The 283,168-nt window shown below is 41.3% G+C and overlaps 22 protein-coding genes across 27 annotated transcripts in view; 7 read left to right on the forward strand and 15 right to left on the reverse strand.

Annotated features, from left to right (window-relative positions):
- Positions 1–11,090: 11,090 nt before the first annotated feature.
- Positions 11,091–36,216, reverse strand: gnaz (guanine nucleotide binding protein (G protein), alpha z polypeptide). The gene is made up of 3 exons (XM_084572353.1): positions 35,764–36,216; positions 21,285–22,606; positions 11,091–14,175 (listed from the first exon to the last, which is right to left on the reverse strand). Exons 2-3 carry the CDS (start codon positions 22,005–22,007, stop codon positions 13,831–13,833), a joined length of 1,068 nt encoding a protein of 355 aa, XP_084428479.1. The 5' UTR covers positions 22,008–22,606; positions 35,764–36,216; the 3' UTR covers positions 11,091–13,830.
- Positions 36,217–48,123: 11,907 nt separating this feature from the next.
- On the forward strand, positions 48,124–71,354 carry sppl3 (signal peptide peptidase 3). Of its 2 annotated transcripts, none has more exons than XM_084572488.1 (11): positions 48,124–48,888; positions 60,439–60,516; positions 63,920–64,008; positions 64,163–64,282; positions 64,512–64,590; positions 65,625–65,737; positions 66,337–66,443; positions 67,015–67,178; positions 68,830–69,020; positions 69,226–69,335; positions 69,765–71,354. In XM_084572488.1, exons 1-11 carry the CDS (start codon positions 48,863–48,865, stop codon positions 69,834–69,836), a joined length of 1,149 nt encoding a protein of 382 aa, XP_084428614.1. In that variant the 5' UTR covers positions 48,124–48,862; the 3' UTR covers positions 69,837–71,354. The 2 variants fall into 2 exon arrangements, with proteins under 2 accessions (XP_084428614.1, XP_084428613.1); XM_084572487.1 differs by having other exon boundaries at positions 48,125–48,888; positions 65,622–65,737.
- A 16,968-nt stretch (positions 71,355–88,322) lies between these two features.
- Positions 88,323–96,104, reverse strand: nt5c2l1 (5'-nucleotidase, cytosolic II, like 1). Its single transcript, XM_084572194.1, has 18 exons — positions 95,854–96,104; positions 94,869–94,942; positions 94,634–94,751; positions 94,453–94,548; positions 92,795–92,886; positions 92,634–92,691; positions 92,418–92,511; positions 92,274–92,327; positions 92,111–92,194; positions 91,977–92,012; positions 91,781–91,888; positions 91,628–91,694; positions 90,567–90,737; positions 90,411–90,462; positions 89,538–89,598; positions 89,041–89,217; positions 88,870–88,954; positions 88,323–88,778 (listed from the first exon to the last, which is right to left on the reverse strand). The coding sequence occupies exons 1-17, from the start codon at positions 95,922–95,924 to the stop codon at positions 88,871–88,873; spliced, it is 1,497 nt and encodes a 498-aa protein (XP_084428320.1). The 5' UTR covers positions 95,925–96,104; the 3' UTR covers positions 88,323–88,778; position 88,870.
- A 1,943-nt stretch (positions 96,105–98,047) lies between these two features.
- On the reverse strand, positions 98,048–104,954 carry slc2a11l (solute carrier family 2 member 11, like). Its single transcript, XM_084571798.1, has 12 exons — positions 102,851–104,954; positions 100,863–100,961; positions 100,570–100,730; positions 100,344–100,468; positions 100,086–100,215; positions 99,683–99,831; positions 99,410–99,597; positions 99,122–99,232; positions 98,793–98,894; positions 98,643–98,718; positions 98,407–98,534; positions 98,048–98,304 (listed from the first exon to the last, which is right to left on the reverse strand). Exons 1-12 carry the CDS (start codon positions 102,872–102,874, stop codon positions 98,089–98,091), a joined length of 1,509 nt encoding a protein of 502 aa, XP_084427924.1. The 5' UTR covers positions 102,875–104,954; the 3' UTR covers positions 98,048–98,088.
- A 10,178-nt stretch (positions 104,955–115,132) lies between these two features.
- Positions 115,133–137,897, forward strand: kcnn2 (potassium calcium-activated channel subfamily N member 2). 2 transcript variants are annotated; one of them, XM_084572490.1, is made up of 8 exons: positions 115,133–116,389; positions 116,762–116,857; positions 127,097–127,515; positions 127,781–127,922; positions 128,017–128,127; positions 128,230–128,357; positions 132,978–133,047; positions 135,771–137,897. In XM_084572490.1, exons 1-8 carry the CDS (start codon positions 115,592–115,594, stop codon positions 136,044–136,046), a joined length of 2,040 nt encoding a protein of 679 aa, XP_084428616.1. In that variant the 5' UTR covers positions 115,133–115,591; the 3' UTR covers positions 136,047–137,897. The 2 variants fall into 2 exon arrangements, with proteins under 2 accessions (XP_084428616.1, XP_084428615.1); XM_084572489.1 differs by lacking the exon at positions 132,978–133,047 and having other exon boundaries at positions 135,771–135,936.
- Positions 137,898–138,274: 377 nt separating this feature from the next.
- Positions 138,275–145,342, forward strand: drg1 (developmentally regulated GTP binding protein 1). The gene is made up of 9 exons (XM_084572491.1): positions 138,275–139,104; positions 140,557–140,680; positions 140,811–140,986; positions 141,076–141,145; positions 141,392–141,561; positions 142,133–142,263; positions 143,316–143,483; positions 143,636–143,758; positions 144,971–145,342. The coding sequence occupies exons 1-9, from the start codon at positions 139,066–139,068 to the stop codon at positions 145,068–145,070; spliced, it is 1,101 nt and encodes a 366-aa protein (XP_084428617.1). The 5' UTR covers positions 138,275–139,065; the 3' UTR covers positions 145,071–145,342.
- A 5,551-nt stretch (positions 145,343–150,893) lies between these two features.
- stard7 (StAR related lipid transfer domain containing 7) lies at positions 150,894–156,768 on the reverse strand. The gene is made up of 8 exons (XM_084571857.1): positions 155,845–156,768; positions 155,385–155,542; positions 155,239–155,288; positions 154,749–154,859; positions 153,788–153,870; positions 153,574–153,673; positions 153,400–153,484; positions 150,894–153,211 (listed from the first exon to the last, which is right to left on the reverse strand). Exons 1-8 carry the CDS (start codon positions 156,297–156,299, stop codon positions 153,033–153,035), a joined length of 1,221 nt encoding a protein of 406 aa, XP_084427983.1. The 5' UTR covers positions 156,300–156,768; the 3' UTR covers positions 150,894–153,032.
- Positions 156,769–159,282: 2,514 nt separating this feature from the next.
- Positions 159,283–171,423, forward strand: slc20a1b (solute carrier family 20 member 1b). The gene is made up of 11 exons (XM_084572684.1): positions 159,283–159,570; positions 160,733–161,438; positions 161,720–161,860; positions 162,704–162,789; positions 163,074–163,170; positions 166,835–166,954; positions 168,027–168,308; positions 168,502–169,141; positions 169,280–169,465; positions 169,611–169,695; positions 169,878–171,423. The coding sequence occupies exons 2-11, from the start codon at positions 161,096–161,098 to the stop codon at positions 170,031–170,033; spliced, it is 2,136 nt and encodes a 711-aa protein (XP_084428810.1). The 5' UTR covers positions 159,283–159,570; positions 160,733–161,095; the 3' UTR covers positions 170,034–171,423.
- Positions 171,424–171,472: 49 nt separating this feature from the next.
- LOC311508064 (uncharacterized protein) lies at positions 171,473–176,246 on the reverse strand. The gene is made up of 13 exons (XM_084572685.1): positions 175,777–176,246; positions 175,554–175,607; positions 174,867–174,893; positions 174,306–174,356; positions 174,166–174,201; positions 174,051–174,071; positions 173,937–173,972; positions 173,797–173,832; positions 173,651–173,680; positions 173,535–173,552; positions 173,318–173,356; positions 173,189–173,221; positions 171,473–171,602 (listed from the first exon to the last, which is right to left on the reverse strand). Exons 1-13 carry the CDS (start codon positions 175,829–175,831, stop codon positions 171,589–171,591), a joined length of 450 nt encoding a protein of 149 aa, XP_084428811.1. The 5' UTR covers positions 175,832–176,246; the 3' UTR covers positions 171,473–171,588.
- A 697-nt stretch (positions 176,247–176,943) lies between these two features.
- On the reverse strand, positions 176,944–181,461 carry pcyox1 (prenylcysteine oxidase 1). Of its 2 annotated transcripts, XM_084571948.1 has the most exons (7): positions 181,150–181,461; positions 180,782–180,926; positions 180,071–180,277; positions 179,759–179,933; positions 179,450–179,661; positions 179,200–179,352; positions 176,944–179,101 (listed from the first exon to the last, which is right to left on the reverse strand). In XM_084571948.1, exons 2-7 carry the CDS (start codon positions 180,900–180,902, stop codon positions 178,431–178,433), a joined length of 1,539 nt encoding a protein of 512 aa, XP_084428074.1. In that variant the 5' UTR covers positions 180,903–180,926; positions 181,150–181,461; the 3' UTR covers positions 176,944–178,430. The 2 variants fall into 2 exon arrangements, with proteins under 2 accessions (XP_084428074.1, XP_084428073.1); XM_084571947.1 differs by having other exon boundaries at positions 180,782–181,461.
- Positions 181,462–182,058: 597 nt separating this feature from the next.
- Positions 182,059–183,800, forward strand: fam136a (family with sequence similarity 136 member A). The gene is made up of 3 exons (XM_084571647.1): positions 182,059–182,330; positions 182,410–182,550; positions 183,238–183,800. The coding sequence occupies exons 1-3, from the start codon at positions 182,244–182,246 to the stop codon at positions 183,424–183,426; spliced, it is 417 nt and encodes a 138-aa protein (XP_084427773.1). The 5' UTR covers positions 182,059–182,243; the 3' UTR covers positions 183,427–183,800.
- Positions 183,801–183,949: 149 nt separating this feature from the next.
- On the reverse strand, positions 183,950–191,904 carry gmcl1 (germ cell-less, spermatogenesis associated). Its single transcript, XM_084571646.1, has 15 exons — positions 191,014–191,904; positions 189,726–189,908; positions 189,495–189,618; positions 189,300–189,396; positions 189,113–189,210; positions 188,893–189,005; positions 188,741–188,806; positions 187,999–188,083; positions 187,832–187,922; positions 187,596–187,736; positions 187,395–187,464; positions 187,217–187,292; positions 186,985–187,130; positions 186,493–186,580; positions 183,950–186,406 (listed from the first exon to the last, which is right to left on the reverse strand). Exons 2-15 carry the CDS (start codon positions 189,899–189,901, stop codon positions 186,266–186,268), a joined length of 1,512 nt encoding a protein of 503 aa, XP_084427772.1. The 5' UTR covers positions 189,902–189,908; positions 191,014–191,904; the 3' UTR covers positions 183,950–186,265.
- A 1,648-nt stretch (positions 191,905–193,552) lies between these two features.
- Positions 193,553–200,527, forward strand: ggcx (gamma-glutamyl carboxylase). The gene is made up of 15 exons (XM_084572492.1): positions 193,553–193,728; positions 193,941–194,141; positions 194,226–194,384; positions 196,085–196,250; positions 196,332–196,410; positions 196,558–196,664; positions 196,742–196,905; positions 197,004–197,305; positions 197,658–197,789; positions 198,087–198,238; positions 198,344–198,513; positions 198,642–198,772; positions 198,860–199,007; positions 199,424–199,628; positions 199,750–200,527. Exons 1-15 carry the CDS (start codon positions 193,704–193,706, stop codon positions 199,907–199,909), a joined length of 2,301 nt encoding a protein of 766 aa, XP_084428618.1. The 5' UTR covers positions 193,553–193,703; the 3' UTR covers positions 199,910–200,527.
- Positions 200,528–200,658: 131 nt separating this feature from the next.
- On the reverse strand, positions 200,659–206,869 carry snx24 (sorting nexin 24). Its single transcript, XM_084572494.1, has 7 exons — positions 206,573–206,869; positions 204,959–205,042; positions 203,122–203,226; positions 202,804–202,898; positions 202,640–202,669; positions 202,422–202,486; positions 200,659–202,333 (listed from the first exon to the last, which is right to left on the reverse strand). The coding sequence occupies exons 1-7, from the start codon at positions 206,639–206,641 to the stop codon at positions 202,263–202,265; spliced, it is 519 nt and encodes a 172-aa protein (XP_084428620.1). The 5' UTR covers positions 206,642–206,869; the 3' UTR covers positions 200,659–202,262.
- Positions 206,870–207,326: 457 nt separating this feature from the next.
- On the reverse strand, positions 207,327–213,789 carry loxa (lysyl oxidase a). Its single transcript, XM_084571905.1, has 7 exons — positions 212,932–213,789; positions 212,602–212,710; positions 211,998–212,129; positions 210,631–210,787; positions 208,521–208,616; positions 208,253–208,368; positions 207,327–208,167 (listed from the first exon to the last, which is right to left on the reverse strand). Exons 1-7 carry the CDS (start codon positions 213,599–213,601, stop codon positions 208,161–208,163), a joined length of 1,287 nt encoding a protein of 428 aa, XP_084428031.1. The 5' UTR covers positions 213,602–213,789; the 3' UTR covers positions 207,327–208,160.
- An 8,069-nt stretch (positions 213,790–221,858) lies between these two features.
- On the reverse strand, positions 221,859–227,185 carry mpx (myeloid-specific peroxidase). Its single transcript, XM_084571673.1, has 16 exons — positions 226,959–227,185; positions 226,776–226,844; positions 226,593–226,668; positions 226,254–226,429; positions 225,951–226,083; positions 225,492–225,621; positions 225,199–225,405; positions 224,737–225,100; positions 224,481–224,641; positions 224,139–224,397; positions 223,885–224,055; positions 223,549–223,786; positions 223,192–223,406; positions 222,996–223,030; positions 222,699–222,815; positions 221,859–222,185 (listed from the first exon to the last, which is right to left on the reverse strand). The coding sequence occupies exons 2-16, from the start codon at positions 226,840–226,842 to the stop codon at positions 222,180–222,182; spliced, it is 2,355 nt and encodes a 784-aa protein (XP_084427799.1). The 5' UTR covers positions 226,843–226,844; positions 226,959–227,185; the 3' UTR covers positions 221,859–222,179.
- An 8,963-nt stretch (positions 227,186–236,148) lies between these two features.
- Positions 236,149–240,714, forward strand: sftpba (surfactant protein Ba). Its single transcript, XM_084572646.1, has 10 exons — positions 236,149–236,286; positions 236,387–236,439; positions 237,047–237,121; positions 238,909–239,037; positions 239,130–239,243; positions 239,342–239,422; positions 239,531–239,711; positions 239,978–240,036; positions 240,117–240,182; positions 240,277–240,714. Exons 1-9 carry the CDS (start codon positions 236,235–236,237, stop codon positions 240,171–240,173), a joined length of 801 nt encoding a protein of 266 aa, XP_084428772.1. The 5' UTR covers positions 236,149–236,234; the 3' UTR covers positions 240,174–240,182; positions 240,277–240,714.
- A 2,003-nt stretch (positions 240,715–242,717) lies between these two features.
- mat2aa (methionine adenosyltransferase 2Aa) lies at positions 242,718–250,461 on the reverse strand. The gene is made up of 9 exons (XM_084572090.1): positions 250,104–250,461; positions 248,438–248,515; positions 247,841–247,963; positions 247,246–247,358; positions 246,994–247,137; positions 246,641–246,859; positions 246,292–246,474; positions 245,140–245,273; positions 242,718–245,044 (listed from the first exon to the last, which is right to left on the reverse strand). The coding sequence occupies exons 1-9, from the start codon at positions 250,195–250,197 to the stop codon at positions 244,942–244,944; spliced, it is 1,191 nt and encodes a 396-aa protein (XP_084428216.1). The 5' UTR covers positions 250,198–250,461; the 3' UTR covers positions 242,718–244,941.
- Positions 250,462–251,511: 1,050 nt separating this feature from the next.
- inpp5ja (inositol polyphosphate-5-phosphatase Ja) lies at positions 251,512–259,782 on the reverse strand. The gene is made up of 12 exons (XM_084571674.1): positions 258,866–259,782; positions 256,622–256,729; positions 256,360–256,468; positions 256,151–256,267; positions 255,522–255,697; positions 255,014–255,125; positions 254,710–254,819; positions 254,422–254,632; positions 254,210–254,347; positions 254,051–254,116; positions 253,867–253,971; positions 251,512–252,726 (listed from the first exon to the last, which is right to left on the reverse strand). Exons 1-12 carry the CDS (start codon positions 259,492–259,494, stop codon positions 252,235–252,237), a joined length of 2,373 nt encoding a protein of 790 aa, XP_084427800.1. The 5' UTR covers positions 259,495–259,782; the 3' UTR covers positions 251,512–252,234.
- Positions 259,783–262,888: 3,106 nt separating this feature from the next.
- Positions 262,889–264,511, reverse strand: smtna (smoothelin a; the record flags this gene model as incomplete). Its single annotated transcript, XM_084572430.1, has 7 exons — positions 264,352–264,511; positions 264,052–264,127; positions 263,859–263,975; positions 263,715–263,766; positions 263,470–263,557; positions 263,197–263,348; positions 262,889–263,036 (listed from the first exon to the last, which is right to left on the reverse strand). The coding sequence occupies exons 1-7, from the start codon at positions 264,436–264,438 to the stop codon at positions 262,889–262,891; spliced, it is 720 nt and encodes a 239-aa protein (XP_084428556.1). The 5' UTR covers positions 264,439–264,511.
- A 2,344-nt stretch (positions 264,512–266,855) lies between these two features.
- slc35e4 (solute carrier family 35 member E4) lies at positions 266,856–273,203 on the reverse strand (the record flags this gene model as incomplete). 3 transcript variants are annotated; one of them, XM_084571747.1, is made up of 3 exons in its annotated part: positions 266,856–269,711; positions 271,363–271,988; positions 273,023–273,203. In XM_084571747.1, 2 exons carry the CDS (start codon positions 271,967–271,969, stop codon positions 269,209–269,211), a joined length of 1,110 nt encoding a protein of 369 aa, XP_084427873.1. In that variant the 3' UTR covers positions 266,856–269,208. The 3 variants fall into 3 exon arrangements, with proteins under 3 accessions (XP_084427873.1, XP_084427872.1, XP_084427871.1); XM_084571746.1 differs by having other exon boundaries at positions 272,102–273,203; XM_084571745.1 differs by lacking the exon at positions 273,023–273,203 and having other exon boundaries at positions 271,363–272,005.
- Positions 273,204–276,054: 2,851 nt separating this feature from the next.
- osbp2a (oxysterol binding protein 2a) overlaps positions 276,055–283,168 on the reverse strand; it is a gene marked incomplete at its 5' end in the record, with an annotated part of 9,469 nt that continues 2,355 nt past the window's right edge. The window contains 12 exons of the mRNA XM_084571675.1: positions 276,055–276,520; positions 276,891–277,111; positions 277,258–277,442; positions 277,830–277,925; positions 278,250–278,353; positions 278,468–278,588; positions 278,748–278,993; positions 279,100–279,237; positions 279,367–279,433; positions 279,525–279,645; positions 280,275–280,443; positions 280,588–280,838. Of these exons, the coding sequence (XP_084427801.1) occupies positions 276,378–276,520; positions 276,891–277,111; positions 277,258–277,442; positions 277,830–277,925; positions 278,250–278,353; positions 278,468–278,588; positions 278,748–278,993; positions 279,100–279,237; positions 279,367–279,433; positions 279,525–279,645; positions 280,275–280,443; positions 280,588–280,838 (1,862 nt within the window). The 3' untranslated portion in view covers positions 276,055–276,377. The remainder of the gene's footprint in view (positions 276,521–276,890; positions 277,112–277,257; positions 277,443–277,829; positions 277,926–278,249; positions 278,354–278,467; positions 278,589–278,747; positions 278,994–279,099; positions 279,238–279,366; positions 279,434–279,524; positions 279,646–280,274; positions 280,444–280,587; positions 280,839–283,168) is intronic.

Consider the following 283,168-nt stretch of genomic DNA (forward strand, 5'->3'; position numbering starts at 1 on the left):
ATAAAACAATGATTTTTATGGTGGCAAGTACATATCAATATGTAGTCAGTACACAAGAGTTCACTTGTAGGGCAACAAAACTGATATGCAGTGATAATCAGAACTCCATATCTGGGCACACTTCCATACGCTTCAACAGAGGGCCTTTATAAACAGAGTCATGACGAGAATTAAAATGAAAGGAGCACTTCAGGGTGATCACCTGGAACTTGAACTCAAGCCCCTAGGCCAGGGCTCGGCAACCTTTTTGGCTGAGAGAGCCATGAAAGCCGCATATTTTAAAATAAATTTCCGCGAGAGCCATATAATATTTTTAACACTGAATACAACTAAATGCGTGTATTTTTCGACCATCAATTTTAGAGTATAATAAGTCTCTGAATTCAGAGACTTACTATGGAGGCTGTTACTTAGCAGACTAACTTAGCTTTAATGCTTTTCTGCAGCCACCAACGACATTTATTGAGTCTCAGCTCCTTCGTCATCGAGCAGCCACTCACCTCAATGGTGAGAACAGTGGAAAATGGAGGAAGGAAGTCTGATACTGAAACATGCACAATACCAAGTGTGGCAGTTAGAGCTGTATAGAGAGAGCAGACATGTTGAATTATAAAACATAGGTATAATTAAAGTTGTTAAGACTCAGGTGTAAACATTAATTCGGGGAAAGAACATCTGACAAGGAAGAGATAAAACTAATAACCTAATTATATTATATTATATTATATAATTTTATATTATATTATATTATATTATATTATATTATCCTATCCACAAGGTGGCACAGTAGTACAGCTTAGTACAAAGGGTGCATCACTGTGATGTGAATAAACTAAAAGCACGGAGCACAAAACCCAAGAGAACATTGCCCCAAAAATATCTATACTTTATTTCAGTCTTAATATATAGCACCTCCTCTGCTGAACTGAATATACATCACAGATAACTGCTGATTATTATTTTTCACCTTTTTGATGGTGCTGGTATTCAGGAGCCAGGACACTTTAATTTCAGGCGCAATGCATGTCAATTCTACATGCAGCATAAAAAACATATATCCATTTGTAATAACTTTGGTTTATGGTATTTGATAACCTTTTATGTTCATTCATACTCTAAACCGTGCTTTTTAGTTTCCTCTATCAATGTACATCTCTTTCGCCTGAAGATAAATCTTATTGTCACACTGTAAGATGTCGATAACCAACTGAACCCATCCAATACGCAATACAATATGCAGGCTGAGAGTACCGATCAATAATATAAACAATAACACGTTGCTCAAAGGTTTCATGCCACAGTCTGATCAATCCTGATCCCTGGATTACAATAAAACAATGCATTATAGATGTTTTTTTTTTCCCAGAAAGACCAAAAGAAAACTAAAGAATGGGTTTGTTTATTGTAATGAGAGACACCTGAAGCATGCCAATTATATAATGAACAGGGACAGTAAGGACACAGACATCACCATTTGAGACTATTTAGTCTGAAAAAATGAACCAGCTTAATAAAAGGAAATAATATGATATGAAACAATAAACGGATGAAAAATATGATATCTCACTAGAACAATCATTGAAATCTACATATGAAGAAAAAGTAATCTATCTTGCTTTATATCAGAGCATGGTATTACTGCGTTACAGTGCGGAAAATGTTTTTCCTCTGACCTCTCCCTGTATATGTATGTACCCTGCTCCTCCAGGTGGACCCCAGGACAGATGAGATATTTAATCCTTTCAGCATGCACCTTAGGCGTGTCTTGGGTCTGCCATGTATCAATAAATGCAGTGTGTCACTTAAAGGGGACCTACTGTTTTTTACAACCTGAACCTTATTTCTGGCATAAAATACGATCGTTTACTCACCCATATAACTTTGGTGTTATCTGCAGTCGTTCGTCAGATATTTGCATCCGCGTATATCCATATAGTGGGAGTGATTGGGGCACCGCAACGCAGCCTCTAAATAACGCATTATCTGCCGCGAAACTCGTTCATTTCACCAATATTTTGTTGTGATATGCTAGTGCTATTCCCCGTTGAGTCCGGAGTTACCTGTTATCATAATCCGGGGTCTGTAGATTGACCTACTAACCTCTGATTAGCAGATAATGCGTTATTTAGAGGCTGCGTTTAGGTGCCCCAGTCACTCCCACTATATGGATATACACGGATGTAAATATCTGACTAACGACTGCAAATAACACCAAAGTTATATGAGTGAGCAAACGATTGTATTTTATGCCAGAAAAAGGGTCCAGGTTGTAAAAAACACTAGTTCCCCTTTAATAAAAACACAAAATATTTTGGAACAGGTAGCAAGTGAGGAGAAAAGTAGTCAAATAGTAAAATTAGGGTCAGCAGCATTTCCAAGTTTTAGGCTTTTATGTTTTTGTAGTGTGGCTGCTTGGATGCCAGCTGTAAAATGTATGCATTTTACAAAAAAAGTTATAGAGTGGATGTAACCTGTAGTAGGCCTGCTAATATTTAAATCCAGGCCTACCTATGTCAGTTTTGATATTTTTGGTTATATATATATATATATATATATATATATATATATATATATATATATATATATATATAAAGAGTCTTCTGTTATAAAATTGGATAAACCAACTACAAACTCATTGTTTCATTTTCCACAAGTCCAGCAAATCAAATCTAATCATCTACCTTTCTGGCCAAGAATACAAGCATATTTACTTTGGCTGTGCATTTGTTCAGGTGCTGACGCTTAGAGCACACATGCAGCTGTATTTAGACAAACCCCGGACGGTAACAGTGGGACTGTGATCGGAAGTAGACTGGTAGAAACTGCAGAATTTAAGACGCTTAATAAGTGTGTACCCTACCTTTTCCCTTATGAGACTGTAGCTCCCTTTAATCCTGAACAGGATAAGCAGTTTGAGAGGGGATAGATGGATTTGTAGGCAGACGAGGCACAAAATAGAAATACCTAAGTACAGTAAGGTCCCTCAAATTTGTAATTAAGTGGATTTTGGACTTTTTGGACTTTGGATGTTCACCTTTATGCTAACGTCAGAGAATGTAGCTATGAAGGCCTGAAAAAGCAATATTTTGAGATAAATATATAAAATATGTATAAATCACATTATCACATAATCACACTATATTACCAAAAGTATTCGCTCACCCATTCAAATGATCAGAATCAGGTGTTCTAATCACTTGGCCTGGCCCCAGGTGTATAAATTCAAGCACTCAGGCATGCAGACTGTGAAACAAGACATTTGTGAAAGAATGGGCCGCTCTCAGGAGCTCAGTGAATTCCAGCGTGGAACTGTCATAGGATGCCACTTGTGCAACAAATCCAGTCGTGAAATTTCCTCGCTCCTAAATATTCCACAGTCAACTGTCAGCTCTATTATAACAAAATGGAAGCGTTTGGGAAAAACAGCAACTCAGCCACGAAGTGGTAGGCCACGTAAAGTGACGGAGAGGGGTCAGCGGATGCTGAAGCGCATAGTGCAAAGAGGTCGCCGACTTTCTGCACAGTCAATTGCTACAGAGCTACAAACTTCATGTGACCTTCAGATTAGCCCAAGTACAGTACGCAGAGAGCTTCATGGAATGGGTTTCCATGGCCGAGCAGCTGCAGCCAAGCCACACATCACCAAGTTCAATGCAAGGCGTCGGATGCAATGGTGTAAAGCACGCCGCCACTGGCCTCTAGAGCAGTGGAGACGCGTTCTCTGGAGTGATGAATCACGCTTTTCCATCTGGCAATCTGATGGACGAGTCTGGGTTTGGAGGTTGCCAGGAGAACGGTACATTTCAGATTGCATTGTGCCAACTGTGAAATTTGGTGGAGGAGGAATTATGGTATGGGGTTGTTTTTCAGGAGCTGGGCTTGGCCCCTTAGTTCCAGTGAAAGGAACATTGAATGCTTCAGGATACCAAAACATTTTGGACAATTCCATGCTCCCAACCTTGTGGGAACAGTTTGGAGCGGGCCCCTTCCTCTTCCAACATGACTGTGCACCAGTGCACAAAGCAAGGTCCATAAAGACGTGGATGACAGAGTCTGGTGTGGATGAACTTAACTGGCCTGCACAGAGTCCTGACCTGAACCCGATAGAACACCTTTGGGATGAATTAGAGCGGAGACTGAGAGCCAGGCCTTCTCGACCAACATCAGTGTGTGACCTCACCAATGCGCTTTTGGAAGAATGGTCAAAAATTCCTATAAACACTCTCCTCAACCTTGTGGACAGTCTTCCCAGAAGAGTTGAAGCTGTAATAGCTGCAAAAGGTGGACCGACATCATATTGAATTCTATGAGTTAGGAATGGGATGGCACTTCAGTTCATAGAATGAGTAAAGGCAGGTGAGCGAATACTTTTGGTAATATAGTGTATCTTAGTTTGAAGTTTAAAGATTTTATTTTTCCATATTCGTGCGTGAACAGACAAAAGAATGGATGGGAGCTTTCAGGGAGAAATAGTTTATAATGTTTTGAGTGTGAGTTTGGAAGAAAGGCATTTTTTATTATTATTATTAGAAGTGGATAAATTGAGGCAAATGATCAAAAGGTTTAGGTTAGATCATGTTAGTGATAAAGCATTAGGGGCATTTTTAGACCGGTATAATAAAGTATGACAGGAGGGCAGACTGCCCAGAATTTGGAAGCCAGTAAGCCTATTAATTATAGGTGGATTGCTTCTCTGAAATCGTATCTTTGTGATCTTTGTGAAGTAATGGAACATATGACAACCAAAGGACTTACGCTGGAAATGAATCATGCCTTTAAGTGGGGTTATGAAATGGAGGGTCACCATGGAAATACACATAAATAGAAAATGAATGGGGCAACAGTCGCAGCTGCATTCTTGATGTGGATGATAATTAGGATTTAATGTATGAAATGCAGTTATGTTATCAAAAAGGAAATGATTAATTATTCCAGGTACAGAATATTGTTTACTCTTGTCACCCTGTTCACTGGAGACTGTGGACAAGATTTGTTCTCATCTTCTGCTCTGAGGGGTAAAATGAAATATTCATGAAAAAAAATCTACTCTTCAAACAACAGCCTGCTCGTGCATATCTTGTCCTTGACAAAACCATTCAATGATGTTTTAGAAAAGTAGAAGCGGAGAAACAGCCAACTTTGTTAAACCTTCACTTTTTTCACTGATTAGAAGTGACAAGGAACTTGTGTGAGGTTAAATGTGGGATAAATAAAGGATTATCTCATATCCTGTATGTCTTCCTCGTTAAAGAATCGGTTTGGAAATATTCTACATTTTTATCAACACTTCACGCAAAATGTATAACCAAGTCAGTTAATCCTATGAACCAGTTTTGTTTCTGTATCCAGTGACTGATGTAGCTTATGCTCTTTGTATTATACGAGCAAGAATGCTGTTGTTTATGTTTCGTGCACAAATTAGATATTTGTCGTATTCCTAAAATAGAAGCCGCCCCTACTAAGCTGTTGACATGGCTATTGAAACTGAATGCTTCATTAATATTGTCATTTACTGTACATGCAGCAGTAGTGTCTTGCACCCATTGTGCAGTGGAAGACTGGATTGGCAATGTGATATTTGCATGTGTAATAATAATAATAATAAACATTTAAATCCAGTGCATTGCTTGGATGTTACACGGCCATACAAAGGCAAAATATAGTGACTACATTTGGTCTGAGTGATGACCGGAATCTAATGTTTTAGCATCTCATTTTACTATAAACTATACCATCAATTTAATGGAACTAAAACAAAAAATGCAGTCTTTTTTTCTGGGAAAAAAACATGAAAGGACCCAGAAAACAATGGTGCTAAAACTGATTTAGCATTACCATGTAAAATCTATTTAGATATGGATAACAATAGGGCAAGTTATGGCGAGATGTTAGCCATAAGTAGCCTAGTTTAGCATCTTTTGCTCCTAAAACCTGAATATAGGCATAATCCACAAATCCCAATCAGCAAAAGGCCTGATTCAGAGTATCAAAATTGCATATGCTATTTACATGATACCCTTATCAACTTTCTTGTGGGATACTAGCATAAAAAAAGAATAATTTAAATCAAAGTGAAAAATTTCCTAAAAACGTCTGTGCCCAGCCTTTTGTAAACATGAACCTGTGTATTTGTATATTTTTATTTATTTGGTGCGGATGAGTAGGTTTACGGCTGAGATAGAAATGTCATGGACCAGCACTTTGCTTGTTTTGGCCTTTTGTGTAATGATTAGCTAATAATAATAATATAGACTGACTCTAGTTTGATTGGATAGAGATAAGAACATGTGGTCCTTTTGATTGAGAGTGCCTCATTTAAATTTAAATAGAAATGTCTTTCATATATATGCGTGGAAATAAACATTTACTGGTGTTTCTTTTTGTGTACAGTTTTGATGACCTGCATCAAGTGCATTAAAGTACTACAGAAATATGATAGAGAAAACATCTCTAGCTGAACAAGTCTTCATCTCGATGCTCTGCATAGTTTCTATAAAGGCAACAGCTAAAAGAGTGCCATAGTTTTGACCAGGAAACCTGTGACAGACACAAAGCCACTTTTCCCCGACAGCTTCAGCCCTTCCCTGTGCTGCATTAGAATTACAAGGGCAGGCTGGTGATGTGATTTGATGCACATCGATGCATCAGTCAGTCATGAAAACAGTTTACTAGAGGTTTCGTAGCAAATCAAGGTTATAAATAAGTGACTCACAGAGCAGTGGATGCACAGAGCCTCACGTTGTCTAAATAAGAGAAATACTATGTATGTTTGTCTACAATAACAGTACAAACAGGTGGAGTTAGAAAGTATATTTGTAATCACCCTAATAATGCCCACAGTCCATTCAGGCAACATCCAAACACATAAAATGTGTTAGAGGATAAAGTAACTGCTTGAGCCTGCTCACAAATTATGGCAATTAAGGGAAGCTACCATTTAGGGAATGTTAACGGACAAGACATTGTTTCTTCACGGTTGTAAGAGTTGGGTAAGCACTGCAGCTCAATATAGGGCTTGTTTGACAAAAGCACAAGACAGGCCTTTTCTTAGTTTAGGATTTACAAATGATTTTAAGATATAAACCGCAGAGATGTAGTGAGACCTAGGAGGCCAATGCAGGCCTATAACCAAATCTATCCACAAAAACTACATTGTCTTATAACATCCAACAACCAGTAGTCTCATTTAAGAGTAATTATCATGTCCATGTTTCCTGTTCACTAACAGTCTCTCTGTGTTGGTCTTACAAGTCCTGGCCTGTCTCAACTGAGGTGGTACTTTCATTACATGCGCAGGTCACTGATGTGCTACTGGGGGTTGGTGGTGCTAGTATTTGTTTGTGTGCCAGTGGGTTCAGTGGTGGTAAATAGGCTGTCAGTTTGTTTCTAATCTATCGGCAGTATTTTGTGTGTATCTGTTGCAATGCGTCAAGCTCATTCGGCCAGTGAAATGGCGCTACTCAGAATGCGGTTACTGATCCACTGTAAGATTAAAGGATTCTTGATGCTCAGAAAGGCAATCCAGCGATGGGTGACCACTGTTGACCCGAAAGAGTCTGGTTTACCGAATCCTCAGTACAAACAATTTTCATTCATTGTCTTTCTTTCGACTTGCCAGTACAATACAGTCCAACCCTCACTTATAATCACAAACCATGGGTAGTGAGGGAAAGAATTGCATTGCAGATACAAGCGACCGCTGGGCAAAGCCTCAGAGATAAAGTGGGGCGCTCATCCAGTGGAGGGTTACAGTTGAGCCACAGAAGTGGTTTGGGCATCTGGCATGTACTGGACACCTCCTCTTGGAGATTTACTGGACACGGTCAACTAGAGGGGAGACCCTGGATTTCGTATCTCAGAATTACAAAACGTTGCTCAGGAGCGGAACGTCTGGCATACCTTGCTCAGCCTGTTGCAACCACCACCTGACTTTGGATAAGCGGAAGAAAATGGATGGATGGATGGATGGGTGGTGTATGAGGGCCATTCATTGGTTTTATTCCATAACAGGTTATATTCAGATGTCTTTACGGAAATAGCTGTTTTTTTTTTTGTTTGTTTTTTTCAGCTCACATCTTTACAGCTGAACCAAGTTCATGGGGAATTTATTTGGATGAATGGATTTAAACTCAAAGTCAAAGACTCAAGGTGTGTTCTTAGAAGATCTGTTTTTACTACATGCTTTAACAGACAGTTCTGGTTTTTGCTTCTCCTGGCAGCACAACAAACACTATTACCTTGTTAGGCCACACATTGTTCGGCTGTTTATGATATTAAAAGAGAGGTCCATTTCTGAGCTGACTCATTCGTTTGAGCATCATATACAGAGGAGAGGACTAGATGGAGACATGTTAAACATGTGGTTGATGTCAACTAGACCAATAGAGGAAGGCTGCAGAGGGTTCACAGGATAGTCTCTTCTTAGTCAGTACTTGAATGGCACAAGAAAAAAGCTAGCGAATCAACAACAAGAGGCCTGACAACAACCTTTGTTGTGGACAGAGATAAATTATTTCTACATGAAGATTATTCCTGGGATGGCAACATTCACATATGTACGTATAAACAAACAGTAACTCTAAAATACTTTCAGTTCAATTTAATTTATTTGTATAGCACCAAATCATCACATTGCATGTGTTTCATGTCACTTTACATAGTAAGGTCAAAACCTTACCCAGCATGGTATATGTTATACCTGTTTAGCATCAGCATGCTAATATATTGCTGTCACCACGTTAGCACGCCGCTGACAGCATTGACAAATAACCACTGCTCCTTTGTACATCGTCAAAGAACCATCTGCAAGGCTTCTACACTCTCGGTCTTTAGGTATTTTCTGCAACATGTTAAAACATTAAATAGTTAAATATTTAATAATCTTGGGCTAATGCCATTCACAAAACTTTTATGACAGTGTTTATGAATATATAAATTGTCTTTCTTCTCACATTTGGCACAGGTTTCTAGCACTTCCTGTGTAAAAAAAAAAAAAACGGACCCTCTTGACACACTTACACTGAGAAAATGTCATTATTTCACATGATTCAATATTTGGCAATAATTTGTTTCCCAGACTTTCGTGAGACCTACAATGGCTGCACTGAGTACATGTCCAGTTTCCAGATTGATAAAATTATACCCAACAATAGCAGGGACTGTTGGATAAAGGCTTAACAGCGGTCTATAATAGATGCCACATGGGTCAAGAGAAGGTTTTGTCAGGAGGAAAGTGGTTGTAACTGACTCAAAGACAGATGGTTAACGGCCAGATGTCAGGGAGGAGTTGATGAGAATCATCAGGAAGTAGAGCAGATCAGCAGCACTGGTCCAGCACAGGGTTCAAGAGGCCAGAAGTTAAGTCTCCTCATGTCTTTTTTTAAGGACTTCATTTAGTGCAGGATGAGGGTGAGACATTAATCTCATGTTAGAGGGGTTGGAAGAGGAGACAGTGACCAAAGGTTGGCCTGGAGGATGAGCCTCGGCTGTCATCACTCTCTCTGTGAAGCGAACAGAGGAGGGAGGAGTTTGTTGAGCAGCGCTGAGTCGAGAGGAGAAGATAGACTCTGTGGACTAGCGGCAGAAGACTGGATTTAAGGTGGTAAATGGCGGATCTGCAGCAAATAGAGGCAAATAAAAGAGGAAATGAGATACTAAAACTCTCTTAGAAAGCCAGACTTGTGGAATTTTCCTGCAGCTGCCCATAGGGCTGTCCATTTGATTCACTCTGCAGTTTGCAGCCAAGGAGCAGGTGGGTGCAGATAGACACAATAGAGGAAAGGGGAAAAGGCCCTGTGGGGATAAGAGGGCAAGGATGAATGTAGGGGTCACTGAGGACACACGAAGAAGTAAAGAGAGGTTAGGTGAGGACAGGACTAAGCAGAGGAATCACAAGACAAACATAGTGGTGATGGTGTTAGGAAACACAATTAAAAGGGTTTCTATTAAGGGGACTGAAGAGGGAAGTAAGTGCTGGTCAACAACATGAAAAGGGTCAGTAGAGGCCAGTGGCAAGGACTTTCATGGCTTTCTCTCACTTAGTTTCTTTTAAAATGTCTAAATGATTCAGGAGGCCTATAAATAAACAGGGACGTGGAACCTGCCAGGGATTATAGATATTTATTCGTCAGAACTGTCATCATATGGCCAAGGATTTTCGTTTGTTCCTCCGGTTGTTTATGAACTAGTTGCGTTTTTTTGGAAATTCCCCCAATACCCTTTCCTTGTTGTATATCGGACGTCTCAATACTGATGACAAATCTGAGGCTTACAACATTGGACAAAGCCTTGTTTATGTTCTCCAGAACGACACAACTATTTTCCGATCAGGGCCCCGAAACAATAACCTGCCTCATGTTGTGATGAGAGCAAACAGGTTCTTCTGGTTATTCAAACCTTACCTTACCTTTAGCAAAGTGTGCACATCTGCTTAGTTATCATGCAACATAAACTCTGTATCATTTGATATTCATATTAGCATGATGGACTGTTGTACAAAAAAAAATAATAATAATCTATTTTTGCAAACTCCCAATAAAACATTTTATTCAGTTTTCTTCTGGGGCAATTGGACACCATGAAAATATCAACCGTGGAAGAAGTTCATTGAGTTTTATTTTGAGATTGGCCTCAAGTACAAAGGCCCGGCAAGCACTGATTGAAGCTTAGGGCCATTCTATCTCTCCATTGATATTTCCATGGTGTCCAACGGACTGGGATGTAAACTGACCAAAATGAAAACTTCTGTGAAATCTCACAAAAGTACATCTTTTTGAACACCTTTTTTTTTGTCTTCATGTCCCTTCTGAGAATAAAGTGATGGACAGTCGACCCATTAAAAAGAAGAAATATAGATTGATTTTTAAAAATGTCTCTCCATTCACAACTTTTTTTTTTTTTTTAGCAGTAGAAAGTAAGTTCTTCCACGTTTCTCAGTTTTCCAGATCTTTTCTGTTTTGTTTGTAAAAATTATTAATCTGTACAATAGTTAGATATATGTATCTTGTAATTTAACATTTATACTCCTTGCCTATGTGTTAGTGTTATTTAATGTGTTAATTTCCCTAGATTATCACCAACCCCATCTGTAACATTATTCCTAGGTGTCAAATTTCTAGCCCATCACTGTGTTACTTCACATTCAGCTGCCTGGCATTACCTTGTGACCAAACCTCCTCCCAGATGACTAGTTCAAGCCTAAAATTCACATTAAACTTCCCCCCTGATTCATTTAAATGAGTAAATACAGAACATTTCTATACTTCCTTTGAATTTTTTCTCTTTTTTTTGTTAGCAGCTATCCTCCCACTCTGTAACTCAGTCATTTTTATCGTTGGCACCGGCTCCTACCACATGACAGTCATAAGGCATGATTTCAGCAAAACTTGCCCTTCTCTGAATTTTATTTATGCCCGTCCCTCAAACAAATTCCCACTGTTGCTTAAATCAATCCACGGAAAAATATCCTCGTGACTTGTTGATGGTTGTTTTTTTTTCCTCCTTCCACACATCGATGCTAATTAAGATAAAGTGAGCAAGAGATAAGAGGCAAAAATACGAGTGAAAATAAGTTAGAAGCCATCTGCCACAGGGGACTTCAGTTTTAATATGTATGTGTGATTTACTGAAAGCTATGTTAATAACTTGAATTAATATTCATACCATACGACACCTTCTGTTACAGGATTGATCATAGTGATATAATGTTTAATAATAATATTTCTTGTTTCAAATAGCCTAACTAAAAATTGCGAAAAGAATCCGTGAGGCTTGTTGGGTCAGCTGGAGTTTATACACAAAGCGGACTCTCTGTGCCACTGTACGCCGTCACCCATCACGCATAGGCCACGTTCATTCAGGAGTAATTTAATTGCATACTTTATGTCCGAATTCTTCCTGCCTCAGTGGCTGCATTGCATGGAGAGGACAAACACTTTTCATGTCACGATTTTGGCCACCAAAGATGGAAGCAAGGACAGGACGTTCTCTTCCAGGTTGCAAACATTCGATGCACGATTGAATAAGAAAAGCTGGAGGGCCCGTAGGTGCGCGCCCTCTACAAACACTCCCCACATTTAAAGCACTGTTGACACAATCACCACCCAAAAACACATTTACTACACCGTAAAAATTTGCATAAGTTGTTTTATTCATAGTTATTGTCCTTTTTATACTTCTTTTTTTTTTTCCACCATTTCGTTTTTTTTGTTTTTGTTTTCTGTTGTTGAAGTGGACATCCCGTAAAGTCAAGCCTGAAGCCCTTGGTTGAGCTGTTCTCTGAACTGAAAAGAAAGGGTAAGAGGAGGAGTGGATTTCCCTCCTTTGTCTCTCACTCTCTCCTTGTCACGCTCACAGTATCCCAACTCAACCTTAATTTTCATTTGTTTGGACAAAGAGTGTACCTTACAGTATATTTACACATCATACTGACTGACTGTTTAACAATTTCCACTTAGATAATGCAAGGAAGATTGAACTTTCAAGGTTTTGCGTCTTTGTTTTTCATGTTCTTCTACAGTCTTGTTCTCCTTTTGATCCACTCTCTCCTCTCATGCTAACTTTGTACTGAGGTTTTTCTTTTCAGCATCATCATCTTTTTCATCGCCATCATAACATTATGATCATCATTATTATATCGATATAACTCTTTTCAATAGATTCCTCTCTGACAACTGTACAATCGTACACAGTGTTTGACTTTTATATATATTTTTGGGAATATATTATTTCAAACCTAGGAAAAGAGGAAAACATAATCCCAAAGAAAATATATTAGTGTCCCAAAGTAACAAAATCATGCATGTCTTAACGTACTTGTCCATAAAAACAAAACAGAACAAAAAAATTAACGTAATGGATGGGATCTGGTTTTATTTACAAACTGATCTTGGCACTGTTTTTTGTTGTCTCTTGCTGGAAACTGGAATGATCATAAATACTTTTGACTCTGCCGTGTGTAACATACTCCTGGTATTATAGGTCAGTGACCTGCTGTAAAAGGCAGGCTTGAGAGACATATTCTTTTTCTTTTTCTTTTTTTTTTTTTAAAGCACAAAAAGATAAAACAAAGAGGGGGAAAGAACAACATTAGAGGGTCGACCAGGGGAAAGAACAGAAACAGTGTGTAGAAAAGGTATTTCACTTCAACTTTAGGCTGTGGCAGTTTCCTGTTTTAGGCAAAAACCCTGTGACATCATGTCTACTGACTTCTTCTTTTTTTTTTTTTTTTTTTTTTTTTTTTAACTCCCAGAAAAACAAGCTCCGTCTCTCTCTACATCTCATCAGGTGCACTCACTCTTTACTATTATATATGGGTGAAAATCCGAAACAGAGCATTGATTCTGTCAAAATTATTGTTGTAAAGCAGCATTAATTGACTCAGGCAAATAAAATAAAGAAGACAAAGGCTGTAAAACTGCCAGTACAGACCTACTACTCAGTGTCAGGTTTGGCAGGCTGGTAGGGGTAGCTGTCTAAAATTTCCAGTGTTGCCTTGTCAAACAAGTGCGTGGCTGTTGACCCAAAGATCTCGTGTGTGAGCAAACAATAAGGGTGTGTGTTTGTGTGTGGGTTTGGGTGTCTCTGCATACTCGTATTCAGTGCAAACACGTAAGGGTAAGAATCCCATCTTGACCATGGCCCATCAGCTCTGCCCTTTCAATCAAAACAGATGAATCTACAGTATCGTCCGTCCCTGCCCATCTTACCACCTCATTTCTTCTCCAGTCCTCTGTTGCACCTCTTCAAAGGGATAAACCGTCAGGCAGACTGACATGCCTTTGTTTATCCAGCCTGTTGGCGGGCCCCCCCCACCCCGCCCAGCGTCAGGTCCTAGCATAGCCCAATGTACTTGAGATTGTTCTGGATGATCACGTCCGTGACAGCGTCGAACACAAACTGGATGTTGCTGGTGTCAGTGGCACAGGTGAAGTGCGAATAGATCTCCTTGGTCTCCTTGTTGCGGTTGAGGTCCTCAAACTGCCGTTGCACATAGACGGCCGCCTCCTCATAGGTGTTTTGACCTTTGTAGTCGGGGAAGCACACTGTCAGAGGAATGCGTTTTATCTTCTCAGCCAACAGGTCCTTCTTGTTGAGGAAGAGGATGAGCGACGTGTTGGTGAACCAGTTGTTGTTGCAGATGGAGTCGAACAGACGCAAGCTCTCGGCCATGCGGCTCTGCGTTGGGACGGAAAGGGGGAGGAAACAAAAAGAGAAGAACATATCATGAGAAAATGATTTCACAAAAAGGAAAAGCAACAACTCAATTTATCACGTTGTCCGGTCCCTTTCACGCGGGGGGTGGGGGGGAGAACTCATGTGATTTGGCACAAGTGAGGAAATTGGACCGTGGAAGGTCACGACAGCATTTCAGGATGAAAATGGAGATGTGATAAGAAGAAGTTTAAAAATCGCCCAGCACACGTCACAGATGTCCACTGGACTGGCTTCTCTGTTATGTCAACAGAGGCTTGAGAGTCAGGCTGAAGAAGACCTGCGTTTGAACTCTCACATTCTCCTCTGAAACTGCTGCTTACCCCTTTAACCGCCGACTACTTTCTCCAAGTCCAACATTGTGATATCATCAGTCACAGACGATGTGCTGTGATCTTATTTGTATTGAAACAACTCACGCTGATTGTTATATATGAAAGCCAGAGTGGAAAGACGGAAAACTGTTGACAGACAGGTTGTGAGGACAGACCGCTATAACCTTATATAGCTTGTCATAACACAAGTGTCAGACTGAGCTTACAGAGGGATAATGAGAGCAACAATGAATCCTTCTACTGGGCACATGCCTCAGCGCTTTTATGATTAATTTAAATGCTTAATTTTTCACTGTTAACTTAAAACAAAGATATTTCTTCTTCCAAATGTGGGAGAATTATCATTTATAGTCCTCAACGCGTCACATTCATTATCCCCAACTGTGTCCTGTGGATGAGCTGGTCTTAAGTTACAGTAAAGGGCGAACAGAGATGAGCAGCAAAGCTTTGCACTAAAAACAGAAACAATGTTGTGCCACTAATTTTGATTATACATCACGTGGAATTATTATTATTATATTATTAGAAATATTACAAATCTCCATGTTGATTATCCGCATTCCTTTTGCAGAATGCTAATGCATGCCGGTTTAGGTACAAAGAAAGCCTGTGTGTTTGTGCGTGTACATGTAAGCCCCCGTGAACTTCCTTAAAGTTTGCGCTCATGTGATGTTGAACGTATAAGAGAAAACAACGAAATAGAAAGTTGATCTGTTCATGGCAGCTGCTGGCATGTGGCGAGAGGCCAGTAGCTTGTGACTGGGAGGTTGTCAGATGGAGGGCTGCTGTTTAAAAGGTTACGGAGACAACATGATGCTCTGAGCAAATCACAAGATCTGCACAGTGAGTGAAAAAAAAAAAAAAAAAAAAAAAAAAAAGATAGCCAAGGATTAGGCAATCGCCATGCAGATCCAAAGCCAACCCTGGGTATTCGGTGGTGTAAGCGCATATTTTTGGATAATGATGAAAAGGTTGCATGTTTGAGAACCCAAAGTTTCTCTCCAGCAGACCATCCAAAAAATCTGATTCTACAACAGGGGCAATTTGTTCTCTACATTTAACTCATCCGTTCATACACAGAAGGAGAACGCATGGAGCAGTAGGCAGGCACCTGTGCATCACCCAGGGAGCCGTTTGGGGCCTCACTCAAGGGCACTTTACACATGGATGTGTGAAACCACTGGTCCTATGGTTCAGAGCTTCTCTATCCACTATCCACAAGCTCCCCCCTAGCTTCCTCCCAGCTCCCACATTTGTTTAATAATATATTAGGTCTCTCCACACAAGGTGCTCCTATGTAGTCAGTTCAAATGTTTTGCTGAAAAAATAGTGCCTTAATATACAGTATATTGGAAAACACACCATTTTTTTAGTGTAGAGTGTCAAGTTTGTCCAAGCAGCCTAGAATAAATGCATCCTTGAAGGAAAAAAGGTCTGTGTTCAGAATTAGGCACTGAGTAATGTTTAAATTTTCTCAAAAAAAAAAAAAAAAAAAAGCAGAGGGAGAAGGAGAAAAGGGGGAAATTGTTCAATATAGCTGCATCTGTTCTTGCTCTGAAATTGGCTCTCAAATGTCTTCCTTTCTGTTCTCGTTCTCTCTGTTACCCAATCGGATTGAGACACAATGATCTCTTTTCTGCATAAATATGATGTGTCCAAACATTGCACGCTGCACAGGTTCGTGTCAGGCTGTTTGACCTCGCTCCCCTTCTTTACAGGGTGTCAAAAGAAAAGAGCCCAGCCGCTACGAGAGTATGACAGCAGACAGACAGCCGAGCTGAGGGTCTCAAGTCGCCTCACCTGGTCGTTGCAGCACTTGTACAGTGAGCAGTTGTCAATGGGGATTGGGAAAAGGTGGGGGAGTGGCACCCAGGAGCATTAAAGCATGCAGACCCCCGACCGTCGCCTCAGACACCCACTGATGCACAGCTATGTTCACACTCACATGCACACGCACAGCTTTCCCCCTCACCTCCTCCTGTCAGAGTACTCGAGAGAGGCGCAGGCCTTAATTAAGCTTAAGAATTAATGAGGAAGTTCATCACAGTGTCATTGCTTTGTTTCTCATAAATACAAGTCATTTAAGCGTGCAGCTACCCCTTTGTTATTCATTAAGGTTCATTTTAAATGTCACTGGCTTACAAGAAAGGCCGCTTTGCAATTATCTGCTGAGATATTTTCTGCTGCTGTACCTGTCTGAGAACTGCATTATTCAGACTGCTCCCTTTCTGCTTTCCCTCTCTGTTTAATTACTAATGTCTTCACTGGGTTGCAGCCACACTGCTGGGTTTTGACATGACAACAAGCAAACAAACACATTAGTTGTACATATAATTATTCTTTTTGGGGAATCAGATTTTTGCTATAGTTTGGGTGATACCTGTAACCTGGATGGTGGTAGTAACAGTATGCAATGCAAAAGCTACGTAAAACTGAAACCTATGTTTCAGCAGGAATGCATGGCATGTCTTTTTTTTTTCCTACACCAACAATTTATATGAACAAATTCAGCTACGAGAAAGAAGGGCCTTTTGTTTACCCCTTTTCATGTTTAAGAGAGTATTCCTGAATATTGTCTGAAACACACGACACATGCCTGGAGGCCTGTGTGGTTCTAAATAATAGCCAGTGTGAATAAAACGAAAGATGTTGTTTTACATTCAGATCAGTTCATCCTCTAGACGGACGCTGCTGCGGCTTGAAAGGAAGCACGCATGTGACAAACTTTGATGTAAAAACATGAAACGCCATTGATTAATTCCCAGTCTTTGTTCATGTGACAGGTAATTAATTCATGTTTGGGGGATTAATAAAACAGAAACAACAGATACGGAGCTGACACTGCAATCAGTGTCTGCGCCGGAGTTTGCCTAACACAAGCCCAACCAGCTGTTAACCTCACATCCCCACTTTTCATCATCACCTCGCAGACACACTGAATTCGCTGCAGTTTCTAAGCCTTAGCTCTTGCATGTGAACCTGCACTACATATTCAAGCGCCTACACTCGCACAGGCGTACGACACATGCATGCACATGCACCTCATCTATTCTACCCTGCGCTGCTGTTTATTGTACAGCAAAATCCCCATCCTCACTCCCTTTTCCCTTTCTCATCCTCCCCTCCCTAGTCACAGCTCACTGTCAACAGCACAGGATTAGGAGCATTTGACTGGCCTGTTGCTAAGCAACAGTAACCATGGTAACCGATTCATTATGAAGACAGGGATGGGACAGGGAAAATGCATCAGGGAATGGGTTGATGGGTAAATGTACTGTAATTATTATGGTGTATATTCTGTCTTGTGCGAGTTGGTGCATTGAAACTGAACCCGGGGTCGTCCTGAATTTTTCATGCCTTTGTGTCAGAGATCACAAAATCATCAGACTCAACAAGCCATCATTATAAAATGACACCTTTTCTGCTTTAAATACACGGAAACGTTGTTTTGCATATGTTTGCATTCATTTGTGGTCTTCACACATTTGTGCATGAAAACGGAAGAATGTCTCAGTTAAAAATGTTTTGAGACACACCAGCTTTGCTATCTTCTGCTGTGCTATTCAGCGTCCCTAATCATCCTTGTCCTATTATTCATGGCGCCTCTATTTAAACATGTAGCAGACTAAGAAATAAATGAGTCAGAATTACACTTGAAAGAAAATTGATGAGTCACCTCTTGTCTGGTTGAAAGTTGAATCATGAGTTGTTGATCAACTAATGGTTTTTTCTTTTCATGCATGTATAGTTTTACCAGAACATGTATATCAGACAATAGCTGTACTGCAAATGAAATCAAACTTTCAGAGATTTTGCTTCATGAAACCACATTTTCCTTCTGATTGTTTTTGTTTTTCACTTTTTAAGGTGTGAATTCGTGTTCTTTCGACGAAGTTTGGCAGAAGGTTAAAGCCAGGATGTGGCCACGTCTTTGTTCCTTATCTAACAATCGGTTGAGGCTGCACAGCCGTCTCATTTTTGTACAGGCCAGCTAAACGGATGGGAAATGTAACTGTCATTTTCTCAGAAATGTGCACATGCAGTGTTTCACATTTACTTTGTGTCTGCTCAGTGTTTGGTTATGAAGCATATTTGTGCTGTAGCTGGTCATAATTGAACTGTTATGTTTTTGAATTGCTGTTGCATTATGCTGCAGCCTGATGATCCTGTAGACTTATTAGGGTGTGGCATCATGGTCTGCATTGAATTTTGTGTCACTTGGTTATGCAAGTTCCTCTTTACATGTTGGATATAAATAGTATGTCGTGTGTGTAGCAAAGCAGAATGTGGCCATGTTCTATCTGTGCCTGTGTTAGTTTTCTCCATTTACTCCAGTTTCCTCCCACAGTCCAAAGACATGCATGTTAAGTTAATTGGTGCATTTAAATTGGCTGTAGGTATTCTTGTCAGTGGTTGTTTGTGTTTCTGTGTTAGCCCCGTGATAGACTCATGACTTGTCTCGGGTGTACCCCGCTTCTCACTCAATGACAGCTGGGTTAGGCTCCAGCCACCCGCGACCCTCTTGAGGACAAGTGGTTAAACATAATGAATGAGGATGAATGGAAAAAGAATGTGGACATAAAGTCACAGTTAAGACAGGCCACAGAGTAATGGAACTGCAAATTACTTAAATTATAGTTTGCTATTTGCAGCTCTGGCTAATTGTGTTAAATTGTTCAGCATTTGGTAATTTAACTCGTTTGATTTGATGCATTAAAAGTCATACATAGTGGATAATTTAGTGTGCATCTTTTTGTGATATTTGTCATTGTTAAACAGTTTCTTTAACCTCAAAAGCTCAGACACACCAAGTCAACATCAAAAAACTAATGAAGGCCAACTGTCTGGGCAAAAAAAGCTGCAGCTGAACTCACCGCATAGACTGAGTGAGAAGAAATAAGCAGGTGACAGTAGTCAAGATTCAGCCAAACCACAAACCAACGGCCTTTGCCATATTCTTACTTTCGCAGAGCTGACCGACCAGACACAGTGTTCTGTCTCACGGACGAGCTGCACCACCGATTCAACATGATCTATCAGCTGAAAATATTCAGACAGGAGTCCAACGGGTGTCGACGTCAGCCCTAACAGTGTAACTAATGTACGTGTAACTAATGTATAAAGAGGTGAGTTCATGACCATTGAAAAGTTATTTACCTAACTCACAGCAGGTGATTAACATGTTTTTTTCTTTTCGTTTGCAGTCTCATGGTACAATTAGAATGGCTTACACTGAAAGCTGCAAACAAGCTAAACAAGCACGAGCTACTGTCATTTTCCATGTAAGGAAAGAAGAAAGAAATGGAAGTAATACTTTGTCAATAATTTTGACATTTGCAGTTGATGCGGCTCAGTGATTATTATCACTGCGACTTCACACCACACAGAGAGGCCTAGGCGATAGACTGACAACTTGTTCAGGATGTACCACACCTCTCACATGCTGGGACAAGCCCTGATCTCTCACTTCTAATCTCATAAAAAGGCATGAATATTCAATTATGGAATTACAAGAAGAGCGTGAGAAACTGTTCATAGCACCTTTCTTTGAAATAAAGAATAACACCATGCAGTGTGATGCGTGCCCATCACATACACCCTTGCAACTTCTTACAGAAGGGGGGTGGTACATCTAGAAACACAGACGCAAAGGAAACTGCAAAGGACTGGCTACCAGATCTTTACTATGAACTTGCACTGTGGAATGAGGTAGGTCACATATGCTTCTGAGCTCATGTATACTGCTGTAAGATTGCTTTCTTCTTCTTCTCCTGTCTTTGAATAATAAAACTTGTTTTTTTGGGGGTTTTTTTCTAGCACCAGTTAACTCCCTTTGCTACACAGTGCCTGCACAATCTGCTAATTCTCACAGGTACAACCTCACACTTTATGCTGTGAACCCAATTAACACCATACTGCATTTTCTCCTCAGACTTTATTTTTAACCTATAAAACTAATTGATTTCATGTTCTGGCCTGACACAGTGTACGCCCTGTGTTATCCAGGTAACCCACGAATTATCAGGCCATTTCGGTTACAGTGGTGGCAAAGTTTCCTCTGTGCTCGAGCTATTTCCAGAGTTGGGTGTAAGAAATCAAGGTGAACACGGATACTGGAACCGCTTCGGGATAAAACATAGTTGAGCTTAATCAAAAAAAAAGAATAAATTAAATCTATTGTTGATCTTCCGTTATCATTGAGGCAGTTATACAAGCACTAACAGCCTGACTATTCCAAAACACTCAGATAAGCAGATGGATAAGCCATGCATAGGAAATTGTTCAAATTCCACAACCATGGAGAGTAGATAACAAACGCCAGCTCTTCATTTAGATGGATTCAAAATAGCTTTCATTGTTGCTATATTAAGACAAACTGAATGCACATTTTTTACAAAGTCAGTCCGGTCATGCTCGCCTCCAAAGAATCCTGGATAAGGACCATCTAATTTAGATAAGTCTTAAATAAATATTTATAGAACAAAGCTGAATGGGCTGTTAAGGAACTGCAGTATGTAGTCATTATTTTTGGGTTTCGCCCAAGCAGTAATGTTTAGGGCTGAAAAAAAGAAGCCAATGCAGAAGTCCCAACAAATTGCAGTTCCTGTAATGGCCACTTGAGGCTGACTCCAAAAGTGAGTCAATCCCCACAGACCACCATGTTAAAATGCCCAACTGCATACGCATTTGTTCACTGTGACTGAAAATATGGGGCCCTTTAAAACAGAATTCTCTTACCGTCTGGTTGTCCTCGTAGAGTTTCAGGTCATAGCCACTTAGCTCTACACAGAAAATGATTGCAGTCACGCCCTCGAAGCAATGAATCCACTTCTTTCTCTCTGAACGCTGTCCACCCACATCTACCATCTTGAAGGTGAGCTCCTTGAAGGTGAACTTGTTCTCTACAATGCCAGTGGTCATGTCACGGGATCGCAGGATGTCCTCCACAGTGGGGATGTACTCAGCTGCAGAGATGCGGTCCAGGTCATTCAGGTAGTAGGCAGTGTTGTCCTCTAAGTGGTACTCATTGGACCTTTGAAAGCACTCCTGGACCCCTGAGTCTGCCCACAGACGTTTCATTACCCCTTGCAACTCTGGAGTGATCTCCCCTTTGCTCTCGGCCGGCCCTGTGAGGGCAAAGAGCTGCACGGCATCATAGGCCCGGTCAGGGTTGTGAAAGTCAATCTTAAGGGTGGTGAGGGCACGGATGATGCGGGTGAGAGAGTCGATGGCATTGTACAGGATTAGGGGCTTGTACTCCTTGCAGGCTTCTAGGTTGAAGCCTCCACTGTGGATGATTTTCATCTGTTTCACAATGGTGCTCTTGCCAGAGTTGCTGGTGCCCAGCAGCAGCAACTTGATCTCACGCCGCTGCCGCTGACTCTCTGAGCGCAGGTGGCGGTCGATTCGCCGAGAGCGCCGCGCTGCTTCCTTCTCCTCCGAGCTCTGACGGCATCCCATGGTCCTCCACCACGAGGTAAGCACAAAGGAACTCGTGCTGCTGCTTGATGGGAAAGCAAATTACAATGAATCGGATCTGGTGGAAGCGTTGGAGAGGGTTTTTGTGAGCTTGCAGGGGAAGAGGCAGACAATTTTTTTACTACAGACCAATTTAACACTAGACAGGAAAGCCACCACACAGAGGAGTGACTCAGGAGTATTTCATTCTTTTTGTTCAAGGGCAGTCTGTGAGTTCTGTGTGGGCAGAACCCAGACTTGTGGGATGCCCACACAGCGCCTGGCACTGAAGTTGGACTGCCTGCTGAAGCCAATGGAGCTGGGGTTCATAGCAGGTGCTCCGCCTGAGGAAAAGCTCTGCAGGAAGGCTAGGGAACGTTCACTGTATGTCAGTAGAGAAAGTGTTTGGACTTGATACATGCAAATAGCAAACTCCCTTCACTCTCCTCCCACATGGCTCTTGTGGTGTGTTGCCCTTGTTTGGCTTCTGCAACCATCCACCTCAGTTCGATATGTGGCCTGTTTTGCTTGATCCTCTTGATAAAATCCTTTCTGCTTCTTCTTTGGTGAGAAATCTCCCCGGAAACCGAAGGCCTTCGTGTCTGCCAACACACAAGACAGAGAGAAGAGGAATGAATAACAGGTTTAAGACAAAGAGATGCATTTTCATCCATTTCTTTTCTACCCCGTCATTAACCCATATGCGAAAGGGATATTGCAACATTTTGTAAAATGGAGCAGGAACAGCTCATGAATTACGGCTTCTCTCTTTTCGTCTGTTGTCTCCACAAACAAATAGGTCAAAATGACTGTAAGGTCTCAGAACTGATGTACTGACGCATTTCTGTATAAGACCTGCTGCTCCGGCTATGTCAGGAGAAGGGAAGTGAAATGCCATACTTGATAAAAAGGGGTGTAACCAATGAAAGAGAAAAGAGAACTAGAAAGAGAAGTAGACCTAAAACACCCAGATCCTCTCCCATCTCTACAAAGTTGCCCGGTGCAAATGTTTGGTTTGTTGACAGAAAGTGGTTGACACGTACTCCTCCTATGTGATACTGAAAGGGTGTGGGTGACAGACCACAGTTCTGACAGATCCTAAATTTGTCAGAACTAAACCTTTAACCCAATGAAATACGTCCAATGAAGAATGTCACTAACCTCCATACCTTCCAGTCAACCACAACCATTATATTCATATCCTCTTGAGTTCTTATCCGAACAGTCATACAGCCGAGCTCTCTCCATCTGCAGTCCTGTGTTACCATAGACTCTGAGCCAAAGGAGATTTTAGCTAACCACGCCTACCCATTTAACACTACACACACACACACAGTCATTATATACACAATCAAGGTCAAACACACAGATATAAACAGGCATTTCAAAGGAAAGCGGTGCTATATAAACAAGATGAATGTGTTTCCTTGTAACCAAGGAAAGCTTCTGCTATTTGCCTTACAACCCGCAAACTGCCCTGTTTTTGGTCTGCTGTATTTTGCTGTTCAGCAAAAAGGCATCAGGCGCACTGCTTATTTACTATCACAGTGGAAAATAGCAGGCTCAAGACGGCAGGTGCTTCTCATGCTTTCATACTGCTGTAAAGCCCCCCGTGCTTTCCCAGACATCTGTGTTTTTATCCTTCAAAATCTACATCGAGATCAGAAAGTGAACACAAATATTTCTGGATATTCATTTCACCGGTGTCTTGTTTTGTCAGTGTGAGGCATCATTTTTGCTTTATTAAAACGCATAATGAATACCAATAAGCTCAGCTGCTGGATTATAGACCCACGTTTAAAGCAAAAACTAATTCAGAGTAGTGGATTCCTATTATGTTCTGTGATGAATAGATCCACACTGAAACAGGCTATATGCTGCTGGCTGAGTAACAAATGTGAAATCATACTGTGGCCTAGTTTTGCGGGCGGAACTATACTATGCAGACCTGTCAGAGAGCGGGAGAGAAAGAGAGAGCCTTTCTCAGAGCTCAGGGAGAAAGGTCCACTCTTCAAAAGACTGAGAGGACAAACAGAGCAGAACAAAGGCATAACAAAGCATCACAACACAAACAGAGTGGAGAGCGTTGTTTCCTGGCTTCGGGCATCTGACTACTCTCAAAATGGCATACCCAGCCAAACCGGTTAATGCACATCGCTGATTTTGAGAAACCACAAAATACATTAAAGCTGTGCGGGAAGTCATTTAATTTTCAGGAATATGCAGCACTTGGATATGTGCAGTTTTTTTGAAGTCATACCACTTGCTTGATAATTGCTGTAGTAGTGTGTAGTGTGCTGGTAGTGCTAAATCAGTGTATGTTATTGTCACATTAAATTCCTATAAATAATACTACAAGCTTTTTCCATAGAACAGAACATGGCCGGTTTCTTACTTACTTTACTTATTTACTTTCTTCCTAATAACTAGAGCATAACACAGCAGGAGGAAATGCCTGGAACCTTGAAAATGTTAACACAATTAATTAGGAAGGTGCATACAGGATGAAAACATGCTTATACGTTATTTATAATACAAATTACAGTCTATTTTAAAGATGAAGTAGTTCCAAATGCACTCTACAGCAAAAAAGGAAATAAGTTCTACGTGCCTGCAGTGTCGTCCTTGTCTTTATTCTACGTGCTCTGCTGGTAACTCTTATCGATTCTTAAATAAAGTGAAAACGTTTTAGTCACTTATCATGTTTAGATTCTTATCTGTCACCTTCGGAGAGAGGTCATTCTGCTGCAAACCTTAAACGTAATCTCCAATTTAGTTTGGCATTACGCTAAAACAGATGATGCAGAGACAGCTCCAAGTAGTAGAACTGTGGCAAGTTCTCCAAGATGACTGGGAAAGCGTACCTGTAAAGTACCTAGAAGACTGTCAAACGGCCCGTCGCCTCTGTTGACAGTCTTTTTGTGGCTGGCACCTGGGCCGCGCCTGGGCCACGCCTCTGTAACCCTGGCATAATTGACGTCTCTACTGTCTTTGTTTGTTCGGCCCATAGCATATATTACTGCCAAGTTTACTTGCAACTATGGTAGCATGAATGTGGTTTGAAATCTTAAGAATGAATCTGTTGTGCTGACTCTGCCTACCCTCTCTGGCAGAAAGATAACCAAACAGTGATTTAACATGCGTGCACTGTCAGTTTGTGCAGGAAGGTCACTGTATACACCAAGCTGTTAACTCTGTAAATGCAAGGATTTTCATCAGTGTGTTACTTCACTTGTTTTTTTGTGTGTGTGTGTGTGTGTGTGTGTGTGTGTGTGTGTGTTACGAGGACAGTGAGTGGCAGCGTGATGAGTGAAGGCAGAGCCATGGGGGCTACTCAGACAGGCCAGGATCTCGATGCATCATGAGGACTGAGGAAATTTGATAGCCAGCATGAGAGTTGAGCCTGGTCACTCTCTTACCCTCACAGCTCCTGCTGCACACTCCCATCAGCTCTCCCTCCATTACTCTCCCAGGTGCTCCTATTATTAATTTACCACGCCGCAAATAATTACAATCACAACCTTTATTGGAGTACATGTTATCACAGTGTGTATGTAGTCACTCTGTTGTATAACCATTGCTGCTTTCCTGCTACACTCAGTCCCACAAAAAAAAAAAAAAAAAAAAATGCTATTAAAATTAGGGTCAATCACATTAGATTGATTGGAGATTTTAATCCATTACACGGTGAATGTCAATGCTCAGATACAAGCATATTGAAACTAGGAAAATCTTTTAGAATAATAATAATTTATACTGTATTGATCCCTGAGGGGAAATTATGCTCCTGCTATTTGATCCATCCATTCGTTCACGTAGTAGTGTGTAAAGTTGGAGCAGTGGGCTGCAGCCTCTAAGCAGAGCGCGCCCGGGGAGCAAGTTGGGGGTTAGGTGCTTTCTCAAGGCACCTCAGCCATGGACACAGGGATAGGTGAACATGGGACCAAGTCGCTCCTCTAACCACTACTCCACAGCTCCCCCTACATGTCTATGGACAACCTGCTATAAGTACAGGTTTAAGTAGCACGGATGTTTTTTTGCATTTGTGTTTTTCAGTCATCAGTTTTAAAAATGGACACAAATCAGGAACATAAATTTTAGACAGAGTAAATGAAATTGAAGTGGAGTGATGAGCTTTAACTGGCGATGTAAATGGTGACAATGGACTCCCAGGTGCGGCAGTTTTAAAACAGTAATCAGTTGTACCAATAGAAGAGTGGAAAGTATGCATACAGAGGTGACGCTGGAAGAAGTGAAAATGCACTGTTACAATGAATAAAAAGCAAACGTGTGTGTGACGTTAGAAGGAAGGTGAAAGGCCCAGGTGCGCTTTTAGTCGTCTTGTGATGGTTAATGAATGAGACGTGCAGGTGGCAGTGGCTGTGGTCAATGGGTTTGCGTTTCAGTGGGTATCAGATGAGGAGTTAAGTGTTAGAGGAAGGAAGAACAGAACACCTGCCAGTCAGAAATAACAGCTGGTCCACAAGCCAATTGAATTTCCCTTTTACGAACCAGTTAAACTTTTAACCGTTTACCTCAAAACTAAGAATAAAGCCTGTTCATCTTAAGCAGGCCAAGGACTTTTGAGCCGGCGCCCGCGTTGAGAAAGTGATTGAAAAATATGACCGTCGTTACTCTCTGTGTTCTTGTAATGATCACAGATTAAGGCACACGTACGACTAGGTTTATCTTTTCTGAGCAAGACAAGCCCATTCATATCTATGCACATGGATTAGAATGACTACTGCGCACTTTGTGTCACCACAACCACAATTTCTTCCCGCAACAGAACTTGAACACCGTCATACAAATACTAATAACAAAGTGCAGTGTCATCTCTGTCTTACTGATTGATACTTAAGGGAGCAGCTATATTCCCTCCAGCAAATAGAACATAAAGTACATGCACATAGAAAACAAAAAGGGGCTGCTCACATGCCTGACGATCAGCTGCGCAGTGCTTATGCTTTCTCATCCAAATGCAGCTGTTTTGGACGCCGAAAGCTTGCTTCCTGCTTCTGACTATCTTTCCTCTGGCTGTCTGACAAAATGAGGTTACTGAAAGGCTTGAGGCTGTCTGGTCACTGTCCACATACAGTGTCTTTCTTACTGGTATCACGCAGAGTGATTTTTACAACAGTATCTGAGACCCCAGGAGTGAAACAGTAGCTAATCCCTAGATCTGTACAAAGTCCTGCTATTGTGTCAAGATAAAGCAGCCAGAGTGAAACTGTGATCAAACCTTCGGGCCGTGTCAGATATTTATGAGCTCCGTGGCGGTTGTCTACAGCAGTGGGATTTTTCAGTCTGTGTTTTTATAATTTTGTGAATCTCTCTAGTTGTAAAGCAAACTATGTATAAATCTGCACATGAAAATCCTTGTGAGTTTCTGTGGTCTGTGAATTTCCCAGCCAAACAGAGAGGGGCTCGAAACGAGACAAGGGGTTCTGCTGGAGAGACGTTATTAATTTATGTGATGCCACAGAGGCAGTGAATAAGAAATGTTTTCGTGAGAAAGTCTTACGTGATCAATAGGCACACATTCCTTGGCTACTGTCGTCTGCAGTGTAGACAACCACTGCAAAGTCTTATATAAGGCAGTCTGCCGTGGATTGAGGTGGCAGTTTTACAGAATATTGAGTCGGTTTGACTAGGAAGGGGAGAAAAAAAATGAATCCATTGAAAGCCTCCATTCCCAGATGAAGCCATATATAACAGAAAATCTGGTAAACGGATGCTAGCGCCAACTAATCCTCTTTCAGATAAACATGATTGTTGGCACTTTTTCCGCACAGTGCGGTGATTTAAAATGTGCCGAGGGAAAGGCAGGCTGAAGATTTAAATAGAAACGCCATGATTGTTGATTGAAAAAAGCCCTTAAGTGGATGTGCGCAATGTTAAAGTCACCCCGACCTCCATGGTATAGGTCAAGGGTGGGGTGACATTCGCAGGTTTTTCTAGATTGTTTGGAGCTGTGTTGCCGTTGCCGAGCCACAGCAGAGCATCCCGCGCACCTGCTGTGTGTTTGGAGAAATTTCCACGGGCGTTGGCATTTCTTTGAAAGGGATGAAGAATTTAAACTCTGGTCCCGACACTGTTTACAGTTGAAACACGCTATCAGAATATAATCTGCAGCTGCTGAGACAGCAAACAGAAGACCGTCTCTCATTTGGCAAGAGCAGACTTAAGTTACACCGTAGTGCAACCCTGCAAATAAACCACCAACTGATTTCTGTATGTGGGTATATTCCATCATACTGACATTATATATTATAGCCTGGTCAGTCAGCGACAAAGTAATTATAGTCTTGAGGAGTATTCACTGGAGATTTTTAAATATTTAATCAATGTTCTAGCTGCTAATGTCCTTTCAATAAAGGGCTCTAACCTTATATGCTCCCATGACTTCATCAACTCAGCGTGTCAGATCTTCATTTCTGTGAAGAAATCTTAGATTTTATCTTTTTTTTCTGGTTAAAAAATTAGTCTGAATTGAGGACGTGAGGTTTCGGTCTTTGCAGTGCGAAATCCTTTTGGATCACAACATCTATGTGGTTGATGAGCTACACATGACTCAGATCAAGTCTTTAAAGCACAAACTCCCCTTTAGCTACTCTGGCTTGAGACGCCAAGAGAATGAATGAGTAAGAGTAAAAAAAAAAAGATTAAAATTAACATTAGCTACACAGAGCTACATCTATAAAGTGACCATAGATTTGAATCAACACCCACAGAAATCTTTTTTTTTTGCAAGGTTTATTTGATTATGTATTCGATTATTTGATTAAACAGCTTAGAGAGTGGCTGTCGGCATCGTTATTGACCAGTTTGGTGGTAGATTAAATGATTCAGAAACAAAACAATGCCATAATTAGTGTTTCTTTCCTAAAATAAAGTAACGAGGACACATTTTACATCACATCTGTATCTGCTGCTGTGATCCTAAACAACTGGGATGTCTTATCATTTGAAAAAAGGATTAACGTGGCAGTCTAAATAGGTATTTAAGATATATTTAAATAAATATCTGTTAAGTCACTATTCTATTGCTGAATGAGGCAATGCAATGGAGACTGAGCATATGGCCCACTGAATATAGTACTGCAACGTTTATATATTCGATAAACTGGGTGTCAATGGCGACTTTCCTGCTGATGTGCTCTTCCAAACAAATATCTGGATAGGAATGCAGAATGCTAATCATCGGACGATTGTCAGCAAGTTCAAAGACCTACTGTCCTACTGCTGCGGCAAATCCGATGTGTTTGTCCGTGAGCTTAGCACTTCCTGCCATAGGTCATCAAAAACGTATAGACATGGATGGAGTTGGGAGTACTGGAACAAGAAGGAGCAGACACGAACATGCACGACAAAAATCAAGCCAAGTATTTCTTTATTAAAAAACAATGGCTTAGTGATGCTGCCCTCTGATTTCTGTAAATGGTAGCGTTAAACTGCACCCGCTGTTACCATGGGTGAAGAGCGCCGCCAAATCAACCAGAACTCAAAATGTTTGAAGTTGCTACTTGAACTGTAATCTTACGGTGCAATCAGAAGACGGCAGACAACAGCAGTTACATAACCAATCTTTTGTGTTTCCTCGTTTGTCATATAATTGCTTTTCGGTTTTCTTCCCGTTTATCCAAACTGCACAAGAGCACTGTAGAGTCTCAAATCAGTTCTGCTAGAGCTGCAGGAAGGAGACATGTAGATGTTACTAGTCTGGGAATGTTTCCAGAAATTCTTGCATCTCGCTGCTTGTGTGCAGTATAACTTTCGGATAAGGCAGAACAGGCTACTTTGTCGATAATGATCTTAATCTCTCAAAATCCTTGAACCCTAAATAATAATAATAATAAAAAAGGCTGCTCATATTCTTTTTACTGTTCTGTATTTACTGTCTGACTAGGTGCTGTCAGACGAAAAACAGAAACAGAGATAGACCGGGCTGACAAGCAGAAAAAACACAAAGCAGAAGTCCAGCAAGATAAAGCAGATCACGAGCGCACTGTAGATGTGTTACAGAGATAGATTTCTGATGAGTAAATTACGGGTTGATGATCTGCAGGGCATTGCACTGAAAAGTTCCTGGGTGCACCATATGCTGCAACTATACAACATTGTGGAATGTGGGACAAAAAACAGGCGGTCAATTTCATGCTTCGAGCGGCCGAGTGGCAGATCAATGTCACCTCAATGCTGGTCGCTAATACAGATGGATGTAGATAAGTCATGTGACGCTTGTGGAAAAAAAAAAAATACACACACTGTGTGTCCTGTCACCCGTAATGATTAAAACACATGCTTTTCCGTGCATCTGTGCAGATCTCAGTGGAACGAAATAACTGAAGTATTCCAACCTAAAAGGCCTGCTTCTGTGTGATGAGTCAGATCTTTGTGGTCGCCTCGCTCCACGCTAGCAGCCTATGAGATACAGGTTGCATATAGGTCGAGTGAACTCATGCATTCATGTGTTTGCACCACTTTATATTTACCATTTGAACTGGATTAGCTTTCTGGTTCCCACAATAATGCGGTCCATGTGTCAACATGAAATCCCATCTTCGTATATGCTGACTGTTCTTGAGGATAGATCGGATTATAGGGAAAACTGAACCCGTGCTAGGCCTTGCCATTCAGGTTAAACGAGGACAGCTAGTTCACCACATTCAGCTTGTCAACAACTGAGATTTCTCTATAAGATAACTCCTGAGGGCAGAGTTTCCAACGGCACCACAGGTGCTTCAAAATCATTTCAGGAGACCATCTGTGCGAAGTCAGAATCTCCCAGAACAGTTTTAATTGAAAACACTAAACCTTGTATATCAAAAATCTACTAGCCAATGGAAAGTATGCCATATTTACTTTTTAGGTGATTTTTAACTATTTATTCATCATGGCTGCTTCAAATCATCAAATTAAATGTTAGCCAGTAAACTGAATGATCAGACTTATTGAAGTTATTGTAAACTCTCTACATATGACGCATTTGATTGTTCAACATTTCATTATTGCTTAACGCATTATTGCGTTATTGCTTTCTGACGTGCTGTGCTGAATGCAGACTTCAGAGAAGGATGCCTGTATACTGTACCCATGTGAGGACAGTACTCATTCATTATGGAAAACAATGACGGGCAGTGTTCTCCTCTCTGCTCCCCCAAAACAGCGGGCTGTTTACAGGGTGGAGATGGGGGGGGGAGGGAGGGGGGCAGCGAGGGATGGGTGAGCTCTCTGTATGCTTGATGCTTTTTCGTGATAATGCTCTGTTTAACGTTCCCGATCTCAGTGGCTGTGTTCCCCCTTCTCCAATCCAGCGGGTCACACTGAGTCACAAGGCCAGCCAGCGATGACAATGGCATGCTTGTGCACAGGCTGAGCTATGGGTAGGATGTCTGATGTGAGGGGATAAGATGGCACAAGGTGGACGCTGGAGTCTCATGTGCATGCCCTGGTGTGCAAGCAAATGTGAGTGCACATGTGAGCCTTGCGATATACTGTTTCACATTTACGTCTGGTGTACAGACGTGCACTTTTATGTCGAGAATTTCTCTCACTCTGAACTACATCAGAACAACTGTGGTTCATGCCCTGCACGTTCTAATCTGCGTTTATTCGCAGTGTTATCTTCATGTTAGCCAACCTTCTGCAATAGAAGGAAATTGTGGGTAACTTTCAGACGTCTGCAACCCCTTGACATCATGTGCAGTTGTCTGATTTGATAACTGGAACAGGAAAAGGAAAAAGATTTCACACTGCAGCTGATGCAAGAATGTAACAGCCATTAACCCATCCGGTGAGCTCCATAAAATGAACGCTGTAAGGACAGTGAGAAGCGAAACTAAATTACTGAGAGTAAAATATCCTCAGTGTTGAAGCAGGCTGGTCCTCCTGCAGAGACTTTCCGGCAAATGACGGGAAAAAAAAAAAAAAAATCTGTTATTTAAGTCTAATATATTCTGCTTAGCTGTGTTGTCAACCTCCCAACAGATAGCACTGCAGGTACAGTTTGACTGCATGTGTTTACTGGATTAATGTGTGAGGAAGGGAGCGATACGAGATGAATGAGATATGAGAAAATGTCACCTATTCAAACGAGGACAAGGACTAATGCTGCGTGTAAAATACAGGAAATCAGAGCTACCTACTCCACAAACACAGTGATAATATTTATTGTAAAAACTTCACGGTAAACACAGGAAGGAAAGATTAGAGTTGACTGCAGAGGTCATACCACCAGCCTCATGCCATTTTCAGGCATTTTCTAGGAAAAGCAGACCTGCATGTCCTTATTCCAGGAACCAAGAGACCTGAGATCACATACTGCATGGAAATATGTGTGCATCCATGCATGTATGCACTCACACGCCTTCTATTTCTTTCAGTACACACCAACATCCCTCAGCAGTGGGTAGTAGGCCACAGCACTCCCTCATCGTCCCCCTCCCTCTACACCACCTCCTTGTTGTCATATGACCGCTGTTATGTGTGTGCAATGGAACACAAAGTTGCTCTGTTAGTCCCCTCTGCTCTGCCCTCTCATCACTCAGATTTGAGTGCTGGAAGTAAGGCGCTCTCACTCGCCGGCCTCAGGAAAACAGACAAGCCCCTGTATGTGACTACCAGCAAAGATTAGAAAGGAGGGCAAAGAGAGAGAAGGGTTGGGGGGGGGGAGAGGGGTGAATTGAGCTGATGTTGTTTTATGTAACACCAAAAGATAACCTAATCCTCGCTCATTCACAGAGCCCCGCCCAAAGATTTAGTTCGATTCGACTGACAGCCTTCCTCGCTGACGCTTTACTGTTAAGTCATTTATTAGTCGTCTCCACATCAGCGCCTGTCTAAGAGCGATGGCTGCCAAAGACTTGTCTTACAGTTGTTTGCGTGGAGCTGACACTTTGTCCCGGTACCTGGCTGGGATCAAAGACCCAAAACAAACACAAATGCTGAGCCAGCTGTATCGGGAGCAAAAGCCCCGTCTGAGAGTGACGAAGCAGCAGAGACACACGGACCTCAGGGACACATATTTCCTCCTGTGATTTTATTAAGTCTCCTCTGCATGGTGTTAACCATCAATTTTCATGTTAACGCTCACAACTACTAAAACTAATGCCATGTGATAATTCTGCTGCTCCCTCTCCAGGACCCAAACGACACCTTGGATTAATCATTTTATTAAGCAGGCTGCTGAGGGAACTACACTCGGTCCCCTCGGTGCTTAACTGTAATAGAGTCGAGTTTAACTGTCCAAGTTGGTGGTGGGCTCACGTGCAAGGTTAAAGACGGCTAAAAGTGCACGGCGCGGTGACATTGGACGCTTCTACCTCGACAGCCACTGCCGCTTTAAAACCAAGTCTGTCCCTGCTGTCCCCCGCTATTATGTCACCCAGTGGAATGGATGTAGCAAGTAACAAAAGAGGTGGAAGGAGGTCAACACAGCATAGGGTTTGCCACACTATTGCTCTCATTTTTGTATGCATAAAGGCCAGCAGAGCTGCGGCATACTGCATACTACCCTTTTAACAAAAAAAAGAGCTAAAATTGGCTCTAGCATGCTGTTGGACAAGAATTTATTCTTAATTTATGTGACATGTATTCTGCTGATTTAGGAGGTTTGTGTCTTGAGGGGAGTGCATTTGGCTCAAGAAAACTACTTAATCAAGATCGGAGCAATTCTGTTTCTTCCAACGTTACATTCAAACGGCCTGTATAAGGGATGACATTTTTCTGTGTGTGTTTGTGTCTGAAACCCGGTGAAGGCTCATTATGTAAGCATGTGATTAACCTTTATATTTCATGCCGGACCTTGTCATCCATCTTTTCAAAGCCAAGGTCATTAGTGACCTCTGACATTTTTAAACATGTTTTTACAGCTGATTTGAGAACAGATGAATTAGTGCAGCTTGGAGTTCTGATTATAGCTTTTATTTATTTATTTATTTTTTTTATTTTTTTTTTTGTGAATGTCACCTTGTTTTGTCTCCTGGTGGTTGGCAACCAGTCACCATCAGGTACATCTGCAAAACATTGCCGTGCATGCATTTCTGATTGCGGCAGCTATGGTTTAAGCCCACAGTTTTTTTTTTTTGGCTTATATTGTCAACAACGTGACTAGCACCTTTTCTTGACATGGCATCCGGAAGCATCTTAAACCACAACTAAGACCCCTCGCAGTGTTAATTAAACCACTATGGTTTCAACGGCAGTGCTCTTCACTTTACAATGACTTCAGTCATCTCCTTGCTTGAAAAATACATGTGATTAAGCAGCAGTACGTCTCAGCTAATAGAGAGTAACACATGCTTTTCATCAGCGCAGTGAGTTAAACTTGCATCTTGCCCAGGAGGCTCATCCCAATTTGTAGCCATTACACTGTATGACAATGTTCCAATCCAGCTTTTCCACACACACACCCCAGGAGGGCAGCGTTACAGAGGGGTTCAGCAAAGCCATCAATCTAATATTCCTGATTCCGTGGTACTCAAGGAAGAAAGGCGTGGTGGAATTTCCACCATCTTTGCCCTGATTCATGGATGTCTCAGGGCCTCGGTGTGCTCTGCCGCTGCTGCTGCTGCTGGTGGAGGAACTATCTCAGACACATCCAGCATTCCTTCTGTGTCACATGCTCAGAAAAAGCGCTGTCTTTCTACCGCCGTGAAATCATCACGGCCTTTTCCCCCCACTCATCCATCCAATCTGTTCCAAATCTTCTCTCTTTCCTTCTTTCCCTCTCTCTTGCTCTCTGCTGCATCAACCTCCGCCCCTCTGCCCCATCTGCCTCCCTACTGTTAAACCCCCCCAGCCCCTCAACCCCTCCCCGCACCGGTTCTCTCTTTCTCTCTCTCTCTCTCGCTCCATCCCTAGCATGTAACACAAACACACATACAGTATACACAAATACACATGCTCTCCTGATGCTACACAACAAATCCCAACCCCCACTGAAAAAAGAATACAGTAATACTCTGTTATAAAAGGTTGTTGAGACAGAAAATGTCACAAATGGTCCTGTTTTTGCCAGCTGAGTGATGCACACGCTCTGCTCTCTGCCTCTGTCCCCTTTCGCAGCGTTGGGATTTATATTCATAAAGAGACACAAACGGCTGGACACAAATGAACCAAACAAATCCCAGTGCAAGATTATTAATTGATGCAAATTTACCCAGAGCAACGGCGGACAGCAAGCTCCGCTGGCAAATGCTACAATCTTCATGGGCCACAATTTGCCCCGCTTATCCCAGCGCCCGCAGAGCCTAGCTACACGGGCTTTGAACATCTCCCACTGCACATTCACATTCAATGTCTCGTAAAAAGCCAGTTGTAAGTGCTGAACACCTGATCGCGTGTGATGGCGGTTTTACTCTCTCATTCCCCTTGTTTCTATTGCAGTCAGGGCCTGGATGGGGCGCAGAGACATTCCCACACCTCTGATGCATCCTCCACTTGTCCTACATACGGTAATTACACGAACTGAGCAGATAAAAGCTTTCTATAAGAATCGAGGATGCTCTCGGGAGATGATGAGTCAAATTGCAAGCAAAAGATAGCAGCGTCCGTTGGCACAGAGCTAACAGGGTGGAGGAGGGGACTGGACAGGCTGCCTGCCTGGGTGTCATCTCTCAACATCACCTCCCCTGTTTCATCAGGAAACCACAGTCAGCTTCCGCAGAATAGAGAAATATGGTCTGTAGTTGCTACCTTAAAAAAAAAGAAAAAAAAAAAAAGAAGAGAGAAGCCGTGTGAAAATAGTCAAGCTTACCGTGTTCACAAGCCAGCATCCATTTACAAAGGATACTGCAGACAAGCCCTTGCAGGGAGAGAAAGGCTCTGTGCAATCCACCTTTAGTCCTGCTGCTTCATCTTCATATCTTCCTCATATTCACAATCTCTCACACACGTACATCCCTCTCTCTACCTCTCTCTCTCTCTCTCTGTCTCTTTCAGCGCCCCTCTTTCTGTCTTATTAACGTCTGTGTTCTATATCCTCTCTTGTTTGCTCCAAGGCAGTTGAGACACTGCAGCGATGGGGGTGGAGGGTGTGTATATATGTGTGCGTGTGCTTGAGTGTGTCAGAGACAGAGAGGCAGAGAGAGGGAGTGCAGGGCAGAAATGGAGGGAGGAGTCAGCAGGGATAGAGAGAGAGAGGGAGAGAGAGAGAGAAGGGGAAATGGTCAGGATTAAATCATGGGAGCAACAGAGACACAGAGAGAGAGAGAGAATAAAAAAACAAGGTTTGATGGCTCAGCTACAGCAATCAGAGTTTATAAAAGCATACAATGGTCGTTAAGGAAGCCCTGTTTGTTAGGATGGAGGTATTACAGCATGCAGATCTGTTCCTTGGAGGTATTATATGCTTGATGACAGGCCAGCAGCAGGATTGGTTGTGATTTCATTGATGACTGAAAAACATACAAGATAGGGAGAGAGGGAGGAGGAGGAGGAGGAGGAGGAGGAGGGGACCGGACAGAAGAGGAGAGGAAGGGAGGGGAGAAATGACGACAAAGGAATGGGAGGGGGATTGGACGATGGTGTAATGTGCTGTTTCCGTGCCAACTGTTTCTGTGACAGTGGGACCACTTCCTTTATTGCTATTGGCTATGAGCAAGAATTGATAGGGGCTTGAGCAAATGAGGCAGCGTGCCACTGGGTGTGAATGGGTGGTTCTTTCCGTGTGTTTCTTCCTCTTCCAGTCAATCTCTGGGAACAACGACAACAAAAAAAAAAATAATTAATGTGTTTTACTTGACTGCAGCCACAGAGAACACTTTGCATGACCACGCAGAAACATAATGACTGCGCCGCTGGAGCATGACGGCTTTATCATTACGGATGGTGTGTAAAGAGACTCCTTTATTATAATAAACGCAAACACACGCCGTCTGGCAGGAAAAAATCCCCAGATCAGGTTGCTCAGGGTGTGTAGTGTAACGCAATTGCGTGGACACCAACCCTGGTGTCATGAACTGTGAGATAATTAATCGGCTACAGGCCAGAGCAAATGCACATCTGGTGGGGGTGGACAACTTTGCCTCTCCCTGACCTTTCATCTGGGCCTTTTAATCTGGTCTGGCAGGCAGGTGGTGTATTGTCCCCATTCTTTCTCCTGTCACTTTCTCCCTCACTGTGTCTCCTAATCCCTATTAGTCCATTCAGTTTATCAACAATTACCTTAAACCTTAGCATCCAGTCTGGTGCTCTTTAGGGGCCATTTAATCCTGCAGAAATGTATGATCTCTCAGTTCCAGTGTGCAAAGGGAACTGTCTGAAAAACAAGAAACAGAAACTACACACAATGGTGCAATAACATGCAGGTACGTTAAACGGAAATCTGCCACAAAACCTCAAAAAAAAAAACCCCACAGTGGAGTGTCCCTGTCTGTACCAGTTAAGATTATCAGAACCCCGCTTTCAGGGTTTTCACCGGTACGCAGAGGACGACATATAAAGAAAGTGTCTGTTCAGACAAGACGTCAGCTGGGTCAATGTTTCTACTTAGGCTCAATAGTTGTTGCTGACATTTTGCCTCCAAATGTCAAACCTGTGACGACCTACCTGACGAAGAGGAGGAGATTAATCTAGTTGTGACAGAAACATTCACGTCAAGGATGTTTTGGTGCACTGAAATACAGAAAGGGTTCAGTGTTTGGTCTGAAAGCGGATATAGTCGGTTGATAGAAATGTGAAGTAATAACAGAATGAGCTTCTGTTGATAATGGGAGATTTAAAAACCAGTTTTCCTCTTGAAAGGTTCTCAAAACGTCCGGGTAATAAGCTCACTGACTAAAACCTTACTTTACTTAGCCGAAAGTCTTTAACCTTTGTTAGCTTTGATGTTATGTGGCTAAAAGTGCTTTATTTGTTTAGTTACAGCCACAGACTTCATATAAAGATAGATAAAACCTCTTTGACACCGCCCACAAGTTTTCTGAAGAGTGGCTTTGAAGACCAATGTCCAATGGTACCGGTACCGTCCATTGCCATTTTTGGTGGTGGTGGTGCTAGCACTCTGTGAGGACACCCACCTGTCAATCAAAGCAGCTGCGCCCTTATTTAAGCATAACGTTAAGTCTTAAACCAATCAAATGGACAAATTACATAAAAATGTACCTTTTGCACAGTTGGGGAACTTAGCTATAGAGACCCAAACTGTTTTTGTAAACGCATTTATTTCTGTTGTGAAGCACGTTAACATGGGTGTCTACAGGGTTTAGGTACCTTCTTTAATGTTACACCTTCTCAGACTATGTCTTGTATTATTTAGGGATAAGAAAGACTATCACTTCCTGCTTTTTGTCATATTCAGACTATAATCCACTCTTTCGAAGAGAAAGTACCTTCCGTGGCTGCAAAACTGCAGCAAGGCTGTTAGCCAAATGATGAACAAAATCACCCCTATTAAGCAGCGTCACAATGGCTGCCTGTGAGTTTTAAAATTGATTTCAGGAGTTCACTGTTAAAGCACAGCGGGGTTTGTCTTCCAGCCACATATTAGACTTAACACCTCATGAGCTGCAGCACTGCTGGGCCGTCAGAGAGAAGTAGGTTTGTAACAGAAGATGACCAAACTTCCTCAAGCTCCTGCCAGACAATGTCGTAGTAATGTCCTAATAATGCTATTTTTTTAGTTTCATCTTGTTTCTCAAGATGTTCTCTGCAAGCGCCCTTTGACCCTTCTGCCACCTCCAACAGTTCAACATCCCTTTCCCTCTCCATAACCCTCACTATCCCTTTTTGTCACTCCCAGATTGTCTCTGTGCTTCTCCCAGCTTCCCGTCTCCCTAATCCTTAATCCTGTGGAAATCGGTCAGGCAGAATGAGCCAGCTTTGATCAGGCTCTCATATCAGGCGTGCTAACAGTGTCAGCACACCCGGATCCCACAGAACCCTGGAGCCCAAGGGGAGAGCTTCAAACAGGCGTTCCCTCCCTGACTCTGCTTGAGAGGAAGGGGAAAGAGAGGCATCTCAGTCAGCTGCCAGCAACAAACTCTGGTATTAAGTCTCTCTTTTATTTTTTTTTATTTTTTTAAATTAGACAAACATTTGCATAATGTGGCTAAACCTGTGCATTTCCGCATGAACAAAACTTACTGTGGGAAAAGAGAACAGCAACCGGTGTTCAGCTGTTTGAGGTTGAGAACAGTGCAGTACAGTACAGAGATATTAAAGTCACTTCTGCTTTTGTAAATAGTGACCTTGACAACAAACATGGAAGCTGTGTCATCGGTGTTTATTGTGATCCACAGCCAAGGATAATACCTGGCAGAGTGGGAGGCATGTCACAAAACACCTGGTGATCTTCTGGCACAAATGCACCACGCAGGGAAATTAGCTTTCCTTAAAAGGTCAGCTTTGTAGCGAGCATCTAAAAAAGTCTGAAATAAAAAAGGACGCTAAAAGAGTACTTTGCCAAAGCTATTTTGGCTTTGCGTCTACAATTCAGTTCAAACGTCCAACCCTGTGAAAACAATTTCAGCTCAACCTAATGTTTGAAGAGGAGTCTACGTAAAAAAACAACACACGCTGTGAAGTAGATAACTTATAACAGCTTATGCATTTCTTTAGTTATTCATTCTCTCCACACTTTTCACATGTTGTCTGCTTGTGAACATGTCCAATAGTAATAAACAGAGCATACAAGCCTCTAGAACCAGCTGGTACATAAAGGTTTCTTCTTACAACCACATGACATGGAGGTTGGAGTAGATCTACAACAATACTGACAGTGTACTCAGCCTGCACATTTAATCAGTTCAGAAGAGTAATCAGGTGCTTTAAATCAGCCAGAGGAACGAAGCATTTAGCAGGCCAGTCTGTGTACAGGATGTGCAACATCTGATATGTGATATGCAACTAACCTGTTGAGTTGAACTCCATTCTTCAGCCGGAAATGTATTTATGATTATATATTCATGATTACATTCATTATTTGCTAATAATATCACTGTTCCCTTTGCTCTGTTCATCAAAATGTTAGAAAGAAGAGTACATTTTGTAAAACATCGCCTTCCTACTACCGACATGGCACCAAATAATGGTGAATGCAAAGTTTAAATTGAAACTGGGAACTGGGAATATGTTAAAAGGTCTCCATCCATGGGAAAAAAAATAAACTCCTGTAATGAATCTAAACATGCATGACTCTCCTTTGTGTGACAAATAATTCGTTCTCATAGTAAATGCTGACATCTAGTGGTCAGTTGTTAAAATACAGTAATTTATATTTATTTTATCCACAGATTTATATTATATAATATAATATGATTATTTCGAATATCTGACACTATTACAAGTAATATATGACTAGTAGTAAGTAGTCTTAAATCCAATATCACATTAAGAAATTTAAGCGTGTGCGTGAGATTAATTAAATTGAATTAAAAGTACAGTTTGCAGGATTTTTTTTTTTTACTTACATATGTAAAAATTAGACCGAGTATGTTGTACAGAATGTGTCCGTAAATTATTACATTTAATAAATAAATAAATAAATAAGGTGAAAAACAAAAAATGGCAGCTTACTAGTGTCCTCTAGTGGTCATAGTTATTACGACAGGAAGGAAGTGATGTGACGTTGCAGGTACAGACATAGACATACAGTGCTGCTTGAAAGTATGTGAACCCCCTGAGCAGTTTAGATGTTTCTGTTGTTTTACCATGAATTTCTAATTTTATCATCACCAGTTTTTATGTATGAAATGTCAGATACATGTTTATCAATTGCATGTACTTGTTTAGTGGGACTTGTTTAAGTAGCCCAAAAACTACATGAAAAATGGAATTAGTGTATGTGCAAAAGTAAGTGAACCCCCCCGCTGCATTGGTTAAGTCAAGCAGGTAACAGACTCAGGTGAAACACATTTGGGTGCTTAATTAATCATTTAAGCAGACCAATGAAATGGGACATCCTTGGGAAAGGGTTTGGCCTGCACTAATTAAAAGAGAGAGGAAACCAACCAAACCACTGTGGTCCCATACAAATCAACAATGCCGAGAGGAAAGGAGATATCAGAAGACATGAAGAAGAGAGTAGTGACAGCCCATCAGTCTGGGGACGGCTACAAGACCATCTCCAAAAGATTCCAGCTCCATCCATCCACTGTAAGACAAATAATTTACAAATGGAGGGCCTTCAACATGACAGCAACTCTGCCTAGAAGTGGACGCCCATCAAAACTATCACCCAGAAGCACCAGAAAAATAATAAATCAGGTAAAGGCCAACCCACACATCACCTCTAGAGAGTTGCAGACCTCTCTGATAGCATCTGGGACAAATGTGCATTCGTCTACAATCAGACGAAAATTGAGCAACCATGGCATTTATGGGAGGGTTGCTAGAAGGAAGCCTCTGCTCTCAAAAAAGAACAAAGCTGCCCGTTTCAACTTTGCCAGAGAGCACTTGGACAAACCAGAGGCCTTCTGGAAGTCCATTCTCTGGACAGACGAGTCCAAAATAGAATTATTTGGTCACAATCAAAATCACTATGTTTGGAGAAAAGCCAACACTGCATATGAAGAAAAGAACCTCCTCCCAACAGTGAAGCATGGTGGTGGAAACGTGAAGGTCTGGGGCTGCTTTTCTGCTTCTGGACCTGGACGACTCCATATCATCCAAGGAACCATGAATTCTCTGGCATATCAACAAATTCTTGACCAGAATCTCCTGCCATCAGTCAGGGAGTTGAATCTGGGCCGAAAATGGATTATGCAACAAGACAATGACCCAAAGCATTCCAGCAAAACTACAAAGGAATGGCTTCAGAGAAACAGGATTCGTACTCTGGATTGGCCCAGTCAAAGTCCAGACCTTAATCCAATTGAAATGTTGTGGCGAGACCTGAAGAAGTTGGTACATGCCAGATGTCCATCCTACCTCTCTCAACTGGCTGAGTTCTGCAAGGAGGAATGGGCAAAAATCCCCGTAAGCAGATGCGAGAGACTAGTTACTGGTTACAGAAGACGTTTGGTTGAAGTAATGGCTGCAAAAGGAGGAGCCACAAGCTACTAATACAAGGGTTCACATACTTTTGCACATGTGAAATTTTCAGTTTTTGTGAAATAAACCACTTTTGTTGAATTAAACAGTGAAAATATATCTCTTTTTTTGTGTGTGTCCATTATTTGGAAGGTGTTCTTTACAAATTGGGATTTGGATATATGTTTAATGAGGTTATTTTAATGTTTTTTACAAAGACAGTGACCATGTCTGGAGGGTTCACAAACTTTCAAGCAGCACTGTATTTGTCTATGGGTACAGAACTAGTCACTGAATGGTGCATTTGGTGGCTCGGAATTTCTGAACTCCACAGAGAAAAAAATCAAAGTAATGCCAGATGTCAATATCTAATCAGTAACTCAAGTAAAATAATCAGCTGTTTAGCATTTAGAGTTTAGCTGTATGACTGTTCATTAAATCCACATCAGTTTTGCTTGAAATGCAGTCAGTGTTGTCAGGACTCACTCATGCCTTCGCTGCTCGCTAATATTAAATCTTCAGCTTTGCATGGATTCTGTGTTTGATGTTTGTTTTTTTCCTCTGTGCAGTCTAATAAATGTCCTTGTCTCAAAGCATGATGACCATCATTTTTCTACATTTGCGTAAGTGGGATACGTGTCTATTGGCAAAACAGGAACAAAGCAAAGCTGGGCACAGCTATGACGCATTTAAACTTCATTTTTCAACTTCACACACACACTCACAAAAGTGATTGCAGAAATGGTCCTCATAGGGAGGAGGTCAGGGTGGTTTGATGGGTCAAGAAACATGGACAACACATTTCTTCCCTAATATGCTGAACATAGTCGGCTTTCTTTTAAACACGGCCAGTGACTATTCCACAGCCTTAATCACATTTTTATAACCAAAAGATGTATTTTATTATAATTCAAACCCAGATATTTCACTTAACCTCATCATACTACACGTAATGGAAAATAAATAAATCCACTTTTATTGCCACAGGTAGGCAGCTAATTTAGAGGATGCTCCTTTGGGTCTGTTCAAATGCGAGCGACCGACCATTAATATGGGTGTTCAGCTCAGAGCCCTTTCAGATTGATGTTTAGGTTGGTCAGATATTTACTTAATCACAGACACGCCCCTCTGCTTATCTTTTGTGCACAACAAGGCAGCTAATATACTCTTATCTACATTTTTTCAGCTTATAGGCAGCAGTTTTCTGTATCCGTCATGCAGCCGCCATCAACATGAGATTAGTAAACAGCATTTTTAAAACGAATGTCATTGAGCTGAAGCGTGTAATTTAAAAGAGCTGGAAGCAATCCAGACTTGATTAAGAAGAACAGAGAACTTCGTCTTTTTTATTGCAGGATTTTCAGTGTTTGATTGAGACTATATCAGCTGATGACTAAACCACCAGTGATTTCTAATTTATGGCCACATGTTCTGTTTATTTACCCCTGCTGCCTCCACTAACAGCTATTAAATGCAGTTCATTTTTATGGCCAAACCTGCAATCAGTACTTCCTGTCTGGTATCATTTTCTAAAATTATGACTTGAGCATATGTTGAGTTAATGCTACTGTTCTTCAATGGTTCTACTTCAGCTACACAACAAAAAGATCACAAGAATTTGTTCTTAGTGCAACTTAAGTGTTGCATCTTTGTCTTTGCATCTCCTCATAGGAAAAAGCCAACCCCCGCAGCTTATACGATGGCATGAGAAGTGCTTACAAACCAACCATAAGGCAGAAAATGCCCAAAGTTCAAAAAGTAAACTATCTTTAATGAATGACATTTCAGTGCCGCACTGCCATAGCTTTTCTTCACATTTATTGCTGTCTTGGTTGTAGGATGCTGCTAAAAAAAATCTTAGTTGCCCTTAAATCAATAAGGCCTTTGGTTACTGCTGCTTTGTTGTCTTCTTCCGTGAATATGTGGTTCTGTTACAGAGAACAGATTGCGCATAATCTGTAAGAAAAGCAGCTCTTTGCAGATTTTGGTAATCCCCACACTCTTTGTCAAGAGGCAGTCCCACTGACCCCTCTCTAAACCCCGGTGGCATCTTCGTCCACAGAAAAGACACAGTCTTATCTGGCATCAGCTTAACCCTAATAAGAAAGTTTTCTATTTTCCAGCACAGTTATTCACTCTGGAAAAACCCACCTCTGATCAATACATGTACAATCCAGACTATTTGGGCAGTTGCACATTTCTCGATTCTTCAGGCTCAGTTCAATCCATTTGAGAAAGAATATTGGATACTGTGTCAAAGTGTCAAATCTAAGCTGCAATGTGAAAAGGTTTAAAAGGATTTAGACCCAGCTACTGTATGTGAGTGCTATGGCCCTATTAACACAACGTGCCAGTTCATATGCAATATATCGCAGAATATAATCTGCTGACTGCCTGAAGTCTTCGGCCCGTAGACATCAACAGATGCCCTATATTGATGCTGCAAGGAATTCACTGCACTCTCCTTCAGGTTTTATTGTTGTGGGGTCTCAGGTGACTGAGTCGCCCAGTTGAGGATATTCCACCTCTTCACTCTTAGGTTGCTGTTACCATATGTTTGGGATTGTTGTCCTGCTGAATGATGAAACGTCGCCCAACTGTTTTCTCGTGCTTTTGCCTGAATCTGAAGCCTCTTGTGAACCTCTGCATCCATCCTGTTGCTTCTGTCAGCAGAGATACAATCAATAAAATGCTGCAGCAGAAGCGTCACCTTTTTTTGACAGATGTCTACATGTTTAGGGGCATGAACTTTACCCTCTTCTTGTACCATCATTTTGATAGAGGAGATTGTCACATCTGGGCGTATTGTGCTCTCATTTGTCTTGTCAGGTCAGACCCTCACCTTGTTTGCCGTTTGTAGTGTAAACTGTGTTATTTTGACTAACATCACTCTTAACATCCAATCTGTAGAGGCTCCATTACAGTTAAGCACATGTCACTGACTTTTTTTTTTTTTTTTCTGAATGTGCAAAACTGAACAGAAATACTGCATGCACTAGATTTGCTATTTACACACTTTGTATTTAAGAATATGTCCTGTTCATTCACTTGGTCTAAATATCCATTTTGTATATTTGTTCATCCAAACCAGGATAAAGCCACCTGGCAGTTCTGAATGCATCTCCAAAGCCTGAAGTGAAAGTTATCTAGTAATCTCCGTGGGCCTGTACATTGGCCTGTAACCAACCAGTCAAGTTTGCTGCTGATATTCTTCTGGAGAAAATCTGTAAAATAAATGGAAGTCACCTAACTGATTTTCTGGTGTAACTATCAGACCTACATTTCCTTTCCATTTCCTTGACCCCTCCAGGGGATGGCTCTTCAGAGTTTTTGTGACCCCTGACCTTTCCTTTCTTACCACCATCTGGTCAAAATATTCTCTTGAGGACATCAAATTTCTAATGGACAGATTGCCATTGAATTAATTCGTCACATTTATGCTACCCAGTGGATACAAGGTTCTATTAGCATTCCTTTTGAGTTTATCTGATCAGTATATTAGCTGCTATGAACTGTTACAAAGCCTGTGTGTTTTTCCAAAGCTGACAAACCTTGCTCTGAGTAATGCTGTGGTTTTTCAGTTACGCTGCTGTACTGATAAGACTTCTTGAGCAGACCAAGACAAAGGGGCTACAGCTACGCTAACGCCTCGCTGAGGCTGTAGACCTGATTGTAGAGAAAAACAAACTGTTGCACAAACTGGGAGTTTGACCTGATTATGGTGGTTGGCTGAAGTTTGTTTAATAGTTGTAAAAATACGCTGCCGGGCCAAAAAAAAGGTCATTTACTCTAATATTTTGTTGGACTGCATTTAGCTTTGATTACAGCACACATTCGCTGTGTCATTGTTTCGATAAGCTTCTGCAATGTCACCAGATTTATTTCCATCCCGTGTTGCATTAATTTTTCACCAAGATCTTGTATTGATGATGGGAGAGTCTGACCACTGTGCAAAGCCTTTTCCAGCGCATCCCAAATATTCTCAATGGGGTTAAGGTCTGGACTCTGTGGTGGCCAATCCATGTGTGAAAATGATGTCTCATGTTCCCTGAACCACTCTTTCACAATTTGAGCCCCATGAATCCTGGCATTGTCATCTTGGAATATGCCCCGTGCCACAAGGGAAGAGGAATAACCTGGTCATTCAGTATATTCAGACAGTCAGCTGACCTCATTCTTTGGGCAACATAATGCTGCTGAACCTAGACCTGACCAACTGCAGCAACCCCAGATCATAGCACTGCCCCCAAAGGCTTGTACAGTAGGCACTAGGCATGATGGGTGCATCGCTTCATCTGCCTCTCTTCTTAAGGCTACACAGCTGTTCAGTCCCAATCCCTTGAGTTCTCTTCACATTGTATGTGTGGAAATGCTCTTACTTTCACTATTAAACATAGCCCTGAGTTCTAATGTAGTTTGTCTTTGATTTGATTTCACCAAACGTTTAAGTGATCGCCGATCACATAAGACATAAAGACATAAGACATGTTTATTAATCCCAGGTATGGGAAATTTCCTTGTCACAGTAGCATGGAATTTGGCAAAAAAATATATGTACAGAAAACAGTGACGACTTCGACAGGGAAAAAAACACAAATACAAAATTTTGAAAAATATATACAAAAAATAACAATACTCTGAAAAAATATAGAGAGAAAAAACTAGAAATATAAAGACATTCTGTATATACAGTGTGGTGGTGGAATAGACTTTACAAGATGAATAGACTTTACTTTACAAATAAAATTTACACGATCAATCAGGATTTTTTTCTTCCTCAATGACAATGGTTTCCCACTATCCTTCCAGTTTCTAATAATGTGTTGGACAGTTCTTAACCCAATTTTAGTAGTATCTGCAATCTGCTTAGATGTTTTCTCTTCTTGATGCACGCCAATGTTTTGACCCTTCTCAAACAGACTAACATCTTTTCCATGACCACAGGATGTGTCATTCAACATGGTTGTTTAAGAAATAAGAAGCTAAACATTGCATCAGCTGGGGTTAAATGCCAGCTGAAAGATAATCACCCATGCAGTAATTATTCGATAGGAGGCTCGTACCTATTTGCTTAGTTGAATCCAGGCGACTTTTTTTTTCGCCAGGCAGTGTATATACCAGTGTATCAGGGTCTTTGAAAAGCTCACATAAAGGCACAGGTCCATTCAGACTACTGCCACACCTGGTGGCAGTAGTCTGAATGGACCACTCAAAAAAAGAAACATGATGAGCTGGGACTGCAGACATAGAACTGTTCTATTTATCTGCCGCCTTCTGAATCATGCTGATCAATGGGTCCTCTGGGTGGCCATCTTGTTGTGAAAATATTCACATACTGGAATGTAAGAAGAGCCCTCGTGTGGGCCCTCCTGACTTTGTCACTTCCGTTTTCTTTTGGTGCATTAGTTTACTAAGCTAGCGATCAGCCAGTGAACTCATCTCAACATCAACTGACTGAAAAGACCTCAGCAGGGGTCCGGCTAGTGCCAACTAATCTATTCCAACAGACACTCACCAATGGCATGCAGTCATTGTGTGTCGACTTGGGGCGTCATGGCCTTCGAGAAAACTGGGCCATCATTAAAATTATGATTATTAGACCTTTACTCCATTTTGGCACTGGAACACTTGTTTATTTTTATATATTCTCCAAAATCCTGATTGAAATTAAGTAATTTTTCCCCAACTCATTATGATCAATAGCAAGTAGTGGATAAATTATTGTGGTAATTGCACTGATCAGCCAGAGGTGGCGCCACAATATTTAATTATATCATAATATATGTAAAAGAATCAATAATAATCGATCTATTTCGTATATTTTATTTGACTTGCTAATTCTGTAACATACTACAATGTTTTCTCTTTGCTTTAATGTGCTAGTCTCACTGTACTTTATATCTGTGTCTTGACCGGCAATCAGACCCCAGAGCATGGAAACATTTTTATAATGACCTGATAGAGATTTTAATCAACAAAATATCCAGATAACTCTGAAAACCATTTTAGTGATAGACCCCTGGGCATATTCATCATCATGTGAGTCTTTCTTTGCAGAACAATAACATAATACCTCATTAGAAAGGCCAGGACAAAACTATTTCATTAAAATCTTTATTATTTTTGCAACCGCTTTCTGGTCTTAATAGTTAATCAAAATGAGTTTGATAATGTTATTTTTTCCATTTCACAGTATTTTGTAATTAAACTCGGGCTTCGCGATTGCATCACACAAATCGGCAATTAATTAAATTACAATCACACATTATTACATTTTTCAGTCGACGTAATGCTCGCGGCTTTAGCTGGATATGATAGGCTGCAATGCTGCCAGCTGAAGGGAAACCATTGCGAGCGCTCTCTCAGTGCGTGAAAGCATTTCAGTGCACGTCCTACTTGTAAACCTCTACAGCAGGGCGATTGTGCGCGCTCCCGTGGACTCTCGCCATAGAAAACAAAGCTGAACGTCTTCCATAACAGCTAGGGGTGCAGACTTGAGGAATATCTCTGAATTTATCCTGGATACACCGAGCTGAATATGGATTTACAGTGGGTGTAGCATCGTTGGAGACCGAGCCTTCTCGGCTGGGGTGACGGCAGGACATTAGCGAAACCGACGAAAATAACATCTGTGTTTTTTCTCGGGGTGCTTTGTCTTGTCCACCTAACGATAGCAAACCATCATTCTCATTTCAATTGCAAGATATTCAGCTAGTGATTACTAGCTGCCGCCGGGATGTATCATCATGTTGTCACTATAAAGTGACTGCTTGGACGTCGGATTGTGAAGGAAAAGCAGAAAACCTCTCCCAGGTCCCAACGGGTTGTCACCGGGACCTGAATCCGTGTTAGCCACAGTCGCGGAACCCACTGTTTTCGGCGATATGGCGGAGCAAGGCTACTCATCCTGGTGAGTGCGCACAGGCGTTGCGCTACCGACTAGTAGTAGTAGCTACCTTACGTTAGCCGCTGCTACCAAGCCCGGTTGTAATAGGTCATTAAACCAATGAATTATATCTCTGTCAATTCACGAGAATGTTTAGCTCATAATATTGATGCCTTCAGGTGGATTTGTCGGCGTCTGTAGAGCAAAATGTCACACATTCAATCATTTTTTTCTGCATCTCAGATATGGCTAAAGGCTAACGTTAGCTCGCTTGTTCGCTAGCCGCGGCTAATCAGAAGCACCAGCTGATGCTGTGCTATCCAGCTTCGTCAAAGCCAATGGTGCTATTGTGAGCGAATGCTAAAGAGCTAGCTACCCTGCTAAACGGCTTTATGGGCACACTGGGTTAAGCCAGCTGATGAATTATTATTTGGCAACCGACATCGCCGTCTTTGAGGGAAACTTAATTGTGGACAATAAACATGACGGTGTCAAGTAGCTTAGTTGACGCTAGCTGTGCCCACATATTAGCTGATTAGCTGGTTAGCATTCGTCGTCGACCCGCTGCCACAATAACAAAGGTTCTACCGTACGAGTGCTAAACTAGCAGCACAGTAATTTCTCAGTAAAGCTGTTTTCTGTATTGTGGCACACAAGTTGTCGGGGGGGTTTTGCTTGCGGGTTCGTGGGCGATGTTGACGTTATTTCGGATTATTAGTGCTTGGTGAAGTACAGGTTAAAGCAAGCCATTCACAGATGATGTGGTCACTGAAATGCGTTGTCCCTGTGAATGAAAATGACCACATCGTTAGGGCCTACTAATTACGGTAGGCTAAATGATGGTTTTCTGGTCCCAGCAACACAGGCCAAGACTTTGAATCATTCTAGTACATCGTCGTGTTTATTAAGAAGTCTAAACTTGTGAATCTGCAACGACTGATTAGGTTCCTTGAATGATTCGGGGGTGGGGGGGTACCAGTCAATACTGTATATGTATATTTTTTCACACCTATTGAGTGTCTTTTATTAGTCAGAGACCAGTCAACCATGCCCTTTCCTGTCACTGGAAAATCTTTGAACACAGTAACTTTTCAGGATCTTTTTCCAGCAGAGTGGCGTGGTGTCATTGTAGGTTTTACAAACATTCTGGCACAAAGCTGTATGTTTCAGGAAATTCCTTACAGGAGAGGCCCAATCACTGTTAACGTAGTACTTTGACATAAGATGCAGCCAAAGATTTCTCCTCAACACAGACAATTTGTTGTTTTTTAACTGTTAATTTGGCTCATCTGGCATGTTGATAACTGTAGTGTTGTTTCCTTCCTTCCTTATTTTTTTTTTTTTTTTAAATATTTGACCCACGCAGGGTGCACATTCTTGTTACATCCATTTCAGCAGTCAATACACAGCATGTAGGAAACGGCAGCGGTTTTATCAGGGAATTCAAACAGGCAGAAGCGGATGGAAAAATCCATCTTCTGTGTGTTGTGGTTTTTTTTTTTCAGTTCACCATAACATTAATAAATAAATGTTTGAATTATGTTGATGATGTATTTTTTTCAGAGACATTGTATAGTGTGTGAGATGTTCACTGGAAAACGTTGAGGGGAGACGGCCTCATGCACAATGACATGCTATGAATGTACAGTTAAGATAGAAACTCGAATCGTGATTGCTATCAGGAGATGAAAAAGCTCTTCTTGTTTTTTTTTCTGTTTCTTGTGAAGTCCTGGATTGAGTAAGAAGCTTAATTTATCTAAGTTGATGTCGATCTGATATTATCTTTTTATTCTTTGGTGTTTTATTTCATTTTAGGTTAATTAGATGCTAACATCAGTGTGTTTCAGGCTTATACTGTAACTACTAAAATTCTGGCACCAAACAAGGCGACCCAACTAGTTATCAAATGTTGGCCTTCATTCTTTATTTGTATCTACAGTTTTTTTTCTCTTGCCGTCATGTTTCGGTTTATCTCAATCAAATGCATTGTTGGGCAGCCAAGTCTTTAGTCTATAGTCGTAAACCGGTCTCAGAGCCTGGCATCCAGATCTCTACATAGAAATCCAGATGAGCAGGTTTCAGTTGTATTGTCAGACTTTGCATAACATGCCAACAAAATGTTGCCATCTGTTTACTGGTATTATTTGGTAATCGCTACATCTGTCAGTGCTCACAATAGCTAGCATTAGGGCATTTAGGGTAATGTAGAAATATCTCATCATATGACCTTAGTGTTTGCATTGATGGTGTGCTACCGTCATTACCACTCTGCCCGCCAGAAATGAACATTGTATGTGTAAAATACGAGATTATGTTGAAATAAGTTGATTTATATATTGATATGGTTCCAACTAACATTAACAGGCATTGTTGTCATCTTTGTTCTGCATGCAGTGTGCCAGTAAGGTGCCAAAAATATATGGAACAAGAATAACCACGTTAGTGTTTATGATAAAGGAAATCAGGTTGGCATTTTAACTCCTGATTCATCTCACTTCACTGATAACATTTTCACCAGGCTGTGATCAAAATGCCAACGCAACCAATGCCAGATGTGGTCAAATCTATCTGATTGACTTCTGTCTCACCTCATTTTGTGTGCATGTGCTCCTTCTATTAATGTGTACTTTTCCATATTCACATAGTATATCTATTCAGGTAGGATATTCAAATTGTGTGTTAATGAAAGACGAAGATGGTGACTCAGAGTGAAGTCTCAGTCTTTTGCACATCAAGCTTATCTCCACACAAAGGGAAACACCTTCCGGTGGCTTCAAAATTGTTTTGTACTTGTAACTCCCAGTCTTTGTCTTAAGCAATGCTAAATATGTGTTGTTCCTTTTATAACAACAGCAAACAAGCACATTTCTTCAAATGTTTTTAATTTGGCTCAGTTTACCCAAGAGAAATTAATCTTAGTGGGGCTTAATTGTGTAGTTGCTTGCGTATATGTGCAAGCTAAGCAGAAAAACATTAAAGACAGTGACCATCTATTGTGCCAGAAATAGCCTAAATGTCGCCGAGGTGCTTCAGAGATGAATAATGAGTAAAGCTGGCAATTTAGCGTCAGCATGTTCACATTTGATTTCCTGTACTGCCAAACTCGTAAGCCTTGTCAACTTTTATCACTGTGGCGCATGTGGACCGCCAATCAGGATGTAAAACTCCACCAGCTTTTACTGTATTTCTCAATATATAATCGTTTGCAATTTTACAGCGGTGTCACAAGATGTGTTGCATCCGTTTGTATGCTGGAGTGTAAGGAAAGGCTAAAAACATTGAATTCAGGCTAGTTGTTAATGTGGTTGAGAGATATGATGATGAGGTCACACCTCTTTTGTTGAACTCTGGCGACAGTGCCTCTGTTTTCCTGTTTTCTTTTACGTTATCAGGGAAGTAGTTTCTCTTTTCTTTTCATGACAATATAACAACAATCTGCTGTATTTTTTTTGCATTAGTACAGATTTCGGTTTGAATCAAGCTTTTCCAGTAGCACTGGTCATGTCAACCATAACGAACACAAGGCTCATGTCTTCTGCCAGTTTTGTCAGTTTTTTCGTTTTGCCCTCAGCCTCACTGCTGAGCCAGAGAGGAACAGCTCGGCTAACTCCAGACTACATCATATCTTTGAATGCTACCACATCCTCAGAGTAGCTTTTAAAGCAGAAATACAAATGCTGATTTGTGACATAACCTTATACCGGTTCCAGAGTATTTTTTTTTAAAATAAATAAAAACATAATTTATAATAATAACTTATAATAATTTGATACTATAACCATTAAATTAAGCCATCACAGACATAATCAACACAATTCATTGAATTTATTTGTGCCATTTGACTGAGCAGGTATCCGGAGACAAACCTGTAAAGATATCTGCGGTGGTTTTCTTCGAGTTTCTCTTCCTCCCTTTCCATTTTGCAGCTGTCAAGAGTGCACACCGTGTGAATCAGAACTATTAACCATCACATTTAAATGAAATTATTGAAAGTATTGCTTCCTGAAGTGGAAATATTTGGTAATTACGCAGACACGTTTGGAGTAGACCTGTTGTCACATATGATTCATTTTACTCGTTCATCCAACCAGGTGTCAAGTACCTAGTGCCACGCTTGTATTTGGGTTTGGTAGACACTGATCAGTCATTTCACATGTTTCTTCACTTGTCAAAATGTTTCTGTCCTGTTTATCACTTGGGAGAGTGACTGAAAATTTGTAGCACTCTTCCTGTATGTGATTAAATCTGGGGAGGCCTAGAGTATGTGGTATTGATTTGCATTGTTCTTTAAGCATTGCCGCCTCCCAGACCATATCTAAGGTTAGATATGAAAACCTGCCTGCAATCACGGCGACCATCTTGCCAGGCTTCCAGCTAGATAGATAGATACACTATATTACCAAAAGTATTCGCTCACCTGCCTTTACTCATTCTATGAACTGAAGTGCCATCCCATTCCTAACTCATAGAATTCAATATGATGTCGGTCCACCTTTTGCAGCTATTACAGCTTCAACTCTTCTGGGAAGACTGTCCACAAGGTTGAGGAGAGTGTTTATAGGAATTTTTGACCATTCTTCCAAAAGCGCATTGGTGAGGTCACACACTGATGTTGGTCGAGAAGGCCTGGCTCTCAGTCTCCGCTCTAATTCATCCCAAAGGTGTTCTATCGGGTTCAGGTCAGGACTCTGTGCAGGCCAGTCAAGTTCATCCACACCAGACTCTGTCATCCACGTCTTTATGGACCTTGCTTTGTGCACTGGTGCACAGTCATGTTGGAAGAGGAAGGGGCCCGCTCCAAACTGTTCCCACAAGGTTGGGAGCATGGAATTGTCCAAAATGTTTTGGTATCCTGAAGCATTCAATGTTCCTTTCACTGGAACTAAGGGGCCAAGCCCAGCTCCTAAAAAACAACCCCATACCATAATTCCTCCTCCACCAAATTTCACAGTTGGCACAATGCAATCTGAAATGTACCGTTCTCCTGGCAACCTCCAAACCCAGACTCGTCCATCAGATTGCCAGATGGTAAAGCGTGATTCATCACTCCAGAGAACGCGTCTCCACTGCTCTAGAGGCCAGTGGCGGCGTGCTTTACACCATTGCATCCGACGCCTTGCATTGCACTTGGTGATGTGTGGCTTGGCTGCAGCTGCTCGGCCATGGAAACCCATTCCATGAAGCTCTCTGCGTACTGTACTTGGGCTAATCTGAAGGTCACATGAAGTTTGTAGCTCTGTAGCAATTGACTGTGCAGAAAGTCGGCGACCTCTTTGCACTATGCGCTTCAGCATCCGCTGACCCCTCTCCGTCACTTTACGTGGCCTACCACTTCGTGGCTGAGTTGCTGTTTTTCCCAAACGCTTCCATTTTGTTATAATAGAGCTGACAGTTGACTGTGGAATATTTAGGAGCGAGGAAATTTCACGACTGGATTTGTTGCACAAGTGGCATCCTATGACAGTTCCACGCTGGAATTCACTGAGCTCCTGAGAGCGGCCCATTCTTTCACAAATGTCTTGTTTCACAGTCTGCATGCCTGAGTGCTTGAATTCATACACCTGGGGCCAGGCCAAGTGATTAGAACACCTGATTCTGATCATTTGAATGGGTGAGCGAATACTTTTGGTAATATAGTGTAGATAGATAGATAGATAGGTTTTATTTGTCACATGCACAGTTATACATAGTACAATGCACAGTGAAATGTATTGTTTTACCTGCAGCCAGTAGTAAAAAAAAAATAAATATATATATATATATATATATATAAGTACTATAGTAAACAGTAGTTTGCACACAAGGTAAGCAATATAAGTGTAAAGCTATGGCTGATTCATAGTAGCATGGGTCAGTCAGACACCTGCAAGGAACAATTGTTAGTTATGATATATAATATATGACTACTGTCACTTCTGAGACTGCCATTCATTCGCTATTTGTCTTACAAAGAGCTAAGAATCGCTTACTTTGTGCTTAGCTACCCTAACTGGGTAGCTAACTCTGATTCACCTTGATATGGTTGATGGTGGTTAAGAGATGCTTCGTCCAACCGGTTGCCAAGCATTTTCAAGAAAATGCCTGCCCTTTTCCAAACAGCATCCAAGGACAATGTCAGAGGGTTCAGTGTATCAAACATCTGGTGTGTCAGGTTAGGAGAACGCTGGACTGAGTTAAGCTTTATGTTTTGCTTCTTGTCTCTTACAATACAAAGATAGTTCCAGTGTAACTAGTTATTGGACACCTCTGCTTGGATGGATAAAGTCCAGCCATTCATGCATGGAAATCTCTGCTCATATATAAACCAATAGTCTTCCGGTATTTTAACTTGATAAGTGATTTACATGGTTGACTGTTCAGCAGAATTGCCATAATTAATTTGATGTCATTTGACTAATCATTAAATGAATTAGCTAAAATATTGAACACATGGCAGTTTCTTTACTGAGCACTCATGATTGCTTTTTGAGTCTACCTGCTTAACTTGTCACTGCAACACATCTCTGCTGCCTTGCATAATATTATGTACACTGTGGGTTGTGTAATATTTTTAATATAGGTATCAAATGAAATAAATGTGTGTTTTCAAGCAGAGTATTTGCATACAACAGTCATCGCAGGTCTGCACTGAGCAGAAGTCCAGAATTATGTTTGTAGAATGAATTTCTTATTAAGATATAATCCCAAAATCCTATTAAGGCTTTTCACAGTGCAGTCCAATTTAGTCTTAGCATTTGAAGACACTGACTAATCAACTAATCATCTGCTCAATCTGCTAAGTAGGTGATGTGGAGCATGTTGACTTCTGCACATTTAAAATAATCCTATTTTACCCTGTGAGCAGTTGCTGTATACCTGCTGCTGACAAGCCATTGTAGTTTTTGAGACTATTTTTGGTCTTCTGCAATACATTTTACAACTTTAAAGACACGACTAAAGCTGCATAATTCTCTGCTTTAGAGCAAGCGTTGACTTGTTTGTATGTGGGGGATTACTAAAGCACCTGTTGCCTGTTTCCTGAACGGAAACACCCTTTAGATTAGCCTTCACAACTTAAAAGCCCAATTAGTTTTAATTTGGGGACAGCAGGCAAACCCAGGTCAAACTGTCAATCAGAGTCGCTCATGGTGTTCATGAGAAGATCTTTTAAAATAAAAAGGATTGGCTTTTAATATCTGTCTTGATGATGATCCACTAGGATGGATCTCTCTTCACCCCCGCAAAAAATGTCTTAAAACATCATGTTAGATTCTACCCTGATGCATGAACCACGTAGTATTATCGTCCCAGACAAACCAAACCTGGGCCCTCCCTTGCTGTCTGCGTCAGTCTTTTATGTCCATTTCTACGATCATCGCTTTACAACTCTCATTCAAACAAAAAGAACGATGTCAAACAAGGGTGTAACCAAAACACCAGAGTGGCAATAAAGGTGGGTTGTTGTTATTATCATGGAAGCAGAAAGGTCACAGTTGATTACAAATTACCTTCATGCTCTTATGGATGTAACCCATCACATCCACATTTGGATCAGGATGTGGAGACAGATCAAAGTTAACGTTCTAATTAGAAACTATTATATGAGGATGTAAATGACAAAGAAATTGGTGAGAAAATGAATTATACTTGATCCCTGTTTATGCTAGTGGCTACCAATTTTTGAATGGTGCATCTGTGTGTGTGTGTGTGTGTGTGTGTGTGTGTGTGTGTGTGTCTGTGTGTCTGTGTGTCAGGAGTGAAATATATTTTTGGGATGCTCAATCTCTTAATATCCAACACTCACTGATGCTAATTTGCAAAACTCTTCCTTGCCGCCTGTTGACCTGTCCCTTAGTGGTCAAGTCATGCATGCAATTGGTTTGATGGGAGACGGTATTGGAATTGTGTTATTGAAAACCTAGTCTGTCAGTGAACAAGGACGTCTTATGGCACTTTGGGCGGCCATCCAGCCCTCAACAGTCCGGGATTGTATTTTGTTTTTAAATGTTCCATTCATCTATCTCACCCATGTTCTACAGGCTTCTGTGCACAGAATTCAGACAAACCCGTTCGATACCAGAATATGAATTAGGTCTGTGGTAGATTAAACTAGATGTCTAGCTGCTTGCTGTGTTGACATTGAAGCAGTGACATCATTAGTTCCAGTGTGGGAGGGAAAGAAACAAAGTCAGTTTCTTAATCATTTCATTACTGCTTGAAAGTCAAACTGCTAGAAGACATGTAAGCTATTTAGGTTACAAAGACGAAGCTGTTGCTTGAATAGGGTATCATATTTGGACCAGGTATACTGTTAAGCTTTTATTTTGGCCCACATCTTGGGTCAAGTACACCGAGCCCCATTGTAGCTTGTCGTATCTGAAAAGATGATGCCTGCTGAGTGTGTTTGTCAGTCATTAAGTGGAGGCCTGTGTTGGACAAACAACACCAGGGGAAAGCTACACGCTGCAGCATTGTCACGGTGTCCTGTTTCCACAATGAACTACATGTTACCTCTCCCCACCTTACACCCTGTTGTCATTCCTGTACGACTGAATGAATGAATGAATGAATGAAAGAGGCAGAAGATTCTTCCGGTTTGCTCTGAGAATTACAATGAAATGTGTGTAAGAGGATGAAAAATGAACTGAAGCTCTGTGTCTTTTGATGCTCGGCTGTTTTATCTCTATTTGGGAGAAAACTGTCAATGCAGCCCAACAGTTCTTAGTGGTTTTATTTGCAGGGCTCAATATTTCTACCCAACAGAAACGTTGCCTGCTAACATTGTTAGACTCTTAATCCAAATGAATTAACCTTGATAGTGTTTATCATATTATCCCTCATGTTCAAGCACCATGGCTTTTGTATACTTTATCGATATATATCTGATCCATTTCAGTAATAAACTAGAAATTCAGATCTGTTTTTACCAGGGTAATATACAGGATAACAAATTATAATTTCTGCTGGCATTGACAGTGAAATCCATTTGTATTCATCGTATGTTGCTTTACAATGAGGATTTAGGTGTTGGTTAGTGTTGGAGTAGATTAGGTCGAATTTACTTTTGAAAAGTTGAGCCGACTAGTTTTTGTTTTGTTTTTACCAGCAACAAAAAACTGTTATCGATCTTAACTCCACCGAGTGCATGTTTGTTTTTTCTCACGTTTCACATTTATTGATGTGTGGCTTGTAACCTTAAATGTCACCCAGCCGTGCCAGCGGTGACGGTGGTTCCTCTTTGATAATGTAGTTTTAGTTTTGTTATTGTGTCAGAGTGAAACAGACACATTGTTTTTTAATTAGAGTCGATGTAGCTGCAGAAGAGGAATGATGATTTTATTTTTTTGCACAGCTTGCATTCCTCAACCAAGGCCTGAGAGTTTGACATGAGTCCGACAGGTCAGGGTTAGGGTCAAATCTGCACTTCTCAACAGAAGGCAACAGCATCACAATGCCAGCCTTGTCTTTTGCCCCAGAAGAAGGCCTGCATTATATGTTAAGTCTAGGCTAAGTGAAGCCCCCGGATCATTGATATGAGAACAATTTGGCACTTAGACACAGCATCTTTCAGCAAATGTACAAGCCTGATTACACACTGGTCTGGAAAAAAAAAAAAAATGTTAGATTGCTTAATACTTGACTGCTAGGATTAAATGTGTATGACATGTTAGGATTAGAGAGCCCCAAAATATCTGATTATGTTTATCTGAATAACAAACTAAAACAGAGGCGGATGAGTGAAGCTTTAAAACCACCAAGACAGAGCAGTGTATCTTCCCTTGACCATATCAAAGACTCTAGCCACCTTGAGTGTGAATGGTGCAGATACTTTTAACAGGAACCCCTGAGCAGAAATCTGGCACTATGTTGTCCTTGAATCAGCTCTTTGTTACTTTGTCTGAAAGCTCAAAAACATAGACATATCGGGCAGGCAGGATGTAGGTCAGAGGGCCAAGTGTTGTAAACGTGCTATAGAAAAGACTTGCAATGATTTCTTAATGTTGTTTAAATGCTCATGTTGTAATTGCTGTTTGTTTGTGTGAATTTGCTGTGTTACACAACTACTTAATTTATTAGATGTTTAATTAAATCACGACCTAATTAAAATTTAAGGCTAAGCTAAAAATAATTAAAACACACCCTCTTCCTTGGTAGGCAGTTTCTAGGGTGCCTCAAACTCTTAAGTCTCATTTGCCTCATTGATTTTTCAAAATCAATAACTTTTTTCCCCAGTTGTGTGGTGTTTTTGTTTTTGTTTGTTTGTTTTAACACAACAAAATCTGCAATTCTGATTTTAATATCGAATTGTTTCCCTCGATTGTTACTACGAGGCCCAGTGATCTCAGGGGAACAGAATATGTTCCGCTCTGTGCAGCACAGCAGCATTTGCATGTAATTCTCAGTATCTGTGTGTTGTGTGGTGATAATAATATGCGTTCAAAATGCTTTCCGGTTGAAAAAATATTTTCTTAGACGGTGAATGAAAAGAACGATTCTATAATACTATAAGGTAGGACATTATGATAATAGTTCCGTAGTTACACTGAACTCTGCCGACCCAGTTCCCCTCATATACGCGATACACAGCACGTTGTTTACAGCTGCTTTTGCAGACAAACTCTACTTCATAATTTGATTCCTGGAATGAAATTTGCTCCACCCAACGCGTCTATGTTGGTGGTTATAGTATTGTTGCCTGGATTCTTCGAAGAAGGAAGTGTGTGATAAAATGGCCTTAAAGTCTGAAATAATTGACTCAAATTGCGGTTTAATACCGGACTCAGATTTTTCTGATTTGCATGTTGGTGTAAAAATATGTAAAGAATCGTGCAGCCGCATTCAGTTCTGCATTCACACTCATGGTTAGTATGTCTATATGGGTGTGCACTTTGCAGCTGAGCTGATTATAGAGTAGAGTCCTGCAGGAAACCACATTTATTCATAAAGAAAGTGATATTTACACAATGCATCACAGTGTATCATGTACGATGGGTGAATAAAAGTTTTGATGCTCTTGTTTCCTTTTTCATAAACTGACTTGGAGTAAATGTGACTACCGAATAAAGAGAAGTCCCAGTCAGTAACTGTTTTATTGAGAGCTCTGTTTTCATTGCTGTTTTTGTACGTGTGACTCACTCTGTGGACATTTAGATGTGTTTAAAAATGTTGAATCACACGATCACAGTTAAATATTGCAGAAGGTTTTATTTATTTATTTATTTATTTTTTTTTAGCTGTACTCACTTTTATTCACCTCAGCTTGACTTTTGTGGTGGGAAACCACAGGAGGGCTGCCACCAAAGTGGCAGTCAGCCGACAAGTTTCTGTGCTCTTAAGTGTTTTCAAATGATCATTGGTGTAGTGTACTCTCCCTGCTGTTCTTTTTATTTTTAGGCCGGTGACGTATGTAGCAGAAAAGCAAACAATGCAAGTTGTAACATTGAATTATTATGTCAGTCAGAAGACAGATGTTCTAGAAACAAGTTTAGACTGAACAAAAGCTGGCGTGCATTTTTTTTTTCCTTTTACTTTTATTTCACTGTGATTTATGTTCAGAAATAAATTCAAACGTGCTTGTCTCTCTTTCCTCCATAGGGCGTACTCCCTAGTTGACTCCAGCCAGGTGTCCACCTTCCTCATCTCTATTCTCCTCATCGTCTATGGCAGCTTCAGGTGAGTGTCAAGAAATGATTGAACTGAAGTAGATAGTGGACAATGACTTGCAAAGTATGATTTGTCTGCCTTTAATTTAATTACATAAATTATAGTTTATAATAAAACACATTATGTCCTGTTCTGAGAACAAATTTTCTCATTTTACTAGAAGTCTGATTTAAAAAAAAAAAAAAAAAATACAGTCCTAATGGTGGTTTGATAAATTTAGCTGCATTAGAGTGTTAACAAAACACATGTATTTCAGAGGAGCCTCATTAACAGGTAAATGGCTTCATAGAGTTTGATTCTCTCTGAATTGAGAGGCAGGTTATGTTTTCCTTATCTGATAAAAATGTAGAATCAGTCTACACCTCTTGAACAATCTGTATCCGCATGAATATGCAGGCTATTGATTAAAACTTATCTGCCATCTGAATACGAAGAGGTAGGGACAGTGCTAATGATTCCCACTCCAAGATACAAGCCAGCAAGGATAGCACGCCACAGAAGAAGATTGGTTAGAGAGCATTAATAGTCATCAGTGGATTGTTGTTGCTGATCAGATCAAGTTGTATTACTTTCATTCTAGTATGAGGCTGTTGCTCAGTTTCAAAAGGTGTTTTTACACTTGGAGCTTGAGAACACGGTGATTAATTAAAAACTAAATGTGATAGAATGAAATGGAAACAGATAATAAATCATGTGTCTGTTCACTGACACATTCACTGACAAGATGAAAGCATGGGGATTTGTGGTTTTACCATGTCGGAAATCCAAAGTGTTTATAACCAGTCCCAAAAGCCAGAGTCTGAGGAGTCGGGACCATTAGAGAGAGGGAGGAGAGTCACAGGACTGCACTCATGAAAGGGAAAGACGAGAAATATTATGAGAACATGTTTCTGTATTTTATCTTTGGCTAGGACTTTACTAATCACATCATAGTACCCATGTCTGGTGTAATGGTTTAGTGATAGCTGAGTGGAGCATTGGTGCCACATGCTGTTTATTCACCACTCCCGAGAACTGGCAGAGAAATCAGATACAGATCTCAGTACAGAGGTTTGACCCACATTAATCTGTAACGTAACATTGTTTACATATCTGCTCTTAAACCCCCCCCATACTGCTCACACACCCACCAGAGCCGTCTGGAGTCATTTCAAACATGTCTGATATTCATGATTTCAAATCTGGATGATTACATCTGTATTTGAACAATAACCAATAAGAGAGACATGTCCACAAAGACGCAGAGCAGCTGATGTTGCCAAGCAACACTGAACATACTGGCCCTCGAGGCTAATGTTGGTTAGCATACAACTATAGACAGACATGAAAACACACATCTGTTTGTGCTTCGGACTACTTTGCAGTGAGAAAAACAAAGTTAGATAAGTGTTTCTTCTTCTGCTACTGCTTCTTCTTCCTCCTCCTCTTATATCTGACAAGTGGCAAACAGTCTTAGCACCAGCATCACAACCACATACAGCACTGGATCAGTAGATTTAAAGCAAGTTGTTGCACCGTAGACCATAGAGAACATTTGCTTCCTGTTATATTCAGTGCTCTCTGATATGGCATGATAATCTGAACACTATCCTGTAGTGTTTGTTACACTATATCTTAAAATCTCATAGTGTGATTATTGATAGAATATATGCGAAGTGTCTACTTCAGCAACCTGATTTAAAGATTGGTCTGGATTTTAAAACTCCGAGTTTCACAGTAAAATGATGTTTCCTGTCATGTTTATTTTTTGATTTGTCAAAACAAGAAAATCATTGTTACTACTCACATTAACAATGCTGTGGTCTATACATACAGTAGGTGTCCCAGTAAACCGTGAAAGTGAGCCAGTGTTCACAATAACAGGACCATGATTTCAGCCATTATAAATTTTTATCATTTTTATTTCTTGTCCTACTGTGACTTGTCAAAATGCCAACACGTATTGAGAGTGAAGAAATTATAATAATTTTTTTAGTAGTCGTTTCACAACACATGTGTGACTGTGTTAGAGATTGCTTAAGTCAAATGGAAATACACTGCCTGGCCAAAAAAATAAAAAAATAAAGGGGAATTACTTTTTTACAACCTGGACCTTATTTCTGGCATAAATCTCTATCGTTTACTCACCCATATAAGTTTGGTGTTATTTGGTGTCGTTTGTCAGATATTTACATCCACTTATATCTAAATAGTGGGAGTGACTGGGGCACCTAAACGCAGCCTCTAAATAACGCATTATCTGCCGCGAGTTATTCATTTCACCAATATTTTGTTATGATACACTAGTGCTATTCCCCATTGAGTCTGGAGTTACCTGTTATCTATTTGCGGACGTGCAGCGGTTTGTTGTTCTTTGGCCAGTTGTTCCTCTCTCTGCCTCCGCATCCTCCTTTCAATGAGCTCCTCATCCGTATACTCTGGCTCAGATCAAACAAATGGTAAGGACGTCCATCATAAACAAAGTTGTCATCCACAACCTCAGAATTGGAAAAATATTCAGCCATGTTGCAAAAAAATAGCAGTAGCAAATTACAGGTAAACAAGCCGTGCGGTGCTCAGAGATGACATCATCCAGGTCAGAGGTTAGTAGGTCAATCTACAGACATCGGATGATGATAACAGGTAACTCTGGACTCAACGGGGAATAGCACTAGCGTATCGTAACATAATATTGGAGAAATGAACGAGTTTCGCGGCAGATAATGTGTTATTTAGAGGCTGCGTTTCGGTGCCCCAGTCACTCCCACTATATGGATATACGCGGATGCAAATATCTGACGAACGACAGCAAATAACACCAAAGTTATATGGGTGAGTAAACGATCGTATTTTGTGCCAGAAATAAGCTGCAGGTTGTAAAAAAACGGTAGTTCCCCTTTAACTAAGCGAATAGGTACGAGCCTCCTATTGGATAATTACTGCATGGGTGATTATCGTCAGTGGTCTGACTCTCCCATCATCAATACAAGATCTTGGTGAAAAATTAATGCAACGCTGGATGGAAATAAATCTGGTGACATTGCTGAAGCTTATCGAAACAATGCCACAGCGAATGCGTGCTGTAATCAAAGATAAAGGCAGTCTAACAATTAAATATTAGAGTGAGTGACCTTTTCTTTGCCCAGGCAGTGTATTTTAGATTTTATGAGTTGAGCCACATTTCACACGTCCCACTCTCTCTTCAAAGTTTAGCCATCTATCGTTACTTGGGTATTTTGTGTGTGTGTTTTTACTTTTTCGTAAACTGATCAAACTACTACACTAATTTGCTTCCTGAAAACACAGGGCTGTATCCTCTCCTATTAACAGAAACACTCATATGCACAGGAACCGTCTGTTTTCATTTCACTGTGAAATTACTTTTTGCTGATAGTCAGGTCACACGATCTTCTCTCCTCCTCTCCCCCTGCAGGTCATTAAACATGGATTGTGAGAACCAGGAGAAGGATAAAGACGGAAACCCCACGACAACGGGGTTCAATAACAGCAACACAAACAACAGTAAGACCCGGAAATATACAGACAAAATGTTTTCTTGGATTTACGAGTAATCCCCAGTGACTGAATATCTGTTCTGCTTGTGCTTATGTTTTTAAAGCTTATTTATTCTTGTCTTGTGTATTTTGAACACTTTATATGTTTATTTGTCTTTCAGGCATTCAGACTATAGACTCCACACAGGCCCTGTTTCTGCCCATAGGAGCCTCTGTGTCTCTGCTAGTCATGTTCTTCTTCTTTGACTCGGTACAGGTGGTCTTCACCATCTGCACTGCAGGTAACTACCTCCTCGCTCATCGTGACACAACAGCACTACAGCTGTATAATTACTATACGGGTTTCTGTTCTGTAGTCACACACACTGGGGGAGACCTCTTTTACCGAGTTGATTATTGAAACTGAACACCATTAGCTGCCTCATTGAACAGACAGAAACGAGTGGAACAAGCAGTCTAGGTGTATTAGGCTTCAGGTCTCACTGTGCTGTGCTTTGTTCCTCTCCTCAGTTCTTGCAACAATTGCATTTGCATTCCTCTTGCTGCCAATGTGCCAGTATCTGACCAGACCCTGCTCCCCACAGAACAAGTAAGGAAATCATGTGGATTCTTTGTGGCTGTAAATGTTGCTCAGACTGCTCCATGCTGTTTTTTTGTGCCTTTTTAATAAATATTCATAAATGTCTTTTATGCATATTATCGTCATCTCAGTTGCGCAGCAATAGCCAGTGTCAAGTAAAAAAAAAAAAATGCTCAAATGTCTTAACTCTCAGTGAAATTTATTTGAACTAGCTTGTGAACATTTCTCTTTTATTCTGTTTCTGCTTACACATTATATCTAAAAGTAAAACGTAGCCTCTGTATTCAGGGGAAGTACAAGGAATCACCAAATACAGAACTCAGCTCCTGAACATGACCACCACCACTTATAGATTCACTCTCTCCTATCTGGTTTCAGTAAACCTTTGTCTACATCATAGAGCCAATAATAAACCCACCACCTTCCCCAAACCCTTTTTTTTGTCCAGTGTTCGTTTTTTGCTATATTGTGTTATCTGAGCCCTGTCAAATAAAGGTTGCACTACAAGCTGTGTTTCATCATTTGATGTATATTGCATTGTGGTAAAATCTAAAGTTTTCAATGAGTAAGGACGCTGATGGTGGTGGTAATGAGCCTGGAGCTCTTTGGCAACCAAACAAAAACTCCAAAATAAGAACTTCTGCAGTGAAGCTGTTAGTTAAAAGGACATCGGTTTAACCAGCAGTGTTTAGCTAACAATTATTTATTAACAGCATATAAATAAATTATACTATATTGATCCCACAAGGGGAAATTATCTCTCTGCATTTTGACCCATCCAGTCGTTCACAGTAGTGAACAGTCGGAGCAGTATATATAGGTATATATATATTTATATATTTATAGGTATATAAATAATACCTTCACATTTCTCCACTCCCTGAGCAAACCATCAGTTCTCTCTCACCTGAGTTGTCCTTCGAGTGTGCCCAGACTGCTCAGTGATGAAATGTATCACCCCGTAAACGTTTTTATGTCCCATATTTTCCCATGAATGCTTCAGTGCGACTTTACCTCCCTTTTTTTTTTCTCTTTTACTGCAGGATTTCGTTTGGTTGCTGCGGGCGCTTCACCCTGGCTGAGCTCCTGTCCTTCTCCCTCTCTGTTATGTTGGTGCTCATCTGGGTGCTGACTGGACACTGGCTCCTCATGGACGGTGGGTTTTTTCTGCCATGTCCATTGGTATTTATCAATAAGCGTTCTTGTCTGTACGTGCTGTCTAAGGACAGTTTTAAGGCATCGCACGCATCTGACCAAGTACGGTCCAAAACCCTAGATGTGTTCTTTCCCAGCCTGTTTTATCGAGGACACATCGGGAGGTCACTTCTCTGTCTGAACTGAAGTCTAAAGTTCACATACTTGATACCTTATGTGTCTGCAGTGCTTTTATTTTTATTTTATTTAGAAATATTAAACTCTATATCTTTAATAAAAGCAGGTCAGTCCAAGGTTCAGTTTTCGGCATTCCTAACAGAAAGAAGGAACTAGGTGTGAGTCATAGCAAGAATTTAGCAACTTTATTTTCAGGCTGGTGCAGCAGCGCTGTCCATAGTAACACAAGAAGATCATATGTAGTTATATTTCTACACTGCTATAAAGAGGAAGTCTGGTATCTAAGATATAAGCATTAATAACGGTGCATGCAGTTGTCCTATTTACAATATTTTGATTGTGTATTTATTCCAGAGCAGTAAAGACATTTGAGTTTGAATATAAACACATTTATTTACGTCTTGTGTTTTTCCCTCTCCACAGCTTTAGCCATGGGCTTGTGTGTCGCCATGATCGCCTTCGTGCGACTTCCCAGTCTGAAGGTGTCGTGTCTGCTGCTGTCAGGACTGCTCATTTACGATGTGTTCTGGGTATGAACTACAAACTTAACCTGCATCACAGCTGGCGCGCAATCCTGCGGCTTGGGACACAGCAAACAGATTGTGTATATATATGAGGAGATGCTAATAAAGTCTGTCAGTAGTTTGCATAAAATAATAATGATTCAGTTTATGGCTGCCTTTTGTATTTGTTGTTAACGGCCTCGGGCAGGTACCTGCTACTTTTGAGGAAGTGATGGATTTTATATTCAACAGCATCATGTTTAGAAGCGACTTGGTTGTTAGTATTGACATCATTGATCAACATTGTGGCCGAGGAATTCAAAAAGAACTACCAGGAAAAAAATTAACGGCTAACAAAAGCATACAAAGAAAGGTTAATCACTTAAAGGAAAGTGGGCGGACTAAGAAGGATGACAATCTGCCTGAGCACAAGCTAGTATGATGATTTTCTTTTCAGAAATTAGAAACATTTAAGTCTCTTCATCGTTTTCAGGCACTGGTTGATTAGATGTAGATGAACAATAGACAAATGTTACACACACAACTCATTTTGGGTACTGGTGAAGTGTGCTGACTGTTGCCTCCTCTCTCTTCCCAGGTGTTTTTCTCAGCCTACATCTTCAATAGTAATGTGATGGTCAAAGTTGCCACCCAACCTGCTGAAAATCCCATAGACGTACTGTCCAGGAAGCTCCACTTGGGGCCGGGGATGGGCCGTGACGTACCCCGCCTCTCCTTACCTGGAAAACTGGTGTTTCCCAGGTAATACTCACTTTATTCAGGAAGTCGTAGGCAGTGATGTGTTTGATCTGTACACAGTCATTCAACATTTGTTTTTGATTGACCTCTACGCGGTCACTGACGCTCGGTTTGCTAAATGCTGTTATCTCTGGAAAAGCCATCTGACTTGTGCTTAAGGTCCCCAGGGGATGAATCATGAAGAATTTGTTATCTCCTGATTTTTAGTTTTAGTTTTTCGCTTGGCCTACACCTCCTTTAACTGAGTAATAACTGTACCTAGCATTGTAAATGTTCCATGCTTAATATCTACTATTTCAATCAGGTACTACTTTCTAGCAAACATGCCACACAGTCTAATGTCTGACGTGTGAGGATTATTTGCTTTGTAACACAATGATTTGACTTAACCCATTCAGACCGGATCACGCATCTGTGCGTGTTTACCTTTAAGACCGGATCACGCATCTGTGCGTAGTTACCATTAAGGCCGGCAAACGCGTCTGTGTCATTTTGAGCGTTGTCGTCTTTTTCGAGGCACATGGCCAATTATATGCACTGTGATTGGCTGAAATATTCTTGGGGTGAGTGACAGAGATGCTTAGGGATTTTCTTTAAACTCACTCCTTCGTGAAGGAAGTGATATTGACGAAGTAATTGAAAAAATAGATCTTTACTGATTTTCAAAATTTTAAAAATGTTTGGTGTTTATTGATTTTTAAAAAAAAATGCATTTGAAGATTATGCCGTAGCAAGTCAGTCAAGTTGAAAGCCAAAGAAGTAAGCTCTCAAATGCTTTTTATCTCATGTTTTTATCTGCTACAGAGCCTGAGAAATTAAGGTTTTAGTAAGCGTTGACATATTTTGAAAAACCTCAGGTTTTGAGAGGGGGTTTACAGAAGAGTATTTAGGCATAAAAAGGCCTTTTGGGTTAAGACATTTATTATTGTTATTTTATTTTTTCGATATGGACCTAGACCAAATATGCACCTTGCCTTTCTTGATAAGCCAGAGCTTCAGTCATTGTATTTCCATTTATTTCCCTACTCTCATAAATGAGGCGTAGCTGTGGTTTTGGAGTTGAGATGGGAGACACTCCCATTCCAGTGTTAGCTTTCACTGAAGGAGGTGGAACAGGTTTATTGTCCTGTTCCACTTTAGCACAAACTGTGCACAGCGCAGTGGTCTCTTCCATGCCTGGCCGTGCAAGACTGAACCATGTCTTCTCAAGCTTGTTGTTGACCAGGAAAGCTCCAACTTGCAGGCGCCTGGTAATGGTGAAGACTCTGTGTCTCCATTTTGTAAACTCAAATGAATCCAGTCAACCTGCCTGACAGAGTCAAATATGTTCGACTCTGACAAATGAAGCAAACTGTTTGAGGATAACACCTTGTGCTTTCAAGTTTTTTTTTTTCCAGGTTTTTTGGTGGAACTTTATTGAACAAATGATTAATCAAGAGTGAGATTTCTTGTTCCAGTCTTAGTTGTTGACATTAATATGCCCAATGCACTCATGTTGAAACTGACACTGTACAGCCACAGTGCTGCATATGCACCATCAGTGTAACACAAACTATACACATGGGAGTCGGTGCACCCTCACTGTCTAGCCATCATCCTGGTGTCCATGCATTCCAACAAATCAACCTTATTTCTGCTCTTTGCATTCATGCAGCTCCACAGGAAGTCACTTCTCAATGCTAGGCATAGGAGACATTGTGATGCCGGGGCTGCTGTTGTGCTTCGTCCTGCGCTACGATAACTACAAGAAGCAAGCAAATGGGGAAGTCCCAGGGCCGGGTAATGTGTCCGGACGCATGCAGCGCGTCTCCTATTTCCACTGCACTCTCATCGGATACTTTGTGGGTAAGCAATCAATCGATGCACGGATGGATGTAAAAGGTCAAGTGTTTTTTTTTGTTTTTTTTTGGTGTTGATTTTAATAGATGTTTAACTACAGTTATTTTGGTATTTTCCAAAACATGCGATGCTTCTGCACGTCTTCATAGTGTTAACTCAAGTTTCCTGTCTTTTGCACGTGTATTTTGAGCATGTTGATGTGTTTCCTCAGGTCTGCTGACTGCCACTGTGGCCTCCAGGATCCATCGTGCTGCTCAGCCTGCACTGCTCTACCTGGTGCCCTTCACCCTGCTGCCTCTGCTCACTATGGCCTACCTGAAGGTACACCGACAGGACGGCACAATGCTTTGTTAGCAAGAGATAAAAGCTCAGCTGTGGTAGTTGTGCCAGATTTGGGAGAACAAAAAAACTGAACACTTATAAAGAGGAAACGCAAAGTATTAGTTAAACAAAAAAGAGGAGGAAGTGTAAATGTTAAAGTCTTGTTATTAATAATGCAGCAAATCTGATTATTGACAGCAATGATGTAAGTAGTATTTTATCTCCCAGTTTTACGCAATAAATCACTTGTCATTTCAAATATTTAACCATGCGGCATATATAAATTCTCTGACTCGAGTATTCAAATACTTTATGAACATGAAAAAGATTTGTTTTTAGAGCACCAGATGTTTCCTGTCAGTATCTTTCAGGGGAACATTTAATTCAGGACTCTAAATCCAGATCTAAACCGGTGTTTGTGATCCATAGGGGGATTTGCGGCGCATGTGGTCCGAACCTTTCCACACCAAGACCAGCAGCTCTCGCTTCCTGGAGGTATGATGCACCCTGGGATGAACAACCAGCGCGGGGAAGACTGCGTATCTTTTCCCTTACTTAGAGGGAAGGAGAGAGGGCGCACTCACAGTGAGGCCATGTTGTCATCACTTCATGCTTTCCACCAATCTTCTGTGAAAACCCTCAGAAGGACACCAGTGTGTGGATCACAACGCCCCAACACCACTCATCTTTGGTCCCTACATCCTCCCTGTTTCATCTCCGCTTCCTCTTTGCTGTTTATTTCCTCTTCATTATAGCACATCCTGTCTGTTCTGTTTCTGTTCTGCCCCCTAACCCCTCCCCTCCTTTTTTTTTTTTTTTTTAAACTTTTTCCCCCTCTTCTATACTTGGTCTCATTTGCCACTCCCCTCACACGGCCCGTCCCATTCGTCAGGCCTCTCCCCTCTCTGCGTTTTCCTTCTTTGCTCTGCGTCTTTAATTTCCTCTGCATCTCTCTTTGTCTCAGATGAACTCAAGGGCCAGGCCTCCCCCCCTTTTTGTGGACTTACGGTTGTGAGACATGGCTGGGGTTTATATATATTTTTTTAGCATTGTTGTGGTCATTATTATTAATATTATTATTATGGAACGATTTAAACAAATGGAGAAGAGGTGGAGTGTTGCGGCGGCACAGGACAGTGCCCAGGAGCAGCAACGCAGTCGAGGAGGAGAGTCTTCCCTCTTCCATCCTCGCTTTCTTCACGTGTTCCATCATCCCTCCACGGTGGCTTCTCCCTAGCGCTCCCGCCCTCTTCTGACACTCCCTGCGAGCCCCACCCTCCTCCTCTCTGTTCATCTGCTGTCCTCATTCCCCCAACCACCCACCCACCCCCACAGATAACTATGTATTTTATTTAGAAAAGTTTTATTCTTGGCATATACAGAAATGATGCATTATAAATTGTTAAGCTGCCCCAAGCGTTGGAGGGGTCGCTTCTATTTGTATATATGTGTACACATGTATTTGCGGTATCTTGAGTTTGTATTTGTGTTTGGGAGCATGTTGAATAGGGTGGGAAACTGACGCCAGCCAACAGCTGAATTTTGATGAATTTGGGCTGCCAGTCGAGTCGACTAGTGGGCATCTGACGTTCGGAGGATGCCCTCTGAATCTTTTGGCTCCTGCGATTTAAATAGAGCTGATGGATTTTCTTAAAAAAAAAACAAAAAAACAAAAAGCATCTGTATTGGTTGCTGGACAATGACAAAGTTAGTTTCCTGCTCTAGTGTTAAAGCGTGTGTATGTGTGTGTGCGTGCGTGCGCGTGTGTGTGTGAACATGAGTGAACGGTTGTTTTACTTGGTTTTAATTTGAAATCATGAACATGTTTAAAAAAAAAAAAAAAAAGAAAAGTGACAATAGTCAGGTTTGCATTGAGCTGAGTGTGTTGGATCAAAGTGCGTCGTAAACGCATGACAGGTCTAATGGAAACTGTTTGTGTCTAACTATCAGTCTTTCTACTGACCAGGTGGAAATGTAAACAGTATTTTTTTTCCTTCAAATAAATGAATGTTGAATTAATTTTAAGGTATGCTTGCTATGTTACTTTTACAATGAAAGCACATCGTTCACGCTGTTTTTTTTTTTTTTTTGTTTTTTTTACTGAAATTCTGTCTCACATCTTAAATTTACACGAATTTGTGGCCATGGAAACACTAAAAATCAACTAATCTCAGCTTTCACGCGTCTTTAAACATCTGAGCATGATGATCAGTTTCAAGACAAATCTCATCCGAACGTAGTAAACGTCAGCGTTTCACCTCAGTCGATGAAGACCTGACTATTGTGAGCTCAAAGCCTGGAGATGGTGGGATGTGAAGACACAGTTAAAGGGTGGCTGGTCGTGTGTTTACCTGATCAAATCTTAAAATCAGTTTGTACCTACAGAGGGGAGTTATGATCCACTCATGCCCCTTACGAAATCAAAAATTCCAAACACAAGCAAACCCACCGGATGTTTTTTTTTTTTAATGTCACCATTTGTTACCTGACAGTCTTTATTTTTGTCTTTCCACTGTTTTGTGGTGCTCGTCAGTTTTATGTGTAAAGTATACTGGAAAATGTGTGAGTGAGCGCGCGACCGGAAGTCTGAGAGACGTACGGACGATGCTGGCTTTTCTTTTTCTCTCTCTCTTTGTTTCTTTGCTTTCATTTTTTTTTAAAAAAAAGAAGAAAAAACTTTTTTATGCTATCTGGCCGTGCATGTTAAATGTACAGTGTATCATTTCTCAGACTGCGTCGACAGGGCTGCTGCAGTTTTGAGCTCTGCTGGCCGACACCGAGGCACTGGACCTAGGAACTCGTGTCTCTGGGTGAGACAAATGTCAGAAAGACTGCGATGGGTCAGCTCTGACTGGTTCACACAGGCTGAATATTATTATTATGATGATGATGATGGATGCCGTCAGGTTCGGGACGTCCGGCATGTTGCTCGGTGCAGTCGTCTAAACTCTGACATCATGGAACTACAAACCCCCGTCACCTCTTCATGGACAAGGAAATATATAGATTTATATACACACACACATATATATATATATATTTATATATATATATATATATATGTATACATATATATAGGTGTGTGTATATATGCATATATAAATAACTGATGACGATCATGGTGATGAAGTTTTTTATAGAGAATTTTCTTTATAGCCCCTTGTTTGTATTTTCTTTTAGTGCTTTAGTTATGTTTTTATTTTTTATTTTTTTCCTTTCCACCTCTTCTCCCCTCCAGCAGAGGACTCCAGCTCTGTTGGTGAGTCGATATTACGGCTGAATGGATTCTGTATAGAAAAATGGTGAATAAAAATAAATTAAGAACTGTGTAGTGAAACATGAATCCTGAAGCGCTTGATCTACAAAAAAAGAAAACAAAAAAAAACAACAAAAAATAACAAACAACACTTTGTCTCCTTTTAACCCCCTGCCCTCCCCCTCTCTCTCCCTCCTCATTCAGGATTCTGCTGTAAATAAACATGACTCTAACTGTAACAGCCGTGTATGCCTTTCTTTAGATCGCCCGTTTGTCAAACATTAATTTGCATCTCCTCCCGGGATGCAAATGGCTGATGCTTTATGCAAAAGAGGCACGGCGTGTGCTCGTGGTCAAATGTTTTCAGCATATTTTGTGAAGCTGTAGATGTTGTCATTCTATTAAATCCAACGTGTCATGTTTAAAATTAATTATTTAGAGACATGGAGTACTGTAGAAGGGGTGGCACTGTGGTGAGGTGGCACTGATGCCTCACAGCGAGAAGTTCCCGGGTTCAAATCCATGGGCCGACTGGGTCCTCTCTGTGTCAAGTTTGCATGTTCTCCCTGTGTCTGCGTGGGTTCCTCTCCCGGTACTCTGGCTTCCTCCCACTGTCCAAAGACACGCTCATAAGGTTCATTGGTGATTCTAAATTGGCCGTGAGTGTGAGTGTGAATGGTTGTCTGTCTCTCTGTGTTAGCCCTGCGATAGACTGGAGACCTGTCCAGGTGTACCCCACCTCTCACCCGATGACCCCGCGACCCTTCACAGGAACAAGCAGTTACAGAAGATGAATGAGTACTGTAGATTCACCAGCGAGAATGCAAGCACAGAAATTTTTTGAAATATGATGCAATGACAACCGACTAGAAATTCAGAATATGTCATTAGTTAAAAAGTTTAAAAATCAGTTCATAGCTCAGCTGCAAAATTTGTCATGAGCTTCTCAAACCAGCAGAGAACTGACGGTTTAACAGCAGCCTATAATAGAAGACCACCACAATACGACCAGAATTCATCAGCATCTTGTGTACTTCCTAAAAGCTTTGATTAACTTCACTCACTTCACCAGACTGAGTCTTTTTTTTTAAGAAAAATCTGATTAATATTTGTATAAGATGGTGTGAAAAGGGGGCATTGTGACATTTCACTTGTTCAAAGAAACATAATGTCTAAACCGCACATAATAGACAATATGTGATGCATTTGGGTCATTTCTGCTCTGGCCCAGAATCTCATTCGTCATTTGACTTTTCTGCTGAAATGGAAAAATCTGTGGGAAGAATAATGATAATGATAATAATAACAAGGCCTGTCAGTGACTGTGGCAAACTAATTTCACAATCGATCGGTAATCTCACAATTACTGCGTTCAAATCAAATCAACCAATCAGTGCTGCACACTTTGTAAGATACTCTTTTAAAGTATGAAAAAAAAAACTTGTAGGATCAAAACAAGGTAAAAAATGCATAACAAAATAAATGTAAAACAATACAATATTAAGACTACGTAGTGCAACTAAAAGCCACTGAAAATATGTGTCTCACCTTATAAAATGCCAGTTTAAGGTCTTCAAATATCTTGTTTTGTCCGACCAACAGTCCCAAAGCCCCAATACTTTCAAATTACATAAACCTGTGCAAACTCAATCTTCTCCAGCAGATGGCAACAGAGTACAAAAATCAGAAAACACTCCCAGAGAAGTCAGACATTTGTGAAAAGCTTGATTTAGATTCTGTTTGTGCATTTTCACTTGTCTACCATCACTTTCCTGCATCATCATCTCCGAGCACATCTGCGGTGCTTCTGCAGCTAAAAGTACTGACGTGCGGGCAAACCACAATGTTCATATTTTCACGACAAATCTTCTATTATATAAAAAGTTGTAGAATCGGAATAATTGAAGACCGAAATCCTCCCTTGATCGGGCATTTGACTGAAATAAAAGGCGTGCTCTCTCATCAAAGCGAGGTAATTGGTTCCTGCAGGGCACCGGTGGGGAGATCTCATGAGCCTTAATGGGAAAATGGCCGCCTCAATGACAAGCCAAAGACGCTGAGTCAAGAGTTTGGAGAAAGGCTGCTGCAGAGCGGGAATAATATCCATGAATGCTGAGTTCTTTTCTCTGTGTGTGAACCCGAAGTAGACGTGAAGCATTTTGTCTGTCTGATCCGCCGTGCCTGCTCAGTGATAACAGGTCTGTGGGTTTAAAGTGTGCGATAAATGCTTGTGTAAAGAATAAAAGCAGAGGGAATGACACTTTTTTTTCCTCTGGGAAATGACTTCACCTACCGAGCAATTTGAACATCCAGTTTAATGGAAAGATGTGATGAATACAGAACTTAATTTTGCGGTCAGGGTCAGCTGAGGTCCAATCTGCCTTTTAGTGCTCAAATCAAATGAAATTTTGACTCTTAATTTCAATATTAATCTCCGTTCTTTGCTTTAAGACATTCTGAAAAAAACCTCCCAACTGCCAGACAGATGAACAGCCTGACCCACTGACTGACTGGCTGGCTGGCTCCCTGGATGGATGGATGAGGTGGACGGTTGGGGGATGAGGAGCAGGACACTGGGTGGTGGGTTGGTCGGTTGGTGGGTGGGTGGCGGTTGGGGGAAGTTGGGGAAGGTCGGTGAGGTCAAGGCAGGCAGGGTCCGCCCCTCTGCACCTATTGGCCGGATCGACCGATGATTCCTGTGCAGCTTGGAAGCCCCTGAAGTGGACAGAATTCCACCACGGCCATGGGGATTGTAGCATGTCATTTGTAGGAAATTCTGGCGAGATGGTCCTAAAACCGAGAGGATGGCTCTCGCCTGGAATGCAGGGTTTTGTAGCAAGAGGCGCTTTTGCACCATTCTTTCATATTGATCCTGAAATTACAGACAGGCGGGCAGCGGGGCAACCCCAATCAACCTGCAACTGATGCACAAATCATTCTTTGGTTTTGGTTTTAACTTAAAAGGAGCAGAAACTCCACATTTTTATGTATTTATGAATTTAGAGAGGAATTATCTAATATTCATTTTTAAACCTGCACATAAAGCAAAGAGAAAATTAGCATATTTCCCACCACAGAGTTGCATTTCTCCTCATCTAAACCCTCCAAGCCTCACCGGTGTGAGTTGTCACATCTGCACTCTGCGGCCAAACATCATTCAGATTCATTCAAAATATACCAACGTGCCAAATGATGCCAAACGTACTAGATTAAACGCTGCAGAGGTGTGTAAGAAAATCAAGATTTGAGTATTTCACCTGAATCTTAAACGCGTATGTGCCTCCAGGTAAGAGCTGCAGCCAGTCAATACACTACAGATTATATATATATAATGTCAGTATCAGATATTATTAGGATCAGAGTTCAGAGTTAACATGATGACAAAAAAAAATTGTATAAATGTACATAATAGTCTGACTTAGCCCTACCTGCGTGACCCTTTTAAACACATATAGTTCTTTACCTGCTATTATTACTGCAGCACAGATCTATTCCCACTCTAACCAGTAAATATGTAACTGGGAGAGGCTCATAATAAATTTCAGAGTCAGTAGCACATGAAGTCAGCCAGCGCAGGTAATTTAAAAAGTGCTGGTATTTATTGGCGGTGGCCCCTGCTCGTTTTAATGGCAGAGAGGTTCCTTCCCCTTCTTCTTCTTCTCCTCTCTTCCAAACCAGGCATTCCTGGCTTGTTTAAATAAGGCCTGCCTGCCTGGGCGCGGGTGGATTCCCCTCTGGCCCTTTGCCCTTTGACCTAATGTGCATTCCGTATGTAAAGTGAGGAATTCTTCTGAAGTTCAGTTAATGGGGTTGAGTTTTTTCATCCTTTGGACTCTGCTCAATGCACTCGCCCGGCGAGGAGAGGGGGAAAAACAAGCTTGACGTAGCTAACCCTAGCTGTGAGTTATGGATGAGGTTTGTTGTTTATTTTTGGGTGGTTAAAAATCAATGTCTCCCACCAGCGGATTTTTGAGCTCCGACAAACCTCTGCAGTGATCCGTGGGGATCATGACTAATTGATTTAATGGAGGGTGTTGAGGAAGCGTGTGGGTTCGAGGAAGTGGAGTTTGTTTGGTTCGTCCACCGGTCGCTGCATCTACAAAATGAGCCGGTCGAAGGGAACACATCAGCTGTATTAATATGAATTAATATTATAAATTCAAAGGTTTTATTTTTCTCGGCAGAGGGTCCAAAGAATCGGAGGTGTCGTCTGCTGAACAGATTATTTGTGATTTGTGACAGGAATAAAATTGACTTACATGACCAGGACACAAGTGTGAAATCGCAGGTTATTACATGCTAAAGTGATTTACAATAGAACGGTTAAAATGTCGACAATTCCCATAACTCACAGTTGTTTTGTAATAAGAAAGAAATGCTGCTTTAATTGCATTTTGCTTACTTTGCATTAACCGTCCTAATTTAGCATTTATAAGCTCCATTAAACGTTTAACGTGAAGTGTCTATAAAACATAATCATTTAATCACAACCAGCTTCAAGAACTATTTTAAATGTTTGGTTTTACATATATTCTGTGAGGACTTATTTTATGTTTTGCTATATTATCATTCACTATATTTAAAGAAAAAAAACAACAGCCTCCACACATGAAGGCGCGCAAGTGGAGTTTGAGACATTTTGTTCCAACGTGTTCAAACTCATTTACACTCCTTACAGCTGCGTTTTTCCTGTTTTTCACCACTTACATAAACACTATATGCGTCCTGTAAATGTTATGTAGAGGGTTTAGTGTTAGAATCAGCTGCTTATTCCTTTAAATGTTTATTTTTTATCATATTTCCGTAGGTAGAGAAGTAGTGAACTCTTACCTTTGAAACACATTTAATGCTGAAATAAATACAAATAGAAGTCTTGTGTCTACATCTGTATTTTACCCGTTTAAGAGATGTACTTTAACGTGTCGTTTTGTTTGATAAAAAGACATTTCCAGACAAATTTACAGGTTGTTATCCTAAATAGTGACGTTGCTTAAAAGACACATGACTTTTCCTTTATTATACAACGGTGAATATTGCTGCATATTCACTACTGTCACTGTCTGACAGTGAAAATGTATTTGTTTAGTGCCTTATGTGTTGTTTTCTGAAGACAAGTTCAGAGACCCTGTGTATTTTTAAAAAGCCGTGAAGTGTCAAGGCGGTGAAACAATCCTAAGAATTTTTTTTTCTCAGCTGCTAAATATGGCCTGTTTGGATTCCAAGTAGAAGATCTGGAGATTATTGTTGTTTGGTGACTTATTGTTTCACACATCCTGTCGTCATTTGATTTTTTTTTTTTTTACTTTTTTTTTTTTTTTACAAGATTTCTCAGGTAGAAATAACAGAGAGCAAAACCCGAGACCGTGGAAAGAGGAAGAAGAGTGTGTGAAGATGGATCATGGGTTGCTGTTGTGCTTTAGGAGCCCTGTGTACCGTTGGAGAAGCTGTAAAAAGGCTGTGCCACCCACACAGCTGGAATGTCATGCATGCAGTCCATAGAGTCTGTTTCAAGAGGGAGGCAGGAGGGGGGAGGAGGGGGTGGGGAACCCTCTTTGGAAGGGAGAGGGTGCTCGAGGTGGGGTCTGCTACTACTACTACTACAACTACTACTTCATGAAAAAAGATGAAGCAGAAAAAAAACCCTCTTTCCACCCATCAAAAAACTTCTCCATTAACCTTTTTTTTTTTTTGGTGGGAAATTATCAATGACGATCCATCACGGTTGTTTGGTCTTCAGCCGACGAGAGGGGGAGAGGAAATGTGGAGGGAGACGTGAGATGGAGGGATAGGGGGTTGGGAGAGGTTAAAGGGCAGAGGAAGAAAGGAGGTACATTTTCGGAGGATGGGAGGTTGGGAGGAAAAAAAAAAGAAAGAGGGAACAATAACTCCCATGTTTAAAAGGCTTTTCTTAGTCCCCATGACACCTCACACAGGCAGCAGTTTAAAGTCAGGCCTTTCAGGAGGGAGTGGTGGTCTGAGGCACTTTCTCCTCAGGCTCAGAAGAGAAAAAAAACAAAAAAACATTTTGATTATTTTTTATTTTTTTGTCACCATCTCTCCTTTCTCTTTGTCTCATCTGCTCCCCACAAGGCAAACCTCACTCTGCTCCATGTCTCCTTATTTCTTTCACAGCTTCTTCTTTAATTTCCTGTAAATTAACCTCAGCTTAATAAGTCTATTAAATCACAAGTGTCTTTGATTGTATAATTCTCTATTTCTAAAACCACTTTCACAAGGCAGCCAGACAAGAAAGTGTATTTAAAAAAAAAGGGAGATAAAACTAAACTGTTTTTACATTTTTTTTAAATAGCTTTAGCTTGATTTGATGGAAAACATTAGTTGTTCATGTCGTGGAAATGTCCTAAAAAATCATTTAATTCACTGGCAGATATCTCAGGAACTGTACATAAATTACTATTTGGACCCTTCACCTGCTTTACTTCCAAGATGCTTTTATTTAAACACACTTACTTCATGAGCTGATGTTTAATTTAAAAATGTAGAAATTCTTCAGCAGCAAACTGTGGCTTTTAAATCAGAATAAAAAAACATGTTTGAAGGAATCATGTAAAACCGTTTTAGTGTCTTTTCAGTGAGTTTTCTCTGAATATGTCCACATCTCACAACAATTATTCACATCCGTCCCATCTGTTAATTTCCAGTTATTCCAAAGCGGTGTGTTTTGTTTCTGAAGAATGTGAATAATTGAGTTTCAATTAAATATTAAATTCAGAGTTTAACACATCCTTAAATACATTTTAACCGCTGGAGAGAAGCCAGCCACTGGGTATCTGTGAATTAAAGATTTTCAAACTATTTTTATTATTTTTATTAGTTGTTGTTTCATTTAAAAATTCTACGTTTGGACATTTAAAATACACAAATCTGAGGGGAAACTACCTTCCGCCGCGCCCACAGTTTGCTCCTTTTGCGTTTCTAGAAATAAACCAGCATGTTTAAAGAAGTTTATTCTGTTTTAAAACCAAAACAAGAAAAAAGTTTAACAACCAAACATTTCAACAAATTAATTCTTCATTTTAAAAACTCATTTTATGCACTAGTTATGTTAAATGCTGTCTCTTTCCCACACAGGATTTTAACAAACAAGAGTGGGTGAAGGGAAAAGCAGCTGAAGTAGTTTACACATTGAATCACTTTACAGTGACTTCTTAAACAGTTTTTAATGTTTTATTAGGAAAGTGGGAAAATTTTCTTGTGATAAATGATTCATTTAGTTTTCTTATTAAAACACATTTCCTGTATTAACATAAAACCATTTAATTTATTCTGATACTGTCTGAAATTGTTGTAGAAATTTAAATGAATCTCAGAGAAGCTGCAGAATAACCACACATCCTCATCTAATGTGGAATCAGTCGTTTGAGAACTTTTCACCCTGTTTTTGCCTCTTTGTCAAGATAAATAATCACCATCAGTGTTCATATGATATCCATTAAACAATGTAATGTGTTTTCTTTCTGATTGTTTTATTAGGTTATGAATTAACAAGGTAAATATCTATAAATAGAGTTTTGGCAGCAGATCATATGGTTTGATCAGGGACCAAAAGTTTTTTATTTTTAGCTTCAAAGGTGAATGTCACAAACTCCTGACAGGACACGGTGCAGTTTGAGGATAGTCACCGGAAAAGGCCTCCCTGTGGGGAGGCAGAGGGGGCATCACTGCTCCAAAACCTTCACCGGATCCATCATGCCCCGCCTTACATCAAACATTTTTTTTGCCGACTGGCTGCACAATCAGATCCCTTCTGAGTGGGCTGGAGTCGGGTGGGTGTGCGGGGAGTAAAAAGTGGGCCCTCTCCCACTGGATAATGCCATTATTTCAGCTCCTCTGGCCAGGAATGCCAAATTTCACAGCCCGCTACTCCTCTCTGTGCGTCAATCAAAGCTTCGCAAGGGGCCGAGGCGCCCACTGGGTCCGCCTCCAGCGCCGTGTGATCCGATCCAGCCATTGATCCCCCCACAAACTATTCCATACGTGCTCATTCTGCGTATTCTTACCCCATCTGTGACATTCGAGAAACTTTCGTACCCTGTTCACGCCTGTCTTGGTTCAGTTTCATTGCTTTTTGTTTTTGTAAATAGGTAATCATTGAAACACTATCGGAATTAAAAGCCAGATCTCCCGTTTCATAATTATATTAAATCGATTATTTAAAATTTTAGCTCAGTGCTGTAGGCCTGATCCTCGCTGCCCACGTCTAGTCCATACGTGAACTAATGAAGAGTCCCCTCCAGAGGCCAATTACAGACTAAATATAATCCTCTTTGGACGCGCACTTCTTTTTTTTTTCGCGCTACAAAGCAAATACGGTAATTAGTGATCAAGAATCCAGATACAGTGCGGGGGGATGATGAGAAATTTGTGAATGGGACACATTAAATCAGGTATTCGTTGTACGGTGTGACGCTTCCACGCGCGCAGCCAATCCGGGGCCCGCTGGAAATGTTGAACACGCCGAAACCAAACCAATGGCGCGTCATATAGCAAAGACTAGCGCAAGAAGAAGCCAATCAGTGGGAGGCATGCAAACGAGGAATTTGCTCCGGCAGGCTCTGAATGTCAAGTAGTCAAAGATGGAGTCCGGATCTGCGAGGCCGTGTGCTTGTGCATGGAAGACTTGCGATTTTTCCCCCCCCCCCCGGTTCTCCGAGCTCCGCAGATTTGATCCGCGGTCGCTCCCGGCGCGTTGGTATGGCGGCGTGAACCCTCTAAGGAGCGGACCGCGAAGTGTGGTTTGTGGAAAGGGTTGCTTTTCTTTGTTTTACGGACAACTTTTTTCCTTCTCTCTCTCTCTCTCTCTCTCTCTCTCCCTCTCCCTCTCTCTCTCTCTTTTTTTTTTTTTTTTTTTTGCCTATAACGGATTGTCCCTCCCTTGGCTAGATACTATTCATGATTTGGAGGAGGAGGTGGTTGTGGAAGGGGAGGAGGAGGAGGAGGAGGAGAAGAAGGGGGGAGGTTGTCCACTGTTGAGTTGTAGCCGATTTTGCGTAAATTGTCAGGAGCTAAGTGCAAACTTGGAAGTTGCAAAGGTCGAGATGCGAGGATTGAGAGTCTTATTTGCGCGACCCGAGGGAGCAAAGCGGCAATGAGAGTTGAGTCGATCCCGTGCGCTGCGCATCTGGAAGCTCGCTTCAAAACTTGATCAGGACACGATTTAACGCCTGGTGGACAGATAAACGCGTCCTGCGCCTTATTGGGGGCTGTTATCGTAGCGTAATGGGTCTCCGAGGGGGGACATTTTCACGGCGCTGGCGGTGTAGGTGTGTTTGTGCGTGCAAGCCTATATGCTGTTGTGCAATCTAACAAGTCGTCAGTATTGTGCTGCTGGCTTGCGAGCTGGCCGGAATGGCTTGCAGAGCAGATCCAGCGTTAAGGAGGCGTATAGGCCGCTCACAGAGATGTATGGCGGACAAAATGTAAAGCTTCCAAGAACAGGTAAAAAAAAAAAGAAGAAAAAACAACAAGAACACCTTGATGTGTTTTATGGGATTTATCAGTCGGATCAAGCTTTAGAAAGCCTCATGTTGTTCTGGAGATTTCCTGCCTCTTTTCTGCCATGGTATGGATTCTGTATGTTGTGTAACAACGCAGTAATTGTGCAAAGTTCCTGGAGCTATTTTGCTTTTATTCCATGGGGTGTTTTGTTACAGTTTATTTGTACCAATCCGACTGTTACGAAGCAAAGCAACTTTTTAAATTAATTTAGTTTTAACCTATTCAATAAGTCGGTTCGCTAATTTCGTCGATTATGTTTATTTTTAGTCGACGCAGAGGAAAAGATAATTGTTGAATGTAAAAAAAGAAGAAGAATAAGAAGTGTTTGATAGTTTGGTGTTTATCAGCTTGTGGCTCTCTGTAGGCTGTGTGTCCCCCTCTTGTCTCCAACCTCCCATTTCTCCACCAAAATTAGAATGCATGTCATTCACTAGAGAGAATAGTATGGGCCCACATGCTGGGAAATTCCCATTCTCCCAGGGTGAGAGTAACCAATGCTATTTAATTTAGGAAGTTCATTTAACTCCACCATTGAAAACTTGTATTGTTAATCTGTAACTTCTGTCTCCCACAGATGCATAATTACAGGGCAATGGTTTTTTTTTTTTTTTTTGGTTTTTTTTTTACATTAAAAGCACGAGTTTGTTCTGTGGAAACTGAAGCCAGCTGAGGGGGAAGTCTGTGTGGGGTTTTCATGTGATCCAGTTTTATGTGACAGGAAAATGTCAAAAGAGCCCAGAATCGGCTTGGTAGTGATTATTTTTTGCAATTTTAAGGGAGAACCAGGTGGATTAGTTGAGCCAGTGGAGGCTGATGGTGTACACATGTTGTTGTCCACTGCCCTTTTTCTGTTGCACTACTGGACACTGGGATGAGCAGTGCAATATTAAAAGGGCATTGGCTGATGAAACAGAGACCCACACCTCCCTTTACTGCCTTAACTCTTAAACCTGCACGTGGAGCTCAAGGGGGGTGCATTTAAATGTGGTCACATTTGGGTGTTTTTGACCATTTAACATGGAAGAAATCTAAAGCTCAATTTGTCTCACACTGATTTATTTATTTTAGCCAAATCCAAAAGCTATTATCAACTAACCGCCAACAAAACCGGATCCATTTAAAACTGAGCATTTCAACATCTTTATCTATTGCAAATCCAGCACTGCCTTTTATTTAAATGTAGCTTGGCAGTGAGGAATGGCTGTCCCCACGTCCACGTGCTGACACATGCTGAGGTCAGCTGCTTTGACAATGTTGCACTACTGTACCATCCATTCTAGCAGTGCAATAGTATTGTCATAGCATTTGGCCCCAGCTCTCGCTAAACCGCATCTAAAAAGGCCTCGTCTGAAAGCGAGGAGCTTGTGTAGGAGAGGAACTGACGATTGATAGCAGGTGGTGGCGTGGAGCAGAAGCTCCCCTAAACTGTTTACCCAGTACTGTATTTACAGAAGAGAGTTTACACACATTTGCGGGGCTGACATCAGTCCTAATGGCCAAAGTTTAAATTTAAACAACAGAGTCAGAGTAATGTACGTGTAGTTTTTTTTTATTTTTTGGAAAGAAGGCATTTTAAAGGATTGGATTTTTGTCAAACTTGTGTGCTCCTTTTACTTTTTTCTATTAACATCACACTAGGAGGAAAAATATTTAAACTATAAAAAACTCAAATAAGGGCAAATTTAAATTAAAGCTGAATTAGATCCTAACAGCTCTTTCCTGCAGCCACACACCCTTTTTAAATATTCAGGTGTAAATTTGGAGAAAACTAAAATCACCTATTTTTTATTTATTTATTTTTTCTTCCTGTGGAGTTTTTCTCTTTTTTTGTGTGTGTGTTTTGTTGTCACACCAAACACTGGGCCAGAGTGTATTGATGACAGTAATATAAGCAGATGAAAAAGAAAAGGGGAAGGGAGGGGAGAGGTCGATGTGTGGTTTGGAGCATCCTCGGGGGTAGCAGGTCGATGGGGGGAGGGGACGTTTGGGAGGAATGTAGGGAGCCGGGCCCTCTCAACCACCACCCCACCACCCACCCCCATCCGCCCCCCTCTTCCACCCCACCCCCTCCCCTCCCTTTGCGTTTTTTTGCCTTCCCTTTCTTCTCTTTCTTTCCGTGTTGAGATTAGGTGTCACTGCTCCTGTGTGTGCCTCATGTTTGAACCCTTAAGTAAGAGAGTTTGTTTGTTTTGATGACTGTCAGCAGACCTTTCTGGGTGGAAACGTTTAACCACAGTCCAGTTGCTGTTACAAGCTGCCGCAGAAGGACACTAGTCCTTATTAAAAACAGACAGGAAACACATTTTTGGGCACAGATTGCCCCGCTGCAGTAAAACGTTTCAGGTGAAAGAAGTAAGTTTGTGTCTTAAAAAAAAAAATAATACTCTTGAAAAGGTTGGAAGAAGTGACTTGGGTGTAAAAGTGTATTTATGGGATTGCACTCTCTGAAGGGAAAGCAAAAGAAGACCTCAGTCACTTGACTGTGTGAAATTCTCCCTGAGTAAAGAACGTGACTTGTTTAGGCTTGCTTGCAATGCTTGCTGGGAAATCCTGGAATGTGTGGAATGGGGGACGGTGGTGCTTCTGCAGTTATCTGACTGCATAGAGCAGCAAGTATCCTGCAATGGAGCCCAACATGTCAGCGGCGCTTTTTTGAGCCACTGTGAATCAGAGGATCCACAGAGCAGATTAAACCGCAGAGAATGAGATAACGACATCTGCATTTCATTATCTGCACAAACTCGACATGAAACTTTAAGAAAGAAATGTTATATATATATATTTTAAGTTCATGTGTTTCGTTCTGGCTGTTGTTAATGGTATTTTTTTAAACAAATGAACTCGGTATAAGATGTTTCTCGAGACATAAATGTTGGAAACAAAAACGAAAACTTGTGTGAAAACATGTCAATTATTAATAAGCAAGAGATGTGTTTTTAATCGTTTATTTCGGCCAATAAAACCTTTCAGATGTCACGTTTTTCTGTCATTTTGCCCAATAAAAACAATTAAATTCATTTCTTCCTCTTTGTTTTCTTGTGAAAACCCACACTTTAAAGAGCAAAAACCTGATGCAGAAAAGAAATCAATGACCATAAATAAATGAAAAGCGGCGGAAAAATACCAGAAGGTTCCTGATGAAAAATGTCCCACTGTAGCGTTTAAATCTCAGGCCTAACGTGGTCCGCTCGCTTTAAAGGTCACGTCAACACGGGGTGGATATTTCTAACGCCCTCAGATCAGATTTGATCCAGTAACAAACTTATTTCACTTGGTAAATGTCTCATAAACAAGTTTAAAATTAATTAAGAGCAAAGTACAAAGTTTCCCCAAGTAATGCTCACGTTAAATCTGGGTAAAAATATTCTCATCAGTACACAGAATGATTAGTTTTTGGTGTTTTACGGTACGGCTAAAAATAAAACAACTTCTTTGAATAGAGACAGTGAAGAGAAAGAGGGAAAAAAAAGATTCATAGTTTCATATGGTGTAGAAAAGTACCTTCTTTTTTGGGAGGTAAATTCAAATAATTGTGAGGATCAAGTTTAAGAGGAACATTGTAAGTTGGGAAGGTGAAAGATTGAATTCAAAGCATTTTGAGCAGCTTTTAAACCTAAAATGTGCAAAGAAAGGTTGAAGAAGAAGGCCTCAACACATCCTCAGTAATATTTGAATGAAGTTGTACATGTGTTGACTCCTTTTTCTATATATCTGTGTTTGAGCAGCAACTTATTCTCTCTCTCTGACATGTTATTTATTTATTTATATTATTTGGTTAGTGTTTACTCTTTGAAATCCTTTGGAAAAATCCTTCCGCAGATAGTGTGATAGAATCAAACTGAAACCACGTTTGTGTGAATCTTCAGCACTGCCTCCGCCTCGGTGTAATTATGAAAGGTGTAATCAGGTATTTTCGACGTAGCACAGATGTGTTTAAACAGATATTCCTCCAGACTGACATGCAGGTGAAGCGCCGAACCACCAAAGCGCACGATACTTTCGCACCCCTGTCGTTCAGGTACACGCTCCGTGTGAGAAGACGGGCTTTTATATATCTCTGTGCGGGTTAGTGTGTGTAAGTTCAGTGCTCCTGTGTCTTTGCTCTGTTTAGCGCCAATCTGACGGAAAGACAGAAAGTCTGACAAAGAAAGGTTTTAGCTTTTGGCTCGGGGCAAATTCTTATTTCTATCGTCACTTTGCTCTTTCCTCTCAGCCATTCTCAGGATTTTTGAGACACTATTCACTGCACTCCGACAACAAAGACTTGCCTAACTTGAGGCCTCATACCACCAGCAGCACAGGAATTTTAAAAATATAAAAGTTACTTTAAGTTATGTCAGCCTTCTGGTCTGAGATATTTTACGATATGTATATAGTCTCAGTGCAAACATTTATATATTTCCACTAACGTGTGTTGCAGTTTGTTTGACTCATCCTTTAAATCCACATGAGCTAAAAAAAAAAAAAAAAAAAAAAAAAATCCTCCCTGCAGCAGAGTGGCAGTTTAATGCCATCCAAAGGACAGGAGCTGTAGTGCAGAAGCAACAGTGATTGTGACATGATCATTCACTCTTATCATTCAGAGACGCATTGGACAAATAGTGACAAAACAAAAGTTTGAATAAAGGCCACTGCAGTTACTCATTTTGTCCCATCAAACAGAAGGAGAAGGCAGATGATCGTCCAGATGAAACACACACCGGAGAAGTGATTAAACAATTACCTCAAACCGTAGCTAAGGAGAGATGAAAGATGAGAATTTGTGCAGGTGAGAAAATAAAACAACTGCACCAATAAATACAGGTGACCGTCAGACAATGGCGAGGCAAATCCAAATAAACCGAAATAGCCGCGCTACCAGAAATGACATCATGTAGGAAACACGTGTGTGTGTGTGTGTGTGTGTGTGTGTGTGTATTTACAGGGAAGAGGTAAATGCAGTGAGTGTTTCCTAATTTGGATTTGACTCCCACGCTTTTTTTTTCTTATGCTGAAAGGCCACAACAATGCAGACCGTGTTTACATTTTACAAATATGAAGCCTTCACCGACGGGAAATGATAAACTGATAATACAGAATATGAATCATTCCTTGAAGTAGCCTGGATGATCTGTACTTAACATCTCTTAAACATCACTTTCTTTTTTAACGTTGTGACGCAAATTCAAGTGCAGATCTCACTGGTAGGAAAATTATTTTTAGATTAAACTTCACCAGAACTTTGAGCAATTTTCATGCTTGCACTTTGACCCCGCTAAACTGATAACATGTGAGCAGTGGACTTACCATGAGGTTTTCTTGCAGAGTGAAGTGTAGCTGATATGAAAAGCCATAAACAAGCTGTCCCTTTGTGCAGAGGCGCTACATAAAAATGCTCCACGCACACTTCAGACTTTTTTCTGTGAGAAAAAAAAAAAAAAGCTCTCATCTATAATCACGCCATGTGCACTGATTTCCTACGGAACGAACGGACAGAGAGAGAGAGAGAGAGACACATTAATAGTTCAGCTTTGATAAGAGCAATTCTGCCTGAACCAGAGTTTGTGTGTGTTGTCCATGTGCTGTATGGATAGCGCATCTGATTATGTTAATGCTTTTGTCGAAGAATGAAGATCCAGCCGGATGCTCCTGATATTAGCATCCATTGTCGCGTTGAGACGTGTGAAATAAGATTAGTTTGTTATGGGACGCACTACAAACATGCATCGGTTCAACCTGGCTACCAGAAGTTGAGATGATGCGTTGGTTGTTACACCTATTTAACAGTTGGCAAGAGGTTAGATGAAGATAAATAGAGGTCTGATAAATGAAATATACGTTTTAACACAAGGATCAGTTCTCAAGTCTGTTGTGGATGTGACTGAGCATAATCTAGTGGATTAAGTGCAGAAAGGAAACACTTAAAAAGATCAGTACACCCAAAAGAAATGACGACAAGAAGAACAAAAACATGCAACCTAACCGGTATTTCTCCTTCTGGTTTTCTGATCTCTAAAATTCTCAGAGATGTGGATTGTCTGTCACCCTTTAAGTGATGCGAGCACTATTGTGAATAATTAGCCATGGATCCACTTCCTAGAAAAATAATAGTCTCAATGAAAACCTATAAGTCTAACACACTGGGTGCACGTCCTTTCATACTAGCCGAGCTTCCACACACACGCCCACATGTTTACAAGTTTACAGCTCAGTAAAAACAGCAGAGAATCAAATAATATAAATAATTTATTTAAATAATCCAACGGAAGATGCACAAACAACAAATAAATAAAGTCACTTCTTGAAAACCATTCCACAAACCTCAAATTAAAAGTGCATATGCACCACTAGACCGCTAGAACAGACTAAGACACGCGTTCACTCATATATATATATATATACATATATATATATACAGTAACCCTGAGACGGACTTTACCTTAAATCCTAAACTGCCAACACGCTTGAAATATAGCCTTGTAAGGTAAACGTTATATGGCATAGCGAGTCACATCCAGCAGGTGGAGCAATAAGTAAGCTTTTCTTAAAGGATGCATATCATGGCTGCAACAAACCCTTCGTGCTGCACGGCTACAAACAGTCACCTTCACCGGCGAGAACTGTCCTTGACAAGAAGGAGCGCATTGCAAGCTCTCCTTCATGTTCATCTTCTTCATCTTTCTTCAGCACTGCAAGAAACAAAACCGTTAATAATTTATCCCTGTAGCAGAATTAAGAGGAAAAAATAAATGTTTAATATTTGATCACATAAAATGCAACCTTAGGTTTTGTCAATCGTGTGGTTGATTGACAGGTTTGCTGGAGAAAGGTCTTCAGAGTGTTGAGCAGCTACCTCGTGGGGCATCTGAAGGAGAACAACCACCGAGATTGACTTTAACAGGGCGAATACACCTTTTCTGAGTAGGCGCTTGAACAAACAAGAGGACTGACCAGGACTGGAGGAGCCATGAAGAGGTAATTGAAGGGGTAGTGCAGCAGGTTCATGCAGGTGGAGGAGTATAGATCTGCGTAACGTATCAGCTGGCTGGCAAACAGCGTCTGTCGGGAGCCGCTGCGCAGGAGGCTGCCCATCTGGCCGTAGGACATGTCCATCCTGTAGGTCAGCACCTGCAAACAAACAAACAACGTTTCAGCTCGCAGAAGACGCTCAGTGTTTCTGGGTTAGGGTTAGTGTTTCTGCTGCAATAACACTTTCTCAATGTGATGCATTTAACGTCAGTAGAAAGCTTCTAACATGCAACACGTGTCCCATTATTTCCTGCTGAACTTAAATGTCGGACAGTGTGTTAATTTATGAGGAATATAAAGACACTGATAACTACAAACAGCAATATTTCAAGAATCTGCTGCATCCGTTTTGCACTGGCGTGTGACAACTTTCAAAAAAAAAAAAATCTTTAAATGTTGAGACAATGTACAAAGCTCACCTTCATCCTCGTCTGAATGGCTCCGATTTCGGTACACTCTCGACTGCCACTGTCCAGGTGCCTTGGGGAAGACAACGACCGGAAAAAATTAAAAGATGTCCCTCCTAAGCAGTCCCCTCGGCTCAGCTCATGGTTCATGTAGGAATGGAGCAATTAAATGGCAACAAAAGCTAAAAACAAATCACTTTTGGACGGTCTTGGAGCTGCAAAATACTGACATGCCTTTGTTAAATATTCCAAGAAACCTTTTCTTAAAATAAGTGGTTCAGTTATTGTTAGTTAAACTAAATAATGATTTAAATCAGTAATCAGATTTAACTAATGCCATCACTAAAAATGTAGTATTAAATAAGTAGATATGAATTTAGCATGGGGAAGTGGGGTGATGTTGGTGCTGCAGCTCCCCCTGGTGGCAAGAGTAAGACACAACCTGCAGTGTTTAAAGGAGATATCTGACAGATGGAGGAGAGCGATGTATTCTGCCTGATGTTTGCACAACTGTGTGAACCCCAGCTAAACGTTTAGAGCAGCTGTTGAATAATTACAATAACAGTCTTAGTAATGGAGCAGAAAATAACGTAAAAATAATTAGTGAGAGTGGGACTGGGCATGATCTGTACATTTAAGGTGTAAATGAAGGCCAGTTTACGCAATTGACACATGTTAAAATGTTCATAAAACCACTAATATGTAAATGGTAATCAGTCCAAATGCTTCTGTCGGTTTTGAAGCTTTGTACTGAGACCACTGCAGGTTTAATATTTAATTATGTTTTGAGTTTATTTCCAAGCTTGTATGTTCTGAAAATATGCTCCAGTGCACAAGTAATATGGCATAAATGAAAGACAAGTGCACAAACAGACACGGACTCACTTGTAACGTTCAGCTAAGAAGACATTCAGACGTTTCAGCTCCTCAAAGAGATCTGAAAAAAAAACAAAAAATGCAAAGAATTCATCGAAAGTTCGGGAACTCTCAAACAAAGGTAAGACGATAAACAGTCGCAGCTTCGCGTCTCCTTCTCCTTACATTTCTTCTCCTCCCATACTTCCAGCTCCTTGGTGAGCTCCGGCACGACCAGAAAAGTCTTCCAGCCTTGCCGTTTCTTAGACTTGAGGATGTCGCCAAAGATGTGATCGCCGACGTAGAGGATGTCTTTGCCTTTGACACCCAGCAGGTCAGAGACGATGTCAGAGGAGCCTGAAACGGGAAAACACAAACTAAACACAGACAGGCTATGAAATCTGAACCACATGCACTAAAACAATATATACACTTATACTGCACGTATGGAGCCAAAAAGAGGCCATAATAATTAGAATCTTTATAAGCATCTAAATCCCAAAAGTACTAAATAGTTAATTTAAATGCCAACACAGCACTGAAATGTTTTTGATAGGTCAGAAGGCGAGTTTTCAATTGTGCACTTTAAAGAAATGATTTTAAAACAGAAAATTAAAGAAAAAGTTTATCAATTAATTTACATATTTACTTGTAAATCATTTTGAGATCAAGTAATAATACTCAGGTCAGTTTAAATTTAGACACCAGATTTTAAGATAAGGGTCACTCAGACATGTTTTTTATATCAGATAGCATGACACCAGTCTTGCATCTCAAGAAACTGAAGCAGACATTAGCATTTGTGTTGGGGTCTGGGGTCATATATTTACTTATCCTTTTAATTCAAATTTAATTTAACACCCAAACCCTTATTATACAGCAAGCCTTGTGGAGTCAGGAGCTGTACCATTGCATGTAGAGTCAAATTGACCTGCTGTGTAGAAACCAGCCAATGTCCAAACTGGATGTGTTCTATGAAAACAGCATTAATGTGTCAATAATCAATTCTTTTTAGATCACATTTTAATTGTATATCCAAAAAGCATTTTAAAATGAAACTGGGCTTGTAGAGTTTTTTGAGAAGACGTTTCACCACTCATCGGAGTAGCTTCTTCAGTTCTAGGGGACTGGTGGGCCATTCTAATAGTACAAACTATTTAAACCGTTCTAAAGAGGACACATATTCTACTTAATTATGGAAAATAATGAAAAGTCCTGCAGCTTCTAAACCTCCAGAGTCCGTTTACCTCCAGAGTAGACTGTTCCGTGCTGGAGGTTGCCGGTGTACGTCCCAATCCGAAGCTTTCCCGTGTTCTGCGTGTCAAAAACACGACGCGTTAGCGAAACCTGGCGGTGCTTAACACGAATCTGTGCACCTTAAGCGTCTTCTTTTTCCATACCGTGTCCACTTGTCTCAGCACAGTCCCCTCTGCGAAGAACAGTGGCTTCCTGGTGTCCACGACGATGAGGTCGAAGAAGGAGTGCCACGAGACTTTTGGGCTTCCGGGCTGGAACGAGGGATAACAGGAATAAATGCATACGCTTCTCTTGAGTGGACATTTTTTTTATGACAGTTCAAAGTGAAAACTGTCTTACCTTAGTATGATTTCCAAGCAGGTATTTCATTATGGCCTTGGTGAAGAAGGGAAGGCAAAAAGAAAAGAAAAGTAGACTAAGTGGTTGTTTTTAATGTTTACATTTTAGGCGTATGGCACAACACAAGTGCTCACCTCAGTGTAGTTGTAGTCACTGTTTGTAGCGAGGAAGATTTTGGCCACCTTTTTTATTCGGCTTAACAGCACAGGGATGTTTGGCTGTGAAGACAACATTCATATTTATATGAGTATTTACACCAAACCACATTTAGATGCATATTAATCTGAGTTTACTCACATCTCTGAATATGTATTTCTCCAAATTCTTGATGGTTCGTTCTTTCAGGGTTCCCTGTGCAACACACATGTTATCATTTGACACACAAGTGGACTCGCATTTTAGCTTAAAAATGTGGCAACAAGACATGTTTCGTTGACTCACCGTATCGTGAATGAAGTCCATTGCGTCTCGGACGTCCTGGAACATGCTTCTGTAGGACATGAACAAGTCGCCGTGCTGGTATCCTTTCACCAGGCTAACAGAGGTTTAACAAAAAATGAAAAGCAGGAAGAGTTTCTTTAAAAATGCGGTTCATTTCATAATTGTTTAGGCACTGGAAAATCATTTGCAAAAAATAAATTAGCACATCAAACTCACTTTGTGTATCTGCTGCATCTGGTGAAGAAGTCCACCAGACAGGCATAGAGATATGTCTCTGCAGGGAGCGTGGGTCACAATACATATTATACTTCTGATTAATTTGATGAATCATGAATATGAATAAAAAAAAATTTTTTTTATATTATTCATCTCTGTACCTGAGAGATTGAAGAGAGTGTTGAGAATGTAAAAGCGGTCAGTGTCGCCTCTTTGGATGAACTTGTTGGGGTAGTAGCCGTGGATCTCATCCCTGTGGAACAAAGAAATACAACAGGTCAGTGCTATATCCAGTCCCAACTCATGAAGTGGCACGCAGCCGTGGAGAAGTGAGTGTGAATTTACATTTCAGGGCGAACACAACATCCGTGTGAAGCCTTATGACGATGTACAAGCATTAAAGATTCAGCACATTTATGCGTATCTGCTGCTACAACCACGAAAAAAAAAGTAAAAACACACGAAGAAAGCTCAGCTGGCCGTCGTGTTGAAGTCATTTTCAGCTGTTTGTGTTTCTCTTGTCATTAAATAACAATGATCTATTTAAACTTAATTAAAAATATGTGATTCCATGTAGCCTGTACGTTGAAACTGATGATAAAACAAACAGTTTTCTTGTTAGATGACTAGGAATTTATGGAGAAATTGTAATTTAAAACATAACAAACTATTTTTATTATTATTATTAAAAATGAATCTGCATATAAATTCCACTCAGTATAATATCTGCAGAAAATAAACCATGGCTCATAAAATTCAAATTTAAGTAAAAGTAAGTATTCTTTACTAAACACAGCAACATTAATATTATATGTAATAAAAAATATGTAAGTTAAAAGTACATTTTGCATTCAATTATTTGCTTAAATAAAAGCTGAAATGACTAACTTTGCACATAATTATTTTTGCGTATGCATTAACATGCGAGCAGCATTTTCATGTGCTAAGTAGTTGGGGGTGGAGTTGTTGACATGGTGATGAGAGGCCTAATCGACTGTACAGTTTATTCTTAGCAAATAAATGTAGTGGATGAACAAAACACAATATGTTCTCTGAAATGTCACTGTACAAATAGGAAGTAGATTAAACTAAACATACTCCTATAAGGTAAAAACTGTAACTAAGTGCACCAGAGGATTTCAGATCTCTCCTTATTGCTGCTGCTTTTGTTATGATATTTTATTTGTAATAGGTTTGGGCCTGAATTTAAGGTTCAGATGTTAAAGACCAGATAACATGCAAACTTGGGGGAACGTAAAGAGAGAGAACTGTTCCCAGATCTTCCAGTGTTTGGTGGAGACAGTGGTGGAGGAAATGCTTTCACTTTTCATTTGAGTAAAAGTTGAAATACCGCCAAGAAAATCTCTGTTCAGTGTAAATATTTTACACTCAAATGTTTACTTAACAATAAGAAATACGTACTAGCATTAAAATAGGCTTAATGTGCCAAAAGTGAAAGTATTAGCTCGTGTAAGATTATCAATTTCAGAATAAATGTTGCAGCTGGAAAAGGTGCGGCCGTTTTAAACTGTTTTAAACAGTATAATGCTGCTAAAACTAGAAATAAAAATAGCTAGTCTATAATAACATTTCAGCTTATTATGTTTTATATAAATCATGTCATCCAACCTGAATATATTTGTACTAATTGAAATCACAGTAATATTTCTGGCTAATAGTGCAGCAAATTTTCATCCTGACTGTGTGTCTGATCTCTTTCTTCCTCTGCTCAAGAGTCCACAGGTGAAGATAAGTTAAAAAAAAAAAAGAAATATAACGTGTGCACATTTTTTGTACTGTGCTTGGATTTTAACTTTACCCTCTGAGGAAGCGGAAGCCGTGACTGCAGACTAAAATATTCCCGTTCGAGTCCACCTTCAGGAGGTTCCCGTGGGTGGTGTCGATCACCAAACCGCTGGGGAGAGAGGAGCGAGGTTATCAGTGCTTGACATCAGACGAACTGGTGAGTCCTCAGATGCAGAGGCAGACCAGGCACTAACCGGGTGGGGAAGCTGGGGTCGTATGTGTAGCGCAGGAGCTCGTGTGGGTATCCGACGGAAACCATTCTGTCTCTTATCAGCTCAAAGCCCAGACCCTCGTAGTCGGGAGACTTATACACTGCAGACAATGACAAACACACACGTCAGTGGAAAAACACTATAACAGAGAGTTCAGATTCATAAACAGACATGGCACCCCCTCAACGCTTTATACCCTTGTGGCGGTCTCACTTACTTGCCAGCGTGTAGTCCATGTCGAAGCCATAGCATTTAATGTTTTCGAGGGTCAGGCTTCTGTTGACGAACACCCTGTGATTAAACACAACAACACAGCTGACACATGACCAGAGAACGACGCACTGTTACACGGCTCTTAGGGCTGAATGCATCATCTCTGTTTATCTGCTCGTTGGCATCCGATCTGAGATCGTGCTCAAATGGCTCAGAGGTATATTTTTGTTGTTTTTTTGGCACAGTTGCAGCATTATTGACTCTATTCTGTAACAGGAACTATTTTCACCTATATTTTAGTTTTTGTCACATTTCCTGCACTTCAAGCCTCTTCAGTGGGAGTGGAGCAGGGTGGAGGCAACAGATGCTATCATCAACACTATGCCATCGTCACTACTATCTCAAGTCTATGCAAATTAGTATGAATAAAAGGATCCATGGTGTTGTGTTATTTTTGCTCCTTGACTCTTGTTTTGTGGTGGTTCCCTGCTCACATGTGTTCCTCTTTATCAGATCGTGAAGTGAGGCCAGTATCTGCATCCCCTCCAGTCTGGATGACCTGGTCCCAACCCTCCTTAAGGGTTCATACATATAGAGTTGCTGTAAATAATTAACCTGCGAGCTCTTGTTTTGTGTTGCTGCTGAGCATCAAAGATCTTTCTCCTTAGGTCAGCCCAGCGAAGGAAGGAAAACTGTCAGCGAGCACCAACTAACATATTCAAATGTTAAAACAAGCTTCTACACTGTAGAAGCAGATAAGGAGCAGAGGGCACTGTGACACCTGTGGGAGAACACAAATAGATGCTACAGACTGTTATTTACCATCCAAATTGTTTGATACACCCACAGCAACAGATTAATTAAGCAGAAATGAGTTGTGAGCTCATGTTGCGACTAATGGAAATTGAAAAAGAAAAACTAAATTTTCTCCTGAGAAAACTAAAATAACAAAAGATCAGAAGTTGTTATTGCATTAACCCAAAACTCACTTTTGGTCAAAGCCTCTCTTCACCTCGAGCTCATCAGAGGAGACGCTGGGAAATGCTTCCATTTCTTCCATCGTCGAAGCTGATGTCCAACTCCTCTGGCAACAGGGTCAACACTTTAGCCGCCAGTCATTGGTCGTGGGTCTTTAAATTGCCAAATTTACCCCCAATTTTGTGGGCGTGGCTTCGCGTGTTTTTGTATGTTTTCTGTGCTGGAGCTCCTCCACGCTCGTCGGTGATGTAAATCGCCGCGGGACATGCGCATTCACCCCCTCTAGGTTCGCGTTTGACACGCATTCCTCCTGCATTACGCTCAGCTTTGAGCGTGTAGATTGTCTTATCAGGGCTCCGCACATTTACGCGTCTGCGTAAAAGCTGGGAGTTCCCAGATGACTGTCAGTCCTGCCGTGACCCGAGACCTTCAACTGTATATACGCAGCAAAGCAAAACATTTCAGATTTCATGATTTATGAATCATTTGGCTTTAGATTCACCAGTGCACTCTGCCCAGGTGGTCAAAGTACGAAAACAAAGACATGGATGAGAAACATATACTCACTTGCCACTTCAGTAGGTACACTAGTGAAAAATAATGCATTCTGATATAAAAGTCCTGCACATATAATGTTGAGTTTATGTTTAAACTGTGTAAGAAAGGTGATTATTCACTTCTATGATTATTCTGGAGGATGTAGTTATCTGTGCTGTTTAAATGTATTGAATTAAACACTAAACCACTGACTAAAGTTGGGGTTATCAAAATAAGTCTTATCAGTTGAATCCACAGCTCTCTCCGCTATTTTAGGCAAATGCTAAATACCATAACCTTCATGAAGATAAAGTTTACTGCAGGACTGATATATTAGAATATATTTGTTTTAATTAGCACACTGGAAAGCAAGTGTATTGTCTCTTGATCAGACTTTATAGTATTAATAAGTTATAGAGGCAGGCGGGTTTGACTGCAGAGAAAATGTGCTGGTTATGTGATTCAGATAAGACTGAAATCTATTTTTTCCAGTTGCTTTTTATATGAAGATATTTTTAGCGCAATCTGCTTCACCTTTAATGTGTGATTCTTGTTGTTTGGCAGGTCTTATTTTCTAGTTTTAAGTTTTAAGTAGGACTTCTCAGTTGTTTGTTTGCAATTTTTAGTATTTTTGTGACTTCTGGAGATTCACCTGTATGTTTTTTGGTGCAGTATATGGTGAGTTTTTCTGGCTTTCAACATTTAATTGGATGGCACACAAGAAAAAATGAGTAATATAACTCACCAACTATGCCAGACAGGAGGATACAGGCAGGAAAGAAATCTTGTCAATGTTAAATTATTATATAATAACGGATTAAATTCATCAGTATGTAAACAACCACTCAGCGTTACAGCTGGTCAAGGGGGAATAAGTGATACTGTTGGCTTGGTTAATCTAAAACAATTTAACATATTGTAATAATATGATGATACAGTTAGTCTGTGAAATATCACATCTTCTTCATCTTCTGTAAACACTTGTCCTGTGAAGGGTCGTGGGGGGGCTGGAGCCTATCCCAGCTGTTATCGGGCGAGAGGCGAGGTACACCCTGGACAGGTCAACAGTCTATCTCAGGGCTAACACAGACAGACAGACAACCACTCACCCTCACATGCACACCTACGGCCAATTTAGAATCACCAATTAACCTAATGAGCATGTCTTTGGACAGTGGGAGGAAGCCGGAGTACTCGGAGAGAACCCACGCAGACACAGGGAGAACATGCAAACTCCACACAGGAAGGCCTGGATTAGAACCCGGAACATTCTTGCTGTGAGGCATCAATGCTAACCACCACAGTTTACTGTTATTTAATTGTAAAGAGATTGGAAAGAAATCGTTTTTAAATAATGCACTGAAGTAAAAAAAAAAAAAAAGTCCTATATTTGTCTCACTGGACACTGGCCGCGCTGATGCATATCAGTTTAGCCTGGACTTGACTGATAACCTCAAGGACCAAAAGTTGTTTAAAACCACAAGGGCAGAGGCCTGCAAATGTCCACTTAAAGTTTAATAACTGAAGTTCACCAATAAAATATATAAAATTTCAAACGCACAAAAATCCAGGGAAAGTGGCCAGAAAAACAAGACAAGTCACCATCAAGTCACATTTGTTTAATCTCATGCTACTAATGTCCAGTTTGATCCCATTTGAACTATTTATATCGACTCACAGTGCATTTGAATCTGGTGAATACATCTAAATCAGAGTTTGGTCTCATTTATTTGGATCCCGTTGAGTTTCTGCTCCATGGCTCTTTTCCCCTTCGACGCTGCAGATTTGCAGTGCATCCTCTCAAACTCTGCCGTGATCTCCAGCACCGTCCTGTTCTTGGTCTCGGGGACGTTGAACCTCACGTACGTCCCGCAGACGGCGCAGAAGAAAAGAAATATCAGAAAGCAAAAGTAATCCAGATTTTCCTGGAAACAAAGCATTTGGAAGCAGTGTGTGAGTGAGTGGCACATTTTTACACCTTTTCATCATTTAACCTGCAGTCAGTGCAAAGATAATAACGCGCTTACCACTAAGACAGGGAACAGCATTCCCAGCGTAAACAGGCCTGCCCAGTTGAGGGTGCAGGCGATTGTGTATGCAGCTGATTTGTATGACTGATTAAAGATTTCCCCCGGCATAGGGGCTGTTACTCCAGCTTGGGGGGAAGAACACAAGAGGGATGTATATGTTGCAGTACGATGTCACTGAAATTTTTTTAAAACTGAATTATTTTAGCTAAGATATTGAGAGATGTAAACCGTACCTGGTCCACTGGCAAAAAAGAAGATGAAAATAAAAATGAGGACCATGCTGCAGTACGGCATCCAAGAGACCTGACCCTGAGGAAAATGACAGGATTTAAGTTGGTCAACAGACTGTGCATCAAAGACTGTCCGGTTTTGCGGTGACTCACTTGCAGGTATAGAGAGACGGTGAGGAGAATCAGCGTTGCAGACATTCCTATGTAGCCTCTGAACAGCAGGACTTTTTTCCCTGTGCTCTCAATAATCGCGAACTGCAACAACAAACACATGCAACAGTAACTGCACAGAATTAAACAACCACATGGGGGAGCTGCCATTACACACGAGGAGAGGTGTGCAGATGGTTAACATTAGCAGGAGAGCAGGTGAATTTTTGCATAATTAGTAAATTAATTCCAAAAAGAAGTTAACTCACTGATGCTAGTGGGATTTAAAATGGATATTAAACATAATTGGATAGCAGTGATATTTGACTTACACAGGCCAAAGAGGTGCACAGCTCACACAGCCCTGTTCCCAAGGCGGCATAACGTAACTTGTGTTCTGAGATTCCCGCCGCACGAAACACATCAAAAGAATAAAAGTATACCTGGAGAGAAGCATTTAAACATAGAGAGACAACAAACTGCATGACTTCTCTGTTCATGAAGCGATTCTGAACATAATCTGAACTAAGAGGAGAAATGTCAGTGCATGCAAAAGAATGTACTGTGTCCCAACGTGCAGTCTAATCTAAAATGCACTCTGTCCATGACGTATAACTCACAGCGTTGATGCCACTAAGCTGTAGTGTAGTAAAAGTAACAATGATGGTGAGGAGCTGCCAGCGGACCGTTCGGTTCTGAACCAGCTCCAACACAGAGTGGCTGCGGATGCTTTCCAGATTGGCTCTCTCCTGCAGCATCTCCTCTACCTCCTTGCTGTAATCTTTATTGCCCCACAGCCTATGTAAAGCTAGGGGTGATTTAAAAACGCCATCACAATAACGTTGAGACTACCAAACTGATTATATTTGTGTAATGAAAAGTCCTTCTCGCACCTTTCTCACAGGCCTGGCGGTCTCCTCTGTCCAACAACAGGAAGCTGGGAGACTCTGGCAGGAAGGGCAGGGTGAAGAGCTGGAACAACGCAGTGAATCCGTTGAAACCAAGCAGCCATGGCCACCCCTTTTCTGTACCAAGTAACTCACTGCAAATGCAACATCTGCTTTAGAATGATGCCACCATCAGGATGCAAAATGTGTCCAAACACACTCTAGGAATGTTTGGATCATCAATCCACACTGGATTACAGATTATATCTATAACTCTCCTCCACCGAACGGACACAGTGAGTCTTTAAGAGATCTAGGTCCACGTGTGAGCTGTCATTTGAACCCACCACGGCCCCTGGCCTTTACTTGACTCCACTCTGTGTATACAGTATGATGACAGCATCCTCACCTGATCCCCAGCAGCTGACCCCAAAACTTCCCAGTGGAGATGAAGGTGGCGATGGTCACACCCACCATCCCTCTCAGCCTCTTGGGTGCGCATTCAGTGAGGTAGATTGTGTGAGCTGTGAGACTGAGTCCTAGAATCACAGTTACGCGGGGGAATCACAGGATATTCAATATTCAATAATAATATAAAAAGAAGCTGATTAATACACGGAGGGCTGTAGTGATGGAGAAGCTAGAGAAAAAAAGAAGCGTGATTCACCTGCATTGATGCCATACAGCAATCTTCCCACCATGACCATTTCAAAAGACATGGCTGTTTGGCTCAATAGCATCAACAAAGCTCCGGCTATCGTCACAAAATTGTTCAACAGAAGGCATTGCTTTCTGCGGGACAGGAAATACAGAGGCTTCTGCGTTAGTAAAAAAACAAAATATGAGGTGACACATAAATAGATTGGCAGAGGTTTAAATTCATGCACACCAACCTGCCAAATTTTGAGATCAGTGAACCCGCAAACAGCGAACCCAGTAACCCCCCGATGCAGAAAATGGACACGGTGAAGGACCATATGAGAGAGACGTGCCACTGCTCCAAGGAGAAGTTGTATCTATGCACACATGTTTTGTTCATCAGCTCCTTTATAAACTGCAACGACAGCACGGTCAGTTATTTTAACCGAAGTACCATGTAGCAGCTTTTAATGTAAAACTATTCTTATTACATATATTTAAATGTCGTCGATTCCACCAAGAGCTTAATGTGAGCGGTTCTACTTACAGCAGAGGGAGAGGTCATCACTGATACGCTGTACCCATACTGAAATGTCCCACCAATACCAGAGATAAAAATGGCAGCAATTACAACGGGGCAGTCGAGCTGCAGAAATGTAAAGAAAACAAGTCATTAGTCACGGTGACATTTAGTTTTATATTAATATTAATTGAAGGCATATTCATATCCTTTACTTAAATACAAAAACAGTGATGCAAAATACTCCATTAAAAAAGCCTGCATGTAAAATCCCACTTAAGGATGATAAACACAGACACATCGGTGTGAAAGGAACATGTTGCTGTTGGAGCTACTGTAGGAGCTAGTTTGAGCTGCTTCATGTGCAATTTCATAAACAAGAAAAGCAGGTAAATCTGTAGAAAACATTGCATTCTTCTGGGTAATAATTACAGTTTCCTACAAAATACTGTATCATATGGTAAATTGCATTGCATTGTGGGAGTGAAGACAGAATCAACAGAAAAAAGGCCTACAAATACATTATTGTACCGTATTCCACGAGGAGACATGTGGACCAACACTGGAAAGGCCACAACCTGACTTTCTATCAGCAATCATCCATTAGGATCCAAGAATTTACAAGAAAATCAGATTATTTTGACACATATTTCTTTGGTGACATCTGTTTCTTATTATCATCTATGTTACTGTGTCTGTTCTGTAGTAAATATCTAGCTAGATTATGGTGCTTTCAGTGTAGCTACCGAGATACAAATGCTTGTTACTTCCTAAAAACCAGCTTCTTTCACATTGACTACTTCTGTTTTTTGCTTGTTTATCTAAGCTGCTGCTGGAAGCTTTACTGAGCCAACGTATTTGGTGGTTTGTCTTCTCCTGCCCTTTGTGCATTATTACCCGTATGATTAAAAAGAAGTTGCAGCGTATTCAGTTAAATATTGAAAGTGCATTCAAAGGTATGGGTTGTGTTCTCCATGTTGTGCTTTTCAGGTGCTTCTTGGGAATCGATCCAGAAAGAGGTTCAGAAGCCAGATTGGGGCAGGATTTTCCCAAAAAATAACAAGGAAAGTTGTTCAGAAGAGGCCTGCACTGTCAATTCCCACATTCCCACAGCATTTCATAGGTCAGCCAGATCATCACTACAACTGCATTTCTCATTTTTGTGTTAAAACTTTGTCCTATGATCAGATTGTTGTTTTCCATTTTAAAATGAGACATTTCCTGCACAATGCTGCGGATAAAAACTACATTATGTAAGCAAAAATGAACTGTAAACAAAAAAAATATATACTTTATCTTAAATGTTGGTATTTGTAAGTATCTTATGTGTCTGAGTAGTAACCTAAATCATTTAATATAAATATTGAAGAATGTCATCGGAAATATGCTAAAGTAATAGTAAAGGACACCAGTATGTTAGTAATTTTATGCAAAATATAGACCTATGCTGCATATTTGAATTTGGTTATAAAACAATAATAGTCTGTAAAATAGTTTTACAGCAAACTAAAAAACTGTAATTCATTGCAGGGTGTTATTACAGATTACAGTAGGCGTACTGTACATTTACAGTAAAATGCTGGCAACTGCTGCTGCCAGTAGTTTACTGTAAATTTACAGGACAATTTGTTACGGTGTGAAAGGAAAAAGAAAAAACAAACTTCTAATTTACAAATTTTTGCATTTGTGACAAAAATTTACCAAAGCTGTCAAAATAATGTAGCGGAGTGCAGTAGAACAATAATTCCCCCCTTTTAAGGAAGTAATACCCATGCATAGTACGGATACCTTAATACTGTGATTATGTTCTGTAGCTGAGGTAACTTCAAAAAATCAATCATGTCAGATAATCAAAATTCAGTTTCCCATTATCACCATGTCAGTGCATATGTGAAATTATTTATGTTGCAGATTCTGCAAGCTACTGCAGTTAATTAAAGCGCATTTTATTTCATTTGACAGTTTTCTCAACTTTGGCTTTCAAGTGAAAATATAAAGTTTTAAATGTTACTTACCAGGAGTGCTAAGTACTGAGTCATGCTGTCTGTGTCTGTCGTCTTTTCAGATCATTCGCATGGCTGCAGTGCACATTTAACACAGCGCTGAAATGATTAACTTTCTATCCAGGCCAAAGAAGAGATGCAACGGAGGGTGACTAAGCAAGTGTGTGTGGGTAACCAGTATTTATGCAGGCAGATGAGCAATGTAGATTTGGTTTATGTTTGCTTAAGGATTTTGCCCAGTGACTGTGAAACGCTCTGGACTGGCCACTTTAAAAAACATAAAAGTTATTTATTATCTCGCAATCTATCTAAAAGCTCTGCAAAGTTGCACTGGGTGACAACGTCTTTATAAATGTGACCTGAAACATTCAACCTCTCAATAAGATTATTTAAATTGAAGCGTTCATTTAGAAATATTTCAAGCTGCCAAAACGCTTCCTGTGAGACGGACATTTTTAATTGCTGATGATCTCATTCTACGAAGTAGATGTGACCAAAAGCCAAACATAATCATCATTCAAATTCTGTCCCCGCTGCCCCTAACAGCCTTTCACTCATTAACCTTTTGAATAAGGAATAATATCACACAAGAGTGAGAAAGCACAGTAATAGCAAGGAGCCAAAATTACACTAGTCCTGTATGGGATCTGGATCGACCTGTAGCTAGAGCCAGCTTTGATTTTCTTTTTAAACTCATTAATTATTGAATACCTCACTCATAATGCATACCTTTTTTTTTTTTTTTTAAATTACATGTTGGACTGTTTCTGGCTTGGGCACAGAGCAATTTTGCAATCTTGCTGCCACCAGCTCCAGGGAGATACTAAGTCTTTGCAATTTGTATATAAATCTAAATAAATGAGATGGGGCATGTTAGGTGGTGCAGAGTGTATTTTAAAATAGTCTTTGGACAGATTTAAGAGGAAGAAGATAAAGTGTACTTTCCACAATGTCTGTAATGACCAATGCGATCAGGTTTTATCTGTTATAAACACAAGTGTATTTTATTTTATTTATTTTTTTTAATGTTGCCTGATGCAACTACTGAGAAATCTAGTTAATTGCGCTTCTTTCTGTTGAAATGTCTGTTAATTAGTCTCCACAGTTCTGAATAGGTCTGATAAGCACACACTGCTGGAGATTTTCAAATATCTCCCTGGCCTTGTAAAAAAGATAAGGTTACTTATTGTATTGTGCCAAAGGTTGATCATTTTACCGCATTTAGTTGTTGAGCTGTTTCCCACTGAATGATTTTCTGGTGTAAATGTCAAAAAACATCCTACAGCTTAAGGGGTTGTGATATATGAGCCGGGAACCTTTGGTAGATTTGTCATTATCCAGACTGCTTCTTCTTCCAACACGACCCAAAACTAAAAACATAAGCCTCCCGTGGTGTCATTCTGTGTCAAGCAGGCTAGCCAACCAGATGTCGCACAGCTTCAGATGAAAACACACTTCAGAGAGACCACTGAGAAACTTCTTAAAAAAGTTGTCAAGAGGCCGGTTTCCTGCAGGAGATGAAAGGCCTCGCAGCTGCCAGAGAGGCTCTATTTACAGCCTGACAAAAGGAGGAAAAGCTGACGCTGCATTAAACAGAAGCCATTTTTACATATCGTCTGGATCAATTTATACGCAAAAGTAAATGTAATAAAAGTGGCTGATGTCGCACAAACGCCACTGTACACCACAAACTCATTAACAATGATGACTGATCCCCGATCCACATGGGTTTAATTGTTGACCTCATCTTGCAAGAGCAGTAAAAATACAAAGTTAGTGCACATGTCAGTTAAGTTTCAGCCGCGTTCCTTAGAAAGAAGACGTCCTGTGAGTAAGCAAAAAAAAGTACCAGAATCAGAGAAATAACTGACAAAGAAAACAATGGAAACGAATCCACTGGAATCAGCAAAATATAGAAATGCAGAGATGTACGTCACTGTGTTTGGGGAGGAAAGTGAGAAGACGTAATTAGAGATGAGTGGGAACTGGAGAATACACCACGCCTTGGTTTCATAGCGTGAACTCCTTTGCCGGGGTAAATTGTAGCTCTTTCAGCCACCCACTACTGTAGCACCTAGAGGGCCTGATCTGTTCAGTAAAAACAATCTACACAAAGCCCAGCTGTTCGACTGCAAACCAGCTGAGCTTTATTGTTGGATAGGAGTCATTTTTGGCAGCTGTGAGTCTGTTTGTCAGACTGCCCGCTGTGGGAAAGTGGGAGATTTGTGTGGTCTCTTCTCTTTAAAACTCTACATAAACCAGTGAATGCAGCTGGAGCCACCTGCACATTATGGCACTGCAAAAATATGTAACTTCTGCAAGAAATAACTTCTTCCTGAGCTGCTGGTACATGTACAACATGCTGTTTTTCTTTACCACAGGGACAGGGGTTAGGTACAGACAGAGGATAGTCATCTGAAACTATGATGTTGTTTTTGTTAGCTTATGTGATAGGCACAGCCTTCATTTAGGTTTTTATTTGCCTTGAACCACCAGTGTTATATGGCTTGCACACATTGACATTATGAGTTTTTTGGCAAGTTAGTTTTGTTGTATTACTTCTTATTTCTTTGTTTTGAGTTACCTAGTAGTTACGCTGGTTGTTCTAGCATTTCCGGATTTCCGGGTGAGCAAAGGGCGTTGCTTCTTCTTCTTCTTCTTCGCCCGCCCCCCGGGGGGTGGGGGGGGGGGGGGGGGGGGGGGGGGCCTTCTTCTTCTTCTTCTTCTTCGTTTTAAAATATTGATTGGCAATCCAGTTTAAAGGTGCATTACCGCCACCAACTGGACTGGAGGGTTGAACATGCGATTAAAGAGAAAAAGAAAAAAAAACAAAATTATTCTCTTTTGAAAACATGATGACGTAACTTTTTGGCCTGTCTTTTGTCTTGTTTAAGATGCAAGATAATGAAAAATCACAATGTTTAATCCTACTCAATGGCTGAAATAGACAATCTGTCTGTGCAATGAAGCTTGACACGTCCAATGGTTTCTGGTTGGTTGCAGTGTGAACACTTTCAGACTATTGAGTCATATTTCATGTTTATTTGTCTACCCCTCTGTGTTTCATTTGGTCCCCTCTTAAACCGTTATGTCATTGTGTTTGGTTTACTAGACTTGAAGATGTAAAGTTGCTTGGTCCCTAACATTTCCCTACCTTAGACTTAGAAAGTTCTTGATCACAGTAGCTCAGCTGCACATAAAAAACACTCCTGAGAACCACCAGTAGAAAGGTGGAGCTGAGGCGCCATGTGACGACATGCAGCCACCTGTCAGACAAAATGGCCACACTCTTATTTGTTTACAGTTTCATGAATTAGGAAATCACAAACCAATACAGTTTTTGCCCCAGGCTGTTTATGTTTATTTCTACCTTAATTGCACTTTTTCATTGGATTAATTATTATTATTTTTTTTTTTTTCATTTTGCCCCAGAGGTTGCAACTTGTCCTTTAACAACATGTATAGGTAGGGGTGATATAAATAGAGAGCTGTACCTATGTATGTCAAAGAGATGCCGTCCAAGCTGATGTCTTGTTTTCTCTTCTCTTGTCGTCTCTTGTGACCTCGAGCTTAACGGCTGTGCTGGATGAATCACGGGAGAACAACTGCGAAGCTGTAAAATGTTTAAAAGTGTCACTTAGCATTTTGATCGGCGCTGTTATTTTAATGTGTTGTTGTTCCTGTATACACAGAGTATACAAACCTATTATTTGTTCAGTGATTACATTCATATCTATCACAGTCTATAAATATTTAGATCAGAAAAACACATTGAAAGTCAGTCTTGGATTTATCATAGTAATAATATGGAAATAACTGGTGGTTAATATTCTAGCCCTATTTTCTACATCAACATTTCATGAAATTACTTTTGTCTTCGAGTAAAAAAAGCTTTGTATTTGTCAGTCACACTTGCTAAACAACATCATCATCCCACTGCCTCTTCTTCCATCTCCTGCATTGACTTGATATTTGCCATGAGGTGGCAGCATCGCGGTTGATATTCTCTTCATGTCTCTTAACAAACACTTTATGTATCTCCGAGTCTTGACTCTTTGTTTCAGGCCATCTGAGAAACGCTTGGCAGCAGGAGCAGACGCTCAAGGAGTCGTGCCAAACTTGTGAGGTCCTCCCAAGTAGACGGAGAGTCATGGCAACGCTTGATCACAATGAATAATGAATGGCTCACAGGTTCACTTTACAAGGAGCTTTTCAGGTTCACACACACACACACACACACACACACACAGACACTATATTCTCATTATCTGAGTGTGAACTGCAGTCCGGTCAGAGTGACTTGTACCATCTAATGCTTTAACAACTTCTCTTTTGTGCTGAATTTCTCCAGGAGCTCTGTGCCCCGTTTGACAGGAATCAAGACCTATCAAATATAACTTCACCCAAAATGAATGACACACAAATGCAGCAAATCGTGACTTTTCTATCAGCTCGTCTATTGAATTTATGCTTGGCAGGGCAATCAGAATTGAAACATTTTCCCCTGATATGCTCTTTATAAGTCTCAGCGATACATGGAACAGTTTCTCAAGGAAAATGTTTGACTAGAAGTAAAGCACACTCAGAGCATTTATTTGCAAAAAGGATTATAACCTCAAAAGTCTGTCTGGATCTTCAGAAATGTGTGTCTGAAACAAATAGTTTTGGGAAATTACTGATGAGAAGCCTGATGAACAGTATGATTTTCTCAGTATTTATTTTTTTTTTTAAATTTCAGACGTCAACACTTGTAAGTTTTAGAAGCCAGCAGTTTCCCCTCGATCCCAGCCTTCAAGCTAAGCTAAGCTAACAGTTTGCTCACTTCATATTTAGCTTAGTGATGTGAAGCGTATATCTGAACTCACCTCCTTTTAGGTGCAGTTTCAAGGCCTGCACCTAAAAAAGGTGTGGTATGAACAAGTCAGTGATACATGTTATATACCACAATTGTGGCCTCTTAGGGATGGGTTATGCCAGATGTAGCTAAATATATAGATGAGTCAATAATGTATATATTTTAAGAAGAAAGAGCTTCTGAAGAGAGATAAGCAATTTTAATTATTTTTTCAGCATGGTATCATCAAATCAAGCATACATATTAATGACTGCCTGCCTCTGTCTTTAGCCACCTCACTTGTCATGTAACTAAAAACGACACTGCTTCACTATGACACACAGACTGTGCTAATAGTGGCCATGTGATTTATATACTGTTCTATAATAAGAAGCACCTCCGTCTCTGTCAGCGGCTGAATTGAAACCAATTGCTGTAATGTGTGACTTCATTGATTTCTGTCGGGGTGTCAGGTCTCCCTGATCAGGTAACAGTGTTTGTATCGCCATCTAAATATTTGAGCCACGTTACTCAAGTGGCTCTAAGAATGGAGGATGAATGGATAGCCATGAAAGTTCGTAGCGATATGCCTCAGAGAATATAGCTTTCTGGCTTTGGTCCCATGACTTTTTGTCTAACTCCAGCTCAAGGTTTGATCTCATGACATGTGTCTACTGCAGGGGTGTTGAACTCTTTTTATAATAACCTATAAGTAACGACAACTCCAGACTTTTTCCATTTGTTTGAATGCAAAGAAGAACAAGTCAATTCTGAGAATGTTTACATTTAATGAAATATCCTAAGAAAAATAAGTGCAATTTGGGCACATTGCTGTCTGCTGTTTAGTCCTGGGTCTCAGTGTTGTGTTCTGTCCGCTTCTCTTTCTAAAACAGTGGACAAATTAGGGATAGCAGTTATTTTTTTGAAAAATTGCAGTCTTCTATGTAATTTTTGCACTTTGCAAATTCATGCTGCGGTCCGCTTTTGGCTCACGGGCCATATGTTTGACACCTGTGGTCTACTGGATGGAATAGGACAAAAAAGTTGTACAAACATTCATTATTCTAAGAGCTTTACGCTGCTGACTTTGGTGATCTGCTGACTTCTTCATGTATGCCCTTCACTAACTGTTGGATGGATTGTCATTCATGTTTTCCTCAAACTGAATTTTAATTTCTCTGGCAGCCAAACATCATTAACATGTTGAACTGAGATGGTCCAAGGTTAAAAGTTACATTCATGTGATATTTACTTGACATTGTCAGTTTGAGCCTATTAACATGCTGACATTAGCTTTTAGCTCAAAAACAAAGTTCAAAACTCAACACGGCTAGCATGCTGGGTTTTATCTCAACCAAACATTGACAAATGTTGGAAACAAATGCTTCTTTTTTTTTTTTTTTCTTGTTTGCTATAGATGACAAGTGAGGTTTCATTTCATCATCTGGCAGATAACGGGACCAAAAGGTGAAAGATGTAGCTGATGTCATATTTTGGGATAAGCCCAAGTATAAGTAGTGTACAAACGGACAAATGACCCAGGTTTTCAGACACACACAATGGATCAATTTTAATCTCCACTAGCAGAAAACACCTTGAAACAACTTTTATAAAAGGGGTTTTCAAGTATTAATGTTGTCATTTAGATACGCTTTCATGAAGTAATCAGTAATATCTTTCTATTGGTGTCACATTTTAAGTTGCAGCCAGAAAGAAGTCTTCTTCCTTCGTATTTCACATTCATCCTCTGAGTCAACCGACCATAAAACCCACTGGAGTATCAAGTAAAACGACAGAGAGACCAATTAAGCCGTGAGTTTCTGTCATTGCAGGGCTGCTGCCCATTCCCCATGTTACAAATGAAAAAAATTTACAAACGAATCAGCACGCCGCCAGTATATCATTGGTCTCATGGAAATAAACTTGAAACCTGAGAGTCAAAATCCCACGTCGTATAACGTGCCATCATGCCCTTGAGCGAGGCACTTAAGCCAGATTGCCAGTAAATCTCCAGCTCAACACAAATGGCTCTTCTGTCAGGTGTGACGCGCCTAAAAGCTCTCTGGATTCAGGTATCAGGGACATCAGAGGAGGAATTGGAGTGAAAACAGGTGCAGAATGCTGCTTGAGGGCGAGCTTCTCACTCAAGTCAGGTATCCAGTGTCCATATAACTCACAGCTAAATAAATCATGTTCAATTAATTCGCGGCACAATGGAGGCAGGTGACATTTGATTTTTGGTGAAACTTGTGGGAAAGTTTGGATCTCCAGATGCGTTTGAGAGACACGTAGAAGACATTTGGTTCAAACTAGGGCCGGGACTCGATTAAAAAAATTAATCTAATTAATTAGAGGCTTTGTAATTAATTAATCGAAATTAATCGCATTTTAATCGCATATAAATATTTGACCTGAGAACAGTGAGAAGTAATTTTTTTCATATGGATTTTTAGTATACCATTGAATAATTTCCCATCCACGGGGCCAACCAAAGCGGTCTCATCAGCTTCTTCTTTCATGTTCACTGTGGTTTGTTGTTGTCTGAAGTAATGAACAGTGTTGCCAACTCCTCAGGAAAGGAAAGTAGCTATTGGCTCTCCTAAAAGTCGCTAGAAGTCGCTAAATGACGTCATCGGCTAATTTGCATAATTTACCTTTTGGATGTAATAGTGATGGACGCTGTATTATTAACGCGCCTCCTTTATCCGGGCTTGGTATTGGCAAAATGACTCTAAAGAGACACTCTGGCACAGTAACTTAAGTTTTTTTTTTGTCTTTTTTTTTTTAGTTTTCTTAAGTTTGGTTTAGTTTCTAGCCTACAAGTCACAGGCACAGAAGAACATGAGCATTTTTTGCCATAACTAGAATATTTTTAAAATTTTTTGTACAAACGGTTTTTACTTGACAAAATTAACAATCTAAATGGATTATTATTTTATTATTTATTTTAGTGTGGCAGTGAAGAAACATTTACATCCCGCTCTGTAAACCAGGGCGCGATAAGCGGCAGCTTTGCGCATGCGTCATTCGTTTGCAGTCTGGACGCGGTGGCGTGGTTCTCCCTCTCTGCTCTGACCGCTGCTGCGCGGGGGCGGGGCTACTGTGAGACTGACCGCCTGTGAGTGCTTTGGGACGGGAGAGGGGCTCACGGCAGCACCCGCTGCTTGTTGAGGACACTGGTAATGAACCATTGTAATGAACGCTAGTTGGTGCTCCAGTATAATCGGTCCGCCGAAACTCATCCAGTGAGAAACGTTCCGCGGTGCAAAAATAAGTGTGATTAAAATGCGTTAAAAAAAATTAACGCGTTATTTTTGTGTAATTAATTAATCTTAATTAACGCGTTAAAGTCCCGGCCCTAGTTCAAACAGAAACAAACAACCACATTTATGTCTAAGATTACTCAAATAGTCATGTGATATCATCAGCTTTCTCTGCTTTGACATGAACCGTATGCAGCACAGTGTTACTATCTTTGGAAAAGTCAGGTGCTTTTCTCCGTTTTAATAATTTAGTTTTCAGTAACTGGTGTGAAAATTTGTCCATGGAAGTTTTTAAATCGACAAACAACTGTGTGACATTAAAATGTGGCTTCACTGAAGTCATTAAATTCAAACAGCACTGAGGTTTTTTTAAAAAATCCAAATGCTAAAGTACACATCACAAATTTATGGGCAACACCGGAGGCAACCACACCAGAAAATAAGGATTTATTTTCTCTTAGATAGGAGTATTGATAGCTGACAGCGATTCCTTGATCATTTCAAAAATCACTTAAAAATTCCTACAAGAGATGAACTACCATCAAACACCTGTCTTTGTTGCGGGATTTGACGTTTACTGCCAGTGTCATGCTGTCCAAGTGAATACTTTAGACCTGGTGATCAACTGGTACATGCAGAAAATGTGTCTGTTTCAAAAGAGAGGAGAGCAAAATCAAACAGGATGATATATCTGCTGTCTGGGGACCAGTGAGAAATATTGATCTCAGCAGTTTCACTGGTGCAAATGATACATACTAAGAAGCTGAACAAACTGAAAGATTTTTAATTGGAATCATTCGCAGTCTCGCTCAGACGGCGAGCCAGCCGACTCGAGTTTCAAACCGCATCCTTTGTTGTCCTGCCCATTGCATCATTATGATCCCTTATCTCAATCACTGCTTTGTTCTTCAGAGTCTCACCGGTGGTGTTGAAGTCATTTAAGGGCCTTGAACTTATTACAAAGAACCCCTGAAGTAAAATAAAAACCTCAGTGCATGACAATAAGAGAGCAAAAGTCATTTCTTAGCTTTCTCAGTATGGGAATATAAAAGCAATAAAAGCTCTTTGAAGTTTTTTGATATAAATGCGCATGAACTTTTGTGTGGTTTAAAAGCAGATGAATGTCTCAGATATGCTGCAAGAGGGCCAAGCACAGTGGGTCATGAATTATACGCTTACATTTAACACGACTTGAATTTGAAAGAGCTGGGTGACCGATTATTACTGGGAGAGTTGCACTGAATATGATGCTGTGAATTTATTATATTGCCTACATCTGATTTCTTCACCTGTTCCCAGTAAACATGAACATGTAGGAAACATGACACATAATGTACAGACATCTCTGAAGTGAAACGTTAAAAAACTCAAAGAAATGTTTGTGATGTACGGTCACAGCTCTCGGTGAGAATGTAAGAGGTCAAGTGTGTTCTTGATTTTCTGTTTTAATGGACCAGCGCCTTTGACCAAAGGAAACTGGGAAATGACTGTTGAGCGTCTGAGTAGCTGTTTCTGTCGACTAAGCAGCCGGCACACTCTGCTGCTTGCCTCCCTGCATGTTTTCACCTACTTGTCAGTACGATCAAAACACAGTCCAGTAGGTAAACATATGGAGTTGCGGAGTAAAGTGGTGCTGACTCTGTAATTGTGTGTGGCGGCATTGTGTTTCTCTTTCAAAATACATGGGAAGGAGAATGGAAAGCGGTGCATAAAGAAGCGGAAGCGCTCAAAACTCTGATGCAAACTTTTTATTCATGAGCAGAAACCTTGACGTTTCAGCACACGTTGCAAAGAATAAAGAGAGGGATGAAAGCGACACTTGATCTGAATTCCACTTACAGTCTGACTGAACAGAAACGCAATTTATAATCAAGAGAAGGCGGCTAAAGGCGGGCATACATCTGCATTATTCAACAGGAGTCGGCAGACAGTATAGAGCAAATGTTGATGTAAAAGTATGCACAAGATGTTCATATTTATGCATTTATATTCAAATACAGAAATACTTTGAGCTTGTAAACTTGATGCAATGGATTCTCTATAGGCTTAATATAAGCATATTTAAATGATTAAACTTCTACAGCAGCTAATGTGAGGATGTCTAGACTATAAATTACATTCCTACTTTTTCCAAGCATTTTTGCTGTTTGCCTTTTCAGAGCCAGCACATCACAAGAATATGTGTGAGCATCTTTTCCCTTTTTTCCCCCCTTTTTTTCCCTTACTTCCCTTTCAAGTACACTGGACTGTCAGAGTCCAGTCATTTCCACCACTTGGGGGAGCAATACCCAGTTCAACTGAACATGGGAAGAGCAGTGCACAATGCAAATTTGATTACACTTTTTGAACTATTACACTCACTTGCCAAAACAGTGAAAACGAATGCCTTTGAATATAACAGTCCTGCACTAAATCAGCGTTTGTTTGAAATAACATATATTCAGTGCATACAGTGCCGCTTATTTGTGTATAAAAACTACTAAAAACATCAGCAGATTTTCACATAAGTCCTGACAGTGGACAAAGACGTATTTCAGAAACTGAAATATTGTGCTTTTGTATTTTATATTTGGCTTTTATTAAAGAAAATGAATCATTTGCTCATATCTTGTGACAATACAATGTTCTGTTGGGAAACTTTTGGACCTGGCATTCATATGGATGTTACTTAGACGTGTGCCACCCACCTAGACCAGACCAGACACCCCCACCCCATAGCAATGACACTCCTTGATGGAAGCAGCCATCCCAGGATGCAGCCTGACACAGACACATACACAAAAACAGTTTAGGAACAACTAAAAAAAAAAAAAAACATGAAGAACAGCACAAGGTGTTGAGCTGGCCTCCAAATTCACTATATCCCAAACTGATCAAGTATCTGTGCGATGATCCACAGAGGCCCCTCCCCTCAACCCATAGGACCCAAAGGCCCCCACTAACAACATTCTGTTGCCAGACACCACAGGACACCCTCAGAAGACCCATGTCCATTCTCTGATGAGTCACAACTGTTTCGGAGGCACAAGGGAGACCTACACAATATTAAGAAGGTGGTCATAATGTTATGCCTGATAGGTAAGATAGATAGATAGATAGATAGATAGATAGATAGATAGATAGATAGATAGATAGATAGAGCATGACAGGCTTGTACGCTTCCAGGTAACAGAGATCAACATTCAGTTTTAATGAACTCTCCAGCATTGTTTCCGCTGACTGTGTCCAACTGAATAACAACAAGGCTCAAATATTGCCCGAATAGGATCCTGTGTCCATCCTGCATGCCTGATATGTGCCTTGAATTAATAAAAGCCGTGCTCATTCACTGGACTGTACACACACAGAAAAAAAAGGGAAGCTTCCGCCTCGGAAAGGTGGGAGGCGTCACGTGGCTCGCGGCTCCAGCCAATCAGGAGTAAGTGCGCATTGCGATCCTGTGCAGAGGGATTGTTTTATTGAAGGGCTGGTAGTGATCAATGAGCGAGTGGAGCTGTCCACGGTGCTGAAAGTTACTTCATGACGGGCTGACTTTCAGCACCACGAGCAGCTACACTCGAATAATCCAAAAAAACAATACACACAGACATGAATTAGTATTAAAAGGATTTATACATGTTAAACTCACACTGAACAGGTTCGCACGTGTTTAGAGTCTTTATTGTTATTTCTAGCTCCAACGATGATTTCCAGTTGTGTATTTACATAGAGAGACGCCTTACAACTTAACGACTCCACTGCAGCTGAAGCAAAGGAGGACATGAGAGCAAGCTGCGCGGCTCTGACTAAAACCCCATCACAAAAACAAAAACATAACTCCAATATATCCTAACAGCCCTAAGACTAAATTTGTTGCTGCTGCAAGGCTGGGACGGGTGGATGATTGGGTTTCGGTTTTTGGTTTATGCCTCCACAGCTGCTCAATCTCGGGCAGTTGGTTGTATTTCCTCGGGGTGATATAACTCTTCTACTCCATTAATAACGGAGCCACCAGCGATCCCATCAATCTGTGGCTGCAGACACGGGCCCTTGTCATGTAGGTGCTACAGGCCTGCGCGGTCACATGGCCGGCCGGCCAATGGGCTGAATGAAATCAGCACCTTGTAAATCAGCGTTGACAGCGAGATACGTGTGTTTCCTATGAAGTCAATAAATGGGAAATCAGTCAGGGATTTATGAATAGGCCTGGCTGATTGGTGTTCTGTGCAAAAGCTAAATTAGATCCGTGAGAATGGCAGTATCTCAGCAGGGCAGAGGTGTATTGCTGAAGTGACATTTAACAACAGTAAAAGGGAGAAAATACACCTTCTGTGCGTTTGAATTCACTCCCCCGCGGCTGCACTTCCAGGGGCAAGTTGTGCTCTGTGTCAAGGTGTGAAAGTGCAGGCTGATCATGCAGAACATGTTTTTAAAAGGCAATGGTTTAAGTTGATCACGATGAAATGAGGCAGGGCTTCACATCCCATGGTTGCAACCTTTTCATGACGTCGAGCCAGTTGTTTTGGTCCCCTCTGCCCAATCGGAGGCTCCTCTCACATTCTACCGGAGCCGAAATGGATCTGTTCATGCAGCGGCTCTGTCCTCCCGTAAGGACCATAACGCCCTTTGTCAGGGGCTCCGTGGTACCTGACTGCTGCTTTAAACAGCAGCACTGACATGGAAACCCCATTACAGCTGCAGAACGATTTCTTTCCAGAGCAGCAGCTCCAGCACTGTAAGTACCAGCACTACTGCGGGCGGGAGGATCGGCTCAGCAAGCAGCACGACCAATGCTGCACCTGCAATAACTGCACCTGTGAAGCGAGAAAAAGCCTCGTCTTTCGCGGGACGTCGCCGACCACTGTGGGAACTTTAAGGACACCTTCGGAAACGTCTTCGAGGCAAGGTTGCCAGTACAGCGTCTGCGACTTCACACCCTCTAGTCATGGTAGTTCATCCAGACATCATCATCCTCACCATCAGCAGCAGCAGCAGCAGCAGCAGCAGCAGCAGCAGCATTGCCGCGATCGGCAGCGGGGCAGCCTGGGCAGCAGCCACAAAGACAGTAACTCCTACAATGAAATAGCCATGAGCAGCTGCAGATACAACGGCGGCGTAATGCGGCCGCTGAGCAACTTGAGCTCGTCCCGCAGAAACATACATGAGTTTGATTCCGAGTCTCAGCCCTTGCAGCCCATTTCAGCCGCAGATGCGTCGGACACTTTAGTATCCAAGCCGGAGAACAATTCCACCACCCTGATGCCTTACGCATCGGGAGACGGAGGGGGCGGCTGCGGCCACAGCGGCGGCAAATCGGGTAAAAAGAAGAACCAGAACATTGGGGAAAAGCTGGGGCACAGGAGGGCCTTGTTTGAGAAGAGGAAGCGGCTCAGCGACTATGCTTTAATCTTTGGGATGTTTGGGATCGTTGTTATGGTTATAGAGACTGAACTGTCATGGGGAGCCTATGGAAAGGTGCGTATTTACTCAAAACTCCTGGAGTCCCATTTAGACTTTTACGTTAAATTATACTGACGGAGCGAGTCTTTTGCATTACAACAACTTCTGACAAAACTGTGAAGGGGAACCATACACTTTAAAGAAACACAGGTCTGGGCTCACTGCACAGTGTCCCATGTAGTCACATTGTCCTGCCACATGCAGGCCAAAAGGCCCTTTGCTGTCCAACCATGAAGGGGAACCCCAATAATACAAGAGGGAACTGCAATGTCAGAATTTGTTGCAGTGGCATCTTCACGCACCGTATAGTTTACCATGGAAGAGTGTGATTTTTATGTCCTGATGTTGTGTCTTCTTTGGCTTTTTATGCTCTCGCTGTTTTTGCAGGAATCCCTGTATTCATTAGCTCTAAAATGCCTGATAAGCCTTTCTACAATCATACTCCTGGGGCTGATTATCATATACCATGCAAGAGAGATACAGGTAAGGTTGAAACACCTTTCTTATTCTTTAACTGTTGTTGAACTCTGACATTTTACCAAAAAATATGCTGCAAGAGCAAGTCTTGTATCACGTTTATTTAAATTTATGTTGCACTTTACGGGGTGTCACAAGTTTTTTTTATTATTTGAAAGTTACAACATAGCAAAATCTAATAAAGCGTGCTCAATTGAGGTTTCCTGCTTATTCACATAAGGCTTTAACAACTTTACACAGTGGAGTTTAATTCTCATGATGCATGATGGTGAAGGGTTTGGACCGTATAGCCTGATCATCATCTTCTGGAGCCACGTTAACAGTTCATTATACATTTTGATAAGATTTAGGAAATCCTCTCAGGGCTCAGTGGATGAATGATTGCCAGCCTCTCCTGGGAGGTTCCAACGCGCCGTTTTAATGACCTTGCCTTGGAGCATTGTTGCATTACTTACAGTCCTTCTTGCGCTTCAGCACTTGTGTCTTGGTTGAGCAGCCGCAAAATTAATGGTGCCACTTTCTGCAGGGTGAAGGCATGTTGGCAGAGAGGTCTCATGTATCCGAGGCATTCTTTAATGTAATTGACTGTAAAAGTTGAAAGGAAACACAAGCCGGGCATTTTCTCAAATCTTAACCGCCGTTTAATCATGTTAATGGGGTTTCTTACATTTACACAAGACGGTGATTTCTTAAAAAAAATGTCTTTATCTATGTTGTGCGAGCTGAGCAAGCTGTTTTCATGCACTCCTTTTTTTTTTTTACTGTATTTAAATCAATTGTCAGCATATTTTTATGAAACATAAAATAACTACACTTGGGTTTTCATTGTTTGCATAAAAAAGTTGCAGAATATTCATCATCTTTCTTGCTATTTTTAATAGTCCCAGGAGAGTATAAGTCCTTCAAATAGCCCATCAGTAAAATGTGTCACCCTGTTCAGATCTCTCATTGTGTAAGTTTCTTTATAAGAGATGACAGAAAAGCGCCATCATTACCATATTTCAGCTCACAACAGAGGCTTTTTCATTTCCCCTGCAGACAGTAGCTCTTTATAAATTAGAAAGCTTCCTTCTTCCCCTTCATTTAACTCAGATACTGTGTGAAATTCATAAACAGAGCTTTCTCACTGTTTGCTTGCACGAATGTGAAAGGTGCATTCTTTAAACATAGTGGCTCAGTTTTCGTTGTGTTAAATTAGCGCTGCCTCAGCCATACAAGTATGGTTCCGGTTTGCTTTGCTACACACATGTTTGGCCACGGATAACTGTGTTTTCTTACTGTTGTGATGATGATCTCAAGCACCATTGTTTCCTTGATCACAGGAAAGCTCGAATGCTCATTTTAGCTCCAAAAAAAACAGCTCTCCTTTCCAGCCCTTTAATTGTCAGCAGCTGCATATTTACCCCACAGGAAGGCTGCTCAAACCTCTTTGATCCAGACTCCTCTGAGTGTCAAGTCGATATCCAAAACACTTCTTCACCCTAGATAGCTCTCTCTTCACCATGAAGACATTTCCTCCTTTGCTGACCTAGAAAAAATGTATTAAGACGATTGTTTGCCTCCTGGTTGATTACTGCAATTCACTTTTCACCACACATGCACAATGATTGAAGCAGGAGCCAGAACCCTTGCGTGAATCAGAGAACATTATCCCGTCACTGCAGTCTTACTCACTAACGCTTCTTTCTAAATGCACGAGTTGATTATAAGGCCTGTCTTCTAATTCATCAAGTCCCCTTTGGAAGTAACCATCAACCAGTTCTTGAAAGTGACTCCGTCTCACTATTTAAATCCAGTTCAGAGTGTTTTATACTTCAGCTTCCACCACGCCAGCTGCTCCTTTCCTTCCCTGCCTGAGGGTCTTTTGTTCCTGTTGTTGCTAGTCTGTCATTACTTGGTTCCTGCAGACTGACATATGTGCTGGCAAACACACACACGCACGTATACACGTGCGTGCACACACAAAAAAAAAAATGAATCAATTCTAATTCTATCCTGCTAATGACACAGACCTGCAGAAATGCGTTTTCTGTCTCGCTGTCTCAGCATCTGCCTCTTTTTTTTCAACACTTTGTTGAAAACACTTGAATAGAAATAAACTTGTTAAATGTTCAGATAGATCAAGTCAAATGGATTGCAGTCAAGAATTAAGAAGTTAATCCAGAACTGTATGAAGGTTTTACTTAAAATTTCCTATTTTGTACTTCCATACAGTCAGGTGACTTCTGAGACCCGGAAAAAAATGGTGACAAATTCTCACTTTTATTGTTAATTACCTCCAACAGGGAAGCGTTGGGGCTTGTTAAATAAGTATAAGTTAAAGTAACAGAAAAGAATCATAAGAAAATTTACCAACTTCAAAACCTTTTTGCCCGAAGAGCAATCTGAACCCCAAACGAAGAAATCCAGTTGACGCTGATGTACGATGGAGAAAAGCAGCAAATTTATCACACGGGAGAAGCTGGAACAAGAGAGGGTTTGATTAATCAATTATCAGAAATGTTGGCAATGAATTTTCTGTTCACAGACTGATTGATTTGTCAACAGCTTCAGCTCTGTTGCTTAGCGGAGCAATTCTGCCTGACAAACACTTTGCCTTTAGGACGTCATGCCCCCACTTCTGCTGTTAACAGTCTGCAAACATTACGCCTAAATGGAGAAACCTGTGCAATGTCTGTTGAGTATTTTTGTCAGTAAAGTTCCTCCACAGTCTCAGAAGACATTAAACAATATTATGCAGGCTCTATAGTGCGCCCCATGACTAATAAAGTGGAGCTAATAAGCGAAATTGGCAGTGCTGGAAAAGGTATTCAGATCATTTACTTGAGCATTAAAAACCAAAGTATATAATGATATTATATGAAAACTTTACAGAAAGTAACACATGACTCACTGCAGTCCTATGTTTACTGTCAATTCTATGCATCATATACCGTGACAAATTTCTTGTACGTGTGTTCAGTACTTAGATTCAGATACCTGACCTTTTAAATAAAAGTTTTCCTCACATGCAACTGAACCTAACATGCTGACATGCTGACTAATTAAAGCCACATTTGTTAGCGCTGCATCAACCCTCTGCCTTTAAACTACGTGGCAAAATGTGATGTTCTTTCATTTTCGCTAAGCCTCTGCGAGAGCCTAATTTGTTTGCAATGTTGCAATATGCCGTTTCTGAAGTGCACTTGTCCATGTGGGGAATTTTTGCTACTGCAGTGAAATAGATTATGCATGCACATCCATGTGTACTCACAGATGCCTGTCAGATGAAGAAGGCACAAGTCAGGATGATGAAATGTTTCCTCACCATTTCTAGCCCCTTAAATCTGATTTACTTGTCAAACTTGGTGAAGACCGTGCCCTACAATTTATTATTTTTTTTATGGGGTATCGCAATGCAAAGTTTTACTTCCTCAGAGTGACTGAAAACTCTAAAGGTCGGGTCAGACGGGATAGAAGCTGGACGCCAGCTGTCATTTGAATTGTTTAGGGATACATCTGCTGTGCTGCATTGGCAGTGATGGGTGACCCGCTGAGCCAAGTGCATTAACAGGAAGAGACAACGTGTCCATGTTGTGCTAAATGTCCTTAGTGTTACTACAAGTAGGAAAAAGGGTTGAAATCTATGGCATGTATGTTTCACTCATGTCCTTTGTCTGAAGTTGGCGAGTCACCTGGCAATTTCTAAGCTTTTTGGCAAAGGTGAGTCAGTTTTGTTGGCAGGCTGCAACATAAGTAGAAACTGGAAGGTTAGAGTCTGTAGCTCTTTCATAACTTTGATTTGTCATTGTCAGATATGAGCTACAAGCTCAAAGCCTCCTCTTGCACTAGCTGCTGAAATGGTTGATGTCTTCAGTGTTTTCCCAAACAGACAGAAGCTGACATTTTGAAAGTTTTCTCTTCTTCTCGCATCAAAGGCTCTTTGCCGAGGGGCATTTGTGTTAAGGCCATTGCTATGTCACTGTACCTTGCGATGACAGTTCTGCTGAGTTTCATGAAACTAATGCAAAACGCTCTGGGGGGTGTCCTGCCTTTGATGTGTACTTTTTTTCTGATAAAAGTCGGTTGCACAATATTACATTTTACAATCTGCAGAAAAGATAAAATAGCAGCACCTCGTCCAAACCGTGCCAGCAAATCTTGCCAAAGCCAAACTTGGCTATGCTTGTCAGGAGGCCCCTGGGTGCTGTGTATGTGTCAGAGATCTGGTGTAACTGCAGGAGATGCTGTGCATTTCTCACAGTGAAATCTGTCCTCTACCTGAGGCTCCAGACTGGAGTCAGATAACCGCCGCTGGCTGGTGACCTCAATGTTTTCACTGAACTTATACAGCCTCCCAAATATTATTTATTGATGGTATTTACCACATTTTCTATCTGTGCGTGACTTAAAATATGCAGATGATTTGGGCTTATTAATGTGTGCGACCTGGTTGCCGCCACAGCACTTTAAAAAATGAATATTTATTTTATTTTGGATCGGAGATGTTTTACTGTACTTCAGCTTGAAGAGAAGAATTGTGTATGCAAATGTGACACTTATCTCACAAACAACAAAGCCAAATTGAATGTGCAACCGCCTCAGATTTACTCAGCAAAGTGGCCTTTTAGTGGTTCGCTTTGATATCATAAATAAGGCATTGCATTAATGTCTAATTGAACTGAACCTCTCAACCTAATTCACTAATGAGATTGAGCGATTTCATTCTCAGTGACAAGATATATGTTCCCATCTCCACATTACACAGATTAAATATTGAGCTGCACCCCATTAGTTATATTGAGAGTAGTGAAACCAGTAACCAACCCAGCCAGCATCGCAGGTGAGCTCCTCGGAGACTCTACGGTGCAGATGTAGGACAACGGCATGCCGGGAATGATCATCGGGACATATTCAGCTCTATTGTCTCTCAACCTGACATGAATAAACCCTTCCCGTGATGAGAGGGGGGCATGCACTCTTAGTGATTAGACTGTATTTGAAGTCCATCAGGAAAACAAGCTGAGCGACTGAGAGGCCGGCGATGCCTGGGTTTGTCCTTCCTTCCGCTGTCTCTTGCAGTGCGGTGGATAGATGTGTGTTCTCTTGTATTTAATTGTCACTGCGAAGATAGGATTTTTGAAGGTCAGGGTATTCTGACGTCTCCACATGTCTGGGTTAAGACTACAGTTAAGGACACACGCTCATGTATATGGATAAGATAAGATAAGATAAGATAAGATAAGATAAGATAAGATAAGGAAATGCATTTCTCCAGATCTCAACAACTACTGGAGGGAATTTCACGCACGTAACCATGTTTTGCAGACATTCGTGGTCTGCAGAAGATGAATCCTCATTACCCCCTGGATGAACTGTAACAGCTTCAGTGATCCCCCAATCCTTCCTCACCCTCAAACATGATCAGTGATCTCTTTGAAATGCTGTTGCAAACTGCAATTTCCCCATTGTGGGAATTTTTTTCTTATTCTTTCTTATTCTTAAATAACTTATAACTCGAAATTTAGCTTTGTGCTAAGGGCTAATCGGCAAATGTTAGCATGCTAACACGCTATTCCAAGATGGTGAACATGATAAATGGCCAGATGAGCATGTTAGCATGTTGATATTAGGCATTATCTCGCTAATTACAGCCTTATAGCGCTGTGAGCATAGCCTCAAGCTCCCAATTTAGTTTAGATCAAAATTGCTGTGGGCGCCTCAAACTGAATCCCTTTCACCACCAATTTATTTGACAGAAGGCAGAAACCTCAGAAAAAAACAGAGATCAAAACTTTCTGTCACAATCCTAATGCCACCTGCACGTTGTGGTTTGGAGACCCTACGGGCTGATACACTGGTATACATATAGTACATGTGTCCGTGCTGTATGTGTCCACTATCTTTACCCCCCTTTCGGCCTGGTTGTGAGACTCCTATTCCTTCTTTTCTAATTCGTCTTTATTTTAAAAATTTGATTTAGTCGTCTACTCATGATTAACGCGTATCTTTAATAACATTAACGTCAAGATTTCTTGATTTATGAAAATGTAATGAAACAAAGGTTTGTAATAGTTTGATCTGAATAACAGAAACTCAGTTTGAATAGAGATGTTTGGCCTCTTGGAACCTCTATTAGTTTTTCCAGACCTCTGAGTGCCTTTCAGTGCCTGTGTTTTAACTGCAATTAAGATAATTTTAAGTAATTTTATTAGCAGCGTTTAAATCGTTTGTCAACCTCCTGTAATTCATTTAAAACTTCCTGGCTCATCAGCTGTCTGGTTTAATTCCTGACTCTCTAAATCTTGAACCTAATTTAAAACCCAGTTAAATGTTTTTCCGCCACAGATGTCGTTCCCTCCACCTCTCTGTCATAACCGCTGGTTCTGCCGTTAGCATGGAATATTTCATGCTGTGAGGTAAAGGACCCTTGAGTATTGTGTTTCAGGTCATCCATTACCATAATTGCTTTTGCTCAACAAGTAGGCTTTCCTTATGCAGGCCGCTTTTAAATGTTTAATTACATTGTTTTGAGGCAACAAACTTTGTAACTGCTTGTGACAGGACCGGTTTGTTGTCTAAAATGTAAAATAAACCGCGGCTTGTGCGGCACACAAACAATAGATTTCGCTGCTTTCAGAGGCCTAATTCTGTAAGTAAGAAACCGTAGTAGAGTGGAGTCACAGCTTGTGTTTCCGTGTCTACATTACACCCAGTTGGAAAGCCAAACAGGACGAGCTGTGGTTAGAGTTACACACTTCTCTGGCAGATGTCAGTTTGTTAAAGGAGCTCAGTGTCACTCATTCGATATGAACAATGGCCTCTGAAATTTTAATTCATGTGTTTTCAGTGTTTGGGGGGGAACTTTGATTGTAGCTTTTAAATAAATATAAATGAGCTGCGGAGGCTTTGTGGGGCCGTTGTACCATTTGTTCGGGGACATGTGTTAGCAGCAGCTTCCCCAGTGTTTAGTTTTTAGTTTTTTTTTTGTAATGTGCCAGCGTGTTGACAGTTGCTATTTCTTTCCACAGTAGCTGTTTGACACGCAATCGGCTCAGAAGCTATAATGAGCGCGCCGTCCTCATTAAAGTTCGTACGTTAAAGCAAATCGGCTGACGTCTCGGAGAGCCTGTGAGGCTGTCAAACTGTAACATGTGGACCATTCATGTGTGTCTGTGAGAATAATGGCAGTGCACAGCATTATTGATTTTTCTCCATGCTTTCTCTGTCCTTGACTCGAACACATTGAATGGGACCTTTCTTTTCAATGGGAGAAATTTCAGCAATTCCATTTTATGTAACACATCAGAGCTAAATTTACAATCTGGGTCACTGATCCCATTAGCCCTTCAGGAGTGGGACAGTTTTTTATTCTATAATGAGAAATCTCAAATTAGACTAGCTGGCAAATTTTTGAGTTGTGATGTGCTTAATGGTGTGATCGTTTTCTATGTCACACAATAAAACTGTTGCTTTGACTGCAAGGCAGCTACAGGATATTAGAGCAAAGGGACTGTTAGAAAGTTACTTGCAGAAGACGCTTAGTATTGATATATGTTTGAAAAATTGCAACAAGCACGCCCCTAATATTTCAACTCCACCCCAGTTTTTAACTTAATGTTACCAGTTATTTTTACACAGCCCAGATCTCACATCGGGAGTAGATTTATCAATAGCCGCGACTATAATAAAAGAACAAATGGTGCATTTAGTCCAGCTGAATGAAGACTGAATAAGCAAATGAGAACAGAAGGCATTTAAATTTACCTTTGAGTATCTCATGAGACGGAGCACAGTTAAAACTAGTGATGGCTAGTGAAAAACTGTTTAAAAATATTCTGACAAATCCCTAAAAACTTTCCCAACACTGACATTTTGGCAGAGGCACACTCTTAGAAGAAGAAAACCCGGTGATTAAATCATTAAATGATGCCCCTTCTAACTATTACACAACACGGCATCCAGAAAGGGTCCCATCTAGCGGGGGTTTGCGGAGAACACCAGCTGATTTACAGCGCCTAAATAAAGCTATTTGCTCATCGCCCATCGTTTTGTAGCTGACAGCTGGACACTGGTGGGCGTTCCAGGCTCTGGTAATTCCCTAAAGTGCCCCTAGTGTACGGACAGCTCCTCTTGCCATCGCAGCTCTCTATTTGAAAAGAAAAACGCAGTCAAATGCCGCCATCTGGTTTCCTACTATCAACATGGTGAATATGGACGTAGTAGTAGACAGTGGACAACGTTTCCCTGCAGCGAACGTTCGGGGAATTCTTTGCTTGTGCCATGAGACAATCAACCATGTCAGGCGCTCTCATAGGTTGTTGCCTCAAAGTTGAGATTAGTTCAAGTTGGCACCTACCCTATTCACCTCTCTAATGTTTGCATTTTTTATTTATTAGTGTTGTTTTGCCTACAACTTGCTGAATTACGTTATCATTCCTTGGTCTCTTGTCACCACTTTGCTACAAGTCTCTTCCTGCATGTACGATCATCACTGTCTGAAACACCCATTCAGTTTTTTTTTTTTAAAGTTAATCCAAAATGACATCCATGCTCTCCCCAAAAAGTACACGACCTTGCTCTTTTTACTCGCACCCCCTCCTGGACGACACATTTTTGTACAGCCCCTAAACTAGACGTCGAGCTCGGCTGAAAGACGGAACTGTGCACAATCTCGTTTCCAGTTATGCTAAGCTGTAAGCAAAAACATTGTCCTGCCTGTGCACGTTTTCGTTTGAAAGCCTCAGAAGTCACTGGGCATCCCATAATTCATTACCGAGCACATCAGGGAGGTTTCCGACAAATTGTAACGGTGCAGTTTTTCTCTTTCCTTTAGATAAGAGCCTGCTCTCGTGGTAAAAACAGCCGCCTGGAAACCTCGCTCGCATTTGCTGACAACAACGTTTTGTGAAATATCTACTTCCACTCGTGACGGCTCGTACAGGCAGAGGACCTTGACGTGATTGAGTGGATGTAGAACAGGAGCAGCTGTGCAGGAATAGCGGTGCGATGTGTCAAGAGGGAGGAATTATTCAACCAGTGCAGAGGAAGTTAATACTGTTTGATAGTCTTAAATCTGCAACCCACACCAGCAAATATAAAACGATTGAGATAGTCTATCTGCAACTATAAGCTTGATCAGGGATCACTGTGAATGAACTGGTGGTGGCAGTCACTGGCTCAGCCATTAGTTCAGGGTGAATACACCGAGCAGTGAATCTTCTGACTAAACATAACTGTAGATTGGATTGAAAGAGGGGGCGAGCTAGAGGAGGGAGGAGCAGGACCATTAGGAACAGAAGTGACCGCGAGAGGAGGCTGATGAATCTGACAGAGGACACGAGCGGAGAAGAGTGATGAGAGGGGTTGAAATCCACTCGCGCCGAGGCCCCCGGTGAAACAGCCTACCTTCTGGTCAGGGTGGCCAGGCGATCAGATCCTAATGCTAATGTGGGGGCGGCAGATGTTCTGATCATTATTATGCTTTGAAGTTGAAAATGCTTTCTGCCTGCTGCTAATGTAACGCTTGGTGTAACACTTTTTAGATTATTAGTGGAGTCTGAAGGCAGTGAGAAAATTAATAGGGGGATCTTCTGGTAGTGTTTAGTGCTGGAGTGAGATCACATGATTAACAATAGGTCTGAATTTTAGGTTTTTCTTTAATTATTTGGAGTAGAGCTGCGATTATTAAACACGGTATTGTAATGTTACACATTAGAGCACAATGACCCAAAGACTTTCAAATGTCTCGTATACTTGAAAAAGACATGTTGTTTACATGCAATGGAAAGAAAAGCAACTGGAATCAGAAAGTGTTTGTGGCTATTTTTGCTTCAATGAAGATGATCCTGTTTCAGCTCTACTTTTGAGTTGCATTCCTACCATGTAGAAAGCATTAACAACAAATGGTTCCTATAAAGCGGGACAACACATGACAACAACTATTGTTTTTATATGCTTTCAGAAAAACAAATGCAAGGTATTTCAGTCTTTTGGCCTTCATCAGATGCCAGTGTGTACATCTGAGGGCCATTTCTGCATCATATCATATTATGATTTATTTTTCATTTCACTTAACTACACCTCCTCCAAATGTTTTTTCTGTTCAAAGGTCTTTGACAAATGTGGCGGATTTAGTGTCTTGCGGCAATTTGTGACTTATTCTGTAATGGGCTTAATGATTTCCTGTAGCTTCCTGTGTCAACATGATGAAAATGTTAGCTGTCTTTTGCCCTTCATTGTCCTCACGGTGCCCTTTCCCTGCAGCTATTTATGGTGGACAACGCAGCTGATGACTGGAGGATAGCCATGACATATGAGCGCATCTTCTTCATCTGCCTGGAGATCCTGGTGTGCGCCATCCACCCCATCCCAGGGAATTACACCTTCACCTGGACAGCACGCTTGGCCTACTCCTATGTGCCATCCAAGACGGATGCAGATGTGGACATCATCCTGTCCATCCCCATGTTCCTGCGGCTGTACCTCATCGCTCGTGTCATGCTGCTGCACAGCAAGCTCTTCACTGACGCCTCGTCCCGGAGTATCGGTGCACTCAACAAGATTAACTTTAACACACGCTTTGTGATGAAGACCCTCATGACCATCTGTCCCGGCACTGTGCTGCTGGTCTTCACCATCTCGCTATGGATCATCGCTGCATGGACAGTGAGAGCTTGCGAGAGGTGCCTGGATCAGTTTCTCACGCTATGCCGTGCTGCTCAGCATGAAACATAGATAAGGAGTAAAAATAGACAGAGTAGACACTTCTGCAAGATTTGCACATGCCATTAAATCATAGCCCTGCAGAATCTTGACAACAGATTTGATGTTACTGCTACAGCGGGTTACTTTTTCAATAAGAATTAGTTATAAGGTGAAGCTGGAGTGCATCAGTTTATGCAGGTGCAGGGAGTCTGGTCAATCTGTTACATGTATTATTTATTTCAGGTACCATGACAACCAAGACATAACCAGCAACTTTCTTGGAGCCATGTGGTTGATCTCAATCACGTTTCTTACCATTGGATATGGGGATATGGTCCCCCACACGTACTGTGGGAAAGGAGTCTGCCTCCTGACTGGCATTATGGTGAGTACAGCAGACTTCTGTTGCTACCTATCGATTCAAAAATGTTGACCTGTAGCTGAAATCATCGCATTTGTCCGTTCTTGTTATTTCCTAGGGCGCTGGCTGCACTGCCTTGGTGGTGGCTGTGGTGGCGAAGAAACTGGAATTAACCAAAGCTGAAAAACACGTCCACAATTTTATGATGGACACCCAGCTAACAAAAAGAGTAAGCGCCACACTCTGTCAGTGATGCGTCTCCTTTCTGCAGTCTCAGCCGAATGTCTAAAAAAAATATATATAAATATATTGTTTTGTTTCTGCTCTTCAGGTGAAAAACACAGCTGCGAATGTTCTCAGGGAGACGTGGCTCATCTACAAGAACACCAAACTGGTGAGGAAGATGGACCACGCCAGAGTCAGGAAGCACCAGAGGAAATTTCTCCAAGCCATTCACCAGTAGGTGCCACTCTCTTAAACCCCCCGACCTCTCCGTTTCCGTTGCTCTAACGCCTTTTTTTATCCAGCAGCATATTCATGTGATTCACCGCTGCAACCTGAAATCTGAATTGTTTGACACCTGTAGCAAAATTATGCGCTCGTATTACGGAAGGATCCCGGATTTCATTGCTACCTGACTTCACAGATGTGACATTGAGTTGCTGATTCTGCATGTGACAGATGATGAGGAATTCATTGATAAAAAAAAAAAAAAAGTGTTCCCTGCATCAACTGTCATCATGAAATGGACATATTTTATCTGTGTAAAACTCACTTTACCTAGAAATATTCTCAAGTTGCAGAATTCACAGCAGTATGATATTGATTTCTCCCTCGCATCTGTCAGGTGCTTACGTGTCTGTTTCGCTGTGAGTCAGGTGTCAAGCTGACCTCAGGGCCGACACATCTGGGTTTCTAGTTCTCTAGTGGCTGGTCAGACACTTACCTGTCAGCTAGTCTTTTAGTGAGTCCCCAAGGATGCCCAAAGTGCTATCTTACTCCAAAACAGTATTGATTTTTGCCTCACCTCGCTGTTGTTTTTCTTCATCCTACAGTGCTTACCAACACATTTATTCCATGGCTTCTTTTAGCAACTGACAATTAGCTTGGGGCTTTATTTAAATAAATAAGCAGATGCCCAGTGATTGTGTTAGTATATAGCTTTACGCTCAAGTAAAATGTCCTCTGCTTGTATATTTGTTTGCTTTCTGTGGGTTTTATTTACGTGCATACGGGTCTCTGTGGTCTCCTGCGTGTAACTTCGATTTGCTCGCGAATACCTTTAAAGGCATTAGGCTGTTTAATTTCAAGGAAAGGAAACGCACATACACACACAATGCATGCTGCTGCTGCAACCGGCGACCAGATTTGTGCAGTTTTATATAAGTTATTATGCCCTTGCTGTTGTATTCAGGCAATTTGCAGCAGCAATGACAATGTCTCATGTCCACCTCCTGTTCTCTAGGACAGCCTAATAATGGAAACAGCTCTGAGGTAAATCTATAGAGAACCAGATTCAATGGGGAAAAGACACGTCCAGCTTTGTTTGCAAGGACAACTACTCAGCATGGCGGCGGCGTCCTCCCGTCAAGCCTTTGTCGCGTAAAGATTTAGTTTTGTTTGTGAACAAGCATTATCCGGTAAAGCTTGAAGTGCTGCATGTAGCCTACGTGCAGGGTGTGATACTCAGACTCTGGATTGAGATTAATATAGAACAGGAAGCGCCCTGACAAGTGAAGGGTTGTAAAAGGCCTATAGGTGTGTTTGACCTTGTCATGATAGTAAATATCACATCAGATGTTGTCATGCTTGTTTCCTCTGGTCAAAAAAACGGCAAGACAGTGTGATTGTTTTCCCCTCACAAGTCCTCATCCGTCACAGTAAAGAATGTGAGGTGTAAACTGTTCTTAAACGGAGCCATAGAGGCTTTGGGGCGCTGCGTGTGTTGGTGAGTGTTCACTGATGTCAACAGGAAGGTTGTTCGGGAGGGAGGGGAGCATGCACAGCTCTGAATACAGAGAAATGACACACCGCTTTCAGGACAAATCCTTCTCTTCAGAGGTGAGGTGACAGTCTAGAGACGAGGGTTACAGCAGCAACAGATTTTGCCGTCTGAATATGTTTATCTGATGTTGTAATAATTCATTTGTCTACTTCATGTTTCCTTTTTTTTCCTGTTTGTGTCGACACAATGCAATAGAGCTCGAAAGTAAGTCTTCGCCTCACACGTAGATCTATACAGACCTGTTGTGTGCATGCTAACGAGAGCTTGTCCTTGAACCCGATAATGTTACTAAAAAAAAAATTACACTCCCTCATTTGATAAGTGAAATTCATGCCTCGACCATGCTGTAGTTTGTAGTTACTTGTTTCACATGACGCGGACGATTTTACTTAAGCTCCTGCAAAGGTTTTTATTAGTTTGAAAAAAAAAAAATAAACATTTCTTTTTATTCAGACACATCGGAATAACCATTACAAACACATTTTATCATTGAATAGACATATGCTGCACGTTACTCTATATTCACACCCACAGATTAAGTGAATTTCAATTATCAGTGATGGAGGGTGTTTTTCTTTCCATTTCTGCATGGATGTGATGAGACTTTGATCTTTAATCAGAAAGCCACTGATTAAACTCCAACCAACTGTGTTTTCACGTACCGAAGGATGACGGCTAGAGCTCTACAAGACACAGACCTGCAGTAGCACTAGTGTATAACTTAAAAATCCCCAAAAGTCATGTTATACAACAGAGCGGCCACGCTCACCCAGGTCGGAGCTCAGGGTCATCTTTCGGCGAGTGGAACCATTGTTAACGTCCGTTTCAGCATTTGCAGCCATTTCCTCCATTTCTCTGTTGGATGACACATTAGCAGAGATGCTGATCCAGTGTTACCATGGCACGTTTGCAGCAGAATAACAAGCCGTCACGCAGGAAGAATTAGTCAGCAGCAGACGCGGTTGAGACACCGCTGAGGTCATCCGGATGGCACATTTCGCCACACTGCAGGCGTGACGCGGCACACACGAGTGTCTTACAGAATGTTAAAGGCCGGAACAGCTGTGAAATCAAGTGTCTCAGCCCGGTCGGAGCGTCCCCTCTGGGAACGCTGTCCCTTTCCATCCACAAGGTTGAAGAGGGAATCATAGCAAGAAGCGAGGCAGTGAGTGGTTGTTAGCTCAGGGATCAGGAGAGTGACCTGAGAGGAAGGTCAGGGTAAAGCCTCAGAGCAATCTCGTTTGTGCTGCTGGAGAGCCTGAGACTGTGACGGACACTGTGAATCTGTCACCAGGGATGGTAAAAAAACAAGAATTTAAAAAAAAAAATAGAGGCTGCAGGATGTTCCCCCTGTCCTTTAAACTCAAGACAATTTTGCATTTCTTTCCACGGTGAGGTAAACGGAGATCTTGACAAAGAAAGCCAGTTGGGAGGGTAAAAAACAAAAAATATGGAGCTGCGCTAGCGGAGATTGCCTGAACAGATTTAGGGGGGTATTGAAAAGCTTAGCGTAGCCCTATTCCCCTGATGAATGGCAACCAGATTTAGAGTGCCCATTCAAAAGGAGAACTGCCCGGGAGGAGTGATTGACAGAGGAAAGGAGACGTAGAATATAAAAGGTGGAGTGAGTAGGCGGCTTCCTCGGCCTGACCTCGAGCTGCCCTGCGCTTCGACCCCAACTGACAGCTACTGGTCATCCAACTGTGAAATGTATAATTCTAACAGGTCTTACATCAACTGCAAAACCATTTTTATCACCGAATTAGCTTTCATGAGTTTAGAGTGACTGCCGCCTTGTTTTTATTCTCTCGTTCCATTTACTTAATCTACAAAAGAGCTATTTTTCACTTGTATCCTGTACTTTAGAGTCTTTAGCTCTGCGTGCTAAGGCCTCAGTCGTCAGGACATGCTTTCGTGCCTGTAGTTTCCCTTTTAGTGGCTCCTCTGGCACCATCTGTCGGTTCAAGCCGTCATCTTCGCTCCACATTCGCCTACGGTCAGGAACACAGAAAAATGATCCTGCAGTTGCATGAGAACAGGACTCCCCGGAGGCCCCATGAATCCCTCCTCGATTTTCACTTAATTCACACACGAACTAATAATCGGCCCACGCTCAAACTGCATTAATGCTACTTTTTCTCATCATTTGATCGAAATCCGAAACGTAGGCGAACTTGCCTTCATGATGCCACCTCGTTATTGTGCTCACTGTAATTTAGCAGCCGCGTGTGATTCAGGCGGTGGGAGGGGGGGGTTGTCTTTAATATCTCGAAACCACATGTGGCTGGCGCTACACAATACTGCACCGTTGCTGTTTTTCAGCCCCCCGAGTAGAAGACTGAAAACAGGCCTTAGACGCTTAATTAAACAGGAGATGTGAATTATTTAAGCATGTTGTATGAAGTAGGTAAGCTATATTTTCTGACTTTGCAGGCAAGATTTCTGGATGATAAGAAAACGGCCAATATTGCAGGATATTCTATCTCAAAAATAAAAGTAGGATTTTTTTTATCGGTCATGAAAGATTGATATTTAAGTGTCAATTTTTATTTATTTTTTCCATTTATACTGGAAAATGTCAAAAGGGAACTGTCCACATACTGTAGCTGCTATCTAAAGGTTAAGGTTTGGCTTTTTGAGAGACTAAATAATTTATAAACGTAGAGAGAAGAGTTTGTTTAACCAGAAGGAACCTTTAAAAGACGTAAAAGTGGGCCTTTTCTGGCATTTTATAGGTAGATGCAGGACATGATAAATGCCGTAACTTCTCTGATATGAGCATACCCCTCTTTATTTAATTTTTTTCAGTATGGTTGTACATACTGGTTGAGTAGGACGACGCAGAGCTGTTCTCATTCTCCTCAGTGGCAGCTCTCCCCCCTCCTGTGGTCTCCTTTCCACTTGCATGCAGCTCAACCAAACAGACTGCCCCCTTCAATCCTTGCATTCTCTTACACACGTCCTGTGCATGTCCTAGGAGTGTTCTCCATGCCTTGTGTGTGCACAAATTTAAAAAGCAAATGATCGATTCTTATAGCGTTAATTTATTGGGTTCTGAATGGTCTTGTGTTCAGATTGAGAAGTGTTAAAATGGAGCAACGCAAGCTGAATGACCAAGCAAACTCACTAGTGGACCTTGCTAAGGTAAGCTAGACTAACAGTCTACTGCTGCATTGTGCATTAGGTTTCTTTCTATTGTGTGTCTGAATTCAATGCATGCCAGCTTTCTAATATAATCAAAGTCTACAGGTGTCAAATAAACAGACAGGCGTTACATCAGTGTGGTGATTCTGGTTGACTGCACTCATCTGGGTGTGAAATAATAACTTCCATTCATCTTACAGTGCAAATTACTATCCAGGGGCCATGTTCTCCTGCAAATTACTGAATGAGACTAACAGGAAACTCCTTTGGGTATGCAAAAGCCCAGTGCAGTTTTTCACTTTATGTATTCTCTGATGTTTGTCTCCAGATGCGCTAAACCGAAGTCGACAAACCTTAGGGAAAGACCAGGCAGTGCGCCAGCCTGACACAGCAGAAACAGTAACCTGGGAAGGGAGACACACTGTGATCTGATGATTCAGGCAGAAATAAAGGCAGAGAGAAAAAAAAAAGAGCAGAGAAAGCCAGAGCGCTTTGACATTCAAGAGTACATCCCATTCAAGCTGGATTCAGGCCAGCATGACGTGAAAGGTATTACTTAATGTCGCCTAATCACCTCATGCTGTAAAACAGCAGCGAGACTTGGGATGTGACATTGGACGAGGTGGATTGTGGTCACTGAGCTGGATCTTTGATTGTTGTTGTAAGAGTCTGCAGCCACAAGAAGGCAGTGTAGCTTCGGTCCTTTACTGCTCTCAGTGGGAAGATGGAGCTAAATAGAGCTGAACACATCTTTGGAAGATGCATCACCACTGCAGTGCACAGCGAAATTCCTCAGATCACAGTGTATCCCCTTAATTCATTACCTCCCCGGCAGTCCCTTATAGGCTTTGTTATTTCATTCAATACGATGTAAGTGATGCATTTTGTTGAAGATTGTTTTTTTTTTGTTTTTTTTCCCCCCGCAGCATTTTCCATTTGCAAATTGCAAAATTGCTCACTCAAGCTGCTGTTTGAGACAATCTCTGCCACTCTCCTCTCTCTTCTTGTCTTATTATCCTGTTCAGAAATGGGTCGATCGTGTCAATTTGGGGTTTTATTTTACGTCTGAAGCCAATCTATAATAACCACCTGTATTCTTGCTTCAATCGTTTCCTCTTTCTATCTATAATATTTGCTCTCTCATGGTTTACTGGACCTCTTCTCCTGCTCTCAGGCATTTTAAGACATCACTATTTAATGCGTTCTTGTTTCATTCCATGACTCACAGATGAACCTCGGGTTAGTTCAGGTCTACATGCGGCCTGTGTCCGGTTTCAGTTAACTTCTATTATAGGATTATAGGAAGAAGAAGATCATATGCTGCTTAAAATAACACAAATTCTAATTCCATACATAATGATTAGGTTTTCTTGTTTGTAATCCAATGAAAAGGCTTTACATAACAAGAAATTAAGGATTAATCCACGTGAATAAATAACACAACAGTGTGAAACTTTCATCTCAGGCTGTCAGACTGAGCGCTGTCAGGGCTTCTTTAGTCCTCACTGATTCACATAAACAACCTATCCCATCATTCTCGCCTCAGATCAGAGGAGGATAAGGTAAGTGATGGATGACATCGCCTCTAGGCTGCCAGGGATTATTAGTCTGAATAATAACTCAGAAGCCGTCCTCTGGCAGCATCACTCCCACTCCTCATCTGAAATGTGACATGGATTTCTCCGTCTGTTGTTGACTATTTCGGAGGAACCTCTGGGATTTTAGCAAAACAGCGGCTACAGTATATTTGTAAGGACTGTTAACAGACAGCTGATGCGTTGAAAGAGGAGAAAGCGTCATGCAAAGTCAGCAGCCACCTTTCTTGTCTCCTCAAGGTTATATACTAATATGCTCGTATGAAACGTGTCCTTCTAGATCAGTTTCTGACAGAAAATGAGCCGGCTCTAGCGCTGTAGCGTAAAAATAGCCTAACCTGGCGTTTATCTGACCTTTTCTACTTTTCTGTTTTCTGACGGGAAAGTTGCCAACCAGATGGATAGCATGACACCATAATAAAAGCATTTACTCGTAACTTTAACATTTTATGTTATGTAAGTTGCTGACATTAAAGGATTGATTCTCATTTTTTTTTTTTCCAACTTAGGTCTTTGAACTAATGCCTCACATTCCCATAAGTACACTTTGCTAATGCTAATTCTTTAGCCACAAACTAACCTCTCTATTCAGTGTACAATTTGAACAGTAAGTAAAATGTGCAGTGTTTTTTCAGTGCAAAAATGTATTAATGTATGTGTTGCTGTCCTCCTTCCTTAGCTTAGTAAAATATTGTAGTACAAAAAAGGGAACTTTGTACTAAAAAGACTTCCAATGCTTTTTCCTTTTTTAAAGCTTTATTAGCTCATGTTTCTCCTCATTTTTTTCCACTTATGGGCATGTTAGTATTATTTCAAAATGGACTCGAGGTGACTATAGCCATTAAATTATTCTTTATTTGTTGGACAGTCATTGTTATTTACACACAGCTACGAGCCTTAATTTGTTGTGTTGGGAATGGGAATCTTTCAGTGTGAATCTCACAGACCTTTTACGTCTCCTCTCTCTCGTCACATTTCGTGTTTTAAAAAAAAAAAGTGAAAAAGTGCATTTTTCTATAATCTTGTGGTTTCATAATGGACACATCCAGCATTTTCAGGCTGTCCATGAAAGATGACGCCGATTTGGAAAATGGTCGGATTAAGTGTGTTTCATCTCTCCTGTTCCAGACTCAGAACATCATGTATGACATGATATCGGACTTGAACGAGAGGGGAGAGGACATGGAGAAGAGGATCGCCCTGCTGGAGACAAAGCTGGAGACTCTACTGAGTAATTTGCAAGCTCTGCCCGGACTCATCAGCCAGGTCATCAGCCAGCAGCACAGGGACTTCCTGGAGGTGCAGCTCCAGCCTTATGACAAACACAGCCCTGAGCGCTCACAGTCAGTGTCCCGACGGAGGTCGTCCTCCACAGCACCGCCCACCTCCTCCGAGAGCAGCTAGAGTCCAAGGGGAATGCCTCCAGTGATGACTTTTGCCATCATATGGCCAAGTTGCATTTATCGTAAAGCCTTATGGTTTCAATAAGTATTATCCAAATTCTGATGACAGAATCCAAGATACTGGGGACAATGCATTTTAATGGATAACATCATGCTGTTATTTGTTTTTTATTACCTCAAAAGATGTTGTTATCCTTGCTCTGGTGACATGACTACTACGAATAATGGCGCTTCCCTCAGTAAAAGGCCTATCGATGGGGCTGTGATAAGAACTCTTCTCCATCTCTATGCAGAGGTAGCCAGTTTTAGATGGCAAGGTTACCAAGTGTGAAACTATTGCACTAAAATAGTGCTTCTCACAGACTTTGTGCTTCTGCTGGCTTGATTCAGTTGCTGTGTTCCTCAAAGCAAAGTGAGAAACCACTGAGAAATCAGTCAGGGAGCATGTCAGTGATATTGAATAAAAAATGCTGTGTTTGATGGACTGGAGTGAACTGAGACCGGAAGGCAGATGAAAATCGCTTCTACACACTGTCACTCAGAGATAACTTAAAAAGCTTGAAATGAGGATAAAAAATATATATCTTTTAGGTTAGAAACAGCATCAACTATAGCGGTTTTCTTTTGCAGAGTGCCCCTGTAGAATGACTATTTTTGGGGCGACGTTGCAAATAATTTACTCCTCTAGTCAAAATGAATGCATCAAAATCTGTACTTGCACTTACTTTTTAATCAATGCACTTCAATGCTGACTGAAATATGATATAAAGATGCGTTGCTCATTAAAAGAAGAACATTTGAGATGTTTGGGCATGGGTTTATTATTGTCAGTTCTCAAGTTGTGGCTAGTGTTGATGAATCGAGTCGAAGCCCCTTTTCTGTTTTCCACACTGACGTAGACTTGTAGAGGTCTAAAGAGATGTATTGGGTGATGATGAATTCAGTAATTACCCCCTGTCTTGCTGTGTCTCACCTCCTGCCCTTCCTCCCTGTGCTGTTTATGCTTGCTGTCACCCCAGCCAGGCAACCACAAACACTGAACAACAACTGTAAACCGTATCTACCTTTTAAAAAGAAAATGCCTATTTTTATATATTTTGATGAGGACAAGCACACCTCTTACAATTAAACAAACAACAACGAGGATCTGTGAAGCGACAGATTTGACATATCTAGTGTATATGTTGGACTGGAGTTCAGATACATTAAGCTGTCCATGAGGTTCTTTCCTGAACATAAGAGTGATTTAAAACTTGCATTATTCTTCAGACTGCATTTATTTTTTACAGCAAATGCTTTAGATGACACTGCTGGTTGAGCTGGAAGAGCAGACAGGTAAATCTACCTATTGGGACTGGAATGTATTAGATTTAGAAGTTTTAATGTCTAAACTTCAATTAAAATGTTCTGATTCAAATATCCCCCCTTGGGGCATTCATAGAGTTTCTCTCCATGAATACTGTGTGAAAAGCCCTGATGTGGAGAGGATACCTTTTAGATGTGAATACTCAGCATAATATGACAGTAGTTGTTAAAAGAAACCTTTTTCAAAGTTCACAGAACGCAGCATGGGTCAGAGGAGATCTGGTGGTCACTCATCAAGTCAGCAGCACTGACCTTGTTCAACCAGCTCACCCACAAACCAACATATCGGTCAGAAGGTCAACAAAACGATAACAGATGTTCAGTCCACAAACTTTAGCAGCATAGATACCAATGAGAGATTATACTGTATGCGACTTAAACGATAAACAATTAAACACTAAAAGTATACAATTTGACAAGTTTGCGTCCTTTTTTTATTGTGTGGGATTTTACATTTACATACATTGTGCATGTGTGTGTGTGTGTGTGTGTGTGTGTGTGTGCCCCTGCATAAACAATTTGAAATATGAGTGAATCAGTCCAAATCCTCCTTCAGTTAAAGTTTATTTAGTTTTGCCTATCTCACTTTGTCACCCATTATTTTGGTATATCTAAGGTGCATTGTGCCCTAGACGGTGGGATTATAATTTAGGCTGTAAGAGGCTTTACATACGTTATTATATATTGGACCCTTTGGCATACACACATATTATTCTGAATGTGCTTAGAACATTTATTCTAATCTCATCATAAGCATAAGTGCCTATGCAACAGCCTTACATTTTTAATAATAAGTTGTGCCTTTAAATAAATGCACAGAAGAATTATTAGTGGGGAAGAAAATACTCATTGTACCTTAAAATGTAACACTGCATGATGCACTGTTACTGAAGGATCGACCTGTAAGCAGTGATTTACTGCTCGATTCTGCTTACATGCACATTAAGTCAGCCTACAAGAATTAAGTTCAGTGGTAGATTCTTAACATAGGGGAAAGGACCAGATGGATCTGAGTACTGGACCTTTTGGACATTTAAATAAAATCAGTGGTAAAGTTAAGGAGAGGAGTATCTCTTAGGAGCGACTCCTCAAAACATAATAAAACCTGTGATGATTATGAGGGTTTCCAGGTAACTTCATGTGCAAGGGCATCCAAGTCGGAAAATGTGGGTTACAGCAAATTAATCTTTAACCAAACGTTGTATTTTATAAGGTTATATTTGTATGTAAGATGTTCATATTGTGAAGTAATCAGTGATTGTGCAAATAAATGCCTCTGAAATGTAGTGCTAGTGCAGTAGGGCTCTATAGTACAATAAGCTGGAAGTATTTAAAGTAAAGTATTTTACTTTATTATTTTGCATCACTGAGTTTAATCTCCATTGGAGATGAAGCATATATCTATATACAATCTCTCCTTTAAGTACGGTTTTATTGCAGGCAGGTTCTGCAGTTATCTTCTTCCTACGAGTCAACACCTCGGGCACAGTGCCCCATTACATTCTTAGCTATCGCGAGATTTCCCGCGGAAGATCGCACAGCCGCGTTTGTGTGGCGTGTATGCTAAAAGCGCCTAACTTTGCCAACTTCCATGTGACATTTTTAAATTTTGTTTTTCTCTATAACGCGGATAGCACCCCGGAATCACCGCCACCATGAGTATACTCGCCAAAATAGCAGAAATTGAAAGTGAGGTAAGGTTAACGTAGACAGCTGGCTAGCCCAATGAATCAGTCACGTTTTAGCTAACCTAGCTGCTAACGCTAGCACAGATGCCGGGGCCTCGTTTTACACTTCATATTTCTGCCTCGCAGTACGTTGACAGTTTAGGTTATGTAAAGAAAAGTTCATTCACGGGTTTATTTGACGTGTATATCTATTTTGAATCAAATAAGAAAACATAACTGTCGGTATTACCTTTGCTAGTAGCATAGATGCTAGGGGCTCCATGTTCGATGTGGCAACCAAACTAGCAACCGCGTACAGGCTGGATGTGTGGAGGAAACTACTTTCTTACATGATGTGCTTTCTTATATCATCCTGTCGTATAGGCTGATGTGAAATACAGCCGGTTTTAAGCCACAGTCATGGCATGGATGTAGTCTGTGGTGCTGATAAACTGTATTGAATTAACACTAAATAGTTTCTGTTATTTAGCCTAGCCCACTAAATAATATAGGATTGTCAAAATAATAGAAACACGTGTCAGTACAGCACAATACAATTCAATAGTACTACAAGCTGCAGCCTCCAAAATAAAAACACAGTTGAATCAGTAGGTCTATTATTTTAAACAAATGCTGAATACCATAACCTTCATGAAGCTAGGATTTAGAGCATGTTACAATAATAATAATAATATTTATAATAATATTACTCTTCAAATCAACATTACAATCTACATTTTTGCGTCACATAAACATAAAAATTTTAAAAGTGGGTGCATATGTCAAAGTTAATAAAAAAACTAAGAACTTGATAAAACTCTCAGTTAAAAACATTTGTTCTCACTAGTGTACCTAATGATAACCCTTTACAAGTTAGCATTAGACTGCACTGTTGCCTTGGCTCAAATAAAGTAGTTAGCTTCCGTGTATTTTGTGTTTGTTGCAGTGTTTTCCACCGCCTACGTACTAAAAGCTAGTCCCAGATTTGTTTACAAGCGTAAACGCCATCAGAGCTCATAAACTGAACATTTTAGTTGATCATACAATGTGATTCAAGGCATACATATAAATAAACACTTATCTATATGTATCACTATTTATAGTAAGAAGTATAGTAAGACATTGAAGTTGACATTAAGTATAACCTGCAAGTAATAGCATCTTTATTGTGATGCATTAGCATTGCAGCAAACTTTTAATGGCAAAATGTAATTAGATCTGTATGAATCTATAAAAGCCGCGTCAAGCTTTCAGCCTTTTTGCCCTCTTATTCCTCTTTGAAGTTGAATATGGCTCAGATCTATTTCAGCATTCAGCCTCAACTAGCTGCCAGTGTCTTACAGGAAGATCACAATCGGGTTGTTTAATTGACTTATTGTTATTGCTTGTCTAAATTTCAGCAAAAATTGTCTACTTGATGCTCTTTACTGATTATTACAGAATTGTCATGAAATTTCTCATGTGTACTGTTTATTATAGATGGCCAGGACGCAGAGGAACAAGGCCACAGCTCACCACTTGGGTCTGCTCAAAGCACGTCTTGCCAAACTGAGGAGGGAACTCATCACACCCAAAGGAGGCAGTGGTGGTGGACCAGGAGAAGGTAAAATCACTGTACTGTATACTTTGTGCACGTAATGCACTAATTTATTTTATTAATTTATTTTAAACACGAATTGCAATGAACATTTGGTTTCATTTTGAGAGTCTGATGTCTTTTCTCTGACTTTTAGGTTTCGACGTAGCAAAAACCGGCGACGCTCGTATTGGCTTTGTCGGTTTTCCTTCGGTAGGAAAGTCCACGCTGCTGAGTAACCTTGCAGGTGTGTACTCTGAGGTTGCTGCCTACGAGTTCACCACTCTTACTACAGTACCTGGAGTCATTCGGTATAAAGGTGCCAAAATTCAGGTACAAGAATTTCTTCTTTGTTCAGAAAAAAATGTTTGCAGTGTGATATGGTTTTAGTGTGTTGATTGTTATTATTCTTTCCTTATTAGCTCCTGGATTTGCCAGGAATCATTGAGGGAGCCAAGGATGGCAAGGGCAGAGGCAGGCAGGTCATTGCAGGTAAGGATGTGATCACTAACACTAAAATAATACAAATAACAACGGGGTCAAACCAAAAAGGGCTGCTTGATGAGAGACTTACTTTTGCATTAATGACTTATATGATGTAGCTTTTCCACATTCTTTTAACAACTACTGAAGAAGAAAAAACACTACTCTGTCGAATACTTCATACTACTGTACATGCAATGCTGTAACCTTCTCCACCTCTCTCTCTCTCTCTCTCTCTCTCTGTCTGTCTCTTAGTGGCTCGAACCTGCAATCTAATCTTGATAGTCCTAGATGTGTTGAAGCCTCTCCTTCATAAGAAGCTAATAGAACACGAGCTGGAGGGCTTCGGCATCCGACTTAACAAGCAACCACCCAACATCGGTTTCAAGAAAAAGGACAAAGGAGGCATCAACTTTACTGCCACGGTATGTCTCACGGAGCGCGGCAAGAATTTAAATAGAGGGAGCCTGATTCTCGCCTCAAAATCAAATCAGTCACTGGAACGAGAAATATTATTCTGAAAAGGTTTTCTTAGTTTGTTTTGAATATACTCAGCAAACATTTAGTCTATACTGATCCACTAACGTATAACTGTCTGTGCTTGACAAGATATACTGTGTGTGAAGTATGTGTCTCTTACAGCCAGACGTGTGATGTTAAGGGCTTTTAGTGTAACAGTGTAATAAATAGAAATTTTAAGGATGTCATGTACAGTATATATTTAGTTTAGAAAATGGACATTTTACTGTTTCGTGCTAAATATTATTTTTGTAAAATACCATATATTAACCATTCATTCATTCATTCATCTTCTGTAACCACGTGTCCTGTGAAGGGTCGTGGGGGGTGGGGTGCTGGAGCCTATCCCAGCTGTCCATATATTAACCACTGGCTCTAAATCCTTGTTCTTATGGATTTTTTCATACCTTACTTTGAAGCATGACTAAAATTGTAGAGTTAAAATGTGTACCATTTTTTTTTTTTTATTATTCTCAGTGTGCACAAACTGAGCTCGATGGCGAGACCGTTAAGAGTATCCTGGCCGAGTACAAGATCCACAACGCCGACATCACTCTGCGCAGTGACTCCACCGCTGATGACCTCATTGACGTAGTGGAGGGAAATCGGTAAGCTGCTGAAGTGCCACAGTGGGCCTCCCTTAGTCATTCACAGTGGGTGTGGCCTGCTGGAATCCCATGTTAATTTCTATTACACCAATGCAGATATATGCTGAAAAATGCAGTTATGTGAGGCAGCCTCTGGCCACACTTGCATTTTTACCTAACTTAAAACAGGGTTGAGCTCATTTTGTGAGTAAATACAAAAAAAAAGGCAAGGATATGGATAATGTAGAGGCTGGCATAATTAGTGGGTCTAACTGTGTCATTTAGCGAACAGGGAGCATTTTACTGCAAGGCATGTCAACAGCATAATCTTTATGAATTGTGGATTGAGAAACAAATCATAAATGCTTTATGCCTTCCTAGGAAGAATCCTTGGAGGAAAGGACAGAGCATAACGTACACTGATATTACATAGGACTGAGTAAACCTCTTATAAAATAAACAAATAACCAACATTTTTAAAACCATAGCTGCAAAACAAACCATCCACTGTGTCTCTCTCTGTGCCTGTACATATTTGCATATGCTAAAATCCCTGTTACCTTTTTACTCAGCAATGATATCATCTACAGGCCATAAATGTAATAAAAAGTAATAATGTTGTAATGACCTTGGCTAAACGCTAACAAATTGTACAAGACCAGGCACATTTTTATCTATTTGGACTAAAATTGCACGATTGGCAAGTCATTTGTTCAAAGCTTAAGACACAAGATATTCCCTTTATTTATTTACTCGCATGAAATCTTTTAACTTTGAGGAGAAACGGTAAAAAAAAAAAAATCACGTCTTTCAAAATAAAAGCTCCCACTGAAATTCAATAGAGCGTGTGTTAAAAGTTATCCTTCAAAAATCAAATATGACATTAAATATTGTGTTTAATGTTGTCTGCTTAAATAAGGAAGACTGCATTCAGTTTGTACCAGTGAATGTAATAGAAGCCAGTTAGAAAACATTTAATTTTCATTCAGGTAAAAAGAGCTATTGCTTGCCGCTGAATACTGTGTAGTTTCATGGATGCCGGGCACTTACAGTCTCTGTCCTTGTCTCAACAGAGTCTACATCCCATGCATTTATGTGCTTAACAAAATCGACCAAATCTCCATTGAGGAGCTTGACGTCATCTACAAGGTGCCCCACTGTGTTCCCATCTCTGCCCACCACCGCTGGAACTTTGACGACCTGCTGGAAAAGATGTGGGACTACCTAAAGCTTGTGCGCATGTAAGAGTTTTAAATTTTTTATTCTTACGGACTATGAATGAAGGTGCAAGGCAGCTGGGGATTCATTCATGCTGCTTAACAAGGTGTCAGTGCAAAAATGAAATGTTTGTTCAGACTGGAAAATGTGACTGAGGTGATGTGTTTATTCGCAGCTACACCAAACCCAAAGGCCAGCTCCCTGATTACACATCTCCTGTCGTACTGCCCTGCGAACGGACTGCAGTCGAGGATTTCTGCTTGAAGATTCACAAAAACCTCCTCAAAGAACTGAAGTAGTGAGTACAGTGAACTACAAGTTTCCACTTATTAAAATATGCCTTTCTTCTTTTCCTTTTATATAATGCGAGTTTCAAACCTACATTAACTAATGTAAAATTAAAGTAGGTAAAGTAGGTTTACAGATTCAAACCTTTCAGACCTGTGTTACAAATCTACAAGTTTCTGCTTTAATTGATGGCTGTCAGCCAAAAGCAAAGGCAGCCAAACAGAAGAAAATGGGCTTTTAGAAAAGGGGGGGCCTTAATAAACAGGTGCTAAAACGATTTGTTTGACAGTGAATGAACTGTTGGCATAAAGGGCCAACACGAGATGAAGCTAGATTTTTTTGAACTGTGAATCTACTCTAAGAGAGTCACAGAATAAAGAGATACAGATGAGAATGAGCATAATATGTCTTCTTTAACATGAATTGTGAGATAGACTTGATAACGTGTGCATTCTTCCTCATCAATGGATGGAAAAGTGCATCTTTCCTTGTTACTACTTGTGTCTTAATTGTATCAGAACTCAAATCGATCACAAACTCAAATATTGTAACCGTGTTAAAGACAAGCATAGTCTATAAGTTGTTGTGATGGTTTACACACATATTTGTCTGTATTTATCACTGGTGTCTTATTTATAGTTCATATACGCAGATTAGTAGAAATAGAAACAAGATCATGCATAGAAATATTTGTTTCTGCAGTCATTGCAAATTTGTAGTGAAATATTTTTGGCTCTAGCAAGTAAAGCAGTGATCCTTTAAAAAATAAAACCATGAATAGTTTTACAATCAATTTACCAGCTATAATTTATTACAAGTTACAATATTTGTTTCTAAAAGGAGCGCCAGCTGTTCGTCAAATAGTTTAAAACAATGCGGCCGCTTCAATCATGGCTGTTGCTCCCTTTATAGCTTGATGCACCATCCAGCATTAATTGGAGAGTTTGGTTTTGAACCCGAGTTGTGTTGCACCATCATCTCCAAATGGGTTAGCCAGGATCGTCAATCAGTCAGTGTGTTAGTGCTGCTGAGCATTACCAGTCCTCCAGGGAATGGACGGGTCAAACTGTGACACAGGCAATTAGAGAGCATCTGTACCCAAAGGATGTCATTGCACCCCATAGGTTACTTTATAGCGGAACCATTGTTGTTTCCTCTGCAATATCGTGAATGAAACATATCCTGGTATTTCCGTAACTGTTTTACCTCCTTCCTCTTCCAGTGCACTTGTGTGGGGCTCATCTGTGAAGCACAACCCTCAAAAGGTGGGCAAGGACCACGTGCTGGAGGACGAAGATGTTATCCAACTGGTGAAAAAGTAAAAAAAAAAAGGGGTCTTAATTCACTGCATGGCCTGTGTATCACCCAAGTGTTCTGTACAGTCGCTGAATAAATCACCAGACATTTTTCGTTGGAGCATCTGTGTCATGTGGTTCAAGGATTATTGCTTTAAGTTAAAAACGATGACACGAAAATGTATGTGTGACATTTTAAAAAGAACAAACAGTACTTGACACCATGAATAGTTCATATTGAATATTGGTTGAGGCTTGCATTAAAACCTAAAAAAATAAAACTACAATAAAAACGTAATGAAATCTCACTGTGTTCATTCTTGTTGCCTTTTCATGTAATACTTTGTTCCCCCTTTTTTGATTCACTCAAATGAATTTCAGGCGTGGATAAGCTTAAGTTTATTTAATGTGGCCCATTTGGTTTATAGGAAAACGTTTTATCATTTGAATCCGCAAGTTTTGATCTCCCTCAGAAACACACCAAGCAACAGCGTTACCACAAACATTTCAGTCTGGTTCAGAGGAGAGGGGGGAAAAAAAAAAAGTCATTTGAAAGCTCTGTCCAGCTAAGTGATTTATGTGACATTGATGATGAGGGCAGTTATTCAGGCTGGTGGCCCACTCCCTCTCTCTGGTGGGGACGGCCACTCAGGTTAATCAGTTCATTCACTCAGACCCGGTCTGGGGGTCTTCGGATGCCAGCTGTTCACAAGTAACAAGACTGCAGAGCATAAAATAAAGAGCATATTTTCAGAACAGGGTACACGTCTGGAAGCTGGCTTTATCTTAACGTCGGCATGTTGCAACCTGCATGCGGTGAAGCGGCCATTTTGTGCTTCGATACTGGTTTGCGATTGCAGATTGCAGAGGACGTCGCCAGCGCATACTCGGGATATGATGATATAGCCACACTAGAAGTTTGAAACATAAAAACTGTGAGATTTAGCCTGTTTGTGTGTGTGCCGCTGTTTACAAGCACATATGCTGAAAAGATGTGACATTTTTAGTAGGGACTTTGCTGCATTGCATAGTTACAGAAACATGTACTGAACATCTTCTGAGCAATCCAAAATGTTGTCTACAGAACTGCAACTTTAATGTTTTGTTTATGTGCATTTACTAACAGAATATAAAATTACTCGACGTAGAAAATTATCTAAACCCCTATGAATGCAATTGCATGTGTGGTACTGCAGCAAACCACTCTGCGTGGCCGCACATTTTTCTTTTCTTACGTTTAACAAGCCATTTGATGGTTAAAATATATTATCAAATAATTGGTGGTTACACGGTGACTGATTCTCTACAATCCTTAACTTTTGGTGCAAATATTCAAGATAATTAACGAATAGAAAGCCGCTGAGCAAGTGAAAACAACACTATAATGGTTCTGTATGGATGTCATTGAGCGTATTGATATTTGATGTCGCAAACTACAGTTCCCTCGAAGCAAATAGCAGATTTTTAGTAAAAGCTGCAGTGGTTGAGGGTAATGTCAGCTTGTGCAGCAGCAGGATCAACCCTCGTCAGACACCGCCTCTTCCCCACCCCCTTTTACCCTGTAAATTATAGCAGCACTTTAGCTAATGAAAGAGTTGAAGACTGGGCACTAATAAAAGCCATTAAGTGAATAAAGCACTTCCCCCTCTAACAAAATTAAAGGATCTACCCATTTGGAGAGGGAGGACTCTGTATTAATATTTATGAAATGCGGAACCGGCGGCCCCCCCAAACTCCCCAACCCACGGTCCAATCCCAGCCTGACCAAGTCCTCCTTGCCAGTGCACCTATCCCAAGAGAACATCACCAACCCCTCCTAGCTTGAAGGAGGGGCAGGAGATGGGGACTTGAAGGGTGCTGAGGACGCAGTCAGGACAGTCTGTCTCCAGTAGAGCAAGCTGGAAGACCCCAAGGCACAGCTGAGAGAACCCAGTCGTCTTCACCACCTCTCAGCCGCCTACATCGACTTCGGGGGCCGGCGGATGCAAAGGTGGGTTTCTTGGAAAGACAACATGTGTAGAAGTTTCCAGATGGAAGTTGTGACTAAAATACAAAGTAAGTTAAGACTTACTCATACTTCTAGCGTTTTAGTGATAATTTCTTAGATGGGTCACTGTGACCTTTAGTCTGAAGAACATTTGGGGTAATTTTTTGATTTAAATGAAATTCTTCTTAAGTCAGATTTTAAACTATGGTTAGAATTCATAGAGATTTATAAATTACTTGATGGCAACTTCTGAAAGATCCCGATTCTGATGTGACTGGAGAAACACCAAAGGACAAGGTAAGAAGGCAAAATAATGTATCACAATCATCTGCGCATAAAACCCATCCCGCCATTCCATCGGCCACTTTCCATCCCTTTCAAACATCCTCATTGTTCTGGAAAAACAGAGGTCTGTTTCACCGCCACCGCCTACCACTTCCCCCCCAACTACTCCCATTTTCATGCCATTTTGGTCACTACAAATGTTGGGTTTCTCTTTGGCGCATTAATATGCATTATGGCGTAATTTCATCACACAAAGTGGTTTAGTTGTTTCAGCTCTAAGTTGATTACCGTTGCCATGCTTTCTCATTTTAGTGAGACATCCCTGGGGAGCTGAAAGACACGCGACAGAAGGTAACAAGATTGTCAAACCTTTTGGAGAGACGGCTCTCTTAGCCTGATGGTATCGCGGCGTTTGACATTGCACTCAGTGACCGTTAACGTGGTTAGGACTAAAATCTCAGTAGTGGTTGTGTCTTTGCTCTGAGGAGATGACAAATGTCCTCAGATGGACCACAGCAATATAGCCACAACTATAACTCTTGAGTTCATTGGTGTCTCCGGCCAACAAGGCTTTATTTTTAGTCAATTACTAGAAAAATGCCAAGGACTGGACTCCATAAGACGCTGCAGTTCTTAACAAGATCATCGATGAATTACCTAAACTCTGTTTCCATTGATCACTTGACCGCTGGACTGATGGGGAAGCTAATTTGATTAAGCCGCCATTTCTAGAGCCAGATGTAAACCTTTTCTTGAAAAATGTTGAACATTTTAATGATAAACTAGTGGTAGAAATTATTATTTATTTATTTTCGAGTCGTGTCTATTGGCGTCGGGCGATATGGGCGAGAGGGTGGGGTTTGACGCAGTTTGTGCGCAGGAAGGGTGTAGCCCCTTTTTTCCGCAGTGAACATGACCTATGACTAATCTTTACTTTTATTCAGATGTTCTTGACTTCAGCCTGTTACAACTCTTTTCCAACCATTGTGCGACCAACAGTCGGATCCTTTCCTGCACACTTTTGGGACTTCTTAAATTTTTGCATTGCGGATGCTACTCAATTGAAAATACTCAATTGACAATAAGACAATGGGATGCGTTTCCCTTATTTAACATTTACTCATAGACCAATTTAATAGACTTTCAGGTTTCTTGGATGCTTTACGCAGAGTTGGACCTGTGGGATCTATGTTGGATTCTTTTTTGTCTTTGCCCAGGACTCCATTGTGCTTGATCTAACCATGCAGTGCGTCTTCTGTCCATGGTTGTGCCAAGCACCTTGGAGGCTTGTGAGCACTATCTGCCTCCTGTTGCCACCTGCAAATCTTTATATTTCAATAAACTCAGAATTCAAGTTTCTGGATTTTTTATTTTTATTTTTTTTAAATATAAAAGCGTAAATGAAATAAAAGTTAACATTTGGAGATAGTGTGTTCGCCAGATTTTGAGACTTTCCAGATTTATTTTTCTTTTTTCTTATTCATGTTGTTCTGTATTATGATTTTCTCTATGCACCAATAATAAAAAAAACATCTAAACATCTCGGGTATTTTTTCACGTTTGCATGAAGCGCAGAAATTAAGAGAAAGAAAGAAAGAAAGAAAGAAAGAAAGAAAGAAGGGCTTAAATGGTTCACAGCATATAGATAAATCTGTCATTTTCTGCAAGCCGCATGGTCTAAATATGGCAGATTTGTGGAAACGATCGATTACAGTAAGTGCTCGGCTGCTTTTAAGTACGTCTGGTAACGTCAGCCGGTAGAGGACATATATTAAAACAATGTGGCGTCTGTGAGGACAGTGGACGTGTCACAGATCTGTAAATCAAACCAAGAGACGCTGCACAATGTCCAAAAACACACAAGCCGCTGCGTGTGAGACTCACTTTATGTTCTTGACATGATGATCAAACAATATTACTCTGGTTTCTACACCAGAGCTCAGCGACTTATTATAAATTCAGTCCGTGCTGATCACAACTGACCAATAAATTTTATATGTGAAAACAAGACTCTTGCTTTCTTTACGACTCCTATTTTAATCATTTTTTTAACCAACACTTCAAAGCACCAACATGCACAAAAAATTATTTTGTGTAGATGTCATAAAGACTATTGCAGCAATCAAGTACACCAACATCCTCACTATTTATTGATGCATTTGTGATAACCTACGTGTTCCTGGAAAAATGAACCCATTCAAAAGTGCAGTCTTGCCATTTTTACGAGCCAGACTTAAAACGATCGATACCGTCGTTGATCGGTGCAACCTTTATTCTATAAATCTGCACTCTCACCGTGGATGAGGTGGTGTGCTGTTCATACTTTCTCTATTATCACTGCAGTTTTAAAAACAGTTCTTTTTTTTAAATTATTCTAAATATAGTTTATAAAAGGTATGTGGTGTCAGGAAATGTTTGGGTGTTACCAAGACCGTTAAAAACGGCTACGTTCTACTTAGACGTCTCAAGAGGCCACGGCGGTGACACGGCGTTGGACCCTGAAACTCAAGCGCCAAATTCAACCATGATGGGATTGAATTAAGATATCACTGATTTTATTACTTACGGCTTTGCTTGTCTGACATGTCAAATGGTCTTCAGGGAAAAAGCCTACATGAGCTTCTCTGGTCAGAGTGAACAAAATCAAAAAGAGCACAGGAACCAGAGTTAGACGTGCAGAAGATATGCCACACATTTCTCTCGGTTAAGCACATTTCAAGGCGTAATATTAAATAAAACCACAGGCAGAATTTGATCGACTCTAAAGAATTACTGATGATAAAGATCAGAGCTGACGGTTATGTTCACATGAGAGGTGAAAACAAATATAGTCAGACAGTATGCATGATACTGTTAATGCACGCTGTTCCCCCACAATGCAATCTGCAATGAAATGGAGGTGCCACTCTTAGCTTGAGAAATATTAAATTCTTTAAATGTTGTCTCTTTGATTCATAGAGTTCTCTGCATACAACAGTAAAGCATTTAAATCATTTTGCTTATTAACTGCTAAAACTGTGTGCAGTGATGATTAGCTTGTAAGAATAGATTCAGTACAGCATGGATTGAGACAAAGTGGAGCTAAGCTTGTCCCCAAGCTGATCAACCAAGCGGTGCTTTCAGTAAACCGTGCAGTCTGTCACTGACCTTATGCCCAGACGAGCAGTAATATGTGGTTTACATCCCTCCGCCCCGCTTCATCTTGCAGAGTCATAGGGTGCTGAAGCCCATCCCTGCTGGCACTGGACGAAAGGCGGGTTACAGCAGTCCATCACGGTGCTAACACGGAGAGAAAGACAATCTCCCCATCCTCACATCCACACCTATGAACAATTTAGAGTTATTAATTAAACTAGCATTAAGATTATTAATTAATATGGTCAAAATATGGCTTAATTCCTTATGCAAATCACAGGATCTGGATTTTTATAGCAAAACGCGTCAACATAGCATCATCAGACATAAGGAAACATGCTGGATTGGTACAAAAAAAAAAAAAATAGTCACATCCTCAGTTTGAATTTTCTACCGTTGTAAGAAACGCAGGCACAATATTCAGCCTATGAGAGACCACCCACACATGCAAACTCTAAGATGATCCCATTAGACTGGACTAGAGGCTGTTTTTAAACCAGTGCTAATCACCTTTCTCCTCTCGCAAGACGGTGTGAAAACCAAGAGCGCCTTTCAGTCATGATTTGCATTGAGATCTGTTTATTTGATCCAATTAGTTTCTCTTCCGTGTCAATTTATTCAGAAATCACATTAGTTACAAGTGCACCACTTCACATCCACACAACCTTTCTTTTCTGTTCCTGACGCAACTTACATATAGTAGCTAATCACAATAGATGTTACACTGGCTCCAGAAAGAGAAGACAAACTCTTTATGCAACGTCATCCAGATTAGCGCAGGTGGCACGCAGGTGTCTACAAGTAAAATGTTACATTCACACACAAACTTAACATTAGCAAACATTTCATAATGTTTGATTATCTTAGTCACAGGTTTGCCATAAATATGAAGCGCTGCTCTTCCTCCGTCATGTTTTCAACAAATCAGATGCATCTCATATTTTACACTGCCATTTTTTTTAATTTTTTTTTTTTAAATAGCAGGAAATACTTCCTCGTAGAATGCAACTGTACATTTTTTTGACAAAGCAGGGATGAACTAATAGTCACACATAGACCTCTTTCAGGAAAAAAGTGGAAGCATGCAGATTTTCTTTTGAAGCAGCTGATTCGCTCAGATGTTCAGGAAATTATGACATTAGATTAGTTTAGCACGAGATGAGATTTGTTTCAACACAAAAGGGTTTTAGGATAGTTGTGCCAGTCTGTCAGGCTGTAAACAGTGAACTTCAATAGGCGACGGTTTATTCCACAGTATGTGATGCTCTTTGTACATTCATAACACCTCCTGCATCTGTACACAGTTAATTAGAAGGGCGACTTGGATGGATGAGTTCTGTGGAGTTTCAGTAGGACTCACTTTAACAAAACCTTTAGAATCACAACGTTACATAGGAACAGAGATTTCTGGAAGTCCGGTCTTATGAATGTACAAGATCGACAGTAACAAACAGAAAATACAAACACCCACAACTCAAGAGTGCAAGCTGTACTGACAAACAAAACAATCTGATTTGAAATGGGACAAATTCAGTTGAAATGCAAATAGATTTTGATGTGGCACAAGTGTCCCGTGTTACTCTAAAGGACACTGGTTTAGTAGAACATCTCAATGTACGACTGCTATGCTAGAAGCACATTAGTACCATTGTATCTGAGGATTTATGTGGTTGTTATAAGACACTATGCCCTAACGCTGAAGGACTGGTTTATCTTTAGAAGGCTGGCAGCTTCAGACACTCAAAAACATAGTGTAACGGACACTGTGAAACCTAAAGGGTGTTGACAGCAAACCAATGACATACACAAAGCATAAAGAACTAACTTTTTTTCCCTTGTTGAATAAATTTTTCCAGGAGTGGTGTAAATTTAACGTTTTTTTTTTTTATTATTCTGTCCAATCATTCAATGCTGCATTCAAAGAGAAAACAAAGGTCCCTGCACAGGCCTCAGTTGTTCACTTGTCAGCGCATTCATTTGAGAAAAGGTTTATACTTCGGTCATAATGTCCACCAGAAACCAGGCATAGTTACCATGAAATGCTACAAAATACTTTCCACAACATTCTCGCCGAGATCGCAACAGAACAGCCACATGGCTGCTGGCAGTCTGAACAGGATTTACAGTAAAAACCTTGTCAAATAACGATGGAAAGACAAAACACAAAAATGAGAGGAACAGTGCTTTGGCAAAAGCATCTCTACAATTAGGACATTTGGCTTGAACCTTAATAATGTTTGCAAGATATACATCGTTTCCAAAGAGGGCAAAAAAACTGCCATGTGGCATTGGCTGGCTAAGAACAAACACTGTGCCAAGACCAACAGTGTAGATGACAATTTCCATAGCAACAACTTCTCCAAGTAAGTAATGCTGTCCCCTACACAGTCCATTGTTCTTGTGGTGTGGCATCTTATCTACAACCAGTGTAACCATGTACATGGAGGATCTTTAATGCAGGTGGCAACCTTCATTTTCAGTTCATGTTAAGTACCCATAAAGTTGGGGTCGGAGGGTTCGATTCACACTGAAGTGCAAGTGAAAACACAACAGCAAAAGCCTTTGTTGAGAATATATCCTTCTCAAGCGTAAATCTGCCCAGAACCACCTGTGTGCGATTTCTCTCCAGTGAGGCGCTCCTGGCTCGGCTGCCGGTTGGTGTCACTGGATTTGATGACACCCGTGTAGTCGAAAATACCCACTTCCAAGTTCTTGGCTCGCAAGGCAGCAGTATGCAGCTTCTCCAAAAAGTCTGGCATACCTGAAGAGTATTAAAGGAGAGGGGTTGAATATGCATATTCTGCGACAAAACATGAACAGATGTGTGGAAAGTAAATACATAAAAATACAGAACTCTGAATGTACGCAAAAATGTTTTTTTCCATCTAACTTCAAGTGTTTGAGCTGATACTTGATTAATTATCCAAAATGCCAATAAGAAAAGCTCACCACTTGACACCATCCAGCTCACACAGTATCGGGGAAAGACAGTTTGAGGGTCGTCACTGTAGGTCAGCAGGTAATCAAATCCATTCTGTGAATAAAAACACAAACAGTGGCTGTAAAACACAGACCTGTAGACTGGAGTTAAACCATTTAAGTTGCTTTAAATTCACCACAAACCTCATCAAAGGACTTGTGAGGGCGAATGACCATCTTGGACTGGTATGAATGGACCCTGACGAAGTCCTGAGTCTCTGGGACTCTGGGATGCTGCACAGCTCTACCCAACAGAATGACAAATACACGAGATTAAAAATGTTACTGACAAAATATAGCTTGCTTACACAGTTACATGCAGTAAAATTATATTTGACTTCACATATTTTTTCCCCACCTGGATACCAAGATCATCAAGTTGTTGTTTACGTCAACATCATAGCGGCGCACGTACACATAGTCCCTCGAATACATGGGATACTGTGAAGGCAGGTTAAACAAGATTAAATTACAGTTTAAAACACAGACTGATAAATATACTCCAACTTAACCAGTAGTTGCTTTTGACCAAATAATAAACCAAGGTCATTCATACTTTGCTTGTGTAACCAAAGAAAGAAAAGATTAGGGATGTACCAAAATGAAAATTCTTGGCCCGAAAACGAATAACCCAAGGCCGAAAGTCTAAACATCGAAAGAAATTATTATGACAATTATTAGTACCATTGCATTCATGGCTATGACTGTGCATATTTGTTTTTATTTTTATTGAGAAAAATTGGTGCACTGCACCTTTAGAAAAATAGCGATGTCCCTTTAAGAAAGACGGCAGTCTTAATTGAAGTTGCGCATGGCTGTGGATGTGTACGGGCATGTTGCAATAAAAAGTGAAAAAACAAAACAAAAAGATGAAGGTTTTTGTTGCTGCTTGTTTTGCAGGTAGAGCAGATAAATGATAAGACTAACCCCCCCCCAATGGCATGCGATCTACCCGCACTGCCTTCGCAATCTACCAGTCATTGCAAGCGCCATATTGGGCACTCCTTTTGCCTTGGCACCATCACTGGGAAACTTCCTTGCTTGGATGTTTGGAGTTTAGGTGATATATTAAATGCAAATCGCTATCAGTGGGTATTTATATAATATTTAACGTTGTTTAAGCCGACGAACACAGCCGTGTTGTTTCGGTGATAAAAGTCTTTCGGCCGCAAACCGAAAATGCACTTTTGGGCCGTTTTCGGCTGAAAATTCTCGGTGGCCGAATATTCGGTGCATCCCTAGAAAAGATGGTCCTTTACGCACCCACACACTAGAGCAAATACCCACATTCCTTTAGGCATAAAAATCAGGAAACTCACAGGAAAGTGTGTAGCCCAGTGCACAACTTCAGACCCTGTACTGGTATCTCTGTCCACGACTTCAAGCTTGATAACCAGAGCATCCCACTTCTTTCTGTACTCCGTGTCCAACTGGGGTAAAGGGCAGGGCAGACATAATAATAGCACAGAGTGTTAAGGCTGTTTCTGTGCTGCACACAAACAGGAAGAAACAACACAACCTATAACAACCACAAATCTGTTACGAATGCATTTCTTTCACAATGCGTTGTATCTGTGTGTTTCAGTGCAATTTCAGGTGTATTTATATTTTGCCAGTTATAAAAAAATTTCAGCTGTCAGGAGTGGCCATACCAAAACCCCTGATAAGAGCAAACCACTCTCCTAGCTCCTGATAATTTCTTATTGTAAGCCCAATGAGCAGAATAAGCAAACGGTTTCACTTTATTTATTCACTGACTGAAACTGACATAGTCCAAGTTGCACATAATGAGTTTTAACGAGTCTTTACCTGCACATTGAAGAACTGTCTAGGTGTGACATCGTTGTAAGAGCCCAACACTGAAAGTAAAACACAAACAAATGAGGCTGACTCTTCAGACAACTCCAAGAGTGGCCAGACGTCTGCTTACCGAGTGGGTTTTGCAGATTGCTTACCTCTGTATTCGTAGAGGTGACTGTTGGGAATGGGCCGCTTCCACACTCTGAAGTCCTTTTTCTCCACCACAATTTCCCAGTCCTGTTGTTCGGCCAGAGTCGTCGAAGATGTGCTTAGACGCTTTACAGCATCCAGGGCCTGTAGCTCGAGTCCACACCTTTCATGAGATGCAAATATCAGGACGCGTTTAGGATACTGCACTGATGCCATTACAAATTATAGTCAAATCAATATGAAATGCTGCACTGCACATACAAATGGGTGACATATTAGTGGTAATACTCCACATTATTCAGCCCATGATACTCTTTAACTCTAGACGGATGAGGATGATTCCTCCACCACACTACCTCGTTTAGTAGTGGGAATATTTAGTCAGTTTTTGCTGTAACTTGTCACCCAACTGTATGTCTGAGCAGTAATACACCTGTATTTAACACTGAAAGAAAGATTTCAGACCTGCGTATTTCCTCATCTTGAATCTTCTCATTGTCCCACATGAAGACACCAGCCAGAGCCGCCACAAGTTTCCCAGTGGGGGCGTGCTTGCTCTGAAATCTGCGCCATATGTTGCCAACCAGGGTCCTCCTGGTTCGCTCGGAGTACAGGTTGGAGTAAAGCTCGCCAATCTGGCAAGCACGTCGGAGCCTCTGGCCGGTGACGAAGCTGCAGTGGTCCGCAAATATGGAGAGCAGGCCCTTCTTCTTTTTACCAGATCCCGCGGCCTCACTTGCACCCACACCTGCCCTCTGGAGCCAAGACAGCAGCAGGCCCATGCTCCTGCCCAGCCACGGCACCCTCTCAAGCTTGCCTCCACCCTCCTCCACAGTGCGTCTGAACGACCTGCTGCCGTGAAGTCTAATTGTGTTTACACCGATGTCGCAGATCGGACGGCGGGGCACTGAGTGAAGCATGGCAACTGTGACCGTGACACAAGTTCCCAAAGACAAAATGCCAGAGGTAGCAGAGTGCAGCAGCAAAGTTAGCTAACGAAGCTCCGCAGCCAAAGCTAATGCTCTGCTAAGAAACACAATGCATCACCTCTATATCGTTAACAAAGCTGACGTTTACACAGCAAAAGTCATAACTTTATTCTGCGTACAAGGCTAGCTGCCAAGCTGTCTACGAACACGCGAGGTTTATCGTTAGCATTAGCTATCGTCGTTCCTCTTATCTGGCTACGAATGCGACGCGGACAAACTAATGTACACCCCAACAACAACGCTCTTATTTCTGAATATAAACTCAACACGGTGCACTATATCATTATATTATATATCTGTCTACCTGTGTACCTGTCTAGGAGACAGCCAGCCTCACGTTTTTCAAACTCCTGCTCAAGCTTTGACCTCCTCTTCCTTCTGTATTTTTCACGCCCACCCCTAAAACCCGCCTTAACAATCCTAAACCGGCCGTTCATTGGACGGTTCTAATTCCAGGTGGATTTCTATTGGTTCAGTGAAGGCCTGTGTTAAATCTATCAGCTCAAGCACCAGCATGTGTGTATGTCCGCCTTTGCGCCTCAACCAAACTTCCTCCTCTTCCCAGTTTCCTCTTTGAACTGGGATCAGATTCTGTGTCCCTGCAGTTCCAATGTGCTGCGTTTGTTTATCAAGCAAAGGTCAATGTCAAATCTAGTCCAGGATCGGCCTCTACAGAAAGGAGATATCACACCTACGGAAGTTGACACCTACGCCCTCCTAGTGGTGTGGTTAAAAGTTTGCAGTTACTTAACAGGTTAACACGTGTGTTTGATGTGGACATTTTTGACATTTTACACAACATGGCATGTTCCACTTTAGTATTAAAACAAACGTGTTGGTTGGAATAATGCATGTTGGCCCGTGACTTGAGTCATCTCTAGTAAACATTATTATATATTTGACACTGAAATCGTCATAAAGAAAAAGGCAGAAAAAGAAGCCCAAACAAACTCAACATGTTATTAGAGTAATGTGACGCCAGATGGCGCCGTTCAACTAAGCAGACAATGCGAGAATTTAAATAAGTCCAGGAGCTTGGGTATCAGGCTCATCTGAGTTTTCTGTCGAAAGTTAAAATTTAAACTGAAAAGTAAGTACACAGTAGGATTTGGCTCAGGCTTGTACTGAATGAACTCAGACAAGAAAGGTCTCTGCTATAGCCAACATGTTGTGTTCACCTGTCACACTTAGCCATACATTCAGTCATTATGTGCAAAGCATACACGATACATAGGTGTAAAATAGACTATTGTATATATTGAAAAAATGGAACCCAGATATAAGGAAAATTACCAGATGTAATGAAATAACCTAAGTATGAACACACCATGTGTCTTTACTGAGGTGTTTATAAATTGGGAGTAATCAAACGCAATAATTCATTCAGGTCTTTCATCACATTTTATTTGAAATCATGAGTTTGTTTCTCATGAAGGCTGTGGAGGATTTTTCTATCATAAGACCGTGAGGCAAGATGTTTTTTTGAAGAACCTCATGCGGGAACTCCATGTGCTTACTTAGCTCTAAACAAACAAATACAAACTATCATACGTTTTCTTATTGCTTTATGGAGTTACACTTGCGTACACCATGCAGACTATTTTACACTTGCGAAACGTGCTTCCTGGAGCCACTAAAAAGGCACCAATAAATATTAACTCCTTGTTAACAAATTTACTGGCAATGCAAAGTGACCCCCACGCATAAGTCGAGGTCACTTTGCTGTTAGAGGCATCGGTTGGAGGGAGTAAACTGGATGAATAATCATCACTGATGTGATCACTGATATCTTTACATGTTACAGATTTGGTTCTGGAAATGACGAGAATAAAAGCACGAGAAGTTCCGAAGTACATTGAATTGCCACTCCCATTTTTCTGAAATGCTGCCTTCACGTGCTACTACAATAATCGTAATAATCAGGGCCTATCCCAATATTGCCCAATAAAACGGGACCTCGAAAATTTTCCATGAACCTCAAAGAAGTGACGTCAAAGAGGAAGAGACAATAGGACAGTAGGCTCGCAATAACATGTGTATCTGCTGCATACGTTACAACATTGTCCCTTGTACAAATGCATCCTGTTTACTACGTGTGGTTAGTGAAGTCTTATTGTTTTCCTCGTCGCTGTTGCCATGCAGACACCACATTCTCGTATTAAACGGCCCAATAGATTTCGCTGCGCTTACTGGGCACTTCTTCCATACCACATTCTCTCTTGATGATCATAATAAAAGAGCAGGGAACAAAGGAAAACGACTTTTGTTCGAGGGTGAATGTTGTTATCATTTCCGACCGAGTGCACTTCAATGAGGGACAAGTCTTCTGTAATGTAGTCAACAGCACTGCCACTGGGGGGTTTTGACGTGACATTGTTCCCTTATTTAGGAAAGCAGAAGCAAATGGGTTATTTTTATGTTTGTGTGCCAACAAATGTATGTTTAAAATAAACCATAAACCATAGATAGATAGATAGATAGATAGATTTTATATGATGGAGCAAAGTAGCGTATAATAAAAACAAAAATTAATTATGAAACAGTAAAATGAAACTCATATTTTCACTTTAATCTGCAAAGCAACTATTAATATATTTCTCGGTGACATGAACAAAGCATAAAGTGTAAATATTCAAGGTTGTCCTTAATCGCAGTTATTTGAATACACAATGACGTCACTGTAAACATAATACAGCAGGCATGACGAAACATCTTTTCTGTAAAGTTTGAGACAAAGCAAAAATAAAGAATATATCTGTTAAGAGAAAAAAAATTAGACTTTACTGTGACGTGATCGTTAACTGATCATGTGATTCTTTCTGACAGCTGTGCGGTGGGTGGGCGGGGTTTTCTGAAGGGTGTATCCAATAAAAAAAACGAAAACCCCCTCCTGCTCCGCTCGACCGGCACGGCAACTTCTCCACACATGCGACAGAGAAGCTTTCATTCAAACTGAGACGTTTCTGGATTTTGGCAGAATTGTTTCCTATCGAATCAGATAATCGTACACTTCGGGTTTTTTTTTTTTGACGCCGTCACTTTATTTTCGAAGTAAGGCAGCTTTTTGAAGGGGATATCTTTCATAATCAGTTTAATTTTTCATTATCCCGCGCGCGCTATCGTGTACTGGTCCGTGCGCGCGCGCAAAATTAGCTTACTGGCTAGCAAGCACTATTCTTCACAGGACTAACTGCAACGTGTGGTAAGTTTCTTTTTTCCTTTTATTTATGACATTTGTAGCCTAGCAAATAGCTCATTGGGTTTATTGTGTGAATTCGGGCGTAAGTGACAATTCGGTGTTCGCGTAAAGCTAATGCTATAGACGGCGTGACAATCAAGCTATTGTAATATGGATTCAGTTCAGTTTGTTCTCTTTACAGCGTATAACAACAAATATGGACCGTTCTCTTCTCGGAGGTGAAATAATTAGTTTGACGTATGGTCTGTCATTCGTCGTTGATTGAGGGCTTTGTATGAACAAGTTGGTCAGCAGCACAAACCACGTTAACGGCCGGTGAAAACTGCCCTTTACGTCAATGCTAAGCTAACGATAGCAGTATTGACTACTTGTCCAGCACACACTTGGCAGATCGTTAAAATCGGGTCGGCGTGCACGCGTCACGACGGCTGCCACCCGGTCAGTAGCTGGTACCGCATCTTGTGGCTTGTGTTCCCTAAACGGAGTCACATCCGGTTGCGTACTCCTTTTTTACGAAGAAACACGTCAAACATAATTGAAAGAGCGGATAATGTGCTCGGCGGCCATTGCGGAGGACACAAAGACAAATTAAAGTCTTAGCGCCGAGTCCAGACCAGTCGAGCTGTTTCGTTTTTTTTACGGCCGCGTGAAGCCGTATTAACAGACGGCGCTCGTGTTCTGGGCTGTGTTCTATGAATGGATGACGACACGTGCACGCATAGGAAAAGTCTTCTAAACATAACGACACACCTTACTCTAACGACGCTAGTAACTGTCTTAAAGCCAAACCATATATCAGTAAAAGATAACGAGCCACGTGTCTAGGTCAAAATAAAAGACCTTGGTGAAATATCATTGCAGTCCTTCCTGCGCCATTTGCCGAAAATGGCTTCTCGTGGGTTTCTAGGTTTCTAGGAGAGGCAGCCAATAGAGGTTCTCCTTCCGGTCGGAGTCTTGCCGTTTTTTTTCCACGCTTCTTCTCTTTATATTGTTCAGTTTTAAATTAGCTTATTCTCCACCCTTCATTGTCCTCCGTGTGCTTTGCTTTGTTTGTGTCTTTCTGTGTGTACTTTTTACGAGCCTCTGCATGAAAGAAGAAGAGGAGGGATGCGAAGAAACTTTCGATTAAAGCAACCATTTTTGTGTTGTTTCTTTCTCTTTTCAGGATGTACCCCTGCTCCTCTGCAGTTACACTTGCACAATGGCTGTCTGTTCACTCTGCCTAATAGCCCAGCACACAAAGAAAGGGAACAGTTGTAGTATAATTACAGGATAGCAATAAATCCCCACTATACCTCTGGTTTACTTTACTTGTTTTCTGGTCTATTCCAGGTAAACCTTTTTAAAAGTTTGCACTGCTCATAAAATCCTGTTAAAACAGGTGGGCCTAAAAAAAAGCTTATTTATTTTAACCTAGTACCTCTCATTCACTATATGCTGTTTAGAGATAGCATTATATAAAAAGCTATTTTGACAGGCATTCATTCCCTTTTAAGATTGTGAAGTAACTTCTATATAATCTACAATCATGGTTTCAACAGCTGCGACTGCAATAATAGAGGCTACTACAGCAGTGGTCCACACCGCTCTGACGGACTACATGTGGCTGCTGATTGTTGGCTTCATCATTGCCTTTATCTTAGCCTTTTCTGTGGGTGCCAATGATGTTGCTAATTCATTTGGCACGGCCGTGGGCTCTGGAGTGGTCACCTTGCGACAGGCATGCATTCTGGCCACAGTGTTTGAGACTCTGGGCTCTGTGCTCCTTGGGGCTAAAGTGAGCGAAACCATCCGCAAGGGTATCATCGACGTGGACATATACAATGGCTCCGAGCATGTGTTGATGGCTGGCTCCGTCAGTGCCATGTTTGGTGAGTATCTGCGGCTTATCTTGCATGTAGTTAATCCTGCGGTCATTGAACCCTGTGGGCAGAACTTGACACGTAGGGCTCACCGTTTCTAGAACTACTAAATGGAGATGTCACTCTAACATGTTGGACTATGGCCAATTAGTTATAATTTAAGTAATAATAATAAAAAGATTACTTAGCGTTTTGAGTAAAGTGTTTTTTTTTTATTGTCAGAGAATATATTTGGATATACTCAGGCAATGTTAAGATCTGGACTAATGGCCTCAATCTCTTCTCAATAGGTTCTGCTGTGTGGCAGCTGGCCGCCTCCTTCCTTAAGCTCCCCATTTCTGGAACACACTGCATTGTTGGTGCTACTATCGGCTTCTCGTTGGTTGCCAGGGGTCAGCAGGGAGTCCAGTGGATGCAACTCCTCCGTATTGGTAAGTACGACATTCTTATCAACTGACCTAGAAATGTGTTTGGCTGAATTGCATCACAGATTTTAATTGAAATGGCAGGTGTGCTACAATGTTGTCATAATACTTTGGGTGGGCAATCCAGCGTTGAATGGGTGTGACCAGTCACAACACGTGAAAATATGTCATGTATTTATATTATACATCAGCAGTGATTACATCAGATGCTAATGTTTTGGTGTTGTGAAGTCGACTGTACAGATGAGGAAGGCATTTCACTAACAGTCTTACAGGAATACAGAATAACACGCCTACTTTCACAATTTGTTTCTTGCGTCTGTTGCATCTGTTTGGGGTTTTCATGTTGGTGATATTACCAACCTTTTTAGGGAGACAACCAAAAATGAATAACAACAACAACCGTAAGATCCCTTATTGACTGAACTGTTGAGTGTAAATGGATCCTTCTTGACTTTCCATTAAACAGAAGATTGTTTATGCCGCTATGTTGCCAAAATAGCCAAAGACAATCCACTTTTCAGGGAAATGATTATAGCTGCTTGGCAAACTGGCCACTAGCATAGACTGTGACAGAATCCGAGTTGAGATTTCCTGTTCAGACCTGATATGCCTGCGTTGCTGGTATGGCATTGCCTGAAAGATAAATCAAGGAAGTGTAAGAAGTTCTGTGGGAACGGTATTGTGTCTTCTGAATTCTGAGTAAGAACTAGTCCTAAAAGGGGAACTGTTTTTGTTTTTAATTTCGGTCAGGATGTTTTTTTTTTTTTTTTTTTTAATTTTTGACAGAATTGTCTATGATATTAAATTTCCACAAAATTATAATGCCCTTATTTATGTCATTTTCAGTTGCTTCCTGGTTCCTGAGTCCCCTTTTGTCTGGAATAATGTCAGGCTTTGTCTTCTACTTTGTGCGTGTATTCATCTTACACAAGGTAAGCTGACAATTATCTGATTGTGGATAGTACATATTTTTGTAAAATGAGGACTCTCTGGTAATATCCTTAAGAGAGTTTCAACACTATAGTAGTCCACGCCCGGAGTGAAATTGAGGAAATGTATGTTGCATGACGAGAACAATTACTGTCCTTAGAAATGGTTCCTTATCCACATAGGGTTCAGATTACCATCATGCCCATGTTGTACCGTAACCTGATACCAGTAAATACTGTCCTGGAATTAGTGTTTCCTGAATTGGTGCTCTGTTTTGTCCCTGTAGAAAGATCCTGTGCCCAATGGACTGAAGGCCCTGCCTGTCTTCTATGCCATAACCATGGGAATCAACCTGTTCTCCATCATGTTCACTGGAGCTCCGAGTGAGTATCATTGTTTCATTTGGGTCTGCATGCCTGCCCACAGCCACAGCTTAAAATAAACTGCTCCCTCAGACAGCCGGATGCCCACACATATTCCAGACTGAACCAGACTGTGTTTACCGTTTTTACAGAAGCTGTGTTTATTTTAACATGTTTTTGGGCCTCTCTTGCTTGTGGTTGTATGTGGGTCATAGCTGGAATGAAGTTTTAGACTGGAGCACAACAGGGAGCTGGAAATAAGATTTCACTTAACTCTTGACGTCACTGTCTGTGTCCTTCAGACACGGTGGAGGAAACGAGAAGTCAAAGAGGGTGTTGTTGAAATGGTTACATGTGTCTGCTGTTTTGTAGTTTTATTGCTGCTCAGAAATGGAAGTTAAGCTGTTTATACATGTTGGTTATTTGACAGTCTTTATTAAATGAGCTACTTTTGCTCCTTTGTTTTCTTCTCTCTACAGGGCCTAACAGTTCAAGATCTTAGCTGGCCTGGGCCATTAAATGGCGGCTACAGGCCAGAGTTTGACCAGATGTGGTGCGCTGATGTGTGCATGCACATCAGCACACACACACACAGAGGAGATTCATCATAGCCCATAACCCTGCTTAGTCAGGCAAATTCTGTACAGTTGTGTGAAGATCCTCACACCTAAACAAACTGTACACGAGGACCTGTAATTGGGTACCTCATTAAAAGGTGCGAAATTACACTGAACACACCAAACTCACTACATTGTCAAAGGAGTCGTAGTTAGATTATGGTTTATTTCTTATTTTTATGTTCACACTGACAACCTAGGTCCTTTCCATTTACAGTAGGTACAGGCAGATTGTCACAAGATATAAAACCTCCAAGCCAGTAGAACCAGTTTGACAAAGGGACACTCCTCATTGTTTTCTACATTATCAGCTTCTCAGTGACCGAATAACACAAGCATAAATCTAGCATAAACCCACATCTAATTCTCTGTCCATCTTATGACAATTCAAAATAATATTAACTTTTTATTCTTAAAGTCAGACACTCCATAGTTAATTCCCACTGGGTATAACCAGCATACAGGTTACTATTTACATAAGCTGGGAATGGATGAAGCTAAACAAATACAGCTAGTTATATACTACACCAGTCTGGCACACAGAACAACAACAGCTCATTATTGCTGATGTATACACTCTATCTGCAGCAAACTGAGGACAGTGTGTTTGGTTTCCTGTGCTAGGACTCTGCGTTCCCCTGATCTACATGCTAGCATAGTGGTGTGATTGGACACCAGGCATCCCACAGCACATTCCTGTACTGAATATATACACCGGTGCCAGAGACCTCAAGTCATCATGTGTATGACCAAAGAATTTGAGGGTCAGCTGGGAATCTTTTACAGATGGGGCTTAATGTGACTCGGGTTCTTCACACCTCATAAATCACTCGGTTACTGTCACTCCACTGCAACCCCATCATTGTAAAATGAAAGTCTACCCTCAAACAGATTTATAATCCACTTACCACTCTCTTAAAATGTTACACAAATGTTTGTCGCCTGGATATGAAGACTAATGTCTTCCTAAGTCAGTATGAAATTACTGTCCAGCTCTTCTAGGCATCTCAGAAATACTAGGAAGTGTTCCCTACAAATGCTGGATTTGTTCTGAATCCTGTCCATGTGGTTGCCCTCCTTTTTAATGTGCGGGCCTAATCTGATTTTTGTTGTCGCATTCCAGTGTGCGCTTCAGAATGCTGAGTATCACAGTTACAGTACATTTTGACCCACTCACTGCAGCGTCAATTGATAAAACTCAATGTGTTTGGCTGGATGCAAATTTTCTGCCTGGGTTACCCTCTGAAAAACAAATACCCTGTAGCGGTGGTTACTCTAGGGACGCCAAACAACCAGCAGCATCACAGCATACATGACTTGTTTTAACCTGTTCAATGGTCCTGAAAGACAACCTTAAGCGCCCCCAGGGGCGGCTCTTGTCAACTGTGGTATCGTGGCTATTTAATTGTTGTGAGGCAAGAATGTTGGACTTGCATATCTCTTCAGTGCTGGTACGTAATGCGGATGTCCATTAATCTAAGCGGATACCCATTGGATGTGCTACATTTAGTTGTACACAAAAGTTAGGACAAATATCCAAAGCTTCCTTGCCAAGTGAGTCACAAGTAAATTACCACTCAAACAGTCATTGTAATTGAGCTTGGTGGTGTGCTGCACCCACAATACTTGTGGAAAAAAAACAACAAACCATGTTATTGTGTAATGCAGGCCACGGGATACATTAGGGTGGGGTTGAGACCACGGCCGTGGTTTTCATTTCCTGTACAGTCCCATTCATCCCACTGCGTGGTTGTGGAATAAACTCAGCCCTTTGTGGGTGAGTCAATGAGGCTACTAGGCTCAGACTTTCTAATTCTTACTTTTTCCATAAAATTGCTTGTAAACATGTAAAGCTGCTCTGTCATCTCTAGGTATGACTTTGTCCATTTTATTTTTTTTAGTTGGATTGTGATGAGGCTTTCTGCTGACTATAAGACACCTGTTTCTGGATGTCTCGCAACATATGAGCCGGTGTACCCCAGTCATGAACCAGTAGGCTCAGCTGTTACAGAGCCGCCTTCTGGTTTTTCCTCTTATGCCTCTGTCCTGACGGTAGTGAGCTTCTATTGCATAACTAAATAAACATCGGTTGGCTGCGCTGCAGTCTCATGCTGCAGTGTGACTCTGTGGAGAGAGTGCACGGTGGACTCTGCCCTCAAATGAACACGGCAACCTAGACACTTATCATTTACCCTTGGCCCTCATTTCCTTCTGTTTATCTCAAAACTTCCCAAACAGTCCCATGGTAGTGGATTTGTTGTTTTTGTTTGTTTGTTAAATTTTGCATAACCAAGGTCACCTCACCAAAAGTGGTGTTGGAATTCTCCACAGCTATTGTTTTTGTTTTCTTCTAACCGCACTGCTGACTTGGATTGTGTCTGAAAGACAAAAATTGACCGTTTCCCTAGGGAAATTTGAATAGTTAGTTTCTGCCAACATGCATTGCGCTCATATCAACCCCCTACTGCACCAAGTGTACTGCAGTCTTGGCAAGAGAGTGCCCTTATTGCTACAGCAAACTACTCCTCTGGACAGCCCCCTCTTTCTTTTGCCTTTTCTTAGGTAAAGTTTCCTTTTAAGGAAGTCCTTTTCCGTGTGCAGTTTTGAGCTGGACGTTTGAGGGTCGTGGCGACATTTGTGCTCTCTCACCTATTGGGCGTTGCATAACGGTTCACATCAAGGGGTACACATGCTTTCCATTTTTAACTACGTGGCACAATTAAGCTATTTTGTCACGCTTGTTATGTTCAGAACCAGAGTCAGAAGATTGCACACATGGCTCGATGTCATTGAAGTTGTTGCCCTGGATTCTCATTTAACTTTAACTGAGAAAATGTGTTCCACCTGAAACTTCATTGTCCTGATATGACCACGCATACAATCTTGGCCTATATTTTTAACAAACTGGTAAATCTGCTTAGTTGTAGTTTGGTAATTGAAGTCTTTTAACCAATGTAATTTTCTGTGGTGTCCACCAAGAAAGGTAGCACCTGCTGCCTTGTTTTTTAAAACCGCCTTTCTCTTATTTGCCTTTGTGTGCGTCTGCGTGGCACCTGGTGATCCTTCAGTGCTGGGATTTGACAAGGTCCCTTGGTGGGGCATCCTGCTCATCTCACTGGGCTGCTCTGTGCTGATCGGCATTCTGGTTTGGTTTGTTGTCTGCCCTCGCCTCAAGAAGAAGATTGAACGTAAGTCCTTTTTAATTTTTTATTTATTCATTTAGTTTTGAGCGTCTGATGACACCGTATTAATTAAAACCTGACACTGTTTCTTCTGACTATTCAAATGTTTGTTGCCCTAAGCCATTTGACAAATGTAGCATCTGGTATGTGACCTGCACGTGGAGCTCAGGGATGTGCGCTAATGAAAATAATCTGAAAAAATTGTCACCCGTTTGTGTTCCATAATCCGGGATTAAAGTAAAAACCCAGGAGTCCTCTGCATTTACAGGTCCCATTCATTTCAACATTCATGAATCCATTTTTGCTCCCTCTATAGTGCATAAGCTCATAAAAGTTTATTTTGACATAGGGTTGTATTGGTCGTCCGTGCTGCTTGTTAGTTCAGATATATAAAAATGTCAAAGAGTCAAAACTTAAAATATTTTCTCATTGACACTGACGTCACGTTTCCTGTTAGAAGAGGCGTGTTTCTCTGGCCAAGCATGATCTGTCTAGATCAGACTCCATCCAGGAGACAAGCCGAACTAATTGGGTCATATTGATCCACTAATTGGTCTTTACCTCCTCGACTAAAATAAACCCAGGTTGACTTAAGATGTCGACATGGCATTTGCAGTGCACTGGAAACGAGGGCAGAGACAGACTGTTTCAGCTCTAGCCTTGACCGGTTTGCATGATGCAATGTGTCTTACTGGTCAGAACGCTATTATCGCGCAGAGAATATTGACACCGAATATCTGGTTAACGTGAAAGCCATAAACAAATGTCATGTGAGCCTCAGGTTGTGACGAGACTATCTTTTTATCAGGTAAGCTGCCAGCGGTTAGGTAAATATGTTCCTTGTAATCCATTTCCGTGTTCTGATTTGTGAACTCGGGGGGCCTCACTTTTGACCAGAGCCAACATTACATTTATAGGACAAAGGTTTGTCTGACTCTGTGGTTATGCAATTCTTGTGACTCCCTACGGCTTAAGCTGAAAGGAAACACATGTGCTGTGCTAGGATTTCTCTCCTGTACTGTGATGTATACTTGGAAATGACTCAAGTAATATCTCACTTCAATTACTCCCTATCTAGGAGATATCAAGTCTTCCAGCCCCTCTGAGAGCCCCCTGATGGAAAAGAGAGAGCTCAGAGAGGCCCAGTGTCCAATCCTGAAACAGACTGCCAAGGAGACGTCCGCACCTACCACACCAGCTGTCGATCAAAACACTCCTGCTCAGCCCCAGGCTGCCCCTGAGGAGCGCAGGGTGGCATTTGACATTGGAGATTCTGATGATGTCGACACTAGTAAGGAACGCAAGGTTGCGTTTGACATAGGAGATTCTGAGGACACAGATTACAGCAATACTAATGGTGGTAAGTATGCCATGAGACAAGACTAAGACTTGCATGTTATGTCAAGTTGCACACAGACAATAGAATGGCTATGTAGGAAACTATCAGTAATGGATAGATAGTTGTCATTATTTCTACAGATAATCATGAAAAGACACCAACTGGTCCAGTCGGCCTCAAGTTTTAATGTCTTTTCTTCTTTCTTTTTCTGTAGCCCCCAAACAGGTTAATTCAAACTGTCAGGACCAGTTCAACACCCAGCAAGCCCAAAACGACAGCGGCTCTGCAAATTCTGCCAACCAAGTCCAGTTCAACAATCACGCCCAGTTCAACAACAGACCTGCACAGATCCCAAGTAACGGTTATAGCCAGTACCACACAGTCCACAAGGACTCTGGACTCTACAAAGACCTGCTGCACAAGCTCCACCTGGCCAAGGTTGGCGACTGCATGGGCGAGGGCGGCGACCGGCCCATCCGTCGCAACAACAGCTACACCTCCTACACTATGGCCATCATCGGCATGCACGGAGACTTCAAGCATAAAGAGGGTGAATTCCGTGCCTATGAGGACGGAGACAAGGTCCCAGGGTCGGGTGGTCAGGAAAGAAAGCGCGTGCGTATGGACAGCTACACCAGCTACTGCAATGCTGTGGCAGAGCACACGACTCCCGAAGGTTTGGAAGAGTGTGACGTGACAGTAGAAATGGGGAAGGAGGACGCAGGTAGCAGCCAAAGCTCTCTAGATGACGACGGGCTTGAGGCAGATAAGCCAGAAGTCTCGACTCTGTTTCAGTTCCTTCAAATTCTCACCGCTTGCTTCGGATCCTTTGCCCATGGAGGAAATGATGTCAGGTATGTACGCTCCTTAATAACGACCCTGTTGTTATCAGACTGATCAGATGAAATATTTTTGTTCTCTGGAAGGTTGTTGCTTATATTTTCACTTTTAACTCTGTAGTCACTGTTTAAATAATCTCCTTTCTTCTCCAGTAATGCGATTGGACCACTGGTAGCACTGTGGCTGGTTTATGAAACGAGCAGTGTGACTTCAAATGCACCTACACCCATCTGGCTGCTCCTCTATGGCGGTGTTGGTATCTGCGCTGGTCTCTGGGTATGGGGTCGTCGGGTGATCCAGACTATGGGCAAGGACCTCACCCCCATCACCCCCTCAAGGTACAGACTCCACTCCACAGACAGTACACAACTTGTTTCTCCTAGTCTTTAAAACCACATCCTCCTCAGACGTTACCAGTCTGTGGATTTAGCAGATTGCTCAGTCGCGTCCACCTGCGAGACATGTTTTGTTTTTCCCCTGCAGTGGTTTCAGCATTGAACTCGCCTCCGCCTTGACCGTCGTGGTTGCCTCTAACATTGGCCTGCCTGTCTCCACCACCCACTGCAAGGTAAGCTGGTCAAACACTGTGGTCGGGAAACTTGACTGAGACCCAAGGAAAGAGACCATTGAGCATGAGGGAGGATACAGTAAATAGTCGGGTGGATTCCTCAGTCAGATTTTACATATAATTAAGTCATTACACATTAAAGGAAGATGATGTCATTTTTCTGACAACCACCGTGTTTCCAGGTGGGCTCTGTCGTGGCAGTAGGATGGCTGCGCTCAAGGAAGGCAGTAGACTGGCGTCTGTTCAGAAATATCTTCATGGCTTGGTTCGTGACCGTTCCCATCTCCGGCCTGATCAGTGCCGCCATCATGGCCATCTTCATCTACGGCATCCTGTGAGCCTTCGGCCGCACCCCGAGCAGGGGAGGAGAAAGAAACCGCTCCAGAGCGCAACGAGAGAAGAGGAGAAAAAGTTGGATGGCCAAAATATATTGCTTACCTCAAGCCGCCAACTTTGAAAGGAAAAAGGAAAAAAAATAGAAATGTTTGAAATGACTTGTGACATGGGCCTGTGGTTCTCGGCTGTATAATTCTTCACCTAGAATTTGCTGTTTGTTCCATTTTGGCCAGCGGGAAGCTTGCATTTCTTTGTTCTGACTTTCTTTTTCATCTCATCATTCTGTAAAGAGTTAATCTTAAATACTCAGATTTCTTTCTAATACTCATTTTCCAATTTTTTTTACTCTGCAATTGTGTGTGTGTATATACAACCATGCTGTTTTAATTTTTACACGTTAGAGAAATGAATCATTGAAATGCAGTATTAGCCTTTTACAGATGTAACTCTGGTCATAACACGTGCTGAAAGTAACGTAGATGCAGAAGCAGTATTTTTACGATGAAAAAAAACAGGTTATTGGTGTGTATTTGCATTTCAAGTATTTGGTATTGATTTGTTTTGCATCTGGCTTCCTTGTTTCCCCTAAACGGGAACATTGTCTTAAAGAACAAAATCAATTTTCGACTGAGATTTTCTACCAAATTCTGCAAATTACTGTACACACTGGACCTGCAGAGTAAGAAATGCTGCATAATTAGTATTGAATACTCAGCACACCTCTTGACAAGGAATGACAAAAAGCCAAATTGACGGAAGTCCGTGGGTTATCAGATTTGCATCTGAATCTCCCGAGGCTTTACCTTCTCGATTGGCGCAGAAATACCTGCCTGAATTCAGTTGTTTCAGTTTGAGAAATGTAACGGCACAATGTCGACCAACAACGTGTTGTCAAACACGACCTTAATTCTCCTGTTAAAACTTGATCGCATCATCCTTGATGGTAAAATGCTTTAGGCCTGCTTCAGCCGTGTTTTTCAAACTCACTTTGTACTAGCTACTTCCAGTATTTATTATTTGTTTTGTTCTGCCTAGGCAATTGAGTTGCGCTACCTTTCCTCTTATCTGACCTATGAATATCTTAAATGTGGAGGAACAACTTTAAAAACTGGAAGCTGTCTAACAGGGTGGTTTGGTTTTGAGCTGATCCGTTCTCTTGCTTGAATGAGCGCAGATATACGTTGCATGCCACCGGCGCGTGGTCGTTTGGCTGCAGCACTAAATGCATTTCAGACCTATAGATGCAGTAGTTGCCTTAACTGTTTTATTTTCCTTTAGGTACCAAAGATTTTTTTTTTTTTTTTTTTTTTTAATGCACATCAACAAAATCTGCTCCACATGTGTGTGGATGGTAAAAAAAAAAAAAAATGAAAATAAAAATGGGAAAATACAGACTTTTATTGTCATGTTTTATTTTTGAAATGAGCAAACGTGATTAAAAGTCAGAAATTAATGGAGACACACGGGTCGTAAAGGCAGTTGGGGTTCTTCCCATTTTATTGGTAAGCTCAGCGCCGTCCAGGCACCGGGTGATGATCCAACTGCTGCTGTGTTTTTTCACTCCGTTACATCTGGGACGTAGAGACACAAGAGAGAATTCCTTTACGCCAGCTTTACATTACAAACACACAACTCTGTAGTTTTCCAGGGATCTGGAGCTGAGTGTGAATCACATTTCTCGTGGGGTTTTTATGATATGAGTCACTACTCCTACAGTAGTGACTGATGATGACTGCACCAGTGTGTGATTATACTTTTTTTGGAAAAACAAAGTTAGGCCTGCCCTATCCCTAGAGGGCAAGGATTTTCTACCGCAGGTTGAACTGGTCTTTTATTACGCCCCTGCGTTCACAATTTCTGAATTAAAGATTACCTTTATCGGAACGCCAACAATTTGATCAATTTTCCTTCTAGTATCTTTTCAGGGCAGGGACCGGTGCATCCGCCGTCCCAAAATAACTAGAAGCAGATGATGCAGTATAAATCAAGCACAATAAGCACCTGGGGACAAACGTCTCAGAGCGACCTGGATTCTTGTCCTAGATTTATTCACATACAAGGAGGACTGTGTTCAAATAAACAATCCTACCATCTTATTTTTGAGGTCAAGCAGTAAACTTAAATCCGTGGTGACTCAAATACCTCTTCCCAACAACATTTATTTTGACTGCATAACGTTAAACTGGTAAAAATATCCCTTCTAGACCTTTCAAAAGCGTCCAAGTTGTAAATTTGTAATTGCCCTTTAAGCATTTTACAGCTGACTGGATTCAGACGAGTCTATAAAGGCTTTTGACACTATTTAAATCTAGCTGCGACTGGCTGCGACCGGCTCCGGTTTTCTAGCCTGCTTATTGCATAACGTGCAATTTCGATTTTACAACATTCAAAACATTTCACCGCATCTTGCCTCAGCAGGTACACTTGAGTCACCCTCAAAAAATGTTCTTCACTGTCTCTGAACTGGGCTGTCCCGTGGTCTGGATGACACCGGGAAACCGTCAGGGATGCATTTGGCCTCATTTATTTAAGCGGTGCATTTACGTACACAGAGATTTTAGATATTTGCGCTTGACCTTGTACTCGAGCCTTCCCCTCCCACATTTCACGGGACACGTTGTACTTTTTAACTCATTTGCATTCACATTTGAAAGCTTTAGCATAGTAATTCAACAGTGTGATCATTTTGGGAGGGCGTAGTTTGTGGTGCCGCTGAATTAAACTGGGTCAAAATAATAGAAACACAACACAGTTTAATAGTACTACAAACCACAGCCTCCAAGATGAAGCTGAATCAACAGCTCTCTCGTTCATTTTAAACAAACTGCTGATAGCATAACCTTTGTGGAGCCGAGATTTAGTGAAGGACTCTTACATAAGAAGGCATTCCTCTTCACTAGTGTACCTAATGAACTGACAAGTGAGTGTAGAGTAGCTACAGCAGCAATCTACATACTTCAGTATTCATAACCACCTGATTTCATCAGATCAGAAGGGCCAAACCAGTACTTTAATACTACATTTTGTTGCTAATACTCATGTACTTTAACTGATTTAGGATTTTTCATGCAAGACTTTTACTTAAAAGGTATTTTGACGTCGCAGCACTGGGGCTTTTACTATCTAAATCTAAAAACATTTGTAGTGTATTTGTCACCTTGCTCCTTGGGGGACTCTGGAGTGACTTCTTCTGCAAGGGGACAAATGAGAAAATGGAAAAATCACACTAAGTAGATGTGGCGTCGAATTCATAATATATGGTCTTCAGTGTTTCACTTAATCTTACCCGAGCTGCTCACGCTCTCTGACACCTCCTCGTGTTGCTCTGGGAAGACATTTACATTTGATCAGACATTTTTTGCGTCTGTCAGCATCTCTGAAAATTACTCTAAGCGTACTAAAAAAGCGACAACTTTGAATTATTTTTGAAAAGAAAAGTTGCACAGTTCAGTTCTAAGCTTGTGATGTAGTGTCTCCTTTACTACAGTTGGTGTTTTTCTTACCACGCTTCTTTCTTCTTTCTGTAAAAAAAGAAAAAAGAAAAGAAAAAAAGACAGACGTCAACCCAGATAGAAGTATTGAAGCTTTAACGTGCTGATATAAAATGCTGCAAACTCACCGGCACTTTCCTCATCGCAGGAATCTTGTCCTGTGTAAAATAGTAAAGAATGAAGCACATTTTTTCTCATCACTGCACTGAGATGCTGCAGACTTTTTCTATACTGTCCTTTATCGCCACCTAGAGTATTTGAAAACCTCTCTCACCATCAGAAGATTTACTCTCTGAGCTGCCACCTCTCTCTGCAGGAAGATGACCTCACAGTTAGACAATGTTGAGTCTCAGAAACAGAAAGATCACATGCTGATGACTAACCGGATGTTGTTGTTGTTGTTGTTTTACATACCTGTCCTAACTTTCCCACTTTCAACGTGCTCCGCCTCTGTTGAAAAGATCATTCTGATGTTTATCACAGAGTCAGTCTCTTCAGGCATTTAGCGTGTGATAAACTAGAACCTACCGGATCCATCCTGGACGGCCTCTGGAATGAAAGATTTGAGATTTGCATTGTTAAGCCAGCCTGGATCAGCCACTGTTAGTTTTTAACACAGTCATTATTTTTGGTTTATCCTCACCGAGGAAATGAGTGTCTTCACTCCGGTCCTCCGTGACTTGAGAGTAGAAGGTGACAAATAATTTAATTGATAAAAAGTGATTTTACGCAGCATTTGTCACAGAATGAATGAAAAGACGTGTGATGTAGGAGACTCATTACCATTCATCTCGGCTGCCTGGTTCTTCTGAGCGGCCTCGAACTCCATCTGATCTGAAGAAACAACAAGTGGTACAGTTGTTAAAAAAAAAAAAAAAAAAACTTGCTGTCTGTAATATTATACAGAAATATATGGGATACGTAAATGAACAACAAGTAAATTCACACAATTTTACAAAGTGAGAGTTGCGTCTTGAAAAATAGATTGTCTTTACTGCGTCAGACTATATGATTTTAATTCTGTTTGAATTCTTTTTCAACATAGACAAATAAAGAAAAAATAAAGAAATTGTATTATATAAAAATAAACATACATAGAAAAAACATGCATATACAGTAAATAAATAAAGTAAATATGTATATAGAAATTAATGATTTTAAACAGATTTTCTATATATTTTTTGCTTTCAGCATTTCAGCATTTATTTCTCTTTATAATATTTCCAATTTTTTCATGTACTATATATATATAAAAAATATGTTTTTTCTTTTTTTTATGGCACTCTTTTGACTCCATAATTAAGTGTTCCTCATTTGAAATCAGCTGGAGTTAATGTACTGTACCTATTTTCTTCAGCTCAGCCAGCTCATCTGCATGAAAAAACAAAAATAAAAAAGGTAGCAGAGGAAGAGGAAGCAGGAGTACATTACATTGTGTTTAGATTGTGTTGCGAATCATTAAATGCAATTTCAGCCTTTTAAGGATGTATCTCTCCAGTCATAACGCGTAATATTTTTACGCTGAAATCAAGGTTATTGGGGCGTTTTCCCTTAATCCTTCTCACTGGAAATGTTATATTAAGAATTGTTTGCATCCCTGATGGTAAAACATTTGCATCAACCATGTTTTTATGCTTCTCCTTATTTACTGACAGTGGCATATTCTTTCCCCTGCGTCTTCACTTTGAATATTGCAAATGAGGTGGATGGTAATTATCATCTTCTGTAACTGACTGTCCTGTGAAGGGTCACGAAGGGTCATAACATTCAACATGTCATGGTAATATAAAGCTGTGTCATAGCAGTTGTCAACAGGAGACGAGTTATAAAGAAAGATGTGTGAGGTTCCAGGAATACAATTATCATCAGCTTCAACACTATCAGCATAACTAATGATTCCAGTCATCCTCCTGCACCTGTTTTGATCGGCCGGCCATGCGCGTACAGTTTGGGAAATAGAATTTACCCTCTCGGACAATAATTAGCTAGCTGATCATTGTTACTGAGAGTAAAAAAAGAAATAAATCTTACCATATTTAGCAACTTTTTCCTCCTTCTCTGCAGACTCCAGAGAAGCTGAGAGCACTAGAATAATCACAGATGCACCAGTCAGGCCAGAGACACAACAAGAAATCTGAAACAGTTACGCTGTAAACACATATTTGCTGTTTTTCTGTAGATTTCACAGTCAAACAAAAGTCAAACATTTAATTTAACAGTTCATGTTTCAATAATCATAAACTATTTGTCTTACCGGAGTGAAATCCTGCGACTGCCAGGAAAACAAAGAGTGGCACTAGAAATCTCATCTTGGCCGTTGGTCTGGTTTGTGAAGGATTCTGGATTTTGGGGTGTCACTCCAAACTGCGTGTTGTGTTGTGTTGCTGTTGTCACTCAGCGAGCCTCTTATATCTTCAGGCGCATCACATGTTTTGCATGGACAGGCGGCTCTGGTACCATTGTCCCTCCCTACCTGAGAGGGCAGCTGTGTGGCACATCACCACACAGACGTATCCTTATTCAGAGCGTCAATGCCACCCATTGTTGGCCCTTCGGTCACATGGGCCTTTATTTGGGATGTTTGATGAGAAAAGAAAAAAAAAGGGACTCCGTGTATCCGAGCTGAAAACAATGTTGGTTTCCTTTTAGGAGAGTAAGTGGTGATTTCACCGAGCATACTTGGCTTATGAATGATGGGTCACAATGCAGCTCAGTTGGACAATTCATCAATTAATCATGAAGGGAATCATGACATCGTTGAGAATGCAGAACGTTATTAAACATGGTTTTCTCTGTCTTTAATCTGTCATTGAATCAACAATGTAAGTTTTAGTCTTGTCATCAAATCAGAAAAAAACTCTGAGAATAGTTTAAAATTAAGATATTTAACATAAAGAAGATCAAAACAACAGTTGAGGAGCAAGTTGCTTCACAAAAGAGATCTACACAGTTCAGGCATAACACTATGACCACCTCCCTAATATTGTGTGGGTCTCCCTTGTGCCTCCAAAACAGTTGTGACTCATCAGAGAATGGACATGGGCCTTCTGAGGGTGTCCTGTGGTGTCTGGCAACAGGATGTTGTTAGTGGGGGGCTTTGGGTCCTATGGGTTGAGGGGAGGGGCCCCTGTGGATCATCCCAGAGATGCTTGATCAGTTTGGGATCTAGTGAATTTGGAGGCCAGGTCAACACCTTGTGCCGTTTCATGTTTTTTTGAGTTGTTCCTGTTGTTGTCTGTGTCAGGCTGCATCCTGCTGGGGATGGCTGCTGCCATCAAGGAGTGTCATTGCTATGGGGTGGGGGTGCCTGGTCTGGTCTAGCTGGGTGGTACATGAATGCCCAGGTCCAAAAGTTTACCAGCAGAACACTGAATTGTCACAAGGTGGTCAATGTTATTTACTTCTCCCGTCAGTGGTTTTAATGTTGTGGCTGATCGGCGCATATGAAATGATTCAGACATAATGCAATGTCTTTAAGGCTTTTATTTTGTAGCTGAAAGCTTTGCAGCAAAATAAAAGTACAAATCATCACTTCACTGTGATTGTAAACACACTGAACATACAGTGTAGTCAGGAAAGTTTCAGAATTACGTAAATTTGTTCTGAAATCAATGTGTAAAACGGATTTGTTTTTTTTCCCGTTAAAGTGCACGGTTAATGATCTATACTTTGTTCAAATATCTAGAAAAACACACCTTTAAAGGTGCTTAATAAAAAAAAATTTTCCCCCTAAAGTGGCTGAAGAGCCTGGAAGTAGTGTAGGTTAGGTAAAGTACCTCTAAGCAACAAGACATGTGATCGACCACAGATACAGAAAACTTTCAATTATCCTCCAAGTACATATCACAACAAAACGTAGAAATACATCAATGCAGTTTGATCCTTCGTAGCTGGCAACTGTCTCTTTAAAAACGACTCAGGAAGACCCAAATGACACAGGATTTCAAAACTGAAACTTATCATTTAATGAACAAATATCCCAATTACTCTGATATCTGATATCTTTAAGGCACAACCCTCTGTTAACTTGTGTGATTAGACTGTCAAATTAATAATATTAGTAAATATACTAAACGTGGACATAACGCTCTCACAGAAGAAGTAGAGGGACTGGGTAGGAACCGGAGGAAACGTTAACCTATCAGCAAAGGGACATTATTATATTAGTGACCAAAATACAAGAATCTCTCTTAAGGCTTCAGGATTTCACAACACTCTGCTGTTTACCATGTTCATAACAGGAGCAACATGCAATAAAAAAATACACGTGTCTACCCTGCAGTGTAGAGTGGTTCACAGTGATTATACACATCAGCACAGTAAAATTAGGTTCCAACTTACAGTGGGACTTGTGCTTACCGTTGCTGGTACTGCCTTTAAAGTTTAATACCAAACTGTGCTTAAAGTTGCAGCTGATCTATTTTTCCTCTGCAAAAATGGCTTGTTTGTGTTTTTCTGGAACCAGAAGTGAACATATTTGGACAAGAAGGAGGAGATGAGGAGGCATAGATTTGATATACCTCTCTTCCGGGGCCTATTATCTAATAATTATTTCCAAGGGACCACGATTGCACTTAATTTAACTCCTGCGTTAACGTCAGTTTTCAGACCCGGTGGCCACGTCCATATTTTAACTTCAGGAAAAACCCCCAAAGATCCTCAATTTACAAAGTTTCTTAACATTTGAGAAGCTGAAATCGTTTGATTTTAGCATTGCTGGACAGCGGCAGATCAATTTTGACTAATTTTACAGCTCTAGCGTCACCATGTTGCCAGATTTCAGCAATAACTTTGGTGAGTACACTGCTATCTGATCTGTAGGAATGATGGGCATGATTGATGTATTGTATTGCTTAAAATGACTTTGTCGAGAATGTCTTTCAAGTATTTCCCTCTCGCTCTCACCGTTCAGAGTTCTCCTCTCAGTCGCGTGTGCAGGTCTTCCTGGTCGATCTTGCCGACCTGTTCGTGCCAGCGGTGGTGGGCCAGCAGGGCCACATTCCTGGCAGCAATGGCGCTCATCTCCATGGCGCTTGCTGCCCACTCCATGGTGTTGATGTAATACAGCCGGTCGTGCAAGATGATAGGAGGGGTCTTGCGCTGCGGCGGACGGTAAGTCGGGTAAGCCAGCCACTTGGTTTCAGACACCGAATCATACGAGAGGAACATGCTCTTCAGCTGCTCCTCGGACAGCGGCTGTGGGGAGAATACCTTCCAGACATTATCCTGGCTGGCGGGGCGTCGCTTGTAACCCTCAGGGATGTGGATAGGCGCCAGAGAGCTGAGGCTGTTGATGACCGAGCCCTTCGAGTCCATGGTGAGGATCTCGGCCACGTTGAAATCTGAAGCTTCTACTGTGGACCCCAGGTAGGACACGTTCAGCTTCCCATGGACCAAAGTGGTGACTATCTGGTGGAAGCGCCCCGGATAGTGAGATGGGATCACGGGAGAGAAGCCTGAGAACGTGATGTCAGATTTCCCCTGGTGAAGTGGTGTTGCTATTACCACAATGTCATACAGAGAGTGGGCAGGGCCCGATTCTTCAATATAGTTCACCTCGTAGAAAGTGTTTGTGACGCCTAAAAATGGAAGGTGGAGGGAGGTTAGGACGACATATGAGAAATTCAGAAAGAGAAAATGGCAAATTCAGTGCCAAATTAAAGAATTTGAATGTTACCTTTCTTAACGGGTCGAACCTTGAGTGCAATGGAGGTCACTCTGCCTAAGACTAGCTCACTTTTGCTGTTGTACAGGAGTCCGTTGCAAACTTTCTTATTGCCTCCATCCACTGCCCAGAGGCCTGGATCTGCCCCCGCTAGTGACACTGCCCCTGGAGAATAAGACGTACATGACTTAAGAGAACGTATTCAACTAAAAAGATGTCCGAGCAGATTCATGACAAACTCTTAAAATGTAATAAAACGTACCCACGAAGCCATTGATGCGGACACTCTGGCCATAGTTGACGCGAGTGATCGGCGAGACTATGTCGTTCAGGAAGACCTGCGAAAACCCTTCACCCATCATGGCTTCCTCTAGCGTCTGGTTCAGAAGGGTAAGAAAACCATCGCCTCCCATGGCGTGCAAGATCCTCTCCACGCTGGTGAATGAGTAGCCATACTGCTGATACTGATAGATTCTGCCAATAATGGGATTTACAGGATCATTAGGACACCAAGCAGGACAAGCATTCCTTCATCTCATCTTGACGGGATAATAATTCACCTCCTCCTCACCTCATAAATTTGTCCAATATACTCTCCACCCACATCTGCATTCGAATGAAATTGAACCCATAACGCCAGAGCATGCGGAAGAAATTTATTATAAACCAATCACTCTCTTCAAACACAAGCTCCTTTCCATCAAAGATTGCCATTTTAGATGAGACATCTTTCCTCACAGGAATACCTGAAAAAAAAAAAAAAAAAAAACAGAATTAAAGTTTTAAATCTCATAAACTATGAATGAATCACAGCTTCAACCATTCATGCATACGAGCGGATTACAACTTCAGTCGCAGCTGTTTAGGATGTGTTGACATTTACCTAATTTTTCAATGAAAGTCTTCATGTGCAGGTTCAGAGGATGGATCACAGCGCCCCCCGTCTCATACTCATGATCTCCAATCTTGACTGTCGCGAGCCGCCCTCCAACAACGTCGGACTCAAACACATCGATCTTGACCCCGGCTCCAAACTCTTGCCTCAGGTAATACGCTGCCGCCGTGCCGCCAATGCCTGCTCCGACCACGGCTTTAAAGTGACAAGAGAGCAAACCAACGTGAAATCAACGTGTTTTCTGGTCTGGAGCTGAAGGTTTCTGATCTGTGGTCCCTTTGAATGCTGGATGTATGCAGAAAATCATCAAATCCTCACATCTGAGACCTTTTAAAGATGAATTTTATGTAATTTTAACACACATATTGTCTTTTTAACTTTAACTAACTCCCTTCTATTCTGGGCCATATCACCGCAAGTGCATAAAAATGTTATTAATCAAGTTTCAAGGTTTTTTAAAAAAACATATTTGTTGAAAATGCTGAATTATCTGTGCATGCATCCTGTTTCACAAAAAGTCTGCTTCACTGAAAATATGTGCAGTGCAGGAATCAGGTTTCTAGATCATCTTGCATTGGCTGGGGATGATGATATCTATCCTCCAAAGAAGCACATTTTAAAAAAAGGATGCATCAAAATGAACAGAAGGGATGGTTGTAGGAAGTTGCTGTTGCAGGATGCTGCTCGTCTGACACTCACCAATGTTCTTGGGCTGAGCTTTCAAGTCTGCAGCTGAAGCTAGACCTCTCCTCCCGGTGTGCCAAAGCCCCAGGAGCAGCAGCGTTCTCAGTGACAGGGTCTGTAGACTCATTGTGGGCATCTACAGCGCTACAATATGAAGCATCTGTACATGAGGAATAATTAATAGCTGCAAGTCAACAGTCAGTCCCAGTGAGTCATTCCTGGTCAAAGGTTGCATGCAGGATTTCAAAAAGAGAAAGGAAGTGTATTATCATACTGAGAAAACAGTGACACAACTCATAATATACAGATAAGTTACATTTTCACATCTGCCTAACATCCTCTTTTAAACTCAAAACATAACACAGTGCGCATTGTGGACTCACTATGTCAAAAGTCACTATGTGAGACACCCTTCAAGATAACTTTAAAGCTCTCTTAGAGATCTTCTTCACTACTTACACAAAAAACTAAACTGTTATTAGGATCCTCTGTAAACTAAAACTAACAAACTAGTTCAAAATGTTTAGTCCCGTCGGAGCACGCACGGTGAGCGTCGCTTAATAGTGAGACACACTTCCGGGTAAGCTTACGTAGGACTTTCACAATAAACGCCTCAATTTTTCATTTGAAGGGCAAGTGAGAAGCAAATGCTTCACGAAGCAATAACTTAGTATTTACCTATAAATATGCCTACATTATAGTTGATCTTGTCTGTTAAGAAGACAAAGTAGCGAAGAAAACGACTCCTCATTGTCTGCTTAGTTTCATGCATGACCTTGTTGCCTATATGACCTTTACTCAATCCTGTAATTTAAATACAGGAAATATATATTGCATTTTTTTTTCATGTATCATGCTGTTTAAATTAGAATGATTTCAAGTGTGACAGCTTCTATCCGAATTGGACAACCATAGGTTAAAGAGTGAGATAATCTAACTAAATATCACAGTGAAAGTCTATTTTATCTTTAAGATATCTAATTATCTTTTATTTTGAAAGGGGAATTGATCACGAAGCTAGCGGAAGAAAAGAGCTCGCGGAGCTTCGGAGCATAACTCGGGAGGCGCTAAGCGGAAGTTGTAATTTATTTCCTGTTATTTTTCTTTAAAAACATAAATAACACAGAGAATACTCAAATAAAAAACAATTTTCTACTATAGTATACACATATAATAAATATAACATATTTTAACGACGCCTCTTCCATATATCTTGTTGTGCAGTCACAAAACGGAACCCTGTAATTTTTGTCGTTTCTTTTTTATAAACTCGGTTGCGGAAGCAAAACGGAAGTGACGCAATCATCTCTCATCTCGAACCATGCTTGAATGGAGGTGACCTTAGTTATTATCAAATAGCAACGTAAAGAAACTCGGCGACAGCTCGTCCGCAGGTCCATCTCCACAGCCCGGTTCGGTTTAGATGTTACACTCCTCCTGAGGATTTCTGAAGACAGTGTGTGAGGAGGGAGCAGAGATGGCAGAGGCACACCAGGCACGCGTGCAGGTTGTGGTCGAAGAAATGGTCGAAAGCCTGGAGAAGGAGCACATCCGTAAAATGCAGGTGGGTAATAGTGTTAGTGTGGAAGTGTGTGGGCGTAGTTTATGTCTGGATGTTAACATTGCGCGTCTTCCTGCCGCAGGGTCGCATGTTCAAGTGCAGTGCAGCTTGCTGTGATCGCTCCACAGACTCCATGTCTCAGGTGCATCAGTGCATCGAAAGGTGTCACACTCCTCTGGCCAAAGCTCAGGGACTGGTCACTTCAGAGCTGGAGAAGTTTCAGGTAAGAGGCTCCCACTCTCACCACTGTACAAGCACTGAACACTTGGGTAGGTGGTTTGTAGGGGCCCAGGTTTCTGGGGTCAGTATGCAGTTGCCTTTATTACCTAGACATAAGTAATTAATAATTCTAAAGCCGTTCAAAGCAGGAGCAGTCAATTTTGAAATATGTTGCTGTATTTACCCACATATCATAATACACATCATGTCTGGAGTTAATTATTTAGCATGCACAACATGTCTTCTTTGGTGTCTTTCAGAGGCATATGTGACGGGTTACATCTCACAGAGACATAGTTGTTCCAGTATTTCACATGAACAACATAATATTTTGAATTCTTATAGGACTTTGAGGGACAAGTTTAAGGCGTTAAAATGAAAGTGATGCAGCTTTTAAACATAAGTTCGCTCCAACTAGTATTACACAAAACCAGCTTTTCCTTTAAAATAGCTAGAGTCCTCTTAGTTACACACTTTTTAAAGGAGCTTGTCATATATCCAAGCATCTTAGAGAACTTGCCAGGGTGCCTTCATGTAATCCTAGACCCAGGGCCACACCACCTGTTGCAGGGCTCTGATTGGATATTAGTTTTGTCCTAAATGCTATGTCACCTCTTCACCTCTAAATCTCTAAACATGCATATTAAGCCTTCTGTCTGTCTGTCTAAACCCTCCTCCACCCTTCCCTCAGGACCGTCTGACCAGATGCACGATGCACTGCAACGACAAGGCCAAGGATCTGTTTCAGTCCGGCGCCAAGGAGACAGCTGTTCGATCGCTGATGGACCGCTGCGTGGGCAGTTGTGTTGACGACCACGTTAACCTGATCCCAAGCATGACCCGAAGAATGAAAGAGAATTTGGACTCTATAGAGCAGTGAGCAGCTGCATTACACAGGCATACAGCGCATGGTTAGTCGTCCGAGGAATAGAGGGCTGGAACACCGTAAAAGATGGGAAGTTTAAGGACTGTGGCTCTGCCCTCTGTGGGATCTGTTATTGAAGCTGATAAATATTGATTCAACTGTGAGAAAGTCAGTAATGCATCTGGGGTCATGTCATAGAACAAGGTGGGGGCTCAGAAACGCTTTGAAGAGACCACTTTTTTAAAAAAAAGAAATGGTACATATGTGAGCATTGTATTTCAAAACAGACGCACTCATCCCTCCATCTTTTTTGTTAGTTGTTCAGTATGTTCTGTGATTGTCTTACCTCCCGTGCTCAGATCTGTCTGAATTAAAAGACTGAACACCGGTTTTTGAGTGGATTCCGCACGTAAATGTTAAAGACAGAGTAACGACAAACACGTGTTACATGTATTTTAATGACAAGACATTTTCTCAGTTATATACAAGTGATGGTACAAGAAAGGCAACACTGTAAGGTAGCAGCCTGAGTCATGGTATAAAATCATATAAGGAGCAGTAAACACGACCCGATGTAGATCAGACAATCCGATAAATGTTTTAATTGAAAATAAACTCAAGTTTGCAGTGAAAGGACTCAAGATAACAACCATAAAGAATAATTAAGCCAACTGTGTATCCGTGTATATCACAGTTATAGTTACCAAGACTAGACTCTTACTTTTGATCTTTTGCATCATATAAATGTAGAATAGCGTGTAATTGAGGCTCCTCCTCTCTAAACACACACACAAGCTCTTTAAAGGCTAGGATAGTCGTTTCATTTATATTCAGAAAAGCACAATAAACAACTGAAGACAAAAGCTGTGCTATCAACATCCTGAATCATTCTGACAAAGGTGCTGTCGAATATATATATATATATACAGTTGTCAGAGGTTTATATATACACACTTAGGTTCAAGTCATTACAACACATTTTTTTAAATCACAGATTTTAAGTTAAACAATAGTTTTGGCAAGTCATTTGGGACATCTATGTTATGAATGACCCAAGTGATTTTCCACCATAAAAAGTCAGGAGTACGGCTGAAAGTTGGACACAAAGGTTTTACTTTTTGGAGAAATGTCTTCTGGTCTGATGAAACAAACATTTAAACGTTTTGGCCGTAATGACCACCGTTATGTCTGTAGGAAAAAGAAGGAGGAAGGCGTGCAAACCAAAGACCATAACCCCAAACTTGAAGCACGGGGGTATCAGCATCATGTTTTAGGGGCGGTTTGTCACACTTCAGAAAATAGATTGTGAAGATTACGTGGATAGATGGAAGCAACATCTCAAGACTCCAAAGTGAATGATTACTATGTTTAAATTGTGAAAAATTGTCTTTGGCTGAGGTGTGTGTAAACTTCTGACTTCAACTGTATTTATACTGAGACGATTCTCATTCATCCAAATGCCAGTTGTTTTCCAAAAAGGAGCTCAAACTTATTCAGTAGAGAACATATTATGTGGAAGTGGTTGTTAAATGTTTTCAGTGACCGTCTGATAAATGGAAAAAAAAAAAAAAAGTGCAATCAATACAAGATTTGCCATCATACCAAAGTGATATGTCGATATTTATCAAGTGTAATAGTTAAATAAAGACCTTTTTTGGAAATCGATAGGATCATGCGATAGCACCATAGCCCATCTGGAAGGGCAGTTTTATTGGCAGTGGAGAATTGTAGAATTTCTTTTGCAAAAATAAATCCATACAAATACAAAATGAAGTAAAAAAAAATAAATAAATAATGGCCAAATAAAAACTCATCTGACTTTGAACTTAATGAGTTTCAGCTATACAGACAAACCATACTTGAATGAGTTAGCAGTCCCTGTCTGGTTTACAAATGAGAATCTCCACATCTACTCATGTTATGAGGTAACAATTGATTCAGAAAATCCCCAAACAAATATTAGCTGCGAAGGTATGTAATGTTCTCATTGGATCAGTCCAAAGAGCCTGCTCACGTCAGAACCGCCTTACACCAGTAATCTGACATTTGACAGTGTAGCTGGTATGTGCTGCAAAATCTGGAAATCTTGAATGTGTCGGCATAAACATAAAGCTGGTGGCGATGATACGACGTCCATAAACTGTGCAAATGAGGCTAAAGCACACAGAATCCTGCAACTCTCATGAGGAAAAGCTGCTAGTTTGAGTCCGTCTTTTTGATGCTGGTTTACTTAAAGCAGGATTTATAAACTGAATTTTTGGAGCATGAGGTGATAAACAGAAAGCCTCAACAGAAGGTGCTCTGGTGTAGAATATAATATATATTTTTAAACAAATCAACAGTGATGTCTGTCCGGTGCGCAGGTGTGCGACTCTTTATGTAACAAGCAAGGATGAGGAACGCTGCTTAAAGCCACACATGAGGTGGATGTTGATCTGGCCTTCATCCTCTGTCAAATACGGATTTTTATTTCAAGAAATCCAAACGATAAGAACATGAATGCACCATCTCTGGGGCTGAGGGTCAACGGAAGCGACGTGGTCCGAAGACTGCTTTGAAACGTGATTCACTCTGTTGTGCTGTTCCCATATTCCAAGATGATAATGCCCCCATCCCGGTGCAGATGATTCAGGGCAGAGGTCTGACGCCTCTTGGCCAAGTTTATGTGTCCCTGGTTTACTACAAATTCTGCCAAAACACTGAATACACAGATACAAAATATTTTCCCCAAGCATGCAGACGACAGGTCCAGTGTCAAAATGGTGTTAAATATAGAGGCTTGTACATACAAGCTTGTGTCAGTGTCTCAGCGTTACCAGAGGAATGGCAGCAGTCAGTGGCCGTTGAACAGACATCAAGACACACTGCGGGCAGTGCTTTCTTGTTCTGAGGAATCTGGACGGTGCTCTGACTGTGGAGATGTATACAGGAAGTTGCAGCACACATAGAGAGGGAATGATAACAACCGGCTGTCCAGGTTCATCACCACATACTCCTGAGGGATAGAAGAAGGAATATTAAGCGAATACATAAGTGCATTTTATTTATGGTAATGAAGTGACAGCCGGGCACATCTCTGACCTGGTCTTTCTCAAGGGTGAGAAGCTGGTAACCCGTTGAGCGACTGCAGACCAGCTTTCCACGGGTATCAAAGGAGGCAAGACGTAACCTGGAAAATTAAATAATATTACAAAAGGTAGAGTCAAGTTAACCAAGGGCTGAAGTTGCAGATAAATGCAAACTATTTTTAAAGGAAGAGCTGCCAAGAGTTAGATGAAAAGTCTGATACCACTCACATGTCTGTAAGGTAAATATAAAGCTACCACTAGCACCATGCTAACTTAGCTTAGCATAAAGCCTCCAAACCAACAAAATACATGGGATATGCTCATTCCTTTAACTATTCCTTTACACAAACATTATCATAACTATATACAACCAAATAGCTCAGTTGCACAAATCAACTGCAGTGTAAAATGCACAGTAGTTTATTTTTATTTCAGACATATTTATTTCAATAAGAACATCTTAGTTCTCTTATTTAAAACTTGATGCAGCGTCTGGTTGACTGACCTGTACGCCAGATGCCTCCGGGGTTGTAGACTCACAGCGCCCCCACATGGCTGACTCAGAGTATTTCTTTTGAAGACTATGAAACGGTTTGTGTAGGTCACCAGCAGATCAAAACCAAAGTTAAAGCCTGTCCACCGCCAACAGTACTGAGAAAAGGAAAAAAAAAAAAAACATGATAAATAAATAAAATAAATCAGTAAACCTGTGGAAACAAACTAACTGATTAACTCACATCTCCATCTTTGGTCAGTTTCCTGCCGCACCTCATACTACTCAGCTCAAATTCGTCTTTGTTGGGCTCCTGAGGACTAATGACAAAGATACTGTTGTCATCACAACACCAGCAAAATTATAGAAGTTGCATTTAATACCCCAACATTCATTACAAAGGTTCAGTCTTTGGTTCTCACCCATTATCGTTGTCAAATTCTGTCCGTAGCATAGCAAACCACTGGTTTTTGTACACAGCTGTTAGCCAGTCTACAATTGAAAAGTATGAATATTAATAATACATAAACACAATAATGAGATGCTACAATACATATATAACACTACAATGAAGAAGAAGGAGAAGAAGAAGCCTTGTTATGTCAGATAGAACCACATGTTACCTGGAGGCAAAATGTTGTCTCTCTCCAGGATGCGTGCAGATGCCAGGTCGTTGATGATATACTGGAGACGCACAAACTTGAACACTGAACAAAAAGCTGCACCCTCCTCTGTGTTCAAGAAAGGCTCCTTCTCACACAGGTCTGCAGATAAACGTCAAATAGAAAACATGATTGTGTGCAACAATAATTATACAATATGAAGATATCAATTTGCAAGATTGTGCAGATCATGGTACCTGTCCTGCGTTTGCAAAGCCAGGCATCAGCGTCAGCCAGAAGCTGCTTGATGGGGCCGTCCCAGGATGGATTGATCTGCAGGAACATCCACTACAGACAGACGAGAGCAGTTATGTAGGGCTGATAGCACAGAGACTGATAACACATATGAAAATTTTCCTTCTACCTTTTTCAGAGCAGTGTATACGTCCATCTCCACCTGCATTACAAACAGGTCAGAGGACTGGATGAGCTGCTCCATCACCTCTGTCCTGTTCATGAAGCGCAGAGACAAACGTGAGCATGATCATTAAAATGTACAATCTGAACTGGTCTCCTTTAAGAAGACGCAGCTCTGAACCATAGTCCTGACACGTTTTCCACTCTGCAGCCATCTTGGCAGAACCTCTGGAGTTATTTTGGACTAACAAGAATAGCTTCTTATCTAAATGAATGTAACTGAGTTTTCAAAGGGGCACTGGGGCATAAAAACTTGTATCAAATTACCAGTTTAAATTTGATAAAAGTGCTTTTCTACACTTCTTCTCCCCACTGGTTATATACTACAGGACACATGAAACATTTTACAACACTAATATAATTTGTGGCTCACATTAATCAATGTTTCTGGCTCATCCCAGTCAGTGCGTCAGTGCCACAGACTGACTGGCTTCATATATTTCCAGGTTCAGCTCTTCCAAAGTAGACAACACCCATTCTTTGACATTATTTACCCATATATTCCTATGCAGAAGTCTGACTGAACCTGACGGCAACCACTCAAACGACAATCTGTCCCGACATCAACTCACATGCTAAACACAAACATCCATAAGCTTTGTAACCCATTTAAAGTTTATAATAATCACGATGAGAGGAGCAACACTCACAAATTATCAAAATAACTTTAAACGAATATTTGCACATACCCCAGTTCTTTCATCAGCTCAACATTTTGGTGGGTCATCAAGTTGTTAAGAAGCCACTCGAGACACCTGAAGACACAGATCCACAAAGATAAATTTACGCACATATGTACATAATAATAATAATAATAGTGAAAATATATTTAAAACCTTACTTTTTCATGACCGAATCCAAGCCATAGAGACTAGCGCAAGCATAATAGCCACACACAGTCTTCGCACTTATGTTTTCCTTCATGGTTTCGCCGCACTGCTGGATCAAGCCGTCCTGTCAGCATTAACGCACCGTGAGATTTAGATCAGGTTTTGTATCATACGATTGGAAATTCAGAACTCACATTTCAGACAGCTACTGATTTTTGTCAATGTACTGACCAGCTGTAACATACAAGCAGCAGCGAGAATACTGACGACCCTGCTGGGCTTGATCAGAACATCGTCACGGTACAGGGACCCAAACACGACTTGCAGAGCTATGAGAAGACAAAGAAGTAAAGAGATATCAGTAAACAATGACAGGTTCAAGGAAATATTGTTGATATCCGTTTTCTCTGACTCTCACCTTCAGTGTCGATGTTCTGGTCTGGGATCTCCAAGTTTATTTCCATCATATTAGATTCTTTCCAAGAGCCGCTGAACATACTGGAGAAATACCCTGACTGCAAAATGTAAGAAAGGAAGGCAGCATAAATAATGTGCAATGATAACCCACATCAAAGAACGTATTACTGAGTGATGTTTGGTGTCTTCATTTCACCTGACACAGGTACACTTTGTGGAGGTTCCACTCCTGTCCCAGAGCGCAGATGCGAATGTCGCTGTTTTCCCCGTTCAGAAACAAGGTCTGATAAATGTATTTTGATGTGCTTTTCAACTTCTTTCTAAAAACACAAAACAAAACCAGAGAGAACAGACAAAAGCAAGAGTAAGACAAAATGAACTGATGACTGATGTTCCGACAGTGAGTGGACTGATTACTGGTGCTTGCCTGCGAGGTGTGTCTAATAGGGCATCGTCCTCCTCCGGTTCACTGTCACAGTCACACTGAGCATTACGTTTCCTCTTCTTACACTCACAGCCATGCCTGCGGCTGGTACTTGCGCCCTCTGCAGCCTCCTCTGGTCCCTGAGAGGGGGACTGGAACCTGCTGCCCAGACTTCCCATGTCTCTCCTCCCAAAGAGACAGAACAAACAGATCAATGACAGGTCAGCTACGCTTTATCTTGACATTGCAACAGAGCTGCGTAAATCAATACTATTGGAACACGCTGTTTTTGAGATTTGTAGTGTTAAGATATAACACGTGTTGGGGTTATTTGGTTTGGTTACTGTCCTTGAGTGGTAAATAAATGCCCCATTAGTTTGTGGATTCATTTTTCAATCAAATGACTTATGTGGACAAAAATCTGGGGGAAAAAATGAAATAAACATTCAAATTCCAAGTGATAAACACTTGCTTTGTTCAAAAATCTTTTAAAGAATTGTTTAGTTTACAAAACCATGAGAGAAAAAGAAAAGATTAGCGAAGATTGAAAAAAATAAAATAATGTTTTAGTGAATTTGCTTGATAACTTACCTAAACAACCGACTGATTATCAAAACTGTTACAGACTCAACTCATTTGAGCAGGTTCACTTTTCATTAACACTCACTCGCCAGTTTATTAGGTACACTGGTGAAAAGAAATGCATTCAGATATAACAGTCCTGCACAAAATCTTAGCTTCACGAAGGTTATAAATTCAGTATTAGCTTAAATAACTGAGAGAGCTGTTCATGCAACTGTGTTTTCATTTCACAGGCTGTGGTTTGTGGTACAACTGAACTGTATTGCGTATAATTTTGATAGGCAGCGGGTTAGGCTAAATAACTGAAACACATAAGTGCTTAATTCAGTACAACAGCACTACAAACTACATTGTGCAAAATGATCATATGATCATACAGTTGAATTACCACCTTCCTCACCCTGTGTCAACATAAACTGAACAATGCCACAGTGATGAAGGCGGATTTGGTGCAGGACAGAATGCATTCTTCTTCAGTGGTGTCTTCATGAAATCTGCTAAAAGCCTTAGATCAATGTTATTAGTTGATGGTTGTTGCATTTGAACTAATGTCTGATTTGGTCTGCCTTTAAGAAGCTGCTGCCACAACAAGTGAAGTTTAATTTGCTGCACTTCCCCACAACAGTCTGAAGCCAGAGGTTCCTTCCTCAACACATGCAAACCAGATTGCACTGTATGTTTACCAGAAACAAGGAGTTCACTTAGTTACCTGATAATTATGGCGGGGCAAACTTGTGCAGTGATGTAAGGTTAATGTTGACGGTAAACCACGGGTTATGATCCCCGGTCAGAAAAGTCGGTCCCAGACGTTGACGAACCAGTTAGAGAGGAGCTAACCACACAGCTAGCTTAACTGCCACACTCACAAACAAAGGCACGTATCAAAACAGTAACAGCCTTCCTTCTGACCGGCTCCTGCCCCACACAAGCCTCCCGACTGCAAAGCTCACTTCGGTCCCTGTTACATTTTCTCTACATAAAAGGAAATGTAAACCCAATGGCAGGAGATGATGTGTAACTACCCTGAAATTCTCTGGCTGCTTTTGTTGTTCTTCTTCTGTCGGTGCTTCGTAGCAACGTTTTCAAGTTACGTATGCGGCAGCTGCGCACTATGGCGCCACCTAATGTGACACGGGGGAACTACACGAGTCTTGTCAAACTTGTTGGGCCACAAATCACCTAATTGTTTTAAAATTGGTCGAGTTTCTTTTTAATAATGTAACCAGGCTCCATAGATCTGATTTATCTATGGTGTTGAAACATGTGCTAATCCTCGAATGAGATGAATCAGCATAAAAACATGATAACCAGTAGCTGGACCTTATTGATTGGTCTAACATCCTGAGTCCACTTTATGTGTTAATGCTCGATGCATATTACAAAATCACATTCAGATGTCTAAGGTGCACACTCTAAAAATGTACAAATCATAATTTTACATTTAGAAATTCTGCAAAGATATTTATTCAGGTGGATCACACCCAATGCAAAAAGTGCAAAGCCACCATTGTTGTGTAAATAAAGCAGAGTGTTGTGAACATCATGCCTAATTAGGGTTAGCTGTGTCATCTTGCATTGTAAATTCAGAAGGGGGAAACAAGTGAAAACTTCCCTTTTAACATGTTTATAATAGCAACAACTCTTTTTCAGTATATTTCAGCATAAAGCGCTCTGCCTTGTGTTTGGTCTACAATCAACTGCAGTGGTCGAGGGATTATGGCCATTAAGATCTAACAGAGATGGTCACTTTTCACATCCTTGAATCAAAAACTGTAGAGGACGGGTATTTGTTATCAATTTCCATTTAATTTAAAGGAAGTTTAATGTATCTAGTGCATGCTCTTTATGAATGATGTATAACCTATGTTAATCATATAATGGCCTCATTTCTGCATTTGATTTGAGCTGTAAACAAAGTCGCACTAATAAACGCATTAACTTTACAAAATGCCATAGCCACTTGTCTTTAGTAAGAAGGGGACTGCTCAGATCCAGAACACTGTGAGATCAAATAGTTCACAGTGTTATCTCTTCCTTAAAGCGTCTGGGTCAGTAAACAAAAATGTTGGCAACAGCTATAGAATACACAAAACTGCCCTCTGGTGGTATTCTAAGCTAGAAATGCTCACAGTGAGTCAGAAATTGCACACAGCAGCAGGTGGCACCACTGCAAAGGCAAGGCAACACTGTGGATATGTCACAGTGTAGATATCAGAAGTCACCACCAGAGTGAAGCATAGTTGGAGATCATTGGGTTCACCAGAGAAAAGGAATCAAGCTCCTTGTGAAGGTGAATATGCACAGTTTAACAAACAAGTTTTATATCAGTCATATACAGTATTTAACCAGAGCCTGAATTCATTTTGTATTTTTCCTGAATACATTATTTTTTTTTTTATTTATTATGGTTGCTGGTGGATATTGTGTTGTAGCTTTTGTTTTTTTGTTTTTTTTGTTTGATGCCTACAGCCTTGCACCTCTACCTATTCAGCTGTGTACTGAATGGGCTAAAGGGACTGTTCCATGCATGAACAAAGGAAATGCGCATGGAAGTATTGTCAGAAAAAAGAAAAAGCAGTCTCTGGATTGAATAAGTTAGCCAAGGACATTTGTATAAGAGTATGTGGATCTGTATGTATAGTCCTTTAACTGGAAGGCATACCATATTTGTTGGTCATGTAGTTTTTTCTGGCATTATCGGCAGCATTTTTAAACAAAATAGCACAATGATACTGTTTATGAATAGATTTACTGTTGTTGAGACATAACTCAGAACTAATTATTTTCATATATTTACTACATACATATTTATTTTCTCAATTTTTTTAAAAAAAAGCACAAGTTAATACATTTAAATTAATAATATATATTAATATATATTAATAATATTATTAATTATTTCGATTTTTTTTAAACTTTTCTGCTTTTGAACATGATTTTCTTTTTCATATTTGCTATATATGGTTAGATTTTTTTCAGACAAGCTATTATATGTATATATATTTTTCCAATGTTCGTTAATATCTCTATTTCATTTTTATTTTTCTGTTTTGGTTACTATTTAATACAAATTATTACAAATACAGGTAAGACTGTTACCTTGCAGACGTGAGGACTCAACTAGGAAGTGACGTAAGGGCGTCCTCGGGTGGGCGTGTTCATTTCAGGAATCAGCCAATTAGCGACAAGCAGCTCTTTCACAACATTCCAAACCGTTTTCCTCCTCCTGCTCCTCCTCCTCCTCCTCCTCCTCTCTGCCCAACAATCCTCCGTGTGTGTGGGACGGTGACACGTAAACTTTGTCCGTTTCGTTTACGTGACCACGCAGGACGCCTCTACCTGGGGCAGGGAGAGTAGAAAGAGGCCCCGTCCCGAACCAGAAATCCAGGATTTTACAACATGGAGGCGAGAGACGCTATTGCAGGTGAGGTTACTACTAGCAGTGTGGTGTTGACGGTAGATGTTTATCCATCGTAACAACAAGTTAAACCAACATTTACCAAAGAACAGGCTGTTATCTAAACCATAGGCGTGTTTCTTGCATGAATAAGGGTATAAATAAAAGACAACAAACTCGATCTCATCGTTGTTAGTATACTTCAGTCATGAACACTATGTCCTGTTTATGATCTCTAGGTGCTCTTGTGAGCAGTGATGGAGAAGAACAAACTGCAAAGAAGGAAGCGTCTCCCAAAACAGATAAACCACAGACCAAGAGCAGAATGGAGCAGATCTTCGGGTTCAAGAGGGAGGACCTGACCTCCTGGAACAGCCTGGTGACCCTCCTGAACCGCCCCACCGACCCTGCATCTCTGGGCATCTTCCGCTGCTTATTTGGTAAAGTTGCTTTGCGTGACTGCTCATTCTCTTAAACCTGTTGCAAAATATTGCCTCTTTTCATCAATCACGTCTTGCATGCAGGTTTGCTGATGGTCATTGACATCACACAGGAGCGTGGCCTCAGTCACCTGGACTACAAGTACCTGGACGGGGCCCCCGTGTGTCGCTTCCCCCTCTTCAATTTCTTACAGCCACTGCCGCTGGACTGGATGTACCTGGTTTACGTGGTGATGTTCCTCGGTGGGTCACACTGCTTGTTTCCTGGTAGAGATTACTGGTTGCCTCATTGTTTACAGAGGTGGTGGTGAAGAAAGAGACTCCCCCCCCCCCCCCCCACCTCTGTTTTTGAGTCTGAGCGGAAGCAGTGGTTTTATAGGAGACAGTCTCTGTGGGGAAACCTGTGTGCATAAAAGATGAAAGCACACATGCACTCCTGTAATCTTCCACTTATGTTTTTCCCAACCAACATGCAAGAGATTATGACAAGTAATGTAGCTTAAAACAAACAGATAGTAGAACATAGTGACTATGGAAATCGATCAATATTGATTAGAGACAATCATTAAGGACTACAAAGCTCATACATTACTCAGTGAACACACCAGCCTGGGCACAAACTCATGTTCTATTCTAATTCAAAGCTAATTACTTTACAATAAATAAATCGTCACAATCAATTTTATATGTCCATCAATGCACTTTACAATAATAAGAGGAAACCTGGGACAAAATATACAGCATGTAAAAACATGTACTTGCTATTTTTTAAGAGGCGCTGCATACTACTGTTTCCTATGGTTGGATGCTGTGAAGGAGGCTTTTCAATCTTGAATTATAGATTTCAACTAAATGCGCATGTGATGGATGAGCATTCCAGAGATAAGGGACTCAGTAGGTAATTGATCAGAAGGCAGCTGATTTTCCTTTTAACTTAAAGGAATGACCAGGACATTTCTGTCTAGTGGGCGAAGGGGGAGTGCTGGTGTCTACGGTATAATTAGCTCAGGTAAGTATTGAGGTGCAAGTCCATGCAAGAAACTCAGCAAACCTTAAATTCAGTTCCAGCTTGTTCTGGTGACCAGTGAAGAGAGACCAGAGTAGGATCCTTTATTTAGTTTTTGTTAATACTCTAGCTTCCTAAAGAAAGCGATGGTAGCACATCTGGGCAGATAAAAGAATGATAAATTACAATAATTAGTCTGGGAGTTACAAATGCATAGAAAACATTTTCAGCCATAAAGAGCTGATAGACAAAAACATAGGGCCAAGGACAGAGCTCTGTGGTACACCAAATTTAAGAAATTTGTAGATTGCATGATCGTAGCTTACATGTTGAGTTTTATTTGATAAATATAAATGAAGCCATGCAATCGCTATCCTTCAGATAACGACAAGCTTCGTTAAATCACTTAAAATATGCTGCTGTGTTTCCAAAGCTGCACTCAAGTCAAGAAGCAGCTGTGATTCAACAGTAATCAGTAATCAGATCACTGACTACTCAGGCTGAAGCAGTTTTAGTAGAGTGATGTGACCAAAAGGTGAGACTGAAATATATCAGAAAGACTGAAATCCTTTGATCAGCAGGCAGAAAGCTGGTCAACACGAAGCATTTTTAATTTATGTGTCCATAAAGTTGGGGGACATCTAAGACGCAGACCTGTTAAAACCTTCAGCCTCCCATAATACTTGATGCTCTATTTCCCACAATCCAACACTATTGCATGTTTTGGTTACACTCTCCCCGCCTGTCTGGTAAATCCTCATGTCTCCCCGAAACCAAACCTCATCTGGGTGTTTTAGCTTTTTCCTCACTTTCCAAAACTCCTCCAGATTCAGAGAAGACAGTGTTATATAACTGCTTTCTCCTGCCGAGTCAGACATCACATGGACTGTTTATAGACTTATTAACCGAAGTTGTGTGTTTATGTTTCTAATTGAAGGCGCCCTGGGCATCATGCTTGGGTGTTTCTACCGCCTCTCATGCCTCATGTTCATCTCGGCCTACTGGTACATCTTCTTTCTGGATAAAACGGCCTGGAATAACCACTCGTACCTCTACGGCCTCATTGGATTTCAGCTCACACTCATGGACGGCAACAGATACTGGTGAGATGAGGTTTATCGATCTCCCTGTGTGTGTCCGTGCTCGTTAGTTTCTGTCACTTATGCTTGTGTGCGTATTTGTAGGTCAATCGATGGATTGCGGAGGCCTTCTATAAGAAACGCTCACGTGCCTCTTTGGAATTACACTTTGCTGAGGACACAGGTTTGTAGATCACCTGCTTTTATAATCGCATAAAATCATAAACACGGTGTGAGCACGGGGGATCTAATTGTCATTGTACCGTGTATAATGACAATAAAGGCTTTCTATTCTATTCTATTCTAATGTTATGTCTGTGTTCCTTTAAAGATATTTATAGTATACTTCATCGCTGGAATCAAAAAGTTAGATGCGGATTGGGTGGAGGGATACTCAATGTCATACCTGGCACACCATTGGCTCTTCGATCCTTTCAAGTAGGTATTATTTAGCAGCCTTTAACCACTAATGCTTTTACCTCAAACTAAATTAAACACATCTTTTTTTAATTCAGGATGATTCTTCCTGTGGAGTTAGTGAGTCTGCTGGTAGTACACGGAGGCGGTCTCATTCTGGATCTCACTGCCGGGTATTTGCTGTTTTTTGATGCCACACGGCCCTATGCGATTTTCTTCGTCTCCTACTTCCACTGTATGAACTCCCAGCTCTTCAGCATCGGTGAGTCTGCTGCTTTGTTTCATAAAAAAAACAAAACATCTTTCTTGTTTTAACCCTACCTTTAATTTATGCTAAATTACATTGCCGATCATCCGCAGGGATGTTCCCCTACACAATGCTGGCCACCAGTCCTCTCTTCTGCTACCCTGACTGGCCGAAAAGATTCTTCGCCCATTTCCCATCGTTCCTCAGTGCGGTCCTGCCACTCACCTCAGCGGAGTCCCAGCCCAGCTCTTCCTGTGTTTACCATGAGAACCATACCCCGAGCACAGAACGACAGGAGACCCCAGCTGTCGCCAAATCTTCCAAGCTGAGATTTAAGCACAAGCTTGGGGCCATTTTTACTATTCTCTATATAATTGAACAATTGTTCCTGCCTTATTCACACTTCATCACAAAGGTACGTCTTCCATACGAGTCGTTTTTAAGCTTCAAATGTTTCTACAGATGACACGATTAAAAAGCTTTTCGTACACTGATCCACAAACTTCCTCCTAGTCTTGTCTGCACTGAGATGTGCTGTTTGAAGAGATTACGTTTTGCTCTCTGAGTTACCGGACTAATAGTTAATACTCAATCAGTGTCAATAGTCAAGGCAAACAAAAGCAAAGACCACTTTTGTCAGCAGAAGAGCTCTAAGAGTTTTGAGACTGCATCGGTTCAGCCTCTATTAACACTCCATTCAGGCTCACTGTGAGGCGTGATGTTTCTTTATTGGTTTGACATAATCCTAATGTTTCGTCTTTGTCCAGGGTTACAACAACTGGACCAATGGATTGTACGGCTACTCATGGGACATGATGGTGCACTCTCGCAGCCATCAGCATGTTAAGATCACCTACAAAGATGGAAAAACTGGTGAAATTGGATATTTAAATCCAGGGGTGAGTAAGACACATTATTATATGGCTTGGGTTAACATTATAACTGATAAATATATATGTAAATTGTAGGTTTTGTTGCATATTGAAGAAAAAATAAGTCCTTTTTTGTGATTAAAACATCTGAGATTGAAAAGTTGTGTTGACAAAATGATTTGGAGGTCTATTGTTGCATTTTTACGTGTTTCCTGTCACTATAGTCACCACTTTAGGACTTGACCTAGAACGGAGAACGTTATTCATCTTTGTTGGAGCTCAGCTGATAAACAAATGAAGAATAATCCTGTCTGTGTACTGTAGGTGTTCACACAGAGCCGTCGCTGGAAAGATCACGGAGACATGCTGAAGCAGTACGCTACGTGCCTCCATCAGTTCCTGCCCCGCTACAATATCTCTGATCCTGAAATCTACTTTGACATCTGGGTGTCCATCAACGAACGCTTCCAGCAAAGGTACGAGAATTTTGTGCTCGCAATGAAAATGCCTTCTGTGTAGTGTTGTTATGGTCTAAAACAAATAGTGTGAGTTATTAATTTTGTTCTGGACTCTTCTGAAAGGATATTTGATCCCCGTGTGAACGTTGTGAAGGCTGAATGGTCACCTTTCAAACCAAACCCATGGCTGATGCCGCTGCTGGTGGACCTCTCACCCTGGAGGACCAAGTTCCAGGAGATAGAGGGAAGCTTGGACAATCAGACTGAGATCGTCTTTATTGCTGATTTCCCAGGTTACAAATGTCTCCTTGTCTCACTTTTCTTTTAGATTTAAAATTCTTTGTTGTTTTGTTTATCCAAAAGCAGTAATTACTGGTGCTACATGGGCTGTGGTTGTGCTAACAGCATGTTACCATTTTAGGTCTCCACTTAGAAAACTTTGTGAGTGAAGATCTGGGAAACACCAGCATACATGTGCTGCAAGGTCACTTGAATGTGGAGGTAGTGGAGGAGAAAAAGAACTACACCCTGCAGCCTGGGGAGCAGATAAAGGTACAGCTTCACGCCATCGTCGCTCTTAATATTTTGCAGTTCCACCCGGATGTACGTTAGTGTTAACCGTGACGTGAATCTGCGCAGGTGCCCGCTGGGGCCTATCACAAGGTGTACACAGTGTCTGATGGCCCCTCTTGCTACATGTACGTCTACGTCAACACCACAGAGGCGGCGCTGCAGGAGAACTTCACCAAGCTGTTTGAGCTGCAGGAGCGCGTTCGTAATGGCTCAGGTAAAAATGTTGAGATGATGTTGCATTCACCTTGAAGAACCTGCCAGAGTTGTTCTGTGGATTTAGCATCTCAGTAGCCTGGAAGCTACACCAAACTCTGCATGTATCTGCCAAGTCAGTTGAATATTGTGGTGTTCAAGAAGATGGGGGCTCAGTGGGGCCCACAAGATCTGCTGCAGGACTCCTTGTTCTTCACGTAATTGAACATACATGTATGTTCTTTATGGCTCCGACTGTACATCCGGGCTCATTGTGCTGTTGCAGAATGAATTTAGAACTGATCCTGATGCTAGTGGTCTTACATGATGGATAAGAACCTGTCATCTAAAGATCCCAAACGTTATTCCATTTTTATGTCAGTGAAAATCGCGTTTCCGTTTGTGCTTAGATTCTGACTTGTCCGTCTCACGCCACAGAAACTGAACCTCTTCCTCCCGAGCTGCAGCCTCTTCTGGCTGCAGACGATGTCGACTTGTCGGAGGTCAACGTCACAGACCCCGTTGTGCGGCTGTTTCTTAAGAGGCAGCGCCGCATGAAGGAGGTGAAGAAGCGCAGGGAGGCCGGTGTGCTGGAGCGATTTGAGCGCTTTGTGGTGAAAAAGTACTACACGATACGGAGGGGGTGAGTGTCGGCCAGGCAGGGCTTGCTGTTACTAACACAGAAAGTTTACAACTAAAAACAAAATGAATGCTTAATGTGAACGCTTTGTATCTAATCAACTCTGCCCCCTTTGCCTCTCTAGATTCTTGATGACAGCCATTGCGATGAGAAACCTGGCGGTGGGTCTCCCTCCGCTGGAGCAGCTGACGAGGGAAGTAGCCTTTGCCAACCTGAAGGAACCCTCAGCCGAAGCCAACCAAGATGAACGGCTCAAAGACGAAGTCGGTCACGGAGAACTTTGAAACCTTTTGAGACCAAAGATCGGTGAATGCCTGTAGGTGCTAGATCACATGTTGCCATCAAATGTGTGTTCTTTACTACTGGACTGTTACTACACAGGGACATGGATGTCCAGATATCTGTAGATTTTAAATTTCCTTCTGGGTTATTTTGCCATTCCAGATTATTTTCAAATGTGAAGTCTGTATTTTGTTTGTCTCAGCTGCAGACAAGCCAGAATACGGTACATTAAGAGAGTTTAGTTATGATCACTACATATAAGCAAATGCTCTGTGACAGAAATAAGGCATTAAGCGATCTGCTGGAAGATCATATATTATAAATACACTAGAGGAGCAGTGCTGCTTTGATTTGGATGAAGATGTGTGGAAGCATGTGACTGAATGACGACTGGTTTTATGTTTCAAAGGGACAGATTAATGGGACTCCTCTTTCCACGGTTTTAATCAGAATAAGCTTTGTCAAATTGTGAGAAGCCACATTTACAAATACACAGGAAAGTTACTGTTTGTCCAGAAGTTTTTTTTTTTTTTTTTTTTTTTTTTTAATGCCACAGTGTAAGAAAAACACACCGTCAGCCTTTTCTAGTCACTTTTCTAATAAAGAGCTTGTGGAGTCAATGAACCTGATGTTAATTTGACTGAACTTGAACACGGTTTTGTGGAAATATTTCATTTTATTGGTGTCAGTATTTCATACCACCCATCTTAAAGTGCTACAGTAGAATTCCAGTGTTCACTGTAGGTTGGCATTATGGCACAGAGATGACACTTTTTACACAACGTTACAGAATATAAATACGTACAAATCTACGAGATGAATTTCTAGGAAGTGATTTACTTTGTTAGTTTACTTCATGATCTCTTAAGCCGATTTTCGTTGGTCTATACAAGGGTGGAGGTCCGGTCACATGGGCAAGCTCAGACAACTGCTGGATTGTAAATTACGGTCTGACATGCAACAGGTTTCACAAAAGTTCATCTAGAGTAGCTTCACAGATAGAATTCATTTACAAGGAACAACACACAGACTCACTGTGTGTTTGACTTCATATTGCACAGATTTATACTGGTTCTCTTAAATCTCTAAAGCTTCCCTTTACGTGTCAGGTGACTATGCACCCAGTCACCACAACTGGCCTCCTACATTTTGTGTGTGTTCAACATTAAATGTAGTGTTAGTCTTCAATAATAACACAAATCAACATGATCCTAAGGCACAAACAAAGAAAAAGTTACCGGACCAGCGTGTGGCCGGCATGTGTGCAGACTCTTGTGAAACAACAACTAGAAGAACAAGATGTATTGCTCAGTTTTTTTCTTCATCATATAATGTGTGTAGTGCTGGTTAAGCAGTTTAGTCCTAATAGTCGGTTACTGAAGTGTCATATGTGGGAAGATCCGTATGGGAAGAGGAACTGCAAGTGAAGGAAGCAAAAAAAAAAAAAAAAAAGCACCACCCATCTCCTCCTAATTGCTAAGTCAGTATGAATTTTCTATGACTCAGATTATGTCCATTTCTAGCTAGACTAGGCTTTATCCACTTGCAGGGCGCGCCACATATTTCTGTCAAAAGCTCATCGCCTCACCAAACGGAGCTGGTCCTCCAGCAGGCCCCCAGAGCTGACCAGCACCACTGTCAACAGTACGGTACAGTACAGGGTCCCTGCCAGCCTAACAAGCAGCACATAGCTGTCAACCCCATGTTGTCTTGCTACACTCCCACAACTTGGCAGCTCAAAACAATTTCATAAAAACCACACAAATAGTCCGACACAGGGAGTGGCAGGTCTTCGTTTAAAGCCCATGATCCATGCAGCTCCAAACTCCTGCACTGTGCTGTGTCCTAACAGGCTAAAAATGGTCCTCTGCCTTTAGTCCTGCGGCCATCGGCACGTCCTTTATAGCTCCTGTCACAATATGAACGCTCAATAAAACATTGCTGAGCTTCTTGTTTTTAGGTCCGTTGCTCCTATCTGTTCATTTCACTCGTTATTTTTCAAAGAAAAAATGAAAATATTAAATAATTTTATACAATGTAATAGTCTGGATCCTTACGTTATTACTTTGATCGTTATGCTGCAAAACATCTAAGTTAACATATTAAATTTTAGACATGACTGTAGTTGTTAACTGAAATCATTATTTGAGGGTGAAGCGACAGTGGATGATTTAGTGTTCATGCTTTAAAATGTGCTGATTCAACTAGAGTCCCTTGTTTTTTGTACAAAAATAAAGATGGATTTATGATATATGCTTTGGGATACGTAAATGAGGCTCAGTGCGTGTTAACAGGTTTTGTTCTTCTTGATGCACACCTAAAATGGTGTGAGGATACGGAGCATCCCACGCAGATCTACCTCGGCTGAAGATCTGGGTAGAAAACTCCCTGTATGACACCTTCGATCACAACATTAGAGACGGTATCTGAAATTGAAGAGGAGGAAAAAATAAATAAATAAGAAGAAGTGCAAGTGGGGTATTAACATATTATGCATGAGAAGCCTGAACGCACCGTGTGTAGATGGCAGCAGGTAGGGGTCCCTCAGAAACAGCAAGACAGGCTGATGTGAAAGTTTACTAAAAAAAAAAAGGGAGAAGGGAGAAGTCAGATGGCGTCACTGAACTGCTGGGTGAAGTTCAAGTCCAGAGCAAACAGTGACTGAAGTTTTAACTGATTAAAGTGCAGAACAACAACGTGACCTGCAGTTTCACACACTTTAGATGACTCACCTTGATTCCTCCGATTCCGTGTCAAAAGACCTGAAAGAAGAAAAGGGAAAGTTAAGCCACATGATCCTCCACTACCCTGGGAACAACCTCTCCCTCAAACAAACAAAAAAAGCCGCATTTGATTGGTCTTTTATTTTGAAAGAAACCCTGCAGTTTCAACTCACCCGCAGCTTTCCGTTTTTGGCACTGAAGGAAAATGGCGGATATTCAGGAAATCCAGGAATATCTTTGGAAGGACCTCATTCTCCATAATTATAGTCTGACAAAACAAAATCAAATTTGAATGCACGCATAAAGCAGTGACACAGAACTGGAGTGCTGTAATCTGTATGTTTACTCTGGGTTACTCTAAACTTGTATGTGGTAAAATCGAAAGGTCTGTGTGCACGACACCAAGTAAATATACTAAAAACAAAAGGGGTTTTAGCTCTGGATATGAGTTAAACAGTCCAAACGGGTGGAGTGTAGATGCGTTAGAGTACCTGCAGGTAGAGCTCCAGGCCGTGCCTCCTCTGCTCCAGGACTTTAGGAACCCAGTTTCTGACATGCTTGGAGGGGATTTCAGGCGGCTTTATGCTCTTCTTTAGCTGGAGGGATTTTAAAAGATGTTTAAACAAAATTATACAGTAGTCCCAAAAAGTATTTGGACAATTAATCTGACTGCAATCGAACCAGGATGCTATTTTATAAAATGACGGGGTAATTTTCATTTTTTTTTGCATTTGCACAATTTTAAACAAATACTTTCTGCTAAAATACAAAAAGGTTTTTTGACAAAGCAAATATATTTGAAGTTCCAACACTTAAACTTAATAAAACATGTCTGCCACTGATGTTATCAAATATACTTATGCTTGTTCTTCTATGAGACAACTCTGTGAACTTAAAGGTAAACCGCTTTAGGCTTTATACGAAGTGGTAATACGAGTGGTTAGCAAAAGAGGCCTCACAGCAAGGCATGGGTTTTCTAGGGGTGTTCTAGCTTCCTCCCACAGTCCAAATAACATGCATGTTAGATTAAGTGGTGATTATAAATTGGCCCGAGGTGTGGATGTGAGCTTGTGAACTTAAAATTCATACCAAATGTTACTGTGATATTCTTGTGAAGCCACTAGTGGGCCTTGAAATCCTTATTTAGTCTGCATTTTGACTATACATCTACCGTTATCTTACTCATGTGGCATATTTTAATAAAGAAATGTGCTGGTATTGTCTTAATTTGCCTTACATTTTCTAATGTAGTTAAATTTGTGCGTCCAACACTTTCTGGGGTTGTTGTACATGTTGCATCGGGACAGAGGAGTAAGGACTAATTGTTTTATAGTCGTGCTAGCAGCTCTGCGAGGCAGCACATACTTGGTTAGGACCTTTGTCTTCTTTATTTTGCCATATTATCTGGAAAATTGCATTAAAAAGAACACTGGATTATTATTGATTATGTGGGTTCTCTTTGGGTACTCCTGCTTCCTCCCACCGTCCAAAGACATGCTTGTTAGGTTCATTGGTGATTCTAAATTGGCCGTAGGTGTGCGTGTGAGTGTGAATGGTTGTCTGTCTCTCTGTGTTAGCCCTGCAATAGACTGGTGACCTGTCCAAGGTGTACCCCGCCTCTCGCCCAATGACAGCTGGGATATGCTCCAGCTCCCCCACCCCCAAGCGGTTACAGAAAATGAATTATGATATACACAAATTAATTGAAGAATCTGTCAGAGCAGTTGTACTACGCCAACTCTTGCTAATCGGCACTGGACACAGGCTGCAGCCAAAAGCTGAAGAGAAATTTGTTTTCATAACAGTTCAAATGTCAGCTGTGCAAGACACATTCAAAGCATTAATGAGTAGAACAGGAAAGAGGAACTCAACTGTGTCACTACCAATCAAAAACAAACTAGTGTGGTGAACATGGTTAACCACTGTGAAAAAAAACAGAGCATTTACTCTGCTGTGATACACCTCTCGGTTTCACATAAGTATTCGTAAACACCTTGAAAATATTAAAAAAAAAAAAAAAAAACTACAAAACTAGAGGCCAGATTTATAATGAAATAATTTATTATAAACAGCAAACTCTCCTATTCACAGTGAAGAAGGAGGAAGTTGTACTGATTAAATAACTTTAGCTGTCAAATGTTTAAATGATTTTAAGTGGTTTGATGAACTGATCAAACCATTTATCACTTTGTAAAGCTGTGTATAAATCCTACTGTTTTCATATATTAAAAGGCTTATATTAGAAGCTTAAGGATATTATTTCATTTACTTTGCCAACAATTAACACCAATAAAAGACAGTAAAATGTAAGAATGCACAACATCTCACCATTTTATGCAAAGTGTGGAATTCACTGTAGCGTTTCTCGACCATATGCTGCCTGCCGTTCATCAGCACGTCAATTTTGAACACCTGAAAGGAAGGAACAAGTCAGTCAGCGGTGCTGGTTGAACCAGCCGAACGTGATCCCGCTCTGTCCATACAGTCACTGCGAAAGTTAATGTCAGCGAGTTGCGGAGAGGAAACATCTGCTGTGGTTGAAAAAAAACAAACTGATCTGTCAAGAGTTACTGTTAACATCCCCGAACAGCCCGTCCTCTACTTCCCTCGCTGAGATGGATCCTTCCGTAATTTAAACGTCACATTCACTGAGTGACCGTTTTTGCCAGCCTTATGTTGAAAGGGGAAATTAACAGTAAGTGACAGCTGTGTTGTTAATGCAATTCTGGACTGTTAATACAAACACATAGTACGTCTTTTTAAGACAGAAGGTAAAATAATTATTAACAAATCCTGGAACAAACCAAAAGACGTCAAAATGAGCAACATCTCAGCATTAGACCCATAACTGATGTGACTATTGAAAATCTGATTTTAAAACTCTCAAAGCTATGTCTTTACATCAAAAAATATAGCCCAAAATGTTGGAGCCAAACTGCTCGAGTCACAAGACAATTGAAAGGTTAAAAAAACACTTTTTTTGACTTATTGCTTTTTCTCTGGGTAGTTTCACTTCTTATATACAGTTACACTATGACAAACACAAATCAAATACTGATTATAATACTATTTGAGGATTTAAATTCAATGTTTCCACCATAAGCTACAGTTATCTGTCGACTCTGTGTGTAGGTAAACAGTGAGATTGTTACGGATCATAGATGACAAAATACTACACACAGTGCATAGTATACCCTCACATGCCACTCCATTAGGTACACTAGTGAAAACAAATGCTAGTATAAGAGCCCTGCACTAAATCTCAGCTTCATGGAGGTTATGGTGTTCAGCAAATAACTGAGAGAGCTGCTGATTCAACTGTGTTTTCATTTTGGAGGATGCAGTTTGTAGTACTAATGAAATGTATTGTAATATTTTGACAACCCCATTTTAGTCAGTGGGCTACACAAAATAATAGAAACACCTCTGAGTTTAATTCAATCCAGTGTAACACCACTATAGTACTACTATCCTCCTACATACATAAATATGTTACACTAATAAGTGGGGGAAAAAAGGAGTTTAAGCAGGTATTACACTCCCCATCCAGATTTTACTCTCATACAGTAAAGATTATATGGAAATACAATGAAAAAATTAAATTAACCCCATGTAATAAGGCATTTGTACAATTAAGCTCTGTAAAAATAAATAGTCTGATTTCAAACAGACAGCTGCAGTGAGGATGGGAGGGTTGGTTTACATGATCAGTGGCTCTTTTTAAGTAGACCCAACTCTATTTTTGCCGTCAGTGCGTAAAGACAGCGTCAATTCAGAGCTGATCTGAACCAAACACAGTCAACAATAGGACAGTTTGTTATAAAAAGAGCAATGAAAAAAAAAAAAAAAAAAACGCAATGAGCCCACATTAAAAACTGATGACAGCAGCAGCAGAGGCGACAGGCGACGGACACACACAGAGGTTACTGTGGAGCAGCTTACCGTGTATCCTTTCTCGATCGAGTTGTTTTCCGAGCGAAACGACGGGATCGTCACCACAACCGGATGCATTGTCACCTGGAAAAATAATAATAATAAAAAAATGTATGTAATACTGGATCCTTGTGGTGAACACACACACACACTCTCACATTCACACACACACAGCTGGTGGTTTACTGTCGGCTGTAGTCTGACAGCCTGATAAAAATCACTGAATTCAAATAAGGTCGACGCGGTCTCAGTGGTGCCCCCTGGTGGAGCGGAGGACGCAGCTGACGAGCGGGATTTACGGTTTGTTTAATGTTTGATCTCAGACAGCTCTTAAAATGTCAGAAGGCTGCCTCATTGTAGAATTATTTATTGAACTGCTTGGGCTACGGAGATTATTCAGCGAAACGTGCTTATCTTTATGATTAAACAACATTATATTTCAGTACCAGTAGAATCTCGCGAGATTTGCGAGATGACGTTCTGTGCGGCTCATGTAAACAGTCTACATAGGCAGAAAGCCAGACATTCATACACACCAGCCTCCATATGGGGACACAAATATTTAAAAGCTCTATTTGTCTGCTTGTAAATATACTCTATAAAACATAGGCTATAAATATTTGTAAATATGCAAAATATATATTTAATTATAAGCATCATTGCACTACCTTTGGGAATCATGATCTCATTTCTGTAACATAATCACTTCTGCAGCTCTGGAGCAAATCTATCAACGCAGGAAATTACTGTGATAATAGTATATTAGTAATGTCATCATAGACTACAGATTAATTATGTAAAGCCGGTGATGCAAACTGGGGAGGTGATTATTGAATGTTAGCAGACAGGCATCTGAAAAATGGGATCTGAAGCATTCAGTGTTTTTCCACACCGGGGACTACAAGTCAGACTATGACAGCTTGTTGGAAAGTTTATCTGGAGTACTCCTTTGCAGATTTATTTATTGTTTTTGCTCATAAATGTATCAAGGCAGACTGTTTTTCATGACATTTTATTCCACACTGATCTTTTTAACATGTGTGTGTGACTGACAGAAGACATAGCAGAAACAAAGCCAAGACAAGAAAACAGAGACGCCATTTCAACATAACAAGCCTGATACAATGTCAGAGAGTTTTATTCAAGTAGGTTTTTTCAAAAGCTTTTTGTTCATCTATTGCATATAAATATAACAAATACAGTTTTCCTTTAAACATCTGGTTCCTTTTGAAGTTGGGATACATTTGATAATGACTTAATAATGAGGGAAAAGCTGGTTTATGTTTATATTTGACACTGATATTCTTCATCTTACAGTTAGTAGGAAATGCAAGCAAACGGTAAAATCCAATACAGGGAAGAAAGGAGAGATATGTTAAAGCTGAGATAAGATATGCTTCTCAGTAAAGCGATATGAAAATCTGCTTTCACACAAAAGCAAAGAGGAATGAGCTATGATATTAGAAGGTTCCTTTTTGTTTTTCTAAACTTGGAATACTTAAATTATAAAGTGAATGTACGTCTTACAAAATCTTATTCTACGCTGTTTCATATGCAGTCCTCTTCATCGTCATTTGCACAAGTCGACTGCTGTTTATTAATATCTGAAAAATGAAGAATGAAACCACCGTGAGAATGAGCGGAGGACATGGGAGGAATCAAAGCTGTCACCTCAGGCAGAATACTTACGTTGACATGTGGCAGCCTGACACGTAGGCATAGTTGCCAGTGTAGCGAACGTCACAGCGAACGATATTGTTGCTGTAGTCGGATTCTGGGACCTGGTAGTAAGGATTTACGCTGATCTGTGGAGAGCAAAGATATACAGACACATAAGAAGCAACAGGAGTATAGATGAATAAACAGCACAGACTCGTAAAAATGTTTCCTCGTATGTGATTCCATAGGAATGGAACCGAGCGACTCAGGGGGAAATCATCTGGTACTTCTAACGAACCTTCAAGACATAGTTGCCAGGTTTCACATCTGTGATGTCAATCCACTGGCAGTCGATGTCTGCGTTGTAGGTATCATAACATCCCGGGCTCAGGCCCTGCACATTGGACAGAATCCATTGAAAACATGATATAAACTTACTTCTTATTTAACCATAAAGTTATTTTACATACAGAACAGCAACTTTAACAAAAAAATATGACTGTCTTATATATGTGTATATATATATATATATATATATATATATATATATATATATATATATATATTGATAAGAATATAAATAACAATCATTTTGGTTTCCTGGAGGTGAAGAGAGAGACAAAGAGAAAAAAGAGAAATGACTTCATGTGCTTGACAACTGACCACAGAGGATCAGGCAGGTGGAATGATCTTGAAACAGGAAGAAACAGGAAATCATTACCACTGGCTCATGCAAAAAAGGAAATACTCCAGATGCTCTCTAAAAGGCAGCTGCCTCAATGAAAAATCACTTGTTTATGTCAGCTCCACTCTCCTCTCAGAGACGTATGACCCAACATCTTATGATCAGGACGCTCTATGTGAAACGCAAGTCAGTAAAATCTTTATTTTTACTTGTGTCTCAACTACTAGATGAAGCCTGTTAACATGTCACTGAACTAAAAACACAGGCGTAAATAATGAAATGAGTGTAAAATCAATTAAAGTGATCAAAGATCCTTTTTATAGATCGTTTTTTAAAGAAGACATTCTCACTTTTCTCAGTAGATAAGGTATAATCATGGCTTCAATAAGCTTACTGCCATGGCTTACCAGGGACGCGTAATGCTGCCTTCAAATGGTGTCTGGATTTTTGTGTTCACAAGTAAACTTCAAATGAATATCTTTTTTTCAGAAATGCTGGAAGTGGATAGTATCCTTTCATTAGGCCTTTAAATTTCCTACATTAAGTTACCTGATCGACAGCTGGGATAGGCTCCAGCAGACCCCGCGACCCTTCACAGGAATAAGTGGTTACAGAAGATGAATGAATTAATGAAAGTTACCTGATCATTTGACCACTGAACAGTATTGTTAGTTGCCAAACAATGGTGTTCTCATGACTTACAGCTGACGTAACCACTTGAACGGCAAGTATTTTCTGTACTGGGCTTCCCAATGTAGTAACTACATGATCACAGGTTCCACTTACAAAGTAATGAATATCCCAGGAGGGGGTTTACTTGTGAACACAACAGAAAACACGGCACCATTTGAAGGCAGCATTAGGCAATTATTAATACGCTAAGTGTGCATGCTCAGTTACATTCATTTCTTATTGGGACACTTGAATGTGTAAGAGTCATGATCAACATTATTAGCTGACCTTGTGCTTTTCCAATTATAAAGTAGGGGCTGTGAAACCTACCTGACTATTGCTCACTGTAGGCTTGTATGGTGTACAAATGCCATGGATAAGGAACAAAGATTTGCCTCTTGCATTTGTTGTTGCCCTATTTAACCAACAACAAGATAAGCCAGATAAAATGAAGGGAGATTAAACACCTGCTGCTTTTCCACAGAGCGCCCATGGTTAAGGGTTATGGCATTAATGGCGCAATAATTTATTTTATGGCATGTTAGATGCGGTTAATGAGTCCTGTATTCGTTTACAGCAGCTCGTTGTCACGCCGAGTCAGACGTTGTTGTTGTTGTTTAGGCTAACAGGAGCCGACTGGCGGATAAACCTCATGGTGGAAACCCTGACATTTTATTTCCTAATAAAGTTTGGTGAACTCGTTAGGAAACAGTTACACAACGCTTGGAGTCGTATTAGGGGCCACGGTCAGCTTTTACTCCCCTCTGCTTACAAGGTAGCTGCTAACTTTGTCTTGTTGGGCAGGTAGACTATACTCTACATTTAAAAACTTTTTACAGACAATTGCTTTACTTTGCTGACCAAACCAAACCAAATCAGTGAAGACGAAGAGCTGTAAAACCAAAATAAATACCTTAAAGAAGCTAAAATGCTCAGGGAAACTGCAGAGTTCCCTTGCAGTCGTGCCATTTGACCCATTGTTTACATAAAAATCTCAATAAGAGCAGCTTTAAAGACGGTTATAACTTTTGCAGGTTCGTAGCTTTGAGACCTGAGTGTGAGAGGTGCAGGCGTATCGTCTGTAGTATCCATAGTCACAGGACGTGTCCTCCAAGCAGAAGCTGGCCTTGTGGCCCTCTGCCACCGACCTCTGAGAGGTGGCATCCATGAGGTCGTAGTGGCTGAACTCATCCATGCTGTGGTAGTGTCTGTGGATCAGCAGCACAGTATTCAACTTAGGAGACAATTAAACTCAAGTGAACAAGCTCCATATCATTGTGGGCCACCAGACACAACCACACGCCGACCGATTAAATCTATTTCATTCATATGGCTGCAAACAGGTGTTTTTGTTATCTATCCTGTACATGTTTATGTAGGCCTTCAACGAATCTGGTTTAACTCCACTATCTGAAAGCAAGGGTTTGTTTAATGAGTCAAACACAGCCTGGATTTTAACATCAGTTGACTTTCAAAACACTGACAAAAAATCTATACAGCCTGCACCAACAGTTTACTGGACCTCTGCCAAGAGAGCTCCATCTTGGGGAGCAGCGCAGCGCACCGCTTGCTTCACAACATAGCTATGAGCTGAGGTAGTTTCGTTGGAGACGAGAAAAAAAAAAAAAAACCTACAACAGCAGGTTTCCATTTGGGTTCATTATCACACAACTGTAATTTGCCAAATCTGGATTTGTAGCTCTAAATGAGCTAAAGCTGAACGTCACGTGAGGTCGATCTTTTCAAAGGTTAAAGAGAATTTTATTGCCTCTGTTATTTGTGAACATAAAGGATTTTTAAAAGCCCTAAAGATACAAAGAAAGCTCAAGATCTGAGTCCTGATGCCAAAATCTCTGCAAACACTATTCAACAGCCAAGAGTAACAAAGCTCTGGTTCAACAGGGGGTGCCATACCACAGCGATAATGATTACATGACTACAATACTACAGTATGTTTCAATTATTAGGATTTTATTTGTGTGATAGCTATAAATCATGTGGAGAGAATGGGTCAGTATTCCTTTAACCTGCCTAACACATTTAAAAACACAAATCATCTGAGTTGAAATCATTTTACATCTAAATAAATGATCTAAATATGTCATTAAGTTGGATTCTTACTGGTGTAATCTAAATATTATGCTATGATTGTGTCTAAAAATTGTGGAATAATACTTTCTTTGAACTAGGATTGCACTAAAGATTTGAACCCTTTTTATATACACCTGTGTCATTTCATTGTATTTTGTTTCATGCTTCGATAAAGTAACATACATGTGGGGTAAGGACAGTTTAAAGGAGTTGATTAAGTCTGCAAAAATTATCCAAAATCAACCTGTACTCTAGGTAACGCCAAGCCGCAGACTCTTTCTGCGTGTGATGATGAGGTGGACACCTCTTACATGACATTATACTCACTGGTGACAGCTGTGCCACTCCCAGGAGTAGCGTGGCCTGTTGGGGAGGAAGTCGGCTGTCCCCTGGTTCTTGACTCTCTGAGGAAACCTCAGCAGCATACGTGTGTCATAGTCTCTTGAACTATGGGCTGAGCTGAAGAAAAAACAGACATGTTTGCAGGAAAAAGAAACACGCCGTCATGTGTGGACACAATGACATCACTGAGATTGTTTTTCCTGCTACGGCCCCTCATCTGAGCGGAGCAGACGCTTGGTGTCTGAGTGGGAGCCAGTCTGTGTGTAAATGGTGGGTGGAAAAAAATCCTTCGGAGGCACGTGGTTGTTTGGGTTAGTTTTCGATAATGTGTTTACCAGCCGGGCTTTCTCTCCCGGGGAAAGCTATGATTAAACCTTTACAGAAATCCACCACTCCACCCCTCTCCACCATCAGCGGCAGGATTCGGTTAATTTTACCTCCTCTCATGCTTCCACTGGGCAGCCCTCACCCACAAACGCTTTAGGTGGTTGTTATGGCTCACAGCTCTATGAATTAGACTCAGACATGTCTGCAGGCCCACATTTTTTTTTCACTCTCTCCCTGGGGATTAGTCCTGACAGCACTCTACCTTGACAAACAGTTTTCCTCTGCTGCACATCTCAGGTTATACATCGGGACTCTCTGGACATAGGCAGAGGCTTGAATGTAGTATGGATCAGGTACAAGATCAGGGAGACCTACATCAACACAATAAGAGTGATAAAATCTTTGTGAGACTTTTAAGTTGTGCTTAAAATAACATATGGCAAATGGACATACAAGTACAGACCTTAAACACAAAATAAACTGTTTGCTTGCTTGATTTGAAGCATTTTTACATCATAAACGCCATTTTTTATTAATATCTGTTAAATCACTGACTCAGATGTTGCCTTGAGATCACTGCCCCCATTCTTACCGTACTGATGATACCTTGTGCCATATCCAGGTCTCGATCTCTCCCTCGGTCTCTCGTAAACGTCATAGTGATTGTAATACGGGTTATCGGTGTCGATGGACTTGTAAGGGTCGTATGGATCATCACCGACCATCATGTCTTCTCTCCTGGGCAGAGGTGGACTGACGGTGACCTTCTCCTGGGTCCCATTGCCGCTGTGGTTCCTCTGCGTCCCCGTGCGCCCATCGGGACGCTCCTGGTGATGCTGGCGGTGCTCTTGCCCTCTCACGAGCCTCTGGAGCTGCGGTGGGAGACCCTGCGGGTTGGACCCCGAGCTGGGAGGCTGCTGCTGCTGCTGCTGCTGCTGCTGTTGCTGCTGTGCCACCGGTTGACTCTGGGCGTCCTGGTTCCTCGCGTTCCCATCGCGAATGATGGTGACAGGTCGCGCCTGCTGCACTTGCTCCTGAGGTGCACCCCTCCGCCTCGCTGGCTGGTACTCCGAGCCGTGGCTTAAAATGCTAAAAATCTTGCCGTTGTGTGACCACTGCAGCGTCTGCCGGAGAGACGCTCTTTGCTCATTTCCTTGCGGCGTCCCCGGATCTCTCTGAGATTGTGCAGCCTGCAGGAAGAAAGCACATAAATAGACGCACGCGTATGCGTAACGCGGTGTGCCAAATACGCGTAATCCCATTGTGAACTCAATTAGACTGAACGTGACAGAGGGAATATCAGAATGAGCCTGGACTAGCACTTATCTTTAACTTAAACACCCTCCATCCCTACAGGAAGGATGTCCATGCAGTGAAGAAAAGCTAAGTGTATCCGCGTAAAACCATCGCTCCGCTCCTGCAGCCTGCAGATGCGCCCCGAGAGATGATGATGAAGAGGAGGAGGAGGAGTTCGGCATGTGGAGTTTCTGATTTTGTTATACAAGCCTGCTGCTGCTGCTCATATAACCAGTGGATACGTGATGTGTGATCATGCCCAGCCAAGTGTGTTTAATAACAGTTCAGGCTGGCCCTTTAAAATATGGTTAATGGCAAAAATGTGATGTGCTGCTTGGTTTTACTTCATCACACAGAACAGATGCATATTTGCACTTCTAACACAGGAACCATGCAAACCATTTCTCTTAGTCGTGATAACAAATGCATATTATGACTCAATATCTGTCTATTTTTTTTTCCCACTTTCTGCCAAATCAACAAAATGTCACGATAAATAGTTTTTTTTCTCCTGACTGTTGGATGAACTCCTAAACCAAACTGCAACACCCTCTGCCAAAAGTCCTTTCACTCATCCACTTTTTCATAGGAGGATCTCAGAAACCTAAACATGACTCCTTGATGGCCCTGCTAGTTTCCTTCTGGGAAACCGTCTCCCACAAACTCCCCTCCATCTCAACCGCGCCTCAGCGTTGCAGAGCTTGGCTGGAAATGTGAATCACAAGCATCTCACAGAAATCTACTGTAGGGTCATAATTAGTCTGTCCATGAGCGAGAAATGAAATGAGGCCATGGAGATACCCGATATCTCCAGGACTGCAGCTTGGAAGCAGACCCCAAACTCTTCTGCTGATAAATCTAAGTCATTTGCAGCAGCAGAGTCAAATCACCGCCCTGCTGGTAACACCAGATGTATAATGCATAGGTTGGGAAAGTTTTCGTTTTCTTCTCTCTAGAAAACCAGGGAATTCTTTCTAGCATCTACACACTGACCGCATGATGGAGGCTGCTAAGCCACAGCAAGTGGTCACAAGGATTTTACAGTTTCTCAAATTGTAAAGTTTTATGGGAACCTAAATCAAAGGAATTTGGATCTAGAATGATTTTTCCAACATATACAACCAAAGATTAAATATGGGGCAACGCGGCTCTTTAAAAAGTGCCAAACACCCACAAGCAAGAAATAGTACGCTTCGCTGGTTATAAAAACAAAACACACAAAAAAACACTTCTTCACTTTATTTTGAAGTGGAATCGAGGAGAAAATGGAAACAAATTCAGTCAGCGAAGGTCTTCATTCAGAGAAAGATGCATGTGTTGTGGTGGATAACGAATGCAGGTGAAAATAAAGATCACCTGTGTTATAATTATAGCTCAGTTACAGTGAGTGTTGCATGCCATTTCCTCAGCAGCGCCTGAGAGAGTCATTTAGAAAGTGGAGGATGATGGTCTTACCTTTGAACAAACAAAGGGTTCTGCTTTAGCAGGAGTGGATAAATTTGGAGCTAAGTGCCTCTCATTTCCTGCAAACGCAAAAAAATTGCTAATAGCCCCATTTAGAGCACTTTTTAAACCACTCTTTCTGAAATGCTTTATTCATGGTCGCATGCTCGACCACACTCGCACCTCAGTAGTGTGATCTATTTGCGGCTGAGCGCCGACACTGGGGCAGCGAGAGGTTAAGAGCTCAGCCGAGAGCCTCACCGACACTGAGTGAAGTCCAGACTCTGCCCTTTCTCTTTCATTGCTCGAACCTGGTCCTGTTGGTGCTACAGTTAAGGTGTCAGTGTGCGTTTCAGATGATTGAGTACGGCCTGAAACCTCCTTCAGGCGCTGGAATTGTGTACAAAGGTCAGAACATTTACAGGGTTTACATTTCTCTTCCCCGAGCTCCTTTTCATCGCACAGTTATTCATGCGACTTGCTGCATGTGCAAATAAGTGGAACATAGTAAATGTCTAATGTCCAGTAACGTCCAGTAGCTTTAACAGTGAGGTTGGCCACGTAGAAAAGTTTCCTTTGCTCCATTTAAAGGCCCCTAACGTATAAACTGTAGCATTTTATTTTCAGCAGTGGGGTGGGTGGTATGTGTGTTATTTCTTTGTGCTGTTTTTTTTTCTTTCTTTTGTAATCTCACTGTGGGCAGGGCTTACATGTGCGCTCCATATTTTTTGTGTTTCTGCCCAGAGTTTTGTAATAAATGACAATATATTCAGCCGCAGTCCCAGATGAACAAGTTAAACGTGTTTCTCCAAAACTTTAAAGGTGCCACGTGGGTATTTCTTGTAAACAGACCATTTATGCAGCTCACACGTTCACACGTTAGCGTCAAGGATTAAAGTTATACATGATCCAGAGCGTGAAAGCTGTCACCAAAACTGTCGGTTAACTTCTCTTTGCCCATTTTTGAATTAGCTAGGGCACCAACAAATAAAATGGAGTAAAAAAACTACCAAGATGGCTACCACACTTAGCTTTGAAACCACTACTCAGGTAACCTATGGATGACGTAACAGAGGGTTCATCCATCTCTCTATACACTTAATGGCAGAATGAACTGCGTACCCACTAGATATATTAAGTATATTAAGTTATGTACCTTTAGCACATTGAGTCTTTTGTGAATTTAACTGAAAAGAGGAAACCTAACAGCCTAAAAATACAGTCTAAACAGTAGCTGAGAAAGACATCAATGGGAAAAAAGAGCGCACTAAAAATACTTCATAGTCTGAGAATGGGTTCTATTTGATGATAGAGTAAACTGGTTAAATGATGTTGTAAATTACAGTCAGGCCAGTTGTGTTGTTCTTGGACAAAGTAGGGCACACGTCGTCCCACTGACACGTGAGGTTACATTTCAGCTTGCGTAAACTGTGAGGATGAATCACAGCCGAGAGGAGCTGGAGTATATGAGCTCCGGGAAAATATGTCCTCGCTGTAGGCTTTCTAGAGGTAAAGATAACGAAGCCGGCAGGAACAAGAGGAGGACGCCGAAAGCTCATGAGTCCAGATAAAGAAAAAGATGCGCTGAGGATTAAATGAGATGGAAATAAGTGAATGAAGAATTGCAGACACGTACAAAACTCCTTCCAAACTGAATCATGACAACATTAGCCATGAATGTCACTGTTATTTAGCAAATGTTTCCTGTGTTGTCTCTAAAGTTGCCTGCTAGCAGTCAGATCTTCCGCTAATTAGAACTTTTCCTATGGATGTCCTTTCTGTGGCCAAGACTTGATTGTGTTTTTGATCCGAGGATGACTAACAAGCTCTGCTGTGATTGTGCATACCAACAGTTCCTCCAGAGAGGGAAAACTATGTGCATGTGTTTGTGGGCTGCCTCCTTTCTCTTCCATGGAACTGCAGACAGACAGACAGCCAGACAGTCAGAACCAGCTGTACCGAATCACCCGATGTATTTTGCTCATAATTCATTAAATGTTCTCCGTGCACGGCCCGTTCTCTCTCTCCCTGGCGAGGGCAGCACAGCGTTCCCTCACACAGCTCAGGCACACATCTGCAAGGAATTAACCGAGTTCTTTTGTCCACGTAGCTGGAATTTGCCCCAGTTCCTGATTTCTTGGGCCACTCCGCCGAGCTGAAAGAATTTGAATGAATCCACGTCTGAGATGCAGAATAAGGAGGGAAATGGTGACAAAGTGTCCAGCAAGTGACACGTCATTGAGCTGAGAGGGGGGGGGGGGGGGGGGAAACGATCTCCGTCCTTTCATGATGCTAAATTTACCATGAAACCAACAGAGCTCTTTAGTGCCATCTCTGAGTCAACATCTGGACAACACTGGACACTTTGCTTTAGACGTGACTATGTCTCAAGGTTTTTTTTCTTCATGTCATTACTATGATCTCATCACAGGAAACAGGAGCACACACATCTGCAAAAGCATCCACTGCAAGGTATACCTCCTCCGAATAATTTCCAGGAAGTAGGACCTCTTCTGCTAGCTTCAGTCCCATAAAACTCTACTTTTCTTGATCTCCTTTGTAGATTTATACACCCCCTCCCCCGAAGATTTCCTCCTAGAAGTGAATATTCTCCCCACCTCTTCGCAAAACTCAGCCTATCTGAATAAGGTTCAGCTCAGGTAAAACCTCTATTGCAGAAACAGACAATTCAAATATTTTCTCCCCTTTCGTAAATACTGGGTTTCCATTGCTCTTGGAGCACCAAAGCTGGGGCTTACACCACACACACACACGCGCGCGCACACACACAGTCTGGTGGACTACGTGGCAATCTGCACATGCACTGTAGTTTCTGCAACCAGGAGGAGGAGCACTTTATCAACACACACACACGCAGCCCAGCACATTGTACATAGCGCAGTGGCTCATGGGGATTTACATTTTCTCAGTGTCAGGGTCTGTTCATGCTCCACTGACTCAGAGGCACAGATTCTAGTTCATCTCTGGAGTCGCTAGGACAGAAACTAAACTGTAACTAACACTGCCTAACACTACAGAGTCATTGTTTGGTGAACATTTTGACAATTACAGTGTTAGGACAGGAGCCAGGATTGGAGGTGTTGGGATCTGAACCTGGTGGTGAGCTATGGAAGCTCACCACGCATAATCAAGTGAACCACATGGCTGCCTTTGTCTTGGAAACAAAGGGAAGCACCAGATTCCCACAATCCTCCAGGTGTGAAACTGACCAAGCAGTTCACTGGCTGACAGTGGCATGTGACCTCTGAGGTCATCAGGTCATATAAAATGCGCTGTTTTGCCAGTGTTCTCTCTCTTATTCTCTTATCCTCTTACCCTCTGCAACTCCACACCTCCACGTGGAGACCCCCCAGCTGCTCGGCTGCAGCTGGGTGCCAGGCCTGTTCTCCTTACAGCAGCGAAGCGAGATCCTGCTGAGGAATCTACACCAGGTCTTCTAGCCAACAAACAGAAGGTTTGCAGGCTAAACTCCCAAACAACAGGAGCCACACGGCTAGTTAGCACCGAGCTGCTAACAAGCCACTTCAAAGGACTTCAAGGAGCGGCCAGTTTCCCTCCAACGTCTGCCATCAGGAAAACACAGCAAGGATTACAACTTTTCCCAGTTTGGTCTTCCATCAGGAACTGCCAGCTAAAGGAGCAACACACCAGAAATGGACTTTCCACCAACTGGTAGTATGACCTGGGCCTAGTTAAGCTAAGCAAGGCATAGAACTTAAACTTTGATTGAATGGATATTTGTGTTTATTGAGTTGTTTATAGTATAGTGGTTTGATGTTAGTTTAGATTATGCAACACATAGACTCAGGGTCTCTTGCATGCTTAACTAACCACTCTTCCTCTAACCTGGCACCTCATAAAACCCTTATCACATTCCACATATCTACTGGCCAGCACATGGTCTGAGTGTCCCCACTCAGCAGCCATTGTTTCCTTTGTGTTCAAGACCTCAAGGCCCAGCGGCCATCTTGGCACGCCCACAACCGGCGGCCATCTTGGTACGCCCACAACCGGCGGCCATTTTGGCTCACACACACACACACACACACACACCTGTATTGAGTACACTGTAGTTAGCTTGTATGTTTACTTTTATTCTTGTTAATAAATGTCTTTTAAACATACCTGTCTGTTTAATATTGCACAAGAGTGAATATTGCCAACCTCTACACTGCCGAGAACTCCAAATTCCTTCACTTTAACTAGTTGTTAATGTGGTAATTTTGGTTATAGTTAGTAAGTTAATTATTAATCCGAACTCCAAATTGACAATTTAGTATAATTTATGAGACTGTTTTGATTAATTGGCTATCTTTTCCCTTCCTAGAAGGGTGGTGCCCCGAGGTGATCTAGTAATTCAGATCCAATTATTTAATAATAAATAATTATTTTTGATAATTATTAATTATTCATGATAGCCAAACCCCAATACTGAGTGCCTTAGTACCAGGCCCAACAGAGGTGGGGGTCTTTGGGTCCTTTGAGTTGAGGGGAGTGGGATCTGTGGATCATCCCACAGATACTTGATCAGTTTGGGATCTAGTGAATTTGGAGGCCAGGTCAACACCTTCCACTGTTTTTCATGTTGTTTTTTTGAGTTGTTCCTAAACTGTTTTTGTGTGTGTGTCTGTGTCAGGCTGCATCCTGCTGGAGATGGCTGCTGCCATCAAGTAGTGTCATCGATACTGGGTGGGGCCGCAAAGAGGTCTTTTGATTTGACAGCGATGTGGGATCCAAGACAATGATATGTCTTTAACATAATGTGTATGACTGCTGTTTGATACTGGGCAGATGGGTTTTTATGGGATTGGAGATGGGTTTCATTGAGAACGGCTGCCTGCTATAGCTGCAGAGATCTTAAAGTTACAACTAAGCTGTAAAGCTGAGGGTAGCGTTTATGTTGGGTAATAAATCGCCCTAGATTCAGTTTTCATATACAATCAGACATGTGATCCTTCACTATTTTTAAAAAATACTATGACTACAGCAGCTTCGCCTTTGTAACCAGAGCCCAGACAACCACTGTCCAGACACCTTCTTTCATATCTTACTGTGAAACAGAATAACAATATATCAAGTTTTATAGAGGCCTGTTGTTTGATAAATACCTTATTTTTTTAAAACTGGTGCATGCAAAAATACCGTCCTGTGTAAAGTTTGCATGTTTCTTCCCATGCCCTCCCCTGGACGCTGCACTTTTCCTATGTGCTGCGAACACCACATGCAGCCCAGGTGCTCTGCAGATCACACAGTAAGCTAACCACAAGTGTAAGTGTTAGTGTGTTATTTTGTCTATCACTCAACCACATCCAGATCACAATGGCTGAGCTTTCTTAATAGATTTAACAAAATAACAAAATTTGTTTTGCTTATAGGTTGTTTAAAAAAGGTGCAAACTGCTCTTATAAAAGGAGACGATTTTCAGAGATGGATTAAGAACTAGTAAAATTAATGAAACAAAAAAAACAAGCATTAAATCTTAAGAGCTCAAACTAAATACTTCCACACTAGAAAACACCTGTTTTCACTGTATTAGACTCACAGGCTGAAGACTGAACTGATCTTTAAGTTTGAAATGTTTTGAAATGTTCCTTTAAGAAATCATTAAAGGGTTAGAAATGAGGAAAACTTTTAAAAGAAAGTGCTTTAAAGGTTGTCGAAATGACAGTATTTGTTTAAAAAGGAACAATAGCGCCACCTACAGGAGACACACAGTGAAATGATGTTGACGGATTGATTTCTATGGAGTAAGAATGGAAATTGACGAAAAGATTTTTTTTTTTATCAAGACCAGCTGTGGTTTAACGTCACTACCTGGGTGAAATATAATTCCATTAAGCTCAGTTTGCAAGCTTGTTTTTGCTTTGATACGATCGTTCAGACTCCTTCTAAAATGAAATACTGCATAATTACTTGAAGAAATCAATAAAAAATAGAGAAAACCAGCAGGAGAAACATAAAAATACTGCACTTCAGAAAACTGTCCAAACTCCAGGCTTATGAAAAATGTCTTCCTGCAGCTGAAGAATAACTTTCTTTAGATAAATCATCACCTCTGTAGCAGAAGAGGATTTGAATACTTAAAGTCTTCAGTGTCTTCTTGGTTCTCTGTGCAGCTGTCCCGTAAGTTTACACTTTAGATTTAACATCCGTAAAGTAATATTCAGCCGGTTTTCTTCCCAGATCACACAATAAATGTCTCATTAATAAGAAGCCATGATCACAGGGTTTGCAGCGGCTCAGTTTCTTTATTGAATGCAAAGTGTAACACAAGCCAAGAAGGAAGAAGTTGCAGTAAAACAAGCCTTCCAGACAAAGCACAGCACAAAAGGTTTTTAAAATACATCAGTGCATAAAACTACATAATACTGGTAAAACCCACAATCAAAATTTGCAATTAACCAAATTTCATTTGAGTAAATTGGATGCTGTAACAGAGTTCAACAAATTTGCTCCAATCACATTTCATAATCATTTAAAGTTTGTTCATCTTTCAGATAAAATATAAAACGTGTTTACAGTTGTGTGGTGTGCCCTAGTCTGGCCCAATAGACAACAAAAGGGGGAAACAGATAAGTGATATGATTAATGGAAAGTGTTGTTCAGAGTAATAAGAACAGAGCCTGAAGCAGACAGACCGCTGGTGTATAAAAAGATGGCTTTCAGCAACAAGAAGAAGTGTTTGTCTCATGCAGCGAAGAGCAGGTGCCCTGAGAAGAAGGTCTTGGTGTTCAGTCCGGCCGTCCCGTTGCTGGCAGACGAAGCACAGTGTCCCCTGATGACAAGAACATTCCTCCCTGAGAGACCTGGAAGCTGCGCAGCACCAGCTCGTTGTTACGCCACAGATCCACACTTCCTGAATCGGTGAAGGCAGTGCAGTGAAAGCTGAACGGAGACACCAGGGATTGACGCACGTGAACAAGCCAGTCTGCGTGCTGTAATAGTTCTGTCTGTTGCAGATGACCTGATGGAAACGAATGACTTTCTGTGAAGATGGGTTGTATTCACCCAGATGGACCGAGAAGGCAGACTGTGGCTGAGAGGCACTGATGTTAAATGCTGGTGGTCCGGGAGGGCCTGTTAAACCTGCAGAGACACAAAAGTGTACATTTTTTGTAAATGCTGTGAAGAGTGATTGAATGTTGTTGACTTGTAACATTTCTACCTTGATAACATGGCCAATAAGATTCTCTAAGATAAGTTTGAATTCCCTCCTCAGGGTCAAAACTAAATCATTCAATACATGTGATTCAGCAGATGTGTTTAATAATTATTATTTGCTGACTTCTGCATAAGTGAAAAATGAAACTATTTATTTCTATATCTCCCACAAAATTGTTCCATTTTTCAATATTACAGTACTTCAAGTTTATGACAGTTTTGCTAACCAAAACAGATCCATTAACAGAGTTTTACCCATAATTCAGCATTTCTGATATTTTAATTTTCTTAAGATGATAATGTTCTTGTTAAAACTGCTTTATAACTAATGTTTTACATGTTTGGATTTGATTTTACAGTCAAAATTATGAGCTATGTCGAGACATTTAGTGTAAAATAAGGATAAACACACAGTGAGATAATAAGTGAGTAGATTACCTTGTTTCCCTCAAGGTCCTGCTGGTCCTGGGGGTCCTGCAGGTCCTGCAGGGGTTCCTGGTAGTCCTGGTAGTCATGCTGGTCCTGGTAGTCTTGCTGGTCCAGCTCGTTCGCATCCTGCACATCATAAATATAAAGAAATTAAGCATGATAATTTAAGGAATTTTTCAAAAGGTATATCAATAAAACATGCACAGTTTCTTTTGTTGCAACTTTCACCTAAATTACATTTTCATTTATAGGAGGTGTGGGTTCATTGTGATCTTAAATGTCTATTTGTTTGTGTATAACACCAACCTGTTCGTCAAAGACGCGATTACAGCCACCCGCTCCTGAAAGATGAAACGCCACATATGAAGATTTGTTTTCATAGTAATTACAGAAGAAATAGAAACAACAAGTGTGAATGAAAAATACAGTCAGAGACATGTGACCGTGATTTAGTGCTAAGAGTTTTCCTATGGTTACAAAGTTTGTTCAAACGTTGTTTCACCTTGGCCTGAGCAGGGTCTCTCCCTCCAGGCTGATAGGTTAAGAGATGGGAGGCTGGAACACTGGACGCGCCTGTTTCTGTTTGAGATGACACTGAAGACATCGGTGGGGACAGACGTAATGCCGGTGTTATCACAGATGATCCTGGATAACCTGGTATTGGACAGGGCTTGTCTCTGCCTCGGAGTGAAGACACCTGGGTTCTGGTACCACAGCCTGAGATTTTCAAAGAAGAGGAGAAGGAATAGATTAGACATTTGACATTAATGAAATAACTGATAGGCGAGTCAAACATTTAAGAAGCATACGCTTAAACAGGACAACAGATTTAAAAAATGATATGCAGACATATGCTGACCTGTCACCCTGGCGGATCTTCTGGAACTGGTTTGCAATAAGGCAAGCGAACAGAGGTCCCACGCGGCCGCCCTGAACAAATGGCTCCGCCACACCTCCTAACCAGACATCAATGTTGTCGGGTGTCCCGTAGAGCTGCAGCAGGTTGCGGGCCAGTTGAGCATTGTTCAGAACCTGGGCCAGCTGGGCCTGGTTCCTGGGCTGAGACAGACCGCAGAGCCTGCGCCAGGCGTTGTAGCCTGAAGAAGAAAACAACAGGGAAAAAAGGACAGATGAGGACAATTATGGATATGATGAAATGTTTGAACGAAACAGCTGGAAATCTCTGAGGATGTACCAGGTAGGCCGTGGTCACGTCCCCTCTGCATGTTGAGAGAGCCCAGATCCAACGCCATGTGCTGCACAAACTGGAACAACCTCTGCCTCAGAGCATCAACCATCATGTGATCCTGGGTGTTCAGTTTAGCGGGACTGCCGACCAGACCACGCAGGAGAGGGTCAATACCGCCTGAAGATATAAAAGAAAAATTAGCGTGACAGTTTAACACGGCATTATTGAATGGTTGCTACAGATATCTTTGTGTAACTCACCCTCAAAAACGACTCTCCAGGGGGTGAAGAAGGCCTTAAACAAGGGGACGCTGGGGAACTGAGGGTGCTCCCTGTAGTTGTCATCCAGACGGGCTAAAAACGGTTGGATTGCCAAGTGGGCGAAGCGGTATGCTGCTGTTGCGAAGACGTTGGAGATGGTGGGGTCAACTTTGGGATCGTAGCCGGGGTAACGGCCAAGCTGTCTGCGCATTGCCTCGGTCCCCACAATGTGTGGTAGGTAGTCTCTGAACACAAACACCTAAAAGACAAAGCCATTTAATATGAGTGAAAGGCTCTTGTTTGGACACATATAAATTCTTAGTGACTCTCAGGTTTAGCTACCTGTGTGTAAGCACCCATGATCTTGCGGGTCTCTTGGTAGAGGGTCTCACTGTCCCAATGTCGGTTTAGTCTCTTAAGTGCACGAGCCAGGCGGTTATGCTCACGCATAAATAGTGTGTGAATAGACGTCAGAGCGATGTTCTCATCCACACGGACATCACCTGACAGATAGGAATGAAGAGAATGTAGTGAATGAAAACAATGAAAACCTACCAGGGCGTATTGCACATTCGTCATAACTTTCAAGATGACTAACCTGCAATGAAACAAGGCACCTCCCTTGCATTTGTGTCGTTGGTGATTCTTGCACGGGTTGCACACATGTTCACCTGGAGAGGGTGGAAGGGCAGCAGCTCACGTCCATTGTCTCTGAACTCTGTATTAACTCGCAGTAGGCCGTCATTATTGGTGAGGTCACGGAGAGACAGGGCAAGCTTCTCCTCAGAGCCGTACACCTGGCCGAGATCCAGGAAGGCTGTCAGCGCGTTGATCTGCTCTCTCTTGTTGGCCTCTCCGCCGAAATTGTAGGCCGAGAATCCTGTTCCGCAAACAGGGGCTGATCTGAACGCGGGAATGCATTTGTTGGGGCCGGAGGGAAAGCGAGGGTCGCCGCGTGGAATCTAGGTGTAGAAAAGACAGTGTGAGTGAAAGAGTTTATGCTGAGGAAGAGAGTGAAAACACCAGCTAATGATTTAAGGGTTTGAGCTTTAACACCAACCGGGATGGGGATGCATGGCTCAACGCGCTCACAGCTCTCGTCACAGTTCACCCCGTTGCTGAAGGAGCGGATGCTGGGCGAGAAGGGTGTGAAGGTGAGATCGTGGTCATTCCACTGGCCAAACAAGGTCACCATGTGAGTGAACTCTCTATCATTCACCACTCCTGCATCTGTTGTGTTTAGGATGTTGTTGGACACCTGTCGCACCTGAGAACAAAGGAGAATCGCTTCGTTTTAATTTTAAATTGGCATTTACAGATACTGATCAAGATGCTGGGGTATCAAGGTCGTACCAGTGGGAGTACGAAGTTGTTGAATGTTCGGTTTTCATCCCATCCTTTCGGCTGCGAGATGCCATCGTCATATTCAGCAGGCAGCCAGCGGGCGAAGGGTGTATTGGCAGCACCGAGGCGAGGGTTATTCCTAAAAGTGAACAAGAGATGTCTGTGTTTGGAAACAGTGCTTGAGAAACCTTGGGGGTAGTGTACACATCTTCTGCGGTATATGGCCCAAGATGTACAGATGTATTTCACAAGCGTTTCCTTGGCACATGAGCTATATTCAGTCTCACATCCATGGTATAACAAAATCAGTTTATGTACAACAATGCAGAAATATCATATTAAAATAAGGAAAGTTACATCTTATAGTCAAAATTCTCGAAATGTAAAACAGCATCTATGATAAAATTGATGTTATATGAGTAATGCTGCAGACGGTAATGTTTAATCAAGATTTAATGTTTCTCTTACAGGTTGTTGCAGATACTGGTGGCCGTGCGGTACTTCTCAAGGTTTGGTGTAGTGCGGCATGATGGAAGTCTAGCTCGTCCTGCACAGCCAGATATATCAGAAAGTGCCCTCAGCTGTTCTTCAGTGAGCAAATCTGAAAAATATAAAAAACATATTTCATTGACTCATATATACCTAATTACAGCTATGAAGCAGCCACACTGTGAAACAGTAAACCTCAGACTCTCAAATAAACCAGGAAAAGACACAAAAACAATGTGAGCACTGTGTGCATTGTCTTTGTGTGGTGGCTGCGTGTCTCACCTGTTGCGTTGAGTGAGCGTTTGTGCACATGATGCCCTCTCTCGTACAGCAGGCGCAGGGTTTGCGCCATGTAGTCTGCAGATCTCACAGCTGAGCGGGTGTCACCTCGGGGCTGCTTCAGGAGACGAAGAGCATCGTGAGGGCTCACCACATCCTTGCGGACTCGCCTCAGACTCCTGCAGAGTCAGAGTTGAACAATAAAGTCCAAAGTGGTTTAGAGATTTTGCAGCTTTACACAAACAATGAAAAAGCTGCTGTATTAATGAAACATAACTCTTGACTGTACATATATAAGCAGGATTAATTAGGACTCTGACTCTGACTCTGACTCTGACTCACTCTTCTCTGGAGTACTTGTATGCATCATCCACAATTTTCTTGGCGTCATCAAAACATCGTTGGAGGAAAGAGTCACCTGCAAAAGAAAAAAACAATTATGACAAATCCAACTTATTTAACAGAAAAGAAACAGAATGAAAATGTGAATTATTACACGTCCACAGTGTGAATGATATAGCATACCTGTAGGTTTGGAGTGAGCAGGCACTACCAGGCAGATGCCCAGCATAAAAATGACAGAGAGAAGCATCTCTGAAACAAATAATCAAAGTCAATGTTAAAAACGCATGCGATCGCACTTGTCAAGAAGCTTGCACATACCTAAAACAAATCTAAACATTCAAAACAAAGAGAGAATCTCGTTACCCGTGTCTGTGTAGATTCCTGAGAAGGTTTCAGATTCTCTTTGAGACTCGGAGTTAATGATGCTGTGTCTGACATGGTGACTCTCTTTATATTCACCGTGAAGGTCCAGAGGCCCTGCCCCCTTGGGCTGAGCAGATGAAGATACTGTCGGTAAAGTGCACTTCCTTCTTCCTTCTCTCTGTATTGAGGGAAAAGTATATATTTTTTTCTTATCAGTTACTATTTCTAGTCAACTGATAGGATTGACGATCCCAAAGCAATATAATGATTAGCGTAACAAGTTCTACTTTTGTTAAGTGTCATCAGAAACAGACAGACACCTGACAATGATTAATACATCAGTGTCTTTGTCTTTTGTCTATCCATTTTACATTCTTCTTTAAGTGGTATGTGTAAATCATACACATTTTCCTTCTCTATTATGCAGTTTGGCAGAATTTGGAGTAACAGACTTTTCCTTCAATTTTTGTGCTATTCACTAATTGCTGGAGAGAACTGATCACTCATCTGGGTGTGAAACAGATTGCATGGTTTTTTTTATAACTTGTAAAACTGGTTCAGGTACTTACCCAGTGGAGCAAAAACACTGAGAGAGAAATCTTGGTGTTGTACTAATTTAGAGATGTTTAACTGCCATGGCTGAGTTACAACAGGGAAACTGATGAACTTGAGAAATTCTTGAAAAGAGGAAGAAATTCACACTCTAAGTGGGACGTTAATGGACAAATCATGCAAACTAGAGCTTATTCATCTTTTATTTGACATATAACTTTTTCCTTTTGCTTTTGGTAGGTTGTTCAAACCAGTGTTGTATTAACAATATTATCAGGTAAATAAGTAATAGACTGTATTTGTGGCACACTATTGTGCAATGAGGAAAAGAAGATATATACTCGGTCAAACAAAGAATTTACCTGGACACGATATGTGTATGTTGGGTGGGGATTCCCGTAACAAACCATGTTCAGCGTCTGTTAGTAAATGTGACGCCTCTGGAAAACATTGATAACACAACGAGGAACAGAGGTGTTGAGGGAATTCCAGCAACCTTTTCAAAGCCTGGATAACAATAGCTAACTAAGTAGCACTGATGACGTAATTAAGCTGCCTCAGAGTCCGAAGTCATCATAGTATGTAGGCCGAAGCACACACGAAGTTAAGACAAAACTGTGAACTGTGATGAACAGAGATCTTTGGCTTTTAATCACCAAATACTAATCAGTTCATTCTTACTGTCTGGCCAAAAAAAAAAGTCCCCATCTGGATTTAACAAAGCAAATAGGTACGAGCCTCCTATTGGATAATTACTGCATGGGCGATTATCTTTAAGCTGGCAACGAGTTATTTAAGAACAACTGATGCAATGAGCAACTTCTCATTTCTTAAATAACCATGTCTAAAGACACATCCCGTGGTCGTGGGAAAGGTGTTAGTTTGTTAGAGAAGGGTCATATCATTGGCATGCATCAAGCAGAGAAAACATCTAAGGAGATTGTAGAAACTACTAAAACTGGGTTAAGAACTGTCCAAAGCAGTGTTAATACTGCCCTACCTGCCCTGGGACTACAGACGGAAATTAGCAATTTGCTAAATCTAGTACAGTGTATCTTCTCCTCTGTGATTAATGCATTTTGTACATAGTCCCTGTAAGAAATAAACTAAACAAATAAATAAATAACAACTGTAAGGATAGTGAGGACTTCAAGGAAGAAATGTGGTATAAATATAATGAGATTATTCCATCAATGGGTTTTTTCTTCCTTGATGGCATGGCCATATTCCAAGACGACAATACCAGGATATGTGAAAGAGTGGTTCAGGGAGCATGAGACATCATTTTCACACATACATTGGCCACCACAGAGTCCAGACCTTAACCCCACTGAGAATCTTTGGGATGTGCTGGAGAAGGCCTTATGCAGTGGTCAGACTCTCCCATCATCAATACAAGATCTTGGTGAAAAATGAATGCAACACTGGATGGAAATGAATCTTGTGACATTGCAGAAGCTTATCGCAACAATACCACAATGAATGTGTGCTGTAATCAAAGCTAAAGACAGTCCAACAAATATTGTCAGGACTGTTTGACTTTTTTTTTGGCCAGGCAGTGTATATTCTTATTCATATTTAGGCCAGATGCAATGAAAGTCCCTCCTAATTTATTGCATGGATGATTGTAGAGACAAAGAGTCAAAAAAATAAGGATGCAACATATTCATCAGAACCACCTTTTTTGCAGACTCTCTAAACAGATACAATCAAAAATTCTTTCATAAGTGTTATTAAACTGAGCAGAAGTCACTGAAACCCTGACTGACCCTCACCCTAACCCGGTGTGGAGTTTCTTCACATACATACTATACAGGACCTTTTTGTTTGCTTGACTTGGAGAAAAGGTTAACACCTCTGTTTTTGCAACATTCACTGAAGAGTTGCATCTGTCGCGTTCAAATTCCTCTTCCAAGAGCAAAAGCAGAAATTAAGAGCATTGCCTGATATTTCGTTTGCCAACCTCAAGATTTAGCAAGAAATGGCCCTTTCACCACTCGGTTGGTTGGTAAGCTGCTACTCTTTTGTATTTGGTTTTAGTTGGGAAACCCTACTTCTATAATCAGGCAACGATACAGACACAGAGCACTGTTAGACTGTAACGTATAATTATTATTATTATTATTATTATTATTATTATTATTATTAATATTTTCAAACTTTTTTATATATTTTTTTGCACTTTATTTAACTGAGATTCAACATTGGAACATAGCTTTACAGGCGATTTACATAATTACCCAGGACCAGGAAGCAGAGCAGTTCTCAACAATGCATGAGTCACTTTCAATGTCAATAAACTTGTTAAAGAAAACTTAAGACACACACCTCAATAAGGAAGCACTAGTCTTCTGGTACTATTGGAAATAATTCTCTGGTGTTTTTCTTCCAAAGCAGTTTCATGTAAATGGTTAAACCACATTAACCTAATTTATGACGCATATACAAGCACAAGCACTTATGCCACCACCTTGTGTGTTAGTCAATATAAAACTGAAGGCTTTTAAAACATAATGAAATGTACATAAGTCAAGTACATAAAACATGAAACTGCACTAAAATAAGATTAAATAAGTTTCGCATTTGATGCACATCCTTTATGACTTTGTCTCACCACCGCGCCAGTGAAAATAATTGAGGTTAGCAAATATTTAATGCACTTTGTACGCTTAAATAAACTGCATTCAATATAATAAAAAATAGGGGGACTGGGATGATGGTGGAGGCCTTGAAGCAAGCTGGCACGTGACATGACTTCAGTGCGATGTTGAAGATATCTGTGAACACTGAAGACAGTTGATCAGCACAGTGCTTCAAGGTGCATGGAGACGCAGCGTCTGGTCCAGCAGCCTTGAGGGGGTTCTGCCTCGCAAACAGGCTCTTCACATCCTTCTCCAGGATAGTGAGAGGTGAGATGGAGGAGGGAGGCTCTGAGGGAGCCTTTGCCATTGTTGTTGTCGGGGAGGAGGGGGGCACTGGTGTGAGGGCCTGTGAGGTTTCACAGATAGCAGTGCTGGTGGGAGAGGTGTCATCGAGGGGAGTGGTGGTCGACATACTGTCCCGTTGTCTTTCAAAGCGGCAGAAGTATTCATTCAGGTTGTTGGCCAGTCGTTCACAGAGTGGGGGGGGTTTGGGCTTGTAGTTTCTATTGCAACATGAATGTGCACCAGTGCACAAAGCAAGGTCCATAAAGACATGGAAGAACCTGACTGGCATGTCCTGACCTCAACCCGACAGACAACCTTTGGGATGAATTAGTGAAGACTGCGAGCCAGGCCTTCACGCCTAACGTCCGTGTCTGACCTCACAAATGCGCTTCTGGAAGAATGGTCAAAAATTCCCATAAACATACTCCTAAACCTTGTGGAAAGCCAGAAGCCTGAAGAGTTGAAGCTGTTATAGCTGCAAAGTGTGGGCCAATGTCATTATTAAACCTTATTGATTACAGGGTTCATACACATTTCCCATGGTCAAATTCAAGCACTTTTAAGGGTCATTTTCAAAATCTTCCAGCACCTTATCGCTGGGGTAAAATACATATCTACAGGAATATATTTATGATTTTTTTTTTTTCACTTTTTATCAGAATTATGTACATTGTATTATGCTGTAAACATCTAAAATGATGTTACATAATAGCAAAAAATTAGAAATTAAAGGAGAACAAGTTTTATCCAAAAAAAGGGAAGCCACTTGACATTCTTCAGGCACACTTGCACCGAGACTAGTAGTGTAAAACCCGGATCTTTTGAGGGATTCGGATCAGTCTGAGTCACTCACTGATATGAGCCGGGTTTTGCGAGTCACTTGACCCAAAATGGCCCGATTGTGAAAGAAAGTGTTTCCAGTACAATCACTCGAGACATAATAAAGCATAGTTACCCGTTATTGCCATTTATCAGTTGTGATACATAGCCACTGAAAATCATATCAAGTATCTTACATAAGCCTAAACCTAAAGCTCAAAATTAAGCTGTGCAAAAATAAATAGATAAATAAATAATTTCATACACACAGTGCTAAAACTTGAGACGGTTATTACTTCCCCTTTAGTTAAGACTGTTTCACTACATTTCACTACAAGGAAGTACAATTTGTAAAACTGAACAAATAAACAAGTTTGCTACTTTATAATATACTGTACGCCTGAAATGTGCCACAGCTTTTGTTGCGGCACATTTCCTGCTTGGTCTGCCATAACCAGCCAGTCATAAAGATAAGCCAACACGGCACCAACTTGGCATAATTAATTCGTGTCACATCCATTTTTACTGCACAGTCAACAACTATTCCTTTTGATCAAATAAAATAGAAATCATATTAACCTCACCAACACAATGCACAGCAGACAGCATGTTTTTGAAAGCTGAATCAAAAATATTTAACCAGCAAACACTGTCTATAATAATTTACAGTATAAAAGGACTGCGTCGAGTCTAAGTGGATTGTAAGCCAACAAGACTCATTATTAATAGGTAACATGTTATATAAACATTTTGTTATAGCAAAATAGCAGCACCAGAGAAAGCATTGTTAAATATAACACCTAAGACACCTCTTACATATAAACGCGCACATTCACTGTAGTGTGTCCATTTTAGAAAATCTTGGAAATTTTTTTTTGCAGATCTACATTGCTAAAATGTGTGTAATTTTATACAACGTAATTTTAATTTTTGACTTTACTTTGACCTAGGTGTACTCTTGAGGCTGAATGCTAATCTTAAAGTTAGCTACCATTAACTACAAAATGTGCAACATGTTGACATGTAAGCCTAAACCTAAAGCTCAAAATTAAGCTGTGCAAAAAAAAAAAAAAAAAATGAATGAGGACAGGGTCACTACTACGAAAGAATATTTTATTTTCTTATGGTCTAAAATGTAGAGTAGGCTATTAATTCACTCACAACAGGCTCCAGTTTGATTCAGTATCCGTTACTAGAAGAAAACAGACATTCTTGTCTGTGATTAATGGTCTAAATTTTAAAATATGGTCATTGCTTCCGTCTTTAGACTGGCTATAGGCGGCAACAGATAACGAGCATTTGTGTTTTCTCTGAGATGAGAATGATTCCTGAGTCGGTTAAGTTTCGTTTCTCTGCCGACTGAGTGAGTGGCTGTTGACTCCCGGCTATGGTTAAGCAGGGACTCATGAGTAGCGGATCCGCTGCGGATTCGTGAATCCCTGCAGGCTGAGTCCAGTACATTTTGCTTCTCTGCCGAGTGAGACATAAGATGTTTGAATGGTGCCGTTTATTAATTACATATCAATCAAATGTGGTAGGACTCAGCCAAGCCGGTTCAATAGACGTCTAGATTCATGATTCTTGAGTCTTCTTTGGTGGCCGGTTCAATGAGCCGGATCCCAAATCTTTTTTCCAACCGCTAATCTCCACATACGGTTCTCTTACTGATTTTATTTATCCTGGTGATAAGCAAACTACCCAGTCTGATCCCAATTATGTAAAAGACACAGAGTTATAATGTCAAGCACTTTGAAAACACAACATTGAAATTCAAGCATTTTCAAGGTTTTCAAGCACCCGTACGAACCCTGGGATTAAGAATGGGATGTCACTTAAGTTCATATGTGTGTAAAGGCAGATGAGATAGTGTAGATGGCTTCCTTTACTCCTCTTTCAAGCCTTCTTTGGCTAACATTTGGACGTTGTTATCTTCAAAGGAGTGTCCTTTGTCCCTCAGGTGTAGGTGGACCACTGAATCGTTTCCTGATGAGCTGGCTCTCCTGTGTTTGTGGACGGGGTGGACCAGTTTTTGTGTAATACTGGGTTTGTAATAAACTGGAATACGATGTTTCTAGAAAATTCTCCTGAGTTTCACCGTCATCCCCTACGTGGCTGGTGGGGGATAACGGTGTTCTTCCTCTTGTTGTACTTCTCCTCTCTGTCCTTTCTGGGATATCTTTTTGAGCCTTTGACAAAGGCCCAGTTGGGATATCCACATGTCTTGCTCTTTCTCCTTACTATCCAATCTTGTGGGCCTTTTTTAAACACTTTCTGGATATACCATGACCTGGATGACTAAGAACCTTCACAGACATACAACAGACAAGAAGCTTTCAGTGAATTCATTGGAGACACAACTTGCAGGCTCTAATTGTGAGGCTGGTGGAAACAATGCTGTGCAGAATGACAAAGTGATGTCGCAAGCTAAGTAAATACAAAGGAAAAGCACCACTGTGGAACGGCATAAGGAAGAAACAGAAAAAGGAAAATATGCGCCGTGATAAGTCGCGGAATTCCATCCACTACGTCTACGGTGACCCATGATCACTCAACACCTCATACACACAGTGCTAAAACTTGAGACGGTTATTACTTCCCCTTTAGTTAAGACTGTTTCACTGCATTCTCGACAGGAAGTATATGTTGTAAAACTGAACAAATAAACAAGTTTACTTCTATAGTACTTTATAATATACTGTACGCCTGAAATGTGCCACAGCTTTTGTTGCAGCACATTTCCTGCTTGGTCTGCCATAACCAACCAGTCATAAAGATAAGCCAACACGGCACCAACTTGGCATCATTAATTCGTGTCACATCTATTTTTAGTGCACAGTCATTTTTAAAGTCAACAACTATTCCTTTTGATTAAATAAAATAGAAATCATATTAAACTGGCCGACACAATACACAGCAGACAGCATGCTTTTGAAAGCTAAATCAAAAACATTTAACCAGCAAACACTGTCTATAATAATTACAGTATAAAAGGACTGCGTCTAGTTTAAGTCGACTGTAAGTCAACAAGACTCATTATTAATAGGTAACATACTATATAAACATTTTGTTATAGCAAAATAGCAGCACCAGAGAAAGCATTGTTAAATATAACACCTAAGACACCTCTTACATATAAACGCGCACATTCACTGTAGTGTGAATGTTTAGAAAATCTTGGAAAATATTTTTTGCAGATCTACATTGCTAAAATGTGTGTAATTTTATACAATGTAATTTGAATTTTTGACTTTACTTTGACCTTGGTGTACTCTTGAGGCTGAATGCTAATCTTAAAGTTAGCTACCATTAACTACAAAATGTGCAACATGTTGACATGTAGCCTGTAACGCTTGTTGTGACGCCAATCAGTCCTGCATTTCAAAATGCATTTGTTAAGGCGCCAATTTAAGCCACTAACATAACTAATCTAATGTATTTACGATACCTGTACCAATGACAAAAAAGATTAGTATCGTTATGAATATTATAAGGACATGAAAGCAAAGCAACACCATAAAATAACATCCTAGTTTAATAAGAAGAACTGACTCGACGGAGAGACTGTGACTATGAGTATGAGAGCGAGAGCTTATCAGTATTCTCTACACTAATCGTAAAAGAAGTTTTGACCCATATCAAGCTGTATCATTATAAATCTAATGGGTCATGTCTCTAACTAGATACTATCTTGTGATGGTATCACACCAGTCACGATGCCCGCCAACATGCTGACTTCCCGACCCCTGATTACGCAGTGAGTACTTGGACCACACCTATCTTTCTTGGTTTTGATCTCATCTCACCACACACCTAACAACTAATGTGGTGTGACCATTTGCACGATGGTTGCCATTGTTTACAAAATCTGTTCCTGGACAGATTAACGGACAGACAATACTTTTAAAGTACTAAGGCCTGCTTTAGTAGTAATTCCTGCTACAACCAATGCGTCCAGACCACATTCTGCAACAATGACAGACACGCGCACAAATGGACTCACAAGGTGGAAAAAAATACCTGCTGGTGCACACCTTTCAGAGTACCCGGAAACTGCCTTTGTGGTAATTCCTGCTACATTTTAGACAAGATGACACAGAGACAGACAAAACAGACGCACACATTGACAACAATACCACATTGTTACGGCTGCTATTTATAAACCAGCTTATATAAACCTGCTTTCATTTGAACAAAAAATAGATGCAGATATGGACAAAAGCACTGACACCCTTAAATTTCTCTAAAAACGATCAACTGTTCTCTATGCTATATTTAACAGAAAAGAGACGATGCGTTTGAATTAACTTGCAACAAGTTAGTCACAACTATCATCACTACTTTAGTATCTTTTAAAGTGACTCATTCTTGTAGTGGCTGCTCAGGTTTACAGTATAAATGAGATTGGTGCTAAAAAGATGTTCATTGATAAGGTGGCTACTTTTTGTTTAGTCTGACTACTATCTGTTGGTACGCACCAGTTCTTAGAAAGCTGTACGGGCTCACTTAAAGTAGGACAGACCTTCATTAGATTTTTGTCTCTAAAATGCAAATCTATATTAAAATCTCATTCTGGAGTAATAAATCACTTACGCTCAAAGTTGTATAAATACACCAAGTTATAGTTTCAATGAAAGGAAGAGCAAATTTATGAGCAGCAGAAGATGACATTTGAAAGAACTACAGCATATCTGTATTTTTAGGCTTTTGAAACTTTGTATGAGGAACTGAATATGAAACTGACTAACATTAACATAAAGGGAGACTGAGAAAAAACTGTTCCGCAATGTTGAAAAGCACATCTTATCATATGAGCATGAGTGCATGAGGCTGTCCTTTTCTTTTTATAAAAAAAAAAAAAAATCTGGTGGTGGGGCTACAGCTGGCGGGTGGGCCACGCCAGATATAAGCTGCAGCTGCAGTACCCTCGCAGTTACAACGAGCAGAAAACTCTCAGCTAAAAGCCTGTAACTAGCAGAGGATGGCCTTGTTTACACTTGTTTTGCTTCTCTCCATTGGTCTCCAAGGATGTGGTAAGACAATGAAAATATTATTAATTGTTATCGGCTGAAATGTAAAGTCAACATGTCAAGTGATGAAATATATCAAAATAATGAACAATTGTTTCTGCAGCTCTGGCGACTTATAATATCGATGATTTGCAAAGTGTTCCAGACGCACAGAGAGTGAGTAGTGATTTTTCATTCATTTGTATTCAAATTATAATTAAAAACAAACCTTGAATTAAAAGATGGAAAACACAAACTTTGATTATGATATGCACATTTACAATATGGGATACACTGTGCCATCTGTATGATATAAAAGATTAATGAAGTACAACTACTAACAACCAAATATTATTTATATTAGATATTAAAATGTTATAATCTAATTTCTCCCACAAATTTCTGTCATTTATGAAAACATTTTGCATATTGTGTGCCAAAGTTGTAATTTAAAATGCATCCATCAGAAAATATTGTTGAAAACCGAGATTTGCATGTCTTCAAAATCAGAAAGTGTGTCGGCACACTTCCTGTGCATCAAGATTTCCTGGGTAAAACGTTTACACGCAATTCAAAAGTTTCTGTTTTTAATGTAGTTGAACTCATGCAGCTGTGACAGTCTTCTTCATGAAATGAGCTTTAAGTGAATAAAAAGTACATTTCACAGATTTACTGGGCAACTCATGCACGCAGTAACTTCAATTAAATTTGAATTTGGCTCCTTGATTAAATCATTTTAGAGAGTTGATTTATTTTAATTATGTGACTTTGACTTTATATTCAGACTGGGGATGTCTGCAAGGACTGCACCCAAATATTTGAACTCCTTGTTGACCTGATTTCCAATCCAGACCTCCAGGTGAGTACAATAGTTCACTGAAGGGCAAACACATTCCTGAGAATTCATATTTGCTCAATGATAATATTATCAAGACTTTGTATGTTCATATTCATAAGTCAAGCTTAAAATACACACTGTGATACCTCAAGAGGCCTCTAAGATCTGTGCCTGAAAAGTTTTTATTAGATAAACAAAACAAAACAAGAAATGATAAATATCAGGATATAGCTTACACCTGTTCTTTTATCAGTTTGAAGCACATTCTTCAGATTCAGAGATGCAAATAACATGTAAGCGACCGGACATGTAGCGAAAGACACAATAAAGGAAATGTTTCTTTTTCTATTCTGCGAAAAGCCACTTCCTATTTTTCTATGGCAAACAAAAGTTGAAATGAAATTTCTATAGTGGGTTTTTGTTACTCACCTGACTTCACAAATTCCCCTTAGTGTGAGAATGACCTGATCTATTGTGAGTCCCACTTGAGTAGAGCATTTGTGCCACATATTATTCCAGAAAGACAATTTACCGCTCACCTTTATGAGATTGGGAAGCTGTGAATAAAAAAGGAGAATTTACTCAGTTCTGTGGCTGTACCATGCAACACTACATTTACCATAGTACACGTGCATTTTGCTGCACAACAATATATAACACCTTTTTTTTTCTAGTAATAAGATAACATTGTAATCAGCTCTGCATTTTTGCATACATTTTATTAAAGCTCAAAACCAATGAAAAATGAAGCAGTGAAGAAACAGTGCAGCATTAGCTGTACATAAAGTATCCCATAAAAGATATCTATTTCAACTGTTTTTTACCAAGTAAAGCTAATTTTTAGCCAATTTAGCCAGTTGGCTCGATGTGAGCTTGATTCACGAACCCTAATACATTTAAATTTGTAAAATAAACACAGAAATAAACAAATAAAAACAGCAACAGCTAACTAGCTTGACTTGGCTACAAAATGCTGCTAATGTGGATGCTACCTAGCTTGTCCGCTAACTAGCTTGTTTGGCTCGGGTTGTTTCATCAAAGAGAACGAGAGTGCTAGCTTTTAATTTCAGTTACCTGGTCAGACTTGTGACTATAAAGGCGTTCTTCAAGGTACTAGGTCAGCAAAGATAAGAACAAAGAGAAGAAGCTCCGAGAAGAACAAAAAGGTTTTTCTCTTTGGTTGGCTCCTGAGGAGTTAGCTTAGCCTAGCTAAGATGAACGGCCTAATATGATGCTTCTGATTGGCTGAGAGGAGAGGGCGGGAACTCAAGACAGCACCAAAAACAATAATAATAATAATAATAATAATAATAATAATAATGTGAAATTATTTGCAATAAAACTATGTTAATGGAAAAATTATTTTGTTTCTTGACATTATTTAGTAAGTTCATTCACATAAGCTGAAACTGAAGTAAGATGGCGACACCGCCATTATGTCCAATATTTACCCTTTTTATGACATTTTCAAAGCGGGTTATCCACAAGTGTTAGCCATGGCCTGGTATTGTGCATGCTGGCTCCCTGAAATGGTCGTGACACGCAAATGGTTGTGAGAACGGGGTCATAATTCATTTTTTATCAATTTGGCTACACCTGTGTTTGCGCTGCTTTGACATATCAAAAATGGTTCTGAATAATGGTTGGTAACTTCTAAAGCTCTGAAAGAAAAGATTAAAGAAAAGAGCAAATATTTGCTAAAGGATTATAGGACACATCAGTAACACTTTAATTATATTGTTTAGCAGAAAGGGAAATGTAGCATGTGTCCTTAAGTTTGAATAATGCTGGTCTCTATTTTATCCTAGAAAAAGGTCATGAATGGCATTGAAAGTATCTGTGACCACCTGCCTGGACCAGCTACTACAGCCAAACTCTGCAAAGAGGAGGTGGAGAAGATGCTCCCACTGGCCATCCGCTTCGTCACTGTTGTTATGGTAAGTTTGAGGCTGGATTCATCCTTATGTTTGCCAGATTAATAACTACTGATCAGAACAATTGCCACATATTTTAATCTCCCTTTCTTTAGAAACCAGCACAGATCTGCAAAGCGATCGGGCTCTGTAAGTCCTGTGAAAAACAAGAGGTGATACCCAGTTTTTTGATGAAGGACGCCCTTCAGGCTGCTGGGACAAGTGAAGACGTCAGTAAATACAATTTGGAGTGACGTATATTAAACAAAAGTACGCAGTGTTTATTACATTTCCTTCCTCTATCTGGCTATTTGTGTTTATCAATCAGGCGCAGACAAACCCTCAGTGCTCCTTCTGCATTCTTCTTGTCCATTCACTGGAGAATCTGATGCCAAAAGAAAGAACTGAGGTGAGTTACATGCAACAGCGCGAAGAAACACACCCACATAAACAGACAGTATCTCTTTGTGCTGCATGGAGACGCTTAAATGTCACCGTGCTCCTCCTCCGTCTGCAGGACGCTGTGATCAAGGCGCTGGAGGAGATTTGCCATTATATTCCTCAGGCCTACCGCAGGCAGTGTGAGGATGTCATCAGCAAGTTTGGCAAGACGGTGCTGGATGCACTCATGAGCTACGCCACCCCTCAGACCATCTGTGCACTCATCCACATGTGTAAAGGGGAGGCCACTGTTGTAGGTCAGTCTGCCTCACCCTGTTTTTTTTTGCAGTTGTCTTACTAATTGCTTACCCCATAAAATGCTGAAAAGGGATTTAAAAAGTGCATATTTGTTATTTAATGTTATTTTCTAGATATGTTAAAAGGGCCACTGTAAGAAAAGCTATTTTCACTACTTTACCGTCATATGAAAAACACACTTGGTCACATTTTAGAAACTGGAACCAGCAGGTGTTTTCTTGATAAACGGTTATTAACAAATCAAATTTCCCTTTTAAACTCACAGATCCATGCACTCTGACAACGTACCGGTGCAAAGACATCAGGACTGCCCTCAAATGCGGAGTAAGGAAACAAATTTTAAGATAAAAACAACCTGTTTAGGTTAGAAATGAGCACATTTGATCAACGTCTACTCTTTGCAGACTCTGTTCTACTGTCAGAGATTCGCCTGGAAGCCTCTGAGCTACAACACGATCTAAAATACTGAGGTGGGTGAAACTTTATGATAATTTAATAAGAGCAAAAATGAACACTCTCCTAAATATCTCCACATAATTTATTTATTTATTTATTGTTTTTCAGGCTGGGAGTAAAAACATGAGTCAACCTCATGATGGAGCAGATATTTGTACATCAACAGATCAACTCCTCTTGCATCCTGTACAATAATCTACCTTCCATATTCTGATTTGATATCCTGCAGCTTTTTGTGATTTTGCATTTCATATATATATGCATACGGTATATCTAGTCTGAAGAAATGAGTGATTGAATCCATGTTCAACAAAATGTGACACACTCAAATATTATATGAACTTCAGCTGCAAATCATCTTGCAAAGATTTGAAAGAGGATCTAGAGATGTGCTTCAGGTTTCGCTATTAGTCTCTATACATGAGAACAAAAACAAATATGTACTATGTGACAAGTTTCCTGGCTTCATCAGCTTTAATAAAATGTGTTTTTTTGTAATCTTGCCGAATGATGATCTCAAATTAAATACATGATATGGCTGTGAAATGACTCCTCCTTTGCCGCAAAACCAGAACTGATTCTAGTAAAAGGCTAAAGGTTATGAGTACTTCAGGTTTCTTTACCTGGCAGTGAAAGCACAGACCTGACCTCGATCAACATTTGTGGGCAGAGCTGAAAAAGCAACTCATTGTGAAAAGCTTATGTAAAATTCTGGTTGAGTGGAGTTGTGTTATATCTAATTCTAAGTGAAATATTTAGTCTGTCTGGAATTACTGGAAATATTTCTTGTGTCATACATAAAGTAGCCGGAAGTAACCGGAAAAATGTGTTTGTTAACTGGAAATCTGATTAGGAGTCTCGCACTAAAACAAATATTATTGTTTATTGTTATTACACAGGGAGTGCCAAACTAAATGATGAGTAAGTACAGTTCCTGAGATACAGGTAAATACACTGCCTGGCCAAAATAAAACAAACAAACAAAAAAAAAATGCCACAAAAAAAAAAGAGGTCATACACTATTTTGATAGCTTTTACAATTGCATGCATTGTTTCAATAAGCTTCTTCGATGTCTCAAGATTTATTTCCATCCAGTGTTGCATTCATTTTTCACCAAGATCTTGTATTGATGATGGGAGAGTCTGACCACTGTGCAAAGCCTTCTCCAGCACATCCCAAAGATTCTCAATGGGGTTTAGGTCTGGACTCTGTGGTGGCCAATCCATGTGTGAAAATGATGTCTCATGCTCCCTGAACCACTCTTACATAATATGGGCCCCATGAATCCTGGCATCTTGGAATATGCCCGTCTCATCACGGAAGAAAAAACCCACTGAGGGAATAACCTGGTCATTCAGGATATTCAGGTAGTCAGCTGACCTCATTCTTTGGTCACATAACGTTGCTGAACCTAGACCTGACCAACTGCACTAGGCATAATGGGTGCATCACTTCATGCGCCCATCACTCTGGACCAGGGCAAATCTGGACTCATCAGACCACGTGACCTTCTTCCATTGCTCCAGAGTGCAATCTTTATGCTCCCTAGCAAGTTGAAGCCTTCTTTTCCGCTTAGCCTCACTGATTAGGGGTTTTCTTAAGGCTACACAGCTGTTCAGTCCCAATCCCTTGAGTTCCCTTCACATTGTATGTGCGGAAATGCTCTTACTTTCACTATTAAACATAGCCCTGAGTTCTACTGTTGTTTTTCTTTGATTGCACAATTAATCCACATTACTTCCTCAAAGACGATGGTTCCCTACTATCCTTCCAGTTTTTACTAATGCGTTGGACAGTTCTTAACCCAATTTTAGTAGTTTCTACAATCTCCTTAGATGTTTTCTCTGCTCGATGCATGCCAATGATTTGACCCTTCTTAAACAGACTAACATCCTTTCCACAACCACAGCATGTGTCTTTCGACATGGTTGTTTAAGAAACAAGAAGCCACTCATTGCATCAGTTGGGGTTAAATAACTTGCTGCAGGATAATGTAGTAATTGTCCAATAGGAGGCTTGTACCTATTTGGCCAGGCAGTGTATATTGTCCTGATGATTCACAGCCCCTTTAGATATGGAGGAAACGCAGCAAAGGTGCTAAAATTTTCATGATGTTAAAGAAGCTGGTTGCTGTAGGGAGAAAGGACTTCCGGTGGCACTCTTTTTTTTTTTTTCAACTGCGGGTGCAATAGTCACTGACGAAAGCAGTTAGTCCTCACACAAGGACTATGTTTATCTCAATAAGCCGCAGTCTCATGTGCAGATGGAGTCGACTTTGGCCCTTCTTGTATCAGACAGACGTGTTGCACATAGTTGATACTGTACACAGTATATTGGTAGGTCGACACACAATTTGTGATTGCTGTTAATCACAATTCACCACAAAGCAGAAATAAAAGTAAAACCCAGAATAGAGACTACTTTGGTTTTTGTCAGTAAGTGTAACCTCTTGACTGAGGAAGCGAGCGTCTTTTTTAACACCTTGTCCTCATTGGGGCCTACTTCTGCTTTCATTCGTTCCATTAAAACGAACAAACAAACACAGCCGTGTAAGCACAGCACGAGAGTGCGGTTTATTTCAACAGTTTAGAAGAGAAACTCAACAACAAGTCAGACAGTGTGAATTATTGGTCAAGAAAACTCAGGGTAGAAGTGGGAGGGCAGGACCAAAGGGTAAGAATTTGTGTATTTGGTGGTGGCAGAAGGGTTCGTTTAAAGGGGAATGAGAAGGCACTTACACATTTAGCAACCACTCCAACAGACTCACTTTCAAAGATTTATTTTTTTTTTTTTTAAAAAAGGAAAAGGAAAACACAGATTCTTCAAACTCCTCCACAGGAGACCATGTAAACAGGCTGGTTTCTCTGTACAACACCAACCAATCATTTGTCCTGTCTGTGGATGAGCTAGAGGACGCAAACTTATTGTAAAACAATCTTTGTCAGGTTGGGTAATTTCATCAGGTAATCCTACAGTCAGAGATCAGTCTAAAATGCTCTTATGATCCCTTTGTCGTTACTGAGTTGTCCCTGCAGTACACTCAAAAAACCACAAGATGGAGCCAGAGAAACCAAGATAAGAACCTGTTGAGCAGTTAAGAGGAAAAACCTTAATCTCAGTGCTTATTATAGGGGAACAGTGCCATCTAGTTACATGAAGAAGACATTTTATACTCACTAACTGCTCACAGCACTAACAAGGAGACATTTTAGGTGAATACTCATCTCACTCAGACTTACAGCTGGCCTTTGCTGGATCCCAGGATTTAAGTTAAGCCACAAGAAGAACAAGTACAAATAGGGAGGCATTCAAAGGCATATACGTTCATTCATCACTGACTTAGGTTCAAAGCTAGCCGAGGTCTCTGGCAGACACTTTTCCAAACTTCGTCTCCATCTCCTACAAGTAAAATCCACAGAACAAGAGGGCCGATCTTGGCAAACCCGGATAGTTTCAAGTGTGTTTCATGAGGAAAAATGTAACTTGTGCCATCCGTAACAACAAATAAATAAATAATTTAAAGGCTCCAGCTGCAACCTCAACATTACACTGTCGATTACGATACATGTAACATTCGAAACAAAAGCCTGTTCCATTTTTGATAGCCAACTTACATTCTCTACGCTGACTGTGCGCTGCTTCTTATCGCTCTTACTGTCTGTCCGTGGCCCTGCTCGTCATGTTCCTCCATACCAGTCCGCTGTGACTTCCTGTCGGGACACTCAACCTGTGCAAACTAGTGGACAACAGCTTCTAGAGCCCAAATCTTGTCCCACACCTCATTCTGTATCCCCATCTGCTGGTCAAACTATAAAGGTCCCACTATATAATTTACTTCAAGTACGGCATAGGATAAAAGGCAGGCCCCTTGTCCAGAGGCGACGGAGCCCGGGTTTCTCTGTAACTACACCCAGCGTCAGCCTCAGGAAGGGTCAGTACTGGCCCTTTATCTTGGCCAGCAGAACACTGACACATTTAACATCATTTGGATCATTCACATGACATTTAAACCTACAAAATAAATTATAAAAAAAACAGTGACTTCATGGTGCAGCCCAACATAACCACAAGGACATTAGCAGCTTCTGACTTCTCTGTAAAACGTCAGAAATAAATGGCCTGAAGGGACAGCACAAATAAAAATTTTTTAAAAACAAACTGTTGTGTGACCCTATGAGTGGCATCAAAAATTTGAAAACAGACGAGGGTGAGGGGACTGATGTTTTTGCGACGCTAAAGGTGAAATGGAGAGTGCAAGATAAGAACCACTGATCACTTATACAATGAAACTGCAGTGAGATTGTGTTTTTAAAGATGGAGGAATACTTGACATGACTTCATTACTGACACATGGTCCACAGTTTTGGATTGAACTACTAATAATACTAATCAGACTGGATGAGAGACAAGTTAGGCCACTGTAGTAGCAGTGTGTGGAAACTAGATGCCCATTAATGATGCAAAAAAATGAAACAGGGTGCCAGAAGAAAATATTAGTTATAGCTGGCAGCCCTGCTCAAATCTGTATATCTTGGCAAGAGAAATATCAGTTCAGTTGTTTTTCTTCAAGGATCTGTACTGCCAGGTGGACAAAGGACATCTTCTGATGTAGCAGAGGCTGTCATGATGTGGCCGTGTGTGTGTGTGTGTGTGTGTGTGAGGAGAGAGTGGGTGGAGGAGGAGGGGGGAAAGAGGAGGGGGAGAAAGGAAAGTAGACAAACACACAGGTGTATCTGCACTACACCTAAATCCTGCTAAGAGAGAAGAGGGGCTCAGTATTTCAGCTTCTTGGGCACCTCCCATGAAAAGATGTCACGACCAAAGTGGCCATAAGCTGCAGTGCACTGGTAGATGGGCTTCCTTAGGTCGAGCTCCCTGAGACACAAATAAAACAATAATCAATAAAACTTGAAATGTTTAAAAAAAAAAAAAAAAAGGTGCAGGGTGAGAAATCAAAAATCTGAGGATACCTCACGATAACTCCTGGACGGAGGTCAAAGTTCTTCATCACAATGTCCAAAAGCTCCTTCTCGCTCTTCGGGGAAGTCCCATAGTGGAAGATGGAGACGGAGAGGGGGTGGGCAACTCCAATGGCATAGGAAACCTAAAACAATTGTCAGATTATGAGCACATTCAAACTTGAACAGCTGCCATAGGGAAGTAATTAAAACTGCCAGCGCTCAGCATGTTCTGCATTCAGTGGCGCTTTCACTCTGGAAGTACAAACATGAACTCAGGGAAAAGAAATGTGAAATATGTTATCTGTGAGCGTGGCTATTCCTGTGGTTCAATACAGCGACCAGAGTCAGACTGATAAATCTGCCAGGTCAATATGTGCTTAGTGAAAATATGTCAAGAAATAACAAGAAATGTCAGTATGAAAAACAGAGATATACACGAACTTGCCAACTCATTAGGTACGCAAGGCACTAAATCTCCCTTCATGACTGTTATAATGTTCAGTTTATGTAGAAACAGTGTAAGAAAGGTGGTGATTAAACTGGATGAACATTTTGGAGGATGTAGTTTGTGTTGTGCTGTTAAACTGGATTATTTAGACGAACCCAGTAACTAAAGCAGGGTGGCTAAAATAATCAAAACACATGTCGCTACAAAAAACATAAAATAGTACAATAGTACTGCAAACCACAGTATCCAAAATGAAAATGCAGTTGAATCAAGAGCTCTCTCTGTTATTTTAACCAAATACTGAATACAATAACCTTCATGAAGCTAAGATTTAGTGAAGCACTGAATTTGAACTTGTTTGTTTTTACTACTGAACTGGGAAGTGAGTGTGTGTTATAGGTCGTTTAGTCAAAATAGAAGCACTTTGCACAGAATATCCATTGACAATGACTACCTCTCTTTGGTTAGGAGAGAACACAACGAACCACAAAACACCACGAAGGCTGGCGTTTTCTCATTCTTCTCTTTTATAGTAAACAACTGCCGCAGTGAGCTTGAACTCAAATTTATTACAACGTGCTCCAGTGGTACCAAGTCTTCGGAGGCAAACGTCAGAATCTGGCAGGTGGCTGGTGACTAACGGGAGCTGACCCACAGTCATTGGTCTCTGCGAAATGTGAAATTATGAACTTACAACAACCATGTTTACTTACCTGGACCAAGACACGCTTGCACAGCCCAGCTTTTACAAGAGACTTGGCCACCCAACGGGCAGCGTAGGCGGCAGAGCGGTCTACCTTTGTGTAGTCCTTTCCAGAAAAAGCTCCACCTCCGTGGGCTCCCCAACCCCCGTAAGTATCGACAATGATCTTACGCCCAGTCAGACCAGCATCACCCTGCGGGAAGGAACACAGAGCTTTGAGTTTTTTAGTGATTTGAATGTGACTTGCTATACATCTAACAGTACAGATTGAGGAAGCGGATGTATTAAAGGGATCTTGGTATGACTGTGTGACGTGCTGAGATACATAGGGGCACAGTCTAAAGACGTTCTTGACTCACCTGTGGCCCTCCGATGACAAAGCGGCCACTGGGCTGCAGGTGATAAATGGTGTCGTCATCAAGATACCCACTGGGAACCACAGCTTTCACCACCTGTTCCTTCAGACAGTGACGCATCTCCTCCAAACCAACAGCTTCATCGTGCTGCACAGAGATCACAATTGTGTGCACGCGCAACGGCACCATGGCACCTCTGTCCTGCCTGTACTGAACGGTCACCTGTGGTGGGGGCAAAAAAAAAAAAACATTTAAGGGCTAAGCATCTAAAAAGTAAACTGAATTTTCCTTTTCTATCATTTCACATAACGGTGATGGATTGTGTAACAGTGGAGAAATGGTTATTCTTGTCCAACCTGAGTTTTGGAATCGGGTCGGAGCCACGGCAGCGTTCCATTTCGGCGTAATTCAGCCATCTTGGCATTGAGCTTGTGAGCCAGGACAATAGTGAGGGGCATGCACTCCTCGGTTTCATCAGTGGCATATCCAAACATCAGACCCTGTCGGGGGTGAGGTATCACAACACGAATAGACGTCAAAATAGCACAAACATTTCTTCCTTCAGCTGATGAGCTCGAGACTAAATATAAGCGTATGAACCCTCCGACCTGGTCACCAGCTCCCACGTCCTCTTCTTTGCGATCCAGGTGAACGCCTTGAGCGATATCAGGGGACTGCTGCTCCAAAGCCACCAGCACATTGCAGGTTTTATAGTCAAAGCCTGTAAAAGACAACAACTGAACAAGATGCTTCGCCCTTCAGTATTTAAAAAGTCTCAATCTGTCTCATCGTGTTTCTGTGAGGACTGCATTTATCTCATCCTACGGTGTCATGTGACTATGAAACTGCTTCGTCATTGTGTCAGTGGCTTTCAGCCTTGCAGAAAATCACGTGGGAAACTTGCAGGGCTTTCAACATCCCTTCTGGTGTTGCCAAATTAGGTTTGGGCTATCAGTTAGTCTAGTGGTTAACCTCACCCTAACACACCCTTCTATATTTACTTTCTTCCAGTCGACAGTATTTTTATTTTTCCCCCCACAATCCACAGTGGATTATATTTGACCCCGATACGTGATATGATTCTCAGTAAAGCCACCACTACTTTGCACTGACTTTCTTTGTAGACAATAGAGAGGCTTTAGGCACACAACGTTTAACTTTAACCTGAACTGAACTCACAGCTACCTGCTCTTATCACTGTACCTTTGGAGGAGTCGTCATAGCCGATGTGCTTGATTGCATCCCTGACAATCTTCTGGTAGTCAACATTGGCCCTGGAGGTGATCTCCCCCGCCAGCAGGATCATACCCGTCTTGGCAACGGTCTCTGAGGACAAAATAACACCCAGTAATTTAATATGATCAAGCAAATCAGGGGCAGCAGAATCTCTGCGTATGTCGTAGTATATGGTAGTTGTAAATCTGGTGTCTGGGGCACACTTGCACACTTCAGGCCATGTGTTTTATGTCAGCCTATAATGCCCTTCTTTCCAGAGCTAAAGAAGATTAGATTAGATTCTACTTTATTTATCCCACAACGGGGAAATTCACCCGTTACAGCAGCAGAAAGTGTAATATACACCACGGAATTTGAAAAAAAGAAAAAAGGCAGAAACACAATAACAAGGAAAAATTCAACAATTCAAAGGCGTCAAGTGTAATGATTAGCATGGAGATGTGCGCAAGAAAAGTCTCTGATGCTACAGAAAACAATGATTATTACTTTGCTACATTATTTAACATGTTTCAACACCAAACACTTAATGGCTCCATAACAGACGGGCCCCTATGTCCGACTTACCGCATGCTACTTTGGCATCGGGGTCTTGTCTGAGGTGTGCATCCAACACGGCGTCACTGATCTGGTCACAAATTTTATCTGTGGATCAACATATGCTTATTTCAGAACACACACACACACAAACAAACCAATCCATTGCATTTATTTTCGAATTGCTATCTGGCAAAAAAAATAAACCACACAGTATAGAGGAATTGTGAGATGTCGCATAATATAATGAAACTAATTCAACTAAAATGCACTAAATATAGAAAAGGAAAAAAAAAAAACATGCAAGGCAAATGAGAATGTACCACATCAATAAACTGAAATCATAACAGTACAAAGGGTCAAGCTGACAGGTACATATACAAACTCCTCCGCACTGACAAACTTAATGGTTTTAAATTTAATCAACACTTTTTGTTTACTGAAGTTGGCAGTTTTCCCTCCCTGGACTGCCAAAACACAATATAGTACGGGTGTGACGGAGGATGGGTGAAGCAATTTGAATGCGTTTCAAATGTCTTGATTACCCCCTCTTCCTAAATGCAAAGTGTGAAGTAATACGCAAACGCACATCATTGAGAGAGATCTCTGCAGCTGCTTCTGCTGTCCGTCCTGCACCTACAAAGGGTGTGGATGTCACTGCTTTACACCCACGGCAGTGCAGTAGCCCCTGCAACACCTATATTTAGGAGTTTGGTAAGCCTATTATCTGCTTCAATAAAGCTTCTGCCCCCCACTGCCCCAATGCGAGACTGAAAACTGTAGCACACTGTATTACAAGGAGCTGAACAGTTCTACTATTAGAGATGTGTTGGTTAGATTATTTAAAAAAATAAAATAAAATTAATCTAGTCTAATTGTAACTTAAATCTAACAGTCCTGCAGTAAGTACTAGCTTATGAAGCTTGTGATGTTTAGTTTTATTTTCATCTGTCTTGGGTTCATGCTCGCTAACACAATACCACAACTACAGTCTCAAACCTGACCTGAAAGTTGGATAAATTATCTCAAAAACAACTTCAAACATGTTGTGCATGCTAGCTTGCTTCCACGTGTGCTTAAAGAGTAAAAAAACACACGTTATCTGTGTTTTATTGCTATTACCAGCTGCACACAAAGCTACAAAACATCTGCTGTAAGCGTGGTGTGTGATTGACAGGCACCAACAGTTCTAACTAACGTGGTGTTAGCTTAGCTAGCCTCGGTGCTGTTAGCATACAACCGCGGCACTCCAACTAAACTCCACATAACTGCATTTCCTCAACCTATAAATGGCATAAAATATTCTTGTTGAAATACAGAACTTGTGTGAAATACTTTGTGCGTAGTTTTTAAGTGTAGACACAACAACAAAGAGGATGAGCATGCTACTGCATTGATATTTTTTAGCCAAAACCTAGTAAAGATGGGAGTTTCTATAGCTTTTTAACAAAAACAATAACTACAGTCTGTGTTATATTATTTTATTGTTTTTACTTGATTCCATCCCATACGTTTTAACTGACTTTTACTGCAAAATAAACCTGGTAAGTGGAAAGAGACCAGCTGACATGCACGCTGAGCTTACACTGACAAGCCACATGACCTTGTTTGAGAGGCTAACAGGATGCTAGGCTAATTATTCTGGTGAGAAGGTGAAGCTACTCCTTTGTCAGGCACTAATGAATTTAAAACTTACCGGGGTGTCCTTCTCCGACCGATTCAGACGTGAAGAGGAAGCAGTCTTCATCACTGAACGAGTTGTTATGGAAACCGTTGAGGTGGCCGTTCATTTTAGCCAGTGCACACACTGTTAGCCAACAAGCTAGCCGACCGGATACCTGCTGGTTGTTTAGAAGCCGGGGACAGGTTTCACTGGTGGGACTAGGATCTTCTGCTCGGTCTCTCTCACACACCAAGCTACAGCAGCAGCAGCGAGTCGGGTTCAGATCCGCCGGGTGAAACTCTATATACCAGACAGACAGCTGTATTTGCCCGAACAAATTCTCCAGACCTTTCAAGTCATTTCTCCAGCAGCCAATGTTGTTGTTGAGCACAGGGCACGTGGTGCCCATGGGCGTGCTGGAGTTAAAGTAAAATAGATATCCCTGAAGGGAATTGGCTCACCGTGTTTGATTGGAAACTGTTTTCCAACCCATTTAGCTTATCAGCCTTTAAAATAAAGCAACCTTTGTTAGCAGATCTTGGTCATAAGAGTGCAGTAACATTTGCTTTTTGGACTTTTCTGTCATATAACTTGTGTTTCACTAATTTTAGAGTTTTTTAGGGAGCTGCTGATTGCAGAAGAGACTAACTTATGCAGTAGCTCACTCCTTTTAGAGGCATAAAGAAGTGAACGTAAGAAATATATCACATTTCTATGCTTTAGATTTGACAACTTGTCACTTTAAGAATTTTAGTAGTTGTATTTCTCTATTTTAATGTTTTCTTCTGTATTTCACTTATAGAAATGTTAAAGGACCTAAAGGTTTCAAGTATTCACATAACTCACAGAAGACATCACTATATTTTAACTTATTTTAAGCCTTACAAGAATGCTTCGTTTTAAATACTTAACTATTTGACTAAAGGTTGGTCTGTTAACTTTCTGCAACTATCTACATGTGAACTCTGCTCTACTTTGTCTAAACTAACTGAACACTCAAAGGCACCGTTGTGCTGCTTCTGTTTTTCAGATACATCGATTGCATGATGGAAAAGCCATTTAAAGATGACTTTTACTTTTTTAAAAGATGTTTTAATTTTAATATTCAGGGTACAATACATTTTTAATTGACTTTAGCAGCATCTTAATGGTATAACTGTGCCATGTTAACACTTCTGATGGGTGTTTGCTGCTGTGGGACTGGGTTAATTAATGTTTTGTTATGTGGTCACTCAAAGTACTTCTAAATCAAGGGGCTGAAGTCCAAGTTAGCTCATGTGTTATTGTTGTTAAAGCGTGGTTGCATCTTTTTTTTACTTTGCCAACTCAAATATTCGCGTCTTCCTGGCTCCCCGGAGAAGTGTTTATCCAGTAAAGAACATTTGCTGATTTTCTTTCCCATTCATTTTCATTTTATTAGCACACTCACACAGTTAAACAACACTGTTCCCTTGAAGCAAAACAATCACATTAGCCTAAACATCCGCTCGCTGAGCCCTGGAGAACAGGGGCTGTATTCACAAAGCTGCTGAGAATAAGAGCATTGGTCTAGGATTACTGTTCAAGTTCACACAGTCACGTGTCATTCTCAGATTGACTGAGTTGATAAAATGCAGTCTGTACACTGATAAATTAGATTCATTTTATGAACACAGACCAAGACCTATAGAGTAATATTTTAAACCACAATCTCTTCCAAAATGTTTATTTCACACATTTGTATTTTAGCACATGAGCCTACACAAACCTACGCACGCAAACACGCTCCCTCCCTGTGCTGTGATCTGTGATACCATCAATACGTGTCGTCCAGAGTCCTTGTTTTGATGCGCGACTGTTTGCCTGGATCCATATTGCTGTCATATACATCCGTCACAGGATTACACTGCCTTTGGTTTCACATTCAATACGTTTGTTTACTTTTGATATAGCTTGTGAGTCTATAAAAGCACTTGTTGTCAAGAGTCTGACCTTTTGACTCCAAGATACACACACACAGAGAAGTGTATGAGATGGTTCAGAAACAGGGAACTGCAGGGCTACAGTGTGGAATGTTTGCAAACTATATTAGGAGTCAGTAAATGTGCTGCTTCTACGAGCACAGCGACAGTGCGAGGGCAGATCGGACCCTGAATGCATGGACACGGCTGTCGTTCTCTTCATTTTAACTCTTGACGTTTAAATTCTTCACAGCGTCTGTGTCCCCTGTCATCCCGATCTGTTTGACCCCCGTGGGGCTAACCTGAGCTGGTCTGTGTTCACCTAAGATAGCAGCGATCAGGGCCTCCGGCGCAGTCACCCCACCGCCTGGAGACACAGGACTGCGAGGACTGAGAGGGCTGATGGTGGGAGACGGCACAGTGTCGGGGGAGACCAGCCGCTCCTTCTTAGCAGCAGAGCAGGGGGAGCGACTTCGCGTCTGGCTTTCTCTGGAGCGAGGGCAAAGGCTGAGACTCTGCAGGGACGGGAGGGGGCTGGAAGAAAGAGCGTGAACGGCGGGGCTCCGGCTACGGCGGTGGCGATGGTGGTGTTTGCCGTTTTTGGGGCTCGGGCTGCGAGAGCATGGAGCCAGCAGGACCAGAGTGCTGTCATCCTCTGAGCTGACGTCGGAGCTGTCTGAGCGACACACGGTGGGGCTGTGGACTGGCATCTTGATCTGATGAGGATGGAGAATTTAAGAAGTGGAAACTATAGGACAAAAAGCATGGAGCCACTCCTCTCCACATCCTTTAATCTAGTAAAAGTAATAACACTATGACAGAGTAAGCAAAAGTCAAATGTATTCATTGAGCAATGGGATGCCACCTAACATACGTGAGTTATTAGTTCTGATGCATACATTTTCAAGCAGCACTTTAATGTTGCAACTGATTTTCATTTCAAATACTTATCTACTAGTTGCAGGTTAATCTACAACAATGTGCCATATTTAAGTATTATACAGATATAATACAGATCTGCAAAGGAACTAACAGCTGTATAATTATTTTAGTATTAAATTGTCATTATTTAACATATGAAAACCCAAAATGTCGTGTTTTGGCAGATACTTTTAAGATAACAGTTTACACTTTGCATTATATAATTGATTACACAGTGTGCGCTGTTTAAATTGACCTCTGACCCCATATTCAGCAGCATACTTATCAGTATTTACTAGAATGAGACGCTCAACATACATGTAAGATTGTCCACGTGTTTATACACTGATCAGTCATAACATTGTGACCACCTTCCTAATATTATATAGGTCTCCCTTGTGCCTCCAAAACAGTTGTGACTCATCAGAGAATGGACATGGCCCTTCTGAGGGTGTCCTGTGGTGTCTGGCAACAGGATGTTGTTAGTGGGGGCCTTTGGGTCCTATGGGTTGAGGGGAGGGGCCTCTGTGGATCATTCCACAGATACTCTGTTTGGGATCTAGTGAATTTGGAGGCCAGGTCAACACCTTGTACTGTTTCATGTTTTTTTTTAGTTGTTCCCAAACCGTTTTTTGTGTGTCTGGTCCAGTCTAGGTGGGTGGTACATGTCTAAGTAACATCCACATGAATGCCAGGTCCAAAAGTTTCCCCAGCAGAACATTGTATTGTCATAAGATGGTCAATGTTATTTACTTCTCCTGTCAGAGGTTTTAATGTTGTGGCTGATCGGTGTATATTGGATACTTTTACATACATAATCGTATATATATATTTAAATCTTTAAATATTTCAAATATATTTACGTCTACATCGAGCCAAGAATATTTCATAAAAGAGAGTAAGATTGCTCCATTTCATTCTCCAAATTGCGTTACCTGAATTGGTGACGACAACCCCACAATACTGTTCATATTATTACTGTAGTAACCCAGGATGTATTCACAATCATCTCTTGGCAAATCCTCCTCTGTGAATGTCACCTGAGGCAGGAAGAGAGAGGTAAACATCCAAATGAACTCAAGCTCAATACATATTTGTGAGTTTGATTGTGTGACACACCTGCGTTGCATGCTCTCCTTTGGCCCACACATACGCCTGGTAATCTTTGTGATGTCTGAACCCAACCTGTTCAGAAAGAAATCACGGTCATAGTTTGAGGTTTTGACGACGGGAGGGATGAGCTGTAAGAATGCATCGTAAGGAGTGCTTAAAAATAACCTTGTATATTGCGACCCAGTCCCACGAGCTGCGCTGATAAGTCGACGCCACGGTGAATCTGACTGTGGCATCTGAGAGTTTACACCACTCCTTGTTTGTGTGCAGCTCCACCAGAGGCATGTCCACCCTGAACGGAAACTAGAAGAAAGAGAATAAGTCACCATACAAAAACAGAGATGCCATTCCATTCAACGCATCAATCATTGTCTCACCTGCAGAGAAAACAGGGCAGAAACGGGTTTGTGGTCACTGATCGTGAAACCCATGTGACTTCGGTACACATGTTGTGTCACTTTTGTCGCCCCACCCAACCAGGAGGTCAGGCCCCGCTGCAGCGCTGCATTGTGGGTAGGGACCGGGGAACCAGTGCGACGAAGGCGCCAGAGGATGCGATCCGTCCAGGCGGGTTTCCTCTTCTTAGCACTGCCAGAAATTAAGTTCAGTCAGCTACAGCCACAACTGCAGGGATGCGTGTTTGTGACGGAGGCGCCTGAACGTACCTGGTGTCATACGTATGAGTGCCCACGTCAAACTTATATGTAGGTGGGAATTTGAGAGGTCCCTCTAGGAAGCCTTCCAGGATGGGCTCAGTGTTTTTAGCCATATTGAGCTGCAGGGGAGTCAAACAATAGGACATAGTCATGACTGAAACAAGGGGATGTTTGTACGCTTAGTGCTACAGCTCCCTCTGTTGGCTGTGGTCCGTGAGCTGCAGACAAACAGGTGGCGTAATAAAGCCTTCCAGAAACATCCATCTGTCTGTTTGAGTGTGCAAATGCTTTAAAAATGCCAAAGGTGCCTCACCTGATCCCGCTCCCACAGAAGAGGCAGCTTACTGCTGTCGATGGCACATTTCACCACATGGATGTCGTAGTCTTCGATGCGGAAATTCAAATCGCCGAACCAAAACACAACACTGGGGATAGAACAAATGAAGAGAGGAAGAAATGCAAAACAAAGGAATCTCATCTGAGCTATCGCTGATTCAGTTTACTTAATGATTAGTGCAATATCCTGAGCAAATTTGAACATTGTTGGTGCATTATTTGAAACTCCAGAAACATAATAAAAAAGACAGCACTGCTCTTGAGCTTTATCGTGTAATATGAAGATATAATAATTATTACTGAGCAGCGGATGCAACCTATAACTCATATCAGATCCTATAAAACCTTTATGGATGTGTATATGTGTAGCATTTACTGAATTATTAGGACTGTATAACATATTAAAAGATTGCAAGCACTTTTTTAAGGGTGTGCAAAGCTCATGTGACTTGATTTGTCCGATGTGCAAACACAACGTCACCCACTCGTGGTCAAGTACTCCGGTCGCAGTCCCTCCTTCGAACTGCTGCTGTTGAAGGATGCTTTCAAAATCCTCCATCCGCTGCTCCAGGTTCCTCATGTGAGCCGGCAGGTGACAGTTCAGAAAGCACACCGGGTGGCCAAACACTGTCATCCTGGCGCTGACGCCGCCTTTATTCCCCTTTAGAGTGACATGAAAGAAAAGAAAAAAGAAAAAAGATGCAGAGACAAACAAATCCCCCGTGTGTAGGATATTTAAAACAGTACATATTAACAAAACAGCCGCACGTATCAAAAAGAAGATCTGCGCTCAGGGACAAGGTCGTGGTGGTTTTTTTTTTCTGACACTGAGTCGCAAAACCAGAAAGCCAGACAGCCTGCTGCTGCACTGACCTCAAAGAGAAGGAGACTGCACCAGCAGCAGCCAGGGGTGATGCTGACATCAACACGCAGAGGAAGGTCACATACTGACACATGCAACCCACGCATGCATGCACCTGCCGGCACGAGGGGAGCACACACACCACCTTTGACCACCCCGGGCCCCACCGACACAAACCCACTGCTGATTTTTTCAAACGCGATAAACCTCAGCTGGTTTTCAGAGCGGCACTATTTGATGCGTAGCACGTACCCAGTATCCCCCAAGACCTGTGCGCGTACTCTCTGTCTGCACTCCTCTGAGGAATGGAAGATGGCAGAATTTAGAGAAAACCAGCAGCAGCACTCCCTGCATTCGCTGGGACGCCACCTAAGCAGATGAGACAGATGAATATATCAGTAAAGTAAACTAGAGCGGCACTAAAAGGATCTGAAGGGCGGTAGATTTAACTTCTCACTGACCAAAACATATCCAAAAGGACTGAGCGTGTCCATGCAAAGCTCGCTCCACTGATCTGAGAAAAGAACATCCTTCAGCCTCTTATTTATCATGGAGTTGACTTCCTGGAATCTGGATGGTGCCAGAAAGTAGATAAATGTCATTAACAAAGTGATTAATGAAAAGGACAGTGATGGGGGACGAATCAAAGTGAAGACAGATGACTGAGTGGGCACTCGCGGCTGTCTCTCTGGAACCGAGAGCCGAGCAGAAATACTTGCTTACCCGATGATAAACATGTCAACGTTCCCATCTGAAACATTTGGTCCAAACAGAGAAGTGATGTCATCTGGCGGGACAGCTGATCCCACATTCCATGTGACGATGTACACCCTTTCAAAGGATAGAAAGAGTGTAAATGCTGCATTAGATTTAAGCACACTATGGTGCAGGGTGTAAAGAGGACGTGATGCGTGCTGTAATCCCCAGAGAAATAGCTTTCACCAGGGGTTCTGTACATAGAAAAAAAAAAAAGACACGCACAATTAAGCACCTCTGTATACCTCAGTGATGGCTTAGTATTGTGCATGGGTATGTGTGTCTGTATGTGTGTGAGTACAAGCAGAGAGAATGAGGAGACACTAAACTGTACTACTTTATTATAGAAATAACTGAATATGGTTGCAACTGACTCTATTAATTGATCAAATTCAGCCCAAACTGAAAGAGATTCATTTTACTTTAATATATTATCAAGAAAGGAAGCACATCTTGATATATGCGCAGCTGGAACCATCAAATCTTTGGCATTTCTACTATGAAATGCATTTTCACTCAAACCATTTCCTGGTTGTTAAGCGGATCTGTCCAACTGCAAGACCACTTAGCGGGTCAAAACATGAATCTAAACAACCATGCCTCTGTTTATGCATGTTTTAGCCAAATGACTGTCACATACTCCGATCAGGCATAACATTATGACCGCCTTCCTAATATCGTGTAGGTCTCCCTTGGGCCTCCAAACCAGTTGTGACTCATCAGAGGATGTTGTTAGTGGGGGCCTTTGGGTCCTATGGGTTGAGAGGAGGGGTCTCTGTGGATCAGGCTTGTTCCAGTGCATCTCACAGATACTTCATCAGTTTGGGATCTAGTGAATTTGGAGGCCAGGTCAACACCTTGCGCTGTTTTTCGTGTTTTTTTAGTTGTTCCTAAACCGTTTTTGTGTGTGCGTCCTGCTGCCAGTGTCATTGTATACATGTCTAAGTAACATCTACACAAATGCCAGGTCCAGACGTTTCCCAGCAGAACATTGTATTGTCACAAGATGGTCAATGTTATTTACTTCTCCTGTCAGTGGTTTTAATGTTGTGGCTGATCGATGTAATTACTACTGACTGCTTTCCAAAGCATATCATTAGACTTATCACTCTTGCGGTCCAGTAGCCATTTGTTTGCATTCATTTTAACGGCCCACAACGTGAATTTTCTTCTATTTGCTCTTGTCTTTTAAGTTCTGTTTCGTTCTGTTAAGTTCACTAAATGAAAAGGAGAACACCTTGATAACTCGGTCTCTCTCCTCGTGTGATGCTTTCAGCCTGCCTGAGCTGGAAAATTATGCAGTGGGAGGTTGAGGGCAATAGGTGAGATGAGATACCTGTTACACCTTTCACAAATAGCTGACTTATGTGTAGGAACACTAGAGTATTGATTGACACCCCCTACTTATTTTGTTAAACTTTAGTTTTTGCCTTAGATGCTTTGGAGGGGTTTGAAGTTCATCTTCTCTTTTAGTTTTACTGTCCGTATCTTCCCCCATTTCCATCAAGAGGACGTAACGCTGCAGTGCAACATGTTGCTCAAGGACACTGACGTTAAAAAATACGACACCTGGCTGGGAAACATTTGTATGATTAGATTTAAATTCTGAAAACACTGTGTTATTGTTGTCATCTCACAGACAGCATAGCTCAGTTATTGTCCTGAGGTGACAAAAGGAACCTGGATCAGTGTGATGGATCACGTTTTACATGCAAACTGATTTTCATGGCAAAATAAAAGCGGCTGCGATGAATTATTCATCTCATAAGTATCCGATGTGATTCGTCATGATTTATGTGATACGAAATGTCTTTACGTGAGCAGTGGGACTTGACAGGAATTGCTGCCGCCTGAAGACTTTATGTCACGTCTTATTCTTCATATAAATTTCACAAATTCAAACTGACTTTAATTGTAGCAGATACTTTATTTTTTTGGCCTTTGTTGAGCGAGGAGCGCACGTCAAAAGTGACTCTGGGAAATCGGCCAACGCAACGTGACTGTGTCGCTCAGTCAGGTTCATGAAGCTCTTAGTGAAATTTGCTGCTGTGATTCATGTGACATGGTCTGGCACACGTCAGCGTTCTTACAGCTCCTGCGGCTGGATTTAGACACAACAAGGAAGAACACAGAACCATAGTGCTTGAAATACCCAGTGAAACTGACAATGATGAGCTATTATTAAATGTTTTAATAAAGGCGTTAACTCACCTGAAGTCACTGTTTTCTCCTCCTGCCTTCTCAGACTGGCTCTGTGTTGAGCTCCCAGGTGACGGCGTCCTCTGTGGCTGAGGGCTGAGGCTGTTTTTGGGGCTGAGGCTGGAGCGGGGGACGGGCTGAGGCAGAGGCAGGCTGGGAGAGGAGTTCAGGTATCGTTGAGGACTGTGGGGACTGTGGGGACTGTGGGGACTGTGAGGACTGTGAGGACTGTGAGCAAGGAACGAGGACTCTGTCGGAGAATGTGGCAGGACGCCGGCACTCTGAGGTCCTGGGATGCACACAGGGATCAAATCTATTTCCTTGGTGGGGTCCGCTGAGACTCTGGTCGGCTTCGGAGCAGATTTAGTTCGAAGAGCAGTCGGTCTTGGCCGGCTTATGCTCGCCAGCGTTGCAGACCCGGACTGCTTTTGGTCAATCACTGTCGTAGGTGCGACTACAGCCTGTATGGGGCTCAGTCCAGACTGTTTCTTCAGCACATCAGATGGACTGACAAGAGGTGGCTCCTGCACTGGTAGCTGCTGAGGTAAACCAGGACTGGCTCCTATTATCGTAATGAATCCAGGTTGTGCTTTAGGAACGCAGGGGTCTGTGCCGACTTGATTCTGCGGCTGGCGATCCATCACCTGCAAGAATTTAACAACATTTTTTTTTTTTTAACAGTGCTTGAATTCAAAGCATCTTTGACATTAAAACATGATGCAGTGTGCAGGGAGTATAAAAGCATTTAGGGGAAAGTGCAAAAAGATGAGCTTGCAAAGATGAGAGGATGCATCACTCTCCCCAAGTGTCACTGATGTTAACATGAGTAGACAGCCGGGCTGAGGAACTAACTTTAGGCCCGTGTCCTGGATTAGCTGCTCAGAAACTTTAATTAGCTCCGGGGCCTCATACAGAGAAATAATTGTTGGTGATTGCTCGGACGGTATCGCGCTGCAAAGTGTGACTGCCCCCTTTTCCGCCACCGCTTGATCCCAGGGAGGATGAGACGGGACACGCAGCGGCAGATAATGGAGAACATCAGACAATGTCAACAGACACTGTAGGTCACAAGGAACAGGAGGCCTGGCAGGCATGGTAGGAGGACAGAGGCCTCCCTCCATTTTGTTTATGTGGCCTCCCACAGAGAAACTATATACACCTCTCTTAATGATTCATGGTATGCAAATGAGGATCTCTTTCTCACAGAGACATTTATGTGACAACAGTAGTAACCTGCAAAACGGAGCTGTGAGTAATGGTGGTGTGATGGGTTTGAATGGAACCCACTTTGAAAGTGGAAATGCAACTTTAAAAGTGGGGCCTTTTTTTAAATATATAATATATAAATAAATAAATATCACTCCATGAGCCAGCAAGTCTGAATGACAGCTTCATTATCTAGAATATGTAATAGCCTGGAAAACATCCTAAACACAAATTCTACAATGCAATAAACGCAAATACAATAGCAGAGGCTGCTGTGCCTCAAATATCTCGTGAAGACATGTCTTACCTTTTTTTTTTTTTTTTTTTTTTTTTTTTTAGAATTATTATTATTTCCAAGGTGAACCGCAAAGGTGATCTCCCAAATTCACAGAAGGGCAATCATCAGTCAATCAGCGCGACCAGACTGCCACACGAAGAGTAAAAATCGATCTATGGTCCGGGGACCTATCCGAGCCGGTCTGCAGGACGGATGCCAACCCGTCGGTACCGTGGACAGCGGACGTCTCGTCAAGGTGCAGACCGCGCCGCGGCGCTGTCAGGACAGAAAGCGGTCACGCTTGACGCGCCCGGACTCCTGCATGTTGGTGTGTGTGCTACCACAGCTGATCGCTCCTCATCTCACTTATTATGACGACTGCCCTACACGCCGCGCAGTTGGCCGGAGCAGCCGTGCACTTTTCAGTCAGCGTCCCGCCTCCTCCTTGCACACCGGCCGTGCACCGACCCAGCACCTCTCCCTCTCTCTCTCTCTCTCTTTCTTTCTTTCCCTCTCTGGGTGAAGCATGAACACTTGGGGGCGGGCAGAGCAGGAAAGAATAAATAAATAAATAAATAAATAAATAATAAATCAGCTGCTAAAGTGCAGCCGGCCAGAAATAATAGAGCATCTGTCCGATCGGTGACGCATTAATCGTGGAATCAGTGCGTCACTGATAGGGAGAATTGATCAGCATGTTCAATAATTAAATCTCACTTTTGGCAAAGATACCTCCCCCCCCCCACCCTCTGTGATGTCTTCATAGCAGCTGCACAACAGCAGCATTAGCATGGGCGCCCTCATGCAAATGACCCTGCTGGGTGATATCAAAGCAGGCACCTCACGGGGCTTTGTTAACACAGAGGCGAACCAATGCTGCTTCAGTTTTAGTTTTATTTGTGGCAGCATATATTTGACTCTGCACAAGGAGGAGATTTTTCTGATATTGCCCTTGAAATGAAGGTCCTTTCCATTGCTGTCCTGATTTGGTAAATGCATCCCTATGAAGGGTCACTTTGGGCATTAATGAGCATGGCAAAGCATAAGAAATAAAATATGCATAAATATATACGGATTGCATTGTATTTTATTGCCGCCTTGTTTGTCTCATTGATATTTGCCTCTCCGTTTGGCAAGTTTGATCATGCCCGTAAGGAAACTGTTGTTGCTGTTGTGTCTTCTTCCGCAGGTGTTCGGGCTAAAAGAGTCCTCTGGGGCGTGGAAACCTTTTAAAGGTTCTGGGAAACACAAAGACTTGGACTGAGGAGGGGAGTGGTGTGTGTGTGTGTGTGTGTGTGTGTGTGTGTGTATGACAGTTTTCAACATATGAGGAAATGTGCCAATTAAAATAAGCAATTGTTTGGTGATATTTCGTGTGCGTTTTTGTGGAGAAGGCCAATTAGCCTGTAACACCTGATCAGTCTGCACCTCATCTTCTGCCTCCTGCTCCTAACAGGCTTAATTCTCAAAACACAGGGATAAGGATCATTTAAGAACACACTTTGAATGCACTGCAAGGAAACAGAAACATCATTTGCACCCTCCTAATTAAAATTTATTGAAAGGAAACACACAGTATTGTGTCAGTATTGCTATCAAACCTTACAAAAAAACCACACACGATAGTAAAAACACTTTAAGTTCGTCAAACTCCTTTGTATGGTGCGCTAATTATTCTGTATACTGATCGGCATTTAAACCAGAAAAGCTTGTGCAGTTAATAGTCCAGCAAATAAAGTTGGGGTTCTCACAAGAGACAAAGAAGGAAGGCTAAAAGATGCAGTCAGCAGCCAAAGTCACAGATCGCCAGATGCTGTAATTCACACCTTACTCTTCTGGTCACTAAATCTTTTAAACTCCGCGATCAACGTTTGTGACGCAGCCGTTCTGTTGTAAATTTCGAGAGTCGAGCCAAAGCCACAGATGTCATTGGATCATTTTCTGAGACATTAGACATAACAATAAGACAAAAAGAAGTACAGAATCCATTAGCGTGCCCCTTTGAATGTATACGTTCACACAAAACAAATCCATACCAACTGCAAAAGGCTCAAATTAATGGGTTGGTGAATATGGCTTCAGGCAAATAAAACGCTCTAATATCTCTGTCCCACTTTCAATAATCGGTTACAGTTATATAGAACAACAGCACGTATAATGAAATGGATATTTATTGTTAAATGGACCTTTAATACTCACAGTCAAGGGCCCTCGACAGCATCATCATAAAAGTCGTTCCCACGTTCTCTATGGCTCTGACAGGGATTAATACAGATGTGTAATCTCAGTGGAATGTACTGGTCCTAAGCACCAGCTGTCCACTGAAAGCACACAGACACCCGTGAGTCCCTGCTAACACACAAGGCCGATACAAATGCTACCCATGAGGCACCGCGCATTTACACTCAAAACGATGCGTCCGCTAGGTGCATCAAATTGGAATTAAAAGATGTAAATGTTCGGTTCAAAACGGTACATTTGTGACATCGGCCTGTGGTGACGCAACTGTGAAAACTGGAATCGTGGAAGCTAGCGAGTGACCTCTCAAGAGTCTACGGCCTCTTTTTGGTTTTGACCAGGCCTTTCTCCACCAGGCTGCGGTAGAACTCCTGGATGTACGTGTACACACACTTCCAGTCGGGCTCTTTCATCCGGACTAAGTCATCAGGGTCCAGCAGAGGGGGGCAGCCTGCCAGCCTCCTGCCGACACAGAGCAAATGTCAAATAAAAAATGACTGGAGACAAACAGAAAATACGCTGCCAGAGGCGTAAAGTCACTTCGCTCTTTTCCGCAATTTACTGCCGTTGTTTATGTGAGACAAGACACGCTGGTGTCTTCATATAAGGAATGAGAGCTCACTCTGCAGTGCTGAAAGCCAGCTCGAAGTTGTCCCTGGGCTTGTTGGGGTTGAGGATGGAATATTCAAACGCATCAGGGAAAAACCGGTGCACCAGGGCGCAGAAGGCTATGCCATCTTTCCAACTGGAGGAGAAGTTCTGGATGTCCACCCCCTGTTTCATACCAGAAAGGAGTCAGTTTAGAAGAAACTGAAGTGGCTGTGAACGAGACATACGGGACAGGGCTATGTATAGCTCCTCGGGGCAGTAAGTCACAGACAAAGGGCATATTTACCTCATATGGCTCTGTTTTGGCCCTGCACCAATCCAGAAGCATCTGTTTGACATTTTTAGCGTTGGGAGCTGCAGCGGGGCTGGCCTTGCTGAGGAGTCAAAACAAAGACAAGAAAAAAACCTTGCATGCAATATCAACATGAGTTTAATAAAGTGCTGGCAGACACATTTTTTTTTTTTATAGCTAATGAACCCAACACACAACAGAGTCACGTTTGCTCACTCTGTGTTTTAAATGTGTCTCACCTTCCCGCTGTCCTGTTGAAGGGAGCGGAGGCTGGTGTCTGGCCTGCTGGTTCTGAAAACATAGAGAGAATTATAGTAAAACAAAACATTAAAAATGAAGGTGCACACGGACAGCATGGGTGTTAGGGAGCAAATCAGAGTTACTGTTTGTGGACGGGGGCTGCCGGTTCATGGAGGCTCCTCCACCTGTGGTACCCCCTTTGCCCAGGCCCTGCTGCCTTAAGTCCTGCTGCCTCGACCCTCGCTCCTCCTCCCGTTTATCTGAGGGCACGGCGGAGAATTCAGAGGAAAAGCAAATCGCCACATGCAACGACGCGTAACGGTTTTTCTTTTTCACCTCTCTTTTTCTTGAGCAGGTCCCTTAAAGCAGCACGGATCAGCCGCCTCTCTTCAAAATCTGTTGCGCTGTCCAGCTTAAGAGAAAAAAGCGAAAAAGAGGCGACAGTAAAGACTTATGTCAGACATTTTGCCATTGCAAGAATTCTTTAGATGCTGCGTCTATGTCAACAAGGCAAAGTGAAACCACTTCTCAGAGGAGAAAATCTGCAGGGACGAAAACAAGAAAATGGAGGAACGTTTTTCTTTGCACAAGATATGCGCAAGAAAATGACATTTAAGTCACATTTAGTCATCTCACCATCTTGTTGAGAACATCTTCATCCTCAATAGCTGCCAGTTGTTCGCTGGTCAGCGATGACGATCCACCTTCAGGTTTTGACTCCATGTCTGATGAGTGAAAACACAGCTGTCCTGACACATACACACCGAGAGCAGCACCGTTTCAATATTTCACCAGAGAGAGAAGCAGATGTTTGAAACCCTTCTGCCAGGTGACAGCAACAACTCCACTTTAAAAGTTTTTCATTCAGATAAGATAAATTAAATTACAATGTTTTTGTTGAGACACCAAACAATCCAGAATCTCGTCGCGCTCATTGTTTACCCCAAACAATGACATTAATCTCACAAATGGAGCATAAAGACAACATCCGTTCTTCTTGCGGTCTGTTGACTGGTTCGGATCTAAACAACTGCGTGAGTTTTAACAGACATAAACTGAGCAGACGTAAAAAGAAATGTTTGTCCTACACTGGAGTACCCCTCGGTGTATCTGAGCAACTGGCTGCAGCACAGAAGGGGCCAAAAACACGTACAAATATAGTAATGTGGTGGAACGAGACCATTACTAAAAGAATCTGATAACAGCGTGAAGCTATGTGCTGAGACACAGGGAAACCTTTGTGCCTGAGCGGAAGAACAAACTAACAAAACGTGAAAATGCTTAAATTCAGGATTAGATTCGGTGGTGGAGGTGGAGGTGGAGGTGGATGTGGAGGTGTCGTGCGGCTGCTCACCTGTTTGATTCAAACTGGTGAGTCTTGCGGCGGTGTTTGGTGCTTCAGCGCTCTCTTCTCCTCTCCTCTCCTCTCCTCGGGTCCGCCTTTAAACTTGTGCGGAGAGCTGGGAGAGCTCAACCCTGACATCACACCTCAGACTGCAGCGCTTCATAAGGATGTTTAGAGAGAGAGTGGGGACTGCTTACACGAACCACCCAAAATGGGATGAAGGAGGAGGGGAAGGAGGGAGAAAGACGTCAGGTCTGGGTCCATCCATCTCTGTCACCTTGACCAGCGTCTCTCCTCCTCCTGACGCCGGATCCTGGATGATGTCGTGTGAAACTTCATCTGGCATTCCCTCTGATAAACAGCTGATTACTCTTCATTTTACTAAGTGCCACTGACAGCTCGCTAGGATGAGAAAGGAAGGGTTAATAGGGGCAAAGAAGTTAGGAGCACTGCCTTATTGAGGCAAAAAGCTGCACCGTGAACTCTGTTTACAAAAGTAGAAGAATCTCTTCAAGGGAGGACAGAGCACATCCTCTTAGATAGATGGATGCGAACACTCACACACACATCTGGAAGAAAACAGCATTAGTGAAATACTTTCAACTTCAGCAGAGATTATCTATTGTTTAAAAGTTGACCACATTTGGAGATGAGCTTTAAAAAAAAAATAATAATAAAAAAAAAAAGAGCAAAGCAGACAAATTGCTCCATCCAGTGGTGACCAACCAGCACTGCTTCAAAATGTATGTTCCCGCCGACATTCAAGCGTCCTTGTAAGTCATGGCGTTGAGCCGACATGCTCTAAAACTGAGGGGATACAGCCATCGTTAATTGCACGTTTCATTTTTGCTACTGTGAGATACGCTGTGTCAAGGCTTTGACTCCACCAGATGTCCAAAGGTGTGCACATTGCTCAGAGTTGCGTCTGTGGACCAGGCTTGCTTGTCCGGTACATCCCACGGACGCGATTGAGATCTGAAGTCAACACCTTGAACTTTATATTCTTCAACACGATCCCAAACCATTTTTTGCTTTGTGGCAGGGCGCACTATCCTCCTGAAGGGAGCCACAGCCATCAGGGGATAGCATTTCCATGAAAGGGAGTGCACGGTTTCCAGCAGTGCTTAGTTGGGTAGTATATCAAAGTAAGATCCACATTAATGACAAGAACCAAGGACTCCCAGCAGAACACTGACAACAGCATCCCATAGTCCTGTCGCAATGTGTTCCCCAAGTAAATAACGCATATTGCCACAGAAATAGATTAGACAAGGCCGCATTCTTTCATTGCTCCGTGGTCCAGTTCTGATGCGACACTTTTTGGCAGTGGACAGGGGTCAGCGTCTGTGATTTTGAGCCACAGTAGCTCGTCCCTTGGATCAGACCCTCTTTTGATGGGCACTCACCACTGCAGACCTCAGAAACTCCACAAGAGCTGCAGTTTTAGAGATGCTCTGAGCAAGTCGTCCAAATTTGACCCTTTTCACCCATTGTTTTCCTGCTTTTAACACATCGACTTTGAGGACAAAATGTCCCCTTGCTGCCCAGTATATCCCACCCACTGACAGGTACCATAACAAGACAATCAGTGGGCATGTGATTAGTTCCTAGAAAGGAATCTAGAGCTGGGAATTCAATCTCATTCAGTTTATGAATGAGTTAAGTGAGCAACACTTTTATTAATCAGTATCTTGTGGTCATTTAAATAAAGGATAAAGCATTTAAAATTTTAAATGTAATATTTCCGAGGTCATCATTTGAGAAGCATTTTAAAAACTGATCAATCATTAGACAGACCGCTACAAAGAACATGTGTTTAGTGTGTAATCTATTTAAAATAAGCATGGAGTGTCAAAAACCACAACTCAGATTCAGTAATGAGGTGCTTGGTTTTGTTTATTTAGTTAGTTTATTGAACCAGTCCCAATTATTATTTTTCAAGCAATTGCAGATCACGTGTCTTACGAGCCGTCCACACCTTCGCCCTTGAACAGAAGCACCTGTAGCGTTTCACAAGTTTTAACCGATAAAATCAAAGCGCTCCTTTTCCCCGTCTACAGTATGTCCAAATAAGGCATGAGGCAAATGTTTCATTCTCGAACCAGAACGGCCTGAACCAGCCACGTACGACTATAAAATGCATAAATATAATAAAATAACTATTTACATCCAACTAGCTTTGCAAACAATCAAAACCAGTACGTACACAGGGAACCGTGGGCTTTGAAGGCGGCATCTCTGCGCCTCGTCAGTGCAACAGTTGCTTTTCTTCAGACGTGATATAGGTTAGAAACTAAAAAAACAACTGCTGATAGTGTTCTGATCATCGACATGACACCGAGTATTAATGTTTTTTTTTCATCTGTGACCAGATTTGTCTAGAGAAATAATAAAATCCATCATCCACATGCTCCGCTTTCCATACAGCTGCTCAAAATCAATCCAGTCATTAATAATTAATGAACATGAGGGTGTTACAAGTCCTATTTAACAGCTGAGGTATTCAATAGTGTAAAATTAGTGAAATTATTTGTTGTACGTAATCTTTAAACGTGTAACTGAGGCTACTTGGAAATAGTAAACCAACAAAACCATATTTTCCAACTGTTTCACGTCGTCCTTGAACTATTTAGAACCGACCGTGGATTCATGAAAAGATATGACACTCATTCAATGACTGGAGCCACTGAAATGTAAACGTGAGACATGATCGTAACCTGTAATCTCGCCTGCAGTAATTCTCGCGATAAAGTACGCTAACAATATTGTGCGTGTCACTTGTCAAAGCTCAAAGTCGATCACGTCTGGTCACTGACAGAACCAGTGTAACAACACAAAAAGTAGACATTTGGCATACCATACATGAAGAGGGGCGTGTAACAGACATCCCAGGTCGTTTAAGATGCTTTACAGAGAGGCAGCATGCGGTCTTCTGCCTCGACTTTTCTCTCGGGAGAGCCTCGCACCTTCAAACATTACACATATGCAGTTACAAGACACTTGAGGACCGAAATCAACAGCATTTAGAAGTCAGTGATTACGAAGGCCCTTGCAAAATAAAATATTTTCTTTCACATGAATACCAAAAGGGGAATAAAATATGTTTAGTCACAAAATAAAACAGCTAAAATGATTTGAGAATACTGAGAGAGAAAACACAACACTGTCCAGCAGAAGTCAGTTTCGCATGCCGGTTAACCAACTTAAAAAAATGTCACCGACACGATGGGAACAGGTGACATTAAGCGGAGGAGCGACCTTAAAGGACGGCTCGATCTTCTCTTTCCTCGTCTCTTCCACGGGGGAAAGGACAGCTAAAGCTGAGCCACACTCCTTAGAGAAGACGTGAACCTAATTAATCGCCGCGCTGCTGTAAGAGATGGAAATAATTGGACTAATTCTACAGAGACCGACTTTCCAGGTTGGTATGAGAACAAAATCTAGGCCTTAAGTGGGAAGCCACACCAAAGTTCAGGCCTCTTAATAAAAAAAAAAAAAATGTGCTTCAGTAGAGGAAAAGAGGCGTCACATTGCACAGAAACGTTGGCTTCTTCCATCATTTTTCTTTTTTTTAAGCCCTGCAACAGCTGCTTCCTAGTTTACAAACCAACAACAAAAAAAAGAAGCTGCCAAAAAAACCCCGGTCTCTTACCATAATGAGGCCAGGTAACCATCAGGTAACAGTACCATAAATATATATTTTTTAATATAAATTGTGCCCGTTCAGATTTGAGGCAGAGTGCTTTTCTGAGCCACAGAACCTCAGCGTCACATCAGGCTCACCGCAGCAGATAATATCCACAACAGCCACCCAAAAAAATGTCGATTAGAGCCCTCTGGAAATGAGAACAGCTTCACAGTGGAGTAGTATGAGTGACAGTGTGAATACCTTATGAGGTATTGATCAGTTTCAATGTGCTCAGGCATGCATATATCGCTATAGGCTATATATATATGAGCTAATTATTAAATTAAAGGGGAGAATTTAACCTAAAGGCAACCTTTCCTCTCTGCAGACTCCAGTTTCTATGTGGCCAGTAGAGAAATAAATTGGCACAGTGAGGAATTTCATAAAATCTTATTTTTTTAAAAATGACCCAGTGGGATCACGCTCCTGCTGCCGCTTAAAGCGACAGCCGTCTTTCAGTTCAGTCTATTTTATCTTCTTGTTTCCCATCGTCCCGCTGCTGATGGTGTGTTTTTTCAGGTGCGTCGTCCGAGTCCTCTCCCGACTCCTTCTCAGCTTTGGCCCGGCGCGCGTCCATGTAGCTGACGATGAACTCCGAGTTCTGGTAGATGAGCATGCCGGACAACGTGAGCGCCGCGCCCGCGCAGCTGAGGGCGGACAGCTCGCTGCCGAAAATCAGCTGCGACAACAGCAGGTTCCCCACCACGCTCAGGTTGCCGAGGATGTGCAGGGTGACGGCCGAGGTGAGCGTGATGACGCAGCAGCTGGCCAGGTTGTACATGACCGAGCCCAGGCAGCTGAGCAGGATGAAGACCCACAGGTGGCGGTCGTAGTGCAGCGGCGACTCCAGCACGGCCCAGTTTTCCAGGGCCAGGGCGGCCACGGCCAGGATGCAGAAGCTGGGAATGGACATCATGTAGAGCAAGAAGACGGAGTTGATTTTCTCCTCCTGGAGCAAAATGCCTGAAACGAACAAAGAGATGGATGCAGCGGTTACAAACAAAAAAGCATTTATGTCCATACGGTGCAACACCTGCAGCAAGAGCAGGTGCAGGAGAAAATACCCAAGCATCATGCATGCAAATAACGTCACAGAGGATTTCAAATGAAAAGAGAAAGTTCTTCACATTTATCCAAGATGTCTGGACGTGAACACAGAATAAAACAACACATTATCAACATGCTCCTACCTGAAATCTTAACACTCCACAGAGCATGTTCAGAAAGGCTAACGTTAGCTCGTCTGAGGTCTGTTTAGCCGACAGGACAGAATGTGTCTCTGTGTGTTCATAGCCAAAATAACAGTAGCAAAGTGATCAGCTGCCATTCAAAAGACGCTGTATGATAGCAGGAAAAGGGGAAGGACATTATGCAAAACGTCTTTTTATAAAGTTTGTGTTTTATGCCTTTGCATCAGCAGGAAGTGAAACATTTCGCCGTTTACTGTAGACACGCATTTCATTTTTATGACCTACTATAATTATGACGCAGGCTTTAACTTGGGGCCTTTACGCGGAAACGTGTCAGCGGAAATATAAACTTATAAGGGAAACTGTGACAACACCAACAACACAGAGAGAGAGAGAGGATGAAAATAGCTTCTTGAAACTTGAGACGCTATCCTCGGGACATAAAGTTTTAGCCACGATTAAAAATAAAAGTAACGCGCTGCACTTTCCATCTGCTGCGCCTTGTTTACATACTCCACTCCAAAAGGCACCGTGTGTGATTTAAAGTGAGGACCCTTCTTGTCGTAAGCCGGCCGCCGCCGCTGCTGCTGCAACCTGTATTTGCCCCTCAGCTGTTCCAAGAACAAAGTATGCAGCCAGCGTTACATTCCTCAGCGAAAACTAAATAACTCCTCTTGAAGTTATGTAACAAATTAAAGACGGAGCCTCTCTTTATTTTTAGAAAACTCACTTCGTTTTGTTTCCTCCCAGATAATTGCAATGTCAGGGAGACTAATGACGTCCGTGAGCCTAATCTACTGCACGCAAACACGGATCTGCGGTGCAATCAGTTTTCAGAAACCAGCTTTAAACTTATTTATGCGACAAAGGCTTCAGTGAGAGAGAACAGAACATTGGATAAATGAGTACACTGGATAAAAGTGATTAAGTAGTCTGCAAGACATCAGTTCAGGAAAATATTTTGCCTCTTTTATTTGTTTACGTTGTTCTCATTTGGATAATAAACTCAGCTGCATTACTGCTTATCCAGTGAGTAAAAAATATCTTCTTTAACTTGTTACCTCAAACGCGGTGACTCTGAAATGTGTCATTTCCAAAGTTGGGCCTTTTCTAAATAATTTCCGTTAATCTAAACCAAACAGTCGGTCTCCATGACATGAGACTCACCGTCTTGTATTTATGTTTGTACTGTGTTCCCTAAGCAACACAGAAAATACACCACGGTGCCACTCCACTTTAATGAGCGGTTAGTGGACTGAGGACTGAATCACCAAATCGCTAAAAAGTTCCAGGACCGCAGACTACTGTGGTTACTGCAGGGAAACTCTGAATATCTCCCTGATGTCGGTGGCATGTAAGGAAAGAAGTGAACTTTCTTCAGTAACAACACAACAAATCAAAATGTCAGTGAATATGGTACTCACTCTGCTGGATGGACTTGACGCCCCTCAGCATGGTCGCCGCAAACACGAAGAAGCAGCCGGTCTGATCGTACTGCACCTCTCCCATAATGCTGAAGGATGCGCCCAGGCAGATGGGCATCATGGCCGTGTATTTGAGGATGTGGTGCTGCTTGCCCAGGATCAGCGTGGAGATGGCCAGCGTGAAGAGCGGGGTCGTGGTGTAGATCATTTGTGCAAACGACAGCTGGACGTAGTTCAGACCCATGTTCCCGAAGGCGATGCTGGCGCAAAAGGTGAGGCTCAGCATGAACACTTTACACTTTGCGCTGGGGGTCAGGTCCTGCTCCCCGGCCCCTCTGTGGCGGATCACCCGCAGCTTGATCAGCCCATAGTCCACCACTATGGCCGTCAGCATGTGCAGCGCTGACAGCAGCAGAGGGTACCTGAAGTTGTAAACGGCAAATATCCATTTGTTGAGGCTGGAGATGGTGGTGCCCGTCACCAGCCAGACAATGACAGCTGACAGCAGATGGAGCATCTCTGCGGGTGGCCTCCTCCTCCTCCTGCTGCTGCTGCCCGTCTCTTGCAGAGTCGCCTCGCATTTTGAGAAGCCATCGGCGCTGATCATGTTCGTATCATCGTCCTCTCTGTAAGGCAAACACATGTTGATATGTCCGTACGTCTCATCTCCACTTCACATGTATCATCAAATCGAAAAAAAGTTTCGGTCTGTGGATTGCGAAAAAAAAAAAAAAACAACCTGCGACAGAGCTGCGTTCCCCGTCTGCGGCGTTGGCCCGGGTCTTTGTTGTCCAAAAAAAACGCTGCGCTTTTCAGCACCGCCTATATAGACACGTGTTTCTATTTTGCATGACGGCTCGGTTGTGTAACGTACCCTGAACTGGCAGGAGGACATACGCCTCAGCAGGAAGACAGACAGACAGACAGAGGAGTGGAAGGAGAGGTGTTCAGGGCGGGTTGGAAAACAGTACGCGCCTTCTTAACCACCACGGGGACTGAGTGGATTGGTTATTATTACCCGGGAATGCTGCAATGGACTGACGCTGACGAGTCAGTATGATGCACCAAAAACACAGCAGCACTGGGTGTACCTGTAACTGAATCTTTTATATGTTAGACAGCGCCATATGAGTTATGTTTTCTGCTTTAAATAGCAGCATGGCTTCACTGCCCGAGGAGACCTTGTGATTCCCTTTCCCAGCACTGTCTGGGACAAGAGGGAAATCCTGACAAACTCGCTTGTTAACACCGTGTAGCTATAGTTACACGGCGGTTAACTTAGTGGTGTAGTGCAGCTTTGAGTTAACGCCAGTCTGGGTCAAACAGCGGTAACACAACAACAGCACAGTGTGTTCTCTCGTCTTGGCAAAATTAAAGGGTGAGAGGTGTGCCAGCTGACCTCTACTGCGGACCGAGCTGTCACTCGACACCGTGAGGCTAAATGTTTTTTTTTTTTTCCTACTGTTATGCTAGCCGTTAGCTAGCAACCCGCTCTATAGAACGGAGAGGACGCAACGTTCGTTAGCTAACGGTTGGTTGTTAGCTTAAAAAAAACAACAAATCAGTTTCTCCTGTTGGCTTTGAGTGGGGTTAATTGAGCAACAATGACAGCGCAGTGATATGTTAACAGAACAGCAGCTTATTTGTTTTTTTTTTTTACCTTGTCCTCGGAGCACTGACAGCATCCCAAAATCTCCGTCAGTTGGTCACCGAGCTGTCAGCCGAGCCGAGGCGGACGCATCAGAGTCATTGGACGGTTTATTTAAAGGGCAATGCCACCCCTTTAAGATCACTGAAGACTGAATGGTGCAGTCTGACGGCATCCTCTACACACATACGCAATAATACATATGATCTGTTTTATACATCTACAGTAAACTAAGCACATTGTAGTAATTTCATTATATATATATGTATATATTCTGAGAAGGTTGAGGTTATTAGCAAGGCTTTAAATGTATTGAAATCCGTCCATTACATTAGTTGTGATTCAATTTATGGGTGATAGTTCAGAAAGAAGTGACAGCACAGACCTCATCTACACAAATAGATTAGTTTAACACTTTACATGTACACTCACTTGCCCAAACACAATGTACAGTGAAAGTCCTGCACTAAACCTCCCTTCGTGACTTGTTGAAACAGCGTCAGACGGGCGGTAATTCAACGGGATGATCATTTTGGAGGGTGTAGTTTGTGGTGCTGTTAATCTATATTGAATTAAACACAAAAGAGCTTCTGTTATTTAGTCTAGCCCAGTGACTAAAATGGAGAAACAATAGAAACATGTGTCTGTACAACACATTACAGTCTGATGGTACTACAAATCACTGCCTCCCATATGTAAACACAGGTGAGCTCTCTGTTATTTTAAATAAATGTCAATACCATAAACTTCACGAAGCTAAGATTTAGTGCAGGACTATTATATTATATTACAATGCATTTGTTTTCACTTGTGTAGCTAACCTAAGTGAAAAATGAGTGAATTATAATTTCCAAGCAAGTTGAAGATGGGTTAAGATGAGATCTGGTGTCTGGTTTGTTATTTTTGGAGTCACGACAGCAGCTGGTGTTCAGCCTCCGGCCAGACTTGAGACACCGTCCCGAGAGAAATCTACTGTTGGCCTCAAGGCATTGTGACAAGACATTGTTTTTCTGGATGTCTTTCTTTATTTAGCATATATCCCTTGTGAGATGGACCCCCCCCCCCCCCCCGCCGGCGACCCTTCACAGGACAAGCGGTCACAGAAGATGAATGACTGAACACTGGCTTGATAATAAAGAATGTCACAGTAGTTGATTTATGTTTTTATTTGAGCTCAGAAATGTAAAACCTCTGAGGTAATCGGGCACAAAAGGTGAATTCACATCATGTTTAAGTAAGAATCCACAAACAAGTAGCTAGGTGAAGAGGCTCCTCACTACAGAAGTGCATAAGCACTCTAAAACCATGCATAGCTATACTGTATGCTGCTAGGGAAAACCTTTGAGATGTAGCATGTATCATAAGTGAAACACAACTTTGTGCTTTATCTGAACAACAGCTTAGTTGCATCATTAATATGATATTCAGAATTAAAATTTCCCAACACTGCATTCACTGGTATACACTCTTGACTCCGTTTAAGATCATGTATACACAATGGAGATTAAGCAGTGATCAGAATATGAATATTCAAGTAATGTGAAACAATACTGATTATCAGTGAGGTGATTGTATTTATATTATATTCTTGCTATGTACAGGCCAAAACGAACCAGGCAGTTGTACATGTGCATCATGCCCTGTTATAATACACAATGAGCTACAAATAAACAGATAAATATTTGTTCTACAGTGTATGTATTTATCACAATTTTACATCAGTGAATGCTTGCACACAAAAAAAAAACGTAGCAAGTGTATTGTTAAGCCATTCCTTAACATTTTTTTTTTCTGGCTGTTGACTGATGTGTATAAATCAGGTTTTTCACATAACTGTCATTCATCTAATGGAATACCATTACTATATCATCATATTTGGGCTTTATAAAACATATCATTCTCATCTGAATATGCAGCCTGTATTATTGCTGACATATGCAACACACTTTTAAAAATTGAACTTACTCATAGACTAGCCATTCTTAAAATTTTTTCAAAAGGGGTAAACAGGTTTGTTGCTGCTTACCAAGAAGATAAACCTTGATATTTTAAGTAAAATTATTATTTAAAAAAATCCCCTGAAAAGAAAAAAAAAAATCCTGCTAGATTGCTACAATCTGTTTTGTATTAGCAGTTACTACAATTTGTAGTAGTAGTAACTAGGGAATTTAGTATTTAATTAAATAATTAAGGCTAAAACTACTATCAAGCACCAATATAATCCTTTGCTGAGGAAAGTCCTGCAGGCTTAACAGTTCTATACTCGTGGTTGAGTCTCAACATATTTGAAGGGGTGGTCAAGGTAGTCCAAATACTATTCACTGTCTTTATGAAAGACTGTCAGTCAGTACTGACAAAAAACATAATAAGAAGAAAAGTCCAAACAGATGCAGCAGATGCTGCTATATCCTGATTTTGAGTCCCTGTTATGAGTCAGGCTCCAAAACACTGGAGCCAACATTTCCCATAATACAACTCAGCAGTGTCTATAGATAGACTCTCCCAGCCATGCCAAGTTTTCAGCAGAGATTACTCAAGTGATGATGTTGTTTCTGTAAATTTATCCAAAACAAAAAGCTCCCCTGGTGTCAGTGAAGACATTGTTCGAATGCTTTTACATGGTGTAATGTTCTCAGTTACAGCTCAGCTGACGTAAACATTAGTGAAGTGCACCTCTAATAGAACGAGAAACGTACTTTTGAGATCAGTTAACCGTCCAAAGAGACTGACATCTAGTTTAGTTCGAATGGTAGCTCTTCTTCAGGAGCCACTCAGGCAATAGCTGTAAATCCTTCAACATGCCGTTTGGGCCATTTTAAGAAACAGAGTCATAAAAAATACCTAAGAATTAGGGGTGGAGGGGGAAGTGGGGGGGTTCAATAAATGACGCTCTGCTGAAAAAGCCTTTTTAACAAGAAGAAGGCTGTGTGCTGCTACAGTTCTTCGAAACTGTTCCTGGAGTCACTCCCAGAGGCCAGCAAGGAACCAGTTGTTCCAGCTGAGGAGAACAAGACACTCAGTTCTTATACCAAAACATCCATCCCACTCCTTGCCCCCAAGATACTGTACCTCATGCACACTAAATGAAGTGTGTTTTGATGCAGAAATCATTTCTCTGTAAAGCGTATGTCAATCACACACACAAAGCGTATACTCGAACTGAGGCCATGCTTTCTGGAAACACAGGTGTTACAGAGCAGAAGCGAATAATGAGAAAAGTGGAAGCATGTGTTTTTGTGCTTGAAATTCAGTAAGTGAGCAGCTGTCTCACTCACTCGCACACAACCAAACTCAGCTTGTAAGCATCCTTACATAAAAAAGAACCGCTCATTCTGTTCGATGATATGGTCTATTGGGACATTTTGTCCTAGAAGATCTCAGGACACTGGCTCCAGTCTTGTCTTTCTTTGGCCTCCCAGTAGCCACCTCTGTAGACGTAGGTGCTTTCTCCAGTTCTGTCATCTGTCCTCTTCTCAAACCACAGAGGCTGGTAACCCTCGATGTCTTGCCCTGATGACACACAATCATGCTTTCTTAAGACATGTTTTGAATTTGCACCATCCAACTTTGTACCGTATCGTATGTAAAGTATTGTCAGCTGCTGAACAGAAAGTCCTCAAATATTGTACATATTTCATCTTAAAAAATAATCAGTTGGTCTACAGTTTATGTATTCAACATTATAAAAATATGTGTGTATTTGAATGTTCCGATTAGATAAAGATGTAAAACGATAAAGCCTGCTGTTGCCCCTGGAACTTTGCCATTCGGTGAACTTCAGTTTCTCTTCTCAAGCACTGGTTTGCCGACCGTCACCTCGGTTCGTCACGACTACAAGAGATAAAAGTCAGAATCTTTTTTCTGGTTTCTCTGTACTCACCCTCCTCCAGGGCCTCATTAGCTTGTGCTTCCCTTCTTTTCCTCTCCAGTCTCTGACGGTCCTCGAGACGCTGCTTCTGGCTGTTCGCTTCATCCCACAGACCTGCCTCCATCAGCCGCTGATCTGGCCGCAGACGACTGTCAGTGGGCGCGACACAGTCCTCTGGCTCGTTCAAGGTGAGAGCCAGGGAAGAGAAAAAGTACATGTTCTCTGCATTGTCTCTGGGGAGAGAAAAACAGAAGTCATTAAGACAAGAGGTCAGGCTGAGGGGAAAGAGAAATAGGAACAGACAGATCACACAGTGGCTAAGTTAAAATGACACATTCACCAAGATTTATTAGAAAGGTGTTACATATGACAAACATACGGGAGGGGGTATTTCTTCCACAGCAGTTTGGGCTGAAGAGTCTGATAAACTGTCTTTTGTTTGCCTTCAGAGCCTCCACATCCTTGGCTGCTGTCCACTATTTTAGCACTTTCCATCTTGTCATCCCAGGTTCCTGACAGGATGTAATGGGCCGTGCCCTCTCTGTCCTCCACCACTCCTGTCACCTACAGGCGCAAAAGACACACAGGAAAAGATCAGTTACAAGCACACTCTGATATATTCACAACGGGGTACACTGTATCACACAAAGCAAAAGTTTTAGATATGCTCTATATTCTCTGTGGTTTCTTTTAGCTGATGAGTCAGTGACTTTGACGGTAGATGCTGAGTAGTAAGTACAGAAGATACAAGATACTTTGCAGCCAATTTCAGGCAGAGTGAAGCTACATCTGCTAAAACAGTGTTGTAATTTCTCGGCAGAGGCTTGTGCGGTTGTAAATTTTTTCCTCCTGACATGTGTAAAACTGATTCAATTCCGAGAAGTTTGAATGGGTAGGGCCAACAAAGAAGCTAGTTGTGTGTTACTGAATGAAAGGGTAGAGCAGACTCACTTTACGTGGGACTTCTCTGGAGAAGTAGCTGTAGGGGGAGAATTTGAGACGGCAGGTATCCTTGGTAGTGTTGTTTACAATGTCAATGTCCCCAGACTGCAAAGAGCAACAGACAGGAAGCCAGCAAGAAAAACAGATGTGACTTTTGAAGTTTATGATGATGAAAACGTCTCTCCCCAGCTGTGCAACCCAAACAGGCACACACAGACCCACATTATCACTGACACCAAACAATTTTGACTTAATTCTGTTTAGGGTTTCCAGGAATCCAAGAGGTTTTGAAGATTAGAAGGTGTCTACGTTGTAATTATCCCTTACGAACTGTTATTCTCACCTTTTATTAGTCTACAAACATGCAAGGACACAGACAGCTTGTGTTAGACTGATATGACAGACATACACAGCACAATGGGAACTCACCTGATCAATCCAAAGCTTCCCTACAATAATGTTGTGCACCGTTGAGGTCACTTTGCTCCACACATAATGGTTTCCGCTCGAGTGGAACTGCAGGTGGATGTTTCCTGCGGTGAAGAAGAAGCCATACAAACACATTTATGCATCATGTCTGGCTTTTAGTATTGTTTATGTTACTAGTGTCAGTTTGAACTGCATCAATACCAGTTATTGCTTCTTACCAAATGGCATTACAGAAATATATTTCCCACGAAACTTGCTATCAATAGTGATATGCTGCCATAGGGTCCATCCTCGCTGTGACGTCACATGGTGGGCAGCAGCTGGTGGATGATGACTGACCTGAGATCGAAAGGTATCAGCTGGTGTTAGCACACGAACTATCATCATATCTTTATATTTTTACTCTGCACCACAAGGTAATTTAATCTCTGCCTGTGTAAAATAGATGTGTATAGATTTATAAACACAGACAACAAGATGGATATGTTTTTGTCACACCTGCTCACAGATGGAGCGATAACCATACTCCTCTAGTCGGTCCAGCTCATAGGTCTCCCCAAGCAGAGGGTTGAAGGGCTTGGCTGTACGGTGGACTGTGGTGGAGTAAGAGGAGACTGAAAAGGCGGCCACAAGGCACATCTGCTCCAGGGACGAGTCGCAACGAGCCGCTCGGTCCAGAAGCTCGCTGTACTCGAGATCCTCTGTCAGACGCTGCAGCATTGACAACGGCTCATTAAAGTTTACCTGCAAAAGGAAGGAATCTTTGGTGTCAAGAATTCCCCATTTTTTTCTTCTTACGTTTACTTAAAGCCACACATTTGTGAGGAGTAGCAATATGTTTTTCAATTACAGGCATGGGTATCTTGGACAGGTCTTTGCCAATACAGTTCTTCATGATGCTCCACAGGTTGAGTGAGTAATTTGGTTTGTCAGGAATCCGACTGCGCCTTGTTCTTCGTAGCTGCATGTGGTTTGTGCCTGAGGTGTCCTGTAAAAATATGAGAAAACACGAAGCTTTGTGTAAAAACTAAAACATACAAAAGAAAATGACTAATAAGGATTCTGACGAAAACTGAGCAATGTGTATTTCATTAGTGTAAGTGTGCTCGGGACATACGTTCTCATAGTGAGTCCAGTCATTGGGCACTCCTCCACTCATCATACTCTGATTACTCCCTGAGCGCCTGAGAGAAAGCGACGCAATTTAAACATGACTCAAAATGATGGCTGGAACACAACTTGAAGACGAATGTGTAGAGAAATAATGTCTCTCACTTGTGTTTTATGTCGCCAGTAGCAGTGACAGTTATGAATGCAGGGGAGTCCTCCATGGCATCAAAGAACTCTGCCTCGTCATTCTCATCGCTCGCATCCCCCTCCTGAGAATGCTCCACACCTATGGCAACCAACACACAGTCAGCTCAGAGTCTTAAATCTATACAAATCATTCATATACTGTAGAACTGACTCAAATAACGGAGACTGAAATGTATTGTTTTCAAAACTATTTTCATTGAGACTACATCCAAGGAGGAAGTAGCTGTTATTTATAGTCCATTATAGTTCATTAAAATGCTAGATGCTGCCATAAAGACTGTCAGGGGCCATTTAATACTTTATACTTGTTATTTAGGTTTTATACTGTGATTTAAAGTAGTCGCCGTCTTGATTGTTGGATTATAATGTGCAGATTAAAATGAAAAATGTGCAGACAAGGTTGGTGAACTAATGATCACAAAAGATGCTTATCATCACTACCTGGGAGACATTTACTTCACAGACAACAAACTACAAAACAAACTACAACCGTAGCCATATAAGCATAAACAAAAACATTATAACTGTCACTAAATGCTAGTTTAGCAGGCCTATTAATTCATTTGTCTATCCTTTTATATAAATGCAACAAAAATATGTCTCTGTGATCGAAATGCATTATTGCATAGGGCTGTATTCTTATTCTGAGCCTTTTACACTACATAAAAAGGCCAGGATGTCTAGAAGAGAAGCTCTAGTATCTCTCACCTGTATATGAGGTGGGATTCTCCCTCCAGGCTCTCTCTAAGCTGTTGTGCTGTTTGGCTAACTGTTCAATGGTCTCCTCCAGATGGTGACGCTGTTCTCTCTCATGCTGCAGGGTTTTCTGCCACTTCCGACTGTGAGATTCTGCCACATCCAGAAAGTCCCGGCAAGCCTGAGGTGGGAGCACAGCACACATCAAGGGACGCAGGCAGCACCCACAAGCCAGCCTCCCTCATTAACAGAGCTGTTTGCAATTGATCCGGTCCCAATTTACAACGGCTACGTACTGGCTGAGGCTTGAACTGTGTGAACTCACATTGATCATAGCATTGGAGGTGATGCGGAAGAGAGTGGCTCGCTCATTAACAGCTTTCACTTTGTCTGTGCTGTCGGTGGTTCCGCGCAGATCCTCGAGCTCGCTGAGGGAGCGCTGGAGGGCGGCGCCGTGCTTTCCTATCAGCTCATTACAGGTGCTCAGGTCATCCAGCTTGGTGGCCAGACTCTTGAGCGCACCTTGGGTTACAGCACGATCCTCCTGGGGTACAGGGCCTTCATCTCCTGAGTCATCTTTACACAGAGACACAAAGTACACTAATTTAATCACTCACCAAAGATGATAGGGTATCATTACAGGTTATTATGTCTGAACAATAAGGGCGTTTATGCCGGCAAAATGATATACTGTAGTAAACAGTACAACTACAGGGAATTAAAGTCTCATCAGACTGAGACGAATATTTGAAACACTCTAGATTTAGATGGAGACAAGTTGAGAGAGAGTGTTAGCGGGGAACGGATGGTAGGATGTTAATAACACTTCACACCCAGATTCCCCACAACCCTTTCCTCTACAAGATCGGAAAGCTGTGAATGAACACTGTTGCCCTGGAAACGTGGGCCTGAGCAATCAGGAGGCAAGGCTATTTTTAGAGGAAGAGGGAGAAAAAAAAAAAAAAGAGATGACGCACTACCCGTTTTTCTATCTCTCTCTCTTTCTTTCTACCCGCCGCTGGTGTGAGCTGAGCCATCAGGATGTTCTTAGGAGCATGGGGAGACTGGACTGATTACTAGGCGCGAAGAAAATTTACGACACTGATTATAAATCTCTTTACTCAGCTAAAGCCTTTAAGGTTGTCAGTGACCCCCTCCCTTACATTCTGCCTTTCTGATTAAAATAAAAAAAGTTAGGCAAAACATTTTTAGAGTCTGATGCTTTTTAAAACCTCCATATGGTATTTTTTTTTTTAAATACATTTGAGGTTAAGAATAGTGACTGTCTATGCAATACATGATTGCAATAATGGACCCGCTAAAGGATCTGTGTGTTAGCATAATGGAGCGAACTGTAATCTCTCAAAGCCTACATTATAAAGTTATAAATGTGAACACAAATAATCCAGCTTTAAATAATATATAGCCATATAAGTGCCGTAATCCTCTGTAATGAAACTTTTCTAGGTCAAAACATTTCTTCTCTGCCCGAAGAAACGTGGTGTGTAAACTCATAAAACTCACAAACATGTTGTTGACTGAATCTAGGCCAGTGTAGCGTTGCCTGTGCTGTGAGTACCAAAGCACGGAGAAAAACTACTAAATAAAAACAATCAGGGCAAACTGGATTAACGGAGTCTCTGGAGGAGAAGATTAAAAATGAGAGAGTGAAAAATCCTTCAGGCATCTGTAATGGTTTCATGACCCACATATAGCAGAGAGGGAAAAAAACACTCACTTGACGTCCGGTGCTCAAGGTGTTAAGACATTATGCATCTGAGATCTGGAGCCATCTGCCATCCAACATGTTAACATATCTGCGCACACACATGATATTCACCCGTGGAACAATAATGAGCATGTAGGGCAAATGCACACGGGTCTAGTCGGTGCACTAAGGGGCTATTTTTCCACCACACAGGGCACTGGACAGTCTGAGACCGATTGGTGACTCATCGTTGAATCATAAAAACACACCCACAGGTGACAGAGAGAGCATCAATATGGGCACAGTGTGGGAAGAGAGAATCACAGTTCTCACTTCACAGACGAAGCGTTTAAAATCTGATATGAAAGCTTGCTGAGGCACAGTCCCAGGTGAATCGTTTCCTCCACATTAACGGCTTTTTTGGATTCGACCTCACACTACGTTAAATTTGGCTCGTAAGTGAGTTACGTGATAGATGGTAGGAAAGAGCCACTTAATCACTGCTGTTCTTATACACATTCAGCCAATTTATTTGCCCATAACTACGATAATCTATAATCACACACTTTAAAAAAGCTTGCAGACACATACAAACACATCAGCTTTGTGAAGGAGACATAAAATACACAGATCATAAAACTGTGGTTAAAATAATTAACAAAAAAACTGTCAAGACTGACTAAGTGTACAGTAAGAGCACTGTAAACACAATATCTGATCCGAGGGAAATCTCAGGAGGAGAGTAATGCTGTGTGAAATGTTATGAATAGGCTCAGCTCTTTAAATCCTGATTAGTATATTTAGCTGTAATCACTACAGGCAAGTCTCCTGGTAGATTCAGCATTAACACCTCATCCATCTGATAGTATAGTCAGGGACACAAAGCATTTATTTGCATCTTGCAGGTACACTGAAAGGTGCATTCAAGCACACGCCTTTAAGTAACGATTTCTCAAGTGGCTGCACTTACGTACGATATGATCCAGTCTCAAAAAACATTACAGTTGTATATACGTCAAAATACGTCAAAATGACAATAAGCTTGATTTGATTTGAAAAAAACAAGGACTATATTGTCCTGTTCTGCAGTGACATTGAAATTGCTGTTCTTATTATGTCAACTTTAAAGCAAAATCTGGATTTGGATTTGATACAGACCTGCCAAACTTAATTAACTCCATAAACAGACACAAAAACA

The sequence above is a fragment of the Chelon labrosus genome (assembly GCF_963514085.1).
Source record: "Chelon labrosus genome assembly, chromosome: 22".
NCBI classification, from domain to species: domain Eukaryota; kingdom Metazoa; phylum Chordata; class Actinopteri; order Mugiliformes; family Mugilidae; genus Chelon; species Chelon labrosus.

Bases quoted from the DNA above. Each gene is read 5' to 3' on its own strand.
- fam136a (XM_084571647.1), top strand. From the start codon at position 182,244: ATGGCAGAGGCACACCAGGCACGCGTGCAGGTTGTGGTCGAAGAAATG. The intron at 182,331-182,409 runs GTGGGTAATAGT...TTCCTGCCGCAG, and splicing joins AGCACATCCGTAAAATGCAG to GGTCGCATGTTCAAGTGCAG. The intron at 182,551-183,237 runs GTAAGAGGCTCC...CCCTTCCCTCAG, and splicing joins CAGAGCTGGAGAAGTTTCAG to GACCGTCTGACCAGATGCAC.
- mat2aa (XM_084572090.1), bottom strand. From the start codon at position 250,197: ATGAACGGCCACCTCAACGGTTTCCATAACAACTCGTTCAGTGATGAA. The intron at 247,138-247,245 runs GTCGGAGGGTTC...CACCCCCGACAG, and splicing joins ACGTGGGAGCTGGTGACCAG to GGTCTGATGTTTGGATATGC. The intron at 245,274-246,291 runs GTAAGTAAACAT...CAATTGTTTTAG, and splicing joins GCAAGCGTGTCTTGGTCCAG to GTTTCCTATGCCATTGGAGT.
- LOC311508064 (XM_084572685.1), bottom strand. From the start codon at position 175,831: ATGAGATTTCTAGTGCCACTCTTTGTTTTCCTGGCAGTCGCAGGATTT. The intron at 175,608-175,776 runs GTAAGACAAATA...TGATTATTCTAG, and splicing joins AGTCGCAGGATTTCACTCCG to TGCTCTCAGCTTCTCTGGAG. The intron at 174,202-174,305 runs GTAATGAGTCTC...TCTACTCTCAAG, and splicing joins CCAGGCAGCCGAGATGAATG to TCACGGAGGACCGGAGTGAA.
- pcyox1 (XM_084571948.1), bottom strand. From the start codon at position 180,902: ATGCCCACAATGAGTCTACAGACCCTGTCACTGAGAACGCTGCTGCTC. The intron at 180,278-180,781 runs GTGAGTGTCAGA...GTCACTTTAAAG, and splicing joins AGCTCAGCCCAAGAACATTG to CCGTGGTCGGAGCAGGCATT. The intron at 179,102-179,199 runs GTAACATTCAAA...TTCCATTTTTAG, and splicing joins GGTTCGACCCGTTAAGAAAG to GCGTCACAAACACTTTCTAC.
- loxa (XM_084571905.1), bottom strand. From the start codon at position 213,601: ATGGGATTACGCGTATTTGGCACACCGCGTTACGCATACGCGTGCGTC. The intron at 212,711-212,931 runs GTAAGAATGGGG...GTGTTGATGTAG, and splicing joins CACAAGGTATCATCAGTACG to GTCTCCCTGATCTTGTACCT. The intron at 212,130-212,601 runs GTAGAGTGCTGT...TTTTTTCTTCAG, and splicing joins GAGGAAAACTGTTTGTCAAG to CTCAGCCCATAGTTCAAGAG.
- sftpba (XM_084572646.1), top strand. From the start codon at position 236,235: ATGGCCTTGTTTACACTTGTTTTGCTTCTCTCCATTGGTCTCCAAGGA. The intron at 239,423-239,530 runs GTGAGTTACATG...CTCCGTCTGCAG, and splicing joins TGCCAAAAGAAAGAACTGAG to GACGCTGTGATCAAGGCGCT. The intron at 240,037-240,116 runs GTAAGGAAACAA...TACTCTTTGCAG, and splicing joins GGACTGCCCTCAAATGCGGA to ACTCTGTTCTACTGTCAGAG.
- mpx (XM_084571673.1), bottom strand. From the start codon at position 226,842: ATGCTTCTCTCTGTCATTTTTATGCTGGGCATCTGCCTGGTAGTGCCT. The intron at 224,642-224,736 runs GTTAGTCATCTT...CCTATCTGTCAG, and splicing joins GGTGCCTTGTTTCATTGCAG to GTGATGTCCGTGTGGATGAG. The intron at 223,787-223,884 runs GTACATCCTCAG...TTTCTTCTTCAG, and splicing joins ACGTGACCACGGCCTACCTG to GCTACAACGCCTGGCGCAGG.
- inpp5ja (XM_084571674.1), bottom strand. From the start codon at position 259,494: ATGGATCGCCAGCCGCAGAATCAAGTCGGCACAGACCCCTGCGTTCCT. The intron at 256,268-256,359 runs GTCAGTGAGAAG...TCATCTGCTTAG, and splicing joins GTCCTTTTGGATATGTTTTG to GTGGCGTCCCAGCGAATGCA. The intron at 254,117-254,209 runs GTTATTTTTAAG...CTTTCTGAACAG, and splicing joins ACTGGGTCGCAATATACAAG to GTTGGGTTCAGACATCACAA.
- kcnn2 (XM_084572490.1), top strand. From the start codon at position 115,592: ATGGAAACCCCATTACAGCTGCAGAACGATTTCTTTCCAGAGCAGCAG. The intron at 127,516-127,780 runs GTGCCTGGATCA...TATTTATTTCAG, and splicing joins ACAGTGAGAGCTTGCGAGAG to GTACCATGACAACCAAGACA. The intron at 127,923-128,016 runs GTGAGTACAGCA...GTTATTTCCTAG, and splicing joins GCCTCCTGACTGGCATTATG to GGCGCTGGCTGCACTGCCTT.
- snx24 (XM_084572494.1), bottom strand. From the start codon at position 206,641: ATGCATCCGGTTGTGGTGACGATCCCGTCGTTTCGCTCGGAAAACAAC. The intron at 205,043-206,572 runs GTAAGCTGCTCC...CCTTCCTTTCAG, and splicing joins CGATCGAGAAAGGATACACG to GTGTTCAAAATTGACGTGCT. The intron at 202,670-202,803 runs GTGAGTTGAAAC...TTCTTCTTTCAG, and splicing joins CCAAAAACGGAAAGCTGCGG to GTCTTTTGACACGGAATCGG.
- slc20a1b (XM_084572684.1), top strand. From the start codon at position 161,096: ATGGTTTCAACAGCTGCGACTGCAATAATAGAGGCTACTACAGCAGTG. The intron at 161,861-162,703 runs GTAAGTACGACA...TGTCATTTTCAG, and splicing joins GATGCAACTCCTCCGTATTG to TTGCTTCCTGGTTCCTGAGT. The intron at 166,955-168,026 runs GTAAGTCCTTTT...CTCCCTATCTAG, and splicing joins CCTCAAGAAGAAGATTGAAC to GAGATATCAAGTCTTCCAGC.
- sppl3 (XM_084572487.1), top strand. From the start codon at position 48,863: ATGGCGGAGCAAGGCTACTCATCCTG. The intron at 65,738-66,336 runs GTGGGTTTTTTC...CCCTCTCCACAG, and splicing joins ACACTGGCTCCTCATGGACG to CTTTAGCCATGGGCTTGTGT. The intron at 69,021-69,225 runs GTAAGCAATCAA...GTGTTTCCTCAG, and splicing joins TCTCATCGGATACTTTGTGG to GTCTGCTGACTGCCACTGTG.
- drg1 (XM_084572491.1), top strand. From the start codon at position 139,066: ATGAGTATACTCGCCAAAATAGCAGAAATTGAAAGTGAG. The intron at 141,562-142,132 runs GTATGTCTCACG...TATTATTCTCAG, and splicing joins GCATCAACTTTACTGCCACG to TGTGCACAAACTGAGCTCGA. The intron at 142,264-143,315 runs GTAAGCTGCTGA...TTGTCTCAACAG, and splicing joins GACGTAGTGGAGGGAAATCG to AGTCTACATCCCATGCATTT.
- nt5c2l1 (XM_084572194.1), bottom strand. From the start codon at position 95,924: ATGGAAGAAATGGAAGCATTTCCCAGCGTCTCCTCTGATGAGCTCGAG. The intron at 94,549-94,633 runs GTTAGTGCCTGG...CTCTCTCCCCAG, and splicing joins GACCCCAGCTTCCCCACCCG to CGGTTTGGTGATCGACACCA. The intron at 92,692-92,794 runs GTACAGAGATGA...CGCTCCCTGCAG, and splicing joins CACTCTCTTCAATCTCTCAG to AGACATATCTCTATGCCTGT.
- stard7 (XM_084571857.1), bottom strand. From the start codon at position 156,299: ATGCTTCACTCAGTGCCCCGCCGTCCGATCTGCGACATCGGTGTAAAC. The intron at 155,289-155,384 runs GTAAGCAATCTG...TTTTACTTTCAG, and splicing joins TCACCTCTACGAATACAGAG to TGTTGGGCTCTTACAACGAT. The intron at 153,674-153,787 runs GTGGGGAAAAAA...TCTGTTGGGTAG, and splicing joins TTGATGATCTTGGTATCCAG to AGCTGTGCAGCATCCCAGAG.
- gnaz (XM_084572353.1), bottom strand. From the start codon at position 22,007: ATGGGATGCCGTCAGAGCTCGGAGGAGAAGGAAGCAGCGCGGCGCTCT. The intron at 14,176-21,284 runs GTAAGAGAATTC...GTCCCAACGCAG, and splicing joins TCTACGAGGACAACCAGACG to AGCCGCATGGCCGAGAGCTT.
- gmcl1 (XM_084571646.1), bottom strand. From the start codon at position 189,901: ATGGGAAGTCTGGGCAGCAGGTTCCAGTCCCCCTCTCAGGGACCAGAG. The intron at 189,211-189,299 runs GTGAGAGTCAGA...GTCTTCTCATAG, and splicing joins CCAGAACATCGACACTGAAG to CTCTGCAAGTCGTGTTTGGG. The intron at 187,737-187,831 runs GTACCATGATCT...GTTTATCTGCAG, and splicing joins GCTTTGCAAACGCAGGACAG to ACCTGTGTGAGAAGGAGCCT.
- slc2a11l (XM_084571798.1), bottom strand. From the start codon at position 102,874: ATGACTCAGTACTTAGCACTCCTG. The intron at 100,731-100,862 runs GTAAGTAGAACC...CTGTCGTTGCAG, and splicing joins TGATGACCTCTCCCTCTGCT to TTTATAAAGGAGCTGATGAA. The intron at 99,233-99,409 runs GTGAGTTATACG...GCTTCTCTCCAG, and splicing joins AGCTTAGTGGCATCAACGCT to GTATACTTTTATTCTTTTGA.
- ggcx (XM_084572492.1), top strand. From the start codon at position 193,704: ATGGAGGCGAGAGACGCTATTGCAG. The intron at 196,411-196,557 runs GTTTGTAGATCA...GTTCCTTTAAAG, and splicing joins ACACTTTGCTGAGGACACAG to ATATTTATAGTATACTTCAT. The intron at 199,008-199,423 runs GTAAAAATGTTG...CTCACGCCACAG, and splicing joins GCGCGTTCGTAATGGCTCAG to AAACTGAACCTCTTCCTCCC.